We start from the raw sequence: 288,358 nt of genomic DNA, 5'->3' as shown, positions 1-288,358 counted from the left end.
GCTGTGTTGGGTCTTCGTTTCTGTGCGAAGGCTTTCTCTAGTTGCGGCAAGTGGGGGCCACTCTTCATCGCGGTGCGCGGGCCTCTCATTATCGCGGCCTCTCTTGTTGCAGAGCACAGGCTCCAGACACGCAGGCTCAGTAATTGTGGCTCACGGACCCAGTTGCTCTGCGGCATGTGGGATCTTCCCAGACCAGGGCTCGAACCCGTGTCCCCTGCATTGGCAGGCAGATTCTCAACCACTGCGCCACCAGGGAAGCCCTGAACAATATATTCTTGTAGCTTATTTTGTACCTAATAGTTTGTACTTCTTAATCCCCTACCTCTATATTGCCCTTCCCCACTTCCCTCTCCTACTGATAACCAGTAGTTGGTTCTCTGTGAGTCTGTTTCTTTTTTGCTATATTCACTAGTTTGTTGCATGTTTTAGATTCCACATATACATCCCACAGTATTTGACTTTTTATCTCTGACTTATTTCACTTAGAATAGTACCCTCCAAGTCCATCCATGTTGTTGCAAAGGGCAAAATTTCATTCTTTTTCATGGCTGAGTAGTACTCTAGTGTGTGTGTGTGTGTGTGTGTGTGTGTGTGTGTGTGTGTGTGTGTGTGTATGTGTGTGCGTGTATCACATTTTCTTATTCCATTCATCTGTTGATGGACACTTACATTGCTTCTGTATCTTGGCAATTGTAAATAATGCTGCTATGAACACTGGGAAGCATGTATCTTTTCAAATTAGTGTTTTTGGTTTTTTTGGATATATACCCAGGAGTAGAATTGCAGGATTGTGTGGTAGTTCTATTTTTAGTTTTTTGAGAAACCTCCATACTGTTTTCCATAGTGGCTGTACCAATTTTCATTCTCACCAACAGTTTTCTCCACATCCTTGCCAACATTTGTTATTTGTGTTCTTTTTGATGATAGCCATTCTGACAGGTGTAAGGTGATAGCTCGTACTTTTGATTTGCATTTCCCTGACGATTCATGATGTTGAACATCTTTCCATGTGCCTGTTTGGACACATTATTTGTAAAAATTAGGCACAGAGTACCTGTGCATTGACTGGCTAACTGGCCCAAGCAATCCAAGGGCATGGCAGGGCAACAACAGTCATTTTTTTTCCTAAACCTTTTTATTATAAAAAAAATTCATACATTAAGAAATGGTACACCAAAATAGTATAATGAACATCTGTATACCTATGAGCTAACAAAATGTTGACAGTTGTTAATATTTAGCCATATTTTCTTTATCTATATCTGTAAAGATTTGTAGACTTTTTAAATAGCTGTCATGTTTAATAAAAAAGACAATCTTTTATAAAGAGAGCATCTAAAGAAAGGCCATTAAAAGGTCATTCCATTGCCTAGGGAATGAAGACCAGATCCCTTATGGAAGCTTTCAAGGCCTTTCATGATCTGGATCTTGTTAACTTTCTTCCAGGATTCATCTGTTGCTGCCCCTTGACTTCATCGTCTTCTCCAGCCAGGCTGAACTGCTTTAAATTCAGCATCTAGCTTTCTCTATCCTTCCTCTAGGTCTTTTCACATGCTCTTGCCTTTGCCTGGTACATCTTACCTCCATCCACCTTCATCTGGCTAATTCTTACTTTGCCTCTAAACTTAAATGTCTTCTCCCTCCTCCTTCCCAACACATTCAGGCTGCCTAGGAGCTTCTGCCACATGCTTTCCTAGTACCCCTATCAGAGCTCTTAAAACATGGTGTGACATAATAAGAAATATATATTTGGCCTCTGTGCAACCCCCCGCCCCTTAACCTGGCGCACAGCTCCTAAAACCCTTGGAATCTCTGTAGTGACAAGTGTCTTTTTTGTATACTAATGAGATGGCTGTGATTGGGGCTCCTGTATGGAAGCTGGTTGCCAGGAAAATGGACCATGTCTTTAGAGGATTGGAACTTTTAGCTTCACCCCCCCAACCTCCAGGGTGGGGAGAAGGTCTAGGGGTTGAGTCAGTTACTAATGGCCAATGATGTAATCAGTCATGCCTATGTAATGAAGCCTCCATAAAAAAACCCTAACTGAAAGGGTTCAGAATGCTTCCAGGGTTGAGGAACACATGAATGTGCTGGGAGGGTGGTACGCCTAGAGAGAGTATGGAATCTCCACACCCCTTTCCACGTCCCTTGCCCACTGCATCTCTTCCATCTGGCTGTTCCTGTTCCTTTTATAATAAACTGGTAATCTAGTAAGTAAACTGTTTTTCTGAGTTTTATGAGCTGTGCTAGCAAATTATCAAACCTGAGGAGGGGTCATGGGGACTTGCAATTTATAGCCAGTCGGTCAGAAGTACAGGTAAAACTTTAGGACTTGCAACTGGTGTCTGAAGTTGGGGTGGGTTCGGGGGCGTGGCCTTGTAGGACTGAGCCCTTAACCTGTGGGATCTAATGCTACCTACAGGTAGGTAGTATCAGAATGGAGATAAATTGTAGGACACCCAGTCAATGTCCACGGAGAACTGGAGAATTGCTTGGTGTGAAGAATCCTCACATCTGATGTCAGAGTGTTGAGAGTAGTAGAAGAAAACACTGTTTTCCTTTAGTTGGTGAATAGAAGAAACAAGGAGTTTTTTCCTTTGTATGCCATATGTTTCTCTCCACCATTAAACCTGACCTAGATGATAAGGATCTTCTTTCATTTGTCTCTGTAGCCTCCATTCCTAACCAGGTCTTTCCACATAGTAAGTGCTCAACGAATATTTATTGAAAGAATAAATTCGTGAAGAGGCACTAGACTAGGTAGGCATTATAGAACTTGAGGAACTGAATGCCCTTGGCCAACCTTTCCCTCTTTTGGCCTTAGTTTCCCCATTTGTGCTCAACGTGCTCCAGACCTCAAACTCCGTTATTCCATTGTGCTGAAAGGAATAGCTTTTAGAGCTACTAAATGCCAAGCAGTTCCTATGGCAACCACAGGTTTTATTGGCCCAGACCTGCAGCATTTCAATCTGAATGCACCAGGCACTAGGAGACTCCGGAGGCCCTCCCTTCTCCCAGAGGGCACCCAGAGGCAGATTATCTGATCTGTCTTCTCTGTTTTTGCCAATTCCTCTAGCCCTGGCCTGTTTCTGAGGTCCCAGAGATTTAACAGATGGTTGCTATAGAAACAGCATCCTCCTGAAAGCCCTTTCCCTCTCTGTGCAGACTACTCCTGACTATGCAAGGTAACTCCCAGTGAATGCATGACAGGGTCCTAATAAAAGCTGACTTGAGGGGAAATCAGGAAATAACATTAAGTATAACATATGGCATTTGTAGTGAGATTTCACTTAAATACCAGCTCATCTAATTCTCATGTCAACTGGAGAAGTGATTGTTACTATCCCTATTTCATAGATGGGGAAACTGAAGCTCTGCTCAGAGAATTAAGAGGCTTTCCTGTGGTCACAAAGTTAGAATGTGAAAGCAGCTATTTAAAGCCAAGTCCAATTTCAAAGCCTGTGTTCTTAACCATTAGGTGTTATTGCCTGATAATTCAAGCAGGTGACGGTGAGACCTTAGCACTATGTTTGGAGAAAATGAGATCCCTGGAACTGACCAGGTACCAGGGCCTCACCAGCAGTCCAATCTCCCAAATCTGGAAGATAATTTAAGACTGTCTGGAGCTGGTGCCAATGTTCAGTTGGATGGATAAGGCAGGATATACCAGGCACTGGCAGAATTCAAGGTCACACGATTGTGAGGGAAGCCATACCCTCCCAAAGCCTTACTTCTCACCTTTCATTTATTTAATTCTCATAAAAGACTCACGAAAAGCAGGTTGTCATGCCCATTTTACAGATAGGGACACTGAGGCTCAAAAAGGCGACTTGTCCAAAGCTAAGTAGCAAGTAAACAGTTGCAAAGGGGATACTCTAGATCTTCTGATTATAATTCCAGTGCTCCAAGTACTAAAAATTTAATCATCTCTTGTCACAGAAGGCATGGCCACAATAGATGATAATGATAATGAATAACGTTTATTCAAACTTATGTGTCCAAGAGGCTGGAAAGTTACGGGACTTGCCTAAGGGTTAATATTCTCTCCCATCCTCACAACAACCCCATAGAGTAGATATTACTATCCCATTTTATAGGTTAGGAAACTGAACTCAGACAGGTAAAGTGTGAAATATAATAAGAACTGCATATTTGGTCTTCACCCTAGCTTCTGGCACAAAACTAAAACAAGTTTCCTAAGAGATGATAATAATAACGGTGTTTTTGTTATGTTAATGAGGTGACTTTCGGACTAGACCTAAAGGTGGGGGCCGGCTGCCAGGGGGGCCAACCATGTGCTTAGAGTTGGAACTTTCAGTTCCACCCTTGACCTCCAGGGAGGGCAGAGGGGCTTGAGATGGAGTTCAATCCCCAATGGTTTATGACTTAATCAGCTATGCCTATGTAATGAAGCCTCCTAAAAACCCAAAAGGAGAGGGTTCATGGACCTTCGAGGCTGGTGAACATGTGAAGATTTGGGAGAAGATGGTGTGCTTGGAGAGGGCTTGGAAGTTCCGGACCTCTTCCCATACCTTGCCCTATGTATCTCTTCATCTCCCTGTTGATTTGTATCCTTTAATATCCTCTATAATAAATCAGTAATCTGTAGAGTAAACCATCTTCCTGAGTTCTGTGAGCCACTCTAACAAATGAATCAAACTCAAGGAGGAGGTGGTGGGAACTTGTGATTTATAGCTAGTTGGTCAGAAGTACAGGTAAAAACCTGAGCTTGTGACTGGCATCGGAAGTGCAGGGTGGTTGTCTGGGATTGAGTTCTCAACTTGTGGAATCTGATGCTATCTCCAGGTACATAGCATCAGAATTGAGGTGAATTGTAGGACACCCAATTGGTGTCAAAAAAAATTGCTTGTTGGTGTGGGAAAACCTGCCTCCCGCCCCGCCAACACACACATATTAGCATGGGTGTGCAGGATTTTTATGAAGGGACTTTCCCAAGTTCATCAAGTAAGTATCTTGGTAGAAGCTGAATTTCAGCTCAGGTATATCTGATTATAATCTCCTCCACAATTAAAGCAGATCTAGAAGGACCTGGCAAAAATTTAGTTTCTCTTTACCTTGCTCACATTCTGATAGATTCCTCAGCTTAGTAAGCCCTCACCTATCAAATCCAAGCCCTCCCATCTGTATCTGTGTTTTGGCTGCATGTAACCCAAAATAACAATAGTTTAATGATTGGACATTATTTTTCTTTCACATAAGAAAGCCCCAGAGGTAGGTAGCCTCAGGCTGGACTGGCGATTTCAGAATGATCAGGAAGCCAGGCCCCCACCAGCTCTCTCCTCTGCCATTCTTATGGTATGGCCCTCATCCTCAAGGTCCAAGTGGTTGCTAGAATTCCAGCCTTCATGCCCAACTTCCAAGCAACAAGATGGAGGAAGGGATAAAAAGTAATGTACTTCCTTCCATTAAGAGACATCCTGGAGTTACTATATAACATGTTCATTTACATATCCCTGGCCAAACTTAGTCACATCTAGCTGCCACACCTAGCTGCAAGGGAGGCTGTAACCATATCATTCAAGAGGACATTCTGTTACTGAGGAGCAAGGGAAGAATGGATGATAGAGTGAGCAATCAACAGTGCTGGTCACACCATCCTTCAAGGCTCAGCTTTAGTTTCATCTCTTTCTTGAAGCACTGCTGACCACCAAAGTCCAATGTGATCTCCCTCCTCTGAACTCTTATCACATTTACCAATGTGGCTTTTGGCATGCACTGTACTAGCTTCTGTATGACTTATGTGGCAGATATGATAGGTAGACAGATGATGTGAGACAGATATATCTGAGACATAAAAATGGATATAAGTATCTATACAATAGATGTAGATGTAAACAAAGGTATAAACTTTCAGATGGGTATAGCACAGTGGTTCAGAAAAAGTACAGAGTTTGGAGTTAAACAGATCCATGTTCAAGCCCTATCTCCAACCATAATTTCTGTGCAAATTTGTAGGTTAATTAACCTAAGCCTCAATTTCTTAATCTGTAAAATGAAGACCATAATTGAACCCACCTAATAAGGTTGTGGTGATAGCTAAATAAGATGATGTATGTAAAGGACTCAGCGTATTGCCAGGCATGTAGTAAGTGCTCATTAAATATTAGCCACTCTTATTTCTCTTTCATTCCTCACAATGGCCCTGTGAGATTGATGACATAATTCTCACTTTTAAAAAGAGGAAACTGAAGCTCAAAGAAGTTAAAGAACTTGCCTAAGGTAACAATGCTAATGGTGGTACTACTGAGGCAGGAACTCAAACCTGACCTCAAATCCTGAGCTTTTAGTTCAAGACTCCTGTCTCCTGTCTCTTTTCACCCCTGGCATGTCAAATACATAACCTGCTGTAACAAATTCAAATGAATCAGCTGTCACTCTGTCTTTTGCTTTAAGGCCTTCTAGGTGTTATCTCTACCACACATTGAAATACAGGGAAAAATATTTTTAATTTTCAGGATAAGGATCATTTTCATATGAAATCCACATAGGATGGAAAATCTGATTAGAAAGATTTTATTTAGAAAGAAATTAGCTCAAGGCAGCCTTTTTGACTAGCAGAGGAATAATGAGGAAAAGCAGATGCATATAAGTAAAACATGAAGCTGCTCTCCCTCGGAGATGAAATTTAGCATTCCAAGCTGTGTACTTCATTTGCTTCAAGTACGAAACCATTTGAGTCTCTTTCTCACTAAGAACCAAGATATTTTCATAAGCAATAACTCGATTTAGAGATAATTGTCCTTGGGAAGGGAGGATTTGGTACACTCATATACATTTCTAGAAACTAAGAGATATGCATCGTCCATTATAGCTGACAACCAAAGCAGAGGACACTCCTAGAGTATGTCTTAAGCTGTGATAGTGAGCAGATCAGCTTCTTTTTACAGTCCTCTGAGGTGAATCCTTCTTAACGTGAAGAGGCTCAGATTCAGTGTCAAAACGCCTGGGCTCTAGTTCTGGACACTACTGTGAAGTAGCTGCCTTTACACACAAGCACCCCTTCTCTCTGCCTTTCCATTTCAGCTTCAATAAAATAAGAGAGTTTGGCTATCTGACCATTTAGGAACCATCTAGCTGAAACAATATTTTATAGGTCTGGGATTAATTCTGGACATTTGCAAAGAATTAAGTAAAGCATATTAAATGTTACAGGCCTCATTCTAATTCGTTTTGTCTGCTGATTTTGTTTTTTTTTTTTTTTTTTTTTTAATTTATTTATTTACTTATGGCTGTGTTGGGTCTTCGTCTCTGTGCGAGGGCTTTCTACAGTTGCGGCAAGTGGGGGCCACTCCTCATCGCGGTGCGCGGGCCTTTCACCATAGCGGCCTCTCTTGCTGCAGAGCACAGGCTCCAGACGCGCAGGCTCAGCAATTATGGCTCACGGGCCCAGTTGCTCCGCGGCATGTGGGATCTTCCCAGACCAGGGCTCGAACCCGCGTCCCCTGCATTGGCAGGCAGACTCTCAACCACTGCGCCACCAGGGAAGCCCCCTGCTGATTTTGTTTTTTATGAGGCATCTTTTCCTCTTCATTTTTTGTTGTTGTTGTTGCCTTTGAGGGGGTGATCCGCCTTAGGATTTGAACTCTGTACAGAATATTGCATATTGCTGACATGTTGATGAATAATTTTTAAAAATCTAACATCTGTATAGCATTTCACACACTCCAAAGCAATTTCACTGTCATTATCTCCCTCCGTTTTTTTACAATTAACCCCTGAGACTGGAACAGTATTGTTGTTGCACTGGAAAAAGCATGGATTTGGGTCTCAAAGAGCCTGAGGCTAAATTTCAGCTCAACCCTTTATAAGTCAAAAGAACTTGGGAAACTTTCTTAACTTTTCTGAACTTTTCAGTTTCCTTATCTTCGAAACTGGGAAGATGGTAACAATAAAATGAGGTTTTTGTGGAAAACACCTAGCAGCCTAATAGCTGGTCTCTCCTTTTATCTTGGGAAAGAAAGCTAGATTGTTGAGACTCTCCTAAGGTTAAGAGCTGCCCAAGGCAACATCTAACAAGAAGGAGTCAAGAGATTAACCAAATTTAAGACCCCTGCAAAAAGTGTACTTTGGTTTTCTCATATTTTGTTAGAAAGATAAGGAGTGGGTGAGTATAATAAGTGGGAAGGGTCTGAGGAAGTGTTGGTCTGCATTGGGAGTTCAGGCATTCTGGGACCTCCAGGAAGCCCAATCATTCATCCTTGCATCCAAGAAACATTGATTGAGCATTACTGTTTGCAAAAAGACCTCTCAAGTGGGAAAAAAGGAAGGGGTTTGGAGGTTAGTGTGAGACTCTGAAGGCACAAGGTTTTTTGGTTTTGTTTTTTGGTTTTGTACCTTATTGAGGTGATGGAATCCCAGGGCTGATGGTGGCCTCTGGGAGGGTTCTTAAGTCACTGGTTTATTCTGACACTAGGGTGGGTACTGGAGACCCCAGTGCTTCTCTTCTTCAAGTTGCTTATGGTCTAGTGGGGACACAGCAATGACCCCAGGAAAGATATGAGCACTTAAATAGGTGTCACAGAAGAGAAGGTGCTTCTGTGTGGGAAGGTCATGTAGGCTTCCCAGAGAAGGTAGTTTTAGAGCTGAATCTTTGAGGTAAGGCTTAAGAGGAGTTTACCAGACTGACTGACAAGAAGAAGAAATCTTTCCAGGCAGAGGTGAGACAAAGCCTAGAGCATTTTGGAAACCACAGATAGTTAGGGATTTATAGGGGAGCAGAAGAGGCAAGACTAGAGAGATAGGTGGTCAGGGGAGACCCTAAAGCCTGTTAAGGAACAAAATTCAACTGAGTAAATTTTCAAGATCTTATTGGCTTTATTCAGCAATTTATGAATCAGGGAGCATCCAATCTAGTTGATAGAAGGAGCTCGGAAGAGCTTTATAAGGCAAGAGATTTTTATAGACCAAAGTGAGCAGGAAAAAGGAAGTTATACGAGGCATTTGCTGATTGGTTAAAGCAGGGTAACTTTCCTTATATGGAGCACAGGGAAGTCTTGGAGTCTGGCTAGGTAACTTGTGTTGAGCAGGCAAGCATTGATTGGCTGACCTAGACCTTTCTTCCTTTTCTGGGAACACTGAGCATAGACACTTAAGTCTTGTTTGCTGGCATGGGGCTAAGTATGAGTGACACTATCTTGGGCCTAATGTGGTTACTTAACAAGGCTTTGACTAGAATCAAAAGTGACAAGATCCTATAGACAGTGAGAAACCAATAAGGATAAGTGTGCAAGTAACACATCCACTTGGTCTCTGACAGATCCTGCAGGCCCACATTCAGAGATGCACTCAGGTGGGTGGAAGAGAGAGTAAGGTTGAGGTGGACTGACTGGAAGGAAAGTCATGGAAAATTCCTAGTCACCAGAATGGTGCCAAAACTTTAGTTATTTTCTGTAAAAATTTAGAGGAAAATTATTCACTTTTCAAAAATATTCTCATTTCAAGGCAGCTGTAGTTTAGTAGACTGGACTTAAAGCCAGTTTAAATTCTGTTTTATCACTTACTGTCTCTGTGACAATGGACAAGTTTCTTACACTCTTTGTTTCCATTTCATCATCTGTAAAACAGAAATAGTATTTCCTATCCTGCGGGGTTATTGCAAGATTAGGATAATGTATATAAAAGATCTCAGTTTCAGTAGTTAACTTGATAAATGCAATCTATTATTATACAAATGTTTCTATTTTAATTTGCCAAAGAGTCAGCTCTCTGAGTATATTTAAATATGACTTAATTTAGAGTGTTCAATCTATAAAAACGGAATTACACATGATATACCAGGAACACATTTATTTTTTAAAAGGAGGTCTGCCAGCATCTTCTTTGTAGTTCTCCCTCTGTCCCTGAAGGTCAGATTCTTAAAATATTGGGTGGGAGAATAGAATAGAGGGAAAATAGGCAGCAAACTGTTAAATCATTAAATTATATATGTTTCACCTAAATCATTTGAATCCTATGATGACATAGGATTCATCCTATGTCAGTTTTCCGTTGGTTTTTTCTCTCTATAGCTTTAGTCACCTCAGACAAACCAGTTAAATTTCAGAAACCCTTGAAGGATTGTGTGTTCCCAGCTCAGCCTCACTTAGAATTTCAAATGAGGTGCCACCTTCTCTGAGAACACTCAATTATTCTTTTATCAACTCCGGTGATTTCCTAATGTCAGTCATTCAGCCAGGCTTTTTTAGGTAATTTCTATTCTTGGTGGGTAGTACAAAAAAGAGAAAAAGACAAATCATTCCGATGCAGAATTAATGGTTTGGGCCTTCTGCAAAACTTGCAGCAAAAAGGACTTTGTGTACTTTGCAGTTTACAAGGAACTTTACAGTTTTTAAGGTGCTCTCACTGACGCTATAGTTTTTAATCCTCCCAAGAACGTTCATGTGTATTATAATCAGCATTTTGCAAATGAGGACCTGTCGCTCAGAAAAGATTTGTAATCTACTCAGAAAATGCACAATTAGTCCGAGGGTAGCATTGGTGCTTCAACCCAGGTCTCTCTGACTCCAGGTCCAGGTCTGCTAAGACACAGAGCCCTGACAGGTAAGCCTGAGGAATCTTAATGAAAAGGCAAATTATCCTAAGTTTGGGTGATGCATGTATATTGTTCAGATTCTTTTCCCTTGTAGGTTATTCAAAATATTGAGCATAGTTTCCTCTGCTATACAGTAGTTCCTTGTTGGTTATCTATTTTATATATAGTAGTGTGTATATGTTAATCCCAAACTCCTAATTTATCCCTCCCTCCGCTCCACCTTTCCCCTTTGGCAGCCATAAATTTATTTTCTATGTCTGTGAGTCTATTTCTGTTTTATAAATAAGTTCATTTGTATTATTTTTTTAGATTCCACACATAAGTGATATCATATGATATTTGTCTTTTCTCTGTCTGCCTTACTTAGTATGACAACTTCTAGGTCCATCCATGTTGCTGCAAATGGCATTATTTCATTCTTTTTAATGGTTGAGTAATATTCCTATATCTACCACATCTTGGACATTTAGGATGCTTCCATGTCTTGGCTATTGTAAATAGTGCTGCAATAAACATTGGGGTGCGTGTGTATTTTCCAATTATGGTTTTCTACGGGTATATGCCCAGGAGTGGGGTTACAGGATCATATGGTAGCTTTATTTTTAGGATTTTAAGGAACCTCCATACTGTTTTCCATAGTAGCTATACCAATTTACAGTCCCACCAACAGTGTAGGAGGGTTCCCTTTTCTCCACACACTCTCCAGCATTTATTATTTGTAGACTTTTTGAGGATGACCATTCTGACTGGTGTGAAGTGATACCTCATTGTAGTTTTGATTTGCATTTCTCTAATAATTAATGATGTTAAGCATCTTTTCATGTGCCTTTTGGCCATCGGTTTGTTTTCTCTGGAGAAATGTCTATTCAGATCTTCTGCCCATTTTTTGATTGGGTTTTTTTTTTTTATATTGAGCTGTATGAGCTGTTTGTATATTTTGGAGATTAATCCCTTTAGAAATCAATTTTTCTTTCAAAAGTGCTTGATTCTCAAAACTAGTCTCCTCCTAAGGATTCATCAAAGAATTCCGGTCTGAAACTGAAAGCCAAATAATAGGTAATTTGCTCTAGGTGGTATCTGCCCTCTCAGTGCTTTTGCCCTGGGTCCCGGTGAGTGCAAGATCTTGTGTGCGCCCTCCAAGAGTGGAGTCTCTGTTTTCCCCCAGCGCTGTGGGGTTCCTGCAATCAAGCCCCTCTGGCCTTCAAAGCCAAATGCTCTGGGTCCTCCTCCTCCCAGACCCCAGAGCTCTCACTCCTGTAGGAGAACTTCTGCAATATAATTATTCTCCAGTTTGTGGGTCGTCCACCTGCGTGGTATGGGACTTGATTATATCTTGAGTATGGCCCTCCTACCATCTCATGGTTTTTTTCTTTATGTCTTTTAATGTAGAAGGTCTATTTTTGGTAGATTCCAGTCTTTATCGATGGCTGTTAGGCAGTCAGTTGTGATTTTGGTGTGCTCATGAGATGAGGTGAGTTCAAGGTCATTTTGCTCTGCCATGTTGTCTCCTCTCTCCAAGAGCATAATTTTAACCCATTTTACTGTAGGTAAACTCCCTCTAACAGGTGAGTTTGAAATATCTTAAGTAGTCATTTATAGTGGGTGATGCTCACTGCAGTGAAATTCAATGTCAGGAAAAAATGATTCTGCATTCAGAAAGAGACAAAACACATGGGGGAAAGTCATTAGTAAGACATTAGCTAATAAAGCAAAGACTTTAAAATGCTAGTGATATTCCTTTATGATTTTATATTTTCTTTTCCATGTTTTAAAACATTAAATAAATTAAATCAATTAATTTATTTTAACTTTATTGCAGTATAGTTGATTTACAATGCTGTGTTAGTTTCAGGCGTACAGCAAAGTGATTTAGTTATACATATACATATATTCATTCTTTTTCAGATTCTTTTCTCATATAGGTTATCCGAGATTACTGAGTAGAGTTCCCTGTGCTATACAGTAGGTCCTTGCTGGTTATATATCTTATATATATTAGTGTGTGTATGTTAATCCAAAACTCCTGATTTATCCCTCCCCGCCATGTTTCCCCTTTGGTAACCATAAATTTGTTTTTGATAATCTGTAAGTCTGTTTCTATTTTGTAAATAAGTTCATTTGTATCATTTTTAAAAATTAGATTCCACACATGAGTGATATCATATTTGTCTTTCTCTGACTTCACTTAGTATGATAATCTCTAGGTCCATCCATGTTGCTGCAAATGGCATTATTTCATTTTTTTATGGCTGAGTAATATTCCATTGTATATATGTACCACATCTTCTTTATCCATTCCTCTGTCGATGGACATTTGGTTGCTTCCATATCTTGGCTATTGTAAAGAGTGCTGCAATGAACATTGGGGTGCGTGTATCTTTTTGAATCATGGTTTTCTCCAGATATAGGTCCAGCAGTGGGATTGCTGGATCATATGGTAGTTCTATGTTTAGTTTTGAATAGATCAGGTTTTTATCTTATATCCTTATCTTTTTCTTAAGGAAAAGACCCAGATCTCTGAAAGCAAAGACATTTCTTAGATTTGCTTAGCTTGAAATTTCCTCCATTTAAAAAAATAGATACAATAGAATTGGGCAAAATAGATGGGGTTAACAAGAAAAAACATGGAAAATTTAAAATAAAAGTCAAGTTGGTGCCATGGGCACTGGTGCTAGACCCTGGCTGCTAAGGCTGACACTGAGGCTGCTAAACACTATATAATTCGGATGCCCCCGCCTCCACCACCCCAGGCTGAACTCAGCTACCTGCTTCTTTCTGTCACTTACTTCAGATGCACAGTCCCCAGGCCACATCCTCTCTCTGGCTGCCAGGGAGCTGAGAGCAGAAAACCTGCCGCTTCAGCTTCTAGTCTAGGGATTAAAGAAAGGAGGGTTTGGATGTGAGACAGCATAAATGTCAGAAATATGCACTGCAAGGACTTAATCTACACATTTTTAGCGATGGTCACAGGACCGCAGACCACATATTGCTTCTCTAGGCACTCCACAAAGGAAGAAGAATGCCAGGTTTGATCTTGGTAAATGACACCAGGTATGTTGCCGGAAATCAGAGCATGAACACGTGGGCTACAACCCTGAGAGGAGAATGTGATGTGGAGGCCAGTGTGCCTGTATATGGAATCTATATTCTCCAGTCTATACACCTATCTGATCTAACACTCCAGAAATGTTTGTTTTGGAAGCTATGTGTAATACCATGAAAAGTGCAATTTGTCTTAAAGAAGCAGAAACTCATTCATCAATTGACAAGCGTTTATTCAACGTGCAGTCTAGGCACCAGGAATAAAAATATCAGCATAACATAGCCTTTGATCAGGAATTGGCCACAGTCTGATGAGGGAGGGGACTGTGATTAGAGGCGAAGGTTACAGATGAGGTCCTGTGAAAGGGTGGAAAGCTCACCAGGGGGAGAGGACTTACGAGTGGCACGGGGTTACAGAAGGTGGTTACTGAACTGGTTCTGTCACTCTGGTATGTAGAGCGGACCCTTGAACAACAAGGGTTTGAACTGCCCGTGGCCACTTACATGCAGATTCTTTTCACGAAATACATCCTACGTTACTACACGATCTGTGGTTGGTTGTATCTGTGAATGTGGGACCAGGGATATGGAGGGCTGACTGTAAAGTTACACGTGGATCTTTGCATGGGGGTCAGCACCGCTAACCCTCACATTGTTCAAGGGTCAACTGTACTGGCAAGAGGGCCAGTTTGCCTCTCTTCCTTCATGAAAATTTTTAGAATATTTCCCCTCACTCTTCTATGATACTTTGGACAGTGAATCATGGACTGTCGGTTCTCTGAAGGCTGGAAACAGATCTAACCCAAACACCTCCAAGCAGCTAGCACATAATTGGTGCTCAGAAAACATTTTTCCAACCAAATGAAACTACAGTTACAAGTTAAACCTCTTCCCAGCTTTGGAGCTCAGTTTTCTTCACTATAAAATACAAGGTAGGGGCTTCCCTGGTGGCACAGCGGTTGAGAATCTGCCTGCCAATGCAGGGGACACGAGTTCGAGCCCTGGTCTGGGAAGATCCCACGTGCCGTAGAGCGGCTGGGCCCGTGAGCCACAATTACTGAGCCTGCGCGTCTGGAGCCTGTGCTCCGCAACAAGAGAGGCCGCGATAGTGAGAGGCCCATGCACTGCGATGAAGAGTGGCCCGCGCTTGCTGCAACTGGCATAGAAACGACCCAACACAACCAAAAATAAATAAATAAATAAATAATTTTTAAAAATATAAAATAAAATACAAGGTATAGACTAGACCAGGTGATTTCTGAGATCCCTGCTAGTGTAAACGGTCTAGGACTCCACCTTGCATACTTCTTCAGAATATTCAATTTCCCAGTTCAAGCCATTATTTATTTATTTATTTATTTATTTATTTATTTATTTATTTATTTATTTATTTATTTATATTTATTTTTGGCTGCGATGGGTCTTTGTTGCTGCATGCAGGCTTTCTCTAGTTGCGGCGAGCAGGGGCTACTCTTCGTTGTGGTGCGCAGGCTTTTCATTGCAGTGGCTTCTCTTGTTGCGGAGCACAGGCTCTAGGCGCGCAGGCTTCTGTAGTTGTGGCACATGGGCTCAGTAGTTGTGGCTAGTGGGCTCTAGAGCATAGGCTCAGTAGTTGTGGCGCACGGGCTTAGTTGCTCTGCAGCATGTGGGATCTTCCCGGCCCAGGGCTCGAACCCGTCTCCCCTGCATTGGCAGGAGTATTCTTAACCACTGCGCCACCAGGGAAGCCCAATTCAAGCCATTTAAATCTTTGCAAATTAATTTATTAAAATCCTGTGGATCCCAGCTGTTGAGAATTTGGTAGATGGCTGACTTCCTTCTGTCTGCAGCGGCTGAGGCTGTGCCTATGAAATGTCAGAACAACCACTGAGCTCTGTCAGACAGCTCAACAGGGCTGATTGAAGAGAGGGCAGCCACTCCCCACTCTGAAGGGAGCAGTCAGTTCGGTTAAAATGTTCACTCCTATGACCTCAGGCAGATGCAAATCTCATTCACCAGATCCTGAGCGTCCTCAGTGGCTCAAGCTCAGCATCCACTCTAATCACAGGAAAAGGAAATTATGATACACATGTGTGCCTTGAGATCATTTCTGTAAATGGACTTTGCAGCGATAGCATGCTATCACAGTGTGACTTACTACATTATTGTTAGTAGTGATGATGCTATTAAAAAGTCTGGAAAAATATATGGCAATCTGTCAGCAGCATTTGTATCTGAAAGGTGAGATTAAAAGATACGTTTTTAGATTTGTGTTTCTAACGAGTTTGAATTTAAAACAATCAACTCACATTAATTTTGTACCAGAAAAACCAATTAAGAGAAAAAGATAAATGATGTGACCTCCTCTGTGTGCAGTATTGTTTTGTAATAATTTTAACCCCATGTCCCTGGGCAGGGAGTCACTTGGAATCCTGATGTTGCCATGTACTTACTAGCTGGGTGGCAATAGCCCAGCCACCTAACATCTCAAAGCTTATTCCTTTATGTGTTAAATGGGGATAAAACTGTCCTCCTCGCAGAATCAGTGAGAGGACTTCAGAGGTGAATCTAAAAATACAACAGTGTAAATAAAATAAAGGAAGTATTATTATCTCACTGGATCTTTCCTGTAACCATGTTGTTTCGGCCAGATTTCTCATCTCACAGTTTATGAAGGCTGCAACAAAGGCCCAGACAGGTTAAGTAAATGGTTTTGGACAAGAAGGCTAGTTAGCTCCAAGGTTTATTTCCTATTTGCATATTTTTATGCATATGTTTTTAATGTATCTGTTTGTTTGCCTAGGGCTAGGGTATCACTTGCATATCATTTTCTTATACAACCCAAAAAGAATACAAGTATAAAAGAAGAATATCGCAGTTAACAAATCTACCGTTAACAAAATAGTTGTCGCCATCTTGGGCAGCCATGAAGAAAGAAACACGAAACCAAGCCCAATTGAAGGCTGCCAAATGTAATTTTCTCCAGCTTTATTTATCTCTCTAAAGCAATTAAACAAAAGGCAGAAAAGATGAGAGAGGAAAAAATAGCTCATTTCAACCTAATATTCTTTGTGCTGTCTCTTTCCTTCCCCCAAGCCCCACTTCAGCTGCAGCCTCTAGAAACGCCTGTGAATTCTTAACACATTGAGGCTCTGTCTCATATTTCACAGTTCCTGAAACAACTGATAGGGCACAGGTGTCACTGTGAATGGCAGATCCAAAGACTGGGGGCTCAGCTGCCTCCATCGTTCAGAAGGGAATTGCTGAGATTTACTTCTTTACCATTCCAGGCAGGCATGGTTGGCTCTGCCACTGGCCAGCGGTTTGACCTCAGACATAGCATTTAACTTTTTCAAGCCTCTATTTTTTTCATCTGTAGAATAGGTATATTTATATCTACTTCACAGAGTTGTTGCAATAATTAAATGAGATACACATAGGATTAAATGAAATTAATAGTAAAGTGCCTAGCATGGGGCTTGGCATTTGACAGGCCCTCAAAAACTGCTTACTATCTCTAAGAGGCATTGTGGTATACGAGCTAAGTCCCTGGACCCTGATCCAGGCAGCCTGGGTTTGAATCCTGGCTCTGACGTTTACCAGTGTGTACTGGACAGTCGTTTATCCTGTCTGCTCCTCCTCTATAGCATGGGGATAACGACAGTGCCTAGTATAAGGATTCTAAAATGCTTAGAACAGTAAGTGTTTGTTAAGTAAATTGCAAAGGGCTCATACATTACCTAAACTGCCACGTGGGAGGTAAGGAAGCAGAGGGAACCATCTCAGCCATAGTCACTCACGGCACCACAACTGTTCTAGCGATCCAAGGGCACCCGCTCACTTCTCCCTCAATCTGTTTCTGTTGCTCCTGACAACTTCTCGCTCTCCCCTCTCTCCTCCATCAATGGCTTCTGTCCTTGAGCTTCTCCACCTGCTGCACCCTGCATCCAGATTCCTCATTTGACCGGTGTAGTTACTCACCCACGATTCCCCTCCCCTAAGGCACAGATCTCAGGCCAGGCCACCTCAGAGGCCACTGGCCTCCTTCACATCCATCCAGCCTCCAGTCTTCAGTTGTGACCACAGTTGCAAAGTGATTCAAAGACCAGCAACTTCTGTTCTAGGAAGGCGGCTGTAAGAGGGGTGAACATTTTAAATGATGGTTTCATAACCATCACGGCAATTAACGAAATCCAATCCTCCTTTATACATGGGGAACTGAGCTTCAAACTGAGAAAGTGAGCTGTCCAATGGCACGCGCTAGGTTAAAATGTAGAGCCGAAACAAGACTTCTGACTGCCAGTGCAGTGCCGATTCTACTCCTCCAAATTCCTGAATCTTCCTCAAACATTGCTGAGCCCCTACTAAAGACTCTGCACTTGGGTAAGTGCACATCGTGCACAACAATAAAGCACATGACAGCCCCCGAGGGGCTCTCATTCTGCTGGGGGAGACAGACAAGCAAATGAAACAGTAAGACAGGCAATATTCTAGAGGCATCTATAAAGTGCTAGGAAAACCCAAAGGCAAGAGAGGTTACCCCTGTGGGCAGAGTCAGGGGAACACGCCCAGAGGGAGGTTTATTTGAGCCGGACCTGGCAGGATGAGTAGAAGACAGTCAGCATGATAAGACGGGGAAAGCAATCTAGACAGGGGGACAAGGGTGGGCAGAGGCATGGAAAGTAAGGGAGCATGCCTGGTCAGAAGACGGTGTGGCAAGGCTGGAAGGAAGCCAAACTGCACCTGGGGAAGGGGACAGGGGAGGAAGCAGGGGCCAGTGAGTGCTAACTTCCAAATTAGTGTTCGGCATGATCACAGCCATAGTATTCCTTCATCTCACTGCCTCCTCATTCCCACCACTCACCTAACTGACACCTCCTGGGAGTTTTCCCTAACCCTTATCCCCTTCAGTGTGTTCTTACAGGACTCTGTACACGCCCCTGCCATAGCACTTGCACAGCGTCCCTGAGCCCTGTCTCCCCGACTAGGCAGGGACACTGCGTCCCTTGCCTGTCACGGTTTCCTCAGTGCCGATGTCTTGCACAACAGTAAACATCTACGGACTAAATAAACAGATGCATGAAAGAAACAGTGAATGAACAAAGGCTGAATAGGACTTAGGCAGGGGGAGAGTATGGTGAGAGAGTCCCAAGAAAGTAAGTTATACTGTAAGTGTCCTCTTATTTGAGGATAGCTGGTCCAAGAATCTTTCAGTTACCCGCCCTCCCCCAAAAACAGATTGGTTAAGTCAGAGAATTATAGAAAAACAAAAGCCTTATATATACTGTGGCAGAGATTACCAGTTATCCCCAATAACCCTCCTCCTAATTTCTCTTGAAGTGCTAGAAACCCAGATTTTAGCTGGGTATGTGGCTTCCTAGAATAAAGACTACATTGCCCAACCTGCATCAGCCAGGCCTGGCCATGTGACCAAGTTCTGGCCAGTGACATGTGAGCAAAAGTGACATGTGCAATGACCATCACATCAACATCCAGTCATTTCACCTATACCTTTGACAGTATTTTTGTAAACTCCTTCAACTCTATGGAAGCTTTCCAAAAAAATACAACTCAGCTTTTATGGAAGTAAGTTCTATTTCATCAATCTATGAAATATTTTATTGAACCACAGCAGGTATAAACAGCTGAGGATCACACTGAACTGACTCTTGATAAGTAGGGACTAATAACCAGGAATTCAGTTAGTGGGAGTGAAAGTCTGCACGCAAACCAGAGAGTAGCCTCTTAGCTATAAGGACTCTTCCTCTCACAAGCATCCATCGGAACACTTACAGAGGAAATAGCCCCAGTTTACTGGGCAAGGCCATAACATGAAGGTAGTTAAGAGAGCTTCTGCTACAAAAGCCAAAGGCACAGGGATACTTGGGGTCTCTGGGGGGAAAGGTGAGTAGATTAGATGCAGCAGCGCTGCCAGAAGTGGCCAGGGCTGGACAAAGAAGTGCTTCTGCGGGGGGTGGTTGGTCTCCTCTGGACACCTTCTTGGACCACTGGTGGTCAGAGGGCATTCTCACTGCTTGTCACCACCAGTCTGGCCTTTCCCAGAAGCTCAAGTGTTCTTAAAGAGGCAGTTCCTCTGATCTCCTGCAGGCCTGCTTCCTGCATCTGGCAGGAGCCACCAGGCTGGGCCAGTGCATAGCTCTTTATATACCTGGCAGATGGAAGGGAGCTTTGCAGTTCATGGTGGGAGAGGGAGAGATGAGATCTCTGGGCTCCTTTGCCATGCATGTCATGCCATCAACAATCATATATACGCAAAGAAGCATGTGAGGCTTGGAAGACCTCTGGTCCCTGAGGCCGTGTGCACACAAGAACAGCCTGTACTTCCTGGGAAGCTGGCCCTACTCCCTCCATGGGATGTTTGCCCAAGAAAGAACAGCAGACCTGGTCTGTTCTGTGGCTTGGAAAGAAGGGCATGCCAAAAGAGTTCAGGCAACAGGAGACAGAGAGAACAATGACATAGGAGCCAGGAAGGCTCATGCCTGAACCAGGAGAGAGACACACATGTACTGAGCAGGAATTCTAGAAATGTTTGGTGACTGGATAAATGTATCACTTTCCTGTTAGGTGTACGCATCAGTGTGTGTGTCGACCTGCCCTTGGGCGCCACCAAGTCTTCTGTGTTCTCATAGCGTGGTAACCTGTAATTGCTGTTAGGATGAGTCACAGTAGCTTAATTATGTGCTTAGTTGTTGATACCCACATCAAACTGAAAGCCCCACAAGGGCAGGGACTCTATCTTATCCTGATATTCTCAGGAACCAACACAGACATAGATGCTTATCATCATTTGATGAATGAATGACGTGCTATACAGTTTATAGAACATTTTTACAGTCATTATCCCATTGATCTTCTCCCTAAAGCCCTGTGAGTTAGCAAGAGCAGCTGTATTATCCTCACTTTAGAGATGAGCGGACAGACTCAGAGAGGCCAAAGCAGCAGCTGCAGTAAGAGACAAAGCCTTTTCTCAAAGTAGATCTTCAATCTCAGATCTCCTTTCCAGGGAAAAATAAAATGAGAAAGCATCACCTCCCAATGTGGAAGAGGAAGCAGAGATCTCTGGTCTGACTGCCTGACTTTGGGGACAAGGACAGAGAGGCCTAGAGAGCCAGTCAGTGGGAGAACGGAGGCTTGAACCCAGGTCCCCCACCTCCCAGCCCAATGCACACTCCTTCTCAGCAGGTGGAGTCCCTCTCTGCCTAGGGGCTGTCGGTCCAGTTGTTGTGGATGCTGGGACTGACAGAGTGACAGGGACGAAATTCTGATAAAAGACCAGAGAACAGACAGCATGGCACCTAAGTTGCTGTCAGCTGTGCCCTGAGCAGGGAGGCCAAGCACCACCCAGCCAGCTGTGCTGGTGAGCATTTTGGCCCCAGCAGCAGAGGGATATACATCGAATCCAAAGGAACCAGATTCCTCCATCTTGCTTTTCCCTTTGGGGTCTTAACAGCCTTTCCTTCCCTTAAGAAAGAGATTCAAGTTTATCCTCCCACCACCCAACCCATGTCATGGCAGCAGATACATGTCTCAACAGTAGGAAAACCATGCCCGTCATCAGTGCTTTGGCAGGAGTAGCTCTCATCTCCTCTTTTCTAATGGGCTTCCCCATGGATATCCGTCCATCTGTACAGGACACCATTGCTTGACACGAAGTTGCCATTGGTGAAGGGCTCATCTCAGCTGGAAAGTTTCCTGCAGCCTGAAGTGCCCAGCTGGCCACCTAGGGATGGGGACTGAGGAGCTCACACCCAGAGCCACTCACAGGCCTCACAAAGCAAGTGGGCTCTGGGCACAGGCATGGGGGGCAGGGGGAGCTGCTGTCAGCCCTGGCTCAAGAGCCACTGTCCAGAGTTTGGGGGGGGGGGTCCCAATTCTAGTGGGAGGAAACTCACCCATTCCCTCATCACCCCTTCCAGTGCCAGAAGAGGCCACAGAAGCGCTGTGTATGGAAGCCAGATGCCCAATAGGACCTAGTCGCCCCGCCCGTGGAAGCAGATGAGGCTCCCCTTAGGGTCTGGCCTATTCCTGAGGCCTGTGCTCTCATGATCCAGCGCCAGGGACTGTGCAACTGCCTCTGTTTTGCCCCGCGTCACCCCAGATGCATGCCTCAATCCCTTCACTTGTTTCTCCAAAAAGATTTTGTGAGTTTCAGAGAGGTGAGAGGGAGACAGCCCAGCACAGAGTGCTGACTTCTGCCATCTCCCTGGCTCCAATATGGACCATGCCCGGTAACGGACCCCAGCCTGCATACCCTTCACCCACTTCTGAGTCCCCCGACAGCTACAGTACATTGTTTCCGCCACACTGCAGCTTTCCACCTGTGTCTACTCCTCCAACTGTGGGCTTTCTCCAGCACCTAAAATTTATTCAACCCATCCAGGGCAGCCCCGAGGTGCCGGCCAGGAATAATCTTCAACCCATGAGGGACAAGAGCCCGGAGAAATACTCCAGCCTCCTTGACTCCAGATGGGACCACTCTGAGGGACATTCAATCCAGTCCTTCAGTCTCTTTGGGACTGAGCCCCCGTTGCCCACATGGAACCTCCTCAGTAAAGTACCTCTAGGGCTTTCTTCCTTCCCTGCCCCTCCCCTCCTTCCCTCACCTGTGCTCCCTGGGATCACCTCTCAGATAAACTGCCTGCGCCCTACCCCTTGTCTCAGGCTTGGGTTTGGAGGAACCCAAAGTCAGACACTCCCTTTGGCGCTCCAGCAGTTCCCTTCTGGGCTAGTCAGATGGTTCATCCCCCTTCTCTGCTCAGCAGATAGTCATGAGGACTCAGCTCTCCTAAAGAGCCCAGTGCGGTTTCTTCCCACAACAGTTGCTCTCTCGCTGAGGGGAATTCTGTACCTACTTTTAGAAAAATTTTCTCTCTCTCTCTCTCATACGTCTGGTTGCTTCGTGTTTCCTCTGTGAGAAACATGTGCTTAAGCTAAACAGGGTAACAACAGGGCAGTAGAAAAGCCCATTTTGGCCTCACCCAGCTAATACTCAACTGCTGAAACTGGGAGCTAGAAGGCCTGGCCTCTGGTCCATTTATATCACTCACTTGTTGGCCTTGGGCAAGTCACATACCTTTCTGGCATCTCTTTCATTACCTCTTAAAAGAAGGAGGTGGTGTAACTTGAGATTATCATACTAAGTGAAGTAAGTCAGAAAGACAAAGACAAATACCATATGATATCACTTATATGTGGAATCTAAAATATGACACAAATGAACCTATCTATGAAACAGAAACAGAATCACGGACATAGAGAATAGATAGGTGGTTGCCAAGGGGGAGAGGGGTGGGAGAGGGATGGATTAGGAGTTTGGGATTAGCAGGTGAAAACTGGTATATATAGGATGGATAAACAACAAGTTCCTACTGTATAGCACAGGGAACTATATTCAATATCCTGTGACAAACTATAATGAAAAGGAATATGAAAAAGAATGTATATATATGTATAACTGAGTCACTTTGCTGTACAGCAGTAATTAACACAACGTTGTAAATAAATTGAACTTCAATTTTAAAAAAAGAAGAAAGAGGTGGACTAGGAGAGTTACTGAACACAAGTTCCCATACCCGACGCACAGTGAGGCCAAACAAACTGAAACATCAGAGTTGGGAGCAGAGAAAAGTCTATTGCAGGGCGGAGCAAGAATAGGTGGCTTATGCCCAAAAAACCTTGAACTCCCTGAAGGGTTTCAGCAAAGCATTTTTTTTTTTAATGTATTTTCTTTTTTTTTTTTTTATTATTAGCACCTTTAATTATTATTTATTTTATTATTATTTTTTTTTTGGCTGTGTTGGGTCTTTGTTTCTGTGCGAGGGCTTTCTCTAGTTGTGGCAAGTGGGGGCCACTCTTCATCGCGGTGCGCGGGCCTCTCACTATCGCGGCCTCTCCTGTTGTGGAGCACAGGCTCCAGACGCACAGGCTCAGTAACCGTGGCTCACGGGCCCAGCCGCTCCGCGGCATGTGGGATCTTCCCGGACCAGGGCTCGAACCCGTGTCCCCTGCATTAGCAGGCAGATTCTCAACCACTGCGCCACCAGGGAAGCCCCAGCAAAGCATTTTTAAAGGCTCAGTGAAGGAGGGGCATCCCAGGGTATGTGATCAGCTCATGCACAATTCTCTGGTTGGTTGATGTTGGTAACAGGGTGGTAAACATTATCCTTCCTTAGGCCCCAGCAGGTCTGGGGGCTACATGCTCAAGATCATCAAGTAGTTAATTTCTTCCATTTGGTGGTGGTTTTTAGCATCCAAAAAACTCAGGAAATATGCATGAGATACTATTATCTGGGTACGTCAGAGAGGAGCTACGTCAGAGGATACAGGGGTGGAGGTCTGTCCCGGGAAGGCCCAATAGGTTCCTGCTTGCGTACAGGAGAGCTGTGAGGTGTGTAGGTAGCAAAAAGAGACCCAAGAGGTGACACTACTCACCAGAGGAGCAAATCATGTCATCCCCCGCAGTCCCTCAGTATCCCCAGTTTCCTTTCCAACAAAGGAGTTGGTCCAAATGGCCTCTGACCTCCTCCAGCTCTCTAAGCCACAGAATCAAGTCCCTGCTGCTGGTAACATTCAGAGATAATTAGCAAACTGCAGAAAGAGAAAAAAGTGAGTGATTGGGTCCACTTGATGTTGTTTTCAAAGTAGAGCAACCTGCCCTAAGATGAGTGGATATCTGAGAAGGAAAAGTACATTCCGCCTCTGAGATTCCCACAAACCCCCCAGGCACACAGAAGGAAAGGCATCCGAGAGTGACCCCTGACTAGAAATGCTGGGGTGGTTCTTGATGCCGCTAGCAACACAATTCACACAATTCGCAAGTCTGAACTTGCTAATGAGAAAAATGAAAGAGTCCCTGTTCCCCCAGATGACATGATCACAAAGTGCCATGGTGCCGCATCCTAAATACACGTTGCCCTCACGGCTCAGAGCTAACCACGGGAAACGCAAAGGAGGAAAAGCCACTTTCTCTGCTTCAGTACTGTTTTTATGGTCGTGAAAGAATACCTGTTCACCGCAAGGAAATTTTCAAATACACACAAAGGAGATGCTAAGCCCCGGTCCTGTGGTGGGTGCCAGGACAGGCTCTGGACTCTACCCTGCTGGGCAAATGCCTTCATCTCCCCAAGTCACAGATCCCTCACTTGTAAAATGGTGGTGACAAGACACGCCTCGTAGAACTACCGTGAGCCTCAAATGGGGCAGCGTGTGTGCGAGGACTTTACGCACCGCAGCCAGCTCTTCGGACTCCAGAAGGGCGGTGCTTAGCAGCTGAGCCCGCAGGTGCTGCAGGCTGAAGGCGCAGGGCCAGCTCCCAGATGCCACTGATCGATCCTAAAGCCTGAGGACGTTCTCTACGCCTGTGCCCGTCTTCTTGCCTGCGAAATGAAGATCATAATAATAATAGCTGCCTCCTAGAAGGTATTGGGGGAATTAAATGTGATCATTTACATGGCATTCTCAGATCAGTACCTGGCCAAGATAAGCTCTCAAAAAAAAAAAAAAAGCAAGTTATTATAGTATTTCTCATTTAGCATAGGCTCCTTGAGGGCAAGAACGTAACTCTTTTTCCAGACCCTCATACAATGCCTGACAGGTATGAATAGTAAATCAATATTTATTTTCACCACCTCCTTCTTCATCCACCCATGTGTTCTCTTCTCCAGGCAAAACCTCCCTGGTATCAATTACATCTCAGCCGACATGGACTCAGATGTGTCCCCACTCTGTTGGTTTCTGTTCATTTGTGCCTCTCTTCAAACATGGTGCCCATCCCTAGAGAAGGACTGTGGGTTGAATGAAGGACCCCCAAATTATGGTCCTAATAGCTGAGCTTATTTTCTACACCATAAATGTGGATGCAAGTTGAGTTGGATTAGAGGCGTGTCCAAAATGCTGTGAACTTGATGAGAGGCAGTGACAGCTGAGCCCTTTACCATTGCGTGGGTTATGAGGCACCAGCCCAGAAGCTCTGTCTACAACCTGGAAACAGCCAGAGTGGGCCTCAGCCCAGGAACATCTCAGGCAGACCTGCCTGTGCCTACAAAGGGCGGAGGAAAATGAAAACTGCCATTGAAGCTACTTGGCATCGCACAGAAAAACAAGTGAACAAAAGAATTATTAGCTGAATTCAACACTAATTATGCTTTCCTACTGAATGCAGGAGGCTGCCTTGTGTAATATAAGAGCATCCGACATGGCCTGGGAAGACTCAAGTTTTGCTACGTGTCTTTCTGAGCCTCAGTTTCCTTATCTGGGAGATGGGGATAATACCATCTGCACTATTTCCTCTCTCTCTCATTGTGAAGATCAAAAAAAGGTAAGGAACCTGAAGAGCCTGGAAATGGTAATGGCTGTATCAATTTAAGAAAGATCAAAATCTATTTTTGCATTTCTTCTTTAGCCATGAAGAAGAGCAGTAACAATAATGCCTTCAATCTTTGTAGGATGGTTAGTCATATGAGTGTTCCCACTGTATTCTTACCTCCTAGCACAGGGTCTGGCCACTGTAGGTGCTTAATAAATATCTGAAAAATGACAGAATTAATGACAACCACCAGCATTTCCATTTTCCTAACCGTTAGGACCCAAGGAATATTTTCTTTAAGTGAAGAAAGCATGACTTAGTGACTCCTACACATCTGGGCTCAAATCCAGATTGGACCACTTAATAGCTGTCTAAGGCTAATCAGCTAATGACTTTGAACCTCTGTGTCCTCTTCAGGAAAGTGTGGACAATGGGTCCTTATCATAACAAGTTGCTGTGAAGAGAAAGAATGATATAACCTACGTAAAGCTCTTAGTTATCATTATTCTGCCTCTGATGTCCTTATCAATTCAAGAAAGATTAGGTTCATATTAACTCAGAACCATGAGAATTCTTTAAAATTCTTTATTCCAATTTCATCAGCGAAAACCTAAGGCCCAGGAGTTAAGGTGACTCCCAAGGTCACAAAGCTCTCGTATGTGCTCCTTTAAGTTGCCTTCCATCTGGGCACCTCGGTGTTTTAGGAGCACACACAGGGACCCTAGACAGTGCAAAGAGCCCCATCTTCCTGCTGCCTCCCTCTGTGAGGGCATAGAAAAGCATCATTTGGGATGATAGCTGAGGTTTTGGTGTAGTTTTTCTTACTTGAGCTCCTCTGATCTGTAAATTTCTACATAGATATTTGTATCTGATAAAAGAAATTTCAAAGATTTAGGATTGAGCATAAAACCAGAAAGTATGACCATTGTCCTTGGTGGGTTTTTTTTTTTTTTGCTTTGTTTTTTTAATGATTCTACATTTTAATTACCATAATCTCCATCTGCTTTTTTTTTTTTTAATTAGAGAGACAGTACTGGAGCACATATCTTACAACACTTTTCTAAAGCTGCCAAGCACTCGGGTTCTGCATAGTTTATTCCGTTTTCCTTAGGAACGCACTAATTACGTTTACCCAAGACATGTGCTCCCGTTCCAGTTGGGAACATCTATACTGTAAAGCTTCTGCTGCAGAGAAGAGCAGATGGAGAAAGGCCTGATAAAAGAAGCGTTCTTTTGGTGAAAGGAGCCTGGGTGCCAAACAGCAAAATGCCTTCTTTTCCTGTCACTGCAGAGAAATATGCCAATGACAGAATTTGAGATCAATCAAGGTGGCAACTTATCTAAATTATTGCACAAGCATCTCTGGGCAGGATGTATACAACTTCCTGATTCTGGGAGCTATGCGAGACATTTTAAGTGGTTCCTCATTTAAGTGGTTTTTCATCTCTGAAGGTCCAAGCAGAACCTAATGACTATTGGGGGGACATCGTAATCCTAATGATGTAATCCTATTATATGCCAGGTATTCTTCTGCATTTCACATCTCTAAGTCTCACAATAGCCCTGTAATAAAGATACTATCATTCTTCCATATTATAAATTGAAAACTGAGATTTGGAGAAGTTAAATTCACTTAAAATTAACTTGTCCAAGGTCCTGCAGCTGATAAGCAGTAGAGCCAGAATATAAACTTGTGTCTGCCTGGCTTTGAATGAAGTCTGTGTGTTCTGTCTCTTAGGGCCTAGATCATGTTCCTTCCCACTCTGCATTCCACAGAGAAAGGCAGGTGCAAATAGGAACAGGGAGTTCAGCTTCAATTAAAGAGTGTGGTCAGCAATGTCTAAGGATCCTTCCTATTCTGAAGTTCAAAGACTACAAGAGGACGCTTCCATGTATGTGCTTGCAATCATAGAAATTCTCTACAAAGACAAGTTGCTATTAAACCTTGAAACCTTCTCTGGTTCTCAGCTTGTAGTGGCCTCTGATAGTATGTTCCTATTTTTTTGCTCCCTCCTAACCCCTCTGTACCTAATCTCCAATGAAAAGAAGAGGCAAAATGTGCAATCATCATAAACTTTCTAAAAGAGGTGACTGGGTACTCTCTGCTTTGTTGGGGGAAGGGGAGGATGAGGCTTCCTAGCCTGGAGAAATGGAGCAATAGGTGATTCCTGCCTGGACCTGACTGTAGTAACATTTGCTTAAGAAAAGGTAATGTATGGGGGCTTCCCTGGTGGTGCAGTGGTTAAGAATCTGCCTGCCAATGCAGGGAACATGGGTTCGATCCCTGGTCTGGGAAGATCCCACATGCCGTAGAGCAACTAAGCCCACGAGCCACAACTACTGAGCCCACATGCCACTGTTACTGACGCCCGTGCGCCTAGAGCCCGTGCTGTGCAGCAAGAGAAGCCACCGCAGTGAGAAGCCTGCGCACCGCAACGAGGAGTAGTCCCCGCTCGCCGCAACTGTAGAAAGGCTGTGAGCAGCAACGAAGACCCAACGCAGCCAAAGATAAATAAATAAATTTATTTTTTTAAAAAAGTTAATGTATGTATTCCTCACAAAATCCTATAAGGAAAGTACTACTACTAACCCCCTTTTTACAAACCTCCATCTATAAATGAGGGAATATCAGATACAAAGAAATGAAATAAATTGTCTGAGCTGTTAAGCTGGTGGAGAAAAAAATATATATATATACAGTCTTAGTCCATCTGGACTGCTATAAAAAAATTGCCATAGGCTGGGTGGTTTACAAACAACAGAAATTTATTTCTCATCATTTTGGAGGCTGGGAAGTACAAGATCTATACATCTGGTGAGAACCTGCTTCCTGGTTCATAAATGGTCATCTTCTTACTGTATCCTCACATGGCAGGAGGGACAAGGGTCCTCTCTGGGGTCTCTCTTATAAGGGCATTCATCCCATTCATGAGGGTTCTACCCTCATAACTTAATCACATCCCAAAGGCCCACCTCCAAATATCATCACTTTGGGGATTAAGTTTCAACATATGAATTTTGGGAAACACAAACATTCAGTGTATAGCACATATATATATTATATTTATTTATAAAATATAGGAGAATGTCTTATTTTTATGACCTTGGGGTAGGGAAGGATTTCTCTTTTTTTAAAATTTATGTTATTGAAGTATAGTGGATTTATAATATTGTGTTATTCTGCTGTACAGCAAAGCGATTCAGTTATACATGTATATACATTCTTTTCCATATTCTTTTCCATTATGGTTTATTACAGGATACTGAATATACTGTAGTTCCCTGTGCTATACAGTAGGACTTTGTTGTTCATCCATTCTATATAAATATAATGGTTTACATTTTCTAATTCCAGACTCCCAATCCTTCCCTCTCCCACCATCCCTCCCCTTTGGCAACCACAAGTCTGTTCTCTATGTCTGTGAGTTTGTTTCTGTTTCATAGATAAGATCATTTGTGTCATATTTTAGATTCCACATACAAATGATATCATATGGTACTTGTCTTTCTCTTTCTGACTTACTTCACTGTATGATAATCTCTAGTTGCATCCATGTTGCTGCAAATGGCATTATTTCATTCTTTTTTACGGTGAGTGGTATTCCACTGTATATATACATACCACATCTTCTTCATCCATTCATCTGTCAATGGACATTTAGGTTGTTTCTATGTCTTGGCTATTGTGAATAGTGCAGGGCAGGGAAGGATTTCTTTCTTTTTTTTTTTTTATAAATTTATTTATTTATTTATGGCTGTGTTGGGTCTTCGTTTCTGTGCAAGGGCTTTCTCTAGTTGCGGCAAGCGGGGGCCACTCTTCATCGCGGTGCGCGGGCCTCTCACTATCGCGGCCTCTCTTGTTGCGGAGCACAGGCTCCAGACGCGCAGGCTCAGTAATTGTGGCTCACGGGCCCAGCTGCTCCGCGGCATGTGGGATCTTCCCAGACCAGGGCTCGAACCCGTGTCCTCTGCATTGGCAGGCAGATTCTCAACCACTGCGCCACCAGGGAAGCCCCGGGAAGGATTTCTTAATCAAGACATACACACAAAGAAGAAAGACTGATAATTTCAACAACCTAAATTTTTTTCATGATTATTTCTCAAAAGTTACTATTTAAAAAAAAATTAAGATAAAGCCACAGACTTGGAGAACATGATTTGCCACACATATAATCTCTGTAGAATGGACAAATGTTTTCAGTTTAAGAGATGTAGTCATGATTTAGTAAACAGGAAAAGTCTCGTTTTAATATCCCTTCCCATAATATCCATAAATAATAATATTCATAAACAATATCTGCATGCTTTAAAATTTATATAAATGGTATTATATTTATTATTCTAGTGCTTGCTTTTCTCGTTATTTTTTTGATCCGTTTAAATTCACACCAGTTATTTCACCTGTTGTATAATATCCCATTGTATGACTATATCATAATTTTCCTTTTCTATCCATTCTTCTATTGATGGGCATTTAAGTTTTCCTAAATCTTTTGCTACTACGAATTATGCTGTTAAAACAGAGTAGTGTGACAGTTCTGTTTAGGAGTACATTTCAAAATATATTTTTATACTCCTATTGTTTATTTCTAATTTAATTATATTGAGATCAGAGAAATAGTCATTGGTTATTGACTCTGAAATTTGATGAAGCTTTCTTTGTTTCTCTTGTATGATTATTTTTTTAAATGGCCCAGGGGTACTTGATTAAAATGTATATTCTTTATTGTTGGGTAAAAGACTTTATCATTTAGGTCAGAGAGTCTGGAAGTTATAGCCTTACGGCCAGGTCTGGCCTGCACCCTGTTTTTGTAAAGTTTAATTTGAACATAGTCACCTTCTTTCATTTAACTACTATCTATGGTTGCTTCTGTGCTACAAAGGCGAGGGAACCATATGTGGCCATAAAATATTTACTATTATCTGATCCTTTACAGAAAAAGTTTGCCACTCTCACATTAGGTAAAGCTTTTAATTGTGTTGTTCAAAATGTTCAGCTCCTGCTAATTTTATATCCGTTTAATCTGCTAGTTCCTGATAGTGGTGTGTTAAAATCTCCTACTATAATTGTAGGTTTGTCAATTTCTTTTTGTAATTCTATCAGATTTTATTTTATGTTTTTGACACAGAGGAAAGCCCTGGAGGTCCAGGACCTTCACACTCTCCATCCTGCTGGCCCCCAGCCACCCTTTTGCACTTGAAATTATTTTTGGGCTTAAGTCAGGTATCAGCCTCTGTGGCCACAATCTCTATGAGACAAATGTTGTTTTCAGAATGTTTCTCTTGTATTTGACTTGAGGAAGATGTTCAGTAAATGATAGCTGTCAAAGAAAGGCAAAATAGAACATTTCTATGTCCTGAGGGCAAGCTATTAATTTCACTCTGCAAGTCCAGCCTTTTTCTCTGGCCCCAAACAAAAATCCCCCTTTCCTCTAAAAAAATGTCTAGCAAAGCTAGTTGTAAGCACGATTGTGGGGAGAGGCCCAAAGCCGAGAAATGTCAACAATGGGTCCCACAAGGTGTAGAGCAAGCACATTTGGAGAGGACTGACAGGATTTATTGGAGGGAAGATAATTTGCCAGCCAGAGAGACTGACTGCCTTCTGTACACTGCTTGACTTTCCGCAGCTGCCAGAGACAAACCAGAGATTAGGGGACATTACAAGTCCTACCACAGATGTTGCAGCATTACTGAGGACATCAGCTGTGACCCAGATAACATGGTGAATAATGTGACCCCTTGCCCAGCACTGCTCATGTAAAAAAGTATAGATTTGTATCTGAAAGAAGCAGGTTAAAATGGAATTTTTAAAATTTTAAATCAGGTCAACATGTGTGTATAATCTAATCACTGTATGCCAGGCAATGAGCAAGGCTCTTACATACCTTACTTAATTTAAACCTTACAAAAGTTCCAATCTCCAGATGAGTAAACTGAGGCCACAGAGCTGGTAACTGAGTGCCATGATGTGAACCAGTTTTGTCCGGCTTCGAATCCCATGCTCTCTTCCCTTGGGAAGTAAGTACACTCATACCTGGTTGAGGGTCACACCAGGACACATAGACCCATGATGCAAAACAGCGTGGGGCAAATGCCTCAGGAAGGGGGGGAGGGTAGCAATGCTTCTTGTACAAAGACTAGAGAGGAGCGAGCCAGCACTCACTGCATGCTTACTCAGTGTTACTCAGGGTTGACTGTGTTCTACTAAGAGCCTCAGGGGTGCATCAGTGTTCTGATTCTACAGATAAGGAGACCAAGCCACCTAACTTGACTAGGTCACAAAGCTATTAAGGTTAGAACCAGGATTTGCGCTCAGCTCTTTCTAATTCTAATTCCTTCCCATTATGAAATTTTTTGAGCCATCATATCAGACTTAGGGAGGCAGGGAGGGACTTTCATAAATCTTTAGTGAGAATATGTTACTTAAGAGGGTCCATGGAGTATATATGTATAACTGAATCACTTTGCTGTACACCTGAAACTAACACACCATTGTAAATCAACTACAATAAAAAATAAATTTAAAAAGGGGGAAGAAAAAGAGGATCCATGGAAATATTGGTGGGATTTCAACTGGTGGAGCTAGAATGAGGGTCTGGAATGGCAGGGAGACTGCGGGAGCAAAAGTAAATTAGCTCTGGAGGTGGCCGTGGAACTTGAGCCATGGGGTCTGGCTTGAGCTTGAGGTGTAGGTAGTGGAGAGGAGGAGGGGAACGTGGGTTAACTCTTCCCAGGGAAGGCCTGACCACGCAGGGTCCTGTCCACAGCAGCACAGCTTCTCCACTGAGGAGAGCCGCTACTGGGTTTGTGGAGAGAACTCCAGAAGCAACAAAGCTGTAGTTAGGTTAGCAGAATTTGGCTTTGCAATCTGCGTACAGGGGAAGGAGGACAGGAAATCTAGAGCCATGAGTCACTTGGAAGTCTAAGTAGGAAGAAACAAAGCTGTCAGTATCCACAGATGATATGTGTGTCTACATAAAAATCCCAAGAGAACCTAAAATCTAATCATTTGAATTATAGAAATGTTGGTAGGTAAAACTAATGTGAAATATACACATAATGAAATATTATTTAGCCTTAAAAAGTAAGAAAATTCTGCCACATGCTACAACATGGATGAAACTTGAAGACATTAGGCTAAGTGAAATAAGCCAGTCACAAAAGGTCAAATATCCACTTGTACACGGTAGTAGAATAGTCAGATTCACAAAGACAGAAAGTAGAGTGGTGGTTGCCAGGGGCTAGGGAGGGGTGAATGGGGAGTTAGTATTTAATGGATATGAAGTTTCAGTTTGAGAAGATCAATTCTGTAGATGGAGAGGGGCAAAGGTGGTACAGAATTGTGAATATAGTTAATTACACTTAAAATATGGCTAAAATGGTGTTTTATGTTATTCTATTTATTTTTAAAATAGGGTTAAAGAAAGTATGTGTATAGACAAGAAACCTGGAAACACTAAAACATTTGCTATCTTATTGGAATAGTAAGGTTGTGGGTGACTTTCTTCTATATGTTTGTTGCTACAAAGTGTTTACAAAGAATAAAAACTTTAAAGAAAAAAATGGATGTAGGACTTGAATAGATTTTTCTCCCAAAAAATGATATACAAATGCACATAAAAAGATGCTCAACATTATTGGTCATTAGGGAAATGCAAATCAAAATCACAGTGAGATACCAGTTCACGCTAACATAGCTATTATAAAAAAAATTTTTTTTATTTTTATTTTATTTTTTATAATTAATTAATTAATTAATTAATTAATTTTTGGCTGCACCAGGTCTTCATTGCTACTTGCAGGCTTTCTCTAGTTGCAGTGAGCAGGGGCTACTCTTCATTGTGGTGCACGGGCTTCTCATTACAGTGGTTTCTCCTGTTGTGGAGCATGGGCTCTAGGCATGCAGGCTTCAGTAGTTGTGGCTCATGGGCTCTAGAGCGCAGGCTCAGTAGTTGTGGCGCACAGGCTTCATTGCTCCATGGCATGTGGCATCTTCCTGGACCAGGGCTGGAACCCGTGTGCTCTGCATTGGCAGGAGAATTCTTAACCACTGTGCCACCAGGGAAGTCCCAAAACAATTTTTTTAAAACAGAAAATGACAAGTGTTACGAAGGGTATGAAAAATTGGAACTTTCATATACTGCTGGTGGGAGTATAATAAGGTGCAACTGTTTTGGAAAACGGACTAACAGTTCCCCAAAAAGTTAAACATGAGTTACCATATAATCCAGCAATTTCCTTGCTAAGTACATACACAAGAGAAATGAAAACACATGTCCACACAAAAACTAGTACATGAATATTCGTAGCAGCATTATTCATAATAGCCACAGGTAGAAACAGCCCAAATGTCAATCAGCTGATGAATGGATAAACAAAACATGGTATATCCACATAATGGAACTTTTTTTTACCATAATGGAATGAAGGGAAGTATGTGGGAATACTCAGTACTTTCCACTCAAGTTTGCTAAGAACCTAAAACAGCTCTAAAAAATAAAGTCTATTAATTTTTTTTTTAAAGAGTGAGGGAAGCAGGTGACTCTTCCTGCGGTGGTGCAGGTTTGAGGAGGAGACTCGCGGGGGTGAGGCGTTTAGGTGTGAGTCTTCCTGACCCTCATTGGGTGACGTAACACAGACCTTGGAGCCAGATTTGCTGGGTTTGTACCCCAGCCCCAAAATTAAGTGCTCTATGGCTTTGGACAACTCAGGTAGCATGACTCTCAACAGCACAGAGAGAAAACTTCACTGAAAACTCATTGCAGAGTGCCGGGGGAAGCCAGATTCCACGACGGCAGCAGCAGGGGTCGTGGCAAGAATCATGGCTTGCAGACCGCCCCGGGCGTTCTCGTCTTCCTGCAGCTTGTAGACCCTCAGGCGTAGGAGATGTTTCAAGCACACAACCTTGAGAGAGTAAGGTGTTCTTGAGACCATCTCCACCAAATCTGTGACTGAACCCAGTGAAGACGTCTATATAAACGTTCAAGATTCTGGCAGCACATATGGAGACCTACTCTTTCAGCCACGAGCTGCTGGAGATAGCTTTGTAGACAAATTGCTCCCAAGTCAACCTGTTCTAGCTGAACAGCTACTGTAGACCCTCATAATCTGACTTCAGAATGGAGACCACCACATTCACTGCCACGCGGCTGACAGGGTCTTGGTGCTCCGGCCGGGTATCAGGCCTGAGCCTCTGAGGTGGGAGAGCCAAGTTCAGGACATTGGACCACCAGAAACCTCCTGGCTCCACGTAATATCAGTCGGCGAGAGCTCTCACAGATCTCCATCTCAACACTAAGACCCAGCTCCACTCAACGACCAGCAAGCTCCAGTGCTGGACACCCCATGCCAAACAACCAGCAAGACAGGAACACAAACCCACCTGTTAGCAGAGAGGCTGCCTAAAATAATAAGTTCACAGACACCCCAAAACACACCACCAGACGTGGTCCTGCCCACCAGAAAGACAAGATCCAGCCTCATCCACCAGAACACAGGCACCAGTCCCCTCCACCAGGAAGCATACATAACTCACTGAACCAACCTTACCCACTGGGGGCAGACACCAAAAACAACAGGAACTACGAACCTGCACCCTGCAAAAAGGAGACCCCAAACACAGTAAGTTAAGCAAAATGAGAAGACAAAGAAACACACAGTAGACGAAGGAGCAAGGTAAAAACCCACCAGACCTAACAAATGAAGAGGAAATAGGCAGTCTACCTGAAAAAGAATTCAGAATAATGATAGTAAAGATGATCCAAAATCTTGGAAATAGACTGGAGAAAATACAAGAAACGTTTAACAAGGACCTAGAAGAACTAAAGAGCAAACAAACAATCATGAACAACACAATAAATGAAATTAAAAATTCTCTAGAAGGAGTCAATAGCAGAATAACTGAGGCAGAAGAACGGATAAGTGACCTGGAAGATAAAATAGTGGAAATAACTCCTGCAGAGCAGAATAAAGAAAAAAGAATGAAAAGAATTGAGGCCAGTCTCAGAGACCTCTGGGACGATAGTAAATGCACCAACATTCGAATTATAGGGGTCCCAGAAGAAGAAGAGAAAAAGAAAGGGACTGAGAAAATATTTGAAGAGATTATAGTTGAAAACTTCCCTAATATGGGAAAGGAAATAATCAATCAAGTCCAGGAGGCACAGAGAGTCCCATACAAGAGAAACATGCCAAGACACATATTAATCAAACTATCAAAAATTAAATACAAAGAACAAATATTAAAAGCAGCAAGGGAAAAGCAACAAATAACATAAAAGGGAACTCCCATAAGGTTAAGAGCTGATCTTTCAGCAGAAACTCTGCAAGCCAGAAGGGAGTGGCAGGAGATATTTAAAGTAACAAAAGGGGAAAACCTACAACGAAGATTACTCTACCCAGCAAGGATCTCATTCAGATTTGATGGAGAAATTAAAACCTTTACAGACAAGCAAAAGCTAAGAGAATTCAGCACCACCAAACCAGCTTTACAACAAATGCTAAAGAAACTTCTCTAGGCAGGAAATGCAAGAGAAGGAAAAGACCTACAATAACAAACCCAAAACAATTAAGAAAATGGTAATAGGAACATACATATTGATAATTACCTTAAATGTAAATGGATCAAATGCTCCAACCAAAAGACATACACTGGCTGAATGGATAGAAAAACAACACCCATATATATGCTGTCTACAAAAGACCCACTTCAGACTTAGGGACATATACAAACTGAAAGTGAGGGGATGGAAAAAGATATTCCATGCAAATGGAAATCAAAAGAAACCTGGAGTAGCAACTCTCATATCAGACAAAATAAACTTTAAAATAAAGACTATTACAAGGGACAAAGAAGGACACTACATAATGATCAAGGGATCAATCCAAGAAGAAGATATAACAACTGTAAATATTTACGCACCCAACATAGGAGTACCTCAATGCATAAGGCAAATGCTAACAGCCATAAAAGGGGAAATCGACAGTAACACAATCATGGTAGGGAACTTTAACACCCCCCTTTCATCAATGGGCAGATCAACCAAAATGAAAATAAATAAGGAAACACAAGCTTTAAATGATACATTAAACAAGATGGACTTGACTGATATTTATAGGACATTCCATCCAAAAACAACAGAATACACTTTCTTCTCAAGTGCTAATGGAACATTCTCCAGGATAGGTCATATCTTGGGTCACAAATCAAGCCTTGGTAAATTTACAAAAATTGAAATCATATCAAGTATCTTTTCTGACCACAATGCTATGAGACTAGATATCCATTACAGGAAAAAAAATGTAAAAAATACAAACACATGGAGGCTAAACAATACACTACTAAGTAACCAAGAGATCACTGAAGAAATCAAAGAGGAAATCAAAAAGTACCTGGAAACAAATGACAATGAAAACACGACGACCCAAAACCTATGGGATTCAGCAAAAGCAGTTCTAAGAGAGACGTTTATAGCAATAAAATCCTACCTCAAGAAACAAGAAAAATCTCAAATAAACAACCTAACCTTACACCTAAAGCAATTCGAGAAAGAGGAACAAAAAAACCCGGCAAAGTTAACAGAAGGAAAGAAGTCATAAAGATCGGATCAGAAATAAATGAAAAAGACATGAAGGAAACAATACCAAAGATCAATAACACTAAAAGCTGGTTCTTTGAGAAGGTAAACAAAATTGAAAAACCATTAGCCATACTCATCAAGAAAAAAAGGGAGAAGACTCAAATCAACAGAATTAGAGGGACTTCCCTGGTGGCGCAGTGCTTAAAGAATCCGCCTGCCAGTGTGGGGGGACACAAGTTCAATCCCTGGTGCAGGAAGATCCCACATGCCATGGAGCAAATAAGCCCATGCGCCACAACTACTGAGCCTGCACTCTAGAGCCCGTGAGCCACAACTATGGAGCCCATATGCCACAGTTACTGAAGTCCACACACCTAGAGCCCGTTCTCCACAAGAAGAGAAGCCACTGCAATGAGAATCCTGTGCACAGCAACAAAGACTAGTCCTTGCTCGCTGCAATTAGAGAAACCCCACATGCAGCAACAAAGACCCAACGCAGCTAAAAATAAATAAATAAAATAATTAATTAAAAAATAATAATTTAAAAAATAAAATGGTAAATTAAAAACAAACAGAATTAGAAATGAAAAAGGAGAAGTAACAACTGACACTGCAGAAATACAAAGGATCATGAAAGATTACTACAAGTAACTATATGCCAATAAAATGGACAACCTGGGAGAAATTGACAAATTCTTAGAAAAGCACAAACTACTGAGACTGAACCAGGAAGAAATAGAAAATGTAAACAGACCAATCACAAGCACTGAAATTGAAATGGTGATGAAAAATCTTCCAACAAACAAAAACCCAGAACCAGATGGCTTCACAGGCAAGTTCTATCAAACATTTAGAGAAGAGCTACCACCTATCCTTCTCAAACTCTTCCAAAATATAGCAGAGGGAGGAACACTGCCAAACTCATTCTATGAGACCACCATCACCCTGATATCAAAACCAGACAAAGATGTCACAAAGAAAGAAAACTACAGGTCAATGTCACTGATGAACATAGATGCAAAAATCCTCAACACAATACTAGCAAACAGAATCCAACAGCACATTAAAAGGATCATACACCATGATCAAGTGGGGTTTATCCCAGGAATGCAAGGATTCTTCATTATATGCAAAACAATCAATGTGATACACCATATTTACAAACTGAAGGATAAAAACCATATGATCATCTCAATAGATGCAGAAAAAGCTTTCAGCAAAATTCAACACCCATTTATGATAAAAACCCTCCAGAAAATGTTGAGAACTTACCTCAACATAATAATAAAGGCCATATACAACAAACCCACAGCCAACATCGTTCTCAATGGTGAAAAACTGAAACCATTTCCACTAAGATCAGGAACAAGACAGGGTTGCCCACTCTCACTGCTATTATTCAACATAGTTTTGGAAGTTTTAGCCACAGCAATCAGAGAAGAAAACGAAATAAAAGAATCCAAATAGGAAAAGAAGAAATAAAGCTCTCAGTGTTTGCAGATGACATAATACTATACATAGAGAATCCTAAAGACTCCACCAGAAAACTACTAGAGCTAAACAATGAATTTGGTAAAGTATCAGGATAAAAAGTTAATGCACAGAAATCTTTTGCATTCCTATACACTAATGATGAAAAATCTGAAAGAGAAATTAAGGAAACACTCCCATTTACCACTGCAAGAAAAAGAATAAAATACCTAGGAATAAACCTACCTAAGGAGACAAAAGACCTGTATGCAGAAAACTATAAGACACTGATGAAAGAAATTAAAGACGATACAAACAGATGGAGAGATAGTCCATGTTTTTGGATTGGAAGAATCAATATTGTGAAAATGACTATACTACCCAAAGCAATCTACAGATTCAATGCAATCCCTGTCAAACTACCAATGACATTTTTCACAGAGCTAGAGCAAAAAATTTCACAATTTGTATGGAAACACAAAAAACCCTGAATAGCCAAAGCAATCTTGAGAAAGAAAAACAGAGCTGGAGGAATCAGGCTCCCTGGACTTCAGACTATACTACAAAACTACAGTAATCCAGACAGTGTGGTACTGGCACAAAACCAGAAATACAGATCAATGGAACAAGATAGAAGCCCTGAGATAAACCCACACACATATGGTCACCTTATCTTTGATAAAGGAGGCAAGAATATACAATGGAGAAAAGACAGCCTCTTCAATAAGTGGTGCTGGGAAAACTGGACAGCTACATGTAAAAGAATGAAATTACAACACTCCCTAACACCATACACAAAAACAAACTCAAAATGGATAAAAGATCTAAATGTAAGGCCAGACACTATCAAACTCTTAGAGGAAAACATAGAACACTCTATGACATAAATCACAGCAATATCCTTTTTGACCCATCTCCTAGAGAAATGGAAATAAAAATGAAAATAAACAAATGGGACCTAATGAAACTTAAAAGCTTTTGCACAGCAAAGGAAACCCTAAACAAGACGAAAAGACAGCCCTCAGAATGGGAGAAAATATTTGCAAAGGAAGCAACTGACAAAGGATTAATCTCCAAAATATACAAGCAGCTCAACATCAAAAAAACAAACAACCCAATCCAAAAATGGGCATAAGACCTAAATAGACATTTCTCCAAAGAAGATATACAGATTGCCAACAAACACATGAAAGGATGCTCAACATCACTAATCATTAGAGAAATGCAAATCAAAACTACAATGAGGTATCACCTCACACCAGTCAGAATGGCCATCATCAAAAAATCTACAAACAATAAATGCTGGAGAGGATGTGGAGAAAAGGGAACCCTCTTGCACTGTTGGTGGGAATGTAAATTGATACAGCCACTATGGAGAACAGTATGGAGATTCCTCAAAAAACTAAAAATAGAACTACCATACGACCCAGCAATCCCACTACTGGGCATATACCCTGAGAAAACCATAATTCAAAAAGAGTCATGTATCACAATGTTCACTGCAGCACATGGAAGCAACCTAAGTGTTCATTGACAGATGAATGGATAAAGAAGATGTGGCACATATATACAATGGAATATTACTGAGCCAAAAAAGGAAACGAAATTGAGTTATTTGTAGTGAGGTGGACGGACCTAGAGTCTGTCATACAGAGTGAAGTAAGTCAGAAAGAGAAAAACAAATCCAGTGTGCTAACACATATATATGGAACCAAAAAATATATATATATGGTTCTGAAGAACATAGGGGCAGGACAGGAATAAAGATGTAGACGTAGAGAATGGACTTGAGGACACAGGGAGAGGGAAGTGTAAGCTGGGGTGAAGTGAGAGAGTGGCATTGACATATATACACTACCAAATATCAAATAGATAGCTAGTGGAAGCAGCTGCATAGCACAGGAAGATCACCTTGGTGCTTTGTGACCACCTAGAGGGGTGGGATAGGGAGGGTGGGAGGGAGACGCAAGAGGGAAGGGATAAGGGGATATATGTATACGTATAGTTGATTCACTTTGTTATACAGCAACAACTAACACAACAATGTAAAGCAGTTATACCCCAATAAAGATGCTAAAAAAAAAAAATAAAACAAAAAAGAGTGACGGAAAAAAGGAATGAAGTATTACTACCACATTAGTTACTATCGTAGCTCAGGCTGCTATAACAAAATACCATAGGTTGGGTGGCTTAAACCTTGGGCATTTATTTCTCACAGTTCTGGATGCTGGGAAATCTGAGATCATCAAGGTGCTAGCAAATTTGACTCCTGGTGAGAGTCCTCTTTCTGTCTTGCAGATGGCCTCCTTTTTACTATATTCTAGAATGGTGGAGAGAGAAAGCTCTGGTATCTCTTTCTCTCCCTGTAAGGGCACTAATCCCATCATGGGGGCTCCACCCCCATGACTTCATCTAAACTGAATACCCAAAGGCCTCACCTTCTAATGCCATTACATTGGGGGTTAGAGTTTCAACATAACGAATTTTGGGGGGACAGAAACTTTCCATCCATAATAGTTACTACATTAGAAGTAACATGCTACAATATGATTGAATCTTGAAAACATTATAAGTGAAAGAAGCCAGACAAAAAAGGCTGCAATATTGTATGATTCCATTTCTATGAAATGTCCAGAATAGGCAAATCCAAAGAGACAGAAAGCAGATTAGTGATTGTCAGAGGCTGGAAAGAAATTAAGGGATACAGGGTTTTCTTTTGAGGTGATGAAAACATTCTTGAAATAGAGAGTGGAGATGATTGCACAACATTATGAGTGCATTAAACATCACTGGATTATATACTTTAAAATTGTTAAAATGGTAAATTTTATGCTATGTGTATTTTATCACAGTAAAAAATACTATTATTCATTTTTTAAAAGGTGACTATGTACTGTAGAGAAAATTTTTGCAAGCGTGCACAAGAGGACATGTTTATAATTGCAGACTTTAGTTAGTTGGGGGAAAGGGGAAATTTATGTGTCCCTCAGTGGTGTAATAGATAAACTGTCATTCATTCATATCCTGGAATACTAAGCAACAATACATGAAGGTTCGTAGCAGCATTATTCATAACAGGCGCAGGTGGAAACAGCTCAAACACCTATCAACTTATGACTGGATAAACAAAAAGTGGTCCACCCCTATATCTCTCCTGCTCCTGCTCCCACCACCAAGCCAACCCTCCTCATCTTCCCAACCCCAGCTCCAGTCAGCACTTTGAGGGGCTTCTCACAAGAGTATGGACATCTCCATTGCTTGTCCAAGCTCTGTGCATCCTCTACTCCCTGAAAACGGCCTGCCTTAGCCAGTCCTCAGGCCTGGGGGAGGACACAGTCTTGTGCGGTCCTCCAGAGAAAGGGTCTGGGAACACGCCTGCGCAGGCTCTGAAGACAGGAGTGGGGCCATTTGGACAGGAAATTCTGGGATCCTGGGTTTCCAAAAATGGGTTTAGAAAAATATTCTCCCTGTGAGGAGGGACTTGGCCAGAGGAGAACTAGAGTGGGGTACTCTAAATCATGGGGTCCAGGGCAGACCCTTGTAACTTTTGGTTACTCAGGTCTTTAGGTGATACTAGATTTAGATAGCCATGGTCCATTGCTTCCAGAATCTGACAATTAAGGCAATATTATAACACTTTGGAATCAGCATTTCAGCCCTGCAAACATTAGTGAACTTAACACACTCCCTCTGAAATACTTTGTAGGTTGATTTGGGGCACAAGAATGACAAAGATTTTTTTTTACTTGAAGTATAGTTGATTTACAATGTTATGTTAGTTTCAGGTGTACAGCAAAGTGATTCAGTTATATATATATATATATATATATATATATATATATATTCTTTTTCAGATTCTTTTCCATTATAGGTTATTATAAGATATTGAATATAGTTCCCTGTGCTATACAGTAAATCCTTGTTGTTTATCTATTTTATATATAGTAGTGTGTGTATGTTAATCCCATACTCCTAATTTATCCCTCCCCCACCCCTTCACCCTTTGGTAACTATAAGTTTGTTTTCTATGTCTGTGAGCCTGTTTCTGTTTTGTAAATTAAGTTCATTTGTATCACTTTTTTAGATTCCACATATAAGTGGTATCATGTAATATTTGTCTTTCTCTGTCTGACTTACTTCACTTAGTATGATTATTTCTAGGTCCATCCATGTTGCTGCAAATGGCATTATTTCATTCTTTTTTATGGCTGAGTAATATTCCATTGTATATATCAATATATACCACATCTTTATCCATTCATCTAGCGATGGACACTTAGGTTGCTTCCATGTTTGGCTATTGTAAATAGTGCTTCTATGGACATTGGCGTGCATATATCTTTTTGAATTAGAGTTTTCATCTTTTCCGGATACATGCCCGGGAGTGGAATTGCTGGATCATATGGTACAAAGATGGTTTTTTAACAGCTGCCAGCCAGTGCCACCAGTTGTTTTGCTGCTGCAGTGGCCCATGAGCAGAATTCTGAAAGCTGGATTTCCATGTGAGTCCTGGTGGATAAAGTGGCTCTTTTTCTGGAAGCAGCCACACCACTTCTGCCAACACCCTCTCATACTCCTGGATGAAGCCGACTTTGCAGGAACCATGATGTTATTTCTCAGCTCCTCAGCTTTCTGGGAGTCCTTTTCCTATTCACAGAATGGCTTTTGAGCTGCAGTTTTCCATTAACAAGGACTAACCATGACCTTGTGGATCAAATGAAGTTACAGTTGGTCAACTTTTCCATCAGCACTCAGCTCACCCCATTTCAAAAGAGAAGTTCCTAGAAAAGCACATTGCAAATATCCTCTTTTCATTGTTGATGTAATGAACTTTATTACCTCCTTTCTATTAATGATGTGGGGACCTAAACATTTCATCTGAGGTCCTCATTTTGAACTCTCTACCATTTCTAGTACATTGGGTTCCTGGGGCTTTTGTGAAAAGGCTGAGGATGAAAGGCAGTGTCTCCATCTGAATGGAAATTAAGCATGAGAAGGTATTACAGACCCAGGTGAACTGGAAATGAAATAAATAGTCACTATACCCCAAACAGGAAACCACTAATTAGATTTTTTTTTTTTAATTTTTATTTATTTATTTATTTATTTTCTTATGGCTGTGTTGGGTCTTCGTTTCTGTGCGAGGGCTTTCTCTAGTTGCGGCGAGCGGGGGCCACTCTTCATCGCGGTGCGCGGGCCTCTCACTATCGCGGCCTCTCTTGTTGCGGAGCACAGGCTCCAGACGCGCAGGCTCAGTAGTTGTGGCTCACGGGCCTAGTTGCTCCGCGGCATGCGGGATTCTCCCAGACCAGGGCTCGAACCCGTGTCCCCTGCATTGGCAGGCAGACTCTCAACCACTGCGCCACCAGGGAAGCCCCACTAATTAGATTTTTGAGCTCAGCATAAATGCCTCCTAAGCTGCATGTTAATACAGGAACTCACTGTATATTGATTCAGCTTGCTTGAATCAAAGGAAGCACTGGCTGGATGTGTCTCCAGCGGTTTAATTGTGCTAAGCATCCCACAGCAACGGTTGTATTGAAATGTAAATAACACCATGACCCATCATTTGTGTCTACAGTGTTTGGAAACTGCTCATTCTAAATTATTATGTTTATCTTTTTCTTGTCTTGGCCTTGGGAAAATGTCACAAATGGCCAGAACTTATTCCCAGGTCAGACAAATACATACATCTAACATTAATTATACACAAAGCAAGCCCATCAGGGACTTCCCTGGTGGCACAGTGGTTAAGAATCTGTCTGCCAATGCAGGGGACATGGGTTCAAGCCCTGGTCCTGGAAGATCCCAAGATCCCACATGCTGCGGAGCAACTAAGCCCGTGCATCACAACTACTGAGCCTGTGCTCTAGAGTCTGCGAGCCACAACTACTGAGCCCGTGTGCCTAGAGCCCGTGATCCGCAACAAGAGAAGCCACCGCAACAAGAGAAGCCACCGCAACAAGAAGCCCGCGCACCACAACGAAGAGTAGCCCCTGCTCGCCGCAACTAGAGAAAGCCTGCACACAGCAACAAAAGACCCAACGCAGCCAAAAATAAATAAATTTATTTAAAAAGAAAGAAAAAGAAACTTCAGCCATCAAACAGTCCCCAGTAAAGATGTGGGGTTGACAAGCCTGAGGGATGGCGTCAGGTGACTGAAAGCTCTAAGAGTGTGACCTGCTTTTCACAATTGCATTATTTCAGAAGAGAAGCAGGAAGGAACAGAAGAGAGCTCAACAAGGTCGTGGATAAAGAAAAAGGGACAGAGGAAAGTAAATGCAAAGTGGGGAACTATTTGCTTGGTAGAATGCAACAGAGGACATTTATAGCCCTTGAAGACAGAAGCATAACTTTTCATCCTGACACAGGGGAACTCATTCCACCACCAGCATAAACTGAGAGCCAATTAGACATACACTCAGAGTTCAGAAGGCAGGGCAACTATTTATATACAGTTCTCCTTGGGTTAGCCTTCTCTCAGAACAGTCTGCCTCCCAGGATCTTCTGGGTTGGGAGAACAGTGGTGGCTGCCCGATTTTGACTTTCTTCCACCCTGCCTCCCCCCAAAAGAAAACAAAATCAACAATGAAAGCAAAATCAACAATGGAACAAGGAGGAGACCCTGAAATGAATAAGAGGCTGAGAGTAGGGAGAAGGAAGAAAGAAATCTACCCAAAATGAATGAAGTCAATCAAGCTTCTCCTCAATCAATGATTCTAAAGAGTGGTCCCTGGATCTCAGCATTAACATCACCTGGGAACTTGTTAGAGATGCAAATTCTCAGGCCCACCACAGATTTACTAAATTGAGAACTCTGGGGGTTGGTCCAGCAATCTGTTTTTACAAGCCTTCCAGGTGATTCTGAGGCAAGCCAGAGGTGGAGAACCAAACTGTCTTAAACCATTATCTCCCCAAGGCCGTGCACCTTCCGTAGCCTAGCCAAGGAAGCCCCAGCAGCTTTCAAGTCAGCTGCTTCCATTTCTAACAGAATATTGTGAAAATAATGCTTATCTGACACTGAACACCACACCAGGAGCTTCAGGAAAGAAAATCAAATAGACATCCCCCAGCAACCCTCACCCTGTGACATCTACCCCTTTCCTCAATTTGTGAGCCCTGTTCTTCCTCTAAGCTTGAGGTTTCTAATTTCATTTGTCTTCCTAATTTTATTGTCTTGCCTTAGAGCAAGGATCTGCAAAGGATCTTTCCAGGGAATAACCAGGTTAACTCCATGCAGATTTCAAGTTTGAATTAAGAAGCATATTGATGTGGCTGCCAGAAAATTAAATTATCACTGTGTCATCCCATATTCATAGCCATGGACACCATTCTTTCATAATTTATAAACATCATTTTCTTAAATCTCTTAAAATCTGCTTCTCATAACTATTTTTCCAGAGGATTCCTGGTAATGCATATATAATTTTATATGTATATAAATGTAACTTTTCCCCAGGATTCCTGGCTATTATAAAGACCCTTGGTTTCCTCACCTTTAAAACTAACGAGTAATACTAAACTTTCAAGGTTATTGGGAAGACCAGATACAATGTAGTGTTTGTCAGCAGTATACGCTTAATAAATGGCATCTAATTTTACTGATATTTTCTGCTTAGTCTATCGTATCTAAACTTCCTAAAGGGTCCAAAATAAAATTCTTCACTCTAATAAGACTATGAATAACCTAGGAGAATAATGGGAACTTAAATTTTTAATTTTAAGAAACTTTAAATTCCGGAGAGAATAAACACAGTAAAAGGAACTTTCTGTTTCTCTTTTTCTTATCCATCACCAAGTAGGAAGGTTCTTAAGGGTAGATTGTCACTACCTAAGTGGGCTTGGACGAGAGGAAATCGCTAACAGAATGGCCCAAGTAGATGGTGCTCATAGAGTGAGGGACTTGAGGATTAATAGGAAGTGATTTCCACCTGACCTCTTCTCTACCAAGCAGATGGCGAAGAGTGTGTGTGGTCTGTGGGCTCAGGCTGCCTGCTTTGGAATCTGGCTCTGTCATTTCCTAGCTGTGTGTTCGTGTGCAAGTCACTTAGTATCTCTGCACCTCTGTTTCCTCATCTGTAAAATGGAGACAAAATAGCACTCGAATTGCCTGGCATATAAGTCAAAAGTCAAAATGTTTTCACGTGTTTAGTGTGAGCCCAGTACCACTCTACATTCTTTATGGGTACTAGTTGATTTGGTGCTTATAACAGTCCTAGGAACTATCATCACTTTACAGCTAAAGAAACCAAGGGAAAGAGAGGTTGAGTGATTCCTCCCACTAGCTAGTCAATTGCAGGCCCAGCATACAAACCCAGGTAGTCAGGATCCAGAATTTTCTCTCCATCTACTACCCTACATGGCCCCCTTACAACAAACAGGAGCAATTATTATTACCACCACCACTGCTTCTACAGATGAAGATGTAATTTACTTGTTCAAACTCTGCAGAGCTGACAACATTGATGAAGCACCCACTGTATTCAGAACACAACTTCTAATCTATTTGTGGAGACAAGATATACAGAATTTGCTCACTACTAATCAGATGTGCAAAGGAAGAAGGGGAGGAAGGGAGAAGGGAGAGAGAAAAAAAACCTTAACTCTCATCTCCTATAACCTATCTCACCTTGCTTTCAAGCATTCGTCCTACTAAGGTAATAGGGAGATGTGGGAGAGAAAGAGTTGGAAAACTTAAAACCTAGGGGAAGCTATGCTTCTTCCCCTTGTTTCCTTCCATTTCCTGCTGCCTCTGCTGTTGATGGGTCTGTGACTGGCCTCCTCTGGGTCTTTCTCTCGCTAAAGTTTAAGACTAATGTCTTGCTCACTAGTGTAGCCGTACCCTGGACCTCACTGGAACCACTGGTCCTCTAAGGCATCTGCAACTGCTTTGAGGTCCCCAGCGTGGGTGGCCTGCCCCACCCTCTGCCGTAGTATCTCTTCACTTCTATTATGAACAACCTCCTTGGCCTTCTGAGCTCAATAGCCAGCATCTTCCAAGTGCCCCAGTGCCTGAGGACCACATATAACTTCTGCATCCCCTTAGTAGAGAACTAAGGACCATCTCTTAGGCAATTCTTTTAGCAATTCTTACCCTACCATCTGGATACCTCATAGGCCGGGGTGCCATGCCAAATTCTGGGCTGCTCCATGGGGTTTACAATGTCTTTGTGGCATGTGTGAGGAAAGCAGGACACCGGCTCATGTATTTTCTATCTTTATGCTTCTATCATCCTGTCCACTGGTCCACGACCATCCTCAATATCTGATCCCAGAGAGAGAAAGGGAAAGTCATTTGCATCTGAACTCTCTCACCTCTTCTACCCGGTACCAGAAGGTCTTCCAATTTTCTCTTCCCTCCAGGAAGGGACATTCCTTAGGTCATAGCCTCCTCCTTTCTTCATTTTAGCCTTTTGGTCTTATCCTGTTAGAGAAAACATTATGGAAAAATACACAGGATTAACAAGAAGTGAAATTGCAACAGAAGTTATTTTTAAAGTATCTATGTTATAGGCACAAAACATTAAGCTGTCTGAGTGGGTTGTATTAAACACTTGATAAGAGGCTACAGGAGTTCAGAGGAGTTCAAGGGAGCAGCAATCATCAAAGCTAAGATAGTGTAGGAAGGCTTCATGAAAACGATGGGATTCAGGCTGAGTTTGAAAGCTTTGTACTCCTTGGACAAGCAGAAAAAAACTGGAGTTGACATTGCGGGAAGGGAAAACCAAGTGAGCAGGACACGGCATGTGTAAGATCTCCTGGGCACACCAGTTTAGATGGAACAAAGAGTTTGTTTTGAGAAATGATGCAAGACAAGAGAGGCCACTAATGGTTGGATTATGATGGACTTTGAATGCCTCAAAACAACCCCATTAGGTAGACAATTCCTGTATCCCTGTTTTACAGATGAGGACCCAGAATCTCCAAGAAATTAAGTGGCTTGTCTAAGACCAAACAGCCAGTTAGTTGCAAAACCTTCAGTCATCAAGTCTTAATCTTCACATGGATAAAATAAAGTTGTATTTGATGATCCCCATACTTTCATCTTCCTCCATGATGCCTTGATGAGGAGAGGTTGGTATCCATATACCAGAGTCATTTTCAACCTCACCAGCACACACACAGTTACTCTAAGGTCAGCGTGGATTCTTTGTGCAGCTTGAGCTTTCAAATGTGCGCTGTGGGCATGATAGATACCGTGGGCGCTGACAACTGAAGGCAAATTGAATTTTCTCCTTGACATCTCCACAGGATGTAGTTTACCAAGTAAAGCCCTTTTCTATACGCCCTGGGCTCTGAAAACATGACCACAAAAGGTACAATCATGTAATGTTGCTGTTACAAGCTCCATTCAATTTACTTCGAAATGTCATTAAAAATTGCTTCTGTCAGAGCGCAGCCCTTGGAAAGGAGAAAGGTCTGTTGGGGTGTTACTGGAGGTGATGGGCGATGACTGCTGTAGACCATGGATGGAAACCAGGCAAGGCAGAGAGTCCGGCACAGGGAGGGCCTTTGCACAGGGGATAAATATAAGGATTGGGGGGAGCTAATGGGCGCAGGAGTGGTGCATAAGGTGCTCAGAAGGGACCGTGCTAAGACAAAACACTCCTCCCGGGCTCTCAATTATCCCCATGATGAATAAGGCTCTCAAAGCAGCGCTCACTCTCTGCTTAACATCTCCACTTGGAAACTGATACAAGTCTAGGTATCCTTGAAATGTTTACACTCTAAATTTCCCTTAACCTAATTACAGTCACTGCATCATAATTGGGTTAAGTGACTCTACTTTCAATCCTAACCGAGCTCTAGCCTAGAGGTATGGATTTTCTGATTCGCATTTCTATCATTTCCTTCTCAGTATCTATTTTCAGCTTTTTCTCCTCGGCTTCCCTCAGAAAACGGGGCAGCATTGTCAACTGGCTCTATAGCTTAATAGTCTGCAGTTTCCCTCTCCTTTTCTTCTTTTTTTTTTTAAAGCCTATTTACTTACATTACATAATCACAGCTGGAAGAATAAGCCCTTGCTTCACTAAACCATGCACCAATGGCTTTGAGACAATGGGCAAAGTGTATTAAATGTCAGTGCTTCTTAACAAATATTCGCGGTGAGATTCTGCCCCAGAGTGTCACACAGAGAAGGCCACTCTAGTCATAGGTGCTTTTGGCAGGGCCACTGCATGTACTCGTCGCTCCCTTCAGCTCTGGAATTCTATAAGGCGGGCCAGTTTCCTCTGGGTCTGACAGGAGTGATGTCTTGACATTTGTTTGCCTAGTTTTTGGCATGGGACTCTACTGCAGAGTGAGCTCCTTTCCGGTCCTTGTCCCCAAGGAGCATCTGTGTGTCCACAGATGTGCATAGGCAGGTTATTGCTTTTTCTTAACTTTTGAGCATTTTGCTCAGTTGCCACACCTTGGATTTCTATTTTGCACCACTTGCTCCAGCATAGACGGTCCTCAGAACACAGTGTTTTCCCACCCCTTTGGACTTTACATATTGATCTCTCTGTCTCAGATATTGCTCTCCTAGAAAATATCCGCTAGAAATCTTTCCCAAAGCATCCCTAGAGAAATGCAAACACTTCTTTGCCTGTACTCTCATTACTCTTTGTACATGCGACCAACCTTTAAGGCAGTCTTCACACCAGATTAGAATTACTTGTTTGTATGTCTGTTGCAAGAGACAGGGAGGTATTTAAGAACAGCTGCTGTGTTAGGGTCTCCAAAGAAACAGGACCAATAGTGTGTGCATACAGAGAGAGAAAGTGATTTATTTGAAGGAATTGGCTCATGTGATGGTGGAGGCTTGGTGAATCCAAATCTAATAGGGGAGGCTATAGGCTGGAGACTCAAGAAAGAGTTGCAGTTTGAGGCAGTCTGCTACAGAACCAGAAAGAGTCACTGTTGCAGATGAAGTCTGAAGGTGGTGTGCTAGCAAATTCCCCTTGCTCTGGGGAGGAGGTCAGTCTTTTTTTCAATTCAGGCCTTCAACTGATTGCATGAAGCCCACCCATATTATGGGGGGCAATCTGCTTCACTAAAAGTCCATTGATTTAAACATAAATCTCATTCAGAAACACTCTTATAAAAATATCTAGAATAATGTTTGACCAAATATCTGGGCACAGTGGCCCAGACTGGTTGACACATAAAATTAACCATCACAGGGACTTGGTCTCATTTGTCTTTGACATTCTTAGCACCCAGCAAAAGCTTAATATGCAGGGTGTTTGCTGAATAAATGATGTCCAATGAAGAGAGAACAAATGTTCTTGAAACACCCAGTTCAGTATGACCTGACATTTTCTTTTTGGCTTATCTGTATAATTACAAAACCCCTTAAAACAGTGTCAGTGTTCCATTTAGAGACTGATAGACAATCTGGCCTTATAGGCAAAAATGCTAGGAGCAAATCCTGGGAAGAGAAAAATAAGCCTGTGTCCAGAAATGAGAAAGGCTATGTCATGCCCATTCTTAAAGCTGAGACCATGTAATGTTTCCATTTATGGCTCTTCTCTTTTACTGGGCCCCTGAGTTGGAATGGAAATACATCCAACAAGGACTTTCAGACTAATCCCTGGGCACACCCTGCACCTTCTCTTCCATCCCTGTTGCTCTTAAGCCACATGAGTCACAGGTAGAGATTGTAACAGATGGAATGCAAGGTTTCATCTCATAAATTCAGAGAGGCCACTTCCCTACTTTCCCATCCTTTGGTCTGTATTTGTCTCTTCAAACTTTCTATATGCCCCCTGAAGCCAGGGTGAGAAAAGAAGGGTGTTGGAGGTGCCACTATAAATTGTACTAAGATTATTTTTTAAAGTAATAGAATGTCCTTGAAAGACCTGTAACTATAATGATATAACAGAGAGACACATGAGGGCATTCTATCTAACCAGCAATAGAGGAAAATGAACCTGCAGTTGCTTGGGGATTTTATTTGTTTGATTTATTGCAGCCCGTTTTAAATGACACGGGTGAATTTAGCTCCTACCTTGGGACTCATTTTTGTGGTTTTGATAGGCTCCATAATTTTCAAGAAGAGCAAAGTGTCCGAGCACTTATTCATTCATTCAGAGCGCATTTATTGAGGCCTTGTGCTAAGCCATGAAGATGACTAAGACCCAGCCCCTGCCTCAAAGAGCCCAGTGGGGGGAGGCAGCCATATACAGACGGTTTAAGTAGCATTATTTTCTATGCTTTCTTTGATGGAGACATTTGGTTGGTTTCCAGTCTTTTGGGGATAAAAATAAAGGCTGGCGTTGTATGGGGACCTCTGATGAGAAAGGATGCAATTAAAAATCTCCAGTCAACAGGAAGTCAAGGTATAAGTGATTCATTCTAAATTTGCAATCCTGACTTTATGAGCATTTCAAACAATTTATGAGAATTGCTAATGAGAATACAAACCAACTTGATATTCAGAACGGTTATCCTCATTAAAAGCTAATCACAATTTCTACTCATGGTCCCCGTACCTCATCCTACTTTTGCACACAGAAGCTGCCTTATTGAATCTGACTGTGATGGGAGGAGCCTGGAGTCGGAATTGCAGAATTCTTAAGTGTCATAAATTTTACAGTCAGACGGCAGTGCCCTCAGTAGTACTTGGGGGAGATACAGACACAATTGGACAGTCAGTGGTGGGAAATTATATTTATCACATGGTCCTGATTGTAACTCAGTGCATATTTTCATGCATCCATCCATCCACTCACTCTTTCCTTAGACAGTGTTCTAAGTACTGTGCCAGACACTGGAGGTAGGAAGTTGAATATGGTCCATGCCCTTAAAAGAGCTCCCTGTTAGAAAGAGATACAGAAAAGAGAATAGGTGATTATAAGCAAGGTAATAAGTGTTGTTATAGAGTAAACACAAGGGCCACCCATTGTTATTTATTTATAGAATAAAATTTCACTGCTACTCCCTAGAGATGTGCATTAGGAAGACCTAGGAGGCTGCTGAAATACAAGAGCTAGGCAAGGACAGAAAAGGCTCCATTAGAAGGTGGTATTGGGCTTCCCTGGTGGCACAGTGGTTAAGAATCGCCTGCCAGTGCAGGGGACACAGGTTCCAGCCCTGGTCTGGGAAGATCCCACATGCCTTGGGGCAACTAAGCCCATGCGCCACAACTACTGAGCCTGTGCTCTAGAGCCCATGAGCCACAACTACTGAGCCCTCGCACCACAACTACTGAAGCCTGCACTCCTAAAGCCTGTGCTCCGCAACAAGAGAAGCCACCACAGTGAGAAGCTTGCACACCGCAATGAAGAGTAGCCCCCGCTTGCTGCAACTAGGGAAAGCCCACATGCAGCAACAAAGGCCCAGCACAGCAAAAATAAATAAATTAATTAATTAATTAATTAATTAAATTTTAAAAGGAAGGTGGTATTGACCTGAGTCTTGAAGAATGAGTAGAAGCTGGCCATGTGAAAGAGGGAAAAGGGAGATATGCATGAAGGTTCAGTTTTGTTCCTCATGAAATAAGATTTATTCTTCAGCTTGAATCATTTAACCATGAAGATGACATGTCTACTTCCTGTCAGGTCCGTTCATTCTTGAAAAATTTTTAGGTGTTGAGAATCTACTAATTCCATTTGGACAGGAGAAAATTCCACAAAGTCCAACAGATCAAGTACATGTAACTATCCTGGAGAATCTGGAATTTGAAAACCTATGAGGGAACAAATAAATTTAAAGAATAGTAAAAACAGTTTCTATTACTTGAGTGCAACTCTGCACCAGGCCCTGGACAGGGTACTTAGTAAATAACGTCTCAGTGAATCCTTGCAAAAACCATAAGTGGTATGTTTTATAGACATTGCAACTGAGGCTTGAAACAATAAATTTATCTGCCCAAAGTCACAAAGATAGTACGTGAAGGACCTAGTTTTGTTTGAACCCAAAGCTTTGCTCTTGAGAAAATAAAATGAATTAAGAAATAGTAAAGATTTAAGAAGTCATATAAAGTTCTCCCTGTCCCAGATCTCTCCAATTATAGTTTTGTAGGAGAATCTAATCTACTCTCCCACCTCCCATAACAGACTGAAGGACCCACTTCTCCCTGCCAGAGAGGTAATAAGAGTAAAGTAATAGTCTTGAACTTGTATCCTTTTCGACACAACTCAAGTGATACACATTTTGGAGAAGCATTTCGAACCTTTTATTACAGATAAAAATCATCTGTATAACTTCCAAAGAAACCATCAGACAACTCTGGCTTCACTAAAATCATTAGAAGTTATTGTGTGTAGTGGATTTTATTACTGGTGAGAATTACACAAGTATATCCCACTTTCTCTAATATAAAACAGCCTAGAAGGGACATATTGTCCAACAACTCAAAGGAAGAAATAACAACATTGATATTGAACCATAATATCCCCTGGCAGAAACAACAAAAATAAGCATTTCACTTTCTCTTTCAAAAATCCTGAACCATTGTTTCAGTAAAGCATTTCTGAGTCACAGACTTGCATAAAAAGACATCCTCCTGTATTAGTCAAGGTTCTCCAGAGAAATAGAACCAACAGGATGTATATATAGGGAAAGAGGGACTTATTTTAAGGAATTGGCTCATGAAGTTGTGGAGGCTGAAAGGCCAAAATCTGTAGGACAGGCTGGTGGGCTGGAGTCTGAGGGAAGTTTAGGTTGCAATCTTGAGTCTGAAGGCCATCTGGAGGTCTCCTTCCTCATGGGGTCTGTCTCCTTCCTTAAGGTCTTTAGTTGATTGAATGAGGCCCATCCACCTCAATCATGGAGAGTAATCTTCTGAGTAGACTCAAAGTCTACTGATTTAAATGTTAATCATATCTAAAAAATACATTCACAGCAGCATCCAGATTGGTGTTTGACCAAAAAAATGAGTACCACAGCCTAGCCAAGTTGCCACATAAAATTAACCATCACATCTTCCATACTCCAAATCTCAGAAAATGGCAGCACCATGCACCTGACTGACCAAGTGAGAAGCATGGAATCATCTAGATTCTTTCTCTTCCTTCACCCCACAACCCAAGTCCTGAAAATACTAACTCCCAAATATTTCTAGACTTAGTGCCTTCCTCTTCAACCCCATGCCTACTGCCAAACCACTGTCTCTTATCTGATTTATTAAAATTGTCCCCTAATCTCCTTGCCTCAAGTTCATCCTCCTCTTACATTTCAAAACCATTAAACTCATGTTCCATCTTAAGATGCTTCAGTGATTCTTCATTGTGATCTAGATAAAATCCAAGCTCCCTAACACATGGCCTTCGGGGCCTTCATGACCTGGTCCCTGCCTCTCTGCTTTCATGTCCCTCCACTCATCCTTACCCCAAACCTGGACAGCTACTTGCAGGGGCCAAACACCCCATAAATTTTTCATATTGAGTGATAGTCCACACACTGCTCCCTCTGTAAATAATGTCTTGTCCATCTGGAAAATGCCTACTCCTCCGTCTTCACATCCCAAATTTCCCTTCTTCCCAATCAGGCTCACTTTTGCTACAGACGCTTTATACAATACAAGGTTACATTTTCCTTTTTCTGAGTTCCCATGGTATTCAGTTCATACTTCTATCAATCACATTTCATATACACGTGAAAAATATATCTATTTACATGCTTTTCATGACCATTAGTATGTGACCTGGTTAAAGGATTAGATTTTTGTCTTTATCCATCTTGGTAGCCTCAGTTCAAAAGACAAAACCCCGTTTAGTGCCCATCACTCAGCAAACATCCAGTAAATGTTTGCAATGGTCTTTTTACTTACTTGTAAACATCTCCTTCTAGATATATGTTCTTCAAGGAAAATAATTGCATGTTTGGTTTACCGGTGCCTGCCATAGTGCCTGGCATAGAGTAGACACCTAGTAAAGATTTGTCCAATGAATGAGTACTTTAGCCGTTAAGTTTGATCATATCAACCTCAAATATTTTCTCTGTTTTTCTTGTCCTGAAGTCTTCAGCTAGGTAGAAAGGCTCTCGTTGGCATGGACTAGTCTTCTACATTTTTGTTGTCCTTTCTTCTCTCTGCCCCCACCCATCCTAGGGCCTAGCACAGGACCGGCTACATGCTGGAGACTCAATATTTGCTGATTAAATAATGAATAGGTTTTACACCTGTGTATTCATTTCTCTGAATCAGAGCTTCCTCATATCAAAATTTATCCCTGAACCTGTTATAATGAACTGGGGAAAATCAGGCTGAGTATCAAAGGTCCACTCCGCCCAAGAGAGATGGAATGCATGTCTCTTGTGATTAATCTGTACACATCTCAGGAAGGCACACACCCATACTCTCCAAGAGCATTGTATTTCATCCTGCTGCTCAGGTGAAGGATGAGGGAAGGAACAGTCAGAGGGAGGAAAGCTGCTGACAGAAGAGAGCTCCATGTAGGTACCTTGGGACTAAAATGAAGCCAGAGCCAACTGGAGTCAGTTAAGTCAAGGGAAGTTGTGGCTTCATCTGGAACCAAAAAGCAGCAAGCTCACCCTGAGCCAAGCAACTCACCTGTACCTCTTAGGCACGCAGCATCTGGAAGGTGACAATCTCTTTATACACCAGTCTTTGATCACAGTTCTGGGCATCCTCCCAACCACATTCAGAGCCAAAGCCCTGGACTCCAACATCTCATTCCCAGCTTGACTCCTCACTTCTTCTCTGTTCCTTCTGACTGTGTCTTCTGTTTCTAGGTCCGAGGCCAAACCTCCAGGACCTAAAAACAAATATGACTTCTCCAACGTGACCCTCCTGAACATGGTTTTACAGGATAAGCAGTGTATCAGAATGGAAAGAGCAGGTGCTTTGGCGTTATTAGACTTGGGGCGTTATCAGACTTGGATTTAAATCCCACTCACAAGCCGAGGTACCTTAACCCCCGCCCCGAGCCTCTATTTCTTAATGGGTTAAAGCAGATTTAATAATACCTACCCTGTAGAGAGTGTCTTAGTCCATTCGGGCTGCTATAACAAAACACCATAAATGGAGTGGTTTATAAACAACATTTATTTCTTATAGTTCTGGAGGTTAGGAAGTACAAGATCAAAGCACTGATAGATTCAATGTCTGGTGAAAGTCCACTTCCTGGTTCACAGACGGTGCCTCCCTTCTCTGTCCTCACATGGTAGAAGAGTTAGAGAGCTGTCTGAGGTCTCTATAAGTCAGAAGGGCTCCACCCTTATGACTTAAGCACCTCCCAAAGGCCTCACCTCCAAATACCATCACACTGGGCATTAGGTTTCAACATATGAATTTTGGGGGACACAAACATTCAGACCATAACAGGGTAGTTTTGTATACTAAAGGAGATAAACAAGAGTAGCTATTATCACCACCATTCACCCACCCCCTTTCTCTATCTGCATCTGTTGGTCCTCCAACCTAGGGGCAGATGGACATATAACCAGACCCAGCCAATTGTTCCATTCTTTCCTTCTGGCCACGGTAATTACTTGACAAATGGGCATGTGGCCCAAACATAACGAATTAGCTCAATGTCTATGAGGTTTGAAAATGGAAGATGGGAGATGAGATCTCACTTTTCTTCAGAATCATAGCTCTAAGAATGACATAAGACTCTAAGAGCAAACTGTATTGCCATCTTTACCACCACATAGAAAGACCCTGCCTGAACAAATATCCAGAGAAAACTCTAATTTGAAAAGATACGTGCACCCCAATATTCATAGCCACACTGTTTACAATAGCCAAGACATGGAAGCAACCAAAATGTCCATTGACAGATGAATGTGTAAAGAAGATGTGGTGTGTATGTATACACAATGGAATACTACTCAGCCATAAAAAAGAATGAAATAATGCCATTTGAGGCAACATGGATGGACCTAGAGATTATCATACTAAGTGAAGTAAGTCAGACAGAGAAAGACAAATGCCATATGACATGACTTATATGTGAAATCTAAAGTATGATACAAATGAACTTATTTACAAACTAGAAACAGACTCAGACATGGAAAACAAACTTATGGTTATCAAAGGGGAAAAGGGGTGGGGAGGGATAAATTAGGAGTTTGGGATTAGCAGATACAAACTACTATATATAAAATAGACAAACATCAAAGTCCTACTGTAGGGGGCTTCCCTGGTGGCGCAGTGGTTGAGAATCTGCCTGCCAATGCAGGGGACACGGGTTCGAGCCCTGGTCTGGGAGGATCCCACATGCCGCGGAGCAATTAGGCCCGTGAGCCACAATTACTGAGCCTGCACGTCTGGAGCCTGTGCTCCGCAACAAGAGAGGCCGCGATAGTGAGAGGCCCGCGCACGGCGATGAAGAGTGGCCCCCACTTGCCGCAGCTAGAGAAAGCCCTCGCACAGAAACGAAGACCCAACATAGCAATCAATCAATCAATCAATCAATCTTAAAAAAAAAAAAAAAAAGAAAGCAGGTGGATTCTTCTTAAAAAAAAAAAAAAGTCCTACTGTATAGCACAGGGAACTATATTCAATATCTTGTAATAAACCATAATGGAAAAGAATATAAAAAAATATATATAATTGAATCACTTTGCTGTGATTGAATCACACCAGAAACTAATACAATATTGTGAATCAACTATACTTGTAAACCAACTATACTTCATTTAAAAAAAAAAGAAAAAGAAAGAAAGAAAGAAGAAAGAAAGACCCTGACTAAAAATTAAGCCAATAGAGGAAATCTAACCCAGACATGCAAAAACTATGTCTTAATATGTCTGAATGCCAGAATCCAGCAGTACCTGGAACTAGCTCTGTTCTCAGTTTTCCAGTACATGAACAATACATTGCTCTTTTTTGCTTACTCTAATTTGAATTGGGTTTTCATTCACATGCAACAGAGTATAGAACTATATAGAAGGAACACATTCCCTCAGATTCCAGTGGCCAGATTCCAAAGGTGAGCAGTAAGGGAAAGGGGTCAATATCCCTCCTTATTACTGTTTTTTCTCAGACCAGGTACCATCTGGCCTTTCTGAAAAACTATATATTCTAAAAGTTACTAAATCATGTGTTATATATCAGAAGTGAGAGAAGGAAAAGAAGTTTATCCAGAAGGATCACACAGCACTTCTCAGCTATCTGATAAGAAGACCAGATCGTGTCTACAGATCCATTTTTACTTCAGTCTATGTATCTGTCAGGAAAACAGAAACCACTCTAAGCATTTCAACTGAGGTAACTTAATATAAGGAATTGGTTAGACACATGTTGGGGGATTGAAAGAGCAAAAAGGGAACTTTGAGGTACCCAGAGATTGTAACTGCAATTAGAATAAATTGTAAATAAATAAATACTCACTATTCTCAATAAATTGTAAATAAATATATAAATTGTAATAAAATAAATAAATTACAATAATTGTAATTATTATATTATTATGTAATTATTATATTATTATAATTACAATAATTGTAATAAAATAAATAAATTGTAAATAAATAAATACTCATTATACTCAATAAATTGTAAATAAATAAACTCACTCCCACCCCTAAGGCTGAGGGAACAAAGAGAGACTAAAGGAGGCGCTTCATGGAGCTAGGTTCAGACCTCTGGGAGAGGCAAACCTGGCTGCTGCTGCTAACACTGATGGAACAAGATGAGGTTAGCGCAGGGAGTTCCAAAAGAAGCTGGAGGCTAGAACCAACTACTCCCACTGGGGCAAAGAGCTGTGACTGGGATGACAGTTACAAAAGAACCACAAGCAAACGGAAGTCACTTCTCCTCTCCTCTTGCCTTCCAACTTCCTTCTAGTGCCCCCTAGTGGCGGAACCTAAAAAGATGCCAACCTACAAAGGAGAAAAATGTTTAGCCGAGATCCAGCCCCAGCATCACAAAGCAGAGGATAGAAATTTGGATTTGGAGCTGAGTGACAATAATTGAATAACCAACACAGCCCGCACTCTTAAATCATATTTCTACTTGATGTATCTCCCTTCTCTTATCAAGGGAATCTTGATAAGACAGTAAGACAATTCTCTTATTAAGGGAAACTTCCCAGCTCCATTTGTCTTGGCTGTCAAAGATAGAGCTCAAATAATCCCTAAAAGTTTTTGCTTGTTTGCTTGCTTGTTTGTTTGTTTTTGTTTGTTTTTTAAGACTGAACTACATCTTTGCAAGTCATTTCTCAAGTAGAAGTCCAAATAGAGATCTTGGGCTTGTTTAGCCTGACAGAATCTTATAAGGATAGTTATGAGTGTCCCAGGATCTTCTCTTCAGACAGTATCCCAGTAACCACTGTAAGATAGAGAGCAAGAGAATAAAAATCAATCCAAGGAAAACTGCTATGCCCACTTTGCTCTGTACAGGACAAGGAAGTAGGGTGTATTACTACTCACTCCTAAAAACTTGACACATCATTATAAACCCTTTAAGTCCAACTTTCAATGATGTATGCAGGTGTCATGGTACTTATAACAGTCCATATGTCCCTTCCAGCCAATGGACTGTTATGAATATTCATATTTTAATATCTTCTTTCTTGTCCATTTATCCCACAGTGCACATAAATGTGACCTGCAGATAGGGTCCTGACTACTCTGCTTAACTTGGCTAATTGCCAGAGTACAGTGAATCCAGAGAACAGTGGAATAGAAAATAAATGGGCCCCCAAAATTGACCTCTTACAATTGGAGTTCTGAAATTCCATGATAAAATGCCTGGGGTAAGGGTTTTTAAATTCATTTTTCTGAGCACTCATTGAATTATTTATATCTGCAAACTCATCCTTCAATTTTAGAATTTTTATTTTATCTCTTGAATAATTTTCTTCCCTCTCCTTCTCATTTCTTATGGAAACATCAATTACTCAGCTATTGGACCTGTTGACTGATCCTCTAATTTCATCTCTTTTCTCCTCTATGCACCATCTTTGTCTGACAGTCTGCTTTCTAGTAGCCCAGTGGGAGTAAGAGGGTTTGTGCCTCATTGTCCAACATGTAGACTTTCACTTAATTCTACTGCTTTCAGTAAGATGCCTGTCCTCTACTGCCCTTGGTGTCTTGAGTGCAGAACCAGTATGATTCAATTTCTCCAAAGAATAAACTGCTTCCCCTTGCCTGCTGGGATGTGAAAGGTGATTGCCTAGTTGATTAAGGTTCAGAAGAGAATATGGTGGTTTTCCTTGTTCTCATATAATCCTGTCTTTAGCCTCATCCCTCACTTCTACTTTGTGAGGCCTCTGGTACTTCCAGTTCCTGAGCCTTTCTGGAGTTATTGAAAAAGCTTTCCTTATTGTCATCTCCCTCTGCAGGATTCCAAAAGTTGTCTAAATTATATAGTAAAGCATTTAAGAGCACAGGACCTGTGTCCAGATTGCCAAGGTTTGAATCCTAGCCCCTCCATCTACTAGCCATTTGACCATGGGCAAGTTAAAACCTGTGCTTTAGTATTCTCATTTATAAATGGAGATTGTAACAGTCCTACCTCTTTAGGGTGTTATAAAGATTAAGTAATACCTTTAAAATATTTAGACAGGTGAAAGAGTTGTACATTGAAAACAACAAAACATTGCTTAAACAAATTAAAAAGGACACAAATGAACTGAAAGACATCCTGTGTTCATGGATTGGAAGACTTAATGTTGTTAAGATGTGAATACTACACAAAGCAAGCTACAGATTTAATGCAAACCCCATCAAAATCTCAATGGCATTTTTTTAAAGAAATAGAAAACTCCACCATAAAAGTTATTTGGTATATCAAGGGGCTCCAAATAGCCAAAGCAACCTTGAAAAAGAACAAAGTTGGAGGTCTCATACTTCCTGGTTTCAAAACTTATTACAAAGTTACAGTAATCAAAGCAGTGTGGTACTGACATAAAGACAGACATACAGGCCAAATGAACAGAATAGAGAGTCCAGAAATTTTCAACAAAGGTGCCAAACCATTCAGTAAGGGAAAGGGCAGATTTTTCGATACATGGTAGTGGGATAACTGATACAAACATGCAAAAGAATGGCATTAACTCAAAATGAATCAAAGATCTAGACTTATAAAACTTTATGATATTGGGTTTGGCAATGATTTTTTTTTTGATATGACGCCAAAAGTATAGGCAACAAAAGTAAAAAGAGATAAATTGGACTATATTAGAATTAAAAATCTGTGCATCAAAGGACACAGTCAACAGAGTAAAAAAGCAACCCATGAAATGGGAGAAAATATTTGCAAATCATATATCTGAAAAGTGGTTAATACCCAGAATATGTAAAGAACTCCTACAATTCAAAATAACCCAACTAAAAAATGGGCAAAACACTTAGACATTTCTCCAAAGAAGATATACAAATGGCCTCTCCCCATCTAGCTCCAGTCCCAGAGAGTCAAACCTGCCCTCCCAAGTATCCCTAATGAGGAATAAATCACACAGGAAATTTCTCTGTTTGGGTCATTTTCAGTTCCTTAAACACACTCTCTAGCTCTCCACAAGAGAGTTTTGAAAACTTGAGCATTTGCTGTATACCTCAGTGAGCAGAGCCTAGGGCTCCTGGATGTAAGATGAGGCACCCTGCCCTCAGATGGTAGGAGAAGGAAATCTCCACATCCCCAGGTAGGACTGAAAACCCAGGACAGCCTGCAGGCCACAGAGATTGACAGAGATCCAGCAGCTTCTCCCTCCCTACTGTTTAAATGACATCCTGGAGAGTCTGACCTTCCAGCTCCCCAGGTTTCTGGTACTAAATCACAGTCACTTAGAAAATCAGCACACTGAGAGGCATTAATCATTTCTCTTTCTCACAGATAAAATGTTTTTTCTACTGATCCTGAGTAGGAAGCTCGCTCAGAAATGGTGTGTATTCTAAAGTGATTCCTTTCAATCTTCCCATCTTAGGGAAAGATCTTTCCACCCAGGGTTCCAGCCTGCACCCCAGGCACTTCTCTTCATGATTCGCCCTGGTACTCAGAGAGCTTAGAAGTCATGTAATTCACCGCTAACTCTGTACAGAGAGAGAAACTGAGGTTCAGAGGGGAGATAGGCATGACCAAGAGGCCTGAGCTGTCAGAGCCAGATTCAAGTCTAGATGTCTGTCTAGCCTCCTGTCCCACCAGACAAAGGGCAACCATGTCTTTTCAATACTACCAATACCATACCTTCGAAGCCACCAGAGAGTGTTAAGAGACTAGGCTTTAAGGATTTCCTTCTTTTGTGCTATGTTATCATGAGCAGGTTACCTAACTTGCTCCTCAAGGTGTGGTCCCCTGACCAGCAACCTTGGCAATACCTGGGAGCTTTTTGAAAATGCAGAATCTCAAGCTGCAAGCCAGACCTACTGAATCAGAATCCGATTTTAACAAGATCCCCATGTGATTTATATATACATTGAAGTTTGAGAAACACTGACTTAAATTGCCTGACCCTCAATTTCTTTATCTGTTAAATGGGATAATAGTACCTACCTTGTGAGATTGTTCCAAAAATTAGCAGCAAGTTTATCTTGCAAGCAATAAGATTCCTTGATTTGAAAGCTCAGAGATTCTCTTCAGGGAGGTTTAAAACTCAGTCATCTGGCAGCATTAAAAGAAAGGAAATCTCCATACACTGCTTCAATTTAATTCAAATATCTTATAACTTACAGTGATGATTAGAGCAGGAGCTAGGATGTAATTCAAATTAAGAAACAACATATTTAGTTGTTGGCTCTTGGGTGAGACTGCCTGGGTTTGCTCGTTTCCTAGAAAGGCATCCTTGAGCAACGTATTTACCTTCACTAACCTCAGTTTCTGAACCTGTAAAGTGAGGCTAAGAACGCATCATGTGGTGATAAGAATTCAGTGAGGTCCTCCATGTGAAGCACTTAGCACAGGGCCTGGCACATGGTACATTTCCAGAGAAGGTCAGCTCCCATCACCACCATCATCATCTGCGTCATTATCAATCACAACTGTGTTCTCTGTGATATCACTCAATGACTGTGACTTGGGAAGGTCTCAGCACCAATGCTCCTGATGAGAGAGACAAGACAGGAGCCTCTCCCTCTTTGATGTGGATAATCAATGGAAACCGGCAACAGACACGCTTTCTCATATTTAAGCATACTTCTCTAAGCTCTTACTAGTTCCCTTTGTCCTGAAGGATTAAGTAAAATTTTCCTTTTACCAAACATTTTGTGGGGAAAAGCTCAAGATGGTTATATGCAGCGTTTTAAAAGTCGTTTTTATGTCCTCCAACCGAGCACAAATGAGAGCATTTCAGCAGTTCAACAGTTATATTCAGTTCAGAATCACTAACTAGTTCTTTACCAAGTTTTTGTACTATCTGCAATGTGAATTCTCCAGAGGGGCTTTGCAGGGTACTAGGATTCTAGTTACCTAACTTATCTCCTACCCCACAGTTAATTTAAACAAAAAGAGCTGCCACCATCTTTCATATCAGAACAAGTTTCTGAAAAGGAGATTCAATTCAGCCCACGTTTTGGCCTTAGGAAGTAACTGAGGCCCAGAGACCCCTGGTAATTTAGTAAATGGCAACTTACCCAAAGTCACACAGTAGGTCAGAAGGGGAAATACCTAGGTCTTAGAAAGTTCGAAGGTTGCAGAGTCCAGTGTCTCCCAACCCTTAAAACCAGTTTATTTGTCCCAGTGTTTGAGCTAATCTCTCCTGCTATAGCTCAAGTGTAATTACTCTTATCCTGCCATCTACATAGAAATCTTGAGGGATTCCTTTTTAAGTCCCACTCAACTTGCCCTTCACACAGGTATCTTCTAGGGAGAAATTAATTCAACCCCATTAGCCTCAGATCTCACCATCTTTGAATGGGAGGAGGTGAACCAAAGTGTGGTATGTCCACTTCCTTGAGAGTTGGGGTAAAGAACAGGGCGGCCTGTGAATTGTGAGCCCCCTGCAGTAACAATCTAGGTCTCTGTCTTTGTATCGCATTCAACAATTTTCAAAGCACATTCACATCCTACTAAGCCTTCCAACCATCCCATGAGGAGAGCAGAGCAGGAATTATGAAGCTTCATACTTTCAGGTAAATAAAATGAGCCTCAGAAAAGCTAAACGATTTTTCCAAAGTCACAAGGCTAATGAGCAGTCAGGCCGGGACCAGCCAGAACAAAGATTAGCTATTTTTCCCAAGGTTTCTCTCACACACATTGGAAAAGAAAGCTCAGGGTGGATCCTGCCTTAAGCTATAATTAGAAATGCTCTGATCATCATTTGATGCACTAATGAGCACGAGCTGGCAGTCAACCAAGAACAAGGATGGTACAGACCCACTACCATGGGGAAGCCTGGGGTGGGGTTGGATGGAGAAAAGGAGAAGAGAGAAGGGTTCCCAGGACAAACATCTCAAACTCCATTGTCTTACTGAAGATGAGATCTGACCAGGCCAGACCAACCCATTCATAAGCACTTTGGGCTCTGGTCCTAGACCAAGTCCCTGGGGGACAGAGATTTTGTGTCTCCAATGGCCAGCACTCTACTGGGCACAGAGTAAATTCTTATACAGGTTGATAATGAATGAATGAGTCCATGCTAACTCCTGGTTTTGTCTTTCACAAGGTCATTGCCCTCACCTTTGGTTTTCTCCCCTTGCATCCTCTCCAATCTCTGTAGCCTGGGTCAGTGTCAGGGCTCGTAATCAAGAAGGGAATTATAGACCAATAAAGGCCTCACCTTGGCCCATCACAGAATGCAAGCAGCTCTGGGCCTGAGACAGCAGTTTTCAGTTGAACCAAGCTAGCAGTTTTATTGCTCATTCCACTCGGACACATCAGATTTGACATTTCTCCCAGCAGAGGGATTGCTTACTGTAGAACAAAATGAAATCAATACAGTTTTATTAGCCATCCAGTGTAATAAATTTGCCCCAGATGACAGCCTCCAGGCCCAATTCTTACTAATCCAGGCTGAGTCTGAGATCGGAGGAATATGTCCAAACATTCGCCATTCCTCCTGCTCTCTCCTCTCTGTCCTGTGTTCAATCACCCTGATCCCCGCCTCAGTCAGTCTCAGTCTCTTAATCACTCTTTCTGACTCCAGGCTCTCTGCCCTCTAGCCTTTCTCCACCTGATCTGAACATTCTCTCCTTCCTGTGGCAACATGGCTCACCTCTCTCAATTGATTTCTCACTGCTGCTCCCAAACATCCCACAGGTCAATGGAACCATTCCCCAGTCAGCACATGAGCACCTTTGCTCATACTATTCCCTCTGCCTAGAATGCCCTTCCCTACTTCTGTACCAGGAGAACTCCTACTCATCTTTCAAGACCAACTTCCTCTGGGAAGCCTTCCCCAAAGGCCCTCCCAGAAAGAGGCAGTTACTCATTTCTCCACACTCTCTCAGTATTTATTCATATCCTGATACCTGGCACATTATCTTTTAATTTTCATTTACTTGTCTCTTCTCCTACTTGTAAAATCCTCTAAGATTGGTATGGAGTGTGATTCAATGTTCAGACAACGTTGAATACCCATGCCTATCATAGCACCCATACCAGGCACACAAAAAAGTGTGTTGACATGCACTGAAAGAGTTACTGAGAATTGTCCAAATCTCTGGAGAACTCAAGAGCTATTGATTCAGGCAATTCATAGATTGCATGCTGGTAAGAGCTGTTGAAAGTGAAGGAAGACCCTCTTAAAAGTATGCAAATTAATGAAATTTTTTAGAGTGCAATATCGTGATATAGTTCAACATTTTAAACGTGTAAACTCTTTGTCTTGGCCATCTCACTTCTAGGAATTCTTCCTATAGGTATTCTCACATATGTGCACTAAGAAATATCTACAGGAATGGTTGGTGCAGCTTTGTTTATCACAACAATAACAACAACAAAAGGATGCAACTCAAGTATCCATTAATGGGAACACCAGCTGAAAGGAGAATGTTTTACCTAAACTATGTAGTACTATTCAGTTAGTAAGAAGAATGAAATAGACCTATATGTACTGATTTGGAAAGATGTCTGAGGTATAACCATAAGTGAGAAAAGCATTGCAGCACAATGAAAAAAAAATACACCAAACAGTTAACAGTGGTTATCTTCAGGACATGGCATTAGAGAATAATTTCATTCTGAACTCTAGAGATTCCCATACTTTTTTTTTTTTTTTTTAAACTTTGGGTTTATTTTTTTATTTATGGCTGTGTTGGGTCTTCGTTTCTGTGCAAGGGCTTTCTCCAGTTGCGGCAAGTGGGGGCCACTCTTCATCGCGGTGCGCGGGCCTCTCACTATCGCGGCCTCTCTTGTTGCGGAGCACAGGCTTCAGACGCGCAGGCTCAGTAATTGTGGCTCACGGGCCTAGCTGCTCTGCGGCATGTGGGATCTTCCCAGACCAGGGCTCGAACCCGTGTCCCCTGCATTGGCAGGCAGATTCTCAACCACTGCGCCACCAGGGAAGCCCCTCCCATACTTTTTTATCTCCAAACAAGCAATGCATTAATAATAAAATGCATGCTTTTTTTTTTTTTTTTAAACAGAAGGCTCCCCTCGTCTCCTCCCTAGCTTCCCAACTGAGTGCTCTAGAGAATAAGCCCAGCACTGTTCACAGGTTAGAAAAGCTAGAACCTGCTTCTCTGCAGATGCTCCACGAGGGAGACACAGCTCTGAGTGCTGCTCCCTCCCAGCTGCCAATCACGCCCCCCTCTTCTTCTGCTTATGCTGGGGGTGTGGGGAGGGCTCAGCAGGATGGGTTGGGGGGGAGGCAGGTAGGTGGGAGAACTCTGACATCAAAAGCTGCCTCTGCCTCTCTCTCTTAGCCCTCAAAGCTGCCTTGTTGAGACCAAGAGAACAGAAATAAACTGCAGGTACATCAGTTAACTGCAGAAACAGCCCTCCACCTTGACTTCCAATGGCATCCTAGGTGCTGGGCAGGGTCTCCCACAGCAGGAAGTTCTGCAGACAGGAAGGCTGGCCTGCCCAGACACTGTCTGCAGAAGGCAGACGGGGACATATCTCTTTGGAAAGGAAAAGGACAGAACAGTTGATGAATTCCATGAATTGGTAAATTGCCTAATCTAATCTTTCTCTTTGGGTGAGTGTCCTTTGTCTCTGCTTTAAAGGATGGAAAATGTCACAGGGCTGAGACTGCTGCCAGCTTTCTTCCTATTAAATGACAGGATCCAGGTCTGGCCTCACCAATATTCCAGAAGCCTAGGAAAGGCCATTAAGTCAAATGAGCCTCTCCCACCCTCCCTCTGTGTAAGCTCTAGGATCTGACCTGGGCTGGGAGGGCCCAAAAGATGCATATATAGTAAATAAAAATAATTCTAGTCATACTATATTATTAGTTCTAATAATGCTAGTATTATTATTATTAGCTATATAATAGCTCAATAAATATTACTTTTTTACTTTGTGTCAAGCACTGTGCAAATGCTTTATATGCATTTATTTCACTTTAAAACAGTCCTATAGAAAATACTATTATTATGCCCATTTTACAAAAAAGAACACTGATACTGTATTAAGTAACTTTCACAGCTAGGAAGTAGCAATACTAGGACTGGTTTAGCCCCATTCTCAACCACTATACTACAGTGGTTTGTACAGAAGAATCTTAGCACTCATGAGAGATACACCAAGATGAGCCCAAAATTTAAAACTAAGCACACATATTTACCTCCCCCTTAAAATTCTATAATACTGGGGGGGGGGAAATAATAAACCAATTAACATGAGAGTCAGTATAGCATCTTGGTCAGGCACACAAGCACTAGAGTCAGACTACCTAGGTTCATATCTCAGCTCTACCATCTATCAGCTGTGTGACCTTGGGCAAATAGTTTAACCTCTCTGAGCCTACTTATTATAAACCTTACCTTCTGTGTGAATGCATAACGTATATATTATCTCATGTAATTCACAAAACCGTGTATAAGAAATCTTCAGTTATAAGAAGTACTATTGATTTATGGACCACTAAGAAAGAAAAATCCCCACCATTTAATCTATACATCCCAATTTCAGAGCCGATAAAATTAAAAAGAAAACGTGTCTTAGAATCAATGAAGGATGGTATTATCCCCAAGGTAGAGATAAGAAAACTGAAGCTCACTCAGATGTAAACAACTTCTCAGTTAGTTTCCTCTGTGCTTTGCTTGGGTTGTGTTTCTGCTCTTTGTCCCACACTTAGAGCTGGTTTTGTTTGTTCGTTTGTTTTTAATTAAGTATGGCATAAAAACCACACCACACTTTTCCTGCTAGAAGTATCCAATTTACTTGAACAACTCCAGAAAGGCCATGACAGTTTGGAGGAATGGGTTCTCTGTGTTTAAAGGCAATTCTGATGTTTCATATGACCTAAAGACAGGACCCCTCACTCAGACTATTTCATGTACAAAATAGGGCTTTCCCTTGTTCCCTTTTATGGCAAACGTCTCAGGGTTTGTGGGAAGCTGAATGGGAACACTTGAAAAGAAACGCAGCATTTCTTAGCAGAAAGAGCATTTAATAGAAATCCAGACACCTTGTTTCCTTAGTAGAAAGCATTTAAAAGAGATCTCGTTCTCTTTCTGACCTTCTCTTTGGTCAGATTGGGGAGAGCCGGCGAGGAGCAGCCGTTACAGACCCCCAGCATTTCCTCCTTCCCCCACTCAAGTTGGAAAGGATCCTGGAGGACATCTGCTCCAACCCTCATGTTATAATGAGGAAAGTGAGGCCCTCCTGGAGGAAGGGACCAGCCTCCATCACACAGCCCGTGGAAAGAGCATGGGCTCTGGGCTCCATCTCCGACCTGGACTCGAGCCCAGCTCTGCCACTGGTGTCCATATGACCTTGGGCAGGTCTCATAAGCTCCCTGGAAAAGAGCTGTACTAGTTCTTCTCTTAAAGTGGTGAGGATTAATGGATACCTGACACAAAGTCTGGCATAAGGAACACAATCAATATCACTTATTATTTACTACCTACAACTTCCCATCATTTACTCTGGTTATACCTTCTCCAACTGTGCAGAGTAAGTTTGATTCCTCTTTAATACAGCAGCCCTTCACATAAGTGAAGAACGCGGTCCTGTTCCCCGGGTCTTATCCAAGTTATGCTACATAGTCTCCTCAACCCTATTTTTTGTGACATGATTTTTTGATACCTCATGGACCCAGCTATCCTTGTTGAAAAATTCCATTTGTAGTTGTTTCTTTTAAAATAATACACACTATTAAAGAGTCAACATGGAAAGAAAAAATGACAGATCATGAAAAACTATTCACAGCCTATATTAGAGGAAGGATTACTATCTCTCTAGTAGATAAATGAAAAAATCCTGTACCATATACTACATACATAATTGTTTTTTTAATTTGAGCCCAGTTAATAATTGGACAAAGTGCATGAGCCCAAAATTCACAAAAAAAGATTTACAACTAGTAAACACCTAGGAAAATAACCAACCTCATTAATAATCAAAGAAATAAAGACTAAAAATGATTGTGAGGTGCAATTTTCCATGTAAAATTAGTGAAGAAGAAAAGGTTTTTGTCATGATAATATCTGGTGCTTGTGAGGGTACAGAGAAACTGTGCTTTCAAAAGTACAACTGCCAAAATAAATTTATACAGCTTATTTATAAAACAATTTGGCAATATATCTAAAGAGTAATAATAAGTGTTTATACTCTCATCCAATAAAGTCAATTCTGGAAGTTTATCTTTAAAAAAATGAAAACATTTTATATTGTTTATAAAACAAGACTCGAATGGCCAACAATAAGAAATTGGTTTAAACAATTCAGTCTACATTGTCTAACATAATGGTTTAAAAGTCTCGTACCCACATGAGAAAATGGTGATCGTGAACCATTTATATTAAAGAGTTAATAAATAGTTAATATTACATTTTTTTAAAGTAGGCTATAAGATGGTATATCACTGTTATTTATGGCAACAATGCTTTAAAGAAAGAATTCATAAGAAAAAATTGCAAATAAGTACACCAAGATGTAAATAATTGTTTTCTTGAGATAGTGGAATTATTTTGACTTTTTTTTCACCTCAGCTGGGAAAATACATGGTGATTGTACTCTGAGAGGCTGCAACTGCAGAAATATCTAACACCTCTGCAGGAAAATTCAGTTAAGTAAATCTCTGACTAAGGACTTTTATCAAAAGGATTTTAAAAATAACAATAATGCATTTATTTCAAAAGCAAGTGCTGCCAAAAACAATTTTCCTAAAACCACTTCACTCCAGTATCTGCAGGCTGGTAAAAACATATCAGTTCATGAGGGATGCATATATATTTGTATAAAAAGATGTCATGGCTATTTCCATTTGGGAACAGATCTTGCAGTTGAAATTATAAATCTGTGCTGTTTTTACCCGAAGAAGATAAAAATATTAAAAGGACAACCAGGGTAATATCTTGTTAGGAATAACTTCCCAACCAGCTCCTTGAAAACATTTTGCTTTACTTATTTCATTTGCTGGTTACGGTGGAGAGGGTCTGAGAAACCAGTTGGGACTCTGATTCTAACTATGACAGTAATTAGCTATAAAACCTTGAGCAAGTTATTTAACTTCATCATGCCTCAGTTCTCTCATCTGTAAAATGGGAATGAGAATACTTAGTTATAGAAGTATTATAAGGAATAAATGAAAAGGGGTGTGTATTTTCAACAACCTATCAAAGCAGATGGTTGGACATAGTATCCCATCCTCCTACCAGCCCACGAGGTTCCTGAGGGAAATACAAGTGTGGGTCAAGGTCTGGCTAAAGAACACCCTTTACTGCTATGAGGCCATGAACACTAATGCAGACTGGGCCATGCGGAGCACTCCTTTGTCTACGTGACCTGGATCCTGGGTTCAAAGTGAAACCAAGCAGGACCTCATGGAGCTTTCCCAGGGGCAGAACTCCCATGTTCCCGCCTCTTGTTTGTAGAAAAGCTTTAGCCTCCTAGGCCTTCCCCAAGTTCCAAAGAGCAAATTTAATCAGAGAAGTGAGAAAAAGCAGAAACAAAACAGTCAAGCAAGACAAAATAATAAGAGTTTAGCCATAAAGCAAAGTCAAGGACTTTTAGTTCCTCATCAAGGGCTATGGATAATGTCCTGAGCCACATCCTTGAGTCGTTTTGCAGATACTAAAACCCCCACCAGGAGGAAGAAGTTAACTGCATGCAGACCACCAGCATGTAGACCCCAGACCCGTTGGAACCAGAAGATTGATGATGTTGACTACGGAAATATACCCAGTTACCTCACCACCAACGAATAAGAAGAATGTCCATGAGCTGATCAAGCACCCTGCAACCCTCTCCCTCACTTTGTCTTTAAGAACCCTTCCCTGAAAGCCATCAGGGAGTTTGGGTCTTTTGAGCCTGAGCTGCCTGTTCTCTTTGCTTGGACCCACGCTGAATGCCTTGCAATAAATACTGCACTTCCTTTGCCACAACCTGGTATTGGTAGATTGGCTCTACTGCACATCAGGTGAGCAGACCCAAGTTTGGCTTGGTAACAAAAGCTGATTGAGTGGCCTCCTTTGCCCCTTCCTTGTCAGCCCAGCTGAGAATCCTAGATCTTACATCTCAGGTAGGGAGGAAAGACCAATGCAGAAAGAAGCCAGGCAAACAAAAGAGCCCACGTGCTCAGGAGCAGAGCAGGAGGGCCTCTGCAGGCCTGCCCATGGTAGAGCTGGTCTGGGCTTCACAGACGTGGGCAGTAAAAACAGCCCCTGGCCTGTCTCACCTTTACACAGCAAGGAATAAGATGCTGAAGGAGCATAAGAGAGCAAGAGAGAGATGGCTGCAGTGTTCCCTTAACAAGAGAAACCCAACCCTGTGGAAGGAAGGCGATCTCAAGAGACCAGCTGTCTGTCAGCTCTGACCCATAAATGGTTCAACCCAGTGGATTCTCCTCTCCCTGTCCAATGAAATGTGCTCAGACACCAGTGATCTGTAGCAGTGCTCTCCCTACATGAGGTGGAGAGAATGAGGCAGCCTCGAGGAGTGGGTGAGTCTCCCCTGGGACTTACACAAAGGACCAGTGCATGATCCATCACACCAATGACGTTTCCCTTCCCCTTCTGGGCTCCTGGCATTGTTGATGTGGAAGGGACAGTAGAGCTGATTCATTCCAGAAAGGAGGGCTGGGTTTCAGCTACTTAGGAATAGAGAGGGGATCAGAAGCTAGCCCTCACCAGCTGTCAGCTGGAACCGGCTCCTGACAGCCTGATAGCTAATCTCTCCCCCTGATCGTGTTCCCCTCATCTTCATTGTTTACACTGTAGTCACAGAAATCTCTCCAAATCACTCATCTGACCAGGCAACTCCTCTGCTGAAAGTGCGTCAGCATCCTCACTGCGTACAGAATAAAGTTCAAGTTCCTTGGTATGGCATTCAAGGCCCTTGCCTTCCTTGTCATGCTGTGCTACTGACCAGCTCAGAGACCTTCAGTGAGTTCATTAACTATTCTGTTTTTGCTTCCTCTTTGTAAAATTAAAATAATGTAGTTCCTATCTTATAGGGATTTTGCAAGGATTAAATGACATAATACATGTGTAGTTCTCAGAACAAAGCCTGGTACATGGGAAGCCCTCAAGACATTTAGCTCCTATTACCATCATCATCATCATCACTGTCTATTATTTATAATGTTCATGTTCTGTTCATGTTTTCCCCTTTGCCTAGAATACCCTGCCTGACCTTTTACACCTGCCAGCTCCTACTCATCCATCAAGATTCAGTCCATCATTGCCTTCCCCAGCAAGCCTTCTCTGAATCCCTAGGCTTTTCTGTGATGCAGAGCTCCCATTGCGTGGCTCCATCATAGCCCTTAGCACACTGTGCTTGTCTATGCTCTGTCTCCCTCTGCAGACTGAGAGCTCCTCAAGGACGGGGAGGAGCGCTCCAAGAGCACATAAATGATACACAGTCAGTAGTCAGTAAATTGTTTACATTGAAATGACCCTGAAGGTATCATGCATCCAACATTACATGAGAAGCTGTGAGGAAGACAAAAGGTGAAAGGGATAAATCCTTGGACTTGAGGAATATATGTGCTGATTGACTAATTCCAAACAGTACGTGGATTGGGTTATACGTGCAAGAGCCCCAAGGGAGTTCTGATATGAGGTGAATTCTTGAGGTCCTTGGATACCCACTCTGGGTCAGACACCAGGTCAGCCCATCCAGCCCAGGTTCTGGCCTTCACAGCCAAAAACATTTCCAAGAGGGCCCTCAAATGGGCCAGCTGTAACCACACAAACTTGGAACCTTCTGGGAGGGCTGTGTGGATGTAAGTCTGGCCCTCATGCACTGCTGGTGGCTCTGCAGAGTTGGCACAGCGAGTGGACAAGTCCAGTTTACTGCAGCCAGTTCTGAGGGGAACTGCCCTGACCACACTCCCCACGGAGGGAAAAGGTCATGCCCTGAGCCGCCAGACCTGTCCTTCCTCCTCTGGCCAGAACTGTTTGGAAGCCAGGGTCCAAATACTCAAGGGCAGCCAACCCAAGGCTGGCCAGCAACCCGTAGAAAAAAGTGTTACCCAAGCAGGGCCAACAGTAATTAACTGAGTCAGCCTCACTCTCTGGAACTTGGTTAGAGAGTTAAGGAAGGAATCAGATATCTTTTAGAGGAAGAAGCAGCAAGAATGTTGGGCTGGTTATTCTCTCCTTGCCCTCATCCCACCCTGGATGCATTCTCTACTCCTCTCTGCCCTGGTCTCCTGGGGGCTGACCTCTATGAGTACATTACCAGGCTCCTTTTCCCTCTGGTTTCTAGCTGGGTTCAAGTTCAGCCAGTGGGGCAACTGGCAGGAGATTGGAGACTGGAGGAGAGAGGGGTCACAGTATTTAATCATCCCACTCCCTCCCCCCCACATCCCAGGTTTGGCGATGTCTGCCTTTGCTTGTGGCCACAGTTCCCACCAGGCAGTCCTTAGAAGGCAGCAACTTCTAACCAGGCTCCAAGACCACCATCTCCTCTCCTTGCTCCTGTAGCCCCGGGAGTGATAATGGCTTCCTGCGCTTGCTAGTTTCTGGGGTTTTCTTGTGGGTTCCTTATCTCTGCCCACATTTTTGCAAAAAATTCCTTCATTTAAAAGTTGTTCAAAAATCCCAGCTGAGGAATGCCAGCCATTTCCTGCAGGGGCCTGAACTGATACAAACAGAAACGGGATAGAGGGAGGACCTACAAACTCCTGCTCCTGAGGTCCTGGATTCTGAAGGCTCCCCCTTTTCAGCCTCCTTTATGCCCAACTACTAAGGATCCCCCTCTTCTCCTGAGGTGTGGCCTTGTCTTTCAACGTTTCAGGGCTGGGCTCATGCATCTATTTTCCTTCTTACCACATGTCTCTACAATAAACGCCCTGTTCTCTTGTTCTTACACCACCGCCAATGCCTAGGTGGCTGGAGGGTGGGACCTCATGCACTGCTGGTGGCCCGTAGAGCTGACACAGCATCTGAGAAAGTCCACCTGGCTGCAGCCACCATTAGCTTAGCTCTTGGATCCATCAGAAGGAGAAGAGGACCATGCAGAGCCTAGATGTGGACTCAGATTTGAACCCACGAACTCCTCACTGTTATCAAAGAGATAAAATAAATGAAGTAGGAGCAAGTTACTACAAAGGAATCCCGTGTACACACATTCTCTTCTGATTTTAACAGTATCCCCTTTGGCTTTTCTTTCTGTGATGATCACTTTCCCATCTTATGTCCTTCACAGAGAACCAAGCTCACAGCCTCAACTGTGACGCGTGAACTCAGCTGCGGTGGGAACCAAGCTCTTATGATTCCTTTGTACCCTGATTTCATTAACATTTTCTTTTTCTTTTTTAAAAATTTATTTATTTTATTTATTTATTTTTGGCTGCGTTGGGTCTTCGTTGCTGCATGCGGGCTTTCTCTAGTTGCAGCTAGCGGGGGCTACTCTTCGTTGCGGTGCGCGGGCTTCTCATTGCAGTGGCTTCTCTTGTTGCGGAGCACAGGCTCTAGGCATGCAGGCTTTGGTAGTTGTGGCACGCAGGCTTAGTTGCTCCGCGGCATGTGGGATCTTCCCGGGCCAGGGCTCAAACCCGTGTCCCCTGCATTGGCAGGCAGATTCTTAACCACTGCGCCACCAGGGATGTCCCCCTTAACATTTTAAAACTCACTGTTACTTGATTTTCTATTCCCATATTTTATCTGGGAGGCAGCCTGCCACATACTGACCCATAAAATGCAAACCTGAAAACTAAAAAATAAACCAAGGGTTTGGATAAAACTAAAAATAATAAAAATAATTGCAATCACTCTTAGAGACACTGGAGAGGAGGAAGTGTGTGTAACCACCACCGTTGGACTAGCTAATCTCCAATGCCCTTCCAGCTCTGAGAATCTTTGCAAGAGTAGCCTTTGTCTGGACGGTTAAGTTCATGCTGGTAGGCCCAGCCTCGTTCACTGCCAGGATCTGTACCCCTTGTCCTCCAGTGGGTGAGGTCTGGGGATGCTACTTGACTCCTACCTGCAGCACCACCCTCACCCAGTCTCTGGAGCTGGTCCTGTCCAGAGGCAGGCATGAGAGTTTCCTCCTGACCATCTCTGCGTTATTGCTTCCAATGGTCAGTACCCCAAGGGCAAGAACAGTACTTCTGCACGGCTCCTGGCTCAGGCCCTAAATACAGTAGTTTCTCAGAGAATGTTCACTGAATGAACGAGGGAGTGTTGTTCTCTGTGCGTAATCCCCAGGCTGGCAGCCTTTCCCGCAGCCCCGCTATGGCAGCCACGGTGAACTGGCTTGTGCAGCCCCTCTACCGTGCTCTTGACAGAGGCTGCATAACTAGAAACACAATTTCCCAACCTTCCTTTCGCCTACATTCTGAATGTAATTTAGTTTCTCTAATCAGAGGCACTGGTCTGAGACTAAAATGCATGGCTAAAGAGACAGAGCATGAAGCACCAGTTTGGAGGGTAGAACAGAGTCTAACTGGCTTGGGCCCAGCTGTGGCAGCAGCTTTCTGATTCTGCACTTCCTGATTTTGGCAAAGGCAGCAACCCTGCGGGGTGATTTTGGGGAGTCATTCCTGGAAGCTCAATTTAGATTCTGTTTCTTCGACCCTCCCAGCAATTCTGTGAACCGTAAAAGCTTTTTCATAAACCCCTTTCTGCTAACCAGGTGAAGAGATTCTGTTATTTCTAACTATGAACCCTGACTGACCCCTTCCACCCTCTCAAACTGCTCCCAGCCTTCCACTTTCCAAAGTTGTTCCCCAAACTCAAACTCCCACTCATGTCATCACAGCTCAGTTTACCTAAGCTATATTAAGAACTTGCTTTGCTCAGGGCCCTGGGCGAGACGCTGGAATTATTGACAAAAATGGGACCTAGTCCCTGCCCTCCTGGAGTTTATAGTCTAGTGAAGCAACTAATTGTGTCATCAAATAATTTATCCATCAGAGACCGGGAATCCGAGAAGGTCTTAAGTGCAAGGTACTTCTCTTCTGGGAAGCTCCCTTGTGAGGCAGCTCATCTTCCTTTCACAAGTGTTGACGGAGCCCTGCTCTGAGCATCTTCTAGAAAGTGAAACAAGGATGAGTAAACGTTTTGTGAGGTGAGGGATTTTTAAATCTACCGTGAGGTGACAATACTCGCACACCACAGTCAGCTTGACTTCCACAAGGACAACACACACACATGTCCCACCAACTCTACCCTGTTTCTTCACAATAAAGGCTCCCTCTCATTGCTTATAACAGTGCAAGGGACACACAAAAACTTACCCACATGCAGCTGTCGGGGAAGAGAATGCTGCTTGTCTTGGAGATTCCAAGGACTTGGTGCCATTCCAGCCATATCTCCTATTAATCTCTCCATTTGCCCTGAGGCTCAGACACATCTAACTTTCACCTGCTCCAAAACATGACCTGCCCTGTCTCCCTGCACCTTCCCCCCTCTGACCGTCCACACTGCTCTCCTGCTATGTCAAAATCAGCTGAATGCCACCTGCATCAAAAAACCTTCAATCGATGCCTGGAGACAGGATGAACTTCTCCACATCTGTACTGTAGACTCTTGTCATTTACAGATTTTAACACTCTCCATTTTGAACAGTTTCAAACTACCTTAAGGTCCAAGACAGGGCTAATTTGGAGTTTTGTTGAGGAGAGAATTTGAATCACAGCTGCTATTAGGCTGGGGTACAGGAAAGTGTCACTGAACCAAGAGGGTGGTGAGAAGGTTTCATGTAAACAAGGTCCTGGAGGAGAAAGGGGACAGAGAATGGTGGTGCCTTCTGGTCCACTCTCACCTTTATCCCACTTTCTTAGAGAAGAAGGGGTTGGTAAGGGATTGGAACCTAGCCCCTGAACGCTAGCAAAAGGGTCTGGGGGCATCAGGAGATGCAGGCCAGGTCCTCTAATAAGGGAAAGAGGAAGGCCGTATAAGGGGGATGGCCAAGGACCAAGGGGGCAGGACTGAGCACTGATGACTAGAAACCAGGGCTCAGGTACCAGCTGTCAGGTAGGAACTAGAGACCTTAGGGGCAGAGAGCCGACCAGCCACCCAGGAGCCAAGCACCGTATTTCCATATTCCTTTGTCACGTCTACCAATTGAGCCTGATATTTCTGTTGTATTTTTTCTGAATTCTGTGGGAGAGTATGAAGCTATAGAAGATTCCCCAAGTTCAGAGGTCCCAAAGGCCTTGGTATACGGCCTCTGAAATGAGAAAGTATACTGGACTTGGTAAGCGCCTCCATCACCGTACTGTCACCTGGGGGTCTTTTCCTCCACTAGATGGGCCAGGGACTTTGTCTTGGTGGTCCTTGTAGCTATCTATGGGACCACAGATCAAAGTGGAGCCATCAGGGCACTTGTCTACTGGACCAGGTTGATTGGTTCAGGAGTAAAATCATAGTCAAGCTGGCTCGTGAATCTCTCCCCTTCAATGTTTGGACTTGGAATCAGAGAAAACTCAGTCAGTCTCTCTCTGGTGGCCAAAGCCAGATGCAAAACTTTAGAGCCATCAGAGGCTGTTTTTTTCCCTTTCGAAAAAAGCCAGACTGCAACCGAATGATAGTAATAACAGCTAATACTTTTTAAGTCACTTCTATGTACCAGGCACTCTGCCAAGCCCTTTACGGTGCATTTAGTCCATAATCCGTTTAGTCCTCACAACAACCCCAGGAGGTAAATAATGTAATTATATTTGTTTACAAATAAGGAAACTGAGACAAAACAAGGTTAAGTAACTTGCTCAATATCATACAGCTAGTAAGTAACAAAGCCTAAGGTGATCTGGCTCCAGAGTCCATTATAACCTGTACTCCACCTTGCAGAGTTGGTTGGCAGAAGGAAGAAAAAATGAGATGGCCAGAGGGTTGGTTATGTTTAGGCCCCTGTTTCAGCAGTTCCAGACTACATCTGGAACCATCTGCCCTGTGTCTGTTAGAGAAGGATGTGTGTGCAACCAGCACACAGTTGGTTCTCTAGGTGAATTTCTGTCACTAGCAACCAAAAAATTCCTAGCGAAGATAATATATGCCCAGAATGGAGCATGGTGTCCACCAACAACCTTCGTACTCTGCATCTTACTCTTCCCATCTCAACTGGGCAGCCAAAGTGAGATCCCAGTTCCAAATGAAATCATATCCTTAAAACCCTCCAATCTCCCCCGAGTGCCCTAGGAGAAAGTTGAGACCTCTCTGTGTAACATACAAGATCTTTCGAGGTCTTGCTCCTGCTTCATTTCTCACCATTCCCCTGCCCCCTTCCCATGATGATCTACAACCAGGGGGAGAAAAATGAGTTCCTGGGCTCCCATGCACTGTCTCAACCCCACCCCATTTTATCTAAGCTCACCCCAGTTGCTCACAAGCAGTTCTCGGGATTGGTGTCTGATTTGGGTCTTGATCCCCCAACTGGTTTTTGCTACTCGCTTCTCCAGAGACAGAAAGCCAAAAACAGAACTCAAGACCTTAGCACTGCCAGATGAGGAGTGCTCAGCTGGCTGACTCCCGAACACTGGATCCACATCATTTCTGTCCACTGTATTTCACCTACCTGGGATTCTGCTGCCTAACTGAAATGACATATGAGCAAGCACCCTGTACGGTGCCTGGAACACAGTAGTTGCTCAGTATGTGATATTTTCCTTCCTTCCTTCCTCTCTTCCTCTCTGGGGAACGCTATTATTGAAGTGCTATTGTCCTCATCCTGCCCCCATGAGAGCATTTCGGGACAGATGCCCCACTTCATCTGCTGTGCAGTATATTTGAGAACTATCAGGCCTACTATCCAAGTCCTAGGATCTGACAAGAATAGTTCAAGTCCTAGTGCCTTAGGTCAATGTGGGTGCTACTCTGGGGGCTGGGTCTGTGGCTGCAGGTGGGTATCAAAGAGCTTAGCTGTGAAGAGGAAAGAGCTTCAGAAGCTGACACCCCAGCAGCCCCGATGGTGCTGGTCCCACAGCACCTTTCCCTGACCCTGCATTCACTATAAAAAGAACAAGCTCAAAGCAAGTTATTCTGGAAGCACCTTTCCTCTTCAGAGCAATTCTCTTTGTTTCAGCAGAAGAGGGCTGGAGCATCTCATTCTGGTACAATTGGAACAATTACCCCTTAAATGTGATAATTACAATTTGATTGTTTGTAGGCAACAACAAGATTGATTCAAGATTTTCTCCTCCTTGTTGGAAATTTCTGTGAAGAAACTATTTATTTTCCAGAGCCACGGGCTTCGTATTTCTGATCCAGATGTGAATGCCTTCCAGTGCCTATCTTTCCAAGAGGACATAAATTCTGATATTTCTCTTTTGTGCTATTCTGCTAAATTTAGGGATGACCATGACAATTGCCTGGATAACTTAAACCGGAAGAGGACTAGACCTTTAGCATGTGCCCATGTACTTAAGAGCCAGCTGTCCTGTCAGATGCCATACTGACATCTTGGCAACCATTTGACCAAGGTGGCAACATAGATAGTGTTTCTCTCAAGGCCATGAATGCAGAAAAAAGCTATATTCAGGTTGCATTTTATATCTGGAAGCTGCATAATTGATCTGCCCATTCTGGACAGCAGAATCTTATCTGCATGATTCAAGGTTTGGAACATTATCATGGCTGCAAAAAGTTGAGAATAAACAAACCTAACCTATGAAATAAACTATATACAAATTATTATGCAAATTATTTAAGCATAAGTATACATAAAATCAATTATAACCACCACCATGGGATGTGAATGTAACTTTAGGAATGGTGAAATCTTTTGATGCTTAGCGAGGTATGTCTAAAGAACATTTCTGCCCTCTTTCTGTCTAGAAGGTCTTCATTTGTCATCCTGATCTGCATTATAATCCTTTTCTGGGCCCACAGGGCACATGTTCCACATATAAATCTCTGTAATGGCCACCTCCTAGTCTTGAGGTTTTGGGAATTCTCAGTCTGTCTCTTTTTTTGAGATGTTAAACTTTTTTTTTTTTTGCATTTTAATTTTTTAAATTGAAGTATAGTTGATGTGCAATATTATATAAGTTACAGGTATACAATATAGTGACTCACAATTTTTAAACGTTATACTCCATTTATAGTTATAAAATATTGGCTATTACCCATGTGTCGTACAATATATCCTTGTAGCTTATTTTATACGTCTCCCTTTTCTTTTTCTTTTTTTAAACATCTTTATTGGAGTATAATTGCTTTACAATGATGTGTTAGTTTCTGCTTTATAACAAAATGAATCAGCTATACATATACATATATCCCCATATATCCTCCCTCTTACATCTCCCTCCCACACTTCCTATCCCACCCTTCTAAGTGGTCACAAAGCTCTGAGCTGATCTCCCTGTGCTATGCAGCTGATTCCCACTACCTATCTATTTTACATTTGGTAGTATACATAAGTCCATGCCACTTACTCACTTCGTCCCAGCTTACCCTTCCCTCTCCCCGTGTCCTCAAGTCCATTCTCTACGTCTGCATCTTTTTTCCTGTCCTGCCCCTAGGTTTTTCAGAAACTTTTTTTTTTTTAGATTCCATATATATATGTTAGCATACGGTATTTGTTTTTCTCTTTCTGACTTACTTCACTCTGTATGACAGACTCTAGATCCATCCACCTCACTACAAATAACTCAATTTCGTTTCTTTTTATGGATGAGTAATATTCCATTGTATATATGTGCATCTTCTTTATCCATTCATCTGTCGATGGACACTTAGGTTGCTTCCATGTCCTGGCTTTTGTAAATAGAGCTGCAGTGAACATTGTGGTACATGACACTTTTTGAATTATGGTTTTCTCACGGTATATGCCCAGTAGTGGGATTGCTGGGTCATATGGTAGTTCTATTTTTAGTTTCTTAGGAAACCTCCATACTGTTCTCCATAGTGGCTGTATCAATTTACATTCCCACAAACAGTGCAAGAGTGTTCCCTTTTCTCCACACCCTCTCCAGCATTTATTGTTTCTAAATTTTTTGACAATGGCCATTCTGACTGGTGTGAGGTGATATCTCATTGTAGTTTTGATTTGCATTTCTCTAATGATTAATGATGTTGAGCATTCTTTCATGTGTTTCTTGGCAATCTGTATATCTTCTTTGGAGATATTTCGATTTAGGTCTTCTGCCCATTTTTGGATGGGGTTGTTTGTTTTTTTGATATTGAGCTGCATGAGCTGCTTGTAAATTTTGGAGATTAATCCTTTGTCAGTTGCTTCATCTGCAAGTATTTTCTCCCATTCTGAGGGTTGTCTTTTCGTCTTGTTTATGGTTTCCTTTGCTGTGCAAAAGCTTTTAAGTTTCATTATGTCCCATTTGTTTATTTTGGTTTTTATTTCCATTTCTCTAGGAGGTGGGTCAAAAAGGATCTTGCTGTGATTTGTGTCATAGAGTTTTCTGCCTATGTTTTCCTCTAAGAGTTTTATAGTGTCTGGCCTTATATTTAGGTCTTTAATCCATTTTGAGTTTATTTTTCTGTATGGTGTTAGGGAGTGTTCTAATTTCATACTTTTACATGTAGCTGTCCAGTTTTCCCAGCACCACTTATTGAAGAGGCTGTCCTTTCTCCATTGTATATTCTTGCCTTCTTTATCAAAGATAAGGTGCCCATATGTGCGTGGGTTTATCTCTGGGCATTCCATCTTGTACCATTGATCTATATTTCTGTTTTTGTGCCAGTACCATACTGTCTTGATTACTGTAGCTTTGTAGTAAAGTCTGAAGTCTGGGAGCCTGATTCCTCCAGCTCCGTTTCTTTTTCTCAAGATTGCTTTGGCTATTCGGGATCTTTTGTGTCTCCATACAAATTGTGAAATTTTTTGTTCTAGTTCTGTGGAAAATGCCATTGATAGTTTGATAGGGATTGCATTGAATCTGTAGATTGCTTTGGGTAGTATATTCATTTTCACAATGTTGATTCTTCCAATCCAAGAACATGGTATATCTCTCCATCTTTAATTTCTTTCATCAGTGTCTTATACTTTTCTGCATACAGGTCTTTTGTCTCCTTAGGTAGGTTTATTCCTAGGTATTTTATTCTTTTAGTTGCAATGGTAAATGGGAGTGTTTCCTTAATTTCTCTTTCAGGTTTTTCATCCTTAGTGTATAAGAATGCAAGAGATTTCTGTGCATAATTTTGTATCCTGCTACTTTACCAAATTCATTGATTAGCTGTAGTAGTTTTCTGGTAGAGTGTTTAGGATTCTCTATGTATAGTATCATGTCATCTGCAAACAGTGACAGCTTTACTTCTTCTTTTCTGATTTGGATTTCTTTTATTTCTTTTTCTTCTCTGATTGTTGTGGCTAAAACTTCCAAAACTATGTTGAATAATAGTGGTGGGAGTGGGCAACCTTGTCTTGTTCCTGATCTTAGTGGAAATGGTTTCAGTTTTTCACCATTGAGAACGATGTTGGCTGTGAGTTTGTCATATATGGCCTTTATTATGTTGAGGTAAGTTCCCAACATTTTCTAGAGGGTTTTTATCATAAATGGGTGTTGAATTTTGTTGAAAGCTTTTTCTGCATCTATTGAGATGATCATATGGTTTTTATCCTTCAGTTTGTAAATATGGTGTATCACATTGATTGATTTGTGTATATTGAAGAATCCTTGCATTCCTGGAATAAACCCCACTTGATCATGGTGTATGATCGTTTAATGTGCTGTTGTATTCTGCTTGCTAGTATTTTGTTTAGGATTTTTGCATCTATATTCATCAGTGACATTGACCTGTAGTTTTCTTTCTTTGTGACATCTTTGTCTGGTTTTAGTATCAGGGTGATGGTGGTCTTGTAGAATGAGTTTGGCAGTGTTCCTCCCTCTGGTATATTTTGGAAGAGTTTGAGAAGGATAGGTGTTAGCTCTTCACTAAATGTTTGATAGAATTCACCTGTGTTTTTCTAAGTATTTGTCCATTTCTTCCAGGTTGTCCATTTTATTGGCATATAGTTGCTTGTAGTAATGTCTCATGATCCTTTGTATTTCTGCAGTGTCAGTTATTTCTCCTTTTTCATTTCTAATTTGAGTCTTCTCCCTTTTTTTCTTCATGAGTCTGGCTAGTGGTTTATCAATTTTGTTTATCTTCCCAAAGGACCAGCTTTTAGTTTTATTGATCTTTGTTATTGTTTCCCTCATTCTTTTTCATTTATTTCTGATCTGATCTTTATGATTTCTTTCCTTCTGCTAACTTTGCAGGGTTTTTTGTTCTGCTTTCTCTAATTGCTTTAGGTGTAAGGTTGGGTTGTTTATTTGAAATTTTTCTTGCTTCTTGAGGCAAGATTTTATTGCTATAAACTTCCCTCTTAGAACTGCTTTTGCTGCATCCCATAGGTTTCAGGTCATCATGTTTTCACTGTCATTTGTTTCTAGATATTTTTTGATTACCTCTTTGATTTATTCAGTGATCTCTTGGTTATTTAGTACTGTATTGTTTAGCCTCCATGTGTTTGCATTTTTTACATACTTTTTCCTGTAATTGATATCTAGTCTCAACGTTGTGGTCAGAAAAGATACTTGATACGATTTTAATTTTCTTAAATTTAGCAAGGCTTGATTTGTGACCCAAGATATGATCTATCCTGGAGAATGTTTCATGAGCACTTGAGAAGAAAGAGTATTCTGTTGTTTTTGGATGGAATGTCCTATATATATCAAGTAAGTCCATCTTGTTTAATGTATCATTTAAAGCTTGTGTTTCCTTATTTATTTTCATTTTGGATGATCTGTCCATTGGTGAAAGTGGGGTGTTAAAGTCCCCTTCTATGATTGTGTTACTGTTGATTTCCCCTTTTATGGCTGTTAGCATTTGCCTTATGCATTGAGGTGTTCCTATGTTGGATGCATAAATATTTACAATCATTATATCTTCCTCTTGGATTGATCCCCTGATCATTATGTAGTGTCCCTCTTTGTCTCTTGTAATAGTCTTTATTTTAAAGTCTATTTTGTCTGATATGAGAATTGCTACTCCAGCTTTCTTTTGATTTCCATTTGCATGGAATATCTTTTTCCATCCCCTCACTTTCAGTCTGTATGTGTTCCTAGGTCTGAAGTGGGTCTCTTGTAGACAGCATATATACAGGTGTTGTTTTTGTATCCATTCAGCCAGTCTATGTCTTTTGGTTGGAACATTTAATCCATTTACATTTAAGGTAATTATCGATATGTATGTTCCTATTACCATTTCTTAATTGTTTTGGGTTTGTTATTGTAGGTCTTTTCCTTCTCTTGTGTTTCCTGCCTAGAGAAGTTTCTTTAGCATTTGTTGTAAAGCTGGTTTGGTGGTGCTGAATTCTCTTAGCTTTTGCTTGTCTGTAAAGGTTTTAATTTCTCCGTCGAGTCTGAATGAGATCCTTGCTGGATATTTTTCCCTTTCATCACTTCAAATATGTCCTGCCACTCCCTTCTGGCTTGCAGAGTTTCTGCTGAAAGATCAGCTCTTAACCTTATGGGAGTTCCCTTTTATGTTATTTGTTGCTTTTCCCTTGCTGCTTTTAATATTTGTTCTTTGTATTTAATTTTTGATAGTTTGATTAATATGTGTCTTGGCATGTTTCTCCTGTATGGGACTCTCTGTGCCTCCTGGACTTGATTGATTATTTCCTTTCCCATATTAGGGAAGTTTCCAACTATAATCTCTTCAAATATTTTCTCAGTCCCTTTCTTTTTCTCTTCTTCTTCTGGGACCCCTATAATTCACATGTTGGTGTATTTAATGCTGTCCCAGAGGTCTCTGAGACTGTCCTCAATTCTTTTCTTTCTTTTTTCTTTATTCTGCTCTGCGTTAGTTATTTCCACTATTTTATCTTCCAGGTCACTTATGCGTTCTTCTGCTTCAGGTATTCTGCTATTGATTCCTTCTAGAGAATTTTTAATTTCATTTATTGTGTTGTTCATCTCTGTTTGTTTGCTCTTTAGTTCTTCTAGGTCCTTGTTAAATGTTTCTTGTATTTTCTCCATTTTATTTCCAAGATTTTGGATCATCTTTACTATCATTACTCTGAATTCTTTTTCAGGTAGACTGCCTATTTCCTTTTCATTTGTTTGGTCTGGTGGGTTTTTACCCTGTCCTTCATCTGCTATGTGTTTCTCTGTCTTCTCATTTGGCTTAACTTACTGTGTTTGGGTCTCCTTTTTCCAGGCTGCAGGTTCGTAGTTCCTGTTGTTTTTGGTGTCTGCCCCCAGTGGCTAAGGTGGGTTCAGTGGGTTGTGTAGGCTTCCTTGTGGAGGGGACTAGTGCATATGTTCTGGTGGATGAGGTTGGATCTTGTCTTTCTGGTGGGCAGGACCACGTTCGGTGGTGTGTTTTGGGGTATCTGTGACCTTATTATGATTTTAGGCAGCCTCTCTGCTAATGGGTGGGGTTGGGTTCCTGTCTTGCTAGTTGTTTGGCATAGGGTGTTCAGCATGGTAGCTTGCTGGTCATTGAGTGGAGCTGGGTCTTAGCGTTGAGATGGAGATCTCTGGGAGAGCTTTCGCCATTTGATATTATGTGGAGCCAGGAGGTCTCTGGTGGAACGATGTCCTGAACTCAGCTCTCCCACCTCAGTGGCACAGGTCTGACACCCGGCCAGAGTACCAAGACCCTGTCAGCCACACAGCTCAGAGGAAAAGGGAGAAAAAAAGACAGAAAGAGAGAAAAGTAATAAAATAATTAGAATAAAAAATAATTATTACAAATAAAAAAATTAAAAAGTAATAAAAAAAGAAATTAAAAAAAAGAAAGATAGAAAGAAGAGAGCAACCAAACCAAAAAACAAATCCACCAATAATAAGTGCTAAAAACTATACTAAAAAAAAACAAAAGACAGAACCCTAGAACAAATGATAAAAGCAAAGCTATACAGACAAAATCACACAAAGAAACATACACATACACACTCACAAAAAGAGAAAAAGGAAAAAATATATATATATTGTTGTTCCCAAAGTCGACCGCCTCAATTTGGGGATGATTCATTGTCTCTTCAGGTATTCCAGAGATGCAGGGTACATCAAGTTGACTGTAGAGATTTAATCCGCTGCTCCTGAGGCTGCTGGGAGAGATTTCCCTTTCTCTTCTTTGTTCGCACAGCTCCTGGTGTTCAGCTTTGGATTTGGCCCGCCTCTGCATGTAGGTTGCCTGAGGGCATCTGTTCTTCCTCAGACAGGATGGGGTTAGAGGAGCAGCTGATTAGGGGGCTCTGGCTCACTCAGGCCGGGGGGAGGGAGGGGTATGGAATGCGGGGTGAGCCTGTGGCGGCAGAGGTCGGTGTGACGTTGCACCAGCCTGAAGCACGCCGTGTGTTCTCCCGGGGAAGTTGTCCCTGGAACATGGGACCCTGAGAGTGGTGGGCTGCACAGGCTCCCAGGAGGGGAGGTGTGGATAGTGACCTGTGCTTGCACACAGGCTTCTTGGTGGTGGCAGCAGTAGCCTTAGCGTCTCATGCCCATCTCTGGGGTCTGTGCTGATAGCCACGGCTCACGCCCGTCTCTGGAGCTCATTTAGATCGTGCTCTGAATCCCTCCTCCTCGCACACCCTGAAACAATGGTCTCTTGCCTCTTAGGCAGTTCCAAACTTCTTCCTGGACTCCCTCCCGGCTAGCTGTGGTGCACTAGCCCCCTTCAGGCTGTGTTCACGCCGCCAACCCCAGTCCTCTCCCTGCGATCCGACCAAAGCCCGAGCCTCAGCTCCCAGCCCCTGCCCACCCCAGCGGGTGAGCAGACAAGCCTCTCGGGCTGGTGAGTGCTGGTCGGCACCGATCCTCTGTGCGGGAATCTCTCCGCTTTGCCCTCCGCACCCCGTTGCTGCGCTCTCCTCCGTGGCTCCGAAGCTTCCCCTCTGCCGCCCGCAGTCTCTGCCCATGAAGGGCCTTCCTAGTGTGTGGACACCTTTCCTCCTTCACAGCTCCCTCCCAGAGGTGCAGGTCCCATCCCTATTCTTCTGTCTCTGTTTTTTCTTTTTTCTTTTGCCCTACCCATGTACGTGGGGAGTTTCCTGCCTTTTGGGAAGTCTGAGGTCTTCTGCCAGCGTTCAGTAGGTGTTCTGTAGGAGTTGTTCCACATGTAGATGTATTTCTGATGTATTTGTGGGGAGGAAGGTGATCTCCACGTCTTACTCTTCCGCCATCTTGAATGTCTATCACGTCTCCCTTTCTGTAGTTCCAAGTTCATGCCTTAAGTGCTGATAGAATCATGAAATCAATATTTTTATGGTTCTAGTGGCCATTATTCCTAATATATCAATGCAAATATCTACAAAATGCTCCAACTTAAAGAGGCTCACAATCCTGCTTGCCCTTCTGCAGCTGCTTGCAGCTGAGCAGTGTTAAATGTGTGTCCCTCGGCCTTTCAAGGGAAGAGCACCACCTCCAAGCGAAGTGCCATCTTCAGGGGTCTCCCACCACCTAGAGGTCCTCTACCCCAGGCTACTTCTCATGTCTTACAAACGTTCCCTCCTGCCCATAGCAGTTTGGAGTGTTGCTGTTTCTCCATTTCAAATTCTCTCATATCCAACCTACACACATTCTGTTAATCTGTAGAGGATACCTTTGTCACCTCCGGTTCTTCCACAGGAAAACATCCACCCCATTCATATATATATATGCCACAATTTGTTTATCCATTCATCCTTTGATAGACACATTTGGGCTGTTTCTATCTTTTGATTAATATGACTAGTGCTGCTATTAACATGTGTGTACATGTACTTACTTGAGTATCTGCTTTAATTCTTTGGATAGACATCTAGGAGTGGGATTGCAGGGTCATATGATAATTCTATGTTTAACCTTTTGAGGGAAGACCCATTTCTTTTTGAAGTGGATGGGGAATTCTTTGTGAAAGGGGATGGATGTTTTCCTGTGGAAGACCCAGAGATGACTAGGTATCCTCTACAGAGGGCAAGACTGTGTCTTATGTCTGGATTCTCATGGCTTAGCACTGTGCCTGGCACCATAAATACTGCTCAAGGATTAGTTGAAGGAATAAATGAAAACTCAATGAGAGACACTATCAAATACAGTGTAACATTGCAAGGTACATAATGTTTTAACAGTTCTTTTTTTCTTTTTCTTTTTCTTTTCTTTCAATCATTCTTTCCTTTGATTCCTTGTAACTAGCAAACTTGTAATGGGGTGTCATTGCCAGGCCCCTAATACAATCAGGAAAAATTTCTCCCCATATTTGTGGGGGACAGGGGTTGGTGGTCCCTTTCAAGCCATGAAAAATGTGATGTTAATATAAAATAACACAAAGCTTTTGTGACAATGGGCTCCTCTGACTCAAAGATTACAGAAAAACTGTAAAATTCGTTGCAGAAATAGAGCGAAGGATTGTCTTCTGTTCAGTCCACATACGCCCTCTAGTGTCAAAAACTTCAAGTAAGCTAAGGAAGGAAATGGAGTCCATTGGGTCCCACCGGTCTCTCTCTCAATGCCTCACTCACCTGCCTTAAAAAATACACTGGGATTCCTTCATATCACCTATTCTAAGAGAAAATAACTGACCGATGTGAGTGGCCCAGGCTGCATCCACTCTCCTTGAAGTCACCAGAGCTACATTCACAGAGCTGGAGGACATCTGGCCATCTCATGCAATTATGTCCAACCTGGGTCCCCAGACCTCTGGGCATCAGAGGAAAGAGTATTGGGGTCCTCAAGAGGGTCCTGGCATTTCAAAATGCCTAAGGAAATTGTACTGTAGCTGGAGATGAAACTGGAAACCACCAAAGAAATTGGCAAGTACCTTTTCCTTCAGCTGGAATTAATCAGCTTGGCGTTGGATTGTCACTGCTTATCTCCCACTTGCTAAGTGGTAGTTACCTATGCCTTGAATTAATTGCAAATAGGAAAATAAGTAATGATTTTACATATGTGGTGGGTAAAGAGTACAAGATATGTTTAAATTGGGGACTCATAAGGGTAAAAACATAATAAAAGTGGTCCTTCACGGTGAAAACATCAGGACCCACTTCCCTGCTACCCTATTGGCTGGCCTCTGAGGTATGGATTAACTAGGTTGCTTTCAGGAGGGAGCATGTCTCATGGCCATGTCCCCTCATCAGACTTTGGGAGTAGCAAAGATTCTTCAGCCTGCACTAGTGAATGGCAGATAATGTTTTCTGGAAAGGTGCTCACACTGGCTTTTAACAGTTTGGGCTCAAAAACTTTTGAAATCTCCTGAGAGTCTACTCAAAATTCTACCCAAATTATTTAGTCTTTTTTCTTCTTCTTTTTTCAGTTTTATCTCCCCAAATTCCACCCAATCTTCCAAATAACTCCTATACCCCAATCTGTCAGGTCTTCTCACCAATTTTGAACGTTCTCACTATATTTTGAACGTTTATTCATTCATTCAACACGTTTGCCAAAGGCTCATTATGGGCCAGGCTTTATGCTAGGTGTTGGCGAAAACAGTGACAGACGTGCCTCTACCATCATGCAGGATACAAATAAGAAGTGCCGTGACATGGGAAAGTTGGGTTGCTACAGGAGTCCATAACAAATAGATGAAATCTACATGTGGGGAGAGGAGGGACCCCCCCCCCAAACGGGTGTGATTTAAACTAAGATCTGAAGGATAGGAAGGAATGAACTAGGTAAAGAGGAGGAGAAAGGGCTCCAACTTGAGAGAACACCATGCACAGAGGCCCCAAAGTGGGAAGGAGCATGGAGATTAATTTAATTAATTAATTAATTAAATGTCCTTGTTTACTCCAATCCTCTCTCCTAGACCTTGTCCCTACAATCTCTGCCCACAAAATCCCCTAAAAACAGGGCTCAAATCTTATCTTCTCTTGCTAACCATGACCGAAAAGTATCATCCTCAACTGAACCAAAGGATTTTTTTTTTCTGTAACATTTAAATGACACCAATCCATTACTGCCTTGTGTGGAAGCTATTAGCACACTTGTTCTATTCTCCCAGTTATATTACAAGTTCTGGGAGAGCAGAAGTCTTTGCATATAGTAGGACCCAAATAGTTGTTGGACTGAGTTATGTTTCTTTACATTCCTCACAACATCTAGCCTTAAACTAACTAGCTGGCATGCAGATATTTCTGTGAGTGAAATTAAAAGAATGAAAAATGTTTTAAAGTCCAAAGAAGGGCAGTGATTGTTAAGAACTGTGAAGGGTCTGAGATCTTACCTATTTGCAAGATAACAAGTTAGCCTGCCACAGTTGCCTGGATGTTGGCAAAAGACATGAGGCTCCTGGGCCAGAGACAAAGGATGTAATTACAGCACAGCAAGCCGCCTGAGCATCAGCATATTTGCATCAGTTCCCCTTCCCCTGAGTCCCATGTTGTGATGCAGATAGGCCCAGGTGTGTGCCTGAGTGTGCAGTGGATTGCCTTACAGAGAGGAACCCTGAGCTAGAAAAACCCAAATCTTTTATAACAGGCAGTAAGCATGAGGCTCCGTTTGGCTCCAGAGGGAGACACTGTACTTCCCAAGGCTGTTCATTATACAAACTTCCTTAAAAAGAGAGTCCATAACAAAAGGCAGAGAGGGCCTCTGCTAACGAGCCATGCAGAAGCATGAGAGACCCATGGAGAATTACTTCTGAACACTGGGCAAAGTCAACAGGCATTAGTAATAAAAATAGCCACTGCTTGTTAGGTGTTCATATGTGCCATGTACCGAGCTGAGTATTTTATATGCATTAGCTCCTTTATTCCTCTCAACACACGAGAAAATATTAACACATTTATGGGAAAATATTTTTATCAATTAAGACTTTCAGCATACAAATAATAGCAACAATGGAGAATTTGGAAACACAGGAGCGTTAGGAAGGTCTCAGGAAGTGGCTAAATCTATTAGCTGAATACCACCTGGACTCTCACTCCATCTGCTATCTCTGCTTCTGCCTTTCTGTACTTCTCTGGCAAAAATGTAACTGTGCCAGCTCCCAAATTCACTTGCTGTAGTTCCAGCGAACTTCAGAAGATGATTAAGAATCCCTGAATCCAATCGCCAATTCCATATTCAATTCCAAAGAATATGATTGGCCCATCATCAACACTGTGTATTTGTGTTGGGGAGAGAATTTTACAGTAATATAAATAATAAGAGGTATTTTAATATAAAAGAGGTACACTTTTTTTCATAATCATTACTGAACTTAAGGTAATTTGTGTTCCCACTTACTGATCTATATCTCCCAGGCTGTGAGCAGCTGGAGTTATTTTTATTACCAATGCCTGTTGACTTTACTCATATCGTTTAACAGAATTATAGTCATATTGGGTACATATATGTATATATTCAATTTTTCGAGTTTTATATATATTATTAAAATCGTTTTCCAAATATGTTGTACTAACATAAATTCCTGCCAGCAGCTTGAGTGACCCTATCTGATGGCTTATTTGGTAGAATTGATCATTATTTTTCAGAAAATCTTTAACAGGTAAGAATGGTCTATCTTTAGGTTTTACTTTTTTTTTAACTGGTGAGATTAAACTTTTTTTTTTAGCCATTTATATTTCCTCTCCATTTATTTTCTGTTAAAGCCCTGGCAGGAATCAAGCGTTCTTTTAATGTGCCTCAGTGCTTAGAATAGGTCTTGTCAAGAAGCTGACACTCACAAAGCTCTGAAAACAAACTCATAGATTGACCAACCCAGTGGTAACTGTTTTACATCCTTGTAAGAATAATTAAGCCACTAAAACCTAACAATTGTTTACCATTTTAGAATTTACACAGAATATATTGGCATATTTGAACCCACAACTACTGTGTGTTGTTATTTTCAACATTTTACCATGTGGGGAAAAGTCTGGAGTACTGAGGTCTGATAGGGATAAAGGTTTAAAATCTGGTCTACCGTAGAAACGAAGGAATTCAGCTTCCCTGAAGAAAGCGACTAAACCAAATACATTTCGTCCTCCTGTACACGAGAGGGCGAAGCAGCAGGATATGAAGCAGCAAGAATGAGGGGCCCGCGGGACTACACTTCCCAGAAGGTCTCTGCGCGATTCCCCCGGGATGATCAGCGGCCGAGGACTGCACTTCCCAGGTTGCCGTGAGGCTAGACGTGACTCTGTCTCCCACTGAGCCGAAGTGGAAATGGGCACTGGCTCTCCGGTGGGACTTGACTGTTGAGCTGTACATCTCATTGCCTGGAAACGGGAGCCGGAAGGTTCTCAAACAAGATTCCGCTTTCTTAGGGCGGTAACGGCGTGCACGGGTTGAGGAAGGGAGGTGGGAGAAACGGAGCCGCTCTGAACCATGCTAGGGAACTGTGGGTCAGTCTGTGAAGAGGCCCAGCCTGTGAAGAGGCCCAGCCTGTGAAGAGGCCCAGCTTTGCGGGACAGCGGTGCGAGCCTGCGCCGAGAGACGTTCGTGTGACCGGCGGAAAACTACATTTCCCAGCATCCTCTCGGTACCAGAACTACCTTACCCAAAAGCCTGAACGCGATTCATCCAGCTTTTCGCCCTTCCCCGCCAGCTGGAAAGCCGAAGACATGTGGGGTCGCTGGTTTGGGCGGCTCCTGCGTTCTGAAGGCAGCGGGGGCCGCTGGGTTTCAGCTCCCCGCGGGCGTTTTTCCCCGGCCCTGAGGAGAGGTGAGAAAAGGCACCGCATCACCTATGCCTGCGTGCTCTGTAGAAAGACGGTGCCCGTGGTTCGTGCCTGCTCGGGCGAGCGTGAGGCGAGGGTGCCACGCCTTCCAGCCCACTCCGGGTCCTGGCTACGCTGCTCCCGGGCCTCGCCCCGAGGGATTGAGGCGGGAGGGTCGAGGACGGAGAAGAGGACCGCCTTCCTCTTCGGAAGGCTTGCCTCTGAAGGCCTGGCTTCCCGCCTGGCCCCGCCACTAGAGCCCCGCCAGGCGTCTTTCTGAACCCTTCTCCTTATTATTATCAAATGGGGCCGATAATCCCCGCCCTCTCGTAGGTGTGTTGGGAGCAACCGTAAAGTAATCTGTGTTCGGAGAGACCGGATATCTTTCGCGGCCTGTTCAGACTTAGACTGTGTTGCTTACGTGCGGTCCTCGAACCCAGGTCTCTGGTAAACTACAGCGTACATTTCAGGTCAGGTGCGCTTTATTTTCGCTGATTTTCAGTACTCTGTAATCACCTAGTAGCCTTTAAAAAAAAAAAGGAAAGAAAAGAAAACGGGAATGCCGTAACTACAAGGGTTGACTGGGAGGCGCAGCTGTTAGCAGTGTGTCCTGGACGTCTGACTTTATTGAGAGACGTTTCCAGAATCTTTTTTCCCCTAATTTTAAAACTCTTTAAGGTTGTCCGCAGAGTAGGCACTTCGTAATAACCGTTGTCTATCCACCTTAAATCTTCAGTGCCGGGTGAACTGAGCCGCCCAGCACCACTACTTTGTGCTGTTTTGCTCATTGTTTCGTTTTACTCACCCAGCAAGACTGCAGCTGTAGATCCCCCATCTATAAGACCGCTGTTTAGTTCCCAGGGTCCTTGGTAAGGTATTTGTACATATTCAGGTGTTTAGTATACACGCACATTATGATGGGCTTTACAAAATGGACGTAGCATTTTTTTGAACCCTGGGAAATCACCGCAGTCTCAATCCTTTGTAAACTTTTAGAGCTAATATGATTTGTGTCCCTCTTCACTAAACAAATATTTATTGAGTGTTTACTGTGTACAAGTAGTTTAAGCTTGCCTCATAATGTCAGTAATCAAGGAATTTGAAAACCTTGACCTCTGACCAAGGGAAGGGTCTTAGTTAACTATCATCTAGTCCCATTCCCTATTTAAAGATAAAGGAAGGCACAGGAAGGTGATGTTATTTGTCGAAGTTTTGTGACCAGTAGTGGTGGATTCCTAGTTCATTACTACTTCCCAAACTTAGCAGAACATCAAAAACACCGGGGGTGCTTTCAAAAACACAGATTTTTTTGGCCCTCCCGTAGAACTACTGAGTCAGTCTGGAGAGGTGGAGCCCATAGATCTCTGTGTTAGTTCATTATTTAATATATTAATCCTGATAATTTGATGCATCTAGCAAAGCATACGTCTACATACCAGCATGTAAAAATATATATTAATGATCACCCACGTCACTGAAGTGTTGCAGCTCTGAAGTTAGCAGTAAATTTTTAAAATTCTTTAAGTATAGTTGATTTACAATGTTGTGTTAGTTTCAGCAGAGTGACTCAGTTTTATATATATATATATATATATATATATATATACACACACACACACACACACATATATATATTCTTTTTCAGATTCTTTTCCATTATACTTTATTTTTTTCTTTTTAAAAACTTTTTATTGAAATATAGTTGATTTACAATGTTGTTAGTTCCAAATGTATAGGAGAATGATTCAGTTATACATATATATATTCTTTTTTTACATTATTTTCCATTGTAGATTATTACAAGGTATTGAGTATATCCATTATACTTTATTACAAGATATTAAATATAGTTCCCTGTGCTGTATAGGGGGACCTTTTTTTTTTAATCTATTTTATTTATATATATATAGTAGTTTGTATCTGCTAAACCCAAACCCCTAATTTATCCCTCCTCCCACCATTTCCCCTTTGGTAACCATAAGTTTGTTTTCTATGTCTGTGAGCCTGTTTCTGTTTTGTAAATAAGTTCATTTGTATTATATTAGATGCCACATGTAAGTGATATCATATGATATTTGTCATTCTCTCTCTGACTTCATTTAGTCTCTAGGTCCATTCATGTTGCTGCAAACAGCATTATTTCGTATTTTTTTATGGCTGAGTAATATTCCGTTGTACCACATCTTCTTTATCCATTTATCCATCAGTGGACATTTATGTTGCTTCCATGTCTTGGCTATTGTAAATAGTGCTTCAATGAACATTGGGGTGCATGTATCTTTTTTTTTTTTTTTTTTTTTGTATTTATTTTTGGCTGTGTTGGGTCTTCGTTTCTGTGCAAGGGCTTTCTCTAGTTGCGACGAGCGGGGGCCACTCTTCATCGCGGCGCGCGGGCCTCTCACTGTCACGGCCTCTCCTGTTGCTGAGCACAGGCTCCAGACGCGCAGGCTCAGTAGTTTTGGCTCACGGGCTCAGTTGCTCCGCGGCATGTGGGATCTTCCCAGACCAGGGCTCGAACCCGTGTCTCCTGCGTTGGCAGGCAGATTCTCAACCACTGCGCCACCAGGGAAGAGCATGTATCTTTTTGAATTATGGCTTCCTCTGGATATATGCTCAGGAGTAGGATTGCTGGATCATATGGTAGCTCTGTTTTTATTTTTTTAAGGAACCTTCATACTGTTCTCCACAGTGGCTGTACCAATTGATACTCCCACCAACAGTGTAGGAAGGTTCCCTTCTCTTCACACCCTCTCCAGCATTTATTGTGTGTAGATTTTTTAATGATGGCCTTTCTGACCGGTGTGAGGTGATACCTCATTGTAGTTTTAATTTGCATTTCTCTAATAATTAGTGATGTTGAGCATCTTTTCATGTGCTTTTGGCCATCTGTATGTCTTCTTTGGAGAAATGTCTATTTAGATCTTCTGCCCATTTTTTGATTGGATTGTTTGTTTTTTTGATATTGAGCTGCATGAACTGTTTGTATATTTTGGAGATTAATCCCTTGTCAGTCACTTCGTTTGCAAATATTTTCTCCCATTCTAAGGGTGGTCTTCGTTTTGTTTATGGTTTCCTTTGCTGTGCAGAAACTTTTAAGTTTAATTAGGTCCCACTTATTTATTTTTGCTTTTACTTCTATTGCCTTGGGAGACTGACCAAAGAAAACATTGATATGATTTATGGCAGAGAATGTTTTGTCTATGTTCTCTTCTAGGAGTTTTATGGTGTCATGTCTTACATTTAAGTCTTTAAACCATTTTGAGTTTATTTTTGTGTATGATGTGAGGGAGTGGGGTTTTTTTGTTTTTGGGGTGTTTTTTTTTTTTTTTTTGGTTGCGCCATGCGCCATGCGGGGTCCTTAGTTCCCCAACCAGGGATGGAACCCATGCCTCCTGCAGTAGAAGCACAGAGTCTTAACCACTGGACCACCAGGGAAGTCCTGGGAGTGTCCTAACTTCATTGATTTACCTGCAGCTGTCCAGCTTTCCTAGCACCACTTGCTAAAGAGACTGTCTTTTCTCCGTTGTGTATTCTTGCCTCAGCTGTCAAAGATTAATTCATCATAGGTGTGTGGGTTTATTTCTGGGCTCTCTGTTCCATTGATCCATATGTCTCTTTTTGTGCAATACCATGCTGTTAGGATTACTGTAAGCTTTATAGTATTGTCTGAAGTCTTGGAGGGTTATGCCTCCAGCTTTGTTCTTTTTCCTCAGGATTACTTTGGCAGTTCTGGGTGTGTTTTTTTTGTGGTTCCATATAAATTTTAGGATTATTTGTTCTAGTTCTGTGAAAAATGTCATGGGTAATTTGATAGGGATCGCATTAAATCTGTAGATTGCTTTGGGTAGTATGGCCATTTTAACAATATTAATTCTTCCAATCCAAGAGCATGGGCTATCTTTCCATTTCTTTGAATCACCTTCAGTTTCCTTTATCAGTGTTTTATAGTTCTCAGCATATAAGTCTTTCACCTCCTTGGTCAGGTTTATTCCTAAGTTTTTGTTTTGTTTTGATGCAGTTTTAAAAGGGATTGTTGTCTTACTTTCCCTTTCTGATATTTCATTGTTAATGTAAAGAAGTGCAACCAATTTCTGTATGTTAATCTTGTATCCTGCTACCTTGCTGAATTTGTTTATCAGTTCTGGTAGTTATTGTGTGGAGTCTTTAGGGTTTTATGTATATAGTGTCATGTTATCTGCATATAATGACAACTTTATCTCTTCTAATTTGGATACCTTTTCTTTTTCTTGTCTGATTGCTGTGGCTGGGACTTCCAGTACTATGTTGAATAGAAGTGGTGAGAGTGGACATCCTTGTCTTATTCCAGATTTTAGCGGGAAGGGTTTTAGCTTTTCACCATTGAGTTATGTCGGTTGTGGGATTGTCATAAATAGCTTTTATTATATTGAGATATGTTCCCTTTATACCCACTGTGGCAAGAGTTTTTATCATGAATGGATGTTGAATTTTATCAAGTGCATTTTCTGCATCTGTTGAGACAATCATGTGGGGTTTTTTGTATTTTCTTTTGTTGGTGTGGTTTATCACATTGATTAATATGCATATGTTGAACCATCTTTATGATCCTGGGATGAATCCAACTTGATCGTGGTGTATGATCCTTTTTATGTGTTGCTGGATTCGGTTTGCTATTATTTTGTTGAGAATTTTTTCATCTATATTCATCAAAGATATTTGGCCTATAATTTTCTTGTCTTTGTGTTGTTTTGGTATCAGGGTGATGGTGGCTTCATAGGATGACTTTGGAAGTGTTCCCTCCTCTTCAGTCTTTTGGAAGAGTTTGCGAAGGATCAGTGTAAGTTCTTCTTTGTATGTTTGGTAGAATTCTCCAGTAAAGCCATCCCAGTCCAGGACTTTTGTTTGCAGGGAGTTTTTAAATTATACATTCTAATTCACTTCTAGCAATTGGTTTGTTCGTATTCTCTCTTCTTGATTCAGTTTTGGTGGGCTCTATGTTTCTAGAAACTTGTCCATTTCGTCTAGGTTGACGAATTTATTGGCATATAATTATTCATAGTATTCTCTTACAGTTTTTTGTATTTCTGCAGTTTCAGTTGTTATTTCTCCTCTTTCATTTCTTATTTTGTTTATCTGGGTCCTCTCCCTTTTCTTCTTGGTGAGCCTGGCCAGATTTGTAGATATTGTTTATCCTTTCAAAAAACCAGTTCTTCGTTTTTTGTTTGTTTGTTTTTAAGATTATTCTTTTTGTTTTGTTTTGGCCACGCCACGCAGCTTGCAAGATCTTAGTTCCCCGACCAGGGATCAAACCCTTGCCCTCTGCAGTGGAAGCGTGGAGCCCTAACCATTGGACCACCAGGGAATTCCCCAGCTCTTGGTTTTATTGATTTTTTTTTACTACTTTCTTTTCATCTCTGTTTATTTTCTCTCTCTTTCTCCCTCTTTTTTTTTTTGCTCCATGCCGCATGGCTTGTGGGATCTTAGTTCCCCAACCAGGGATTGAACCCAGGCCCTCGGCAGTGAAAGCACGGAGTCCTAACCACTGGATCAACAGGGAATCCCTTTTTTTTTAATTAATTCTTTATTTTGTTTACTTACTTATTTTGGCCATGCTGTGACTTGTGGGATCTTAGTTCCCTGGCCAGGGATTGAACCCAGGCCAAGGCAGTGAAAGTGCCAAGTCCTAACCACTGCACCACTAGGGAACTCCTTATTTTCTCTCTGATCTTTATTATTTGCTTCCTCTGCTGACTTCAGGTTTTGTTCTTTTTCTAATTGTTTTAGCTGGTAGGTTAGGTTATTTGAAATTTTTCTTGTTTTTTTGAGGAAGGCCTTTATCGCTATTAACTTCCCTGTTAGAACTGCTTTTGCTGTATCTATAGATTTTTTATGGTTGTGTTTTCATTGTCATTTGTCTCAAGATATTTTTAAATTTCCTCTTTGATTTTGTCATTGACCCACTGGTTTTTTAGTAGCACGTTGTTTACCCACCATGTAATGTTTCTTTTTCTGTGGTTGATTTCTAATTTCTTGCCATTGTAGTCAAAAAAGATGCTTGAAATAATTTCTATCCTCTTAAATTTTTGGAGGTTTTTTTTGTGTCCTAGTATACGGTCTGTCCTAGAGTATATTCCATGTGTGCTTGAAAAGAATGTGTATTCTGGGGGTTTTTTTTGATGTAATGTCCTAAAGATATCAGTTAAGTCTAATTGTTCTATTGTGTCCTTTAGGATCTCTGTTGCCTCACTGATCTTCTGTCTGGATGATCTGTCCATTGATGTCAGTGCAGTGTTAAAGTCTCCCACTATTATTGTATTTCCATCAGTTTCTCCCTTTATGACTGTTAGTATTTGTTTTATGTATTTAGGTGCTCCTATATTGGGTGTGTGTATGTTAATGAGTGTAATATCCTTTTCTTGTATTGATTCTTTTATCATTATACAGTGTCCTTCTTTATTTTCCTTTATGAGCTTTGTTTTACAGTCTATATTGTCTGATATGAGTATTGCTACCCCTGCTGTCTTTTCATTTCCATTTGTATGAAGTGCCTTTTTCCCCTCACTTTCAGTCTATGTGTGTCTTTGCCCTAAAGTGGGTTTCTTGTAGGCAGCATAATGTAGGTTCTTGTTTTATTACCCAGTCTGCCACTCATCTAGTTCATTGACATTTAAGGTAATTATTGAAAAATAAATATGTACTTATTGCCATTTTAAACCTTGTTTTCCAGTTGATTTTGTATTTCCTCTTTGTTTCTTTTGCTTTTTGTATTTCTTTTTGTTGCTTGATGGTTTTCTTTTGTATTATGCTTGAGTACCTTTCTTTTTGGTGTCTGTGAATTTACAGTATGTTTTTGATTTGTGGTTACCTGGTTTCCAAATATGTTAACCCATTACTATGTCTACTTGCTTTAGACTGGTAGTTATATAAGCTCAAACGCAGTCTAAAAGATCAACATTTTTGTACTCCCTTTGCCCACATTTTGTGATTTTGATGTCCTATTTTACATCTTCATGTTCATCCTTTTCTGTGCATTGTAGTTATAAGCACTTTCATGAAATTTTTTTCTTAATCTCTGTAGTGGTTTATTTAAGTGATTTACTTTCCTATTGTGGTTTTCTCTTTCCTATAGATTCTTGCTTCTCTATTTAGAGAACACTTTTCAATATTTCTTTTAGGATAGGTCTAGTATTACTGTATTCTTTTAGTTTTTGCTTGTCTGAGAAATTTTTTATCTCTCCTTCTATTCTAAATGGAAATATTGCTGGGTAGAGTGTCCTAGGTTGCAGGGTTTTCCCTTACTTTGAATATATCTTGCCACTCACTTCAGGTCTGTAACGTTTCTATAGAGAAATCAGCTGATAGCCTTATGGGGGTTCTCTTGTAACTAATTCTTTATTTTTCTCTTGCTACCTTTAGAATCCTCTCTTTTTAACTTTTGCCATTTTAACTATAAAATATCTTGGTGTAGGTCTGTTTGAGTTTATCTTGTTTGGGACCCTCTTGCTTCCTGTACCTGGATATCTGTTTCCTTCTTTAGGCTTGGGAAGTTTTCAGCCGTAATTTTTTCAAATACACTTTCAATCCCCTTTTCTGTTTTTTCTCCTTCTGGGATCCCTATTACGCATAGATTGGCACACTTTATATTATCCCATAGGTCTTTTATGTTGCTTTCATCTTTTTTTTTATTTGTCTTTCTGTCTGCTGTTCTGATTGGGTGATTTCCATTACTCCGTCTTCCAGATCACTTCTTTATTCCATTATTTAGTTTCCTGTTTATTGCCTTTAGTTTGGTTTTCATCTCAGCAAATGAGTTTTCTAGTTTAATTGGCTCCTCTTTATAGTTTCTAGTTCCTTGTTACAGTGATCTGTATTTCTATCAATAACTATTCTTAATTCCTTCAGTATTTTAATTACCTCCTTTTTGAACTCGGCATTTAGTAGGCTGTACAGGTCTGTTTCATTGTTTCTTCTTTCAAGCTAGTTCTCTTGATCCTCTAATTGGGGGTGGTTCTTCTGCTGCTTAATTTTACTTATATTTCTCTGACTGCATTTAGGAGAAACAGTTATCTACTGTGGTCTTGAAGGGCTGTTTTTATGTTGGTGTGTCCCTGCATAGCCTCCATGAGTCTAATATTTTTGGTGTGAGGACACGTTTTAGTATGGCCTGCCACGTATCTCCTCAGTGTGTTCTGGTCGTTATCCCCTTGATAAGGGGGTGTGATTGGTGTTGTGGTAACCAGAGCCTGCATTGGATGTTGAGCATGGTCTCATCTTTGGTCTGGTTGTCACAGCCCTGTCAAGGGCAGGGTTTGTTTGCTCCCCAGTTGTTGGAGTAGAAGCCCCTAGATCCATGTCTGAGCTGTGGTGTAAGGTATGCAGGACTGGAGCACTTCTTCTGGTAGAGGAGCCACTGAATATGCCTCTGCAGGAGCTGTCCACCAGGAAGTGCACTCTGTCCTGTTGCCTGTCATCCGTGTGTGCTCACAGAGTACACTGTTGTTGGCACTGCGCTTGGCCCCACCTCAGCTGTCGGAATGCAGCAATCAGCCCAAATGTTCCTCAGGTGCTATGCTCACAAAGCCACCAGCGCAGGTCCCTAGTGCATTTCCGTTGCAATCACACAGGCACCAGTACTGCTGTGGGAGCCACAGAATTAGCCCAGACCCCAGCCCCACCCCTGTGTGCATGCTAATGCCAGACCTGCCCCAGCCATGGGAACACCAGTAATCAGCTCGGATGACCCACAGGCACTGAGCTTACAAAGACACCAGCATCATAAATCTGCCAAACTCTCACATCCTTGGAGATATGGCTCAGGTTTCAGCCCCACCTCTGGATATGGGCAACCCACTGGCACTTGCACGTTCCCAGAGCTAGTAGAGTCAGAACCCCACCAGCTGTGAGCATGCTGAGAATCAGGCTGCTATGGTGGGATATCTCCTCTCCCTTCACACATGCATTAACAGTGGGGCTTCTGTGGCAGACCCAGGCTCCGTCCTGCACACACTCCCAGTTGCAGCCCGGACCACACTCCAGCAGCTTTGTGCTATCTCTTCTCAGACAACATCAGTCCTCTCCCCAGGTCTGTCTGCTGAAGCTCGAGTTTCAGCACCCAGCCCCCAGGTGCACTAGTAGATGGGCGTCTCAGGATGGGGAGTGCAGTGAGGTGGCCAGGACTGGCTGCGCTGGTCTCTGTTCTGCATGCTGCAAGCCAGTTGCTGTACTATTCCCTGAGTCTCTGAAGCACCCTATCTATTCCGGCTGATCTCCCAGCCAGTGAAGGGGGTTCCCAGAGTGAGAGAACCTTTTTTCTTTCACAGCTTCCTCCCAGGGGCATAGGTCCTGTCCCAATTCTTTTTTTTTTTTCTTTAGTCCTACTGCATTACATGGTGATCTTTCTTGAAGCTTTGATTGTATCAGATCTGCCAGTGTTCAGTGGGTATTCTGTGAGAATTGTTCCACATGTAGATGGATTTTTGATGTATTTGTGGGAGGAGGTGAGCTCCACGCCCTTCTATTTTGCCATCTTGATCTCTCCCCTGAGACAAATATTCTTCACTTGGGCCATCTGAGAAATGATTCTTAGTTTCTTTGCATGTGATTTACATATAACTCACATGCCTACACAAAATATTACCAGCTGCCTCTGCAGTTTTCCTACTCAGGAAAGAAAGCAGACCACTGTCAGAGTGAGGGAGGTGAGGGATGAAGAGCAGCAGCTATGTGTGGACTCTACAGTTTGCTTCGGTTTTACATTTTTTCTCAACTTTGATTCTTTGAAGAGCTAAAGAAGACACAGAGTACAAATGTTGAAGAATATATTTATTATCGTTATTGTTTTCATAGAACTTTGACCTATAGTGGCTGCTTTGACTTAGAAATCTGACCGTGCATCAGGGCTACCTGTTGATTTTAAAGCATTATAGGCTTGGACTGTACCTCAGAACTACTACACAAATAACTCTAAAAGTTATGTTTAGGTATATTTATTCTTCAAAATCCTTACGGTTGAGTCTGATATACAGATAGGATTGAGAACCACTGGCCTACAGGATAAACTTTAAATACCATTGCATTGCAAGCCATGATGTTCACAGTCTGGGCCAGTCTATCTTTCTAGTCCATTCTCCCTATTCCCTGTATCTACTCTCCTACCTTTGTAGCAGTATTATAGAACTTGTCATTCTCCAGACATCAGATTTTCTTTTAATCTTCCTGAATGTTTCATTTGTTTGTTTGTTTGTTTATTTTTAGCAGAATCTGACTTGTATTTCTTCTTTTGGAACATGGTATAAAAACCAGCCTGGTTGTTTTACTCTGCTTCTCTTTAGGAAGTCTAACCAGGATATACGTTATATGAACTTTTTTTTTTTTTTCTTATGCAGCAGGTTTACATTTCCCTCATCTTCTCCATTTCCAATGTTACTCATTTAGAATAAATCTTGTTTGAGACCCCATGAATTTACAGAAATCCCCAACCTATTGCTAAAATCGCAAATCCAACTATTTTACAACTCATGAAGTGATTTTTATTGATTAATTTTAAAGATATGAAGCATAAATATCCTTGTTAAGAGTTGGGTACTGTTAAGAGTGCTGAAGAAATATCTGTATAAGGATGGCTACCTAGTTTTTGGCTTCTTTCTAAGACGGATTTTCAGGCACCATATTTACCTGCTAAGGAAACTTATTACCCTCGCTTGTTACCTTCAGTTTCTGGCTGTGGTTCAGGGAGGAGGAACTCAGAGAAAACCTAGTGATAGGGTGACAAATATGGTCTGATTTGCCCTGGACTATCCATCCCTCAGTTCCAGGCCAAGTAAGATGATTGGTTACTATACCTGGCACATTCTTAGAGTTGAAGAGGTGGAACTGACAGTATGGGAGACTAAAATGACTTGAGTTCACAGAACAGACACCATAGAGGAGAATGTGCACAGAGAGAGAACTTCAGAGATTAGCAAAGGATCCACTTAGAGTACTTAATGGAGTAGTGAATAGTGTGTACATATGAGAAGACTGCCTGAGGCTGGAGAAAGAACCACTATATATATATATATATATATATATATATATATATATATATATATATATATATACACACACACCATATATATACCATATATGTATGCACATGCACATATATGTATAGTTATATGTACTTAGGGAGAACAGTACCCCACACACCTACAGGACCAGGAACAATGTCTGTTTCCATCAGCCAGGTGGGAAAAAACTCATGATTCATGGGACATTGGGTAGGATATATTTAAGGGTTTTACCTCATTAGTTGGGGATAAATAACCCTAGACTGAGCACTACTCTGGGCCTGAATAATGTATATTAAAATCCAGACCTAAAAAAATCAAACCGTTTCTGAGTAATTTCAATGCATTCCAGAATGAAGCTCAAGAATACTTATTATAAATATATCCACCACCAAACAAGGTAACAAACTTATTATTTAGCATCCAATCAAAAATCACCAAGCATGAAAAAATCAGGAACACACAACCCATAATGAAGAGAAAAAATCAGTCATTTGAAACCAAGCTAGAACTGACAGATGTAAGAATTATCAGACATGAACATGTTTAAAAACTTAGAAGATATGGAAAAGGTAAGAAATCTATCAAGTTGAGTTTCTAGATATCAAAACTAAAAGGTTTTATATGAAAACCGCATTAGATAGAATTCCCAACAAATTTGTCTTGCAATATAACTTGTCCCATGCATCTCTTCCATCTCGTTGTTCCTAGTTTGGTAGTCTTGATGTTGTCACAAAATAATGTTTCTTTCCTATGAAGAAACTTTTAAAAAGTAAATAAAATTCTGCTGAGCTCAGAAAAAAAAATTAGTCTTACAGAAGAGAAGATTTGAAAATTTGAAAATATAGCAGTAACAACTATCCAAAGTGTAAAAGAATGTGGGAGGAGGAGGTAGAAAAAAGGTTCCAGTGAGCTCTGAGACATCTTCAGTTGGCCTAATATATGTGTAACTTGAGGCCCAAAAATAGAATGTGGCAAAAAAATTTTGAAGAAATGATAGGTGAAAGTTTTCAAATTTGAGGGAAACTATAAAATGACAAAGCTCAACAAACACTCAAGTACAAGGAACATGAAGAAAACTAAACCAAGGCACATCATTATAAAATTTGTTTAAAACAAAGATCAAAAAATAATAAGAACATCCAGGGAAAAAAATTAAATAGCCATACTAAATACAGAGCAACAAAGGTAAGACTGACATCAGATTTCTTCTTGTAAAAAAATGCAATTGAGAAAACATTGAGGCACCATCTATAAATTACTAAAAGATAAAAAGCTGTCAAGCCAAGAATTTATTTAGGTCTTCTGCCCAAATTTTGATTGTATTATTTTTTGATATTTAGCTGTATAAACTGTATATTTTGGAAATTAATCCCTTGTCAGTTGCATCCTTTGCAGGTATTTTCTCCCATTCCATAGTTTGTCTTTTTGTTTTTGTTTATGGTTTCCTTTGCTGTGCAAAAGCTTTTACGTTTAATTAGGTCTCATTTGTTTATTTTTGTTTTTATTTCCATTACTCTAGGAGACAGATCCAAAAAGATATCACTGTGATTTATGTCAAAGAGTGCTCTATGTTTTTCTCTAGGAGTTTTATAGTATCTGGTCTCACATTTAGGTCTTTAATCCATTTTGAGTTTATTTTTGTGTATGGTGTTAGAGAATGTTCTAATTTAATTCTTTTACGTGTAGCTGTCCAGTTTTCCCAGCACCACTTATTGAAGAGACTGTCCCTTCTCCATTGTATATTCTTGCCTTCTTTGTCATAGATTAATTGATCTTAAGTGCATGGGTTTATTTCTGGGCTTTGTATCCTGTTTCATTGATCGATGTGTTTGTTTTTGTGCCAGTACCATACTGTTTTGATTGTTATAGCTCTGTCGTGTAGTCTGAAGTCAGGGAGCATGATTCCTCCAGCTCTGTTTTTTCTCAAGATTGTTTTGGCTATTGTGTCATCCTCAGTTTCTTTCATCAGTGTCTTATAATTTTCAGTGTACAGGTCTTCTTGCTTCCTTAGGTTTATTCCTAGGTATTTTATTCTTTTGGATGCAATGGTAAATGGGATTGTTTCCTTAAATTTCTCTTTCTGATTTTCGTTGTAGTGTGTAGAATTACAACAGATTTCTGTATATTAATATTGTATCCTGCAACTTTACCAAATTCATTGATGAGCTCTAATAGTTTATTGGTGGCATCTTTAGGATTTTCTATGTATAGTATCATGTTGTCTGCAAACAGTGACAGTTTTACTTCTTCCTTTCCAGTTTGGATTCCTTTTACAGTAAGTCCTCTACATACAAACGAGTTCCATTACGAGAGTGCGTTCATGAGTCTGATTTGTTCGTAAAGTCCAACAAAGTTAGCCTAGGTACCCAGCTAACACAGTCAGCTATATAGTACTGTACTGTAATAGGTTTATAATACTCTTCACACAGATAATACATGACAAACAGAAAAAATAAGGAAACATTTTTAATCTTACAGTACAGTACCTTGAAAACTACAGTAATACAGCACAACACCTGGCATACAGGGGCTGGCATTGAGTGAACAAGCAAGAAGAGTTACTGACTGGAGAAAGGAGAGGAGGTGGGAGATGGTAGAGCTGAAGGATCATCAGCAACAGGAGACGGAGAGCAAGCTGCAATTTCACTCATGCCTGACGTTGATGAAATACACATTCATATCTTTGAAAGTTTTCAACTTTCAAAGAAGGTTTGTGTGTAGGGGACTTACTGTATTTGTTTTTTTTCTCTGCTGTGTCTAGGACTTCCAAAACTATGTTGAATAAAAGTGGCAAGAGTGGGCATCTTTGTCTTGTTCCTGATCTCAGAGGGAATTCTTTTCAGCTTTTCACTGTTGAGTGTGATGTTACCTATGGCTTTGTCAAATGTGGCCTTTATTATGTTGAGATATGTTCCCTCCATGCCCATTTTCTGGAGAGCTTTTATCATAAATGGATGTTGAATTTTATCAAAAGCTTTTTCTGCATCTATTGAGACAATCATATGTTTTTTTATATTTCAGTTTTTTAATGTGGTGTATCACACTGATTGATTTGTGGATAATGAAAAATCCTTGCATCCCTGACCTAAATCCCACTTAATCATGGCATATCCTTTTACTGTATTGTTGGATTCCGTTTGCTAGTAATATGTTGAGGATTTTTGCATTTATGTTCATCAGTGATATTGGCCTGTAATTTTCTTTTTCTGTGATAGCTTTTTTTTTTAATTTAATTTTATTTATTTTTTTATACACCAGGTTCTTATTAGTCATCCATTTTATACACATCAGTGTATACATGTCAATCCCAATCTCCCAATTCATCACACCACCACCCCCACCCCCTGCAGCTTTCCCCCCTTAGTGTCCATACGTTTGTTCTCTACATCTGTTTCTCAGTTTCTGTCCTGCAGAGCGGTTCATCTGTACCATTTTTCTAGGTTCCACATATATGCGTTAATATACGACATTTGTTTTTCTCTTTCTGACTTACTTCACTCTGTACGACAGTCTCTAAATCCATCCACGTCTCTACAAATGACCCAATTTCGTTCCTTTTTATGGCTGAGTAATATTCCATTGTATATATGTACCACATCTTCTTTATCCATTCTTCTGTCGATGGGTATTTAGGTTGCTTCCATGACCTGGCGATTGTAAATAGTGCTGCAGTGAACATTGGGGTGCATGTGTGTTTTTGAATTATGGTTTTCTCTGGGTATATGCCCAGTAGTTGGATTGCTGGGTCATATGGTAATTCTATTTTTAGTTTTTTTAAGGAACCTCCATACTGTTCTCCATAGTGGCTGTATCAATTTACATTCCCATCAACAGTACAAGAGGGTTCCCTTTTCTCCACACCCTCTCCAGCATTTGTTGCTTGTAGATTTTCTGATGATGCCCATTCTAACTGGTGTGAGGTGATACCTCATTGTAGTTTTGATTTGCATTTCTCTAATAATTAGTGATGTTGAGCAGCTTTTCATGTGCTTCTTGGCCATCAGTATGTCTTCTTTGGAAAAATGTCTATTTAGGTCTTCTGCCCATTTTTAGATTGGGTTGTTTGTTTCTTTAATATTGAGCTGCATGAGCTGTTTATATATTTTGGAGATTAATCCTTTGTCCATTGATTTGTTTGCATATATTTTCTCCCATTTTGAGGGTTGTCTTTTCATCTTGTGTATGGTTTCCTTTGCTGTGCAAAAGCTTTTAAGTTTCATTAGGTTCCATTTGTTTATTTTCTTTTTATTTCCATTACTCTAGGACGTGGATCAAAAAATACCTTGCTGTAATTTATGTCAAAGGGTGTTCTTCCTATGTTTACCTCTAAGAGTTTTATAGTGTCCGATCTTACATTTAGGTCTCTAATCCATTTTGAGTTTATTTTTGTGTGTGGTGTTAGGAGTCTTCTAATTTCATTCTTTTACATGTAGCTGTCCGGTTTTCCCAGCACCACTTATTGAAGAGACTGTCTTTTCTCCATTGTATATCCTTGCCTCCTTTGTCATAGATTAGTTGACCATAGGTGCATGGGTTTATCTCTGGGCTTTCTATCCTGTTCCACTGATCTATATTTCTGTTTTTGTGTCAGTACCATGTTTTCTTGATTACTGTAGCTTTGTAGTATAGTCTGAAGTCAGGGAGTGTGATTCCTCCAGCTCTGTTTTTTTCCCTCAAGACTGCTTTGGCTATTCGGGGTCTTTTGTATCTCCATACAAATTTTAAGATTTTTTTGTTCTAGTTCCGTAAAAAATGCCATTGGTAATTTGATAGGGATTGCATTGAATCTGTAGATTGCTTTGGGTAGTATAGTCATTTTCACAATATTGATTCTTCCAATCCAAGAACATGGTATAACTCTCCATCTGTTGGTATAATCTTTAATTTCTTTCATCAGTGTCTTATAGTTTTCTGCATACAGGTCTTTTGTCTCCCTAGGTAGGTTTATTCCTAGGTATTTTATTCTTTTTGTTGCAGTGGTAAATGGGAGTGTTTCCTTAATTTCTCTTTCAGCTTTTCCATCATTAGTGTATAGGAATGCAGGAGATTTCTGTGCATTAATTTTGCATCCTGCAACTTTACCAAATTCATTGATTAGCTGTAGTAGTTTTCTGGTGGCATCTTTAGGATTCTCTATGTATAGTATCATGTCATCTGCAAACAATGATAGTTTTACTTCTTCTTTTCCAATTTGTATTCCTTTTATTTCTTTTTCTTCTCTGATTGCCGTGGCTAGGACTTTCAAAACTATGTTGAATAATAGTGGTGAGAGTGGACATCCTTGTCTTGTTCCTGATCTTACAGGAAATGCTTTCAGTTTTTCACCATTGAGAATGATGTTTGCTGTGGGTTTGTCGTATATGGCCTTTATTATGTTGAGGTAGGTTCCCTCTATGCCCACTTTCTGGAGAGTTTTTATCATAAATGGGTGTTGAATTTTGTCAAAAGCTTTTTCTGCATCTATTGAGATGATCATATGGTTTTTATTCTTCAATTTGTTATTATGGTGTATCACATTGATTGATTTGTGTATATTGAAGAATCCTTGCATCCCTGGGATAAATTCCATTTGATCTTGGTGTATGATCCTTTTAATGTGTTGTTGGATTCTGTTTGCTAGTATTTTGTTGAGGATTTTTGCATCTATATTCATCAGTGATATTGGTCTGTAATTTTCTTTTTTTATAATATCTTTGGTTTTGGTATCAGGGTGATGGTGGCCTCATAGAATGAGTTTGGGAGTGTTCCTTCCTCCACAAATTTTTGGAAGAGTTTGAGAAGGATGGGTGTTAGCTCTTCTCTTAATGTTTGATAGAACTCACCTGTGAAGCCATCTAGTCCTGGACTTTTGTTTGTTGGAAGATTTTTAATCACAGTTTCAATTTCATTACTTGTGATTGGTCTGTTCATATTTTCTATTTCTTCCTGGTTCAGTCTTGGGAGGTTATACCTTTCTAAGAATTTGTCCATTTCTTCCAGGTTGTCCATTTTATTGGCATAGAGTTGCTTGTAGTAGTCTTTTAGGATGCTTTGTATTTCTGCAGTGTCTGTTGTAACTTCTCCGTTTTCATTTCTAATTTTATTGATTTGAGTCCTCTCCCTCTTTTTCTTGATGAGTCTGGCCAGTGGTTTATCAATTTTGTTTATCTTCTCAAAGAACCAGCTTTTAGTTTTATTAATCTTTGCTATTGTTTTCTTTGTTTCTATTTCATTTATTTCTGCTCTGATCTTTATGGTTTCTTTCCTTCTGCTAACTTTGGGTTTTGTTTTTTCTTCTTTCTCTTGTTCCTTTAGGTGTAAGGTTAGATTGTTTATTTGAGATTTTTCTTGTTTTTTGAGGTAGGCTTGTATAGCTATAAACTTCCCTCTTAGAATTGCTTTTGCTGCATCCCATAGGTTTTGGATCCTCATGTTTTCATTGTCATTTGTCTCTAGGTTTTTTTGATTTCCTCTTTGATTTCTTCAGTGATCGCTTGGTTATTTAGTAATGTATTGTTTAGCCTCCATGTGTTTGTGTTTTTTACGTTTTTTTCCCTGTAATTCATTTCTAATCTCATAGCATTGTGGTCAGAAAAGATGCTTGATATGATTTCAATTTTCTTAAATTTACTGAGGCTTGATTTGTGACCCAAGATGTGATCTATCCTGGAGAATGTTCTGTGCACACTTGAGAAGAAAGTGTAATCTGCTGTTTTTGGATGGAATGTCCTATAAATATCAATTAAATCTATTTGGTCATTGTGTCATTTGAAGCTTGTGTTTCCTTGTTAATTTTCTCTTTGGATCTGTCCATTGGTGTAAGTGAGGTGTTAAAGTCCCCCACTATGATTGTGTCACTGTCGATTTCCTCTTTTATAGCTGTTAGCAGTTGCCTTATGTATTGAGGCGCTCCTATGTTGGGTGCATATATATTTATAATTGTTATATCTTCTTCTTGGATTGATCCCTTGATCATTATGTAGTGTCCTTCCTTGTCTCTTGTAACATTCTGTATTTTAAAGTCTATTTTATCTGATATGAGTATTGCTACTCCAGCTTTCTTTTGATTTCCATTTGCATGGAATATCTTTTTCCATCCCCTCACTTTCAGTCTGTATATGTCCCTAGGTCTGAAGTGGGTCTCTTGTAGACAGTATATATATGCGTCTTGTTTTTGTATCCATTCAGCAAGCCTGTGTCTTTTGGTTGGAGCATTTAATTCATTCACGTTTAAGGTAATTATTGATAAGTATGTTCCTATTACCATTTTCTTAATCATTTTGGGTTTGTTTTTGTAGGTCCTTTTCTTCTCTTGTGTTTCCCATTTAGAGAAGTTCCTTTAGCATTTGCTGTAGAGCTGGTTTGGTGGTGCTGAATTCTCTTAGCTTTTGCTTGTCTTTAAAGCTTTTGATTTCTCTATCAAATCTGAATGAGATCCTTGCTGGGTAGAGTAATCTTGGTTGTAGGTTTTTCCCTTTCATCACTTTAAGTATATCATGCCACTCCCTTCTGGCTTGTAGAGATTCTGCTGAGAAATCAGCTGTTAACCTTATGGGAGTTCCCTTGTATATTATTTGTCGTTTTTCCCTTGCTGCTTTCAATAACTTTTCCTTGTCTTTAATTTTTGCCAATTTGATTACTATGTGTTTTGGCATGTTTCTCCTTGGGTTTATCCTGTATGGGACTCTCTGGGACTTGGGTGGCTATTTCCTTTCCCATGTTAGGCAAGTTTTTGACTATAATATCTTCAAATATTTTCTCGGGTGCTTTCTCTCTCTCTTCTCCTTCTGGGACCCCTATAATGCGAATGTTGTTGCGTTTAATGTCCCAGAGGTCTCTTAGGCTGTCTTCATTTCTTTCCATTCTCTTTTCTTTATTCTCTTCTGCAGCAGTGAATTCCACCATTCTGTCTTCCAGGTCACTTATCCATTCTTCTGCCTCAGTTATTCTGCTATTGATTTCTTCTAGTGTATTTTTCATTTCAGTTATTGTATTGTTCATCTCTGTTTGTTTGTTCTTTAATTCTTCTAGGTCTTTGTTAAACATTTCTTGCATCTTCTTGATCTTTGCCTCCATTCTTTTTCCGAGGTCCTGGATCATCTTCACTATCATTATTCTGAATTCTTTTTCTGAAAGGTTGCCTATCTCCACTTCATTTAGTTGTTTTTCTGGGGTTTTATCTTGTTCCTTCATCTAGTACATAGCCTTCTGCCTTTTCATCTTGTTTATTTTTCTGTGAATGTGGTTTTTGTGTTTGTGATAGCTTTGTCTGATTTTGGTATCAGGGTGATGGTGGCCTCATAGAAGGAGTTCAGAAGTGTTCCTCCCCCTGCAATTTTTTGAAATAGTTTCAGAAGGGTAGGTGTTAACTCTTCTCCAAATGTTTGGTAGATTTCACCTGTAAAGCCATCTGGTCCTGGACTTTTGTTTGTTGGGAGTTTTTTAATTAATTATTTTCAGTACTGGTAATTGGTCTGTTCATATTTTCTATTTCTTCCTGGTTTAGTCTTGGGAGAGTGCACCTTTCTAAGAATTTGTCCATTTCTTTCAGGTTGTCCACTTTATTGGCATATAGTTCCCTGTAGTAGTCTCTTATGGTCCTTTGTATCTCTGTGGTGTTGGTTGTAACTTCTCCTAATTCGTTTCTGATTTTATTGATTTGGGCCCTCTCCCTTTTTTTCTTGATGAGTCTGGCTAAAGGTTTATCAATTTTGTTTATTTTTTCAAAGAACACGGTTTTAGTTTCATTGATCTTTTCTATTGTTTTCTTCATCTCTATTTCATTTATTTCTGCTCTGATCTTTATGATTTCTTTCCTCCTACTAACTTTGGGTTTTGTTTATTCTCTCTCTAGTTGCTTTAGACGTAAGGTTATTTGAGATTTTTCTTGTTTCCTGAGGTAACCTTGTATCGCTTAGAATTGCTTTTGCTGCATCCATAGGTTTTGGATTATCATGTTGTCATTTTCCTTTTTTTCAGGTATTTTTTAATTTCCTCTTTGATTTCTTCAGTGACTCATTAGTTGTTTAGTAGTGTATTGTTTAGCCTTGACGTATTTGTGTTTTTTGCAGTTTTTTTTCTTGTAGTTGATTTCTAGTCTCATACTGTTGTGGTCAGAAAAAAATGCTTGATATGATTTCAATTTTTAAAATTTATCAAGGCTTGTTTTGTGGCCTAGCATGTGATCTATCCTGGAGAATGTTCCATGTGCATGAGAAAAGGATGTTTATTCTGCTTCTTTCAGGTGAAATGCTCAATAAATATCAATTAAGCCCATTTCATCCAATGTGTTACTTAAGGCCTGTGTTTCTTTATTGATTTTCTGTCTGTATGATCTGTCCATTGATGTAACATGTAAGTTAAAGTCCCCCTGTTATTATTGTGTTCCTGTCAATTTCTCCTTTGTCTGTTAATATTTGTCTTATATATTGAGGTGCTCCTATGTTGGGTATATATATTTTTTCAGTTGTTATATCTTTCTCTTGGATTGATCCTTTGATCATTTTGTAGTGTCTTTGTCTCTTGTGACAGTCATTATTTTAAAGTCTATTTTGTCTGATATAAGTATTGCTACTCCGGCTTTCTTTTGATTACCATTTGCATGGAATACCTTTTCCATCACTTTCAGTCTGTATGTTTCTCTAGATATAAAGTGAGTCTCTTGTAGTTAGCATACATGTGGGTCTTGTTTTTGTATCCATTCAGCCAGTCTGTGTCTTTTGGTTGGAGCATTTAGTCCATTTACATTTAAGGTAATTAACTATATATATGTTCTTACTGCCATTTTGTTAACTGATTTGGATTTTTGTAGTCTTTTATTCCCCCCTTCTTTTGTTCACTTGTCTTGTGATTTGATGACTATATTTAGTGTTGTGTTTGGATTCCTTTTCTTTTCTTTTTTTAAAAAATAAATTTATTTATTTATTTATTTTTGGTTGCGTTGGGTCTTCATTGCTGTGTGCGGCCTTTCTCTAGTTGTGGCTAGTGGGGGCTGCTCTTCATCTTGGTGTGTGGGCTTCTCATTGCAGTGGCTTCTCTTGTTGCGGAGCACAGGCTCTAGGCACATGGGCCTAGTTGTGGCTTGTGGGCTTGTAGTTGTGGCTTGTGGGCTCTAGAGTGCAGGTGCAGTAGTTGTGGTACATGGGCTTAGTTGCTCCACAGCATGTGGGATCTTCCCGGCCCAGGGCTGGAACCTGTGTCCCCTATATTGGCAGGCGGATTTTTAACCACTGTGCCACTAGGGAAGTCCTCTTTTTCTTTCTTATGTGTAGATCCATTAAAAGTTTTTGGTTTGCGGTTATCATGAGGTTTTTGTATAGCAGTCTATGTATATAGATGATTGTTTTAAGTTGCTGCTCTCTTAATTTCAAATGCATTTTAAATACCCTTCATTTGTACTCTCTTCCCCTCACAATTACCGGGAGTTTTTTCATGCGTTTTTGGTTTTGCTTTTGGGTTTTTTTGGCCGCACTGTGCGGCATGCGGGATCTTAGTTCCCTGACCAGGGATCGACCCCATGCCCCCTGCATTAGGAGTGCAGAGACTTAACCGCTAGACTTCCAGGGAAGCCCCCACAATTACTGTTTTTGATATCATATTTTACATTTAATTGTTTTGTGTATCCCTTAACTGCTTGTCGTGGATACACATAATTTTACCACTTTCGTCTTTTAAACTCCCTACTGACTTTGTGTGTGGATGATTTCCTGCCTTTACTGTATGTTTGCCTTTACTGGTGAGCTTTTACATTTTGTAATTTTCTTGTTTCTAGTTGTTTTCTTGTTTCTAGTTTCTAGGTGGTCTTTTCTTTATCATCTTGAGAAGTTCCTTTATCATTTGTTGTAAAGCTGGTTTGGTGGTGCTCAATTCTTTTAGCTTTTGCTTGTCTGTAAAGCTTTTGATTTCTCCATCAAGTCTGAATGAGAGCCTTGCTGGGTGGAGTATTCTTGGTTGTAAGTTTTCCCCTTTCATCACTTTAAATATATTGTGCCACTCCCTTCCGGCCTGCAGAGATCTGCTGAAAAATCAGCTGACAGCCTAATGGGAGTTCCCTTGTATGTTTTTTGTTGATTTTTCCCTTGCTGCTTTTAGTATTCTCTTTTTGTCTTTGTCATTATGATTATAATATGTCTTCGTGTGTTCCTCTTTGGGTTAATCCTCTATGGGAATCTCTGCACTTCCTGGACTTGGATGACTGTTTCCTTTCCCAGGTTAGGGAGGTTTTCAGCTACTGTCTCTTCAAATATTTTCTCAGGCCCTCTCTGTCTCCTCCTTCTGGGACCCCTATAATGCAATATTATTGTGCTGATGTTTTCCCAGAGGTCTCTTAAACTGTCCTCATTTCTTTTCATTCTTTTTTCTGTTCAGCTATAGTGATTTACACTGTCTTCTAGCTCACTGATCTGTTCTTCTGAATCATTTAGTCTACTATTAATTCATTCTAGTGTAATTTTCATTTCAGTTATTTTATTCTTCATCTCTGCTTAGTTGTCCTTTGTATTTTCTACCTCTTCATTAAAAACTTCTAACTTCTCGCTCTGTTTATCCATTCTCCTCCTCAGTTCTTTGATTATCTTTACAATCATTACCCTGAACTCTTTCTTGCATAGATTGCCTATTTCCACGTCAGTTACTTCTTCTGTGGTTTTATCTTGTTCCTTCAGCAGGCACATATTCCTCTGCTATCTCATTTTGTCTGACTTGCTATTTGTATTTTTATGTATGTGGCAGGTTAGTTACCTTGGAGAAATGGCCCTCTGTAGGCGGTGTCCTGTGCATCCCAGCAGTGCACTCCTCTCTTGTCACCCAAGCTATATGCTCTAGGGGTTCCCCCTAAGAAGGCTATGTGGGCAGTCTGGTAGGTTTGGTTGGCCCCTAATCTGGTTGGTTGCCACAGCCTGCCTTGTGTGGATGCTGCTAGCTGCTATTTAGTGGGGCCTGGTCACAATGTGGATGGTCGCGGAATCCTAAGGGGTCCCAAGGCTAGTGCTCACTCACTGATAGGTGGAGTCAGGGTCCCAAAGTCTCCTGAGCTGTTGCCCACCCACTGGCAAGTGAAGCCAGATCCTGGTGTTAGTGCCAGGCTACTGTCAGGCAGAGCTGGTTCTGGAGTCTTGCTGCAGGGCCCAGGGATCCCAGAGTTCATTTCAGATTGTTGGTGTGGGGCCAGTTCCTGACACTGTTGGATCTGGGGTCCAGGGTGTTCCAAAGTTTGCATTGGCCTGCTAGTGGGTAGGGCCAGGACCCAGCTGGCCCCAGGATAGGGTCTGGCCTCCACTGCAGAATTGTAGGTTTGTTGCTTTTAGTGTCTGCCTCCTGGTGTGTGAGGCTGGTCTAAGGGCTTGTGCAGGCTTCTTGGCAGGAGGGACCAGTGCCTGCCCACTGGTGGTTGGAGCTGGGAGTTGGCCCTCCTGTTGACTGGGCTTTGTCTAGGGGTGTGTCCAGAGGTGGCTGTTTTTTAGTCTTTAGGCAGCTTCAGTGCTTATGGGTGGAGCCGTGTCCCTGCCCAGTTAGTTGTTTGTCCTGAGTCTTCCCAGCACTGGTGCCTGCAGGCTGTTGGGTGGTACTAGGTCTTGGCTAATGAGCCAAGATAGCAGCTGCCAGCAGCAGCAGTGCTCACACAGCTGAATGTTCCCCAATTTCTGCCACCTGTGTCTATGTCCCCAGGGTGAGCCGCAGCCACCCCCCTCACCGCCTCTCCAGTAGACTCTCCAAGACCAACAGGTAGGTCTGGCCCATGCGCCTATCAAGTGACTGCTTTGCCCTGGGTCCTGGTGTGCATGAGATTTTTGTGTGGGCCTTTAAGAGTGAAGTCTCTTATTCCCCCAAGTCCTGTGGGGCTCCTGCAGTTAAGCCCCATTAGCCTTCAAAGTCAAACGCTCTGGGGGCTTATCTTACAGGTGTCAGACCCCTGTGCTGGAGAGCGTGACGTGGGGCTCCGAAATCTCACTCCTGTGAGATTACCTCTGCAATACAATTATTCTCCAGTTTGTGGAGATGGGATTTGATTGTATCGTGTGTTCACCCCTCCTCTCCATCTTGTTGTGGTTCCTTCTTTATGACTTTAGTTGTAGAAGATCTTTTCTGGTAGGTTCCAGTCTTTTAAATCAATGGTTGCTCTGCAGATAGTTGTGATTTTGCTATGCTCATGAGAAGAGATGAGCTCAGGGGTCTTTCTACTCCACCATCTTGGCCGCTCTCTCCCAAGATGGAGCTCTTTTTTTGTGTACACAGTTAAGTTAGAAAAAGCCAGCCTGATTAAAAACGTCTTTTCAGAATTCTGACCTTAAACAAAAGCCCTTCTAGGGGGAACTTGCATTTCTCTTCCTGTGTCTTTGAAATGTAAATGTACATTTACATGTACATAATGTACATGTACCTGTACATGTACATGTACTACCTGATCTTCATCTGTGTGTGTGTGTGTGTGTGTGTGTGTGTTTGAGAACTTGGTCTCTGCCATCCAAAAGGTGCACATATGGTATACATTTGGCAACCTATTGAATAGACTGGGTTTCTGAGCAGTCTTTTGTGTGATGGCTTTTTGCCATCTTAACCTTTGTTGAGTCAACCTGTACAATGAAGTCTTTTACTTTCTTAACTGTTTTGGAGAGTAAACTTTCTGGATCTTGTTTAGGCGCCATCTTTTGCACTCTCTTGCGGGGAAGCCTCTTGCATCTTACTGGTTTGAGTCACTATTAAGATATATCTCATTAATGGATAGATGATGGATCCTTCAAATTTGAGAAACTTCTAAATTGGTAAATTTTAGAGAGCTCATTATAAACAGCTGTTTTATTGGTACCTATGGGGGGGAAAACAAATTAAAAGGTGGGAAATACATATAAATGGTATTGCCTGAAAAAAACATGCACAACATGAGAGTTGTGAATTAAGTTTTATTTGGGGCATAATGAGGACTATAGCCCAGGAGACAGCCTCTCAGATAGCTCTGAGGAACTGCTCCAAAGAGGTAGAGGGAAAGGTCAGTATATATATGATTTTAGTGAAGGGGGATATGTGCAGTCAGGCACACATTTTTTTTTTTTTAAAGATAGTAGTCATCTTTTCTTTTTTAAATTTATTTATTTTTATTTATTTATTTTTGGCTGTGTTGGGTCTTCATTTCTGTGCGAGGGCTTTCTCTAGTTGCGGCAAGCGGGGGCCACTCTTCATCGCGGTGTGCGGGCCTGTCACTATCGCGGCCTCTCTTGTTGCGGAGCACAGGCTCCAGACGCGCAGGCTCAGTAGTTGTGGCTCACGGGCCCAGTTGCTTCGCGGTATGTGGGATCTTCCCAGACCAGGGCTCGAACCCGTGTCCCCTGCATTGGCAGGCAGATTCTCAACCACTGCGCCACCAGGGAAGCCCCAGGCACACATTTTTGCAGGAGGTTACTGCTGGTCATGAGAAGCAGATGTCTCCCTTGATGATTTTAGTGCTTTTCTAAATATGAAAAGATACAAGAATTTGGGCTCATAAAATCTTCTCCTGAAAATATCTAACTATCTGAAGGCCTGTTCTGCCAATTTTTCCCAGAGCACAGAGTGCCTCATTCCTGATCTCTTCCCTGAACTCCTTTCAGGGTGTGTTGAAGGTCAGTGACTGCAGTGGCTAGTGACTTAATCCTTAGAGAGGCAGATGGCAAATGCCAGTTTTTAGTTGGCAGTGGTTAACCTAAAAACTCCCTTAGTTTAAAAGAAACCAAAAATACAAATGGCTTGGGAAGCCTTGTTTGTGATCTCCACTTCCCCTCAGTGGGTCTTACAGATGCTACTAAAAACATTAGAATAATTCATGTTAACTAGGTTGATTAGCAGGGGAAAAAAAAACTGAAGGGAAATTCTAGAGACTTTTTCTCAACCCGGTGGAAATTTTAAAGGGACGTGTCCCAAATTAATAAAATCTTTAGATGGTTATTTTTAAATGGAATAAATAAAACGGAAATTAATGGGATTAAATCAAAGGTTTGATACCGCACTACCTGAGGTTAGATGGGCCAAAGGGATCCCTTGCTGTCCCCAACATTACAGGGCCCCAGACAAGTCCACTCTGTTTACCTCAGTGTTTTGTTTGTTTATATTTATGTATTTATATATTTAAAAGGCTGGAAGAAAATTACACTCAGATACCTGACCAACAGTTACTTGGGGCAACAGGCCAATAAAGTTAAAAGATTGAGAAAAGGGCTTGAAACCCTTGGCTCAACCCCCCCACTGGGGATCCCAGAGCCTTTTATACAAAAATGGTCAGTATAAAAAGAAAGGCTTCTAGGACTCCTTGTAAGACCTACACTTGTTGATTGGGTCCTAATGGAAACTAAAGATAAAAGAATAAAAGTTGATAGACTTGAGATTAAAATTTATAAAAATGTACCCATTTTAAGTGGGCTTTATATAAGATGGTTACATCTCTTTTGCTTAATTATATCGTGGAATAGACATGTTTCACTGGCGAATGCTTCCCCTGCTTGGTATTATAAGGCAGGGCATATGAATTTGCCCCTCAGGAAATATTAATTAAACATGCTAAAGGAAACCAGTAGCATTACCTGAGTCCATACAGTATAAAGTAAAACTGAGAAAGAGGGCCTTTGTTGAATGCCTTATGCAAGCTTTTGAAGGCATGATAAATTAAGCTCTGAAATCCTAGAACATAGAACTCCTGAATTGCAGTTTAGTTGGAAATCTTCTCACTGATATAAAAAAGGACATTAAAGAAAACATAGTTGGGCAAATTAATCTTTTAATATCACTTAGGTGACAAACCCGTTCTTTGTGGAATTAAAAGCAACATCTTTGTCTTGCAAGTCTCTATAAATCAGAAATGTAAATACAGCCCACAATGATCTGAGACTGAACCTAATTAGCTCAGTCAGGTTTCAGAACCTGAAACCAACGGGGGAAAAAAGGGAAAAAGTGGCCTTTTTAAACTCAAACCACTGGAAAGGCTCCCTCAGCCAGAATCTAATTCATAGCCTCCTTAAGGGTTTATCAAGGACAAATACAAATATTGAAAGTCTTTTCCACAAATAATAAAGCCTTTGTCATCTGAGCAAAGAAATTTAACTTACCCCAACTGTTATAAATAACTAGTAAATTTACATTGTAGTACATGAATCATAATTAAGTTTTTAAAGTGAAGCTATGAGATCTCTAAATTTGTCTGTTTATGTGTCTGTGTAGACATTATATGTATGAAATATCTCTAGCTCTGGGAAGTATTATCAAAATTAAATTTATAAAGAGCTCTATTTAATTGACTTAAAAGTAAGTGCTTACAAATTAAATATTTCTAAATATGAAAGAAACTGGCCGGAAGGAATTTCAGGGTCACATGATCTAGGAAATATTCAATATTAAATTAACATCTGGTATTAAAGCTAGCTTAAGTTTGCTGGTTTAATCAATGTAGACATATCTTACTTTTATAATAAAAGTAAGTTTACCGAAGGTCAACATGTTCATGTTATTTCTGTTACAGAGTTTGTCAGCAAAAAAAAAAAAAAAAAAAAAAATTTTTTTCACTTGGTATGATAGTATTTTCATAAGTTATAAAATAAAGGGGAATGGGATGAGAGTTTTTAGGTGAACTCTTTAGGAATAATTATGTTTAGGGTATGTCTATTTAAAATAGTTTCTCCAGATTTTTGGTAAGTTGAGTTTTGCTAAGTTAAATTAAATGATGGCAGTTCACTGAATATCCAGGTCATTTCAAGTAAGATAAAATACTGGAACAGTAATTGCTGAACAGATCTAAATTTACCTACTTTTGTCTCCTTACGAGAGGGAAACTAAAGATGTTTGGGTTTATTAGACCCATATCTTATACCACATTGAGGAAAGAAATTATGTTATATGTTTCTAGAGGTTATAGGATATTCCAATAAGGAAATGCTGGTATGACAGTTTACAGTTACTTGCTGATTGTCGATTTTTGGTAGAGAGTAAGGTTTTTAAGGGTTAAAAGTGTAATATGTAATTAGAGTTACTAAAAATAATAAGGGAAACATTTCAATATGCAAGGAAAGTAGGATGGGTGTTTTCAGCAAAGGAAGGTGTGAGGAATGAAAATACATTTTGTTAAGGGGAAAAAATGATTGTCCTAGAACTGGCTTTTTTGGATGGAAAAATATAGGACAAACTAATATGTATACAAAAAGTCTTAGAAGGTATGTAGAAAGGGAGCCCTGAAAAAGGAGTTTTGTACATAGGGATTTTGTACAGTTTTGTACAGGCTGGGATTAGATTAAATTTAATTAGGTAAATGGATTTTTATTTTATTAAAATAAATGGATTTTTTTTTTTTATTAAAAGTAGGCTGGTGCAAGACTGGATTTGGTTCCTCTCTTTGTTAAGAGAACAAAGTTTTCTTGGAGTATTGCTATTGGTAACAGATTGTGTGAGTTTCTTTGCCTTTAAGTGACCTGTATTTGTTTTTTGAAGTATTGTTTCACAATGACCTATGATCCTATTTGACCAAGTGTTTTGAAACCTTTTTGATGTTTTTGACAAACTTCCCAAATACGAAATTCTTGTTTTTTTTTTAAATAGTTCCGCTAACATCTTTTTTTTTTCTTTTGGCTGCATTGGGCCTTCGTTGCTGTGCGCGGGCTTCTCTAGTTGAGCAAGTGGGGGCTACTCTTCGTTGTGGTGTGCGGGCTTCTCATTGCGGTGGCTTCTCTTGCTGTGGAGCAGGGCTCTAGGCACACGGGCTTCAGTAGTTGTGGCACGTGGGCTCAGTAGTTGTGGCTCATGGGCTATAGAGCGCAGGCTCAGTAGTTGTGGCGCACAGGCTTAGTTGCTCCACGGCATGTGGGCTCTTCCCAGACCAGGAATCAAACCTGTGTCCCCTGCATTGGCAGGCAGATTCCTCACCACTGCACCACCAGGGAAGTCCCCCAAATATGAAATTCTAACTAAAGTTCTTTTGACCTCCAGCTAACTCTGGGATGCTTTGAAGAAACGCTGAGACATCTCAGAGAAGAATATTAAACTAATTAGGCTTATTTGGTATGTTAATTACTTGAGAAGCATCGTCAAGTGATTGGAGGTGAACCATAGGTTATAGTGTATAGATAAATGTCATTAATACAGATATTCCAAAATTTATATGGAATACCTAAAAATCTGATGTGCCCTGGTATAATGTTATCAGTCATAAGTCTGGTTATCTTAAAATGTGTGTCACAGAAGTATCCAAGTTTCTTGTCAATTGCATTGTAATCAGATCTTTAACCGTGCCATTTTAAGTCTTGTCGTTTGTAAACAATCATTGTTTTACTCTGATGCTTTTATAAAATGAAGATCTTAAAGAAGATTCGTAAAAAGGACTTTTTGACAAATTCAAGTTGCTGATAATTTTCAGATCATACCACTGAACTGGGTAAGAAATTACAGAATTCGGATGGGAGACCTGATGACTGCATTCAGATCTTCAGGAATTAATTACATGAGACTAAATGAACTGATGAATATGATTTATAATTATCACTTTTTCTGAAACATACTGGCTTTTTATCCTTGTTTTCCAGGAAAACAGGAAAAGCTTTCCTCTTATGCTATGACCTACAACAAGTTGATAAAAGTATACCTTTGTAAACAAAGATGAAATATATATCATTTTCTCTCTGCCTGATCCTTCCAGAATTTGGCTTCTCCAGCTGGCTCCCCTGTGAACTTGATGGTTTATTGCAACCAGATTACAACTAGTTATACTAATCATTGCTTTAATTTGTTCTCCTTGTTTTCAATTTGTTTATGCTTTCTGTCTCTCTCTGCTGTACTATGACTTTATTAATGTATAAAGCTGTACTAGTTGTGTTACCTACATCCTGTCTGTTTTATAAGATTAGTCTCTTGGGGAATTCCCTGGTGGTCTAGTGGTTAGGACTCCAAGCTTTTACTGCTGAGGTCACAGGTTCAATCCCTGGTCGGGGAAGATCCCACAAGCTGCACAGCATGGCCAGAAAAAAAAAAAAAAATTGTTGTCTCTTGCATAACCCAATGTGTAACCAGGTCTCCAACAAAATTAATGATGGCTAAAAGTCTTCAGACCATTGATTATATATACATAACCTACATAAAATAACTGTAATAGTACAACTCTAGTTATGGGAAGAAGCAACAAGGGAAAACATTTCCTGGATCAAAACAGACTAGTAAGACAGGTGATCCAGAGAAGTTTAGATTATCAACAGGGCCTAATCCAAAAATTAACACATCGAGTATAGCCTATCAACAGAATCTTCACCTGATCTAGGAATGAGCCTTCCTAGCACCATGGGACAAAATTGGTCATGAAATGCTTCCCAAATGATGCTTGGATTTATGACCAAGGCAAGGCACTGTGGATGAAAAATGTTGCCTGCCATATCAGTAAACGAAGGATGCTGCAGCCACCAGCCACTGCAGCCACCCTCAGCTGTGCACTCTGAGGGGATTCAGGATGGAGAAAAGCAGGATACTGGTCCTAGATAGTTAAGGTGCATATCAAAGGAATGACTTCGGTGAGCCCAGACCCTTGCATCTTCCCATACACAGAAAAGCGCTAAATTCATTAACTTGAGATGTCTGGTTTTCTTTAACAGTAATCTTTTGATGTTCCAACTACCTGGTTTTTGTTGCAAAACTCCTGTATATCTTGGCTCCGCCCTGGACCTCTTTGGAGCAGTCTCTCAGACAATCTGAGAGGCTGTCCTCCAGGCTTAAGTCCTCAGAAAATCCACTGAATAAAACATAATTCTCAACTTTTAGGTTGCATTTTTTTTTTTCAGTCAAACAAGTAGGAAGCTTCTCTCTTTTTTTTTTTTTTAAGATTTATTTATTGATTGATTGATTGCTATGTTGGGTCTTCGTTTCTGTGCTAGGGCTTTCTCTAGTTGCGGCAAGCGGGGGCCACTCTTCATCGCAGTGCGCGGGCCTCTCACTATCGTGGCCCCTCTTGTTGCAGAGCACAGGCTCCAGACGCGCAGGCTCAGTAGTTGTGGCTCACGGGCCTAGTTGCTCCACAGCACGTGGGATCCTCCCAGACCAGGGCTCGAACCCGTGTCCCCTGCATTGGCAGGCGGATTCTCAACCACTGCGCCACCAGGGAAGCCCCAGGAAGCTTCTCTTTGTGGAAGGTATTCAAAGTTTGTTGACTGAAGTCAGAGGAACTGTGTACTAATATGCCTTGCTCTGAGACCATAAGATCTCAGACGAATTACTTAGCTCCTCTGAGCCTCAGTTTTCCTCATCCACAACATGACAATTTTAAGGATAAAGTAATAGGTGTGAAAATAGTAACATGTTGTATAAATATTATTACTGATTTTTTCCCCTAAACCCCAAATGAAAGACTGAACTTCTAATCAACTGAATCAACTTCTAATCAAGGATAGGTAACTAAGGGTACCAATCATTGTTCCTAATGCAGTTGTTATAGGAATCTGCCCCTCTTTTTCCTCTAATTTTCTTTTTCTCTCCCTCCTTAGGTTTAATAGTGACCCACAGGCACACTGCTTAACTCTTCTAGATGCCACTCAAAGCCAAAAAGATTGCTGACCTCTGTGCTAATGAGTGTGTGTGTGTTCAGAATTGATCCACCTTTACGTCTGCTTAACCAGAATTCATCTGAGTACTTGAATTAATTAATCTAAAGGACTGGATATTACTCTTTCATTATTTGAATTTAGAGTTTATGTTTAGATTTTTTGTTAAAATATCTGTTTCCTGTTCATTAGTCTATAAAGTCAATGAAGACATCTGTTATGTCTGGTTTTGCTCATCATCCCCTGTGCCTAACACAGTGCCTGGCACTCAGATGTTTCTTGACTAGAAAGTTATATAGGAAGGAATCGCATTTGCCTTACATTATACTAGCAGAAAAGTAATACCTAAGGTTGCAGCTTTGTCTTTTAAGTACCTAGATGTCTTAAGTGGCTTAGGATAAAAAAGACAGCATGGGGTAAGAGAGCATGAGATTTGGAGTCAGAAGACCTGGATCTGAATCCTGATTCTGCCAGAGACTCTATGACCTTAGGCAACACCTTAGGCAAAACCTTAGGCTTTACTTTTCCTAGGCTTGATTTTCTTATCTAAAAAGGTGAATAATACCACAATGCCTTGGTAGTATATAAAGTATCTAGTATGGTACCTTGTGTTTGATTAGTAGTTTATACTAATTAGCAGTTATTTTACTTAATACATAGTAATGGCAGTAAAGTTGTATACAGACAGAGTTCTCCCCCAAAGAAAATACTTTTTAATAAATTCATCAGCAGTAGATGGAAAAGAACCATTCTGTGTCTAGGTTAAAAATTGGGAATTTATTGAAATAGGACATTTATTTCAAAAATGAGAACAACGTCCTAGGTCTTTTGTGTTGATACCACTAAATACTCCAGGATTTAAAATCCGATTCACTGATTGATTCAACAATAAAATATTGTGAGCCAACTATTTACCAAGCACTGTTTTAGGTACTAAAGATACAGATGAAAAACACAGTCCAGGCCTCATGGCACTTACATTCTGGTTCAGAGAGACAAGCAGTAAACAAGATAATTTCAGATTAGAACTGAGAACTGTGTAGTAAATAAACTGTGGATATATAAGAGTGGGAGGACAGAAAGCTACTTTAGATGGGGGTATATGTATAAAAATTATCACAGCTCTATGAAAGACTTCTGAGCAAGGAGGAGAGTTGCTGGACAGTTTCTGCTCTCCAGTAATTAGAGATGTGCCAGCAATACCCAAAGCTTTTGATGTATATTATGTTATGATGTTAGACTGACTCTTAAAATTTTGGAATACTAAAAGACAGCAAACATTTACTGAATGTTTACTATGTACAGAATAATGTTAGAGACTTTTCAAATAAAAGAATCAGGGGCTCAGGGACTTCCCTGGCAGTCCAGTGGTTAAAACTGCACTCCCAATGCAGCAGGTATGGGTTCGATCCCTAGTCGGGGAATTAAGATCCTGCATGCTGCACGGCGTGGCCAAAAAAAAAAAGAAAAGAATCAGGGGCTCAGATAAGTCCTTTATCTTGCTTGAAATTACAGAATTCCCAAGTAGAAGAGCTGGAACTGTATTACAAATAGATGGGGGGAAATGCTTTAGAAGCTAAAATGTGATGCTTCTATTAGTTACTACAAAAAAAACTGCCTTCTCTTTTCAGATTTCTTCACCACCACAACCAGGGAAGGATATGATATGAGGCGAGTGGACATAACTCCTTTAGAACAAAGGAAATTAACGTTTGATACTCATGCATTGGTTCAGGACTTGGAAACTCATGGTGAGAAACATGGGTCCCTTTTGAAAGGAGAATATCAACAGTACTCATAACAAATTACCTAGTCAAGACAACATCACCATTATGAACAATTAAGAGTCACTGTTTAGGTTGCTTCCGTGTCCTGGCTATTGTAAATAGAGCTGCAATGAAAATTGTGGTACATGACTCTTTGAATTATGGTTTTCTCAGGGTATATGCCCAGTAGTGGGATTGCTGGGTCATATGGTAGTTCTATTTTTAGTTTTTTAAGGAACCTCTATACTGTTCTCCATAGTGGGAGTATGAATTTACACTCCCACCAACAGTGCAAGAGGGTTCCCTTTTCTCCACACCCTCTCCAGCATTTATTGTTTGTAGATTTGTTGATGATGGCCATTCTGACCGGTGTGAGATGATATCTCATTGTAGTTTTGATTTGCATTTCTCTAATGATTAATGATGTTGAGCATTCTTTCATGTGTTTGTTGGCAATCTGTATATCTTCTTTGGAGAAATGTCTATTTAGGTCTTCTGCCCATTTTTGGATTGGGTTGTTTGTTTTTTTGATATTGAGCTGCATGAATGGATAAAGATGTGGCACATATATACAATGGAATATTACTCAACCATAAAAAGAAACGGAATTGAGTTATTTGTAGTGAGGTGGATGGACCTAGAGTCTGTCATACAGAGTGAAGTAAGTCAGAAAGAGAAAAACAAATACCGTATGCTAACACATATGTATGGAATCTAAAAAAAAAATGGTCATGAAGAACCTAGGGGCAAGACGGGAATAAAGACACAGACCTACTAGAGAATGGACTTGAGGACACGGGGAGGGGGAAGGGTAAGCTGGGGCAAAGTGAGAGAGTGGCATGGACACATATACACTACCAAATGTAAAACCGATAGCTAGTGGGAAGCAGCCACATAGCACAGGGAGATCAGCTCCGTGCTTTGTGACCACCTAGAGGGGTGGGATAGGGAGGGTGGGAGGGAGGGAGATGCAAGAGGGAAGAGATATGGGGATATATGTATAACTGATTCACTTTGTTTTAAAGCAGAAACTAACACACCATTGTAAAGCAATTATACTCCAATAAAGATGTTTAAAAAAAAAGTCACTATTTAAATATGAGCCATCCATAAAATAGAATATTTTAGTCATGAAAATGGTATAGCTTGAAGAATATTTACTGATGTGAGAAATGCTCAAGATACATGTGCAGAATGATTCCAATTATGTAAAAAAACAACTGTAGTTTCTAGGCTGTTACTAAAGTTTATGTGGAAGTACAAGCACAATGTTTAAGAATAGAAAAAAAGAAAATCAAAGAACAGTCACAAAAAGTTACCTGATGTCAAAACAGTTATTTAAAGTATATGAAACTATAGGAATAGAAGAGTTGATTTAATGGACTAGAATGGCATTCAGAAACGTGTGTCTTAGAAAGCAATAAAGAAAGCATTACAAATTAGGGAAAGGAAGGACTGTTTAATAAATGAGCTATGATAAATGACTAGCCATTGGAAAAAAATAGATTAGATTTCCTTACTGAAAAATAAATTCCAGATTGATTAAAAGCTAAATGTAAAAAGAAGAAAGACTACAAAAATGTTATAATATAGAAATATTTTTTGACTTTTAGAGTAAGGAAGCAAGACATAAAACTCAAAAGCAATGAAAGTAAAAGTAAAGAATGACAGATGTGACTACAGAAATATTTATTTAAATCTGTGTATCAAAGGATATGATCTGTAAGGTTAAAAATGTTAGCAACACATATGACAATGAGCCTATTGCTTTAATATACAAAGAATTCATATGAATCAATAAGAAAAGTTAAGCAGTTTTATAGAAAAATGGACAAAGGCCATAAACAGCTCACAGAAAAATAAATTACCAATAAATATATGTAAAGATGCTTAATCAAGGAAATGCAAATTTTAAGTACAAATTAAAATAATAATGCAATACCATTTTAATGCCAATTATACACTCAAAAAAGACTAGTAATACCCATGTTGATGTAAATGTGGGGAAATGGATCAGTGGAATTAAAATTGGAGGGTGCTTTTTAGAGAGTAATTTAGCATAATCTATCGATTTTTAATTATAACCATTTTTTTAAAAGACTGCAGTTGACCCTTGAACAACACAGGGGTTGGGGCACCGACCGCCTGTGTAGTCAAAAATCTGCATGTAACTTTATAGTGGCCCTCTGTATCCGCAATTCCACATCCACAGCTTCAACCAACCACAGACTGTGTGGTATGGTAGTATTTACTATTGAGAAAAATCTGCATCTAAGTGGACCCACTCAGTTCAAATCCATGTGTTCAAGAGTCAACTGCATGAAAATTTAAATGATAGAAGTTATTCTAGCTGTCTATTTTGAGAAGGATGTGCACTTTTTAAAAAATATAAATACCTATTTGCTGCTTGTAGGATTTGACAAAGCACAAGCAGAAACAATTGTATCAGCATTAACCATTTTATCAAATGTCAGCCTCGATACTATCTATAAGGAGATGGTCACTCAAGCTCAACAGGTAATGTTTTCATTTTTATCACTCCTGACAGTTTCATTAGACAATCTTTTTCATAACTGCATCTCTGTTTACCCACCCACCTTCTAAACACACCTGCGTCTTCCTTATTATTCTCTCTAAAGGAACCAAAAACAAAAAACGTGTAATAAAGTCAGTATCCAGAGAGACTGAGGAGTTAGAATAGTCATCACAAAATTATGGTAACACAAAGAGTAAAATTTTGTCAAATCTTTCATTGTGTAAGATAATTATATTATTTGAGTCATGGGTTGGTGGGAGGTTGTTAGTGAAACAACTTTTTCCACATAGAAAGCCCACCACAGTAGAAGAGCTGACCACTTTACTGCAGTCATGTGTATGTTCTACAAAGTTGGAAAGCTGGAAGGGACTTACATGGCTGGGAAGGAGTTCATAAATCACCTGGCTAAGATGCTTTAATCTGACCAGATACCTGAATCCTTAAACGCCAAGTAATACCATTTACTAAGAACTTAAGAAGTGAGAGGCAGTGCTGGGGACTGCTCATATATGATCTTATTTAATCTCTCTAACAACCTTGAAAAGTAAGTAGAATTATTCTATTTTACCACTGAAGAAAGGATCAGAGAGGTTCAGTAATTTGCAAGAGTTGTCATTGTGGTGCTATGGACAAAAAGCAATAATTTTATATGAAGGATAGAATAAGCTAAATGAACTTAACTGTAGAATAATAATTCATAATCTGTCAATCATGAACTACTGTGTTTAAGAATCTGTTTTCTTTCTCTGGTAATTTTTTTTAATTTTAGTTTTTAAAATTTAGGCTTTCTTCTTCAGATAAATATTTCACAGCAGAGAAATATTAGGATTTCTTTCTTACATAAAATTAGGAGCTCTTGCATAAAATGTCAGTACTTTAAAGGTCATGAAAGAGGGAAATTTTTGAAAGATTTTTACTGTAATATCCAATTAATTATATATTTAGAATTAAAAGCATTCAGCCCCTAGATTTAACTTAACTTTAAATTTGTATGTGTATTATTTTAGCTAAATTTATTCAGGATCATAACAGACTATTAAATCCACCAAAGAAAAAGCCACTCATTTAATCCCCCCAAACCTTTGAGCTATCCTGAAAGAGCTAATGGTACTCTTAAATCAGATTTTTAAGTTTCTCTGTAATATAAGCAGTGAATTAAAACTGTTGTTTGAGGAATTTTTATGCTGCCAGGGCCATTTAATCTTACATTTAAAATGTAGGATTGGATGTAGGAACACTACTACTGAACTTTTGGGTTTTTTATTACTGGTGTATGAAATCAAAATCCCATTCCATCCTTGAGCCACAGGCTATGAGGCAAACAAGCTTCATACTTGATCACTTCAGAAAGAGCCATGCTAAGTCAAGTGTGCTCAGTCTGAGAATTCGGTTATATTCTGAACTTGCTTATAGTCTGAATAACATTCATATTCTCTGGTGGCTCCACAATAGTTACAATGATCACACTTTTAATAGATTTGACTGGATTATATTTTTCCACTTAAAGTTTCTGAAGATGGACATACGTGCTATCTTATAGGCTTTTTGAGTCCCAAACTATTTAAAGGCGGAAAGGGAGATAGAAAGAGTTTAGAGTCACAGTACAGTAATTCCTTATTCTCAAGTTCAGAGTCTATAAGAAGTATGTAGTTACATTTTCTACTCTTCTCTATGTAGTTGTGGTAATAAAATAACACTTTATTAAAGACTTAAACAAAAATAATATTATAGTTAATGTCTTAGAACTCCTTCATAATGATATTTTGGGGGAACAAGACCGACAACCCCTAGAGGCCACTTCTGTATGACTTCTGAGGTAATTCTCATGAATATTTCAAGCAGAACTACATAAAAGAAAATGAACCTCCTCCCCAGTAATACAGATGAGGGTTAGGGAAGGCATTAGAGTCAGGGATGTCTATTGTACACAGTAAAAAATACTTTTTAATTTTATGATAGGAATAATATTTAAAGCAAAACTCCCTCCACATCAAAACATTGGAGTCACACTGTCCTGCTTCAGCCATTAGACACCTGTCTCATCACATTCATCGAATGCTAACTGTGCACCAAGTATTACTGTAAGCATTTTACATGCATTATATCATTTAATCCTCAAAGCAACTCTATAAGGTATAGGTAGTTACTATTCCCATTTCAGCAAAGAGGAGGTCAAAGAAGCTAAATAACGTGCCCAAAGGCTCATAGTAAATGGCAGCGTTTGGATTCAAACCCAGGCAGCCTGACTCCAGAACTCACATTTTTAACCTCCAGTCTATGTGGCTGTGCCATCTGAGAGCTGTTTTTGGAGAAGATGTGTGCATTCCAGACCCTTTGAAGACTGAGTCATTCTGTAGCCATGCATCTGGAACTATTGTAGCCTCTGTTTTCTAAACGTCAAGGCAGTTTTGAAATAGCCTTTCTCACCCATATTGTGGTCAGTGGAGCACTGTAACCCCAACAGTGTACCCCTAGCCACAAACTATGACAAAATGGGGGTTCCACTAGGCATTCTGTTCTTGTTTGGGGTTTTCTGTTTTGTTTATAAACCCTGTTATAGAGGGCCTTTTTCAAGGTTACACCTTCATCTACTTTTTCTTTTGATTAAAAAGGGATAAAAGATGAGTCAGCAAGCTACACGATTTTGAGAAGTTTAGTGGTGAAAGTTATATTTTCCTTGTAAGACTGCTTTAAATCATTTCTACAAAAATGTCCCTCCCTAGCAAAGTAAAAGTTTATAAGTCTATCAGATAGGGCTTCCCTGGTGGTGCAGTGGTTAAGAATCCGCCTGACAGTGTAGGGGACCCAGGTTCGATCCCTGGTCTGGGAAGATCCCACATGCCACGGAGCAACTAAGCCCATGCACCACAACTACTGAGCCTGCACTCTAGAGCCCGCTAACTCCTGAAGCCCGTGCACCACAACTCCTGAAGCCTGCTCACCTAGAGCCCATGCTCCACAACAAGAGAAGCCACTGCAATGAGAAGCCCGTGCACCACAACAAAGAGTAGCTCCCGCTCGCTGCAACTAGAGAAAGCCCACACGCAGCAATGAAGACCCAACAGCCAAAAATAAATAAATAAAATAAATTTTAAAAAAAGAAAGAAAGAACTCGTGTGGTGACGGAGGTGTTAACTAAAAACTTAAAAAAAAAAAAATGTATCAGAGGGGCCACCTTTTCTTTCACAAATTCTTTGTAGTGCCAAATATAGGAAAGATACTCAGGAATTTAAACCAAACTATGTTATACTGACAATTATTTAAATCATACTTCTATTTTATTACCTGACTTCTAAGTCTTATTCAGTATCCTAGAAATTTCTGATGGTAGAAGGTCCTTCAAAATCAACTTCCCTGGCGGTCCAGTGGTTAAGACTCTGTGCTTCCACTGCCTGGGGTGCAGGTTCGATCCCTGGTTGGGAACCAAGATCCCGCATGCCGCGCAGCCAAAAAATAAAAATTAAAAAAAAAAAAAAGCAAAGCAATGAAAGGTAAAAACTTTCCCATGTAGATATTTTAAAAATAAAGAAAGAAAGAGTATTTGCTGAGGAACTCTTGGAGGTTAAGTAAGCATTTAATTGGGATTCTTTCATTGAAAAGACCTAGACATTTGTTTCTCTTCACTGGGAAATACTTTTTCTTCCTTGAATCTCTTACTTCTTTTCATTTTGATATTTCAGATATATAGGTTTCATATGTTTTGTTTTGTTTTTTACTTAGCCAAGCAACATACCTTGTAGCAAGACAATAATTTTTTTAAAGTTCCATGAACAATTTCATGCAAGGGGATGGCATCACTAGGTTATTTTAATTTTGCATTTTAGGAAATAACAGTACAACAGTTAATGGCTCATTTGGACTCCATCAGGAAAGACATGGTCATCCTAGAGAAAAGTGAATTTGCAAATCTGCGAGCAGAGAACCAGGTGATACAAGTCTCAATTTATTACTAATAAAATAACTGATTTCATAAGTATCCTACTTGGTGAAGAACAGGACCCCAAAACAATTTCATGTGGTTATTAAATAATTATTAGCAAGTTTTTAGATAAAAGTATACATGTTTAACCATACCTAATCTATGTATACCTCATAGTTTCTTGCATACTGAAGAATAACAGTTGTATCTTACACAGGTCACATAAAAGAGGAAATCTTTGAGCTACATACATTTTATTAAATTTCTAGTGTAGTTCAGAATAATGTTCTCAGAACTGACAGTAATGTGGCATTTTCCATTTTTTTGGTTCTGTAATAATTATTTTGTCACTTAAGAGAAAAATGTTTCTGTAATTCAGTCAGAACTTTGTTGTTACCCACTAGCTTAAAATATTTTAAAATTTAGAATATCAATCTTTTTTTTTAAGTAGAATACAGTAGGTCCCCCCTTATCTGCATTTTCGCTTTCCACAGTTTTAGTTACTTGTGGTCAACTGCAGTCTGAAAATATTAAGTGGAAAATTCCAGAAATAAACAATTCATATGTTTATGTCACACTCTTCTGAGTAGCATGATGAAATCTTTCACCGTCCCACTCCATTCCCCCCAGGACATGAATCATCTCTTTGTCCAGTGTATCCACACTGTATATGCTACCCACCCATTAGTATGAGAAAAAACATAGTACGTATAGGGTTCAGTACTATTCGAGGTTTCATCCACTTGGGGTCTTGGAACACATCCCCAGTGGATCAGGGGGACTACTATATTGAAACATAAATACATTGTCTAATGTTATGTTCAGTTATTTTCTGAATACGATGAACTATTAGTTTTTTGTCTTTATTCTTAATCAGATAATGTATTAGAAATCCACAGAATGTCCAATTTTTGCTTATGCAGTGTTTCAGATTTTTTTTAATAAATCATAATATGGACTTTTGGTTTAACACCAATTGTGTGTGATCTTTCTTTATACCTAGAAAATGAAAATTGAATTAGAACAAGTTAAGCAACAGCTGATAGTAAGTGAAACTTTTTTCCCCACTTCAGAATAGTTCATTAATTTCAGAACAAATATTCATTACAAGATCACTTTTTTAATATTTTTATTTTCTTTAAAGAATGAAACCAGTCGAATCAGAGCAGATAATAAACTGGATATCAACCTAGAAAGGAGCAGAGTAACAGATATGGTAATGTGCTTTTAAATGTACTTTTTTGCACTTACTCCTTTTTAATTCCTTTTAGTCTTCTTTTTTTTAACCTCTTGATAAACCATATCGTTTAGTTTACAGATCAAGAAAAGAAACTTATGGAGGCAACCACAGAATTTACCAAAAATGTAAGCTGCTATGTAAAAGTTTCTCTTCTGTATAGCTCTCATGCCTTATGTAACTGCCTTTATGTGTATAATTTTATAAGTTTGGATTTTAACAAGCTAGCCATATAGAATCCATGATTTCCTCATAGCTATTATAGTAAACCAGTACTTTGGGGGAAGCTGTTACCAGGTGGATGATAGTACCTGAGCTGTGACTTCTGAGTCAGAATCAAGCTTTCCAGGTAGCATACTTTTTTTTAACTAAATTATTTTTATATGGAAGAGAACTATTTTTTAAAAAAGACAAGGATTCACAATTAGTATTTCAATGAATGCCTGGGTTCAGTCAAATAAAAAATGTTTATGTTAGATACTGTTTTACTTACCTTTTTTGTCTTAATTTATTTAATCCTCATATCAGCCTCTGTGTGAGGTAGGCACTCTATTCCCATTCTACCAATTTGGAAAGTGAGGCAGAAGGAAGTTAAGGTCACACAACTAAAAAGTGGTAGAGCCAGATGTCAACCTGGATTCTAAACTCCATACTCATAACTACTGTTTACCTCAGTAATCCTAAATTGTGATCATTATTTAATCTCTGTGGCTGAGTAAAACCTAGCTTTCTAACTCAGCCTAGTCCTTTTCTTAAAAGTTAAAAGTCACTCGGTCTACAGTCTAACATAAGAGACATCACTCTTGATTATAATTCAGTAGACGCAAAGGTCCCATTTGCCGTTCTAAGCAGCCTATTCCCTTCTCTAACTTCCTGGCCAGATAAAGGAGATAAACAAGGAAATCAACAAATTCTCTCCCAGCTAATTTCTGAGCTCTAAATATCATCTTATTTCTCTTTCTACCCCTTAGTCCCTATGCACATAGCATTCAGTGTTACCCAACAAGCATTTCTGCCATCCTTTAACATTGGTGCCAGTTCATATTATAAACCCAGTTTGTTTTTCCTTTTGCAAAATATATTTAAAGTTTTAACTATGATATCCTAAGGACTTTATACACATAAGGTGATAGTTCTGTGACTAACATTTTTGCTTCTTAGTTTATCCTCATATATTTAGGTCTCAAATACAGGCATACCTCAGAGGTATTGCAGGTCCATTTCCAGACAACAGCAATAAAGCAAATATTGAAATAAAGTGAGTCACACAAATTTTTTGGTTTCCCAGTGCATATAAAAGTTATGTTTACAATATACTGTAGTTCATTAAGTATGCAGTAGCACTATGTCTAAATAAACAATATCCATACCTTAATTTAAAAATAAGAACTGCTACAAAGATGCTAACCATCTTCTGAGCTGTCAGTGCGTGGTAATCTTTTGCAATAGTAACATCAGAGATCACTGATCACAGATCACCATAATAAATATAGTAATAATGAAAAAGTTTGAAGTATTGCAAGAATCACCAAAACGTGACACAGAGACGTGAAGTGAGCAAATGCTCATGGAAAAATGGCGCCGATACACTTGTTTGACTCAGGGTTGCCACAAAGCTTCAATTTGTTTAAAAAAAACTTGCAGCATCTTCGAAGCACAATAAAATAAGGTATGCCTGTATCTTCCTGTGAGGTTTTTAGTAGAATGTGCCCAGAATGTGATAATCCTAAGAAATAGTCTCCAAATATCAAAGTAGAAGGAATACTTTTTGTCAATTTGTAATATTCATGTAGTGTTATTTTTTCTTTTTAATATCATTGTGCTTTTTTACTGTGTTTCCCCACTTAAAACATTTGTTACACAAAATTAGCCCATAAGTGAGGATTTCTAAAGTAAACATTTTTCTCCATGATACACAGGGACAAAATTTAATTGTCTTATTCTTAATTACTACAGGATACCAAAACCAGAGGTGTTATTTCAGAGACCGGTAACAAAATTGACACTGAAATTGCTTCTTTAAAAACCCTAATGGAGTCTAACAAGCTTGAGACAATTCGTTACCTTGCAGGTAAGGCTGTGTTTGTCAGAGAAAGGAATTACTGTCATTTGATTTTTGGATTTATTAGCTCCTACCTCCCAAGGGAGCCATGGGGCACAGAAGAAAAAAAGGAGGAGCTGTAACAGATCTCCTTTATTGTTTGGTTCCCTGGAGTACTTGGAAAATGTAAGTTTAATAGGCAATAAATTTAGGATATAAGTTTAACAGGCAACTCTGCATCCTCCTAATAGGAAAAAGCATATGGATGTCAAAGATAAACACAAGTACAAAATGATGCAAAGATACACTGCGTATTCCACAATGAAAATTTTTAGATAAAGATCACCAAAATAGATATAGACCATTAAAAACCACAGCAAGCAAAGGGGCAAAAACTACCTCCTATCTTGAGTCCAACTGACAGAGCAGGGATACTACCCAAAATTAGATTATTTGTCACATACTGAGTTCCTCAAGTACCATGTGACCTGACCAATTTACAGAGCCCCAAGGAGCTAGAAAGAATGCCCTAGTCAAGTAGTACTTTTTTCTTTGTATAAAAAAGTAATATATTTTCACCCTAAATTGTTCATATAATTCAAAAGCAATATAGTAAAAGTGAAAGCCTTCTCCCTCCCCATATGTATTTACTATTAGTAGTATATATCTTTCTAGGCTTTTCCTTCTATATGTGAACATTGCAGATTTTTTTAAATAGTAATTAGATGATACTGTACAGAGTACAACTTCTAAAAATTTAACCAAATGCCTTGATTATCTCTCCACATGAATACATATATAGACTTTTTTTTTTACTAGAAAACATACTATTCCGTTGTATGAAAATACCATAATTTATTTATCCAAACCTCTATTAACAGACATTCTGCTCCCAATTGTTTTTATTAAAAACAATATTGCGGGCTTCCCTGGTGGTGCCAGTGGTTAAGAATCCACCTGCCAATGCGGGGGACATGGGTTCAAGCCCTGGTCTGGGAAGATCCCACATGCCGTGGAGCAACAAAGCCCGTGTGCCACAACTACTGAGCCTGCACTCTAGAGCCTGTGCTACAACTACTGAAGCCTGTGTGCCTAGAGCCCGTGCTCTGCAACAAGAGAAGCCCCTGCTCGCCACAACTAGAGAAAGCCCACGTGCAGCAACAAAGACCCAATGCAGCCAAAAATATATAAAATAAATAAATTTATTAAAAAAATATATTGGACCGAATAGCCATATATATGTGTGAGTAAATACACACATAACCCTTTATGCCCTCATGCTAGTATTTCTGTATAATAAATTGCTTATGCACATCTTAAAATAGGGGTCAAAAAGATAGGCACATTTAAAGATTTTATGTTACTGAATTGTCCAAAATAAAATTGCTGCTTTATACCATCTGTGATTTTCTGGGTAGGCACTAATCATGTTGAAGCGGCAGCAGGAGTAGAGATGGAGCCCCTAGCCCTCAGCTAATGCACACCCCCACTCCCCCTTCCTTTCTTCAACTTGAATGACTTAGCGTCTAAGATCCATTTGAAGAAAGGGTTCTAAGGCTAAAACAAGTTTTGAAAACCCCTATTCTAGCAAAGTCTCTGGAACCAGAGATCTTCTGTCAGATAGGAATGCTAACGGGAAATGCCAAATCAGCGCAGTTTGCAGTGTTCATTCCCACTTTCAAAATAGACCTCAGAGCACCCCAGGTTAGGAAGAGCTTCGTATTCCACTCAGCTTCTTCTAGTGTATTTACCTAAAGAGTCATCTTCCTTTCCTTTTTTCACTGAGGATTTACAACTAACAGTTCTGAAGGCACCACCCTTTATTTTTAAGAGTAACAGCAACTACCTTGGAGACAGGTACACATAGTGTTGAGTCCTGCTTCCACCACTTGCTAGCAGTAAAACTTTGGGCTTGTTGCCTCATCTCTATGATGGGAATACTATCACCAACCTCATAGGGTTTTAATTATGGCTAAATAAGGTAATACATGAAATTCTTTAGCACACTATCTGGAACATGGTAAGTAGTAGCAGGATCAAATGAGAGAATGTATAATTGACCAGTGGCAACAAGACAAGAAACTGTTAAGTGTTATTCTTTCTCCTCAACTGTCCAGCTTCCCCCTGTGTCTCAGAGAGACCTAATCCCATTTCTTAAAATTAAGGAAATGATCTTGTCATTAATCAAGTTTCAGTAAGTAGTGTGATCAAATGGGATAATGTATAATTAGATTTACACATTAAAAATAGGCTAGCCTTAACTATGAAAGGCTGTTTCTCATGTCTTTTTTTTTTTTTTTTTTTTTAATTCTTTGGCTGCATTGGGTCTTCGTTGCTGTGCGCAGTCTTTCTCTAGTTGCGGCGAGCGGGGGTTACTCTTCATTGCAGTGCGCGGGCTTCTCATTGCAGTAGCTTGTCTTGTTGCGGAGCACGGGCTCTAGGCGCACGGGCTCAGTAGTTGTGGCACGGGGGCTCTAGAGGACAGGCTCAGTAGCTGTGGCGCACGGGCTTAGTTGCTCTGCAGCATGTGGGATCTTGCCAGACCAGGGCTCGAACCCGTGTCCCCTGCATCGGCAGGCGGATTCTTAACCACTGTGCCACTAGGGAAGTCCCTCTTGTGTCTTTAATCATAGAAGTTTGCTCTTCATCTCAGAGTCTCTATTTTAAAATCATGGCTGTTTAAACAGACTAGAATCTAGGGAGTCCCTAAAAGCCTCACCCAAATTCACCTTCTTAAGAAGAACAGAAAGGTTTTCTATCCAGAATGATGTAACATAGAGAGCAGGTGGTATATTAACTATTTAAAAAGCCTGATGCGGGCCTTCCCTGGTGGCACAGTGGTTAAGAATCCACCTGCCAATGCAGGAGACACGGGTTCTAGCCCTGGTCCAGGAAGATCCCACATGCCACGGAGCAACTAAGCCCGGGTGCCACAACTACTGAGCCTGCACTCTAGAGCCCGTGAGCCACAACTACTGAGCCCACGTGCCACAACTACTGAAGCCTGTGCTCCTAGAGCCCATGCTCCGCAATGAGAAGCCACCACAATGAGAAGCCCACGCACTGCAACAAAGAGTAGCCCCCCGCTCGCCACAACTAGAGAAAGCCCACAGGCAGCAACGAAGACCCAACACAGCCAAACACAAATAAATTAATAAATAAATAAATTTAAAAAAAATAAAAAGCCTGATGCTTTCTCTGCCTTTTCTTCTACCTCATTGAGGTTTTTCTTAAAGGGTTTCCATTAAAATTTCATTTTTTATTTATATATTTTTAATAATTATGAAATCATTTTTTCTTTTTGCCATTAACTTTTTTTTTAATAATTGCTTCACCATACTGTGTTAGTTTCTGTTGCACAACAAAGCGAATCAGCCATATGCATACACATGTCCCCATATCCCCTCCCTCTTGAGCCTCCCTTCCATCCTCCCTATCCCACCCCTCTAGGTCACTGGAAAGCACCAAGCCGATCTCCCTGTACTATGGTGCTGCTTCCCACCAGCCAACTATTTTACATTCAGTAGTGTATATATGTCGATGCTACTCTCACTTTGTCCCAGCTTTGCCCTCCCACCCCATGTCCTCAAGTCCATTCTCTATGCCTACCTCTTTATTCCTGCCCTGCAACTAGGTTCATCAGTACCATTTTTTTTGTTTTTAGATTCCATATATATGCGTTAGCATAGCGGTATTTGTCTTTCTCTTTCTGACTGACTTCACTCTGTATGACAGACTCTAGGTCCATCCACCTCACTACAAATAACTCAGTTTCATTTCTTTTTATGGCTGAGTAATATTCCATTGTATATATGTGCCACATCATCTTTATCCATTCATCTGTTGATGGACATTTAGGTTGGTTCCATGTCCTGGCTACTGTAAATAGTGCTGCAGTGAACATTGTGGTGCATGACTCTTTTTGAATTATTGTCTTCTCAGGGTATATGCCCAGTAGTGGGATTGCTGGGTCGTATGGTAGTTTGTATCAATTTACATTCCCACCAACAGTGTAGGAGGGTTCCCTTTTCACCACACCCTTTCCAGCGTTTATTGTTTCTAACATTTTTGATAATGGCCATTCTGACTGGCATGAGGTGATATACCTCATTGTAGTTTTGATTTTCATTTCTCTAATAATTAGTAATGTTGAGCATCTTTTCATGTGCCTCTTGGCCATCTGTATGTCTTCCTTGGTGAAATGTCTGTTTAGGTCTTCCGCCCATTTTTTAACTGGATTGTTTTTTTTTTTTTGATATTGAGCTCCATGAGCTGTTTGTATAGTTTGGAGATTATTCCTTGGTCTGTTGTTTCATTTGCAAATATTTTCTCCCATTCTGAGGGTTGTCTTTTTGTCTTGTTTATGGTTTCCTTTGCTGTGCAAAAGCTTTTAAGTTTAATTAAGTCCCATTTGTTTGTTTTTATTTCTGTTACTCTAGGAGGTGGGTCAAAAAAGATCTTGCTGTGATTTATGTCAAAGAGTGTTTTTCCTATGTTTTCCTCTAAAAGTTTTATAGTGTCTGGTCTTACATTTAAGTCTTTAATCCATTTGGAGTTTATTTTTGTGTACGGTGTTAAGTAATGTTCTAATTTCATTCTTTCACATGTAGCTGTCCAGTTTTCCCAGCACCACTTATTGAAGAGGCTGTCTTTTCTCCATTGTATGTTCTTGCCTCCTTTGTCATAAATTAGGTGCCCATATGTGCGTGGGTTTATCTCTGGGCATTCTATCCTGTACCACTGATCTATATTTCTGTTTTTGTGCCAGTACCATACTGTCTTGATTACTGTAGCTTTGTGGTATAGTTTGAAGTCAGGGAGCCTGATTCCTCCAACTCCGTTTTTCTTTCTCAAGATAGCTTTGGCTATTCAGGGTCTTTTGTGTTTCCATACGAATTGTAAGATTTTTTGTTCTAGTTCTGTGAAGAATGCCATTGGTAGTTTGCTAGGGATTGCACTGAATCTGTAGATTGCTTTGGGTAGTATAGTCATTTTCACAATATTGATTCTTCCAATCAGAGAATATGGTATATATTTCTCCATCTGTTTATGTCATCTTTGATTTCTTTCATCAGTATTTTATAGTTTTCTGAGTACAAGTCTTTCATCTCCTTAGGCAGATTTATTCCTAGGTATTTTATTCTTTTTGTTGCAATGGTAAATGGGAGTGTTTCCTTAATTTCTCTTTCTGATTTTTCATTGTTGGTGTATAGGAATGCCAGAGATTTCTGTGCATTTTGTATCCTGCAACCTTACCAAATTCATTAATTAGTTCTAGTAGTTTTCTGGTGGCATCTTTAGGATTTTCTATGTATAGTATCATGTCATTGGCAAATAGTGACAGTTTTACTTCTTCTTTTCCAATTTGTATTCCTTTTATTTCTTTTTCTTCTCTGATTGCTATGGCTAGGACTTCCAAAACTGTGTTGAATAAGAGTGGCGAGAATGGACATCCTTGTCTTGTTCCTGATCTTAGAGGAAATGCTTTCAGTTTTTCACCATTGAATATGATGCTTGCTGTGGGTTTGTCATATATGGCCTTTATTATGTTGAGGTAGGTTCCCTCTGTGCCCATTTTCTGGAGAGTTTTTATCATAAATGGGTGTTGAATTTTGTCAAAAGCTTTTTCTGCATCTATTGAGATGATCATATGGTGTTTATTCCTTAATTTGTTAACGTGATCACATTGATTGATTTGCATATATTGAAGAATCCTTGCATCCCCGGGATAAACCTCACTTGATCGTGGTGTATGATCCTTTTAATGTGCTGTTGGATTCTGTTTGCTAGTATTTTGTACAGGATTTTTGCATGTATGTTCATCAGTGATATTGGTCTGCAATTTTCTTTTTTTGTGATATCTTCTAGTTTTGGTATCAGGGTGATGGTGGCTTCATAGAGTGAATTTGGGAGTGTTTCTCCGTCTGCAATTTTTTGGAAGAGTTTGAGAAGGATTGGTGTTAGCTCTTCTCTAAATGTTTGATAGAATTCGCCTGTGAAGCTATCTGGTCCTGGACTTCTGTTGGAAGATTTTTAATTATGGTTTCAATTTCATTACTTGTGATACGTCTGTTTATATTTTCTAATTCTTCCTGGTTCAGTCTTGTAAAATTGTACCTTTCTAAGAATTTGTCCATTTCTTCATGGTTGTCCATTTTATTGGCATATAGTTGTTTGTAGTAGTCTCTTATAATCCTTTGTATTTCTGCAGTGTCCGTTGTGATTTCTCCTTTTTCATTTCTAATTTTATTGATTTGCATCCTTTCCCTTTTTATCTTGATGACTCTGGCTAAGGGTTTATCAATTTTGTTTATCTTCTCAAAGAACCAGCTTTTAGTTTTATTGATCTTTGCTATTGTTTTCTTCGTTTCTATTTCATTTATTTCTGCTTTGATCTTTATGATTTCTTTCCTTCTACTGAATTTGGGTTTTCTTTGGTCATCTTTCTCTAGTTGTTTTAAGTGTAGGGTTAGATTGTTTATTTGAGATTTTTCTTGTTTCTTGAGGTGAGATTGAATTGCTGTAAACTTCCCTCTTAGAACTGCTTTTGCTGCGTCCCATAGGTTTTGAGTCATCGTGTTTTCGTTGTCATTTGTTTCTATGTATTTTTTTATTTCTTCTTTGATTTTTTCAGTGATCTCTTGGTTATTAAGTAGTGCACTGTTTAGCCTCCATGTATTTGTGTTTTTCACAGTTTTTTTCCTCTAATAGATTTCCAGTCTCATGGCACTGTGGTCAGAAAAGATGCTTGATACGCTTTCAATTTTCTTAAATTTTCCGAGGCTTGATTTGCAACCCAAGATGTGATCTATTCTGGAGAATGTTCCATGTGCACCTGAGGAGAAAGTTTATTCTGCCACTTTTGGGAGGAATGTTCTATAAATATCAATTAGATTTATCTAGTTTATTGTGTCATTTAAAGCTTGTGTTTCCTTATTTATTTTCTGTTTGGATGATCTGTCCTTTGGTGTAAGTGGGGTGTTAAAGTCCCCTACTATTATTGTTACTGTCGATTTCTCCTTTCATGGTTGTTAGCATTTGCCTTATGTATTGAGGTACTCCTGTGTTGGGTGCATAAACATTTATAATTGTTATATCTTCTTCTTGGACTGATCCTTTGATCATTATGTAGTGTCCCTCTTTATCTCTTGTAACAGTCTTTATTTTAAAGTCTGTTTTATCTGATATAAATATTGGTACTTCAGCTTTCTTTTGATTTCCATTTGCATGGAATATCTTTTTCCATCCCTTCAATTTCAGTCTGTATGTGTTCCTAGGTCTGAAGTGGGTCTCCTGTAGAGAGCATATATACGGGTCTTGTTTTTGTATCCATTCAGCCAGTCTGTGTCTTTTGTTTGGGGCATTTAACCCATTTACATTCAAGGTTATTATCAGTATGTATGTTCCTATTACCATTTTCTGAATTGTTTTGGGTTTGTTTTTGTGGGTCTTTTTCTTCTCTTGTGTTTCCCACTTAGAGAAGTTTCTTTAGCATTTGGTGTTACTGAATTCTCTTAGCTTTTGTTTGGCTGAAAAGCTTTTGACTTCTCCATCAAATCTGAATGAGATCCTTGCTGGGTACAGTAATCTTGGTTGTAGGTTTTTCTCTTTCATCACTTTTAAGTATATCCTGCCACTCCCTTCTGGCCTGCAGAGTTTCCACTGAAAAATCAGCTGATAACCTTATGGGGATTCCTTTGTATGTTATTTTTTGTTTTCCCCTTGCTGCTTTTAATATTTTTCCTTTGAATTTAATTTTTGTTAGTTTGATTAATATGTGTCTTGGTGTGTTTTTCCTAGGGTTTATCCTGTATGGGACTCTCTGTGCTTCGTGGACTTGGGTGACTATTTCCTTTCCCACATTAGGGAAGTTTTCCACTATAATCTCTTCACATATTTTCGCAGAACCTTTCTTTTTCTCTTCTTCTTCTGGGACCCCTGTAATTCAAATGTTGGTGCGTTTAATATTGTCCCAGAAGTCTCTGAGATTGTCTTCAATTCTTTTCATTCTTTTTTCTTTATTCTGCTCCTCAGCAGTTATTTCCACCATTCTGTCTTCCAGCTCACTTATTTGTTCTTCTGCCTCCGTTATTCTGTTATTGATTCCTTCTAGTGTATTTTTCATTTCAGTTATTGTGTTGTTCATCTCTATTTGTTTGTTCTTTAGTTCTTCTAGATCTTTGTTAAACATTTCTTGTATTTTCTCAATCCGTGCTTCCATTCTGTTTCCGAGATTCTGGACCATCTTTACTATCATTACTCTGAATTCTTTTTCAGGTAGATTGCCTATTTTCTCTTCGTTTATTTGGTCTTGTAGGTTTTTACCTTTCTCCTTCATCTGTGACATTTTTTTTTTGCCGTCTCATTTTTTTTTTTCTTTTATGAGTGGGATTGTGTTCCTGTTTTACTGATTGTTTGACCTGAGGCTTCCAACATGAGTTTGTAGGCTGTTGGGTAGAGCTGGGTCTTGGTGCTGAGATGAGGAACTCTGTGAGACCTCACTCCAATGAATATTCCCTGAGGTCTGAGGGTCTCTATTAGTCCAGTGGTTTGGACTCGGAGCTCCCACCACAGGAGCTTCCGCCTAACCCTGGGCTCACAAATCAAGATCCTGCAAGCTGCATGGGGTGGCAAAAAAAAAAGAACAATAACAAAGTAAAAAATAAAATTAGACTAGGAAACTAACAGATATGTTAGAAATAATGTAAAAATTAAAATATAGATGAATCAACAACCGGAAGGTACATCAGTACCACAATAGTAAAAAGGAGGAGGAGGGGGAAAAACAAAAAAAAAGAAGATGGAGAGGGGAGGGCGTTGGCTGTAGAGAGCAGGACCTAAGCAGGGTGAGGTTTGGGCGGTGGGCAGGGCCAATGCTCAGGACCCACAGGGCTGGAATAGGCCCCAGGGGCTCTGGAGGGTGGGGCTTAGGCTCAAGGAATGGAAGGGACTGAGGCGTGCCCCCCACCCCTCGTTTCAGAGGGCAAGGGACCTCACCTGGGAGCCCAGCAGGCTTCCTGGGCTCGAGTGGGCAGGGCAAATGCCTTCCTCTCCTCTCCTGCTCCTCCAGTATGGGGTCTGGGAGGGCCCCTCCTGCCTGCCTCTCCTGATCTCCCCAGCCTCCCTCCTATGCCCCCAGTACCAATGCAGCTGGGTGGGGGGGGGGAAGGGGGAGCCTTGGAGGGCAGGGGACCAGCCTGGGAGCTCAGCAAGCATGAAATCATTTTTAAATGTACTGAAAAGGCAATTAAAATTTTCTTATGGATGATATGGATGTCTATTTTACTGGCTTAACTATGTAATTTTTTAGTACATGTAAGAAAGGTTGTTTGTCACTTATAAGTTATTTCTAAAATTAGAGTTTGTAATTATTTAAAGTAGTCATTGTTAATGCTAATGTTAATAATGACTTTAAACACTTTATAGATTCTAACTGACATAATCTACACTTTTAAATTACTGTCATCCTTATTCTGGTTTAAAATACAGGAAGCTTTTAAGAAAAACTAGTATTAATCCAGCCCTAATGGATATCCTTTATCCTTAGCTTAATTTTCTAGGGAATGAAAAACCTAAAGTAGAAAATTGGTTGGATTGGGAATTCCCTGGTGGTCCAGTGGTTAAGACTCCATGCTTCCAATGCAGGAGCCGTGGGTTTGATCCCTCGTTGGGAAACTAAGATCCCACATGCCATGCAACACCGGCAAAGAAAAAAAGAAAATTGGTTGGATTTCTGATTTTGCTTTCAATTTAAATTGAAGATGACATTATTCTCTTTGTCTCTGCAAGACAATCACAAATGCATGACCTATAACATGTTTTCTTCTTTTCACAGCCTCAGTGTTTACTTGCCTGGCAATAGCATTGGGATTTTATAGACTCTGGAAATAACAGTGAAACTACTATATTATGCTCCTACTCCTGCTGTTGACTTCTTAGAACAAACACTGTGCCAGGATGGATTTACTCTGAACATTGAAAGTTGCAGTAGGAACTTAATACAAGATTATTTAAAGTACATATGGACTAAAGGAAATGTTTTAGAATGGGAAGGTGTATTTTGTCTTTGTTTTTTATATATGTCTTTATTTTTGTTATGTTGAAAAGATGCTGTTCAAAACCTGATTGATTTGAGATAGGCCTTTTGTCTTTATCCTTTTGATAGCTCATAGAAACTGAACCAGAGTTTTGTTTGCTTGAACAACTGTAAATCATACAGGATTTCTTTGGTATGTGTTGCAAATTTGTTTAGTTATAAATAGGGAATCTAAAGTATAGAGCAGTCAAAAGACTGACCTTGTATGGTCCAGTGAGTGAGAATCAGAGGCTCTCCAACTAAATTTTTTTCAAAGGGCTAACAGCTGGGTTGTTTTCAAAACAAAACTTTCTGTATTTTGATTCAAAATATCTCAGAATCCTCTTGCCTAAGAAAATTCTTGGCACACTATAGATAAATTTGTGTTGGATTAATCAAGACCATATAGGTTCCATTGTAATAAACTCTACAGTACATTTGCTCACTCAGTAAATAAGAATGCCTGCTATGGGCCAGACAACATGCTGGTACCCATGTGCACAGAGCTGAATGTGGCTTCCTTATCATGGAACTGACAATCTTAGTTGGAGAAGACAGACAGTAAACAGGTAAATTATTCATTTGTTACCATTTAAAATATGCTAAAATATTGAGAGGGAGTACTTCTTTCCTCCATGTGAAGGAAGCTCCAATAGCATAACATTGTAATCACTCTTCCTTCAGCCACCCTGCCCTAGGTGATTAAGGTGAAAGGAGAAACAAGGCCCAAGTAGCCCAGCCACTTCTCCCCATTCCTGTTTGGGACCAGCCTGTCTACAGAGAGCATTCATTCTGTTCTGCTCCTGTAGGATCAAGTTCACCTCTGCAGGGTGAGGCCTGCTCTAGTACAGTGATACTTGGGACAAGGTAAGTCTGTCTGTCCGATTCGGGGGTCAGTGATAAGTTTACTGGACTGAAGATATTAACTACATTCTCCAATATCAGTTTTATCTAAAGGTATTATTTAGGTCCTTATATCAGTTCATTTTTTTGAGTTTATTTTTGTATATGGGGTTAGAGAATGTTCTCATTTCATTCTTTTACATGCAGCTGTCCAGTTTTCCCAGCACCACTTATTGAAGAGATGGTCTTTTCTCCCTGGTATATTCTTGCCTCCTTTGTTGAAGATTAATTGGCTGTAGGTGTGTGAGTTTCTCAGCTCTCTATTCTGTCCCATTGATCCAGATGTCTGTTTTTGTGCTAATACAACACTGTATTGATTACTGTAGCTTTGTAGTAATGTCTGAAGTCTGGGAGGGTTATGCCTCTAGCTTTGTTCTTTTTCCTCAGAATTGCTTTGGCAATTCTGTGTCATTTGTGGTTCTGTATAAATTTTAGGATTATTTGTTCTAGTTCTGTGAAAAATGTCATGGGTTGTGGTCAGAAAAGATGCTTGAAATAATTTCTATCCTCTGAAATTTGAGGCTTGTTTTGTGTCCTAGTATGTGGTCTATCCTAGAGAATGTCCCATGTGCACTTGAAAAGAATGTGTATACTGGTTTTTTGGGGTGTTATGTCCTGAAGATATCAATTAAGTCTAACTGTTCTATTGTGCCATTTAGGATCTCTGTTGCCTTATTGATTTTCTGTCTGGAAGAATCGTATTCCTGTCAATTTCTCCCTTTATGTTTGGTAGTATTTGTTTTATGTATTTAGGTGCTCCTATATTGAGTGCATATATGTTAATGAGTGTACTACCCTCTTCTTGTATTGATCCTTTTATCATTATACAGTGTCCTTCTTTATCTTTCTTTATGGCCTTTGTTTTTTAAAGTCTATTTTGTCTTATATGAGTATTGCTACCCCCACTTTCTTGTCATTTCCATTTGCATGAAATATCTTTTTCCATCCCCTCATTTTCAATCTGTGTGTGTCCTTCACCCTAAAGTGGGTCTCCTGTAGGTAGTATATTGTAGGTTCTTGTTTTATTATCCAATCTGCCATTCTGTGTCTTTTGATCAGAGCATTTAGTGCATTGACATTTAAAGTAATTATTGATAAGTGTATATTTATTGCCATTTTAAACCTTGTTTTCCAGTTGATTTTTGTATTTCTTCTTTGTTCCTTTCTTCTTTTTGTGTTTTCTTTTGTGGTTTGATAGTTTTCTTTTGTATTATGCCTGAGTACCTTTCTTTTGGGTTTTTGGGAATCTATTGTATGTTTTTTTGATTTGTGGTTACCCTGGTTTTCAGCTATGTTAAACTGTCACTATATCTACTTGCTTGAGACTGGTAGTCATATGAGCTCAAACACATTCTAAAAGATCTACATTTCTTACTCCCCTTCCCTACATTTTGTGATTTTCATGTCCTATTTTACATCTTCATGTTTATCCTTTTCTGTTCAATCATTTCCACAGAATTTTTTGGATTGTTTTTTAACTGTGTACTGTCTTATTTAAATGATCTTCAATCCTTTTATATATTTACCTTTTCTATTGTGATTTTCCCTTTCCTGTAGATTGTTGCTTCTTTTCAATTTAGAGAAGAGCTTTCAATATTTCTTTTAAGATAGGTTTAGTATTGCTGTTTACTCTTAGTTTTTGCTTGTCTGAGAAATTCTTCTTGTCTCCTTCTATTCTAAATGATAATCTTGCTGGGTAGGTTGCAGGTTTTTCCCTTTCAGGACTTTGAATATATCTTGCCATTTCCTTCTGGCCAGCAAAGTTTCTGTAGAGAAATTAGCTGATAGCCTTACGGGGGTTCCCTTATAACTGTTTTTCTCTTGCTGCCTTTAGAATCCTCTTTTTAACTTTTACCATTTTAATTATGATATATCTTGGAGTAGGTCTGTTTTGAGTTCATCTTGTTTGGGACCCTCTGTGCTTCCTGGACCTGGATATCTAATACCCTCTTTAGGTTTGGGAACTTTTCAGCCATAATTTATTCAAATACATTTTCAATCCCCTTTTCTCTTTTTTCTTCTTCTGGGAACCGTATTAGATGTAGTAGATTGGTGTGCTTTATATTATCCCATAGATAGCATATGTTCTGTCTGCTGTTTTGATTGGGTGATCTCCATTATTCTATCTTCCAGATCACTTATTTGTTCTTCTGCATTATTTACTTTGCTGTTTATTGCCTTTAGCTTTGGTTTTCATCTCAGCAATTGAGTTGTCTAATGTTGATTGGCTCCTCTTTACAGTTTCTAGTTCCTTGTTACAGTGATCTACATTTCTATCAATAGTCTTTCTTAATTCCTTCAGCATTTTTATTACCTCCTTTTTGAACTCAGGGTCTGGTAGACTGTAGAGGTTTCTTTCACTGTTTGTCCTTTCAGGGGATTTCTCTTGTTCTTTTAATTGGGAGTAATTCCTTTGCTTCTTTTTTCTTATATTTCTCTGACGACTATGAATTTAGGAGAAGCAGTTATCTACTGTGGTCTGGAAGGGCTGTTTTTATGTGGGAGCATCCTAGTGTAGCCTGCTTGAGTCCATTATCTTTGGTGCAAGGGCTGTTTTTGGTATCAATGCTTGCCACGTCTTTCCTCAGTGTGTGCTGGCCATTATCCCCTTAATAGGGGAGTGTGATTAGTGTCATGGTGACCAGAGCCCACACTGGATGTTGGGCAAGGCCTCCTCTTTGCTCTGTGGGTGTCACAGCCCTGTCAGGGGCAGGGTCTGCTCCCCAGTTGTTGTAGTGGAAATCCCCAGATATGGTTCTAAGCTATGGTGTGAAGTAGGCAGGACTGGAGCGCTCCCTCTGGGAGAGGAGCCACTGCATGTTCCTTCCCAGGAGCTGCCTGCCAGGATGTGGGATTCTGTGATGCCGCCTGCCACCCAGTGTGTGCACCCACAAAGATCAGTGTTGCTGGCACTGCCCTTTGGGCCCACCTCCTCTTGGGGGCCCTGGTAATAAGTTCAGAGCATACGCACTCACCAAGCCACCGGCACATAAACCCACTGGAGCTGCATCCCCTGAACCCGCAGACAGTCGGCCCAGGGCGCCCTCAGGCACACGTGTGCAGTTCCAGTGAAAAGTCCACCAGAGCAGGAACCTGCCAAAGCTGCATCCCAGCAACCACATCCATAGCTGGATGGCCAGCTATCAGTTCCGCTTTCAGTCCCACCTCCACATGCACACACCTCCAGTTATGGTCTGGACCACACTCCAGACCCTTTGGTCTGTCTCCGTGCAACCAAACCAAGTCCTCTCCTCGGGTCTGTCTGTCTGCTGAAGCCCGAGTTTCAGCACCCAGTCGCTGTGCACACCAGCAGGCGCACATCTTGGGCTGGGAAGTGTGGTGACGTGGTCAGGACCTTCTGTGTTGGTCTCTCCGTACCCTGCAGTGCCTCAGGCCAACTCTCATACCCTCCTCTCCAGCCTCTGAAGCTCCCTATCTGACCTGGCATACCTCCCAGCTGGTGAAGGAGGTTCCCAGGGTGAGGTTAGCATTCTTTCTTCTTTCACAGCTCCCTCCCAGGGGTGCAGGTCCCATCCCAATTCCTCCTCTTCTCCCTTTTCCCTTCATCCTACCCAGTTACATGCGGATCTTTCTTGAAGCTTTGGTTGTATGAGCTCTGGAAGCATTCAGTGGGTGTTCTGTGAGAACTGTTCCACATGTGGATGGATTTTCTGATGTATTTGTGGGAGGAGGTGAGCTCCACATCCCTCTACTTATAAAGGGAAAAAAAATGAGGCAGTGGAAAACACTATGGTCATCACCAACACTAGAATTAGTGATAGTCATTTGTAGAATAGCTACATTGACTATATATATAACAGTGAATATACTAAATGATATATATCAACTCACCTATTTTTCATTGCAGTCCTCTTAAGTAGGTGGTATTATCCTCATTTTACAGCTAAAGAAACCAGCTAAGTGAAGTTAAGGTCACACAGTTATAACTTCATGCAGGTGAAGTTGCCAAGATGACACAGCAGATAAGTCACAAGACTTTAACTCAAGATTTTATGCTCTTACTCAACAGTAAGAGTAATCTCCAAGTTGAGTTCTCTGAGAACTCACTGTAGTTGTGATTTGCATTTTGCTAATACTTAGCAATGCTGTCCAGGCTCTTCTTTCCATGTGTCCTGGCTCCTTTTTGTCTTATGCTCCATCACCCCTGGTAGTGCTCTCATTTGCAAAGTTCAGTGACTCACTACCACCCCACATTCCAGAAGAAGAAAGGGGAAGGTGTGGGAAAGCCCTTTCCCTTTAGGGACATGACCCCTAAAGTTTTACACACCATTTTCGCTCACACTCTATTGGCCACACTTGGTATCTTAGCTGCAAAGAAGACTGGGAAGTCAGTCCTTATCCTGAGCAGCCACAAGCCCAGGTACATCCTAATACTATAGAAAAAGGGGAGAAGAGGTATTGGGAGACATCCAGGGAACCTCTGCCACAAGGGTGCATGCTTCTATTACAACACTCTTCTGGTATTTCCTACCTCACTTGTACAGAGACTAGAGATGTGGCCTTGAGAAAACAGGAGGAAGTGTAACAAACTATTTCCAGGGTTGGGATTACTTTAGAGTCATCAGGCTAGAAGGAAAAAGTAAGGCTGTGTGTAGTCCCAGAAGGTGAGAGAAATGTTGGCTTTGGGAATTCCAGAATGCAGACTCCGAAATTCCCCTCCTAAGGTTAGAATCCCAGCTCCACATTGCTGTGTGACTCTGGGCGACTTTCTTAATCTCCATGTATGAAATGCTGTACCTCTCTTCATACAGCTGTGGTGAGAATTAAGCGGTAATACATGTAAAGGACTTGGTACAGATCACACACATAGTAAGTGCCCAATAAATGTTGACAACTGTTTTTACTACAGATTGAAAGCCTATTGGAAACCAGAGAAACTAACAATAATGACTATAAAGGTTATGAAAAGGATAGGTAAGCCATTTTCGAACACTTGCTTACAGGCCTTTGACCAGCCTAAACTGGTCTTAGCAATCAAATGCACTCGTGTCAGGGCAAACTGGTCCTGATGATACTGGGCCAAAATGGCCCGTCCATGTAAGGTACTTGCCAGGGCCTAGAGGTGGACAGTCTGGGGTATGGTGGGAAGGTTAATGCCAGTGAAGCAAGCTCAAAGCCAGCAATCAGATCTTCAGAAGGAGGCAGAAACTAGACAAGCGCCCCAAGAGAGTCACACATCTTTGCTAGCTCAAGGAAGAAAAGGGTGGGATAGGAAAAATGAGGGAATTGAAGTCAGAACTGAAATGAAATGCCATGGTGGTTTTTTGGTCAGCGAAGTCAAGGGAAAAGAGAAAAAAGAGAAGAAAGAATAATAAAGCCACATATTTTTCATCCTGTCCAGTCAACCTCATCTCTGTTATTCCTTTCTTATAAGGCTTGCAAGACAAAACAATGGTTGAATTCTAAAGCAGATTATTTAAATGTATATTTTTAGCAAACATGCATTATGGTTTTTTTTTCTTTTTATGAGAGCTGATTTTCATTTTATGTAAACTTCCCTGGAGATATTTGGTTGTTATTGTAAAAAGTTGTCCTTTTGTAAAACTTACTTGTCTTTTTCTCCTAAGTTCAGATGCTGTTTAAAAATCAAGTCATTTGACATACACATGGCCAATAGGTACATGAAAAGATGCTCAACATCACTAATTATTAGAGAAATTCAAATCAAAACTACAATGAGCTACCACCTCACACCAGTCAGAATGGCATAACATTTGTAGTGAGGTGGATGGACCTAGAGACTGTCATTCAGAGGAAAGTAAGTAAGAAAGAGAAAAACAAATAACTGTATGCTAACACATATATATAGAATCTAAAAAAAAAAAAAAAATGGGGCTTCCCTGGTGGTGCAGTGGTTGAGAATCTGCCTGCTAATGCAGGGGACACGGGTTCGAGCCCTGGCCTGGGAAGATCCCACATGCCACGGAGCAGCTAGGCCCATGAGCCACAACTACTGAGCCTGCGCATCTGGAGCCTGTGCTCCGCAACAAGAGAGGCCATGATAGTGAGAGGCCCACGCACCGCGATGAAGAGTGGCCCCCGCTTGCCACAACTAGAGAAAGCCCTTGCACAGAAACGAAGACCCAACACAGCCAAAAATTAATTAATTAATTAATTTTTTAAAAAAATGGTCATGAAGAACCTAGGGGCAGGACAGGAATAAAGACACAGACCTACTAGAGAATGGACTTGAGGACATGGGGAGGGGGAAGGGTAAGCTGGGACGAAGTGAGAGAGTGGCATGGACTTATATACACTACGAAATGTAAAATAGATGATAGCTAGTGGGAATCAGCCGCATAGCACAGGGAGATCAGCTTGGTGCTTTGTGACCACGTAGAAGGGTGGGATAGGGAGGGTGGGAGGGAGACGCAAGAGGGAGGAGATATGGGGATGTATGTATATGTATAGCTGATTCACTTTGTTATACAGCAGAAACTAACACAACACTGTAAAGCAATTATATTCCAATAAAGATGTTAAAAAAAATGTAAACACAATAAAAAAAATCTACGAATAACAAATGCTGGCGAGGGTCTGGAAAAAAGTGAACTGTCCTACACTGTTGGTTGGAATGTAAATTGGTGCAGCCACTGTGGAAAACAGTATGGAGGTGCCTTCAAAAAACTACAAATAGAGCTACCATAGGATCCAGCAGTCCCACTCCTGGGCATAGTCCCAGACAAAACTATAATTCAAAAAGATACATGCACCCCTGTGTTCATAGCACTATTCACAATAGCCAAGACATGGAAACAACCTAAGTGTCCATTAAGAACTGAATGGATAAAGAAGATGTGGTATAGATACACAATGGAATACTACTCAGCCATAAAAAAGAATGAAATAATGCCATTCGCAGCAACATTTACTTCATACTAAATGAAGTAAATCAGAGAAAGACAGATATATGATACCACTTATATGTGGAATCTAAAATATGACACAAATGAACTTACCTCCCAAGCAGATACAGACTCACTAACAGAACAAACTTGTGGTTGCCAAGGGAGAGGAGAGGTAGAGGAGGGATGGATTGGGAGTTCGGGATTAGCAGATGCAAACTATTATATATAGAATGGATAAACAAATAAGATACTAGTGTATAGCACAGGGAACTATATTCAATATCCTGTGATAAACCACAATGGAAAAGAATGTGTGTGTGTGTGTGTGTGTGTGTATAGCTGAATCACTTTGCTGTACAGCAGAAATTAACATTATATATCTATACTTCAATAAAATAAATTTTTTTAAAACAAGTCATTTGAAAAGTTGGGAGAAAAGCTATACCTACACTAGTAAAATGGTACTCTCTAGAGAAAGTAAAAAAAATATAATTCTATTATGAAGCCATAATAGAACTTCTAATAATCCTTAGACCTTTTGATTACTGTGTTATATTTTAAAGTTTATGTCAATACTTGCAAAATTAACTACTCATAAATCTAGAGTTTTGACTTGCCTACATAAATACATAAAAAGTATATTGGGAGGGGGAATACAACTGAGTCCATGTAATTTTAATCCCTTTGACATTATACATTTCTGCCTTCAGAATTGGAATAAAAGCATGTCAGAGTAATTCTGAGAAGAATTTATAGGTTTACATTTATATCAATTTAAAAATAAAAGAAAATTCAAGCAAGTTTATATAAAGTTATTTCACTGATTAGTACCTTTTCACAAAAACTCCCCCAGAAGACACCTTTTTCTTCACTCGCCTCTTCTCTTTGCTTGACTCACAGGAAGAGTCATCTTCCTACAAAGGAAAAGAGAGCCAAATAAGATTTCTATGCTAGACACATTTTTGTCTTTCTACGTTACTGTTCCAAAAGAAAAAATTTAACCATGATAATATTTTCAACTCTGGTTTACATTTCTTCTAGAATTTTGTGTAAATACTTACATCGGAAGCACCAGTTCATATTGTGCTGATTCATCAGACTGGAAGGCACCTTGAGAAATCATCCAGTCCTACCTTTACCTCATACATCCCCCACACAGAACACCTTGTTGTTTCTGCTTCTATTTTAGACCAACATATTACTAAACAAAATAACACAAAGCATTAGCATGGCATCCTCTGGATTCTTTGCAAGCCCCGTTCTGTTAGGAATCACATTTCCTTGGTCCTGTATTTCCTTCTCTGTTCACAAAACATCCCTCAGCTGCTCTTGTCTCTTCCACTTTGCCCTGCCACATGCTGTTTCTGAATATTTCTCACCCATTGTGGTACTCTCAGTACCTAGCACAGAAGATTCTTAATAAATACTCTGGGAAGGAGTAAGAGAGGACTAGAAACACAGTGGATACTCACTAGATGTCAGTCATCTTTGAATAATTCTTCTAGTCAGAAAAGTGCTCTGCGCCCAGTTGGGCAGGACAGATCTGAATGCAGGAGTTTCAGGAACATCACAAGGCACGTGTCCATCAGGAGAGTCCCTGGCTAGAGGTAGGATTCCCCAAGGTGTTCCCACCTACACCTTTGCTAATGAGGTCAGTCAGCTTAACTCATAGTAGTGTGTGACATAGAAGCAAACTACTTCTATGTTCTAAGCAAACATAGAAGCTGTTATTCCACCACCACCCAGGAAAACAGAACCACACATCCGTTCTCTCCCCCTTGAGAGGGGAATAGATGGGGAATCTGCTGGCCCTCCCTTATAGTGGCCAGGCACTGGTGGGCATAGGGCAATATGATGGTCCCTTCTCTTGAAAAAGCTTGCCAACCAGTCTGAAGACCAGTAACAACAAACCTTTTACTGGGGCTTAGCATATGGTACCACTGTATTTCATACTTTACATATATAACAAGGTGAAGTAGGCTGTATTACCAACATTTTATAGATACAAGGACAGAAGTCAAAGAGGTTAATCAACTTTTCCCAAGGTCACAAAGCTAAGTAAATGGCAGGATTCAAATCCAAATTTTGTCCAACACTAAAGTTCATGCTGTAACCATTCCTCCATCCTGTCTTCCAGCAAAAAATTTGCTCGTTCAGTTCCTAAAACTGCACTGTATACTGTGTATACTGTGCTACAGGTATACAAAAAGGAATGAGATCTGGTTCCCACTCAGGAGTCTGTGGTGGAATAGCAGATATAAAAGAGGTGCTCAGTTCACTCTCCAGCTTTCAAGGGGTCCTCAAGATCATTAGGGGATGAATGCAAAAATGTCTATGAAAGAAAAACACTGAGGTAGAGCAGGAGTTTTAACCTCATCCAACTAGACAGAATTAGAGAAAGAATATAGAAAATGTAGGAAAAGAAAGGAAGCTACTTGTCAGAGGTAGCCAATTTTCTAGTGCTTAATAGGGTTACCAGACTTTCAGAAACAGTTAATATTTATTTTCCTTTACTTTTCATATATGCTAACTCCTAAAGGAGGTTTAAACAATCCCAAATACTCTAGAAATAGTGGTCAAATACCAAAGCATCTACTAACATCAAATATGTAAGTTGTTCTATCAAACCAAGCAAGCCTTACTGTAAACTAGTTCAAAAGAAAATATGTGCTTGGCACTCAACAGGCCTCCAGTAAGTGTTCGTTGAAAGTTCCAAACTTTCAAATTCCAGAAGTTTCTGCATTTGGGGAACATTCTTCACCAAGATTACTCATTCCCTCATCATAAATTATAGCCAGAAACATATTTCTCCCTAATATGTGTTTTCTCCCAAACTCAGGAAAAGAGAACTGCAATACTGAGGTATTAAACGCATGAATCATGGTGCTTAGGCACCTAAAGCAATTCTAAGTGTAAATTAAACAACCACCCCTGTGTAAAAATATATATATTTTAAATATTAACCAGTTTCCATCTGAAAGAATTTACAGGTTTGTTGAAGAGATTAATAATACTGTGTGAAACTGTTGACAGGTTATGTGTCTACAAATTATTGCCTGGGTATATGGAATTCTTGTTTTTAAAACAACTTCAGGACTTCCCTGGTGGCGCAGTGTTTGAGAATCTGCCTGCCAATGCAGGGGACACGGGTTCGAGCCCTGGTCTGGGAAGATCCCACATGCCGCGGAGCAACTGGGCCCGTGAGCCACAACTACTGAGCCTGCGCGTCTGGATCCTGTGCTCCGCAACAAGAGAGGCCGCGATAGTGAGAGGCCCGCGCACGGCGATGAAGAGTGGCCCCCGCTTGCCGCAACTAGAGAAAGCCCTCGCACAGAAACGAAGACCCAACACAGCCAAAAATAAATATAAAAATAAATTAAAAAAAAAAAAAAAGAAACAACTTCATGCAATCTGATAAATTTTGGGAAGCATACACAACTAAAAGGAGATAAATCCCACTTTGATTACCAGAACAGTCTCTTATCAGAGTGTCAAAACAGTATAACCAATAAAGAAAGAGAGAGAAATCACAAACTTCTAGAACTTCCTTAGACTAACAGCTCAGCTTGGATAAACTCACTTAAGCCCTCAGATTGCTCCAAGGGCCCTTACAGGCTCACAGGCTAGGATGTCAGAGGACAGGGAGAAGCCCAGCAGAGACCATATCAAAGCCCAACCCGGTTCCACATCCTTGTAGGTAGAAAACAAGGGTAAGTTAAACACATAAGTATTCATAGAATATTACCAGTTCCAGGTTGGCCGTTCTTGATTAGCAAGCATGGCCCAAAGCTTTAGACCAACGACTTCTCGAATGATACTGGTTTTGGAGATGGAAGCTATGAGGAGTTCAGTGCTGCATCAATCTGTGGACAGACATCTCTACCAAAGCTATTATAGTTCCCATCTAGTTTAGGTTTTTTAAGTAAACATTTTTATTTAAGTACAATACACATATCAAAAAGCACCCCAAAAAGTGTACAGTGTGATGAATTTTTACAAAGTGAAAACACCCAATGTGACCACAACTGAAATCAAGAAACTGAACATTACCTGTATCCCAGAAGCATCCATTTGCCTCCTCCCAGGCACTATTAACTTGATTTCTTTTACAAATTTTGGGACTGCATGGCATCATAGTGTAGTTTTCTTTTGCTCAGCATTATGTTTGTGAAATTGACCCACAGTGATGTGCAGAGCAGTAATTCATACATTTCCATTGCTTTATAATATTCCATTGTATGATTATACCAAAATGTATTTATTCTTACTGTTGATGGAATTTTTTATCTAGTTTGGGGGATATTTATAATAATGCTAATATGAATATTCTTTCTCATGTCTTTTGGTGCCCATCTGTGTACATCAAGAGACATGTACTCACTGCACTGGGAACTGAGTCAAAGATATGTATATGTTCAGCTTTACTCAATATGGCCAAACAATTGTCCAAAGTGATTAAAATCAATTTACACTCCACCAGTGGTGTATAAGAGTTCCACTTGCTCCACATCCCCATCAATACTTGGTAATGTCTGTTTTGTATTGTTTTAATTTTAGCCATTTTGGTGGTATATTGGCATCTTATTGGGTGTTAATTTATATTTGTGATAACTAATAATTCTGGTAACACTTCTGAGTACATTTTGATGTTTATTGGCCACTTGGATATCTTCTTTTGTGAAGCGCCTGATCATGTCTTGCCTGGTTTTTTACTGGGTTGTCTGTCTTTTTCATACTGGTTTGTGTAAGTTCTTTGTGCTTTTGGATACAAGGAAGGAAAATAAGAAGGAAGGAGATATATTTTCCTACTCTTTGGCTTGCCTTTTCAATCTATTAATGTTGTCCTTGATAAAGTAAGTCTTATTTTAATAAAGTCGAATCTATCAATTTTTTTTCTACCCCAAGGTCACAAAGATATCCCACTGTGTTATCTTTTGGAAGCTTCATCACCTCAACTTTGGATTTAAGACATATCTTGAAATAAATGTTTGAATTACTGTGTATAATTCCAGTATAAGTAACATTTTATCAAATTACTATAAATTTTATATTTAAATTTTCATAAATAAATTCACTTATTTGAAGAGCTAACATCAAAAATTTTAAAGACCAATTTTTCAAACTAAATTTTCTCATAAGCACAGTGAGTGAGCTGGAAGGGCAAGGGGGCTATACTGGCAGTAACAAGTGTCATTAAAAGGGGGTTAGGCAGTTAGGTTCAAATCATGGCTGCCCATCTAACAAGCTCTGTGACTTTACGCGAATTCCCTATTTTCTCTGATATTTGGTTTCTTATTTGTAAAATGAAGATAATAACATGTGCCAGATATAAAGTTCCTGGCACTGAGCGCAACACATAGCAAGTACTCAGTAACTGTTGATGATGATGATGCTATTAATCAAGGCAAGTTAGATGATCTCACAGAACTTAAATTTTCAGTGCTGTGTGTAAAGTAGCCAATTAAACTATAATACAAATGATGAGGTGCCCTCAGAGCAGTACAAAGTGCTTGCTGAAAGGAGGAAAGATCATTTGTGGTCAGGGGGGTTAGGACAAGGTTGACGAACAAGATGGTTCCTAAAGAGGATTTTGAGAGGCAGAGTTAACAGAAAGGTTTCAAGGTATATGGACAAAATGAGCAAAGGCTTGGGGGTGGGAAAGTGTGGGGCAAGTTCAGAAAAGGTAGGCCACGTGTAGGAGAATAGAAAACAATAAGGCTGGTGAGGTGGGTTAATGCAGGCTGAGACAATATGTGAGAAAACACTATAAAAATTTATTATTATTATCAAAACCAGTTGTTATTATAAAAAACCTATTTAAGTGCATTATCTCAAACTATCCTAGGAATTTTTTTTCTGGCTAAAAATTATACTCTTGCAGATTCTTTCACAGGGGAAAAAGTCATATGCAATCATAGGTCCTTACCAGAAGGTGGCAGGAGAGATTTAGTCAGAGCTTCTTGAAGCCTCTATATAAATGAGCACTGAATCAAAAGTTCATTTTATTTATACTTTACATATTTAGACTCCACAATAAACTAATTCCTCCTACTTTCAGATGCAAAGGGCTATACACATTTATTTATCCACTGACTGTTTATACAACTCAAATGTAGAAAATTGAAAGAAAGGAAAAAAGAGAAAAGGATATGAGGAAGGTAGAATATAATACCATGAATACTAGTAGACAGAAAATACCTCAGGAGTTCTACACAGTATTTCATCTAACATCAATACCATCCCATGAGGTAGGTGTTATCCTCGTTTTAAAGATGAGGAAATTGAGACCCAGAAGCTTTTGCAGAACAGAAAATAAGCAGCTGCCATGAGAGGTCAGTGACATTTGCTCATTTACAAAAACTCGTGTAACCTACAGCAGGACCGCAAAAAACGATGGACCCAGAGTACAGGGACCTCGAGTCAGCGCTCCTGAAAGCTACACATTGTTGGTAGAGAGCAAGGTCTTAGGAAGGATGTGCTCTATTAGTGTGTGACATCAAACCACCCTGGGAACAGACATTTCTGGGCAAGAAAAGAATAATTTTAAATAGCTAAAAACCAAAAATTTTCTATGTAGACCATCAGTCTGGATTGACTCAAAAGGTGTGCAGCTTGGGTGATCTCCAAAAGATCTAGGCAGCTAGCTAGCGAAGAACAATGTATGTTCTTGCCTCTGAGGAGACTGGAACTGGCAGAGTTCCTGCCACAGGTGAAGAGGGAGCGGACCTGGAGTGTCAGTGGTAGTTTATAAAAGGTGTGTGTCTGCTAGCCAACACCACATGACTGCCCCAGCCAGCCTCTCCAGACTAAAGTGTCCCCAGAGGCTAAACGTGGTATAAGATGGTCACTGCAAAAATGAAGATAATGGATTAATTATGATGATTATTTCTATCCCTTGGAAAATTAAGCACTGGTGAGATACCAAAACCCAGAGAAAGTGAATTTGTATACAGAAATACACACATGTTTGCAGATGAACAGAATGTTGTCTAATATGAGACCAAACCATTAACAGCGGCTTCCTCTGGAGAGTGGAACTTGGTATGGGGAGGAGCATCTGCCCTGTTTTTAACATTTTACAACAAGCACATATATTAATATTTTTTAAGTGGTTATTAAAGAGACTAATGATCAGTTTGTACAAAATAAAAAGAAGCCAGGAAGTTTTTATATCATATTTGAGGTGATGTAGATCTGGAACAAAATTAACTTACCCACGAGGACTGAAGAAAAAAATTCCCTATGGAAGGAAAATATGAAACGTACCTGAATCCCTACAGTATGTCACATGAACTGTCCACAAAGGCCACATCTTCAGAGCAGAGGACAGTGAGGGTCAAAGTTTCCCTGGTGAGCTTTCTGCCTGCTCTACTGAGACTAGATGGCCTGAAATACAAGCACCACTGGGGGTTTCTTGCTGTCACTTTCACTCTATTTTCTATACTCCACCTGCTTTTCTTCATTTGTTCTTTGTTATCTGTTTCTCATGTCAGTTTCTTTTTAGAGCAGTTTATTTGGGATATTTAGAATTAAAACATACATACTCCATAGCTGTCTCAGAATTCTTATTGATTACTCTGCTTATAAATTTTTTTTCCTTACATGATACAGTAATAAGAATAAAACTTACTGCACACACATGAACCAGGTTGCTATTCCAACTGATAGATAGGTAGATAGATAGACACATATGTATGTGTATGTATATATAGTTTTATAGAGTAATGTGTGTGTGTGTGTGTATATATATGTATGTGTATATGTATATTCCTTTACTCCTTACAACACTCTAGAAAATATAAGTTATTAACTCCAATTTACAAATAAGGCAAAGAGAGGTTAAATGACTTGTCCAAACCAAAAAGGGCTGCAGCCAGGATTCAAACCCAAATAGCCCCCTCCAAAGCTGGTACTCTTAGCTACTCTTGTATACTACTTCTTGAGAAAGATAAATGTGTTAAGAAGGATACCAACCACAGCCGCAAAGTTGGGAACCTGAGTTTTCTCCAGCATCTCCCTGAGTTGATCCACCTCTGCTCGATACTCATCCAGCTGACATTCTAATTTTTCTCTGCGTAGTCGTTCATACTCCAGGTGGCCCTGCAGCTCTTTGATAGTCCTGTCAAAAAAATTTGGTTTCAATCAATCTCCAATATCAACTAGCAATTATTTTTGGTAATAGTGAAAAGTATCCATACATTATATACATTATATTTAAGGCAAATAAAACAAAGAAAGCATTTTTTCAACAAATATATATTGAGGGTATACTATGAGCCAGCACTGATCTACATACTGGATATAAAAGTAGTGAACAAAACAGGCCAAATCTGCCCTTGTGGGGCCTACCTTGGCAGCAGTGGTGGAAGACAGTAAAGAAAATAAATAAGTAAATATATGTATTTAAATATAAGTAAGTAAATATAAGTATGTTGGAAGGTGATAAATGCTAAGGGAGAAAAAAATAAAGCAAGAAAGTAATAGAAATGTTGTTGAGGAGGGGGTTAATACCTCATACACAATGACCAGGGAAGGCCTTACTGGGAAGGGGGCTTGTGAGCAAGGTCCCAAAGGAAATAAGAGATAATCAAGTAGACATCTGGGGGACGAGCATCCCAGACAGAGAGAATAGCAAGTGCAAAGGCCTTAAGGCAGAAGAACACCTGGTGAACTTGAAGAAAGAAGCCAATGTGGCTGGAGTAGAGTCAGAGAGGTAAAAGGGAGCCAGAACAAGTAGGGCCTGGTAAGTGGCAACAAGGACCAGGCTTTTACTCTGAGTGAAACGGGAAGCCATTAGAGGATCTCAACAGAGAAACGACATGATCTTACTTAAATGTCTTTTGCTTTGTTTAGCTTTGTTTTTTTTTTAATGATGTAAAATATACTTTGAGTGAATTACACAAATATCAAGTAAACAATTCAATGAGTTTCCACTAATGCATCCACCATGACTACTAAGATACAAAATACTTCCATCATCTCAGAAAGTTCCCTCATGCCCTTCCCAGGCAACCCTCACTTCGCAGAGGCAACCACACTTCTGAATACCTATCGTGTTAGATTAGTTTTGTCTCTGCTTGTAAATGAAATTGTACATTATATTCATTTGTGTGCCTGGCTTCTTTCAGTCAACAATATGTGAGATTTATCTGACTTAGGTTTTAACATGATGAACAGACTGCAGGGGATGAGGGAGCAGGGACAGGAGTTGGGAGACATTTCAGGAAGATGTTAAAATATATCCAGACAAGCGATGCTAGGACTGGAACCAGGGTTTCTTTCTGCCTTATTGCTGGATGGTGAGGGCACCAGAACTCCCAAGGCATGTTGAGTTGGATGTCAGGTCTGAAGGAGGGCAATCTAAGAGTATACAGTAGTAGCTCTGGTATGGAAGTGAGTGGGGTTGAGGTTGGAGATAGGAAAGAAGAACATTAACTGTGGAAACCTAGAATTCAGCAAATGAGAAAAGAAAATCAGCCCCAGGACAGAATAACACAACCACGTTTTGCTGTATTCTGAGTTTCATCTAACCAATCAATAACAACAAAGGCAAAAGGACATCCCTCAAACTAATACTTATCCAGGTTTCCTTTACAATTAGATATAAGATCAGGAGTTTGTACCCAAAGAATAAATGTCTTAAGATGTACTCAACACAAAGTGAGAAACACATACTAGAGAAGAAGTAAAGCTTACTCAGAGGAAACACTGCAGTCTCAGCTAATAAGAAACTACAATCTGGCACAAAGGCTAAAGCAATCTTTATAAAAAAAAAAATCCTGCTCAAATGACTTACATCAATATAATAACCATTTCACAGTGAAATGTGAACATTAGAATTAAAAGTTCCATTAAAGACTATTATTAAAATTGTAATGACCTTGGATAATACGTTTGGAGTCATACAGACTCAGACACAAATCCTGGCTCCACCCCCCACCCTTAGTCCTCCCTTCGTGACTTCATGCGAGTTACTTAACTTGTAAGTTCAGTCTTGGTTTCCTAATCCGCGTAGTGAGATAATAGCTAATGGAGCTGTGAAGACTGCAGGAAACAATACACACAAGAGGCTTATACAGCGCCTACCATACAGTAGTGCTCAGAAGTACTGCAAGCACCCCTAGCAGTAGTACAGTAATAAGCCTTGGAAGAGAAGTAAAGGGAACAAAATTAAAGCTCATTATCTAGGAAATAATTGCTCTACTGTGAAGTACTTTTCTAGACTACAAGGGAGCTAAGAACTTTCGGCTAGGTTCTTAGGCAGAGGCCAATACTAAAAATATTCCACATCTCAAACACTTTAATCAATACAGAGGCAGTCAGGAATTCCCCGGCGGTCCAGTGGTTAGGACTCCACGCTTCCATTGCAGGGGGCACGGGTTCAATCCCTGGTCAAGGAACTAAGATCCCGCATGCTGTGCGATGCAGCCAAAATATACATACCTACATACATATATGTGTAGAGAGAGGCAGTGGACAGCTACTTATGTGATGTGATTTATGAGATACCAAGAAGGCCCCTGATTAAAAAAAAGAAAATTTCTTTTTGGTCTACCACAACTTCCTAGTGCCTAAAATCCCATTAAGAGACAGAGTATTTTGGCTTAAGATTTTGTCTTCTGTTCAAACTCCCAAGTACCCATCTTATCAAAGATTTAGATGTTACTCTGAATACCAGACCTCTTACTGAGATTAAATTCAGCAGAGGGTGAATGCAAGAGAAACAGGAGGTTCTAAGAGTATGAGGGAAAGAGGCCCAACCAAAGGAGAGGGCAAGGGAAGCGGGGAATCCACGTGCACTGCTCTTTACAGACCCGTGTTCTGACTAAACTGGAAGTCTCCCCTCCTGTCTCCCTGTGTTCCCTGGCCACTGTGGAAAGCAGAGAGACAAGCAAAGAGGCAGTGGGAGGAAATAAACACTTGGCATCCTCTATCCCAGCAGCCATTAATTAACTAGAGAGGTACCATATGTACCGAGAGCCAATTTCAGGTGCAGGAAGTGAAAGGTGAGGGAATATGCAAGCGTTCTGAGGGGTGCCACTGTCCGTGAACATAGGACTAGGTTGGTGACTTGTGAGCAAGCAGTCCAATTCGATAGGGATGGCTAGAGACTGTGTTGGTTGAAAAGCTCAAAGTAGCTGTGGTCTCAAAAAAACGAAAACAAAAAACAGGAACCCTTCTTAGCGTTTTAGTTTTGTGAGACAAAAAGTTCTGGAGGATGGCTGTACAAAAATGTGGAATGTACTTAACACTACTGAATTCTGCCTTAAAAGTGGTTAAGATATATTTTATGCTATGTATATTTTACCACAATTTTTTTTAATTTTTAAAAAATTTTTTTTAATTTTTTAAAAAAATTGGTGCACAATTTTTTTGCACCACAACTAAGACCTGTGTTGGGTCTGTTGCTGTGCGCGGGCTTTCTCTAGTTGCGGCGAGCGGGGGCTACTCTTGTTGCAGTGCACAGGCTTCTCACTGCGGTGGCTTCCCTTGTTGCAGAGCACAGGCTCTAGGCGCGCGGGCTTCAGCAGTTGTGGCGCACAGGCTTAGTTGCTCCGCGGCATGTGGGATCTTCCCGTCCCAGGGCTCGAACCCGTGTCCCCTGCACTAGCAGGTGGATTCTTAACCACTGTGCCACCAGGAAAGTCCCTTACCACAATTTTTAAAAAATCTTAACACCTTCTCCATCTGGGGGCTTAGGAGGAAAACAGGTTGGAAACTCACACCCTTTGGTGGGGATGAAAAAATAAGTTGTTGATCAACAAACCCTCACGTGGCATTTAGAAAGGTAAGTAAAAACAAACCATCAAAGTTTTGAGGACATTACTTTTCAGACTCAAGCTGTTCTTTCTTCTGCTTTACATCTTCTTCTGTCATGCCTCCCAAGTGTTTATAGTTGCTCTCAGCAATTTCCAGGAGGTGTCTCAATTCTACAATTTTCTTATAAGCTCTCACTGCAAGACAGAGTTGAACAGGAAGCTAGTTTAGACAGGTAACAGCTCATGTGCTCACAGGATGCTGGTCCTGGAGCATACTCTTCCTCTAAAGCCAGTGTCTGCACGGTCAGTGTCTGTGTGGTTCGGGGAAGGAGATGGAGGGAGGGTGGTGTCTACATAGAAGGATACGTATCAGTAGCAGAGAATTAGGGTGAACAAGCAGTGAGACATCTAAATGGAGGATTCTGTCCCTGCTGTCAGAGGATGTATCATGTTATGACTGTTAATACCAGGGGAGGGGAGGGGAGGGGAGGGGAGGGGAGGGGAGGGGAGGGGAGGGGAGGGGAGGGGAGGGAGGCTGGCTAGCAGTGTTTTAGGACTAGTTGTATATTACAGGACCAGGCACAATCTATTTATGTCGGAAAATTAGAAAAACTAAAATATGCTTGATTTATTTATGATAAATCAGAACTAATCCAGCCCCCAAATTTTATGATTAGTCACTTGTAAGATCTAGGCAAGAGGATATTGAGAAGGAAGTGTGTTGAGAGCTACCTTGAGCTATTCTCCAGCTATCAAAACCATGATTTTTTCTATCCTTTGTGGTACAAGTTCTCAACCTGGGGTGATTTTCTCCTCCAAGGAACACTTGGCAATATCTGGAGACCTTTTACTTGTTAAACCTCGGGGGATGGAGGGAAACAGACTATTGGCATGTAGAGGCTCAGGATGCTACTAAATATCTTAAAATGCACAGGTGGGCCCCCCTCAACAAATAAGTATCTGGCCCAAAATGTCAATAACACAGAAGCTGAGAAACTCTGCTTTACAACCAGGTTAGCAAATCACAGCCTCTTCTCCCTGACACTCACCACTCTGATTTATCTCTCAATAGGTTAGAGCTGCAGGTTCCAAACTACATACATCAGAATCAACTGGGGTACTTTTTAAAAATGTATATGTTTGAGCCCCATAGCAGTCCTACAAATTCAGGTATCAGTAGTTAGTAAAAGCTCCTCAGACAATTCTCACGGGCAGACAGGTTTGGGATCCACCATAACTAATAGCAAACAAGTAGAGGGGATTTTTTTTTTTAATGTTACATAGAATGGAAAGAATTGTGATGGTTTATTTAATTCTTTAATATTTGAAGGCTATGTTTTGAAAGAGCTGTTCTGTGGGATCATCGGAGGTAAGAGCTAGGATTAATTGGGATTAGTTCCAGGAAGAAAGATCTTAACAAAGGCGAAACTTTTCAACAAAAACAGTTAAGAGGGTGGGAGGGAGGGAGACGCAATATGGAAGAGATATGGGAACATATGTATATATAGAACTGATTCACTTCCTTATAAAGCAGAAACTAACACACCATTGTAAAGCAATTATACTCCAATAAAGATGTTAAAAAAAAAAAAAAACCAGTTAAGAGCTATCATGTATTTGTGGAGTGCCTGTGATGGGAAGGACACTACGATAAGTGCCTTATACATTTACCCCTGTCAAAAGGTAGAAATGGGCCACATGGGCGATAGTGGGGGCCTTGTCACTGAAGGTGATTGGATGCTGGATGACATGTGACAGGAATGTTGAGCCAGGAGTCAAACCTCAAATGGGGTTCTATGATGCCATGACCCTAAACCTAATTCACTAAAGAATGCTCTGAATTGAGGCTCAGTTCCAAGAAGTCTGCGATGACAAGAAATCCAATCAGTTCCCTGTAGGCACTCTGGCAAAACCCAGTGTTCCAAGAAGAGACTGGCCAGTCCTTTGGATTTTGCCCTGGAATAAAATTAAATACGGACAAGAAAATAGCACATGACTTCATATATAGTACCTTCACTAGCTGCAACCACCCCAGCTGGGCACCAGCCAGAGCCTCACTATATGGCAAGGGTGTAAGAGTGCATCTGTGTCAAACACACCACAGAAGGAAACTGTTCCAGCCTCGTTCTTGGTCTTTCCTGAAACATCTTTTAAAATTTTTGTGATTCACTGACAATGATCACTTCACAAAAATCTCCTACTCAACTAATTTCAGAAGACACTGAAATTCTACAAATCAACTGTTCATCTTCTGCAGTTCTAGTAAGTCCTTGCTAATTCTCAGTACAATCAACAAAAAAGAAATTTAAGCACAAACAAAATTTTAAAATAGATAAAATGGGGGCTTCCCTGGTGGCGCAGTGGTTGGGAGTCCGCCTGCCAATGCAGGGGACACGGGTTCGAGCCCTGGTCTGGGAGGATCCCACATGCCGCGGAGCAACTGGGCCCATGAGCCACAACTGCTGAGCCCGTGATCCGCAACAAGAGAGGCCACGATGGTGAGAGGCCCGCGCATAGCGATGAAGAGTGGCCCCCGCTTGCCGCAGCTGGGGAAAGCCCTCGCGCGGAAACGAAGACCCAACACAGCCAAAAATAAATAAATAAATAAATAAATTTAAAATAGATAAAATGGATTTCATCAAAATTAAAAACTTGCACTGGCAAGGACATCATTAAGAAAGTTAAAAGACAACCCACAGAATAGGAGAAAGTATCTGCAAATACTTATACTTGCAGATATAAGGGACTTATATCTGCAAGTACTCTTACAACTCAACAGTAAAAAGATAAACAACTCAGTTGAAAAATAGGAAAAGGATTTGAATAGACATTTCTCCAAAAGCTATACAAATGATCAATAGGCACATGAAAAGATACTCAACATCATTATTCATTAGGGAAACACCAATCAAATCTACACTGAGATACCACTACACACTCACTAAAACAGTTTTAGTTATCAACAAGACAAACAATAACGAGTATTGGCAAGGATGGGGAGAAACTGGAACCCTCAGGCATTGTTGGTGGGAATATAAAATGGTGCAGCTACTTTGCATAACAGTTTGAAAGTTCCTCAAAATGTTAGACATATTTTTACCAGACAATGCAGCAATTCCAACTGCTAGGTGTATATCCAAGAGAAATGAAAATACATTTCCATTTTCAAAAAAGCACATATACAGGGCTTCCCTGGTGGCGCAGTGGTTGAGAATCTGCCTGCCAACGCAGGGGACACAGGTTCGAGCCCTGGTCTGGGAAGATCCCACATGCCACAGAGCAACTGGGCCCGTGAGCCACAATTACTGAGCCTGCGCGTCTGGAGCCTGTGCTCCGCAACAAGAGAGGCCGCAATAGTGAGAGGCCCGTGCACCGCGATGAAGAGTGGCCCCCACTTGCCACAACTAGAGAAGGCCCTCGCACAGAAACGAAGACCCAACACAGCCATAAATAAATTAATTAAAAAAAAAAAAGCACGTATACAAATGTTCATGGCAACATTATTCTTTTTTTTTTTTTTTTTTTTTTAATTTATTTAGGCTGTGCCAGGTCTTAGTTGTGGCACTCTTCGTTGCGGCATGCGGGATCTTTAGTTGCAACATGCGGACTTCTTAGTTGCGGCATGCAGGATCTAGTTCCCCAAACAGGGATCAAACCCGGGCCCCCTGCACTGGGAGCGTGGAGTCTTACCCACTGAACCACCAGGGAAGTCCCAGCAGCATTATTCTTAATAGCCAAAATGTGGAAACAACTCAAATGTCCAACAACTGATGAACAGATATATGAAATGTGGTATAGGGACTTCCCTGGTGGTCCAGTGGCTAAGACTCCACATTCCCAATGCAGGGGGGCCGGGTGTGATCTCTGGTCAGGGAACTAGATCCCACATGCTGCAACTAAGAGCTCGCATGCTGCAACAAAGATCCTGCATGCCGCAACTAAGACCCTGCATGCCGCAACTAAGACCCAGTGCAGCCAAATAAATTTAGGAATAAATAAATAAATAAATAATTAAAATTAAAAATAAAATAAAATGTGGTGGGCTTCCCTGTTGGCGCAGTGGTTGAGAATCTGCCTGCCAATGCAGGGGACACGGGTTCGAGTCCTGGTCTGGGAAGATACCACATGCCGCGGAGCAACTAGGCCCGTGAGCCACAACTACTGAGCCTGCGCGTCTGGAGCCTGTGCTCCGCAACAAGAGAGGCTGTGACAGTGAGGCCCGCGCACCGCGATGAAGAGTGGCCCCCACTTGCCGCAACTAGAGAAAGCCCTCGCACAGAAAACGAAGACCCAACACAGCCAAAAATTAATTAATTAATTTTTAAAAATAAATAAAATAAAATAAAATAAAATGTGGTATATCCATACAAAAATATTATTTGGCAATAAAAAGGAATAAAGTATGAAGTAATGATCCACGTTACAATGTGCATAAACCTTGAAGACATTGTGCTAAGTGAAAGAAGCCCGTCACAAAAGACCATATATGGTATCATCCCATTCATATGAAATGCCCCAAATAGGCAAACCTATAGAGACAGACAGTAGATTAGCAGTTGCCTAACTGGGGGGTGGTTTGAGGGGAAGGAAGAAGGTAGAGGTTAGGGGGATTGACTACTAATGGGTATGAGGTTTCTTTTGGGGGGTGATGGAAATGTTACAAATATTATTGTAATAATGGTTGCACAAATCTGAATATACTAAAAACCATTAAATTGTACACCTTAAATGGGTAAATTGAATGGTATGTGAATTATATCTCAGTGAAGCTATTTAAAATAAAGCTGTCAGGAAATTCTGAAGGGATCATTGACTCTGAGCCTCACTGTGGGGTGATCCAGGTGGGCTGCTTGTTGGGAGCCCCTAATATTAGCATCTTTTAGGTTGCATTCACCAGGAAAGAGGTTTCTACCATCACATGGAGAGTGAGGTTCTGCCTGACGATGTTCTGGGAGCTCTTAAAAAAAATTTTTTTTTTAATTTAGACATGAATTAGAAGTTTTTCTCAGAGAATACAGTTTTGGTACAACTAGTTTTTCCTGCCAGAATAACTGAAGATACTTTCCAGAGATCACAAGGAAGGGAATTGACATTTACTAAGCCTCTAGGCACTTCCCATTCTCTAGTGCAGTCTGTGGGATGACATTACGTTAATATTCTCATTTTTACAGATGAGGAAACCGAGGTTCAGAGAGTAACTAGAAAGAGTTCAGCTACAAAGAGGTGAAGCTCTGATGTCTGAATCCAGTGCCCAAGCTCTGCTCACTTTACTACAGCTGCCTTTGCTTTGGTTAGCCTCCGTTCAGAAAGATCCTTCTCACCTTTCTCCTATGAAAGAGTGCCATTGAAACAGTTCTTCTCATCCATTCATATGAACCATGGCTCTCTGACAAATATCATGAGAAGTGAAATCGGGTTATATGGCAGGAAAATACCCCTTTCCTCTTTGAGGGACAAAGATCATGTCTCACATTCTTTATATGTTCAACAACCCCTAGTACAAAAATCTGTACTAGTTCTGGTTCCCCAAAAAATATCAAAGTATTTTACTTTGTAGATGGTAGTTGTCTTTAAAATAATTCCCAAATCTGTGGTATTTTTTAAAGGAAAAATCATGGAAGAGTTGGCACACTTACCTCTGGCATCTGTTTTATCCGACTCACTGAGACCTATATCATCCTTGGCATCAGTGCTTCCCTCAACACCATGTCTTATGAAAAACTTAATATCATTTTCATCAATTTCACTCTCATCATCTATATCATATTTCTGTAGTCCTTCCAATAGCTTTACTGCTGCTAAATGGGCAAACCTGTAGAAAAGAATTAGTAATTACAAGATCCACAATCTTTTTCAAATTGAAATAGCAGTTTGCATTTAATTTAGGAAATTACACTCTACATTATCCCACCAACTCACGCACCAGTGAAGAACGAAAACTGTATCTGAAGGTCAGTGACAATTTGATGCATATCCAGCAATGTGGGGAATTCAAACAGTTAGTGGAAACTAAGGACAAGCAGTCATATTAAAGACTGATCCCAGAATTTTTTTTTTTGGCCACGCCGCGGGGCTTATGGGATCTTAGTTGCCCGACCAGGGATTGAACCCGGGCCCTCGGCAGTGAAAGCGAGGAGTCCTAACTACTGGACCACCTGGGAATTCCCAGATTCCATTTTTTAGTGGCAAAAATCCAACTGAAAGAAGTGACCCAATATCAAAAGAATATTTGGTGTGCCCCCAAACGGAGCTGCTCAACTGAGTAGAAACCCCAGAACCACCCTACTTGATTTACCTGTATTTACTACCCTTTCCTGATGGCCTAATTTAGATCATAGAATTAGTTCTGGTTCGTTTTAGGGAAAACTATAGCTCTAGCCCCCTTAATCTTCATCCTTCCTCAACCCTCAAAGCACCCAGCATGGCTTTTAAATTTAATGGAAAAATAATGACTTTTATATCCACATTTCTTATTTTCTTTGATCCTTCCCACATCTCTATGAAGCTTCTAATAATATACCCTTGGTTTTCAAGTTGTTGTTGTGATTGTATGTAATCTGTATATTTTTCCCACAGTTTTGCTAATTAAAATGTTCAATGCTTTCTCTTAGGACATGGAGAATTACTCGCTAAACATAAAAACCTCAAATTTTATTTTGTTCACACACTTCCATAACCACGTGCACATGCACACATATATCTTTACCTTTCACCAGGTACTGCAAATCATTAACAATATAGTAATAAACACAGGAAGTTGTAAGGTTAATAGAATTCATTATCTCTATTACTAGATTGTCACTTCACAGCTATCATTTACTGAGTACTTGTTTTATGCCAGATTCAAGGTTATTTCTATAACACTACACTCACACTAGCACTTTGGTGCATGAATGACAAAGAAATGTGGGCCAGAAATTATGAATATCTTCAGATACAGTACTAAATCACCCATGTGATACTGATACAAAGAGAGACAAATAGATCAATGGATAAAATACAGACTACAGAAATAAGCCCACGCATACATGGACGCCTGACTTGGACAAAGACACAAAGGCAATAGAAGAAAAAGGACAGCTTTTTCAACAAATGGTGCTAGAACAATTAGATATCCATATGCAAAAAAAAGAACTTGGATACATATACCTCATACCACATACAAAAATTAACTCAAAATGGATCACAGACCTTAATGTAAAACCTAAAACTGTACCTATAACAATGTCTAAAAGAAAACATAAAAGAAAATCTTTGTGACTTGGTGTAAATCAAAGATTTCTTAGATATGATACCAAAAGCATAACCCATAAAAGAGCAAATTGATAAAAAATTTTTGCTCTTCATTGTTAAGAGAATGAAAAAACAAACCACAACTGGGAGAAAATCTTCACAAAACAAAAATCTAAGAAAGAACTAGTATCCAGAATATAGAAAGAGCTCTAAAAACTCAACAATAAGAAAACCACCCAAGTTTTAAAAGTGGCTAAAAGATCTGAACAGTCACTTCACCAAAGGAAAACATACAAATGGCAAATATGTATATGAAAAGATGCCCCAAATCATTTTCCATTAGGAAAAAACAAAAAACACAATGAGACACCACTACACACCTACTGGAATTATGAAAATAAAAAAATCTGACAATATCAAATGCTGGCAAGATAAGAAGCAACAGAAACACTCATCCACTGCTGATGGAATGCAAATTGGTGTGGTCACTTTGGAAGGCACTGTGGCAGTTTCTTATAAAGATAAACACACCCTTAGCATCTGACTCAGCAATCCTACTAAGTATTACTCAAGTGAACTGAAAACTTATGTTCACACAAAAATCTGTATGTGAATGTTTATAGCAGCTTTATTCATAATCATCAAAAAGTAGATACAAACAAGATATCCTTCAACAGGTTAGGGGATAAGCAAACTATGGAATAGTATGGAATTCCACAGTCAATGGAATACTACTCAGCAATAAGAGATGAACCACTAATACACATGAATGATTTTCAAAATAATTATGCTGAGTGAAAAAAGCCAGATATATAAGAGTACATACTGTATGATTCCATTTATATAAAATTCTAGCAAATGCAAACTAATCTATAGCGACAGAAAGCAAATTAGTGTCTGCTTGGGGATGGGGCAGTGGAAAGCAGTAGGAGGGAGAGAGATTACAAAGGTGCACAAGGAGATTTTAGGAGCTGATGGATATGTTCACTATCTTGATTGTGGTGATGATTTCACAGGTATATACATATATCAGAATTCATCAGTTTCTGCTGTACAAATATGTGTACTTTACTATATGCCAATTATACCTTGATAAAGCTATTTTAAAAAATAAAAAATAGTGGGCCTGAGTTGATAATGATGCTACTATGTGGTAAAACAAAACCATATTCCATGGTTTCAAAAAGATCCCACAGACAAAATTTTAAGGAACATGAACTCACAAACAAAAATTGCATGGCAATTTAATGAATAATTGGGCCCTTGCATCCCATCAAGCCTCATGTGCAACTTTTAGCCCACACTCCTACTTTAGATTCAAGCAGTTCTGAACCACATGCGTTCCTCAGACACACAAGGTGTTATCTTACAACTCTTCCTCCTTCAACTGTCAGCATAAATGTTGCTTTCTCCAAAAAAAGTTTTCCCAGACTTCTATATAAATTCTGTCCCCCACAGTTGCCTTCATAACTCTTACCATCATCTGTATTAACATTTCTCCCCCACAACTTTAGAATAGGAATACTTGGGCACTTTTTCTTCTGCGCTCTTACTGCACCTTATACATGACATGTAATACGACATACTGATTATAATCAATAAAAGTTATGTTTGCACATTTGTCTCTCCATAAGACTGTAAGTTTCTTGAGGGTAAGGACTATTTTTTTTCATCTTGGTAATCTTAATGCTAACCACAGCACTTGGAGCATGGTAAGTATACAGGAAGTTAAATGAAAAAACAACCAAATGAACAGATGGATGAACTAAATATTCCGTGAGGGCCTGACCTGAATGAGTTGGAGGTGTTCAATAATAGGTGTTACATTTAATTCAAATATAAATATTAAAATTTGTTTCAAAATCCATGTGACTCCTTTTGATTACTCCTTTTTATCACACAGCATTTCTCAACGGGTACCAGCATTTGGGTGGGACAATTCTTTGTTGTACACTACTGTTCTGAGCACTGTAGAATGTCTGACATTCCTGGACCTGACCTCATGAAACATTAGTGATGGTCTCCATCACTGTGACAACCCCCTCCCCACATTTCCAAATGCACACCCCCCGAGAAGGGGGACTACTACCTCCCAGCTGAGAATCACTGCTTTAGAGAGAAGAGCTGATATGCTGTCAAATGTCAATTCAGCTTGAAAATTATCATTCCGTCAGCATTTGACTGAGTCCTATAATCCAGAAATCTTCAGAGATTTCTGAGTATAGGAGAGTAAATGCAAAACTTTAAAAACAAAAGAAAGAAGCAAAGCAGATAGGGATACCTCTTAGCCACATCACTGGGATTCTCCCTTGCTTTGTTGGTAATATTACTGTCTGCTCCCATTTTAATTAGCCACTGCAAACACTCTATGTGGCCTTGCCCAGCAGCTGTAAAAACAAAACAAAATGTACACACAAAAAAGTTATTGTTATTAGAACAATTTTCTAAAATTTTGGACAGTACCACTGCAGAGTACTTTTGTAAATACTAATCCTGACAATAACCAACAGAAGTAGGTTGGCCAGATGTTATTTTCTCTATTTCATTTATTCATTCATTAGACAAATATTTAATCAAGTATCTGCTGTACTCAGCCCCTATGCAGAGAGCTTTGCATACAGATATAGACATTGAAGCTCAAAGAGGCTATTTAACATCACACAGCCAGTAAGTAATGGATTTGAAACTATAATCTAGGTTTTTTTCTAATCCTTATCCAGTGCTCATCTACTGTATTCATAGCTCCTGACCAATCTTGTATCAGGCCAAATGTAAGTGCAATCTGTGTGAATGTGAAAGACTTTGAAAATCTTTTGCCATCTTGTATAAATAGCTTATTCCTCTGACCCTCATAACTCAAAATGTTCAGGGCCTCTCACTGATTACCTAAACTGTTCACCACCTTTCCTTAAAACACATGCACTCAATATTAATTTTCACCTCCACAACTCTGCTTATGTGTCTTCTCACCTAGTGCCCACCACTCAATCATATGATCATCTAATTTCTCCCCTCCTTCTAGGTCCATCTCAAAATGCAGGGAAACTGTTGGGGGGAAACTCAGTCTAAAAAGATCTGAGTTTAGGTGCACTAAACAACAGACTGGAGGATAGGACAGAACTTAGCAAGTGGCTGGCATATATAGACACTCAATAAATGTCTATAGAGTTGATGAATAAATGAATGGAATAAATGAATGGAAAAAATGAATGAAATCTCAGCTTTGCTCTTACTAGCTGTGTAACCTCAGTCAAGAAACCTGAGGGGGCACTTCCCTGGTGGCGCAGTGGTTAAGAATCCGCCTGCCAATGCAGGGGACACAGGTCCGAGCCCTGGTCCGGGAAGCTCCCACATGCCATGGAGCAACTAAGCCCATGTGCCACAATTACTGAGCCTGCACTCTAGAGCCCATAAGCCACAACTACTGAGCCCATGTGCCACAACTACTGAAGCCCGTGTGCTTAGAGCCCGTGCTCCGCAACAAGAGAAGCCACTGCAATGAGAAGCCCGCACACCTCAACAAAGAGTAGCCCCTGCTCGCCTCAACTAGAAAAAGCCAGCGCGCAGCAGCAAAAACCCAACACAGCCAAAAATAAATAATAAATTTTTTAAAAAATAAATAAATAAAAAATAAAAGCTAAATAACTCAACAGCAATTGTGTCAGAACTGAAGATGAAGCAGGAATCATAACTTACCTTTATGCATAAGAGTTGATCCATTATTATCACGTTCATTAATATTGATTACTCCATCTTCTATTAATTTCTTAAGCATTTCCAAATCACCCTTAAAGGCAGCCACATGACCTGGAAATGCTAAAGCTATGAATAAAAAATTCAGCATTTCAGGAAACAAAGGAATTCATTCCTTTTCCCTGCCTTAATCAGTCACACATTTCAGGTTTCAGTATTAACGCAAGTATGAGAATGTTATATTGGAATTAGTTCAGTTGATGCAATGACAAGTAATAAAAAGAGAATCATAAAATAAGATTATTATTAATTGTGTAGGCTTTCCATCCCTCAGGATCTCAAACATGCCAGGAATATATGGTACCAGAACTATTCTTGCCATCTTCCCTGTTTCTCTCAGGCCACCACAAAACACAAGGAGATGGTCATTTTCAACCCTTTGTATAAAGATATACTTGGTCTCAAGTCCTACATTTGCACAGACCACTCCCTCTCTGTTTACAAGTGAAGAAAGCAAAAGAAACTGGAAGGAGATAAAGTATATGTGTGTATCTATACATAAACATAGACATAGACAGGTGTGAATGCACCTGACCTAGTGCCTAGCACATAGTAAATACTTAATAAAATGTTTTTAATGATAACAACTATATACTGAACCCTTACTGAATGACAAGCATGGTAGTAAGCACTTGTAAGGATTGCCTCATTTAACCCTCTTAACGACCCTGAGGTAGCTATCCTCATTTTTATATATGGAAAGGAAACAACCTAGAATACCCAAGGAGTATTTTAAAAAGAACAAAGTTGGAGACTTACAATACCTGACTGTAAGTCTTACTATAAAGCTACAGTAATCAAAACTGTGTAGTACTGGGCTTCCCTGGTGGCGCAGTGGTTAAGAATCTGCCTGCCAATGCAGGGGACATGGGTTCGAGCCCTGGTCCGGGACGATCCCACACGCCGCGGAGCAACTAAGCCCGTGCGCCACAACTACTGAGCCTGCGCTCTAGAACCCGCAAGCCACAACTACTGAAGCCTGTGCACCTAGAGCCTGTGCTCCGCAACAAGAGAAGCCACTGCAATGAGAAGCCCGCACACCGCAACGAAGAGTAGACCCCGCTCACCGCAACTAGAGAAAGCCCGCACGCAGCAACGAAGACCCAATGCAGCCAAAAATAAAATAAATAAATTTATTTAAAAAAAAAAAAGAGAGACACAAGAGAGCTTGCTTCCTCTCTTTCAAAAAAAAAAAAACTGTGTAGTACTGGCAAATAAACGGACATACCAATAAGACAGAATGCATAAACAAAATATGCATCCATACAATGGAATACTATTCAGCAATAAAGAGTAACGAACTACTAATATACACAACACAAATGAATCTCAAAAGATTAGAGAAACCCATTAGAAATCCATTTCCATTAGAAAACCCAAACTAATCTATAGTGACAGAAAACAAATCAGTGGCTGTGTGCCGCCAGGGTGAAAAGAGGGATGAACTGCAAGAGGTTATGAAAAAACATTTGACATGAACTGCATACTTTAAATAAATACAGTTTATTTTATGTAAATCATACTTTAATAAAGTTGTTTTTAAATAAGGATATCATTTGTGAAAAAACAAGTCACAGTGTGAGAGAAAATATCTATATCAGATAAAATTAATAAATGATTGGTATCAGAACTATATAAAAGAGCTCAAATTATTTAGAAAAGGACAAAGAACACAATTCTACAGGCAATTCAATAGAAGAGAAAACGAGAATAGCCAATAACTTTACTAAACAATGTTCAGCGTCATTAGTAATCAAAAAAATGCAAATCAAAATACAAATTAGGGCTTCCCTGGTGGCGCAGCGGTTAAGAATCTGCCTGCCAATGCAAGGGACACAGGTTCGATCCCTGGTCCGGGAAGATCCCACATGCCACGGAGCAACTAAGCCCGTGCGCCACAACTACTGAGCCTGAGCTCTAGAGCCCGCAAGCCACAACTACTGAGCCCACATGCCACAACTACTGAAGCCTGCGTGCCTAGGGCCCGTGCTCCGCAACAAGAGAAGCCACGACAATGAGAAGCCTCCACTCACCACAACTAGAGAAAGCCCGTGCTCAGCAATGAAGACCCAACACAGCCATAAATAAATAAATAAATAAATAAATAAATAAATTTATAAAAAAAAAATACAAATTAAACCGCTTCATACCCAACTAAGTGGCAAAAATTTTTACATGTGACAATACTGATTATTGTTTCTCTAAATTCTCACCAAACGTTGCTGAGGAGAGTGTAAATTACTATAACCACTCTGATAAAGAATGCAGCATTTATAACTATTTATACTGAAAATGGGTATATCCCACCAAACAAAACCTAAAGTAGAGTTTCCCAGCTATTTACCAAGGCAGAGCTCTTAACTCTCAATCTTCAGAGAAGATAGGCAGTACCTCAGGAAGCCTCATCCAACAGTACCAGTGTGCCATACAAATATCATTTTCTATGTGGGCAAAGTGTGAAAAAGGTAGGGAAGCACTTCTCTAAAGAACATCTTGTGCATGTAAACAAGGACACATACAAGAATATCCGTTACCACCTTGATTGTAATTCTGAAAACTGTAAACAATCTAAATGTCAAATTGGAGAATGGATAAACAGTGTTTTTTATTAAATGCAATACCACAAACAATTTAAAAGAATAAACTAGAATACATCTATCTGTCTAATAAACCTCAAAAATCATAACATTTTGTGAAAAAAGAAAGAGAGAAGGATACATTACTGTTTTATGCCATTTTTATAAAGTTTTAAAAGAAGTTTCAAAGACTTCTAGTTGTCCACTAAAATCCCCTTCCTTCCACAATAACAAGAGTTGCACCTGAGCTGAGGTCTCTCAGCTGGGTACTGAATTATCCAGGCTTTCTTGCAGCTGGGTGTGGCCATGTGACTAAACTCTTGCCAATAGAATGTTCGCAAAAGTGATGACTGCAAATTAGACCTTGAAAATCCTAGCTTATACTCGTTCTCTCCCCAGCTCCTGCCAGATTAGCAACAACTAGAGAGAGCTAGTTAGGAAGAAAACAGGTCCCTGAATGACTACATAGAACAGATGCACTCTCCAACCAGGGCTATCATAGAAAAGAAATAAACTTCTATATAATTTAAGCTGCTGAATTTTAGGATTTCTTATTAGATATAACAGTTTAGTCACTTACTCTCAAAATACACAAAATGATACTGCATATTTTTGTAAGTACATATATACTAAATATAAAACCAGAGAATGGAATTATAAACCCAAAATAATGGTTACCTCTGAGGAGGGAGAAAAGGGAATGAATGGTATTAAGGAGAGAGAACCAGGAAGCTTCAAGTGTATCTTATCTATAATATTTTATTCTTAAATCTAGTGGTATAAAGAGTTCATTGAAGACCCTCAAGATGGCAGAGGAGTAAGACGTGGAGATCACCTTACTCCCCACAAATACATCAAAAATACATCTACATGTGGAACAACTCCTACAGAACACCTACTGACCGCTGGCAGAAGACCTCAGACCTCCCAAAAGGCAAGAAACTCCCCACATACCTGGGTAGGGCAAAAGAAAAAAGAAGAAACAGAGACAAAAGAATAGGGACAGGACCAGCACCAGTGGGAGGGAGCTGTGAAGGAGGAAAGGTTTCCACACACTAGGAAGGCCCTTCGCGGGCGGAGACTGTGGGTGGCGGAAGGGGGGAGCTTCGGGGCCACGGAGGAGAGCACAGCAACAGGGGTGCGGAGGGCAAAGCAGAGAGACTCCTGCACAGAGGATCGGTGCCAACCAGCACTCATCAGCCCGAGAGGCTTGTCTGCTCATCCGCCGGGATGGGTGGGGGCTGGGAGCTGAGGCTCAGGCTTCGGAGGTCAGATCCCAGGAAGAGGACTGGGATTGGCAGCGTTAACACGGCCTGAAGGAGGCTAGTGCACCACAGCTAGCCGGGAGGGAGTCCGGGAAAAAGTCTGGAGCTGCCGAAAGGCAAGAGAATTTTTCTTGCCTCTTTGTATCCTGGTGCACAAGGAGAGGGGATTAACAGCGCCGCTTAAAGGAGCTCCAGAGACAGGCGTGAGCCACGGCTATCAGCGCGGACCCCAGAGACAGGCATGAGACGCTAAGGCTGCTGCTGCAGCCACCAAGAAGCCTGTGTGCGAGCACAGGTCACTCTCCACACCTCCCCTCCCGGGAGCCTGTGCAGCCCGCCATTGCCAGGGTCCTCTGATCCAGGGACAACTTCCCTGAGAGAACACACGGCGCGCCTCAGGCTGGAGCAAAGTCATGCCAGGCTCTGCTGCCGCAGGCTCGCCCCGCACTCCGTACCCCTCACTCCCCCGCCCTGAGTGAGCCAGAGCCCCCTAATCAGCGGCTCCTTTAACCCCCTCCTGTCTGGGTGGGGAACAGACGCCCTCAGGCGACCTACACAGAGGCAGGGCCAAATCCAAAGCTGAACCCCAGGAGCTGTATGAACAAAGAAGAGAAAGGGAAATCTCTCCCAGCAGCCTCAGGAGCAGCGGATTAAATCTCCACAATCAACTTGATGTACCCTGCATCTGTGGAATATCTGAATAAACAACGAATTATCCCAAAATTGAGGAGGTGGACTTTGGGAGCAACTGTAGACTTGGTGTTTGCTTTCTGCAACTAATTTCTTTCTGGTTTTATGTTTATCTTAGTTTAGTATTTAGAGCTTATTATTATTGGTAGATTTGTTTATTGATTTGGTTGCTCTCTTCTTTTTTTTTAATATATATATATGTTATTTTTCCTTTTTCTCTCTTTGTGAGTTCGTATGTGTATGCTTCTTCATGTGATTTTGTCTGTATAGCTTTGCTTCTGCCATTTTTCCTAGGGTTCTGTCTATTTTTTGTTTTTTTGTTTTTCTTTTTTTTTGTATAGTTTTTAGCACTTCTTATCATTGGTGGATTTGTTTTTTGGTTTGGTTGCTCTCTTCTTTCTTCCTTCCTTTCTTTTTTATTTATTTATTTTTATTTATTTATTTTTTATTATTAATAATATTTTATATTTTATTTTAATAAATTTATTTATTTATTTACTTTTCTTTCTTTCTTTCTTTTTCTCCCTTTTCTTCTGAGCTGTGTGGCTGACAGGGTATTGGTGCTCTGGCCGGGTGTCAGGCCTGAGCCTCTGAGGTGGGAGAGCCGAGTTCAGGACACTGGTCCACCAGAGACCTCTCGGCCCCAAGTAATATCAAACAGCAAAAGCTCTCCCAGAGATCTCCATCTCAATGCTAAGACTCAGCTCCACTCAACAACCAGCAAGCTACAGTGGTGGACACCCTATGCCAAACAACTAGCAAGACAGGAACACAACCCCGCCGATTAGCAGAGAGGCTGCCTAAAATCATAATAAGGTCACAGACACCCCAAAACACACCACCGGAAGCGGTCCTGCCCACTAGAAAGACAAGATCCAGTCCCACCCATCAGAACACAGGCACTAGTCCCCTCAACCAGGAAGCCTACACAACCCACTGAACCAACCTCACCCACTGGGGGCAGACACCATAAACAACAGGAACTACGAACCTGCAGCCTGTGAAAAGGAGACCCCAAACACAGTAAGTTAAACAAAATGAGAAGACAGAGAAATATGCAGCAGATGAAGGAGCAAAGTAAAAACCCACCAGACCAAACAAATGAAGAGGAAATAGGCAGTCTACCTGAAAAAGAATTCAGAGTAATGATAGTAAAGATGATCCAAAATCTTGGAAATAGAATGGAGAAAATACAAGAAACATTTAACAAGGACCTAGAAGAACTAAAGAGCAAACAAACAATGACGAGCAACACAATTAATGAAATTAAAAATTCTCTAGAAGGAATCAATAGCAGAATAACTGAGGCAGAAGAACGGGTAAGTGACCTGGAAGATAAAATAGTGGAAATAACTACCGCAGAGCGGAATAAAGACGAAAGAATGAAAAGAATTGAGGACAGTCTCAGAGACCTCTGGGACAACATTAAACGCATCAACATTCGAATTATAGGCGTCCCAGAAGAAGAAGAGAAAAAGAAAGGGAGTGAGAAAATATTTGAGGAGATTATAGTTGAAAACTTCCCTAATATGGGAAAGGAAATAGTCAATGAAGTCCAGGAAGCACAGAGAGTCCCATACAGGATAAATCCAAGGAGAAACACGCCAAGACACATATCGCCAAGACACATATTAATCAAACTATCAAAAATTAAATACAAAGAAAAAATATTAAAAGCAGCAAGGGAAAAGCAACAAATAACATACAAGGGAAACCCCAGAAAGTTAACAGCTGATCTTTCAGCAGAAACTCTGCAAGCCAGAAGGGAGTGACAGGACATATTTGAAGTGATGAAAGGGAAAAATATCCAGCAAGGATCTCATTCAGATTCGACGGAGAAATTAAAACCTTTACAGAAAAGCAAAAGCTAAGAGAATTCAGCACCACCAAACCAGCTTTACAACAAATGCTAAAGGAACTTCTCTAGGCAGGAAACACAAGAGAAGGAAAAGACTTACAATAACAAACCCAAAACAATTAAGAAAATGGTAACAGGAACATACATATTGATAACTACCATAAATGTAAATGGATTATATGCTCCAACCAAAAGACATAGACTGGCTGAATGGATACAAAAACAAGACCCATATATATGCTGTCTACAAGAGACCCACTTCAGACCTAGGGACACATACAGACTGAAAGTGAGGGGATGGAAAAAGATATTCTATGCAAATGGAAATCAAAAGAAACCTGGAGTAGCAACTCTCATATCAGACAAAATAGACTTTAAAATAAAGACTATTACAAGAGACAAAGAAGGACACTACATAATGACCAAGGGATCAATCCAAGAAGAAGATATAACAACTGTAAATATTTATGCACCCAACATAGGAGCACCTCAATACATAAGGCAAATGCTAAAAGCCATAAAAGGGGAAATTGACAGTAACACAATCATAATAGGGGACTTTAACACCCCACTTTCACCAATGGACAGATCATCCAAAATGAAAATAAATAAGGAAACACAAGCTTTAAATGATACATTAAACAAGATGGACTTAATTGATATTTATAGGACATTCCATCCAAAAATAACAGAATACACTTTCTTCTCAAGTGCTGATGCACACTGTCCAGGAATGATCATATCTTGGGTCACAAATCAAGCCTTGGTAAATTTAAGAAAATTGAAATTGTAACAAGTATCTTTTCCGACCACAATGCTACGAGACTAGATATCAATTACAGGAAAAAACCTGTAAAAAATACAAACACCTGGAGGCTAAACAATACACTACTTAAAAACCAAGAGGTCACTGAAGAAATCAAAGAGGAAATCAAAAAATACTTAGAAACAAATGACAATGAAAACACGAAGACCCAAAACCTATGGGATGTAGCAAAAGCAGTTTAAGAGGGAAGTTTATGCAATACAATCCTACCTCAAGAAACAAGAAACATCTCAAACAAACAACCTAACCTTACACCTAAAGCAATTAGAGAAAGAAGAACAAAAAAACCCCAAAGTTAGCAGAAGGAAAGAAATCATAAAGATTAGATCAGAAATAAATGAAAAAGAAATGAAGGAAACAACAGAAAAGATCAATAAAACTAAAAGCTGGTTCTTTGAGAAGATAAAGAAAATTGATAAACCATTAGCCAGACTCATCAAGAAAAAAAGGGAGAAGACCCAAATCAATAGAATTAGAAATGTAAAAGAAGAAGTAACAACTGACACTGCAGGAATACAAAGAATCATGAGAGATTACTACAACCAACTATATGCCAATAAAATGGACAACCTGGAAGAAATGGACAAATTCTTAGAAAAGCACAACCTTCCGAGACTGAACCAGGAAGAAATAGAAAATATAAACAGACCAATCACAAGCACTAAAATCGAAACTGTGATAAAAAATCTTCCAACAAACAAAAGCCCAGGACCAGATGGTGTCACAGGAGAATTCTATCAAACATTGAGAGAATAGCTACCACCTATCCTTCTCAAACTCTTCCAAAATATACCACAGGGAGGAACACTCCCAAACTCATTCAATGAGACCACCATCACCCTGATACCAAAACCAGAAAAAGATGTCACAAAGAAAGAAAACTACAGGCCAATATCACTGATGAACATAGATGCAAAAATCCTCAACAAAATACTAGCCAACAGAATCCAACAGCACATTAAAAGGATCATACATCATGATCAAGTGGGGTTTATCCCAGGAATGCAAGGATTCTTCAATATACGCAAATCAATCAATGTGATACACCATACTAACAAATTGAAGGATAGAAACCATATCATAGTCTCAATAGATGCAGAAAAAGCTTTCAACAAAATTCAACACCCATTTATGATAAAAACTCTCCAGAAAGTAGGCATAAAGGGAACCTACCTCAACATAATAAAGGCCATATATGACTAATCCACAGCCGACATCATTCTCAATGGTGAAAAACTGAAACCACTACCTCTAAGATCAGGAACAAGACAAGGTTGCCCACTCTCACCACTATTATTCAACATAGTTTTGGAAGTTTTAGCCACAGCAATCAGAGAAGGAAAAGAAATAAAAGGAATCCAAATCGGAAAAGAAGTAAAACTGTCACTGTTTGCAGATGACACGATACTATACGTAGAGAATCCTAAAGATGCTACCAGAAAACTACTAGAGCTAATCAATGAATCTGGTAAAGTAGCAGGATACAAAATTAAAGCACAGAAATCTCTTGCATTCCTATACACTAACGACAAAAAATCTGAAAGAGAAATTAAGGAAACACTCCCATTTACCACTACAACAAAAAGAATAAAATACCTAGGAATAAACCTACCTAAGGAGATAAAAGACCTGTATGCAGAAAACTATAAGACAATGATGAAAAAAATTAAAGATGATACAAACAGATGGAGAGATACACCATGTTTTTGGATTGGAAGAATCAACACTGTCAAATGACTATACTACCCAAAGCAATCTACAGATTCAATGCAATTCCTATCAAACTACCAATGGCATTTTTCACAGAACTAGAACAAAAAATTTCAGAATTTGTATGGAAACACAAAAGACCCCGAATAGCCAAAGCAATCTTCAGAAAGAAAAATGGAGCTGAAGGAATCAGGCTCCCGGCCTTCAGACTATAATACAAAGCTCCAGTAATCAAGACAGCATGGTACTGGCACAAAAAGAAAAGTATATATCAGTGGAACAGGATAGAAAGCCCAGAGATAAACCCACGCATATATGGTCACCTTATCATTGATAAAGGAGGCAAGAATATACAATGGAGAAGACAGCCTCTTCAATAAGTGGTGCTGGGAAAACTCCGACAGCTACATGCAAAAGAATGAAATTAGAACACTCCCTAACACCATACACAAAAATAAACTCAAAATGGATTAAAGACCTAAATATAGGCCAGATACTATAAAACTCTTAGTGGAAAACATAGGCAGAATACTCTATGATGTAAATCACAGCAAGATCCTTTTTGACCCACCTCCTAGAGAAATGGAAATAAAAACGAAACTAAACAAATGGGACCTAATGAAACGTAAAAGCTTTTTCACAGCAAAGGAAACCATAAACAAGACAAAAGACAACCCTCAGAATGGGAGAAAATGTTTGCAAATGAAGCAACGGACAAAAGATTAATCTCCAAAATTTACAAGCAGCTCATGCAGCTCAATGTCAAAAAAACAAACAACCCAATCCAAAAATGGGCAGAAGACCTAAATAGACATTTCTCTAAAGAAGATACACAGATTGCCAACGAACACATGAAAGGATGCTCAACATCACTAGTCATCAGAGAAATGCAAATCAAAACTACAATGAGGTATCACCTCACACCAGTCAGAATGGCCATCATCAAAAAATCTACAAACAATAAATGCTGGAGAGGGTGTGGAGAAAAGGGAACCCTCTTGCACTGTTGGTAGGAATGTAAATTGGTACAGCCACTATGGAGAACAGTATGGAGGTTCCTTAAAAAACTAAAACTAGAACTACCATATGACCCAGTAATCCCACTACTGGGCATATTCCCTGAGAAAACCATAATTCAAAAAGAGTCATGTAGGGGGCTTCCCTGGTCGCACAGCGGTTGAGAATCTGCCTGCCAATGCAGGAGACACGGGTTCGAGCCGTGGTCTGGGAAGATCCCACAGGCTGCAGAGCTAGGCCCGTGAACTGCAACTACTGAGCCTGTGCATCTGGAGCTTATGCTCCGCAACAAGCGAGGCCGCGATAGTGAGAGGCCCGCGCACCGCGATGAAGAGTGGCCCCCGCTTGCCGCAACTAGAGAAAGCCCCCTCGCACAGAAACGAAGACCCAACACAGCCAAAAATAAAATAAATATTAAAAAAAAAAAAAAAAGAGTCATGTACCACAATGTTCATTGCAGCTCTATTTACAATAGACAGGACATGGAAGCAACCTAAGTGTCCATCGACAGATGAATGGATAAAGAAGATGTGGCACATATATACAATGGAATATTACTCAGCCATAAAAAGAAATGAAATTGAGTTATTTGTAGTGAGGTGGATGGACCTAGAGACTGTCATACAGAGTGAAGTAAGTCAGAAAGAGAAAAACAAATACCATATGCTAACACATATATATGGAATCTAAAAAAAAAAAAAATGGTTCTGAAGAATCTAGGGGCAGGAAAGGAATAAAGACACAGACATAGAGAGTGGCCTTGAGGACACGGGGAGGGGTAAGGGTAAGCTGGGACGAAGTGAGAGAGTGGCATGGCCATATATACACTACCAAATGTAAAACAGATAGCTAGTGGGAATCAGCCCCATAGCACAGGGAGATCAGTGCTTTGTGTCCACCTAGAGGGGTGGGATGGGGAGGGTGGGAGGGAGATGCAAAAGGGAGGGGATATGGGGATATATGTATATGTATAACTGATTCAATTTGTTATAATGCAGAAACTAACACACCATTGTAAAGCAATTATACTCCAATAAAGATGTTAAAAAAAAAAGTGTTCATTATATTACATTAATCTCTCTATATTTCTGCTTAAAATATTTCATATAAAGAACAGAATCTGGATGAATGTGTAGACAATGATACATAACATATTTTAATACAACATTTGTCTTATAACTCCTTTCTTTTCCTTCTCCATTTATTCTACTTATTAAATGCTAAAACACTTCAGGTTTATTACTTACTTTCTTGATCTTTTGGATCATTTCCTTCATACTCAGCCCCCTGGATAAACTGTAAAATGTTCTGCTTAAAGAACCTCTGGGCTAGGTCCAATACATTTTCTCCATTATCATTGAAGGCTTTCAAAGCTTGGGAGGCACTGCTCATTCTACTGAGTAGGAATTTAAAACAGTGAAGGTGGCCTTCCATGGCTGCTAAGTGAACTATAGGTGAGAGAAAAAATAATAATTTAATTTTAAATTGACAATAAAATATCTTGAAAAAAGAAACAACACATTAACTCTAATCCTCCTAGGGAGACAACTATCCCTATCCTATATAACAGGGATGTACTCTGGATGCAAGAATAACAGACCATTTTTCCAGCTTACATGTCCTTACTCAGTCAGCCTTCTAGTCAAGCCACAGCAGTAGATTAAATGGTTGAATAGCTACACCTACTGTGAATGTAGAGAGGCCAAGTGAGGGTCACCAAAGAGCAGGTCTCAGAAAATTTTCTTGGAAAGTGAAATCCCAACTGTGCAGCTTATAATTATATGAAAAAAAATGCCTTCTATGTAATATAGGTGCTAGATAGATAAATTTACCTTAATATTTTGGAAAAAAGTGGAAGAAATAAACCAAAATAGTCACTATGCAAATAGGGGTAATGTTATTTTTATCACTATGTATTTTATCACTTTTTCATAAACATTATTTTTTTTATAAACAAGAAGACTAGATCAAAACTGCAGACTAAGCACACACACTATCTCACCATTTCTTCTCTTAAATTCTTGAAAATAATAGGAAAGATATTTTTTAAAGCCATAAAGGACAAGAAAAACAGACAAGAACACCACGAACAGACAAGAAATGTTAAGGAATCCCTGAAAGAAAATATCAATATAATCAATCAGATTGAGGGACAGCCATAACCCAAAAGCTGCAAAAAACAGGAATGGTTCTGGGGTATTACAAGCTTAGAGGCAATGACTACAAAGAACAAGAGAGCCTTTACACCTCTTGAGAAGTGACTATTTGGGAAAGACTCCAATTTGTATACAAATCTTGGCTCTGGAGAAGTAGGGCAGTGCCCAAGTGACCAGTAAAACTCAGGAGAATCAATTAAGTAACAATGTCCACAAGATAAGTAGTTGGCACATGCCACTGTACACTTTCTCAGCTGAACCTTCCACTAAAAAACTCCCCCTGAAAGTTCAGACTCCTCTAACTGCTTACTCATCATATACATGAAATGTGTCATAGGCATTTCGAACTTAACAGGTCAAAAACTGAACTCCTTAACCTTTTTGCATACATATTCCTTACACAGCTTTCCCCATCTCAGTTAATGGAAATGCTCTCCTTTCCATGAAGGTCAGGCCAAAACCCCTGGAGCCATCCTTGACTCCCATTTCTGTCACTCCCCACATCTAATCAATCAGCAAATCTTACTGGCTCTATCTGTAAAAGATACACAGACCCCAATTACTTCTCACTATCTAGTCCAACCAAACAGTAACCTAAATTATTGCAACAAGCTCCTAACCGCTCACGCCCACACCCTCACTACAATCTAGTATTAGAAACACAATAGCCAAAATGATGGTTTTAAACATAGATCATGTCACTCCCACGCTCAAAATCCTTCAATGGCTCTTGTTACCTCTCTGACCTCATCATCTATTACCCCCTCACTTCTGTTCCAACCACACCGACTTGCTGTTACTCAAATAACGCAAGGCACAACCCTGCCTCAGGAGCTTTACACATTGCTGTTACATCTTCCTAAAATGTTCTTCCCCCAGGATATCAAGACTTGCTCCCTCAACTCCAAGTCTTCACCCAACTGTCACCTCTTCAGTGAAGGCTTCCCTGACTACCCTATTTCAAACTTCATCCCCTGTAACACTCTATTCCCCTTTGCTATTTAATCCAAACACATATCCCTATTTAATATAATATATATTCTGTTCATTCATTTTTATTATTGTCTGGCTCCCCCCTCACCGCACACAAAGGCAGAGACTTTTGTCTGTTTTATTTGCAGTGATATCCCCAGCACCTAGGGACTGACACACAGATGCTTAATAAATTTTGAATTAATAGTTTTTAAGACAGAGGTCTGAATATAAGCAGTCTAGTCCTGAGGCCACATTCTTAACCTCTACCTTATACTATTAAAAAATATACTACACATGGTTATAAAATAATTATACATGTTTAAGGAAATAAAAGTTGAATTGTTTTTCAATGAGCAGGCAACAAGAGACTAACAAAGTGATCAGGCAAATTCAATAAAGAACTAAATAAAAGTGAAATTCCCCCCTACCTTGTATTACAGAAAAGTCAATTCCAGGTGGAAATGTGAAAGTAAAATATAAAATTCCTAGAAGATAATATAAAAGAGTGTCTTCATGAAATGAAGACTTTCTGAATCCTGTTAAAATAAGTCTTTCGGGCTTCCCTGGTGGCGCAGTGGTTGAGAATCTGCCTGCTAATGCAGGGAACACGGGTTCGAGCCCTGGTCTGGGAGGATCCCACATGCCGCGGAGCGGCTGGGCCCGTGAGCCACAATTACTGAGCCTGCGTGTCTGGAGCCTGTGCTCCGCAACAAGACAGGCCGCGATAGTGAGAGGCCCGCGCACAGCGATGAAGAGTGGCCCCCACTTGCCACAACTAGTGAAAGCCCTCGCACAGAAACGAAGACCCAACATAGCCATAAATTAAATAAATAAATAAAAATTTAAAAAAAAAAAAAAATAAGTCTTTCCTTACTTTTTTTTAACAGGATTCAGAAAGTACTGATCATAAAGGAAGAGCTTATTAAACTGGACTACAGTAAAATGAAAATTTCTATTCATCAAAAGATATCTTAAAAGAATGAAAAGGCAAGACAATAGAATGGAAAAGATACTTAAATGGAAAAGATAGTTGCAACACATGTAAGTGACAAAGAGCTTGTAGGTAGAATATATAAAGAACCCCTACAATTCAATTAGAAAAAAAGAGGAACAACTCAATAAAAAAAAAATGCAGAAGCTTCAAACTGGTATTTCACAGAAGAAAATAACTAAACAGCCATTAATCATATGAAATGATGTTCTACATCTCTAGTCATCAGGGAAAATTCAAATTAAAACCACAATGAGATATTACTATACACTCAAAAGAATGACTAAAACTAAAAAAACTGATAGTGTCAAGTGCTGATGAGAAGGTGGAGTAACTGAAAGCCTTAAACACTGCTTGTGGATGTATAAATTGATAACAACCACTTTGGAAAGTCAAAAGAAGCCACACACAAAAAGACACCAGTGTATTATTTTATTCCATGGAGTTCAGAAAAAAAACAATACTAATTTTTATGTTGGAAGTCAAGGTAGTGATTAACTTTGGAAGTTGGCAGTAACTAGAAAGAGGACACGAAGGAGACTACCCTGTTTCTTGATTTAGCTGATGGTCACAGAGAAGTGTTCACTTGTGAAAATTTAGTGAGCTGTGCATTTGAATTGGGCGTTTTTCTGTATGTATGTTATACGTCAAATATAAAATTTTTTTTTAAAAGACTGAGAGTAAAATAGTTGCTTCCAGATACACAAAAATTGAGAGTTCATACCAACAAACCTTCACTAAATGAACACTAAAGGATGTCCTTCAGAAAGAAGCAAAATGATCCAAGATAGCAGTGTCAAGGGATGGAAGATGAGGGCAGGGAGGAAGGTCAGAGCCAAATTATGAAGGCCCAGCATGCCAAGCTAAGGAATCAGAGATCCACTGGGATCTAGGGAGTTTTTAATATCAAAGTGATTATTTTGCCTGGACTTCCCGTTCATTTGTTTGCTACCTAAGATTCCTTTAAGACATAGTTCAAGTATTGTTTCAGTAACCAATCTCACTGTGGTCTAACTCTCTTCTCAACTTCTACAGCACCTCTTAGAAGAAGACAGGGTACTTAGAGTATAGGTCTCAACTGGCTAGTTGACCACAGGCTAGACAACTGCAATTAGCAAATTAACTCAAATACACTAGTGTCCACTATCTGTACTATTACTTTTTTAAGTAGTCTGTGGGGAAGAGACATATGAAGTTAAAAAACAATAACACTAGACAGTAGATGAGGGAAACAGCTGGTGGGAAGAGTAAATCCAAGTTTAATTTTGGATATTTCTCTTTTGCTGATATGGTTCCAGAAAAAAAAATCAGTCACATGATGGGTACATAACATAGACATAATATAAGATAAAAAATGTTCATGTCTACATATTTACTACTTTAGTTTGTTAGGAAATATTAGAATGACGACATTTCAAATTTCTTAAACATGATCAAACATTGTTAAAGTTTACATTAATAGAAAAACAAAATATTAGCTTTTGCGAATACCTGGAAGGTTTCCATTGTAGTCCACATCTTCTATGCTACATCCCCATTTAACGAGAAGCTGCAAACAGCCAAGCCGCCCATGAAAAGCTGCATAATGCACAGGTTTCCACTCTCTCTTATCAGTCACGCTGGGATCCTAGAGGTAACATTCACAAGGACTCAGTTTTTTTACGTTTTGCAGGCGAAACACTAAGTCTAGCAGCTTAATTCTGCAAATGAGAATTGGAGGCTGTTCTTAAAACTATAAGGCAAACACTAAATATCATAGAAATATTTACTGCAACCACTGATTTGAACATATGAGCTAATAATGTACAAATGAAATTATAAAGTCTTTTAAAAAAGAACTAGCCACATAAAAGTCGTTTCTAAAAAGGAACTTAAGTAGTCATTTTACTGGTCACAAGTTCCTGACCAATAAAATGAAAGAGATGGATTCAAATGATCAAATCTTATCCTTGGGAGAATAACCAAAGAGTTAATGAAAAAATATTTAACACTTAAAAGAAGTTATTTTTTACAACCACTGGGTAATATTAAAAATAAATATCACAATAAATGAAATTTCTGGAGATATAAATCACTTTCTAAATTAGTGTATGAAATAAGAGTTACAAAAGAAACAGGTAAACACACAGCAATTCAGAAAGATTTACAATCCCTGGTTAAGATGTGTCTGGAAGCTTCAGAATCTTCCCTGTTAAACTCTGAACTGACATGAAGAATCCATAGCCTCTGAAATATTTTGTGCCACTAAGCTGTTTTTTTTGTTGTTGTTGATGATTTATCTAAATTATTGCTCCCATGTTTAAAGATAGAAAAGCTAAAGAGAGAGATCAAATTACTTCCTCAAAGTCACATAAGGGATTTACAAAGTCAGGAAGAGATAACCAGACTACCAAATGTCAGTCCATATGATATGGACTGTATGGACTATAGTCCATATCATTATACATTCTCACTTATTAACAGGAATCCCTCACCACTCCACTTCGCAGCATTATTTGTAAAGTGAAAGAATGTCCGTGTGTTGTAGCAAGATGTAAAGGAGTGCATCCACGATCATCTTGAGCTGCCAGATTGGCTCCATTAATTATAAGAGCCTGAAAGTAGAGAAATAAGAATGAGTTTATATGAATATACATGTTAAATCATAAATGCAGATGCAGATTATTTAAAGGCAAGGAATTTGTTAACCTATAGCTAAGCTATTATGTAAGTTCTTACATGTGTGCTACACACAAAGTGTGAGAAATTCTTAGCTAGTCCTAAGAAAATGCTTGAGATCCTTTTTAACATTGCCTAGGAGACATGTATACCCGATTTCACATTCTGATTTGAGCATGTACATACAATTTATAAAACAAACTTTTCATGAGCACAGATTAACAACCACTAACTTAAATAATTTAATGCTAAGCTAATAAAATTGAAATTTAAAATTCCTCTATTTCAAAAGCAGAATCTTTTATTAACTGGGTTTTGAATACAATAAAAGGATTTCATTATTAAAGTAACCAGTTCTAAGCTCCAAATCAAACTTCTAATGGCATCTGAGGAGATTCCATCTGAATTTACAATTGGCCCAGTTTCTGCATATGGGTTATATCATATACACAACACACCCCTTTATATAATATACAGAGTAATTGGTTTAAAAAATTATTAGCAAATATTTTTCAGTTTTATCTCCCTCAGACTTTTTTTCTTTTTTAACCAGCCTATATTTACCAGCATCTCAGCAAAAGTTTACTTAGTCATAATTCCCACCAAGAGTTTTAGGAAGAACAGTATCCATGATTTTGCCTGACTCCCACTAACAAACTAGTCAATAATCATCACAAACCATATACTGAGTGCTTACTATGTCACTACAAAGAATATGAAGATATATCAACTTAGGGAATTAGGACACATGTAGAGACAAAGACAATCAACTATACAAAGCAGTCCTTGGTAAGTAACAACTACATAGTATAGTACCCCAAAGCATCACAAAAGCTCTAAGAATGAAGAGATCACTTTGGGGAACAGAAGGACAATCAAGGGAGAGGGAGTGGGTTAAACTAATGCTTAGAGGAAGGAAAGCATCAAGTAAAGCTTCATTTGACCCTGATATCCCCTTAAGTTACTATTGTATTTGCTCCTTCCTTTCACTGCCTACTTTTCAAATACCTCAATGCCTCAACTTCAAATCCACCTGCAAATTGGGTGCTGTCCCTATCACTGCATAGAAATATAGCCAGCCTCCCCCTATAGAGAGTTCTCTAGTTCAATGGCATTTCCTTAAGTGCTATTCCCCTTAGTTTTATTCTGTGATACTCTGCCTGACTTCAACTTCTTCCTTCACTTGCACAGCTCTAATGGGTCCTGGCTCTCTCTCTTTCTCCTCTGAATTCCTTACTCATTTTGCTGCTTCCTCCCATCCTTACTAGTAACATTCTTCAACATTCAATCCTCAGTACTCTGTACTCTTCTCTAAGTTTTATTACTCCTGAAATCTTTGTCACCAGTGTCCTTTTCAACTGCCCTGTCCTTCTGCACCCGAATGACCTATAGGCACCTTAAACTCAACATGGGCCAAAGTTAAACTCAACATCTTTCCTCCCAAACCTCCCCTGCCTTTCAGATGTCCCTATCTATAGTGCCATAATTATCTGTCGTTCTGACTCAAAACCTTACAGTCTCACTACACTTTGCCAATGCCTGCTATGCAAGATGTTTTAAATAATTTTCTTTGTTTCCCACTGCCACCAACTAATCTCACCCTCTATGGTTAGTGATAATACCAAAAGTCTCTGATTATCTTGCTTCCAAACTCTCTCTTCATCCTACATAATCCTGGATACATCTTGCTAGAATAATTTCCTGAAATACTGTTTTCATTACCACATTCCCCTGTTAATGTCCATGTGCATGTGTGTGTATGTATGTGTATGTGTGTATATACATATATATACACATATACATGTGCATAGTATACATATAAAATTCTCTTTCCTATACAAATGAATCTTTATTCTATTCCTAAGACATTTTACAAATCTGGCTTTATCTAAACTTAGTTCAGAACAAATCATCTACTCTCAGTCAAACTCATATAATGGTATATTCCTTGAACACACCTCATTTTTCCAATTCAAAATTTCACATAGAATTATAGCATAGAGGTTAATGGGACAAAGTCTAGGTTCAAACCCTGGCTTTGTCACTAACTTAAGCAACAAACTTAACTCTCTGAATCTGTTTCCTAACCTACATGAAGGGAAACTCATAAGATTATTGTATTAAATGAAGTGATGCATGGGAGACGGTGATTGACACATAAAAAGTGTTCAATAAATAAAAATCATTATTTTTATTTGCTCCTGACACCATCCCTACCTATAATGCTTCTTCACTACTTATCTTTTTAAAATCAACCCATTCTTTTAGAATTAGCTGAAATTTCATTTCCTCCATTTATGATCCCCCTATCTTCTCTTAAGTTCTACAGTTCTTCTCATCTATACTTTTCATGAGAACCTTACTCAGAGACTGTGATTTGTACTGTTTTGTAACTCACTGAGTAAAGTTACTGTCATTTCCAATAGAATCTCAGGCTTCTTATAGGCAGGGACTGTTTGCTTATATGATTTTGTATTCCTCAAAGTTACAGCCCATTTCACGACATTGATTAAGTCTATTTACTCTAATAAACTAGATCCTGCCACATATTTATGTATAACTCTGGCCAGGAAATACATTAAATGAGGAATCTTAGGCATGGCAAGCTATAAAGAAGATAATCTGGGCATGACTATGACATCCCTTAAAACAACCCAAACAGATGGCCAACTACTTTAGAGATAATATAATTTCCAATCTTATACAATCTGTTTGAGTGACAGTTGGTACCAAAATATCTGAGTCCTGGAATCCAGTAAGTTTTTGTTTAGAACATAGAACTACTAAGTCTATGGGATCAAATTATTAGAATAAAGGCAATAGCCCAACAGAACTATGCTAAAGTAATTAAACTTATTGAATTTTTTTAGAAAGTAACCAAAGTTATTATTACCTGCATGCAAGCATCCTGTCCCCTGATTGCAGCTATGTGAGCTGCTGTCCAACCTCTCACGGTTACTTGTGAGAGATCAGCTCCATGCCAGAGGAGCCAATGAAGACACTACGTTAAGAAAATACCCATGTTAACCATGTTAGCAGATATTTTTAACATTTTTATATCTTTCAAGTTAGTCTATCATCATGAAATACTACAGCCTTAGAAGCATCATAAGTGAATGAGGGGGCCAGGTATAAGAAAAACAAAAGCACAAGCACAATGATATGGTAACCCACATTTGGCCTTACTGTTGGGTAAACACTATGGAGTGGTAGGAGCTATGGCAAACTGGAGACCACATTCCTTGTCCACAAGGTGAAATACTACTTAATCCCAGCCGGTTTTTGCAGTGAGTGAAATGCTGGTCCATATCTTATGTTTGACCAATACTCTACAAGCCAAACAAAACACATCTGTGGTCAAATTCACTCAATGGCTGCCAATTTACAATCTCTGCCATAGATCTTTAAATGGGTCCAGAAACTTCTGTATCACAGAAGACACTGTAATTCTGATGATACTTTCTAAGAAAATAAGTGGCATATTAAACAAAGTGGGGGAGTAAAATACATCTTCATTTACGATTTTTTAAAATTAACTTAAGTCTCAATATAGTTCAGTACTAGAGGTCTGTGCCACATATAGTGTTACTGTCTTTATATGTTCAAGTTTGTAGATTCTACCTTAGAGAAGTTTCTTTCTTTATAAAAGAATTGATTGTATCATTGGGATACACTGTCACATCGATCATTGCGATATCATTTTTTGAAAAGGCTAATCATTTAGGTATCATTTGCCTGTCATGGAGATTAATGGCCAATAAAATATGGGGGGTGGAGGTGAACCTCACTAATAATCACAGTAAGTCATTCATTTACTCAACAAATATTTATGGAGAACCAACTATATGCTAACACTGTACAGGTACTGGAGAATAAAACCACTGTAAACATTCATGTACAAGTTATTTATCTCTCCGGGGTAAATATGCAGAAGTGAGATTTCTGGGACACAGGTAAGTATATGTTGTTTAACTTTGTAAGAAACTGCCAAACTGTTTTCCAAAGTGACTGTACCATTTTACATTTCTACCAGCAGTGTATGAGAGTTCTAGTCGCTCCATATCCTTGTCAATATTTGCTATTATCATTTCTCTGGGTTATGTTTTTGTTTTTGTTTTGCCATACTAATAGGTGTGTAGTGACACCTAATTGTGGTTTTAATTTGCATTTCCCTAATGGCTAATGATGTTGAACACTTTTTTCATGTGCTCATTACCAGCCACATGTCCTCTTTGATAAAGTGTCTATTGAAGTCATTTGCCCGTTTTTAATTGGGCTGTTTTCTTACTATTGAATTGTGAGAGTCTCATATATTCTGGCTATAAGTTCTTAGTCATATTTATGATTTGCAAAGATTTGTAACTCACTGAGCAAAGATTTGTAACTCACTGAGTACTCCTATGTTTTCTTCTAGAAGTTCTATAAGGTTGAGTTTTACATTTGTTTATCATCGCTTTCAGTACATTTTTACATATGGTACCAAGTATGAGTTGAGGCTCACTTTCTTACGTATGACTGTCCAACTGTGCCAGCACCATTTAGTAAAAATACTATCTGTTCTCCATTAGATTGCCTTTGCATCTTTGTCAAAAATCAACTGACCAATCAGCAGGACTTCAGAAATGGCTAAGTGAGGAGCTTGGTAAATCCTCCCCAAGAAGCAATGACAAAGCTAGACAAAGTTGTGAAAAACAACCATTTAGGGAATTTCTTGGCGGTCCAGTGGTTAGGCCTCCGAGCTTCCACTGCAGGGGGCACGGGTTTGATCCCTGGTTGGGGAACTAAGATCACACATGCTACGTGGTGCGGCCAAAAAAAACCATTTAAAGACTCTGGAAGGCATACAACAAAATGAGAAGCATTTATTCAAGAAAAATCTACTGATTCTCAGTTAGAACAGGGAGAGCCTGTGGCATAGTAGCCTGGGACTACAAGGATCCTTACCCCCAGCGTCATGATGCATAAGTTCTACCCAGGTGGACAGCTCCACTGCCCTGCTGGAGGGACTGAAAAGTCCAGGCCCAGGCACATTTTCAAAAACAATTCTAATCCTCAGTGGCAACAATTTAGGAAAGCCAACATCAGAGCTAGCCTGAAGTCATGATACTTGTTGGGGCAAACAACAAAACTAAAAACCACCTGGAAAATTAACAGAAAAATACAAGAAATGAGACAGCCAAAGTGGGCCTTGCTAAGATTCCGCTTATCCCTTGTGATCTAAAAAGCTGTGTACATATACAAAGTCACTCATACTCAGGAAAGACTGAAGAGGTCCCAAGTTGGCTAGACATTCTTGGCTAGACATAAGGCCTTGAAAACACAGGGGGGGGAAAAAAAAAAAAAAAAAAGCCAGGCTGACTTGTATACTGCTTGGACTTTGAAAACATTCCCCAAACCATACACAGATCTATCAGCAAAAGATGGACTCCTTACTGGCTCAAGGTATTTAAGCACAACCTCTGATTAATCTCTGGCTGATCACTAAGCTATGCTGACCCAGGGGTGACCCCTATGAAGCCAGGCTTAAAAATAAAAACAAGAGGGGAATTCCCTGGCAGTCCAGTGGTTAGGACGCCACGCTTCCACTGCAGGGGGCAAGGGTTCGATCCCTAGTCTGGGAAGATCCCACATGCCGTGGAGCAACTAAGCCCCTGTGCCACAACTACTGAAGCCCCCATGCCTAGAGCCCATGCTCCGCAACAAGAGAAGCCACCGCAATGAGAAGCCCGCGCACTGCAATGAAGAATAGCCCACACTCGCCACAACTAGAGAAAGCCCGTGCGCAGCAACGAAGACCCAACGCAGCCTAGAATAAATAAATAAATAAATATTAAATAAAAAGGATATATATGTATAACTGAGTCACTTTGCTGTACAGCAGAAATTAACACAACATTGTAGATCAACTATACTTCAACAAAATTTTTTTAAAAAAGAATTCTAATATCAAAGTTATTGTGAGGAATAGACAATATATTTTGTCAATACATACCAAAACTCAAGGCACCTAATAAATACTAAGCACTGCAAAAAATAAAAATTAAATGTCCAGTTTTCAAAATGTCCAAACTAAAAAATTATGAGACATACAAAGAAAACAAGAATGTATAACACATACACAGGAAAAAAAAGGAATCGATAGAAACCATCTCTGAGGTACTTCCCTGGCGGTCCAGTGGTTAAGACTCCGCAATTCCAATGCAGGGGGCACGGGTCCCATCCCTGGTCAAGGAACTAAGATCCCACATGCCATGAGGTGTGGACAAAAAAAAAAAAAAAAAAAAAAGAAAAAAAAAAGAAACCATCTCTGAGAGGGCCCAGATGCTCAACTCAGAAAGACTTCAAAGCAGGGGCTTCCCTGGTGGCGCAATGGTTGAGAATCTGCCTGCCAATGCAGGGGACATGGGTTCAAGCTCTGGTCTGGGAAGATCCCACATGCCGCGGAGCAGCTGGGCCCGTGAGCCACAACTACTGAGCCTGCGCGTCTGGAGCCTGTGCTCCGCAACAAGAGAGGCCACGAAAGTGAGAGGCCCGCGCACCACAATGAAGAGTGGCCCCCGCTTGCCACAACTGGAGAAAGCCCTCGCACAGAAACGAAGACCCAACACAGCCATAAATAAATAAATAAATACAGACTTCAAAGCAGCTATTACATATAGCTTTAGAGAACTAAAAGAGATTATTTTTTAAAGAACTTATGTTGGGACTTCCCTGTTAGCACAGTGGTTAAAAACCCCCCTGCCAATGCAGGGGGTACCGGGGTACTGGTCCAGGAAGATCCCTCATGCCGTGGAGCAACTAAGCCTGTGCACCACAACTACTGAGCCCACGTGCCACAACTACTGAAGCCCGCACACCTAGAGCCTGGGCTCCGCAACAAGAGAAGTCACCTCAATGAGAAGCCTGCACACTGCAACGAAAAGTAGCCCCCGCTCGCTGCAACTAGAGAAAGCCCGCGCGCAGCAATGAAGACCCAATGCAGCCAAATAAATTAATTAATTTTAAAAAATTTATGTTTAATGAATTAAACAAAAATATGATGACAATGATTCATCAACTAGAAAATAAAGAGACAGAAATTTTTTTAAAAAAAGAAAATTCTGAAGGTGCAAAGTATATCTGAAATAAAAGTTTCCTACAGGGGCTCAAAAGCTGATTTCATCTGACAGGAGAAAAAAAATGAAGTCTAACAAAGCACAGTTTTCACCAGCTGTTAATTTAGTGATCATTTTATACTACCAACATAAGCACCATGAGTCTTAAGAAATTTCAGAAAGGATAATAAAATGTAAAGGTATTAATGCAGTACTCAAGTAGAGAATTAGGAGATGATCCTCAAATGGGAAAGTAGAAAGGCGCCAAAACCTTTTGATTTAGATTTATTTGTGTTAAAATTTAACAAACATTTCTTGAACAGCTGCTATGCACTATGCTAGACAGTAAAAATATAAATTTAATTCAACAAATTCATCAATACAACAAACATTTATTGGGAACCCGCAATGTGACTCCAATATGCCAGACACTATGCTAGATGCTGTGGAAAAAAAGATAAATAAAACCCAAATGGTACCTTCAAAGAGCTCAAAATCTAACAGAGAGGGACTTCCCTGGCGGTCCAGTGGTTAAGACTCCGTGCTCCCAATTCAGGGGGCCCGGGTTCGATCCCTGGACAGGGAACTACATCTCGCATGCCGCAACTAAGACCCGGCACAGCCAAATAAATAAAAAATAAATAAATAAATATTTTTTTAAAAAAATATTAAAGAGCTTCCCTATTAAAGGGCTTCCCTGGTGGCGCAATGGTTGAGAGTCTGCCTGCCAATGCAGGGGACACGGGTTCGAGCCCTGGTCTGGGAAGATCCCACATGCCACGGAGCAACTAGGCCCGTGAGCCACTATTCCAGGCCTGCGCGTCTGGAGCCTGTGCTCCGCAACAGGAGAGGCCGCGATAGTGGGGGGCCCGTGCACCGCGATGAAGAGTGGCCCCTGCTTGCCGCAACTAGAGAAAGCCCTCGCACAGAAACGAAGACCCAACACAGCCAAAAATAAATAAATAAATAAATAACGGAGTTCCTTTAAAAAAATAAAAAAATATTAAAAAATATCTAACAGAGAATGCAATTCAATGTGATAAATACAATTTTTTAAATGTGTATAAAATTGAGGGAAAAGTTGCTAGTTGGAGGATACTGAGCGGGGAAAACAGAAGGCCCTGCCAAGTGGGTGCTACCTGACCTGGATTTCAACAAGCTAACCACTGGGAAGAGGTGAGACCAGGCAGACGAAACGGCATGTACACAGTCTATGATAATATGAAACAGTGGACTAGTTTGGGAAATGACAGTAGTCACCAGTACTGCAGCATAAAACAAGTCTGATGGGAGATGAGGTTGGAGAGGCAATTCTACCATATTAAATAGCTTAAACTTTATCCTACAGGGTATAGAGAGTCACTACAGGGACTTAAGGAAGGTTTTAAGTAATAGCAGATTTTTGTTTTAGAGCAATAATTTTGTATGCCAGTTATGAACTAGAAGTAGACAAGACAGGAAAGAAGGAAATCAAGTAGCTCTAAGGCAGTGGCTATGAAGGTGGAAAGGACAAATTTGAGAGACAAAGATGGAACAGAATCACCTGACTTAGGGATCAGTTCTCACTACATCAATGTGCATCATGAAGCACTTGACCTAGACAAATGTTGATACTGTGTTTTGCTTCTGTAAAATCCTGAGACAACTCAATGTGATGCAAAGGACATTAGCCTGGAAAACTAAGAAAGGGAGGGAAAAGAATAACAGTTTAGTTTTAGACCAACTAAATTTAAGATGCCAGTCAGATATGCATGAGCTGTTGATAAGCGCCGGATGCAGAAACCAGAATTCAAATTCTGGAGAGAAAGCGAATCAATGAATTATTATGTAGAAGTGATTAAGCCAAGGAAGTCTAAAATGGCCTGGAGAGAGAGTGTAAAGTTGAAGAGAGACACCCATTGGCAAGAGCATAAAGAAAACCACTAATTTTAGAGAAGGCAGGGTAGGTTAATCAGAGAAGCTGAAAAGATTCCAGGAAAGAGATGAAATAAATGGTATAGCAACAAGTGCTATCCTATTTGAAATATGGCAGAGTAAAATCAGTATTTCCTCCTCTCTTCAAAATCATTTAAAAAATAAAAAAAGAGCAAGAAAACCCCATCTTTGATGAAGCTAGGAGATATCTGAAACCACAAAACAGATGGGAAAGCTGCCAAAGTATAGATCAAACAGGGATGTGGGAGGAAAAAGCAGAGAAAATCCCCATGCAGGGCTGCAAGCACAGAAAGACCCGTCAAGGCACATTTCTCCCAGGTGAGAGGAAGCCACTAAAAGGCCAAAGCAAAAACCCCTACAGTTCAAGTGGGGCACACAAACTGGTGGAGAGAGATTCTTTGGACCAGATTTGGTTCCAAAAAGCAGAAAAGCCCAAACAAAGAAATCACACAGAGAAGCCATATTCATGGAAAGCAGACTCTGTTTGTGTGGCAGGGAAAAAAGAGAGTTGCACAGTGAATAGACCTACTGCAGCCTACAGACTGGGGAAATGTAATAGCTACAATAAGCTCCCCCCACACAACCATGAATCATGAGAAAAATTCCAGTTGGCTTTGCACACAGCCCAAGAATAAGAAGTTGTGCATACAAATGAACTTATCTATGAAACAGAAACAGACTCACAGCCATAGAGAACAGACTTGTAGTTGCCAAGGGGGAGGGGGGTGGGAGAGGGGTGGATTGGGAGTTTGGGATTAGCAGATGCAAGCTATTATACACAGAATGGATAAACAACAAGGTCCTACTGTACAGCACAGGGAACTATAGTCAATATCCTGTGATACACTATAATGGAAAAGAATATGAAAAAGAATGTATATACATACGTATAACTGAATCACTTTGCCGTACAGTGGAAATTAAGACAACACTGTAAATCAACTATACTTCAATAAAATAAATTAATAAAAAAAAGAAATTGTGCATAAAAATATTCACTAAGCACTGCTTGTACTAGTGAAAAATTGAAACCAATGAAATATCCATCAATCAAAAAATCAATAAATTCTGATATTCATCTAAGAATAGACTATTACAACATGGCTGAAAGGAATGAACTAGAGTACATATATGTAACCATGTCGTTAAAATGCAAAAACACATTGTTGAACAAAAAAAGCAAGCTGCAGAATGATACAAATAATATGATGACATTTATATAAAACATGTCCTTTGAAACAGTGATATAATCACATGTAATAACAGCATAAAACATATACGGTAATAATAAACACCAAATTCAGGGTAATAGTTATCTCTGGAGTTGGAAGGAGAGAAATGACACCTGGGAGGGGTGCTCAGGGACTTCAAATGTATCTGTGATACTCCATTTCTTTTCCAAAAATCTAAAGCAACTACAGCAAAAATATTAGGATTTGATAGAGCCAGGTATGCATTACGTTATCCTCTGCAAGTTACCCTCTATGCTTGCCTTAGGAACCCAGCCGCCACCCTGTGAGGAAGCACAGACTAACCCACGTGTGGGGACCTCACAAAAAGACCCCCGTGGAGAGGGGTCAAGGGGCCCAGCCTACAGCCAGCATCTACTACCAGATGTCTGCGTGAATAAGCCTTCAGAAGATTCCAGCCCTGGCTTTTAAATCTTCTAGGTGGAGCCCCAAACATCATGGAGTAGAGACAAGCTGTCCCTGAAATCCAAATTCCTGGTTCACTCCTGAGCATAAATAAATGGTTATTTTATACCACCAAGTTTTAGGATAACTTACTACAAAGGTAACCAGAACACCCAAATGTTAGACTGAACTGAAAAGAAAAATATTTGTATATAAATGGATAACTGAATCACTCTGCTGCACAGCAGAAATTAACAAAACATTGTAAATCAACTATACTTCAATAAAATAAATTTTAAAAAAAAAGAAAAGAAAAATGTTTTCAGTGCCTAGCATAAGGCCTCAGTCCTGTTTGCTAAATTTACAAAACTGTCAACAGCGCTAAACTTACCTCAGTTTAATAATTTATATAGTTTCTTACCTCCAAACTGCCAGAATGTGCTGCCCAATGTAAAGGGGTAAATTTATGGAGAACGTCCACTTCATTAATGCTGGCACCACGTTCTACTATTTCTGAAAGCTGCTTTACATCTCCAGCGCGTACTGCATCATGTATGCTACCAAAATGCACTTTCTTCCTGGCACCTACTGAAAAACAAAATTGCTTAAAATATATTACAAAACTAAAAAAAGACTAAAGCAACGATCGAACTGAAAGTACAAAATCACTTTGGCTTTCCAAATAATTTACTACAAAGATGTTTGTGATTAACATCTTAATCTGACTTCAATTTCAGCTCTAATATGTAAAGAGCACGGCCGTTTCACCCCCATCCATACAGGAAAAAAGCAGAACAAACTGAAAGTCAACAACTTTTCTTGCACTCATCAAAGAATTGAGGTCTCAGGACAAACGGCCACCCTGAATTTGGAGAGACAGGCAAATACAGAGAAACAAGGTCAAGTTCAGCTTACCTGGATCAGAAGCCACTAGAACCGTAAGCTTCTAAAAGCACTTAAATAGTAATTTTGACAAATTGCTGGGGGCTGGGTATGTAGTAGCCTAACAGTGAGAAACTCCTCGGGGCCATAGTCTTAGAGGAGGTCCCCTCATTTTCATAGATTTTACCTTCAAAACTCCACCAGGTTATCACTGTGAAAAACCAAGAAAAATCACCTCATGTCTTTGGTAAAGGAGGACAGAGGTAACCACTTTGAAATCTGCCCAGCTATTCTCTGTAACAAAGGCCTACTCTGTAGTGAAAAAGACTTTACCAGAACCTTATCTCACATAGGCAGATATATTTTACTGATATTTTTCATATCTTTCTCATATGTCCTACACTAAGACAGGAATGGCAGGTCACAATTTTTACTTCGTATATTCTAGCGTCTTATATTTTATAATATAATGTTCTAAACATCAAGACTGGATTGTCAGCCTTATTGTACCATGAAATATTTTAATGTGCATTGTGAACCAGAAGTAATAAAAGTATCTAAGCACGAACAGACAGTTGTTGGAGAAGGAAGAAGTAAATAGTTCAATCAAAGCATTTCCTAAACCAAACAAACAGGCACAATTCCTGACCTCAAATTGTTTTGAAAAGAACTCACCAACACCTCTGGCAGATAATCTATGCAGCCTTGTATTACTATTTATCTATGTATATGTCCTCTCTCCACAATTAGCATGTTAATTTCTTGACGGCTGAAATCATATCTTACACCAACCCTTAGCAAAATGCTATGCATTTTACTCAAAAGTCCTTTCTGAGCATTTACCATATGCCAGGCACTACGATAACACAATGAATAGACATGGATTTAAGACATTTTCTTTCCACTGACACTTTAAAATCTATTGGGATAAATTCAATGAAATCGAAAACCTGACAGTAACATCCTAAGAGATTACAGGTAAAATAAAGGAGGAGGAGGAAACACTCGAGCAAGTCTTTGAAGAACAATTAAGGTCTATGCATACGGGAAAGAGAGTAAGGAAGCACCCCGAGAAAACCAAACCACTTGGTAAATGTTTAATGATGTTAATCCCCTAGGTCAGACCTTCATTACTCTCCTTTATGTTTGTTTTTTTTATATTTTGGCCATGCCGTAAGGCATGTGGGGTCTTAGTTCCCCGACCAGGGATCGAACCCACGCCCCATGCAGTGGAAGCACGGAGTCTTAACCACTGGACCTCCAGGGACTTCCATTATTCTCCTTTAAACTAGTACTGCAAGATCTACAAATGATGTTCTACCCACTCTAATACATTTTATACAGGGACGCTCTAATCCATCGTATACAAGGACACTATTCTGATCACTTCATTCCTCCACTCTTAACTGCTTCTGATTATCCACTGCTAGTCTAGAGAACCAAATCCAAACCCTCAGTATGACAGTCTATGCCCTCCCATAATTTGGCTCCATCTAATTTGACAGCCTTTTTTCTCACCACGTTTCGTTCCAATTTATTCATTCATCCACCCATCCATCCACTCAACATTAATCTGGTATCTACCATAAGGATAAAAAGATAAAGAAGACATGGTCTCTATCCTCAAGGAACTCACAGAGATATACAAACACAAATTACAAAATAATGTAGTAAGAGCAATGACAGAAATATTCATAAGAAGTCATGAAAGCACAGAAGACTTCTAACTCAGCTAGGGTAGGAGGGAAGGAGAGCAGAAAAAGATTTTTAGAGAAGGTAACACCTAAGATGAATCTTCAAGGATTAGCAGTAATTTGCCAGGTGAAATGGATGCGGGGAAAGGCATCCTGGACAGGTCAAGAAACTATAAAAATACCCACCCTATTGCTGAAGCATCAAGTGGAAGGAAAAGAGGCTAGAATTAGACAAGAGGCAGGCTGTGCTGGAACTTGTTGAACTTGAGCAGAGAGTGGGGAGTCATTGAGGGATTTTAAGCAGAAGAATAAGAATGATCAGATTTGTAATGCTGAGTCTATATGGCTGGCTGCAGTGAGGCGAATTCATTGAGCAAAGGGCAAGAGTAGAGACTCAGGAAGACCATGTAGGAAGATATCTACAGTAGTCTACACCAGAGAGGCTGAGACCCTCAGCCAAGTGAATGGCAGTAGGAACAGAAAAGGAGACAGGGGCTTCCCTGGTGGCGCAGTGGTTGAGAATCTGCCTGCCAATGCAGGGGACACAGGTTCGAGCCCTGGTCTGGGAAGATCCCACATGCCGCGGAGCAACTAGGCCCGTGAGCCACAACTACTGAGCCTGCGCGTCTGGAGCCTGTGCTCCGCAACAAGAGAGGCCGCGAAAGTGAGAGGCCCGCGCACCGCGATGAAGAGTGGCCCCCGCTTGCCACAGCTAGAGAAAGTCCTCACACAGAAGTGAAGACCCAACACAGTCAAAAATAAATATAAATAAATTAATTAATTTAAAAAAAAATGTACTTTAAAAAAAAAAAAAGAAAAGGAGACAGATTCAACATGTATTAAGGAAACAGGATGAACTGAACTTGGATGGATATAGTGGGTGAAATAAGGGAAAAGTAACGGGACAACTCCAAGGTGTCTGGCTTAGTTACATAAGTGCTGTACTGCCACTGAGACAGCGAACACTAAAGGACAGAGAGGGCATATGAATACAAAATTATATTTTGAATGTGTTGATCTTGAGGTGCCCATGGAAGAGTTGCAGAAAGGAGTTGTACATATGAGTCTGCAGCTCCAGTGAGAGGTCTGGAGTTGAGTTCTCAGTGTTAGCTGTGTCTCAGTATTAGGCAGCTTTTTCTGATCCCCAACCTCACCCTATACTGGAGCCAATGGCCCTCTACTCTTCTTTATAGCATTCATCACACCAGTAATTACTTGCTGAGTATTCATCTTCCCCACTAGGAGGAAGGAATGTGCCTGTCTTCTCTGCTTACATATCCTTAAGACAAAGCACATAATAGCCACTCAATAAATATTTACTGGATGACTGAATGAATAACAGATTCTGGGGTCGTCAGTAGGGTTGAAGCCATAGTACATGACAAGGAAAAAAGCACTAATGATGGCACTATCCAAGGAAAAAAGCAACGTTTTAAGAAGAGGATAGAAGAAAATTCAGGGTAGATAAGTAGATTAGGTAGGTAGGTAGGTAGGTAGGTAGGTAGGTAGATAGATAGATAGATAGATAGATAGATAGAGTCAGTAGAGTGGAAGGATAGGTAGATAGATAGATAGATAGATGGATAGATAGAGTCAGGAGAGTAGAGTCAGTAGAGTGGAAGGAAGAAAATGAGATAAGTCTAATATTATCTCCACAGAGTCAAATGCTGCAGAGACGGTAAGAACTTAAAAGGGTCCATACATTTTAACAAGAGTTGATGTCAGCTGGGAACGAAGTCTCAGGAACGCGCGCAGATATTAAAATAAAAAAGGAAGTAAAGCTGAAATGAGGAAGGATAGGGGCCAGGTGAGCAGCTTTGGGACCTACTGAAAACAGGTCAATTAAGGGAAATGAGGAGTAACAGGTGAGAAAGGGAACTGCCAGAAGGGGCGAAGCTCCTGTGAGCTGAAGTGAGAAAAGGAGTGTGGCAGAGACGAGGGCCAGCGAAGTAATCTGACTCACACGGGGTCGCAGTCTCCGTGGAGGAGGTGGAGGGGCCTGAACCGGACACCCCGGGCATGGTGCGACCCGTCGGACTCCGGGGAGGAGTCGAGTCCAGGCCCCTGCTGCTGCGGCGGTCTTCGCTCGCTGTCACCCACGAGCCAGTGCAGCAGCGGCTGTCTTTCTCGTCGTCGCTGGGCCCGGGGACGCCGTCCTCCGTCGTTCTCTCCCAAAAGCCCCGGCAGCGGGAACCTTCGTCTTCGCTTTCTCTCTCCCAGAAGCGGCGGCGGCTGGCGTCTTCGCTGACGCTCACCACGGAGGAGTCGCTGGCCACGTAGCCGCGGTCTTCACTCACCCCCTCCTCCCAGGAACCGCTGAGGCTGCGGCCGCCATCCACACTTCCGCCCTCCCAAGAGTCACTGAGGCGGCGGCTGTGGTCGTCACTGCCTCTCTCCCCGGAGTCGCTGGTTCGGGGACCCCGGACCTCCCTGACTCCCTCCCAAGTCCCACCGAGACGGAGGCCGCGGTCTCCTCTGACCGTTCCCCCGGAGTCACTAGTGGGGTGGCTTCCGACTTCACTTAAACTCACGTCGCTGCTGCAGTCTCCCCTTACTCTCTCCCAAGAGTTGCTGGGACGGTGGCCACCGTCTCCCCTGACTCTCTCCTGAGAGACACTGCGACGGTGGCCCAGGTCTTCACTGACCCTTCTCGAGTCATTGCAGGAGAAGCCGACATCTTCACTTGCTCTTCCCGTCGGTACCCTGCAGCGGTGGTCGCTGCCTTCACGGATTCTTTCCCTGTCTTCGCTACGACTAAAGCCCTGGCCTTCGCTAACTCTTTCCCTGGATTGGTCGCCGCGATGGCCGTGCCGGCCGTTTATCCTCCACACGCGATGGCTGGTGCGGCGGCCGCCGTCTTTGGTTGCTACTCCCCGCGATTCGCTGTGGCGGCGGCCGCCGTCTGCGAGTACCCTCTCCTCCGAGTCGCTTTCCAGCGTCCCGACTCCAGCCACCTGGTTGTAGCGGTGGTGGAGCCGTCGCCTTGGAAATGAGTAAACTTCCGGCGTGCTGCGGTCATTTCCGGTTCCTCGAGGTCGTGCGTCACTTCCGGCTTCCCTGCAACCCCCCCCCCCCCCCCGCCAAGGCTTCTCCTCTAGAGCTGGTAGAGTGGACTGGTTTTCGGTGAAATTCCGCTCGGTCTCACATTCAGCCTGTCTAGGCCCCGCCTCTATAACGGCCTGGCATAGGTCGCGCCCGCCGTGGCTCGGCGACGCACGTGGAGACTCCAGGACTGCAGTCGACGTAGGTGACCTGCGTGTGTGCCTCGGGCCAGACGGGGCCTTTTATCCTCGGCAAACCGAGTGTCATTTTTCAGTGCTGGTTGGAGCACTGGAGAAAATATATCCTTACCCAATCATTTCATAAGTATGGACAAAAGATCTAACGGAGGAGTTAGCAGCTGCAGCGCTATCATTGTTGCGTGTTACTACTGCCAGGCTCTTTGATAATCGCTTGGTACTAATTCTCACACTAATTTTGTAAGGTAGGTGTTATCCCCATTTTACAGGTGAGGAGATTCAGGGTATCAGTAATTTGCTAAGATCCAACAGCAGATAAGTTGTGAAGCCAGTATAAAAACACAGGTCATTAGTCAAAAGACTGCACCAGGTCTCCTGACTCCAAGGTTCCTTTCACTGTAAAATGTTTACTTTCAACAGTTTGGCCCAGATCTTTTTCTGCAACCCTATTGCATAACGTGTATTCTTCCATTCATATTTATAGCAAATGTATCGGTCAGGTCTTGTGCTAGCAGCTGAAAACACAGAAATTAGAATTCTCTGCCCTCCAAGGGCATCACCCACCTTGATTCTCCTCTTACCCTGTTTTTTCCCATCCTTTTGCCACAGGTTTTGTTTAGTGAACACAGCTGGCAAATTCCCGTGACCCTACCTTTCCTCTCTTGAAATACAGTAAATGCCTTTCTTTAACTTCCATGGCCTTTTGTAACATTAATAACTTCCATTTGTTGAGTTCTTATGATGAGTCCGGCACTGTACTGAGCGCTTTATATTAGTTTTTCTGTTTAATCCTTAACATAACCTACCAGGATAGTATTACCGTTCCTTTCTACAGTTAGAGAAGTATAGCACCAAAGTTAATTGCCTGAAGTCCCTGCAATAGGTTTCCAACCTAGATCTTTGATTTTGCTGTGCATACTCCTCGAAGTCTCTGAATTCCCACAGCCTTTATTAGACGACTTGTCATACTGTATTACAATTACCTATTTAACAGTTGGTGCTCACCCCTACCCCCCACGGACTCTGACCTTCTGGAAGGTAGAAACTGTATCATTATTCATCATGACATCATCTAGAATACTTAGTTGAAGGGAAGGGTTTACTAACTGTTGTGTGGGTGAGTGAGTGGGTTGATGGTTGGTTGATTGTCTGGTGGATGAACTGATAGATTGAAAGTAAAATTTTTCAGGGACTTCGCTGGCAGTCCAATGGTTAAGACTCTGCGCTTCCACTGCAGGGGGCATGGGTTTGATCCCTGGTCGGGGAACTAAGATGCTGCATGCTGCTCGGCGTGGCCAAAAGAAAAGTAAGAAAAAAAAGTAAAATTTTTCAGTTGGAAAGGAATTTGGGATTAGTCAGCCCAATCCTCTCATTTTTGGAAATGGGGCAACTGAGGCCTATTGTCTTACCAGACATCTATTGAGTTATTAATATGGGCCAGTTTTTATGCTAAATGATTTGCAAATAGTCTTAAACTTAATCTGTATTATTATTTCTGTTTTTACAGGTGAAGAAATCAAGATTTGGCCAAGATCACATAACTAGGTGGTGGGGAGTTGGAACCCACTATGACTGAACTCCAAATTAATACAGTGTTTGTAGCCAGTTATATAATAATGGTAAAGGCATTACTTTTTTGCTCTGTTGTATGGATAAACACACTGAGGCTGAGGGAATAAGGCAGCACACTCTTAAAGGATACACACTTGGTTGAAAGGATCAGAAAAGGAAACAGAAACACAGAGAAGCAGAAAAAGTAAAATCTCCCAAAATAAACTTGAAAGGAATTAAAAATAAAAGCAGAAGTTAATGAAATAGAAAATAAAATTGATCATAATAGTAGCTGGTGTTCAAAAAGAACAATAAATAGACAGCAAATCTGAGGAAGAAGAGGAGAGAAAACAATATCAGAAGCAAAGGGAACACATTACAGATATGAGGGACTTTGAAAACAAGTGAATTATGTAGTGTAACCTTATACTAATAATCTTGAAAATTGACTTGGACAATTTTTTAGGAAAATATAAATTTAAAAAAATTGGCTCAAGAGTTAGAAAACGTTAATAAACTGATAATTATAAAAGAATGCCTGGGCTTCCCTGGTGGCGCAGTGGTTAAGAATCAGCCTGCCAATGCAGGGGACACGGGTTCGAGCCCTGGTCCGGGAAGATCCCACATGTCGCGGAGCAACTAAGCCCATGCGCCACAACAACTGAGCCTGCGCTTTAGAGCCCGTGAGCCACAACTACTGAGCCCACCTGCCACAACTACTGAAGCCTTCACGCCTTAGAGCCCATGCTCCACAACAAGAGAAGCCACCTCAATGAGAAGCTCACGCACCACAGCAAAGAGTAGCCCCCACTCACTGCAACTAGAGAAAGCCCACACACAGCAACAAAGACACAACGCAGCCAAAAATAAAAATAAATTAAAAATGTAAAAAAAATAAGAATGCCTTACGTATCCCAGACAAAAGTCACTAGGAACAAGGCATAGAGGAAAATGGAGTACTTTCCAACTTTGAAGGTAGCATAACCCCAACAGAATCTAAACAAGGATAGTGAAGAAAAACTTAACACCTCAGTCTCACTTATGAATATACATGCAAAAATCCTAAGGAAACTATGAAGCCAGCAGTACATTTAGAGAATAATGTCATAACCAAGCTGGGTTTATCCTACTAGTACAGGATGGGTCAACATTAGACAATATAGTAATGAAAATTTCCTACATTAATAGATAAAAACTATGATCTTAATTGATACTGAAAAAGCACTTGAAAAATTAGCATCTATTACTGATTTTAAAAGAAGAAAATAAAATTCATATTAAGCAAGTAATAAAAGGAAGTTTGCTTAACTGGATGAAGGGTATCAACCAGAAATAAACAGCATGCTAATGTCATAGTCCAGGTTATCTGCTATCATTCCTATAATTCTGCATTGTTCTGAGAATTTTGGACACAGTATAATAAGCAAGATAAAATATGAAATTGGAAAGGAAGAAATTAAGACAAATGATAATTGTATGCCTGGAAAATCTAAGACAACTGTAAAATACCATTAAATATTAGAATAAAGAGTTTATTAAAATAAGCTATCAGAGCAACCTACAGAATTAAGATTACCTATATACTAGATATAATAAAATTTTAAATGTAAAGGAAGATCTTGTTCACAATAGCAGCAATGATGGCAAAATATCCTAGAAATTAACCTATCAAGAAGTGAACAAAGGGACTTCCCTCGTGGTCCAGTGGTTAAGAATCCACCTTCCGATGCAGGGGATGTGGGTTTGAGCCCTGGTCAGGGAACTAAGATCCCACATGCCACGGGGCAACTAAGCCTGTGCACTCTAGAGCCTGCACATCACAACTAGAGAGCCCACGTGCCACAACTACTGAGCCCGCGCACTCTGTAGCCCATGCCACAAATAGAAAGAAGGCCGTGCACCATGACAAAAGAGCCCATGTGCTGCAACTAAAGACGCAAAGCAGCCAAATAAATAAATATTTTAAAAGTAAATTATTAAAATGAACAAAACCTATGTGACAAAAATCATAAAACTTTATTTATGGATGTTACAGAAGATCCAAATAAATGGAAAGATAACCTGTGTTCCCTACATGAGTAGGCTCAGTACTGTAAAGATAACGATTCTCTTCAAACTGTAAATTTGTTGCATTTCAAGTACAAATTCTAATGTAATTTTTAGTGGAGATGGGCAAGATGTTTTTGAAATTTATCTGGAAGAATAAATGTGCAGTATTAACCAAAACATTTTTGAAAAAGAGGAACTACTGAGGACTTACCCAAATACATATCAGAACTGTAAGGCTAGAGTATTTAGAACATGATAGTATTGGAACAGGACTGGACAAATAGATTAGTGGAACAAACTAAAATCCTGAAATAACCCCCTTTTTATTTATGTTTGTGTTTATTATAGAGGTGGCATTTCAAATAGAGAAATGAGGGCTCTTCAGAATTTCCATATACAAAAATTTCAGAAGAATTAAAGATATTAAAGTGTTAGAAGGAAATACAGAAAATTTCTTTTATAAATCTTAGGAAGGCCTTCTTAAGCAAAACAAGCCCCACAGAAAAAAAGTTTACTATATAAACTTAAATGTTTATGCCACAAGATACATTACCATAAAGTTGAGACCAGAGATAGGCTTAATGTTTATTATCTTCTAACAATTTAACTCAGTGATAAAGAGTAAGTCGATAGGGGCTTCCCTGGTGGCACAGTGGTTAAGATTCCACCTGCCAATGCAGGGGACATGGGTTCGAGCCCTGGTCCGGGGAGATCCCACATGCCGTGGAGCAACTAGGCCCGTGTGCCACAACTACTGAGCCTGCGCTCTAGAGCCTGCGAGCCACAACTACTGAGCCTGCAAGCCACAACTACTGAGCCTGCGTGCCACAACTACTGAAGCCCGTGCACCTAGAGCCCATGCTCCACAACAAGAGAAGCCACCGCAATGAGAAGCCTGCACGCCTCAACGAAGAGTAGCCCCCACTCACCGCAACTAGAGAAAGCCCATGCACAACAATGAAGACCCAATGCAGCCAAAAATAAATAATAAATTAATTTTTTTTAAAAAAAAGGGTAAGTTGATTGAAAAATTAATGAGCAAAAAACAAAAATACCAAGAGCATATTACAAAAGAAAGGATATTCACAATAGAGAAAGACTGCTGTTTGTGCATCACAATGATAAAAACTAAAAGATTATGGATAATGAGTTTTGGAAGAGGTTGGCTAAACAAAGCACTGAAGATCCTGCTGGTGAAAGGCTAAATTGGCGTGACCCATGAAGGACAATTTGGCAGTATCTGTCAGAATTCTAAGTACACATTAACCTTGAACCAGCAACTATTCAGTTGTAACATCTTCAAAAATAACTTGCTCAGCTGTATGTACTAGGATAGTCATTGCAACACTTTGTAAATAATTAGGAACTTGAATATACATCAGGGAAAGAATGGCTAAATAAATTATGCTATATTCATATGATGAAATATTACACGGGGAGAAATGCAGATCTACGTGCATTAATCAAAATGGAAAGAGTTGTAAGATAGAGTAAATGAAAAAAGAGGCAGAAGAATACATACGTGGTGTCATCTGATTTCAAAAAACTACTTTTTAAAAATTTTTTTCAAAATTTGGTAAAGATCTATACTAAATTGTTAACTCAGTGGTTACTATAGAAAAAGAAAGATATGAAAGGAGACTTTATTTTCTATACTTCTGGTATTTTTTAATTTTTAAAAAATTCCTAAGTAAAACTGTAAAAGCACAGGAAAACATGCACTGTCACATAAAGCAAAAAAAGATTAAGAAGTATAGGGCTTCCCTGGTGGTGCAGTTGTTAAGAATCCGTGTGCCAATGCAGGGGACACGGGTTTGAGCCCTGGTCCACGAAGATCCCACATGCCACGGAGCAACTAAGCCTGTGCATCACAACTACTGATCCTGTGCTCTAGAGCCCATGAGCCAAAACTACTGAGCCCGTGTGCCACAACTACTGAAGCCCACGCGCCTAGAGCCTGTGCTCCGCGATGAGAGAAGCCACAATGAGAAGCTCGTGCACCGCAACGAAGAGTAGCCCCCACTCGCTGCAACTAGAGAAAGCCCGTGAGCAGCAACAAAGACCCAACGCAGCCAAAAATAAATAAAATTTTTTTTAAAAAAATTCAATTGAAAAAAGAAGAAGAAGAAGTATATGGGCCAAGAGCGATTAAGAGGCTAAGAAAAGCACACTGGTTTTGGCAAGGAGTCATTGATAATATTCAGGATAGCAATTTTAATGAAATAGGCAAGATGTTAAAACCAGATTGCAGGGCTTCCCTGGTGGCGCAGTGGTTGAGAGTCTGCCTGCCAATGCAGGGGACACGGGTTCGAGCCCTGGTCTGGGAAGATCCCACATGCCGCGGAGCGGCTGGGCCCGTGAGCCACAATTACTGAGCCTGCACGTCTGGAGCCCGTGCTCCACAACAAGAGAGGCCGCGACAGTGAGAGGCCCGCGCACCGCAATGAAGAGTGGACCCCGCTCGCTGGAACTGGAGAAAGCCCTCGCACAGAAACGAAGACCCAACACAGCCAAAAATAAATAAATTAATTAATTAAAAGGAAAGGAGGGGGGAAATTGATAAATGAAGATTAGTGTTACTATACGTATACAAATACATATAAAAAAAATTAAAAAAAAAAAAGCAGATTGCACAGGATTTCAAGGTAAGTGAGGGACTAACTATGAAGGAAGTTTCTCAAGTGAAACAGGTTTCAGAACACACTGAAGTGGGCATCTCAGCATTCCAGAGACTCAAAACCCTTTTAAGTAGGAAGCTTATTCTTACAATGAGTAAAATTGGCTAGTCCTCCATCTCTACCTCAATTTTTCCGAAGTGGGGTGATAAGTCAGGTTGTTCCTCTGATCCCCTGTAGACCAGCTCTTTCCATCTAGTTCTAGAGGAGGGAGTAAGTCCAACTCCAGGACAAGAATTAAGTGGATTTTGGTAACCGTCTCTACTCTTTTCTGCCTATATACCCTCTTGCTTCCTAAGCATTCTTTCTTTCCCTTTGGTGCTCACCTCTAATCCCACACTGGGGCACCCCATGGGTGCTTTTTTGCTCTTATTCTTTAACTTGCTCTTCCCCACCTGCCCAACAAAGTGCCCATTATTTCAGAGAGCTGACCCCATATAGGAGTAGGAGGAAACTTTCTACTCCTATAGTAGAAGTTCATGTCTTTCTTGACACTAGTATGATTTTCCATTTCTACCTCCAGATTACCTCTTCAGTCAGCTAAATCTTTCCATTTGTAGACATGCTTAGATGCCTCCTTATATCTTCCTGAATGTTTTGTATAAACCCCTCAAAGCATTCGTTAGATGTTAAATAGGCTGTAAAGAAAGACAGCCAGGAAAATATAACTAGAATCTAAAATTGTCTATTTTAGGTTAAACTATTCTGTGAGAATCTTTTTTTCTTTTCTTAATATTGAAATATAGTGGAAATATATGTAAGTCTCAGGTGTACCACAGTGATTCACAATTTTTAAGGGCTATTTCCATTTATAGTTATTATAAAATATGGGCTAGATTCCCTGTGCTGTACAATATATCCTTGTAGCTTATTTATTTTCTACATAGTAGTTTGTACCTCTTGATCACCTACTCCTATCTTGCCCCTCCCCCTTCACTCTCTGGTAACTGCTAGTTTGTTCTCTATATTTGTGAGTCGTTTCCTTTTTTGTTATATTCACTAGTTTGTTTTATTTTTTAGATTCCATATATAGTGATATCATACAGTATTTATTAAATTTTTAATATATATAATAATTAGGTCCTTATTTTTCTCCCCAAAGCTTATTTTGAGCTGAATAACAAATTACTTTGTAGTATTTAATGGAACCTAAAAGTTGGAAGTTTAAAAGTAGGTAAATTATGTTGAAATCCGAGAACATTGTAAAGAGGGTATGAACAATGAAATTTGTAGATTTTAATACAATATTCCTTTTATTTCTTCTCACAAACTTCAACTCTTATTTCAAAAGACAGTATTCCAGGGACTTCCCTGGCGATCCAGTGGTTAAGACCGCGTTTCCACTGCAGGGGGCGTGAGTTCGATCCCTGGTCAGGGAACTAACATCCACATGCTGCACGGTGTGGCCCAAAAAAACAAGACAATATTCCAGCTTCCCTGAGGCTTCCTTTAGCTTTCTTTGCTATACTCTCTTGTGTAGAATAATGGTTCTAGTTCCTAATAGTATGTGTTGACTACTACTTTTCTGTTTTTTTAGGGGGCTAAAATTAGGTGTTGCTGATTTCTAGGTCAGTTGTCAGATCTGGCTGTTTATTATAATAGAATTAACTATGGAGCTTTTTTTAATTGGGATGTAATTGACATAAAACATTAGTTTTGGTGTTTAAAAAGCTATGGAGCTAAATATTAGAGGTGTCTCTGAATGAGAATCTACTAAATAAGACTCTCGAGATAAGCAATCTCTTCTTAGCATTCACCATGATTCTAATGCACAGCCAAGTTGGGGGGCACACTTCTAAATCAATACCCGACATCTACATCAAACAAAAACTAGGAATTCTCAATTTCAACTGCAACTACCTATGAACATGTCAGAGAAATACTGTCCCTCCGCCATTCCAACTAAATCCTCTTGTGCTATTGATAGTATCTCCTTCTAGCTCTGAGACTGACCTATCAGTCATCTGTCTTCAATCTGTTTCTCCAACAAGTTCCTTTTAACGTTAAGTGCTAACATCTCTATTTGTCCAACTACAATTAAATCTCTCCAGTTAAATTTCATAGATGAGCAGATTTTATTATTTTGTCACCTCTCACCCATACTCAACTGTTCTTCAGTCAATAGGCAATACTTCTCAATTTTTCCGTATTTCGTAACTTTGTTGACTACCTATTTGAAAAAAAATTTTTTTCCCATTGCTGGTTTTATTTTACTTCTTTAATTGTGCTTATTTCTCACGTTCCCACCTATGAGTCTTTAAATGTTTGTTTCCCAAATACCCTTGGTACACTTGTAGGTTTCAATGTCGCCTTCCTCTTGTGACATACTTTTAAGCATTTTAAGCATTTGGTAAAAAGTTATGGTCTTCCCCAAAAAAGGCACAACAGGAAGTTTTGCCTACATTTTTAGATGCAGACCCCAGCATTTCTTCCATGACATTGTTCATATATATTCATATGTTGGGGTATCACATGTGTTTCTCTCTCTCAAATTCAGTGGACACGTTTTCTCACTGGACCTCTCTGTAGCATTTGCTAATCTCTTTAAATTTTTATTCACTTGATTCTTTAAAAACAAAGGCCAACCTTAGATGCAGATAGGATATCACCTCTGTTTAAAATTTCTAGTGTCTGCTGTGGTCATCAGTGTAATACAAACTCCTTAGCATGACCAAGAAGACTCATTCTATTCAACATTACTGGGTTTTAACCATATAAAAACACATGAAGTGTTTTCGAGCCTTCAATTTTGCTGCTCATTCTTCATAGATACCCTTGCCTCCTACCAATGTGGACTCCACTTCAATTTATCCTCCAAGACTCAAATACCACCACCTCTATAAAGTCTTCCTTAATCAACCTCCAGGTAGTTTGGTGTGCCTATTATCTTAGGGCATTTTTGTAAACTGCAGAAATACTATGTAATGAAATGAAGCAAAGCCAGGTTCTCATCCTTGTTCTACAATTTTGTAAGTGAATGATTCAATTTCATCTGTAAACTGGGGATACCATCTACCATTTAGAATTATTTGTAAGTATCAGAGGAAACATATGTAAAGAGTTTGCGAATGCCTACCATATAGTAAGTGCTCAACACATTTCATTGTTTTATATGCCTATCTCCTCCAACAGATGGCAGAAAAGATTAATCTTGCATCTGAGAGTGCCTGGCTCATAGCAGGTGCCTCATTCATGTTTTAAAGAACAGAGTGATGAAAGACATAGGAAAAAGAAGTCACTTTCTAAAGGCACTTAAGAAATAAAGAGATACAAACTGGAGTTTCTTCATCATTCTATTTATTACATGTATGAATATTAACATCTCATGGCATCCATCTAATTCAGTCAAAACCAACAAAGGAAAAAAGGTTAACCATGTTTCAAATTAACATTCTTACAGATTCCCCTGTAACTTAAAATAGAAATATGTTCATCTGCATTAAGTTATCTGACAAATTTGAAAAATGTCATTTAAAAAAAAAATCACCTTTAGTACTTAAATATATTTGTTAATCATTTGATGGCATCAGTGTCCAAGTTCAAGAATAAAAGTTGCTTCATTAGATACTTTTCAAAAATGGACATCTGGATGGTTCTCTATAGCTGGAGATATATATATATGCAAATATGTCCTATTTCATTTAAAAATCTTTTTCAAATCTGGCTTTTCAATTTGAGAAAAGTCCTGCAGTGCTCTCACAACCCCCCTCTGAAGGATAAAACTAACTCAGACTTTGCTTCTTTAATCATGGGAAGCTGCTGGAAAAAAATCTCATGTTGAAATTGCTGTTTAATTCCATTTTCACCCAATAAAAAGTACAGAAACACTGTCTTTATTTGATGGTGTGCATAAATATTACACTCCATGGATAGCAAAAATATTTTTTATTTATAATTTACAGTTTCACAAGTGAAAATCATACATTTTTACACATACAATTTCATTTTGTTAAATTTGCACACATCTACAGAACTTTCACACAACAAGCACCTGAAACTGTGCAGGCAGTAGGAAATGCAAATACTAAAATGTATTTATTAACCAAATGATAGCTGAAGGCCCCGCCTCAGCTAGACAATTTATATAGATATGTCTATATATACATAAAAAATTCTTCACCTTCTAGATTTCAACAGCAGCTTTTTTTTTTTTTTTTTAAAAAAAGAAAAACATACCTTTCTCATTTTACTTAAACTGACTCGACTGTGTCATTTTCTGTTTTAATTTCAGTGGCTGTTGCTATGCTTTCCTCTGTACAAGCTGGTGGAGTATCAATCCGTTCTTCCTTAACTTTGGGACTTTCACAGGGTTCCTGCAATTCGTTTTTGACAATGTTCAACATAATGTTCAAGGGATTTTCAACTGGTGTCTTGCTGGGAGATGGTGTACAATCAAATGAAGATGTCTACAAAATGAAAAACACTTTAAGTACTGATTGAAGTTCACAAATATCACATTAAATGACATTTAGTTTTATAAGACCCTTGTATGGGCAAAGAAATAAATATATACCAAATGCAATTGAAAACCCTGCTTTCCCACAAAACATGCCATAACGGCAGCCAATTAATAAAATGTATATTGAGGGACTTCCCTGGTGGCGCAGTGGTTAAGACTCTGCACTCCCAATGCAGGGGGCCCGGGTTCGATCCCTGGTCAGGGAACTAGATCCCACATGCATGCCGCAACTAAGAGTTCGCATGCCACAACTAAGGTGCCAGCGAGCTGCAACTAAGGAGCCTGCTGGCTCAATGAAGGAGCACACATGCCACAATGAAGGAGCACACATGCTGCAACGAAGGAGACCGCCTGCCTCAACTAAGACCTAGCAGAACCAAATAAATACAATAAATATAAATAAATAAAATGTATATTGAGCATTTGATATGTGCTCAGCAATGAGCTATGGTAAGAAAAGCAGTAACAAATTTAACAACAAAAGAAGCTGATTCAATGATTAGACACGTTTCTATATTTTAATCCCAATATAACCCCCTACATATATCCTGGGATTTGTTGCTCCTAATTTCAAATACCCTAAGGATTTTTTAAAAATACCTCAAAACCATCAAAACATCCTACAAAGTCTAGTCTTTTGATGACCTAAGTATATCTTCCAAACTGCCCCTTGAACTTGTGAAACAAATATTATTTGAAAGTTAAGATGTTCCACTGTTTGGTTTAAAAAAAATGATCACTCTACAAATATGAAAACGTGAATTTCCAAGGTCAAGAGACTGATTTTTTTTTTTGTATTTCATGTATGATAATTTAAAAATTATTCCTATATTACATGGCCGAGTGGAGTAAGCAGTAAATGCTACCCATAACTTTTAGAAAATTATTCCCATCATGAACCTTCTCATTCTCTAGGCCTAGTACTCTAGTAGAAGACATCATCAAGATTCAAATGAAGAGAATACAAGGAATGATACAAAAATTTCAAAATTTAAATCAGACCCTATCAATCTAGCACCAATATTTAATGAACAACCTAAATGCTACATCAAAACTAAGACAGCTCAACACATCAAGATTAAAATAAAAATGTTGCCCAGATGCAAAAAATAACTGAAAATAAAATTTATCAATGTAAAGGAGAACAAACAGTAACCAAAAAGAACTTACATTTTGATAATCTTCATAACATGATGGATGATAAATCTAAAGCAAAAACAAAAAAGTAAGTAAGTATTCACATGCATATTCATTTCTAATGGACTATTCTGGTATGATTTTCTTTTTAAATTTAAACCAGAGATAAACTATCTTTGAAAAGGCAACGAAAATCATTTGGTCACAAAAACGGATAAAAACAAAATTTTCATCCTGATTTCCCTTAAAACTTCCTTTATATATTTAAGTAGATAACATGGTATGTTAAGACAGAAACAGTTTTGATGATGAAATATAAATTCAGAATCAAAATAGTGTGGTTAGGCAGAAAGAAGACTAACTAGACTCAGAAGATCTAGTCCTGGATTTATCATTAACTAGTTATGCAACCTTTTTTATAAAATGAGTACAGGACCAGATGATTGCTAAAATGCCTTCCAACTCACACACTCTGACTCTCTAAAGTCCAATACCTTAGAAATACCATTTTTATTAAAAACCAAAATAAAAATACAATTAACACTTTTCTTTCAAAGTAGTAAGCTACCCCTATAAAAATTAAAAAAAAAAAATCTTAATACTTCCTTTTAAAGTACTTCATAAAGAGCTGAAAATTACCTTTCCATCTACTCGAATAGCATTTTTTAAATGCCACTCCTCCTCTTCTTCATCCCAGTACTGTTCAAATTGTTCTTGACAAATTTCACAACTCTAAAATAGAACCATATAAAAATGAAGTTTACATAATAGAACACACTTAATGCCATTAAGTGAAAATACAGAAACATTTTGTTAAGTGGAGAAAGGAATTTAAGAGTTTTGTGAAAATTTAAACAATGTTCAAATATATAATACAAAGTAAGATCTAAGGATTTCGCATTCTTCCATGCAAAAATAGTTAACATTTCACAGATCTTGGTCACAGATAAATATGTAATAACTACAGTGGTTATGAAACCCGAAGCCAGATCACAAGAATAACATTGAAGAGTAAAGCTTACGAGAAGTCTCAAAATCATTAAAAGAGGGATGTAAATAAAGTTATATTTATGATTATTTACTTAAAGGAAGTGAAAGGCATGACCAGAGGTAGAAAATTGAACATTTTTCTTTTACCTCAACTGCTCCTGCTGGTCCAGCAGGTACACTTTGGAACTCCTTTTCTTTAGCAGCCTCCTGAGTTTTGAGCACGACTTCTTCGTGCACCTTTTCAAAAAACTGGCTCTTTGCACGTTCTTCCAGATCAGCTATTTCCTCAAATTCTATCCAGTCCTTAAAAAGAGTTAATTTAAAAAGAGTATATTCATTTGTTTCTAGACTCTTACTGAACACCTTCAATATAATGCCATTTAAACGTTAAGGGTACTTTCTTCTACAATATGCTTTAATATTGATTATTTAGAATTATACCATCTCTTTGAGCGCCATAACTAATAGACAACATAAAGCAACTAATGAATAATTAAGATCTTAACGTTAACATTCCTTTAACTCTAGAGTTACAACTACTAATGTAAATAAGATAAATTTCATGCACAATATTTTACCAAAAAAAATCAGTCACAGAACCTTGGAATTTTAGAACTAGAAGAAACCTGTGTTCTACTCTTAATTTCAACAAAAAGCAAATACATACTCTTCAAATTTTTTTTAATTAAAAAAAACCTTTTATATTCTAAGGGTCAAATTTTATTCAAAAAATTCACTAGTTAGTGCTCAGCAATTACTTAAACTAATATACTTTTGAATGATATAATTTAAAGGCTAAAAGATAGTTCAGAGGCACATGAATTACTTACTGTTAAACTGTAGTACCAACGTCTATGAGTGACTTTTCTGCTTACATCTTTTTCAGTTCTATTTTGTCGATAATGCCAGTCCAAGTGATCTGCATATACATCTGTCTGTGATGTTGTAAACCTCATTCCACAAGAGTAACACTGAATACCAGTATACAGTCGATTTATAACACTATCATAACGTCTGTTTTGTAAAATACAGAAATAATCTTTAGTTTTGATACTGTGGCTGACTTAATGGCCTTAAAAAAAAAAAGGCAGTTATAAGTACTTCAGTTTTCTGTATTTTGATAATGGTGAAGCCATTATTATGTGACAAAATAATGTTTCAGCCAACAGTTGGCTGGAAGAATTAATATTCAAAGATCAATAATATTCTCTAGTGTCAGTGACTCTCTTTACCTTAACTTTGGTTAATTTTGGAACATGGTGTCTACCCTCTTATCAATAGGCCTGGCCCAGTTACTTATTTCCTTCTAGCTAATAATGGAATGATCATCTGCTATCTAATAAGGCAATAGTTGGCCTGTTCTTAGATTAATGTCAATATCAGGGTGGATATGGCAGAACAATTAGATTTCACCTCTCCAGATCTTCGCGGTTTTAAATAACTCAACTGTCCCACCCTGGTCTAAAGAACAGTGAAAGAGGTACAGAAGAAATAATAATAGTATGGGTAACTAAAAATAAAAAGTAGAAGACTAGTGGGAAACTGAAGTCAGCAATAATCAGTTTTTTTTAAATTCTGGGCTCCCTATCTGGAAAGAAATAGGTATGCAGAATAAGTAAGTGAACAAACAGGGCAGTTATTAACTCCAGAAATTTTTTTAAAATAGTAGAATAAAGCAAAGCACAGTACATAGTACTTTGTATACCAGAAAACAAAATATTTAGAGTCAAAATATTAATACTGAATAAAAATTTAATGAGAAATGGCTTTATAACTAAGAGTTGGGAGGACAGTAAAAGAGCTACCTAAATCTTCACTTTCAGGAAGTCAATAAATTGTCTAAATGGGATAAATCAAGAAATGTAATAAATCAGAAAACTATGTATCTTTTAAGAAATAAAGAAGTAAATGCCAAGAACCATAGATAAAAGAGTTAAGAAATGGTTGCCTTCAGGTAAAAAGTAGTACTAGGAAAAAGGCATGCCATCTTTTATTATAAGCCTTTACTGTAAGACTTTCATTATAAAGTTTTAACTATGTGAAAAGTATCACTTTGAAAAAAATTGCCTTTAAAAGGGTGAAACCCGTATAGCACAGGGGACTACAGTCAGTGTTTTATAATAAAAGAATCTGAAAAAGTATATATTTATATATATTATATATATACATATATAAAACACTTTGCTGTATACCTGAAACTAACACACTGTAAATAAATTATGCTTCAATTAAAAAAAAAAGATGAAACCCATTAGCTGTTCTATTATTTTTAAAAGTACTCATAACAATATAATGGATCCATAAAGCAACTGTAAATGTTTTTTATATAATAAAGGCAATAAAAATTTATGAAAATATATGCACCAAATGTTAACACTGGTTATCAGTAAAGTGGAAATTGTAGGTAATTTTATTTTCTTGACTTTATTCATTTGTATTTTCTATAAAATGAAAAATTTTTAATTTTTTAAATACTAGACTACAAAAACCTCATTTTCTTAACTTCAAAAGCATGAGAATATCAATACAGAAAAAACAGTGATGATTAAGAGAAAATAGAGATAAAAAGGAAGACATGAGTGATTACTAACACCTAATCCTTAAACTCCCTATACTTGCTATACTAAACAGAGATAATAAAAAACAGAAATTTGGGGATAGACTTTTGGTCTAAATACTTGTGCAGCAAACATATTTGAAAAGAAGATAACAGGCTTCCTTAAGTTTATGTTATGTATATTTTACCACATTAAAAAAGGGAAAACGGGCTTCCTAAATTTTAAAAACAGTGAGAGGGGTAAGATGAATAGCACTAGTGATAATATCCACTGTTATTAAAGTCACCGTCCCTTTTACCTTAGAAAATTAGATTACATACTGTTTCAATTCTTCAATTGTAAAATTGGTAAGATCTGGAACGTCTTGATCTTCACTTTGATCTTCTTCCTCCTCAGCAGGGGGCTGAGCAGCAACTTCATTTACTTCTTCAATTGAAAAGAAACACAACAAATATCTAAAAACCAGTTTCCATGTATTCTTTACAGGGGAACACTATAGTGTTAGAAGCATATGGAGAGCCCCATCTTGCCTATTCAGTGCTCCTGATCTTAGGTTTACTGGCCAAGGAACCTAATACAATTCTTTATTTTGATAAGTGATATAAGGTCTGGTCTCTTAAAAGTCAATCTTCATGAAATTCATCAACATTCTAATTATTTTTTATAAGCTAAAATAATACAGAATAACTAGAAAAAGTCTGCACATGGTGTTTGCAGGAATGTTAGTTAACTGAAACAATGTCCACTATAAAGGTAACAGTTCCTTGTTAGAAATTTTTTTTTATTTCATTATAAACCAGTTATATAAGTATACCTAAGAATTCAATCACTGTAAGAACTTTTATCATAGAACACATCATTGTATCATATCATACATCTTTATAACTTAATAAAGCTTTGTGTAGATGAATTACAGAACCATACTTACGTGCTGTAGCTGAATCAGGCTGGGACAATTTGAGAATTCCTGTTTTTAGCAGTTTTGAAAACAATTCATTTACATCCACCTGACTGAGATGATTATCAGGATATGCCTTAGGAAGGGCACCTTTAAAAAAATAACACTCTTAAAAGTAGAACTTAAAGATGCAAATTGTACTAAGGATTTTTAAAGTTTTCTTCAAGATATCCTATCAACATTAAACTTAATAAAATCTTGTTAAGATCAGTGTAACTACCAAAAGCTCCCAAAAGTGAACTTTGCATTTATGTCAGCAAACCATGACCTCTTAAAAATATATTCTAAGACGAATACTGAAACCACTAATACTTTATACGGACATACATGTTATCTTAAAAAACCAGTATTACCCACTGTTGCCCAATTAAATCCATGCCAAAGAAAAGCAGAATACTGAGGGCAGAGAGCTTCATGCTCCCTTCTATGCAATGCAGCACCACACCTCTAGGTCTAACTTTTCACCCTTCCAATTCTCTATTCTTCACCTAACCATATTGGGAAAGGTCGTTTTGCATAGATGAAGTAGGCTACCATCTCTTAGCACAGATTTCTAGGGGAAAAAAATACCCAGAGCCTAAATGGAAGTACTCCTGCCCAGCCCCCCAGCTCCCCCACCTTCTCATAACTACCCAGGGGAACTAACACAGGGAGGTGAGCCCTGTGGCTCAGAATATACCTGCCCCTCTGACCTTTGCTGAATTACTGCCCTTGCAACGCAGTTCAGGCTATTGCTGAAAAGGTGTCATGCTTACTAAAGCTTCAAAAATCTGAATAAATGAAACAAGGATAACAATCTTCTCCTTAAGCTCACTGGTGAGGAATCAATCCAATTCCATATTTTGCTAAGCACTAACTTAAAAATTACAATTCTTTAACTCAACTATAAAAACAGTATTTTAATATATTTGTATGTCACTACTATGCATCTTACTTACCACACCTCTAGAAAAAAGTTCTGAATCACTAAAAATTCCTCTTAATAGCAGAAATTCAATTTGCATCCACAATACAATACATAATCTCTGCCCTTAACCATTGCATACTCTTTACACTTAGCACAGTGCCTTGTATACAATAGGCTAATTAATGTCTGTTGAAATGAAATGTTTGACTACATGAATGAATAAATCAACCTCAACGGTCAATTACAACAGCCACTTCACACAATAGTTTAACATTTACCTTTCATTAGAATTAGCTATTTATATGTCTAAGAATCCTAACTAGCTAATCACATGTCTTCCAGCAGCCAAGTTTAGTGATCAAGAGCATGAACTACGAAAAAAAAAAAAAAAAGAGCATGAACTATGGAACCAGACTCCTGGGATTCTAACTAGAAATTCCACTTTCTAGTTGTGTGACATGATCAAGTTACTTATCTGTGTCTGTTCTCTTTACCTGTAAAAGGGTAATATTAATTGTTCCTACCTAAGGTTGTTATGAGGATTAAATGAATTAATATTTGTAAAGCACTGAGGTGTTTGGCAGTATATATAATATTTGTTTAAAGAAAAACAGTCAAAGTGAAATAAGACAGAGAAAGACAAATACTGTACGATATCACTTAGACGTGGAATCTAAAAAATACAACAAACTAGCGAATATTACAAAAAAGAGGTAGACACACAGAGAACAAGAACATACTAGTGGTTACCAGTGGGAAGAGGGAAGAAGGTAGGAGCAATATAAATATAGGGGTAAGGGATTAAGAGGTACAAACTATTAGGTATAAAATAAACTCAATGATATACTGTGTAACACAGGGAATATAGTCAATATTTTATAGTAACTATAAACGGAGCAAAAGCTTTAAAAATTGTGAATCACTGTATTGTACACTTATAACTTATATAATTTTAAAAAACCACACAGAGAAAAAAATGAAAAAAAAAAAAAGCCTCCTAGAATAATGGAAATACTCTGATGATTTTGCAAATATGTTCCTATAAAAGGGTTTCATCTTCAAGAAATTCATGGAAAAGACTCTGACAAGTACAGGTTTCTGGTAACTGACTGTACTGCTGAACTGAATGAATAAGCATTTTCAGAACTCTAATGAAAAACTGATGAACTCATAAAAGTGCTAACAAAAGATCAAGATGAAAAAAAAATTAATTACATGGGACTGAGTGAACTGATGAGGATGAGTATAATTTGTGTGACTTTCTGTCTGAATTTAAAAAAAAAAAAATCCCACAAGGACTCAGAGGCAAAGAATATACAAATCAATTTTCACTGCAAAGTAAAGGAGTTGTTACAGTGAAGGATTACTGGACTGAATGTCAATATTATGACATAGTATGAGTGTGTTTCATCTTTGGTAATTGCAATCATTGTTGCTTTTGTTGTGGTCATCCATGTACAATGCTTGGTGTCAGTCTATTTATCTCTTGTAAAAATAAAATACAGTGTGTGTGTGTGAAAAAAAAAAAAATTTACAAGACATTGTGCTCTACAGAATACCATGAGGTTGGTACATTTTAAAATTGTCCTTAAAAACAAAACAAACAAAAAAAAAACAAAACAAAAATAAACAAATGGGACCTAATGACACTTAAAAGCTTTTGCACAGCAAAGGAAACCATAAACAAGACAAAAAGACAACCCTCAGAATGGGAGAAAATATCTGCAAACAAAGCAACTGACAAAGGATTAATCTCCAAAATACAGAAGCAGCTCAAGCAGCTCAGTATCAAAAAACAAACAACCCAATCCAAAAATGGTTGGAAGACCTAAATAGACATTTCTCCAAAGAAGACATACAGATTGCCAACAAACACATGAAAAGATGCTCAACATCACTAATCATTAGAGAAGCACAAATCAAAATCACAATGAGGTATCACCTCACACCAGTCAGAATAGCCATCACCAAAAAAATCTACAAACAATAAATGCTGGAGAGGGTGTGGTGAAAAGGGAACCCTCTTGCACTGTTGGTGGGAATGTAAATTGATACAGCCACTATGGAGGACAGTATGGAGGTTCCTTAAAAAACTAAAAATAGAATTACCATATGACCCAGCAATCCCACTACTGGGCATATACCCTGAGAAAACCATAATTCAAAAAGAGTCATGTACCACAATGTTCACTGCAGCTCTATTTACAATAGCCAGGACATGGAAGCAACCTAAGCGTCCATCGACAGATGAATGGATAAAGAAGATGTGGCACATATACACAATGGAATATTACTCAGCCATAAGAGGGAACAAAATTGAGTTATTTGTAACGAGATGGATGGACTTAGAGCCTGTCATACAGAGTGAAGTAAGTCAGAAAGAGAAAAATAAATACCATATGCTAACGCACATAGATGGAATCTAAAAAAACAGTACTGATGAACCTAGTGGAGTTGGAATGAAGACAGGAATGAAGACACAGACGTAGAGAATGGACTTGAAGACAGGGTGGGAAGGGGAAGCTGGGACGAAGTGAGAGAGTAGCAGTGACATATACACACTACCAAATGTAAAATGGCTGGCTAGTGAGAAGCTGCTGCATAGCACAGGGAGATCAGCTTGATGCGTTGTGAAGACCTAGAAGGGTGAGATAGGGAGGGTGGGGAGGGAGGCTCAAGAGGGAGGGGTTATGGGGATATACACATACATATAGCTGATTGACTTTGTTGTACAGCAGAAACTAACACATCACTGCAAAGCAATTATACTCCAATAAAGACTTAAAAAATAAATAAATAAAATAATACTCTGAGCTGCATGAAACACAAAAAAAGCTTAAGACACTTTCAGATTGTATTTGATTTTCTATGCATTTAGAAACAGGAATAAGAGGTGATTCTCAGAACAGGTTTGGAATTTCATACTCAGGTACCCAATGATGGTGTCTAACTTATCAACCAAGTGAACAGCTGTTTAATTTTTTTCTTTCTTTTAATTTATTTGGCTGTGCCAGCTCTTAGATGTGGCATGCAGGATCTAGTTCCCTGACCAGGCATCGAAGCTGGGCCCCCTGCATTGGGAGCACAGAGTCTTAACCACTGGACCACTAGGGAAGTCTGAACAGCTATTTAGAGAAAAAAAAAAAAAAAAAGTCCATAGATCCTGCTACATTATAAAGCCCTTAGAAGGATAAACCTTATTAAAGTCATCCTAGCACAATGCCTAGAATATAGCAAACGATCAGTATTTGTTTGGATGAATAAATGAACATGAGTATATTTACTACTAGGAAAAGAGTGTTTTCACTTTAAATTTTGAGAAAAAACCTTACAGAAGCCAAATACTGAACACTAAATACTTTTCATATCTCTTTAAGTAAAACTTGAAGAAGGAAGGCGTATCTAACATCTCATTTAATAACCTCCAACCCAGGAAATAAGATGTGATTTCCTCTGTGACATTGCTATGCCTTGTATACATAAGCATCCCAAGGTTGTAAAAGCAAAAGAAAACATGCAGGTTTTGTATATTATCTCATACAAAAAAGAGCAAAATTTGCAGCTGCTGCACGCTATCTCAAGCTACCAACTCCAATACGACAAATCCTCTACTCTACAAGAAAAACTGAGTTCTAAAGGAGAACACACCAATATAGCACTTCACAAGTTACATGGTACTTTTGCATATACTATCTCATTTGATTCTCTGGGAAAAAAAAAAATTCCCCGGCAAATCCTGACTTTTATCATATGCTATCTGCAGAGGAAAAAACTGAACCCCAGAGAGGATATTTGCTTATACTCCACCTACCTGTAAAGTAGCAGAGTGGAGATTCTAACCCTGGTCTTCTGACTTTAGACCCCAAATATTCAGTACTTTCCTTCCCTTTTCATTATAGTGAAAACAAAAAATAAGAAGAATACTAATCCTAATTGTCAATCTAGCAATTAAAAACAAAACGTTTTCAAATTAATTGAGTGAGCTTCCTGTGATGATACAGTTTAATACTTAATGCTAGGACTTCCCTAGTTACTTCAGAACTTTTGGAAAACTCTAAATTTGTAAACTTAATAGAGCCATGCTACAGCATGTTTCTGAAGATGGCTGTTTTAATGATTCAGAAATAAAGCAAGTACCACAACAATTTGGTTGAGTTAGCTCTCAATATATTTATTGACTTTCTGGTAATTATAATTTATATACTTCTCATTTTTCACATATTAAAACTAAAACTTTTTTTTTTTTGCCTGCACAGCACGGCTTGAGGGATCTTAGTTCCCCAACCAGGGATTGAACCCGGGCCCATCAGCAGTGAAAGCATGCAGTCCTAACCACTGGACCACAAGGGAATTCCCTAAAACTTATTTTTAAAGCCCACGTATCTACTATTGTTATTGTATCCATAACAATATTGTTAAGCCTCACCCCATAGATGCTTATCATGGGCATCTAGCTAGGAAATCCTTTTAACATGTTGTGTACAATTATTACTTGAGTGCCCATAAAGACATATGAATGAATCAGCTTATAAGGTGATGTCTGCAGTATTCACTTAATGTTTATTGGATCATCACACGCACACAAAACAAAACTTCTAAGTATCAAGTAACTGATACTTCTGAGGTTTGTCACTGACTTCATTTTACCTCAACACAAATGTCACATTCCTACCCTACCCTCTAGCTTCCACCTACTAGGTCTCCTTCCCTCTTTTTTGTGGTCTACAAGTCCTGGCTAACCATCTCTAGTTGTAAAGGGGATTAGTGTGACTATACATCAACAATGTAAACAAACTCAGAAAGAAAACAAAACATTCCAGTCAGATTAAATTTCTCTAAATTGCATATGTCCTCTCAAAATTGTCATTTTCTAAAATTGACAAGGTAGCTACTCAATCAAACAATAATTGTCTCTCGAAAAACACAAAGTTCAGAAAGTACATACCTGAAGGATTCTGAACAAATGCTCCAGGATTTTGTGGATGAACTGGCAAAAATTGTTGTCCTTGGCCAAATGCTACTGGCTGAGCAACACCAGTCAGAACCTTTAAAAGAAATCTTGGTTTTAAGAACATCTTTTCTATATTTTTAAGTAAAACTTTAACATTCAAATTACGTTAATATATTCACAGATATCATGAGGCCTGTTTATGATAATAAAGATTTACAAGTGTAACCTGACTAGGTCACTTCACTTCTAGGCTTTCTATAAAAAGGAACAATAAGACCTTCCCTTATATTTTTCACAGAATTATAAGATAATGGATGTGAAGGTTCTTTGAAAAGTTTAAGATACCATGCAAACATAAGGTAGCCAAAAACTAGCTGTATGACCTTACACAAATCACTTTACCTTGCCAGTGTTTTCTCTTATTTTACAAATAGAAATCTGACATCCAGCCATGTGATCTATACACAATCATAATGGCCAGTAAACAGCAAAGCTGAGGCCAGAACTCGTGACCTAACTCCTTTACACAGATGTCAAAAGCCTGCTTTAATTAGCAATCTGAACTCCTTTATGATCATTCTGTTAGCCATCAAACTGAGTTACAAAGTAGACTGTAAAAGATGTTAAGGGAATGTTAAAAAATAAAAGTCATGAAACAAGTACAGTACAGGCATACAATTATTGTATTTGTAGTCAAGAATGAGGTAGGACTTCTACATATTGCTACTATGTAAACAAATGTCCATTTATAAGCCTTCTTCAGTATCCTGTGTGAACCTTCAGTGGTATGTATGCGTAATAAAAACCCCATCAATTCTGTATAACGTAGGAACAAGACTAATTCAAGTCCCATTCTAGAGTATCCTGTCAATTAAGAGTATCATTTCTCTTAAAAACATACAATAGAGTATAAGTCTAACTAAGGAGGCCAATTGTTTTCCCAAACCACTGGATATGGACAGAAGGCTGCTTTCTATCAATAATGCTTCTAACATGCTTTTAAAACCTTTCTTCTTGTTTTACACTTTCTTCCATGCAATGTTACTGGCATAAAATAAATCTGTCCTAGTAAGAAAGTGTCACTATCTGGAAAAAAGTAAATTTAGCCCAGGAGAATTTCAGCAGGCAAGTAAAAGTAGTCATTAATATCAACTGAATTAATCACAAATTATAAGCATATTGCTTTAACACTATTTCAATAAGCATTTTAAAATGTATGCAGAACAAGTTAACATCAAACAACTGCAGTTGACTGGAATGACAGAAAGGTGGTGAAAAGTAGGAAGAGAGGAAGAAAAAGAATTACAGACTGTAAAAGCATAGGCAATTTGATTTTCTTGTTTGTTTGTTAACTCAGGCTAAGGAAGTTCTTAATCAAAGAACAGTCTATAAAATCAGCTCTATGATTACTATAAAGCTCATCAAGACTCAAAAGTTGTACAATGTAGCAGAGGTCTGTGAAACACACACAACTGTATTATACTTTAATACCTTTGAAGCCAAAAACAAAACAAAACAAAAAAACCCACAAAACAAAAAACCATAAGAGGAGGCTATGCATATGTGAAGGCAAGGGGTATATGGGAAATCCCTATACCTCATAGCTCAATTTTGCTGTGAGCCTAAACTACTCTAAAAAATAAAGTCTATTAAAAAAGAAAAGATTTGTTGGGCGGGGGGGTGGAGATTGAGATTGAGAGGGTTCTCTACATCCTGGAAGAACTAAGATCAATTTTGGATTTAAACTGCAAATTTCAGCCCCAGAAGACTCTCATCTCACTTTCCTAGCAGGTGGGGTTTTGAAGTACATTAAAAACTGCCCCCCACAAAAACTTACTAAAAAAATTAAATTTTAAAAAATCCTTTCCAACCTATAGAATAAACTATATCCTGAAAACCTTCCTCAAACACTAGAAACATTAAAAATGGTTCATATCTGCATACAATATACTTTTAGAATAACTATAACAGACTTACCTGTTGAGATGCCTGAATATTTCCTACTGTTATTGGAGCAGGTAAATTGCCAAAGTTTCCAAATTGAGAGCTCTGAAGATTCTTCTCATCAAAATAGTGTCCAGAAGCTCTGTTAAGGGGATTCGAGAAACTCTGGTTTCCAGGGCCATGTGGTCCATTAAAATTTGGTCCTTGAGGTGAATCAAATATTTGTTCATGTCTTTGGAACGGCAGTCCTTGGGATGGGGCATTAAAAGCATTGCCAGGTGGATCATTATATGGGCCAGTCTGATTGAAAGATACTGATTCAAGCCTTTGTGAAGGATGATTGTCAAATCGTGTGCCTTGAAGACCAAGAGGAATATCAAACCTTGATGCTTGCTGGTGTTGTGGGCCATCAAATCTTTGAGGTACACCATCAAATCTTGGTTGAACCTGCTGTCCAGGTGGTCCATCAAATCTCTGTGGGCCTGGCTGACCAGTTCTTTCAAATCTAGGACCTGGCTGACCATGTAATCCATCAAATCTTGGCAAGAGTGATGGCTGACCTGGCTGCCCATCAAACCTTAAAGCATGACAACCTTCAAATCTTGGACCACCTTGACCCAGAGGTCCTTCGATTCTCAGGCCGCCTCCTGGTACAGAAGGACCCTCAAACCTCATTCCACCTCCTTGTTGGACTAAAGGTCCTTCAAACCTGATCCCAACCCCTGGCTGACCATGTGGACCCTCAAACCTAAGGTTCCCACCAAGTTGATTATGTTGTCCTTCAAATCTCATACCAGCTACTGACTGACCATGGGGGCCCTCAAACCTCATCCCAACTCCTTGCTGTAGCAATGGGCCCTCAAATCTGATCCCACCTGATGGCTGACCATGAGGTCCATCAAACCTAATTGCAGCCCCTGATGGACCATGACCTCCCTCAAATCTAAGTCCACCTACAGGCTGACCTCGGGGATTATCAAATCTAAGTCCACCCACAGGCTGACCATGAGGTCCCTCAAACCTCAGACCACCCACAGGTTGACCCCGGTGTCCCTCAAACCTGAGACTACCCACAGGCTGGGCCCCTGGTCCTTCAAATCGCAAACCACCTGCAGATCCCTCAAACCTCAGACCAGGGGAACCTTCAAACCGAAAACCACCTCCTCCGGCTTGACCAATAGGCCCCTCAAACCGCAGAGGTGTCCCTACTGGTCCCGGAGGACCTTCAAATCTCAAAGGACACCCACCTCCTAACTGGCCTTGTGGTCCTTCAAATCTCAAAGGGCCACCTCCCCCCATCTGTGCCGGTGATCCATCAAACCGAAGAGAACCTGGTGTAGGAGGTCCATCAATTCTAGGGCTTAATTTATTAGGTCCTTCAAAAATCATCTTGGTTGGGCCATCTCTCGCTACTGATGGCCTACTAGGTCCATCGTATAACGGTCTATCTTCAGCTAAAGCCGTAAGTCGCTGATTTGTATCAAGGCTGGCGAATCGTGATGCTGGGCTATCTACAAATGGTTTATCTGAATCTTCATATCTAGGTCGCTTAAGTGGAAAACGATCATTGAATGGTGATCTCTGTTCTTCTCGTACACCTTTTAAAAAGAAAAAAAATTTATTTTCCCTGAATCTGATAATTTACATCAAATTATCCTAAAATATTCTTCGTATATTCTTGTAAATGTTTATTCAAAAACATCCATAACTATCTCACTTTATGAGAGGGGAGGGAAAAAGACAGCAACAAGCAGCAGGTAAGAGAATGCCCTCTAGAGTCAGATACACCTGGGTAAAAAAAACACCCATTCAGTCAATTTACTAATTATTTGACTTTGAGAGCAAGTTATTTAACCTCTCTGGTCTTGTTTCCTATCTGTAAAATGGGGATAATATATATTTCATTAGGTCGTTGTGAGGATTAAATCAGATTACATATATAAAGAACCTAGTAAAGTACCTAACACACGGTTGGCCTTATAAATATCAGCTCCCTTCCCTTCCCTTTGAGGGAAAAAACCGAAACAAAACAAACAACGACAAAACAGAAGTCTGAACAGTCACAAAAATCCATCCCCACTTAGCTTGTTCATTTTCCCTTCACTGCTGTGTGATTCAATAGGCATAATCTGATTTAACTTTTTCTACCTTTAGCAGAGACTTGCTCGTCATGTCTTCTCCGGCCCTCATGGGGTGAAAGATTCTCAGCATAAGTACGACTCCCAGATATAGGAGAAAGACGTCTTGCTCTTTCACTAAATTGTTCTTTTCTGTCAAACTGTGCTCCACTATTCCTACTTGCATGTTTACTTTTGGATGGCTCACATTCTATTCCAGACAACAAGGCATCAGTCAAAGGGTAGTCAAAAATATCAGGATCTAAGAGATCAAGTCTTGGAAATGAATGCTGAACCTGTGTCCTTTTCAGTTTTGCTTTATGTTCATAGTAGGTTAATTCAGCATCAGTTAAGAGAGGTTTCTTTTTTAATCCACCTTTATTTTCTTCTGTAGGACTATCCCGTACATTGCATCTATGTTTACCTTCTTGATACTGAAATAGCTGTCGAATTTGATGCACAACAACAAGGAACTCATCCTGTGTAATTTCACCAGATGCTAAACGTTCACTCGTCTGCATAGGGGTGATAAAAGGAAATCAATATTTTAAATATAAAAAGTACGTACAAAAAAACTTATAGACAAAAGGAGAATAATGACTACATGGGAGCACAGTAGCTACCTTTTGAAGTAATTCTCTTTTGCTTGCAACAGTTAACTCTTTAGGAATCTGAAGATTGGCATCTACGCTTAATCGATGCTGCTGTTTTGGAGCTCGAGGTGACAAGATTCCTTTAGTGCTTGACCAGCTCTCCCTATGCCTTAGATGAGGAGCTTTACTATGTTCATCACCCTGTTGTAAACTGAAACCATAAAAGCAATTATGTTACATCATAAAAAATTTTTAAATACTCAGGACCATATTTAAAGATCCTTAATAGGATCTGGCTAAAACGAATATATGTAACCATAAAAGTTAATTTAAAGATTAAGAGCACAAGATTTGAAGTCAGGAAAATCAGATATGAATTCTGATTCTTGCATGTCCTGGATGTGCCACCTTAGGCAGATTAGTTAACCTTTCTAAACTTCAGTTTCCTTATATGTAAAACAACAATAATAATGGTACTTAACCCACAGGGTTTTAAGAATTAAACGGGGGAAAAAAGTACTAATTATATCACCCAATAAACATTATCCAATTTTTAAATCAACACTGTATTTTTAAATGTACACATTATTCTACTCGATTAAAAATGTTAACAACCTACCTTTTATTTTCTTCCCAACCAGATTTCCATCTTTTGGTAGACTTGGAACTTTGCCAATTTTCTACATTTTCCTTTGGTTCAGTGCCTGACTTGGTAGAATGCTGATTTGCAGTTTCTTGTGGTCGTTCCTCTTCAGTCTTTTTTATTCGCCTTGGATCTCGAACATCCTGTTTAGTACTTCTCTTCGCATTTCTTTCTTCCCTGGAAGGTGGTGTAAACTCTTCCATATGTGACTGCTTAACTCCTGACTGGCGAATCTTCCCAGCTTTGGGTGTTGAGGTTGGAGACATACTCCTTTGCCTTCGTTTGGGTGACCGCCTGTCTCTTCTCTTGGGAGAATGTATAATCGGTGATCGAGACTTGGGTGATCGTGATCTTGATCGCTTTCTAGTACTCGATCTCCCTGGTTTTGTCCCCTGTTTTTCTGATTCTTCCGTTACTGTATCCTGTTTTTGTACAATGCCATTTATGATTTTATTTCTACTTCCCACCAGTCTGTGTTCAGATGATTTCATGTGTTCATCTTTATCCTTTTTTTCTGCAGTTTTTCTCTTCTCTTTTAGATCATCATCTTTGCTATCAGTCTTATCCTGAAGATGTTTTTTTAATCTTGGATCTCTCTTGCTCATATCAGACACCCTTGCACTTTCAGATTCTTGACTTTTCAAGTCTTTCGTGTGGGATAATTTGTTTTTCAAAGGTGATGGTGATTTAGATTTAGATTTGGATTTAGAATCTAATTGGTCAAGTTCTTTCTTGGTTATTTTTTCACCTGATTTACTTTTTTCTTGCTTGGATGAATTTAGTTTTTCAGAGGGTACAGTTTTACTTGTCTTAATATCAGACTGGTTCAATGTGTTCATTAGGAATTCCTTCCTGTGACTCTGATCTTTTCCATGAGAAGAATGTTGACTCAACCTATTAAGACGGGGATCCCGGTTAGTTCCTTTCGTATCTTGAATTTGTAAGGATGGACCTGGACGACTTTTCTCAGGTTGCACAGGAACCTGATGGGGAGCTTTAACTGCCATAGGGGGAATTTGTGAAACATGTAATTTGGATGGTGCAGTTCCAGGACCTAAGTTGGATGTCTCCTGCTGAACACTAAGAGAAACTGCCTGAAATACAAGATAAACGTTCATGTTACAACTGTAAAACATTCAGATTATTTGTCAAGAAACCGAAAACTAAGGAATATAATGCTTTATTCAATAAATCCATTTATTCAATACCATATTTATAGTGTATACTTCTAGTATTTAAGTGGAGATTAAAATGAAAGGAGAAAGGTCATATACAATATTTATGTGGCCTGTTATTTCTTACTAATCCTCTACTTTGGGGTTTTATAACTTCTAGGTAGAATGAAAAAAAAAATCCTCCCTCTTCCTAATTATTCAGAATTCTGGGCCACACTGATATTAAGAAACTACTAAATAAATCACTGCACTCCAGCTGCACAAGCATCCAAGTCTTTCCAGGTAAATTCTAAGTCATAAAATTTAGTTCCTCTCAAAGTGGCACTGATAATGCACTCATAAAATTCTGCCTTCCTGTACTTCCTCACTCTCAAATAAGGTCAAGTGCTAAGTAATTAAGTAAAATAGCTTAATATAAGGTTATTCATGCACAGAAATACATAATCTTCCTGGCCTCCTTAATTTTGTGATGGCTTTTTTTTTTATAGGCTTCTAAGGAAACTGCTAAGGATTTCTGCTCATGAAACATAAGCTCATTAAATATTAAAGACTAGGCAAAAACATCTGCCACAACACACCTACCATCTTGGAACTGACAGTACATCCACATGATATAATTTTTAACAGAACTAAGGGACTATCTTATAAGACAGCAATCTAATAAAAAGTATTTGAAAGAAAATAGTGCAGTTTATATTAAAGTGACTTTTACAATAAGGATATACAAATTTGGTCTAATAAATACACCATAATTTGCAAAATAAAAGTGGAAAAATTACACTATTAATAAAAGTAACATGTGAATACAATTCAAATGCAAAGTAATTCCATATCCATCAGAAAACAGGTTTAAAAATACTCAAAATGCCAAATCTCCTCTACTTACCAGTTGTGCCTTAGCTTGCTCTAGCTCAAGCTCCAGCTTTTTCTGCTGAAGTTCTAACAACTGCTTTTGTTTTGCCAGTAACTGCTGCCTTATTAGTTGCTCTTGGGTAAGATTCTTTTGTATATCCGGAACAATTGGAGGAGTGGAGATGCTAGGGGAACTGACCACTGTGCCAGGTGTTGAAGACTCTTCAGGCTATAAGAAAAAATAATTTGTTTACAAAAAAAAAATCACACCTAAAAAGGAAGCAGCTAAGGGGGGAGCTAAAAATTATCAGCTTCTCTCTTAATAAACACTATCCATAATCTTAAATGGCCAATCATGTTTAAAAGCACACAGAAAATTTTCAGGAATTTAAAAACCAAAATAAATATGTTATGTAAAACCTAAACAAGGAGAACATTTACTTTAAATGTACTGTGAACCTGAAGGTGGAAATTTTTTTTTTTTTTAATTAAACTGATTCAGCACAGGGTATTCTTGTTACTTTTATCTGGCAAGAAATTTTAGAGAAGTCAAAATGTGACAGTTAAAAATATTAGTTATATACCATTCATGTTAAAACTTACCGATTTATTTAAAAATTTAGGATTCACATGGATGCTAGATGTATTCACATTGGGGGGCAGAGGTTTAATAGGCCAAGCAGGATCTAACGAATTGACTCTGACATCCAGGGCATAAAGTTTCTTCAAAGGGAATATTTCATCCCAGGTGGAACGTAATTTAAATAAACTTTTTCTAGTATTTTCATCCACCTAGAACAACAGAACAATTCTATGGCTTGTTAAGTTACTATAGGATGTTTTATATATTAAGTATAATGCTACATAAATCTCTGTTCTACTTCACATATAGCACACATACTACTAATTCGTAAATATATACAACAGTAATCATTTATTAAAAGTACATTTGTTTGCAGATGTAAAGTTAATAAAGAAATTTCTGTCAAAAAAATTAGAAAAATTAAAGTCATTATCACCTAGCCTTCATGAAAGCAAACAATTAGACGAGTCTGAATTTTTAGAAGTACAAAATGTTCCCAAATATTAGGGTTTGACACAGTATTCCTACTGTTACTTTCACTCTGGACAAAAATATAATAACAACTAGAAAATAGTTTATCTGATGACTTAAATTTTTTAAGTTATTTACATTTAGTACAAAGTTAAACAAAACTAATCTCCTGCAATACAATATGGCTGGTACCTATGAACAAGCTATTTGTGGTGTGAAAGGCACCTGAATAATTGAAATTCACAAAATCTTACCTACTGATGAGCTTTAGTTTTATATCTTATCTGCTCATGCTTGTGATGGGCATAGTAACAAAAATAATACTTCTTAAATTAGCCATCAGAGAAAACTAATACTTGGGAAAACTGAGTTAGAGTTCTAACTTTAGAATAATAAAGCCTTGACTATATTCGAGTCTTTAGATAATATTTACTACAAGGTCATTTTCATCACCTTCAGTGTTAAGGCCCAGTAAGAGTCAGTTAACATTTTCTACCAAACACCCAAATGAATTTGAACATACTGAAACTGAAACCAAGAAATTGGTTTAGTGCCCCAATTTCTATAATGCAAAGTTGACTTCTCCTTAGACGAGAGTCTCAGGTAAGCAGTATTTAGCAAAAGTCTACAATACACTATTAACAAGCTCCATAATTCAGTTTGAAATACAGCTTTACAAATTTCTTCTGCATATACTTACTTAGCAGTATTTCTTTTCTCTAAGAACTTAAAGGGAAAAAAATTCCTCAAGTAGCCACTACCCATTTTCTGTTCTAACAAACAAGTAAAATCTGATAGTGAGGAGTTCTTTCAAAATAATCCCAATTCTCCAAGCCTGACAACTGTAAGATTTCTCGAGACACAACAGGTGCATCTACTAAAATATAAGAACCACCAATTTTTTGTTAGGAAACAATCTTTAAACCCAAATATCTTATAAATGCCCCTTTTATCAGTGTGAAAGATGAAGGCTGACAGGAAAGAGAATTACTTCAGCAAATCCTTTGTCTTCCTCAACATAATACTGTATTAACCAAACTACCAGATACAATGTTATGAAAGGAATTTACAATCTCTAGGTATAGAAACTAACAAGCCTTTCTTCTAAACACTAAGAGGGGCCAGAGGTGGGGGGAAGTATTTCCAAAATAACCTAAGGCAATTCACTGATCCACCATTCATACATACCTAGAACATTCACATAAAATATACCTGAACAAAGTTAACAAGAGGAAACATTTCCAGAAAAAAAAAAAATCACAAGTTTCAGACATCCATCACAGGTTGACACACACTAGGATTATGCTTTTTCTTTTTCTTTTTTTTAAGACAGAAATAGTCAACATCCTAACACCAGAAACCTAAACAATGAAATTTGAAGTACTCTTGATAGCTTCAGATCTTTTTGCCCGTATTCTAGTGACGAAACAGATCTTCAAGTGAACAAAGTCAATCAAAAAAATGAACTTCTAAAAGCAAACACATCTATTTTTGAATGGATAATGTAAAACACCTAGAACCCACTTTAAATACGAAACACTAACTTTAGCATGTTAAATGCCCAAAAGAATAAAACATTTCACCACCCAAGAAAACCCAACACAAAAGCAAGTATTTATTTAATCAGGAACATGTTTTAAAAATTCAAATGTTTCTAAATGTATATATACCTTTTCAAACACACAAATAAATGTTGCAACTAGATTTTTAGTAAAGGCAGTGAGATACTCTCTTCCAACATTTTTCACGATAGAATCCATAAGGTACATAACAGGAAGCTTCTCTGAGGAGGGAGCCTGAAGTAATAAAAAGAAACTGAAAAGTTTAGTACAATGAATTGCCAACAAAGAACTACTTTTAAAAGTGAGCGTTTAACATACAATACAGACCTCAGTATTTTGTTGATAATACTTCTGAATCAATATTAACCTTTATGAAATTTAAGTGTTCAAGGTCTCACCTCTTACAATGATCTTTAGTTGAGCATACAAAATAAGCTCAGAATTACTGGAAAGAAAAAACATAGTCTCTAGTACCCTCATTTAACACTCAATGGAATTTCAGGTTCGTATAGTTAAAAAACAAAACAAAACAAAACTGTGTTTTAAGTGACAAAAAAAGGGGGAGGATATTTTCTGTAATCCAAGTGTAAGCTTTGTGACCCACATTAACTTATGATGATGTACCTAGACTCTATGAAAAAAAGTTTTCAGACTTCTGGCAGAAACCCTAATTTCCATAGGCATATTTTATATGTTAAAGTCTATGAACCTTTTGTTACCTGTAAAATCATTAGGATTACTTCTCTATAATCCAATGAACAAAAGAAATTAAGTACACTTCACATATGAAGTTAATGGCAAAAAAAACACTTTTAAACTTGCACATGAACATGCAGGAAAGTGCAAGCTGTTACTGATACAAGGAAAACTGGATGGAGCAGCCGCTGAGTCATGTAAATCAGGTTGAACTTGACTCTGGAAACCAGGATTTGTCCTGAAGATTTTCTTCACAGCACAGACTCTCCGTCGAAATATTTTTCCTCTGACACGCACAAACCAGGAGTTCTAAATTTGTGCAGGGCCAGTGTGATGATGCCGATACAGGCGGCCCTTTCCAAAGCAAAGAAATGTTGCCCCAGCTCAACTGTAATGCCTACCCATCACTGGCTTTTAGAAGGCACAGCAAGTTTCCAGAAAGCATCAGCAGGTTCACAGACTTGTTGAGGAGCATTAAGACACACCACATAAACTAAGTGTTAACTCCCACTCCACAGGAGTACCCACGATTTAAAAACGAAAACAAAAATTATCCCCATTTACCCTTCCCACGTGTATAGGAATCTTAACCCTGAACAACACTTACCCACAGCTACCTGTAGCCAGGGTAAGCTCACAGTTCTGCAGTACACAATGCCACCATTATTTCACAAAACCAATTGCCCATACAAGTGTGTGGAAGTGCTCTTGCTTCTGATAACAACCAAAGTTGACTAAGGAAACCTTTGAGTAACTCTGTATGAAAGTTTTCTTTTACAGTACTAATAAAAGGGTTTCACAAGGCTATTGCATGTGGGTAAACTATTAAGTACCAACACGTCAACTGCTTTATTGCTGTGTCTTTATCTTACCATGTCATGTTTTATACCATTTTAGTCATTGTTGTACTTACGAAGATAAACAGGCTCTCTTTAAGACCAAAATCTGTTCAGTAGGCTAACTTTTTATTGTACAAGTGAATTCTTATATGTAGTATTTTTTTGCTACTACTGCCTCATGGAAGGAGTCAAGTAAGTGTGAATCCTTAAGTTTAGTAATGCTGAAACGCTAGAGGATAAGGACACAAACATTCACCTCCAGAAACACAAAACCAAGCCAGTTTGCTACCAAATGACAGAAAAGCCCTCCCCTCACCCTCAACCCCAACCCCATTAAATTATTTCCCCAAAGTGACTGTTACATCTTTTCCTCAATCTGGCTTTACAAAAATAACCAGGAAACGTGTGCCAAAAAAATTTCAGCTGTCTTTCATCAGCAAATAGTCCATCTATTTTCACCACTCTGTGTAGCCACACACAAATACAAATTTTAATGTGGGCACTATATTCAGCATTTAATTTTCACTTTGAAAGTCTTCTGGATCCATTAAAAACCAGCAAGGAAATGGTTCTTTGAGTGACAACCTGAGCTGCTAAATATTAGGCTCTGTGGAATATTAGTAACCCCAAAAATACTAGGTAGAATTTTTAAAAATCAATGTTATTTTTTAAAAAAACGCAAGTGCATTTTTGTTTTTTTTTTTTTAAAGGCATTTAATGTTAAGCCTTCGACAAGGCAAAACTAAGATTTCATGTCCAACATGTTTATTGTATCAATAAAAAGGATGTTGAGTATGAGGAATGCTTCCTTTTAAAATCTCATACTTTAAAAAAAGAACAATAGCTGTTTCACACAGACATTCACAGGAAAAGGTGAATAAGGACTTGTATTTTAGCTGTCAGACTGAGCATGACAAACTTGTTGGGCCCTAAAAAAAAAAAAAAAAAGAAAAACCTTACTTTTTGTCCTCTTTAAGGTATGAAAGGACCACCTGAAACCGTGTATCTTGTGAACAGATTTACCCAAAAGAGTGGATGGAACCTAAAGAAGAATGAACCCAAGTCACTTAAAGACTTTTGTTTAAAACACACAACCACGTAGATAAAAATAAGTCTTGGAAACAAATTCTACACCTTACAAAGGTAAATAAAAAAGACAAATACATATTTTATATGTTTTATTCACAAATTTTATACCAGTCACACATTTCAAAACCATTTATTAAAGTCAGACCACTCAGTTTTACACTAGACAGAAAGCGCCTCTAAACAATATATCGGTGGTTGTTGTTAAAGTGGCCTTTTAAAAGGGGTTCACTCTGCTAAAAGGAGGCTCATCCTGATCATTTCAATCACTAACAACTAGAAAAAAGCTAAACCATAAGTACAAGCTTCAAAAATAACTTAAAACGTAGTACTGGGAAGCTATTAAAACTCATTACGATAACTAAGTTTAACAGTAACTTTACTTAAATGACAAATCGCTCCCACATGAATCCACAGAAGAGGAGGACTACAGGGAAATATAGGGTGGCAGAGGACCACTGCTGTCAAGGGGTGAAGCAAAGCACGTCTTCACTTTCAGGGAAGGAAGGGAGGAAAAAAAGAGAAAAGGAAGAGGAGGAGGAACTGAACTTTTCAAAAAAAAACTACAAGTACTTGTTACCCAGTGGGCCAGTTCTCCACCTACAGGTTGGATAAGATCTCCTCCCCACCCCCTCCAACCCCACCCTCAACCCCAATTTCCCGTATCTGGGGGCAAATGAGACCCTCCGATAGGAGAATACAAATTATATCTAGCCGCCCCCACCCCAAAATGGGGCTGACGGGTGTGAGCAGCTGCCTGGCTGGCAGGGAATGGATTCTCCTCTCTTCCCTTTCGCATCATGTGCTTTTCAGGCGCCATGTTGGGCTCCTAACAGGCGGCTGCTCCACTCGGGGCCAAGGCCCTACTCCCACCCCCCAACAGCTCGCTCCCAGGTCCCCCTTCACCTCCTTCCAACCCACAGAGCACAGTTACCCAAAAGAGTTCGGGGCGGGGGGACTGGGGGAGAACCACTCCCCACCATCCCAGGGGGTTCAAATGGTTTTAACTCTTACTTCCCCACACCACGAACTGCCTTTAATTCTCCCCCTCCCCGAAGGGCTCTATTCAAAGCGTGTGCGGCGGGATACACGATGCGGTGGCCTAAATAGGGAGCTGGTAAGCGGAAGTGGGACTCCACCCTTTATCCTCCCCACTCCCTCCCCCCAAGAGAGGCCCACGCTCGAAGCCTGGGCCAGAGACCGAGCCTGAGTTGGAGGGGGTAGGGTTGGAGAGGAGGAACACCGTCCCCCTTTGGATAGAAGCGAGACCTGGGATGAGGCTGACACTAAAATCAGGGAGTATTAGAAGAATAGGAGGCTGCGGGGTGTAATAAAAACCTTGGCGGTTTGGGCCTCGATGAGAGAGACGATCTCCTTGGCGAAGGGCAGGTTCTCCTCGGCTAGAATGGTCAGCATATTGATGTGCGGTTTGCTATTGAAGGTCAGGTCTTCGAGTGATGACTGATAATCCCGACAGGCGTCCTCCCGGGCCCCCGCAGTACCGGCCTCGGCCGGCGTCTGCTCTGACATTGCGCCGCGGCCCCCCTCCGAGGTCCGCCGCAGCTGAAGCTGAAGCCGCTCTCGATACCCCGCCTCCCTTCCGACTCCTCTTCCTCTCCCCGGGTCTCGCGGCTCCGGCTTCACCACATGCTGACCACGGAGGGGGGTTGGGGGACGACACGGGGGGAACCTCGGGTATGAAACGCCGCCGTCTCACGGGTGATCTCCGTCCACTTCCAGCCGCCACCGAATCTTCTTTCTCCACAGACACAAAATGGCGGCGGTAGTGGCAGCTCCAGCTCCGAAAATGTCTGTGCTCCCAACCGCTGCGTCGTGCGAAATGAGCTAGGGGAGGGGAAATGTGCGGTAAAGGGGCGGGGCCGTTGATAAAGCCAGGCGTGATTGGCTCGCCCTGCCAGGTCGCCAGCCCCGCCCCCGGCCCTTCCGCTGAACGTTCTGACACCACCTTCTTCTCGGGATCCTACCCGGGCTTTCGCAACACCTACTGCTCAGAAGTGGGGTGGAAAAGACGGCCCGTCTCATTGGCCGATTCATAAGGCACCAGTCTGTCATTTGTTACCATAACAACCCGTTCAGGGCGGCCAATAGGCCTGGGGAAGGCTGTTCCCGAGGCCCAACCCAACCAGTTTAAGGGGAAAGCTCAGTCGTCCCCTCTTCTACCCTCTCTCTGCGACGCCCTAGCCGCCGAGCCGCTCAGTCAATCATCTTCCCTTCCGCCTGCTGGGCCGCCGCCACGAGGGGTGGGGGCTGAGGCAAGAGGAGGGTTTCGACCCGACCCGCCCCCCGCGTCGCCACTCACGACTCAGGTGCTCTCGAGAGCCTGGGCGGGTCCAGCTGCTGCGGCCCGACTGTCCTTCCTGGGACTGAGGCCCGGAGGGAGGCGCCGGGTTCACCCGGAACCTCGGGAAGGACCCCTAGAGTTGGCTCCAGCATACTGCTTCCCAATTCCACAAACAAAAACACCTAGGCTGGCGCTCTGGTGTTGAACCCCGAGGAAAATGCCTTTATTTAGAGGGTGTGTGTGTGTGTGTGTGTGTGTGTGTGTGTGAGAGAGAGAGACGGAGAGAGAGAGAAAGGCTTTTCCATAAGGGATTTGGAGGAGATCTTTGGGAAGCCTACTCCGAGCTCTAGGAAAGGTTTCTCACAACAGCCAGCCACACCCAACCCCGAGCCGATAGCTCCTCGATCTTCTGCACTTCGAAACACACCTAGGATACGCAGTTTGGGTCACGTAGATAATATTATATATTTTGCTTGTAAGGATTCTAAAATCCTATTTGGAGGCTGGAAATGATGCAAAACACAAAGCATTCAAGTAGTTCTGCCGTGGAGCTGCAGCATAACACAATAAACTAAAAGGGTATTTTTTTCGTTGAGTAGAGATAGTAAGGTAGATGTAGGCTAAAAAAAAATTAGGTATTAATTACATAAAATGTGCTTCACCATTGTCCTCAGGCTACTAGGCTCTGCGGAGGTACTTTGTTGTTCACCAGAAGAAACCGCTCTTAAGAAATAAATGAAGTAATTCCTTTATTTGTCCCATATAAAGTAACATTTTTATTACTTTTTGTTTTGTTTTGGGGTTTTTCAGCAGCTTTATTGAGGTGTTATTGATATATAGTAAACTGCACATATTTAAAGTGTACAGGATTGGTTTGACATGTGTTTTTCATTTCTTCCTAACGTGATATCGCATATAAATGAGAAGCCTGGGGAGGTGAGCTTATCTTTTGTCTTTTGAAACTAAGAAATATTGTTGAATAGGTATTTATGGATCTCAGCTGCATACCATTGTTAGTGATGACACTTAGATATAACAGACACAGTTAAAATTAAGGAACTGTCAACGTTCTTGTTTTCTGGAGGAACATGTCAGCAGTAAAATAGTCCTTCTAATAGTTTTCCTTGTAATTTTAAAGCTCAACTTAGTTACTAAACTTTGAGTTACAGAAAATATCTGCCTTTCCTTATTCTTTTATATCACCTTAACAACCAAGTGAACTTTTAAAAAATAAGTTTTTGAAGATCTGATTTGGCTTCTATTGTATCCCTCCGAAGCTACACAAAGAGTAAACAATATATGCTTAGCATATAAATCAGCAAATCTATGTACCCACAAAGGACGTGGAAAACTCAAGAGCGACGTAGCAACTGTATTTGAGTCATGTGCTATACTACAGGAATACTTTTACTTTATATCCTCCGGACAGACCACGAACTAGATAATCAGTATTTTTAAACATACAAATGAATGCATGAAACCTCCCGTGATAGTTTCAATGCCGGTTCTTTCATCAAAATATGCAGCTAATGCACTCTGCACCAACATTAAACCCATCTCTATGCTAGGTGCAGTGGTGACCATAATAGGTCCTTGGCCTGGCCTTCACGAAATTTATAGCCCAATTATAATATCATGGGATAATATGAAAAAGTACTACACCTGACCAGGAAACAGTGGGTATCCCAGAGCTATTTCAAAAAATCAAACCCTCTGGTTATATTTCCTTTTTTTTTTTTTTTTTTTGAGGAAAATAACTACACTCCTCCCTTGGTTCACAGAGTGCTTACAAGAGGACTTAACACCCCCCCCCAAAAAAAAAACCTCTGTTCTAGGAAATCAAGTACTTTGTTTTCTTTTTTTAATTTTATTTATTTTTGGCTGTGTTGGGTCTTTGTTGCTGCGCGGGGGCTTTCTCTAGTTGCCGCGAGCAGGGGCTACTCTTCATTGTGGTGCATGGGCTTCTCATTGCAGTGGCTTCTCTTGTTGCGCAGCACAGGCTCTAGGCGCAGGGGCTTCAGTAGTAGCGGCACGCGGGCTCAGTAGTTGTGGCTTGCGGGCTCTAGAGCGCAGGCTCAGTTGTTGCGGTGCACGGGCTTAGTTGCTCCGCGGCATGTGGGATCTTCCCAGACCAGGGATCCAACCGTGTCCCCTGCATCGGCAGGTGGATTCTCAACCACTGTGCCGCCAGGGAAGTCCTCAAGTACCTTTTTGATGTAAAAATGTTTGATGCCATCAGAAAGACTAAAATGTGTATACTAAACACATTGAGCATATAAATCAGCAAATCTATAGAAAGTAAAAAGGAAATAAGGGAATAAGAATTAAAAAGCAATCCCTTTAAAAACATATAGTTAACTAACACTGCCAGGAGGTGGAATATTGCCTTTAACATGTGAATCCAGTGTGTATTAATAATATGCAGGAATAATATTTACAGTATACATAATATATGTATACATGTAAAATATTTACACATTATATATAGTATATATATTCTTGCTCATAACATGAACAAAACTTGTATCCATTTAAACATTCTTTGTTATTTGCACATTTTATAATTACAAAAGTAATGCATGCTTATTGTTAAGAATTCAGATACAAGTATCTAAATAAAAAATTAAAGCTCCCACTCTCTGCCCTTGGCCACAAGGTAACCACTGTTCACAGTTTACTGTGTATTCTTCCATGCCTTTTTCAGTAAACATACACATAAACATGACGTGTACAACTTTTTATTTTTGATCTTTACAAAAATGGGTTCATTACTTGTTTTTTAAACTGGAAGTATAATGGACATCCTTTCATGAGCAGACCTAAAGCTGTATAATTCAAAGCATTTGTTTTTAAAGTTTTTTGCTTAGAAAAAATAGCTATCAAGAGTAAAGCAGTTCTAGTGTTAGCTCTAAAGGAAGTTCTAAAATTGGCATGTAGTATATATTCAATGAATACTTGTTGATTACTTGTTGACTGATCCAGAACTTCTGATTTCAGTTTCACCTAGCTTGTCCACTGTTGTATTCCACTAGCTCAAATAGGCAAATACAGGGTCAGTTGAGTTATGGAGTTTAGAGATAGAGATTATCAGTGGGGAGAGGCTGACTGACAATTCAAATGATGTGATCACCATGTTCAAAAAACCAGTTCAGGGCTTCCCTGGTGGCGCAGTGGTTGAGAGTCTGCCTGCCAATGCAGGGGACACGGGTTCGAGCCCTGGTCTGGGAAGATCCCACATGCCGCGGAGCGACTGGGCCCGTGAGCCACAACTGCTGAGCCTGCGCGTCTGGAGCCTGTGCTCCGCAACAAGAGAGGCCGCGACAGTGAGAGGCCCGCGCGCCGCGATGAGGAGTGGCCCCCGCTTGCCACAACTGGAGAAAGCCCTCGCGCAGAAACGAAGACCCAACACAGCCAAAAATAAATAAATAAATAAAAATAAATGTACTAAAAAAAAAAAAAAAATGTTAGCTATTAAAAAAAAAAAAAAAAAAAAAAAAAAAAAAAAAAAAAAAAACCAGTTCATAGTTTTCCGGGCCTTAGAAATTTTGCCAGCAACCCTACTTTTAGCAATCTTTTCACTCATTTGCAGAAAAATATGACTTGATACAATTTCTCAATTTGTTTTGCTCCCATATATTTATCTTAAGCATTTGGCATTTCCTTCCAATTGTGCATGAAAAAAGCAAAAGAATATGCAGCAAATGTATACTAATAGAAAACCTCTGAAATATTATTTCATAACAAATTATAGGTAGATAGATTTTCTTGCTAAAAAGTTGTTCAGTTTTTCATTTGCCTATTCAACATGGCCCCTGCTTTTGTGGAGATAGTTGCACTGTATATATGTAGTCTTTATTCTATATATGTATGGAGAGAGAGAGAGAGAGAGTCATAGTCTGCTGGGTGAGATAAGCAATTAAACCAACAATTACCATACAGTGTGACAAGATAGCAGGATAGACCATGAGTATGAAAGAAGCGTCTAAATCAGGCTGGAGTGGTCAGGTAAGCCCTCCCTGAATTGTTAACAGTTGTCAGGTTTCAAAGGAGTGAATTGGAGTAATTAGATTAAGGGAGAAAAGGGCATTCCTGGTAAAAAGACAGGTAGATCCAGGTTTTGTGGGTCCCAAAGCATACACAACTTGGAAGACCTTCTTGGAGAAAAAGAACACAATATTACACATATAAAATTTTATGGCCCATGTTAAGTGAGTTTTTGCTGGTTTCACTATATGTCCACCTATTTGAAGAGACCTCTTCAAAGAAGGAAATAGATCTCTGAGATGTGCAAGTATTTCAAAACAGATCAAAAATATGTGTGTAGGAGAATTTATGAGATAAGAGCCAATCACAAATGATCTCTTATGAGCTTTGTAGTACAAGAAATGGGAGTCCACTAAAGGATTTTTATGAGGGAGTTGGCTAGATTTTTGTATCAAAAAGATAATTCTAGCAGTGCCAGGTTTGGTTAAAAAATTATTACATTTCTTTTAAAACACTTAGGGTTGTCTTTTTTTGTATTTAAGTAAAAAAATGATGTTGCTTAAACAAAGGGAACTACAGTGTAAGTTTCATGGGGGGAAAAGTGGTTATACATAATGTTATTTTGATGTATAGGTTTGGTTATAAAGTTTACTCGGAGAATTATGTGGATTAGTTTTAACTGCATCACATTCTAAAATTCATTTCCCAGATTATTTGGTGGTTGAAATTCTTGTGATTCAAAATAAAAAGCCCTGTTCTTCTTATCACTTAAGTCATTTTCTGGTACTGACTTTTGCTCTGAGAGGCCCAGTTCATCTAATTCCAGGACTGTTCTGTGCCAGGAAATAAACTGGGCCAAGGCAAGAATAGAGCCTGTTATCAGGTAAGTGAATTAAACTGAAGGAGTGTACACATGTACTGCATGGAGAAACCATAAGTCAGAAGAGTGGTTCAAAGCATGGAGGATGATAAAATTGTTTCACTCCTTTCCCTGTAGCAGCTTCTTAGCCCAATGTCTCTAAGAAAGGTATCTACCGTCTTTAAGCTTCTGGTTTCTCATATGTAAAAAGTAATTAATGACGTCTCACCTCATAAGGTAATTACAAGGATGGAATGAGATGATAGATATTACTGTGGGCTTTGTCCTGGTACATTGACCCAGCAATTCTACTTCTAAGAACACAAGACAGATTTACTCACGTGTGGGAAATAAAGTGTGTAAAAGGTTATTCATCTTAGCATGGCTTGAAGTAGCAACACACTGAAAACAACTGAAATGTCCATTGGCAGGGGACAGACTAAATCATGGTACACCTGTGCAATAGAAGAGCAGTTCTCAAACTTTTTAGTCTCAAGACCATGTTACACTCTTAAAAATTATTAAGGACCCCCAATAGCTTTAGTTTATATGGATTACATTTATTAATGTTTATCATTTTAAAAATTAGAACTTAGACATAAAAATATTTATCCATTTAAAATAGCAATAATAAACGCTTTACATGTTAATATAAAAACATTATTTTTTATTTTTTGGCCGCACCGCACGGCTTGCAGGATCTCAGTTCCCCCACCAGGGATCAAACCCAGGGGTTCCCCCTGCAGTGGAAGCGTGGAGTTTCAAGTCCTGGACTACCAGGGAATTCCCTAGAAACATCATTTTTTCTTTTTTTTTAAATTTATTTTTATTGAAGTATAGTTGATTTACAATGATGTGTTAGTTTCAGGTGACAGCAAAGTGATTCAGTTATACATTTACGTATATCCACTCCTTTTCAAATTCTTTTCCCATTTAGGTTGTCACATAATATTGAGCAAAGTTCCCTGTGCTATAGAGTAGGTCCTTGTTGGTTATCCATTTTAAATATAGCAGTGTGTACACGTCAGTCCCAAACACCCTAACTATCCCTTCCCCCAAGCCCCTCGCCCCAGTAACCATAAGTTCGTTCTCTAAGTCTGTGAGACTGCTAAAAACATATTTTCTTTTAAAAAAAATTACATTTTCCAAACACACACAAAAAATCAGAAAGAAAGGTAGCATGGTTTATATTTTTGCAAATCTCTTTAATGTCTGGCTTAATACAAGACAGCTGGATTTTTAGGTTTGCTTCTGCATTCATTCTGTTACAATAGCACAGGACATGTAGACACTGGAAGACTCCACTGAACTCTAGTGAAAGATACTGAAAAAGGAAAATAACATCTTAGTGTTATGAAAATAATTTTGATCACAAGACTCCTGTCAGTTTGAGAACCAGTGCATTGGAATATTACGTGGCTTTTTTAAAAGAATGAGAAAGCTCTTCATGTGTTGCTACAGAATATTCTCTAAGATACATTGTTAAGTGAAAAAATAAATAAATAAAAGCAATATACAGAACGCTGTAATAGTATGTTAACACTACATTGATTTAAAAAAATCAGGGAAACACAATATACACATATAATTATGTATATGTTTGTATGTGCAGGTAATATCATTAGAAGAATATACCAAAAAAACTGGTAACATTAATTGCCCTTGGACAGGGCAGCCTGGGAAGCAGGGTAAGAAGAAATCTTTTCCCGTCATTCTCTTTTTTGCCTTTTGAACTTTCTACCTTATGAAAGTATTAACTAATGAAAAAAATTAAATTTGTTTTTAAGGAAAAAGATGATATACATACTTTCCACAGTGCCTGGCAGATGCTCAATGATTTATATATAGTGCCTTTTTATTCTGAGATAAAGCCATTATTTTAAAAGCTTTTTATTCTTCTGCAATTTTTTTTTTTTTTTGGCTGCGTCATGTGGGATGTTAGTTCCCCAACCAGGGATCGAACCTGCACCCCCTGCAGTAGAAGCGTGGAGCCTTAACCACTGGACCACCAGGGAAGCCCCTAAATGTTTTTTTTAACACTAGGAAAAATGTAAAGCAATTAAAAATCTTTTATTCAAATGCACACACTCTTATTAATCTGCCTCACAATTAAATACACAAAATCTAAACATCCTGATAATTGCAGTTACTTTACCTCTATTATTAGAATGATCATAACAATCATGGAGATAGACAAGCAAAAATCTGAAAATAACATCAATTCAATCAGGTAGCAAATAAATGAGCTACCTGGCTAATCAAATGAGGAAACCTGGACTTCCCTGGTGGCGCAGTGGTTAAGAATCTGACTACCAATGCAGGGGACACGGGTTCGATCCCTGGTCCAGGAAGATCCCACATGCCGCAGAGCAACTAAGCCCATGCACCACAACTACTGAGCCTGTGCACCACAACTACTGAAGCCCACGCGCCTAGAGCCCATGCTCTGCAACAAGAGAAGCCACAGCAATGAGAAGCCCACGCACTGCAACGAAGAGTAGCCCCCGCTCACCACAACTAGAGAAAGCCCGTGCGCAGCAACAAAGACCCAATGCAGCCAAAAATAAATTTAAAAAATAAAAATAAAAATAAAAAACCCTAAGACAAATTAGAAAATTTCACAGAGCCAAAACAGCATAAACTTTTTAAAAAAAATGTTTACTACTAACCATTGGTTTGAAATAGTTTTTGCTGCGTATCAGTCAACTTTAAACTTTCAGGGGCTTTTAGCTGCAAATATTTATTTCCTCTCTCACTGGTCTGTAGGTTGGATGTGGCTCTGCCAGGCTTGACTGGAATCAGTTAGGCTTGACTCCAGGCTGCTGGTTGGATTCAAGCCTGTGCCACATATTTCCTCATTCTCCTTGGACCAGTGGCTACCTGGGACATGTTCTTCTCATGGAGGGTCACTGGAGTCCAAGAGAGTAAGCAGAAACATAAGATGCCTCCTGAGGTCTTGGCCTGGAACTAGCACACTTGTCATTTTGGCCCACATCTCATTGACCAAAACAAGTTACAAGGCCAAGTACATCATCGGCTGGGGTGAGGGGAGATGTCCTCTGCCTCCTCTAATAGAAGACACTAAAAGATTATATGATAAGTATGTGGGTGTAGAATTGCATACAGGAAGTTCATGAAGCATTGGGAGCAATGATTCGATCTATCATATCATTTTAAAAGAGCTCAGTGTGCTCCTTAAGGGCTTAAGAATAATGACTCTGGGTATATGCAGCCTAAGATACAAAATCTCCGTTTCATAAACAACCTCATCCTGTTGAACTGGTAACCCCAGTTTCGCTGGGTTGGTAAACATAGAGACAATGAAGTAAATCAAACCAATATTGGAATAATCTGTATATATTTGGTATTTGTTTGAGGGACAAGGGAGCAAGATAGCAGCAGTAGTGTGAGTTTGCAGCCAGTATGAGCCACCACCTTCCTCTGGCCCCAGGCTGCCTCCTCAGCTTTCAACCTTGCTGAGTACAGCAGCTCAAGGTGCCTTTGCTACCACACACTGGATCATGAAAGACAGGAAGACCCAGCAGCAGGACTTTTGCTGAGTGTGTGGCAAAGTATGAAACTGAAGACTGCGCTAGATGACAAAGACAGGGTCTTGTGGTACATAGGTCAAAACATACTACTAGAAAAGAGGCATCTAATATACATAGAATCTATCTTTCCCTCAAGACATTTGAAAACAGAAATGAAACAAAACTAATTAAAGATGCAACCCATCCTTGACCACCTCAACTATTGATTGGACCAAAGTGAACAGCTCCTTATCCTAGATGCCTAACAGAAGAAAGGGCATGTCCTCTGAGGGGAGAGGAGGTAATATGTACTCTAGTATCTATGGTCTTTTAAAACATTGTCTGGCTGACATCAATTAAAAATTAAAAGACTTGAGAAGAAACTAGGCAATGTGACCCAAAATCAAGAGGAAAAAAGCCAATAGAAAATAGAAGCAGATGTACAGATGACCCAGATGTTGAATTAAGATGGAAAAACTTTAATATAATTACTATAAATATATTAAAAGAATTTGAGGAAAAGATGAACAAAATGAATGAAATATAATTTAAACAAAGAAATGAATCTCTAAAAAGAAATAACCAAATGGAAATTACAGAAATAAAAGAAAACATGAAGTTATAAATGTAGCTCAGTAAATATATGGCCATTATTTCCCAATCACCTTGATTCGATATGTGAAATATTTTGATATAGCTGATAGAGACTTTTGAAACACCTTGATCTCATCAGCAACATATTAACATTCTAGCTCTAAAGTAAATCATTTCCTCAGAGGATTTGTTTCATTTTCTTTCTGTTGAAGAATATTAACCTTTTGCAAAAAGTCTGTGAATGCATTCTATTTTGGACTCATGACCTCCTATATACCTTCATCATCTAGAACATTTCAGAGAAAGTCCTATTACAAATAAACAAATAACTGTGTTTATTTTTTAAATTGTTTTGACATTGACAGATTAATCCAGGAAAACCAACTGCCCTATGATCTTGGAGGAGCCAGGGTTTTCATATGCTTCTATTTATTCATTTCATTTTAAATCAAAGAAAAATTCTGATTGTAAGACATTTTACATGGTCTTATTCTTACCATCCTTGAAATGTCTTACTCTCCCTGATACAAATCAAAGGGCTTAACAACCTCAGCCTTCTCTAAAAACCTCTGCCTCTGAACAAGAATTGTAACACTCTGCCTCAGATAATAGACTTTACACCTTTTATGATATGCTCAAAGAACTCTCATTGTTTTGAAATGAGTGGTTTTATTTAAATAAATTGACTATTATATCAGTTTAGGTAATTCACTTTTAAAAAAGAGTATTTGCAATTTTAGAGAATTTAACATTTTAGAGAATATGATACATAACCTTACAATTTTCAAACAAAAATGTGTAATTGAGTAACTGATTTTTGACTTATAAAATAATCTTACTGTTCATAAATATTATTGCAATATTTAAGAGAACTAAGAACTTGGAAAGTTTTGCTTATGAGGGCAAGCATTTAAATTGTTTAAAATAAATAGAATGTACTAAATTTATAAACTCAGTTTAAATGTTTAAAGAAACGTGATTAAGTATAATTGTTTGATGAAGATTTGTTTACTCAAATGAAGCTGATTGACCATTCATCAGGCAATTTTTGACATTTTCTAGGTATATAAATAAAATAATTGAATATATTAAGTTCAAAGACAATGAAAACTAAGTTTTTTCAGTTGTCATCTTAATATATTGAATATTAATTTTTAATAACTCCAATACCTATGAAGTTTTTTCTATGTGCAAAGCTCTTGGACAGTTAAAAATTTACATTAACAAAGTCCTTTGTTAAATCAAGTTAGGTAGTAAAAATGGAAAGTATCTCTGATTACCTGAAATGAATATATCATTCTTTTGTTTAAATACAACAATAATCAGCCTGTTAGAGACCTTGGAATATATTCTTGACAGTCTCAGATTCTTCATTTAGCCAAAGAACTTAGAGGCCAAGCAGTGTAGTGTAGTTTCCCACTTTCTCTATTCTGCAGCGGAGCCATCATGCTAAACATCTGCTGCAAAAACTTAAACCCTTCCATGGCTTCTCAGTGCCCCAGCATCAAGTCCCTAATCCTACAAGGTCCCACCGACTCTGGCCCTTGCCTCCCCCTGAGCCTCAGAAAGCCAGTCGGCCTTGGTTCTCTAATTTGCCCCCCACTTAGGCAGAGCTCCAAAGATCTTCTTTTCTCAGGGCTTTAACAATGTCATTTCCTCTGCTTGAATTGTTCCCCTCAGCGTTCCCTCCCTACAACATACAAATGGTTACTCCACTTTCCTAAAGAGGCCTTCTCTGACCCTCCAGACTAGGTTAAGGACTCCCAGTTTCAAGTCTTGGAAAAAACTTAACAGAAATTATATCTCTTTGACATAAGGTTATTCAGAAAACTTTAGCCAATTCCCTCTAAAGTATATTTAGGGGGCTTCCCTGGTGGTATAGTGGTTAAGAATTGCCTGCCAATGCAGGGGACACGGGTTCGAGTCCTGGTCCGGGAAGATCCCACATGCCGCGGAGCAACTAAGCCCGTGCGCCACAACTACTGAGCCTGCACTCTAGAACCCGCGAGCCACAACTACTGAGCCCGTGTGCCACAACCACTGGAGCCCACGTGCCCAGAGCCTGTGCTCACCACAATGAGAAGCCCATGCACCAAAACAAAGAGTAACCCCCCATCTCCACAACTACAGAAAGCCTGCATGCAGCAACAAAGACCCAACCCAGCCAAAAATAAATAAATAAATAAATTTATTTTTTAAAAAATAGTATATTTAGGTTGTATACTAAATATACACTAAATATACTACACTAAAAATAGTTGTACACTAAATATACTACACCATTGTAGAGTATTAATATACTGCAACAGAGCTGTCAGTGCCCCACAGATATTCCCTAGGCCCTCAATGCTTTTTTTACACTAGGGGATCTCTTTCTGCTTCAGGCACCTGTGACTTGGCCTTAGACTTTCTGAGTGGGAGGAGAGAGCCTGGATCATGTATGGGTCGGGCATTAACAACCAGCTGCTCACCATCCAATGATGGATGGGAATTTGTGGATAACTACCTCAACTTTCTTGGGTAAGACACCTCTGAGGCAAATTCTGTATAGTTCCCCTGAGTAGGACTGAACCCCAGTTGCCCACAGTAGTGATCTGTTAATTAATCTTGCACCTACCCTTCCCTCTCTCATTTCCCCGCTCCCTCACAAGTGATTCTGGGGTCACTATCCAAATAAATCACTTACACTCAAATCTTTGTCTCAAGGACTGTTTCAGGAAGAACTCAGCCTAAAATGTTATCACATATTTGCTTACTTGGATTCATTTGATAATTACTAAAGCAGAATTCCTGGCACAAGTGTTAAGCATTTCAAATTTTGATCAATAGTCTCCAAAAAAGTTGGCACAGGGACTTCCCTGGAAGTGATGAATAAATGAATGAAAAAAATGAATGAAGCCTCAGCTTTGCTCTTACTAGCTGTGTAACCTCAGTCAAGAAACCTGAGGGTGGACTTCCCTGGTGGCGCAGTGGTTAAGAATCCGCCTGCCAATGCAGGGGACACAGGTTCGAGCCCTGGTCTGGGACGATCCCACATGCCATGGAGCAACTAAGCCCGTGTGCCACAGCTACTGAGCCTGCGCTCTAGAGCCCGCAAGCCACAACTACTGAGCCTGTGTGCCACAACTACTGAAGCCCGCATGCCTAAAAGCCTGTGCTCCGCAACGAGAGAGGCCGCTGCAATGGGAGGCCTGTGCACCGCAATGAAGAGTAGCCCCCGCTCGACGCAACTAGAGAAAGCCTGTGTGCAGCAACTAAGACCCAATGCAACCAAAATTAAATTTAAAAAAAAAAAGTTGGCATAAGGAATGCCTATTTAATGAGAACCATTTAACATTTTTAATTTTTAAATTACTATATCCTATTTTATTTCACATAGGACTTGAGACCCATTTCTAGCAGTGAGCAACTGTTAGTCAAATTATTTACTAGGATTTTTTGGTAGCTTGTTCAGAGAACAGGATCTTTGGAGTCAGGTAAACTCAGGTTAGAATCCCATATCTTACTTATTAATTTACTTGTCAGTCTTACTTGTTAACTGTGTGACCGTGACAAGTTATTAACATCTCTAAGCATCATTTTCTTTATGTCTAAAACAAATAATAATAATAATACCAATTTCACAGGTTATTTGAGGATTAAATGAGATGATACATTTCAAAAAATAACAGGATAGTGCCTGGCAAGTAGTAAGAACCCAAAAAATGATAATTATTATCATTACTGGAAAGAAAAAACAATGACTTATCCAGATTTATGTCTTATAGTAATAAGCACGGTACCTGGGACCTAGAAAGTGCTCAAATGTTTATTGAATTGCCTAATTCACACAGTTGTTGTAGAGATCAAATGACAGTATGTATATAAAAGTGTTTTGAAAGCTAGAAAATATCATAGAAACCTGGTGTTATCCCCTCAACTGGTCGAAAGTTTCACTTTTTTCCAGACAATAGTTGGCTAGATGATATTCTTCCTGTTCATCTCAAAATTGATATTTTGAGGCATTTTCAGACTTTACTGTGTGAGAAACTGCCCTTCTGTGCCTATTCTGCCTGAAGCTACAGAGCTGTCAGGAACAACTTCTTCACTATGAAATCCTATTGCCAATCGTCCTGAATCAAACTCTATTAGACCCATGGGTTTGTGCCACAGGCAGTCATACTGGCGTCAGAACTATAAAGATTTGATCTGGATTTTCTGAGACAGTCCAAATTTCAAATATTCCTGATATTCTAAACTAATTTTTGTGAATTGCTATATTTCTTTTATATAAATTTATTATTATCAATTTATTCATCCCTTCCTTTGATTTTTATTGAATACCTAGTATGAGATAAGCAAGTCACAATATTGAACAAGACAGACATGATCCTTGCCGTTGTGAAGCTTACCATCTTGTAATTACATGAGTCACTAGATGTGGTTTAATTTTTATGCTTTTGCAAGACTTTTCATAAGTTGGAAAAAAGTTTGTAAAGTCTATGTCCGTATTTTTCATTTTTAAGAATATGGTTACATTGGCTGTGAAGAGGTAGGTGCAAAGGAGCATCCCTTTTCCAATAGTCCTATCAGAAAGAGGAGGAGGAAGAAGAAAGAATTCTACTTTAAATCCAAACATTTCACTTATCTAATAAAATCATAACAACTTGAGAGGAAGGTGTTCTCATCTCCATTTTAAGAAGAAGAACTGAGACTCAGAGAGGCTAAATGCCTTGCCAAAGTCTACCACTAACAAATGCTACAGCTAAAATTAGAACTCAGCGCTGCCGGATTCCCCAATCCAAGCTCTTTCTTCAACTCCATTCTTCTCCAAATCAAGCAACCAACTATTAAGCCAAAAAAATATTATTGAGTGTTATGTGCCATTGGTGGGATACAAAAAAAACATGGTTCTTAAACTCAAGGGGCTTAAATCTGATTGTGACACAAAAATAACATCAACTAAACTGACTCTGAGTATAAGGAGTTTCCAGTAAATATACGTAAGTGTGAGATTGAATGGTTCAAAACAGTTTCATAGAAGATATATGAGTTGCCCCAAACCCTTTCAGGCATGTGTATTTCCCATGCGGCTAAAAGTGATATCTCTGATCACATTTTATTCAATGAGTTTTCCTGCTTTCCTTCCCTCCAAGAATGTGAGTGCCATGAGGTCAGGAACCACATTCTCACTTCCTTAAACTTTGCGTCTCCACAATCTAACACACTGCTTACTACACAATACATAGTAGTTTGAGTAAAGCTGGATTAAATTGAGACAGCTTTTGAGACCTGGGTATAGAAGGATGTTTTGTTTTGTTTTGTTTTTTGGCATCACGGCATACAGGATCTTAGTTCTCTGACCAGGGATCGAACCCGTGCCCCCTGCAGTGGGAGCACAGTCTTAACCACTGGATCGCCAGAGAAGTTCCTAGGATGATTTAAGATTAACAAGGGAGGAGCATTCTGGGTGGGGGCAATAATGGGGGCAAAGGTGAGGAATTAACATATAAGATTGAATATGGCCAATGTGGCAGAAATCGTCTGAATGGAGCAGGTTTGAAAAACTGAATCTTATAGTTGTTCCTGTGTTCGTGGGGACACATATGGCCTGGAAAGGAAATCTTTAAAGTCCAAAAACCTAATCTGAGATTAGAGGCACCATAAAGGAAAAAGGTCCTTTCTCCCATAAAGGGGAAAAGGTAGTTACAACTATCATGAAAACAGAAGCAGTAGGAACACTGGAGAAATTTGCAAAATGCTCACAGCTCCCAACAACAACCAGAGCCTCTTTGAGCAGCCAGCCCTGAGGAATCAGACGGTAGCAATCATGTCATCAGTGCTGCTAGACTGCATTCCAGGGCAGAGTTAATGATCCCGTCTTTCCATTTGATCCTAAGTGTAGCCCTAGGTGACGCCCATGAAAACATCCCTAAGGGTAACCAATTAGAAAGCACTTCTTTCATTTGTAATCTTCCCCGTGCCCCCTCTTCTACCCTTCCCCAAAGTCTTGAAATCCTAAGGACTCCCTCTCATTGACTTAGTGGCTACATTCTTTAGCCTGCTAGAGCAAATCAAGGTGAGGCTCAAAGAACAGGAGAAAAACGACATGAGTGTTACATTCTTTCTCACGGTACTAAGAGGCCCAGTTTTCAGAGGCTGAGGGGAGGGGTATTCCATGTGCTGGAGCCATTTACCCCAGGTTTCAAGCACAAGGAGGCCTCAGCTTTTGGCCACTCTTTAGTATTGAATCTGCAGGGAGCAAGGAAAGGCCTTCTCACAAATGTTAATCCTAAATGAAATTTAGATATCTCTAATACTAGCTGCATCAGAGGGAGAAGACTGATTCAAGATGAGGGGCCTCAAAATTTGAAAGCTGCCTCAGTTCACGGAGGCTCTAGGAGTAAGAAGAGACCTGAACTATAGAATAGTTATCTTTGTGCCCAGAGGATCGGGAAGAGAATTTTCTGGGGATTATTGCTGCCTTAAAAAGGACAAACTCAGAACTTGAGCAGTTTTAAATTTGTTCTTGCCTGAAGCTTACTAGCTCATTTACAGAAAGCTTTTACCCACAATCGCTGACTTGATACTCATTACAGCCCTGTGAGATCATCATATCCCAGTTTACAGATGAGGGTATAGATGTTCAAAGAGGTGAAAAATATTCAAAAATATATTTCACTGGGTAGGAAGTTCTGGGATTGGGACTAGCACCCAGGTTGTCCTTCACCTGGTCCAATACACTATTTTTTTTTTCCCCATAAAACAAGTAATCCAGAGTATCTTTATGGTTTTTATTGCTACTAATGGAAGCAAATCACAGCATCAGACCTGTCATCTTGCTAATAACTCAGTAAACATGTACTGAGCCTGGCCATGAACCAGGAATTAGGCTAAATGCTGGGAATACAGAGATAGACAGTCACAGACTTTACCCTCAAGGTCTCTTGTTGCGGAGCAGGGGCTCTAGGCGTGCAGGCTTCAGTAGCTGCAGCATGCGAGCTCAGTAGTTGCAGCACATGGGCCCTAGAGCATGCGGGCTTCAGTAGTTGCAGCACACAGGCTCAGTACTTGTGGCACATGGCTACACGGCATGTGGGATCTTCCCGGACCAGCGACTGAACCCGTGTCCCCTGCATTGGCAGGTGATTCTTAAGAACTGTGCCACCAGGGAAGTCCCCGGCCTACCCCCTTTTATATTATTCCCAATCAATTGACAGGTTTGATGTTATTTTCTGGATGTTGCAAGCCAATATCAAGATTCAGACCCCCAGGAGGTCATTCACCATCAATCTATTCAGTTATATATAACTGAATCATTTTGCTGTACACCTGAAACTAACACAACATTGTAAATCAACTATATTCCAATACAAAATAAAAAATTTTTTAAAGAATAATACATAAATGTGTATACATTAGTGTTCTCTAAAATACTTGCTTAGAAATCATGATCTGATTTTTAAATTACAAAACCTATATGTAGTTACAATTAAAAATTAATGCACACTCATTAAATACAATCCAAAAAATACAGAAAACAAGAAAATGATTAATTGCCTACAGACTATAAACCAAAAACAACCACTGTTACATTTCAGTTATTCCCATTTGATTTTTTGGGTAATATACATAAAAGTATACTACATTTTACACATCCCTCTGTGGTCTTGCTGATTTTATTAATTTATACTCTAGGACAGTAATTCCCAAACTTTTCACCATCAAGGACTTTTTTTTTGTACACATAGACCCCACCCCCTAACATCATGTATCCCAAATTTTGAAAAATGTTGTTAACCAAACTACAATAATTCATGATAATTATTTGTTTCATTATTTTTTTTAATAGTTAAGATTATCTGTGACTGCCCATTGGAGCTGATCTGTCACACTGAGTAGATCATTACAACACCAAAGTTAACATGAGAGTTAGCCTGATAGGTCCCACTTGAGGTTGGAAATTGTTCTGAAACCTCCATAACCACTTTCACAGATCCATTAAGTATCCAGGAACCCCACATTGTGAGTTAGTCTTAAGAAGAAAGGGTTTGCTAAGCTAAGATTAATTTACCCTAAACGCAGTCAAAATTATCACCAAGTCTAAATAGGTGATATTTAGGTTAATGAGGGTTCAAAATCCATTTGTTCTTATGCTTAGCTTGATCTTCACCTTAGAACTAGATAATTTTCTCATTAAAAACATGTCTTGACATATATCCGGAGAAAACAATAGTTAGAAAAGATACATGCACGCCAGTGTTCACTGTGGCACAATAACAAAGACATGGAAACAACCTAAATGTCCATTGACAGATGAATGGATAAAGATGTGGTACATATATACAATGGAATACCACTCAGCCATAAAAAAGAATGAAATAGTGCCATTTGCAGCAACACGGTTGGACCTAGAGATTATCATACTAAGTGAAGTAAGTCAGACAGAGAAGACAAATACCATATGATATCACTTATATGTGGAATCCAAAATATGACACAAATGAACTTATCTACGAAACAGAAACAGACATAGAGAACAGACTTGTGGTTGCCAAGGGGAAGGGGGGTGAGAGAGGGATGGATTGGGAGTTTGGGATTAGCAGATGCAAATTATTATTGAATATATATAGAATGGATAAACAACAAGGTCCTCCGTATAGCACAGGGAACTATATACAATATACTGTGATAAATCATACTGGAAAAGAATATGAAAAAGAATGTATATATATATGTATAACTGAATCACTTTGCTGTACAGTAGAAATTAATACATTATAAATCAACTATACTTCAATACAGTTAACTTAAAAAAAACATGCCTTGAGATGGAATAATTTCGGAATTTCTTTTTGAATAGAGCTGAGGTTCTGCTTAAAAACATAAATTTGTGGAACTTCTAGTGGTTGCATTGTTTACTTCAAGAAAAGTCAGTGTCAACAGATGAATGGATAAAGAAGATGTGGTAGACATATACAATGGAATACTACTCAGCCATAAAAAAGAATGAAATAATGCCATTTGCAGCAACATAGATGGACTTGGAGGGCATTATGCTAAGTGAAATAAGTCAGTCAGAGAAGGACAAATGCTGTATGGTATCACTTATATGTAGAATGTAAAAAATAAAGTAGGGACTTCCCTGGTGGTGCAGTGGTTAAGAATCCACCTGCCAATGCAGGAGACACGGGTTCGATCCCTGGTCCAGGAAGATCCCACATGCCGCGGAACAACTAAGCCCACAAGCCACAACTACTGAGCCCGCGCACCACAACTACTGAAGCCTGCAGGCCTAGATCCCATGCTCCGCAACAAGGGAAGCCACTGCAATGAGAAGCCCACGCACCTCAACGAAGAGTGGCCCCCGCTCGCCGCAACTAGAGAAAGCCCACGTGCAGCAATGGAGACCCAGTGCAGCCAAAATATAAATAAATAAATAAATAAATAAATAAATAAATAAACTAGTGAATATAACAAAAAAGAAACAGATTCACAGATATAGAGAACAAGCTAGTGGTTACCAGTGGGGAGAGGGATAGAGGAGGGGCAAATTAGGGATACGGTTTTAGGAGGTACAAACTACTATGCATAAAACAAATAAGCTACAAGGATATATTGTACAACACAGGGAATATAGCCAATATTTTATACTAACTATAAACGGAGTATATCTTAAAAATTGTGTCACTACGTTGTATACCTGAAACTCATATAATATTGTGCATCAACTATACTTCAATAAAAAAAATTTTAAGTCTGTGTCCATAATGATTTCAATAGGAAATATCAACACCGGAGGTGTCAACCATATTCCTAGCCACATGCTCAAATGTCTTAAAGAGGCACTCACAACAAAACCTACCCAGCAAGGCAAGCAGTTAATATTATTGAATCAGGGTTAAATACAATCAAAGTCCAGGGCTTTTCCAATTAGTCTTTCTAAAGCAGTCTGAACCTTCAAAGTCTTTTGGAATCATTAATTTGACAGATAAGAGTCACAGACTGGCTAGAACAAAATGTTCTCTGCCCCTTATCATGGCTTTAAATTGCAGCTACTACTTTGGTGTCCTGAAGACTTACTCTAAATGCTCTGTTTTAAGAGAAAATGTTATTGCCAGAGTTACTCCTTCATTGTTGATTGAGAACAGAGAGTGCTTCCAAATGTGCACACTGGGTTCACACAAGTAGTCAGAACTCTGAGTCCACAGGTGAGGCATCTGGGCCCAGTGATGATAAGGGCAGCCTTATAGATATTGCCATTTCTAAGAGTAGGATAATGGAAACTTCAGTGACTTTGGACAGTCCAAAGTTCAAATCCTAAATACTTCTTGGCTAGGGTGAACTTGGGGAACTGAACATTCATGAGCCCCAGTTTCTCTGTCAGTATAAATTAGGTCTATAAATGATACTTTGTAAGGTAGTTGTGAGAATTAAATGAGAAAACAAATATAAAAGGGGCTTACCAAATGATATCTCTCTGAAAGAATCTGTGGAGTCCAAAGGGACGTTTAAAAAAGGTCAACCTCTTCACAACCTAGGGTATTTATTATTACAGAGTCACTGGCCCTAGGGGAACTAGCCTATTGACTGTAAAAAAAATACCCCAGTTTGGTTCCTTCCCGCCAGACTGGGTTGGAGTTTTAGCCTGTCTGCAAAGTAGTCAATTGTTTTGATCAAAGACTAGGTAAGGCGTGCTTTTCCAGGAATGTGTGGTCATTACTCTTTGATTTGGTCAAAAAGGTTAGGAAAGACTTGAAGATAATTCTTTGGTTCCTACTACGTGCAAGGCATGAGTGAGAAAAGTACGATGCAGTGGTTATGAACATGGACACCGGTACCAGATTGCTTGGGCTCCACCTCTTACTAACTGTGGGACCTGTGGGATGTTAGTTTCCTCATCTTAAAACAGAGATATAATAGTACTTGTTGTGAAGATTAAATTAGGTAATGTTTGCAAAGTGCTTTTAGTAGAGTGCTTGGCACATGGTATACGCTATGTGTTTGATAAATTCATTTTGACTGTGTTTAGTGTTTACTTCATCTATGCAGGTCTTGGTTTTTTTCTATTGGATTATAAATCCCCATGGAATGAATGAATTTGGAAAGGGAGGGGGAAATTCACATTTCTCTTTATGTTAGAGTGTCCCTACTCCTACTCTGTGTTAGATTGTCTCTTACATGCTTTACATACATTTAATTCTCACCTTTTGAGATAGATGTTATCATTTTCAAAAAAAGTATCATCTTTTTTTTATAGATGAAGAAGCTAACGCTCAGAGAGGATGGGTGGATTGCCTGTTGTTGTACAGTATTGGAGACAGAATTCAAATCTGGTCTAATGACACATCCCATAATCACATACTTTAACAGTTATGAGGTTATGAGGGAAAGAATCCAGAGCTTGTTGCAGCATCACATCCTGCTGTTGTTATGATCGCTTATCAGTTGCCCTGAAGTATTTAGTGTATGTTTCTGAAATATCAATATAATGCAAGGACATATAGTCAATATTGTGCCTATGGGTCATAGGCACAAAAGCATTAATCCTACTTTCCCAAAGCAAATACAAATTTATGTCAGAGAAAAAAAAATTAATAATTTTTAAATTATTAATTAAAATAAGGTGAAGGAGTGGAAGGGATGAAGGGGGGAAGACAAGAAAGGGAAGGGGGATATTTTGCTGACTAGTAAATGCTGTAAACAATTTACAAGACTGATGAACACGAACATGCAGGAAGCATCATAAGAAACATAGAATTCTGGGCTTCCCTGGTGGCACAGTGGTTGAGAATCTGCCTGCCAATGCAGGGGACACGGGTTCGAGCCCTGGTCTGGGAAGATCCCACATGCCGCGGAGCAACTAGGCCCGTGAGCCACAACTACTGAGCCTGCGCGTCTGGAGCCTGTGCTCTGCAACAAGAGAGGCCGCGATAGTGAGAGGCCCGCGCACCGCGATGAAGAGTGGCCCCCACTTGCCGCAACTGGGGAAAGCCCTCGCACAGAAACGAAGACCCAACACAGCCAAAAATAAAAATAATTAATTAATTTAAAAAAAAAAAAAAAAGAATGAGCAGCTTGTGCCTGCAAACCCGGAACTCCCCCATGGTTTAAAAAAAAAAAAAATAAGAAGCATAGAATTAGCTTCAGCCTGGAGGAAAGAAAAGGCCAGCAGACAGACATTTCACAAGCCACCAGGAAGCACTCATGTGAGCAGACTCAGGTACAGTCAAGAAAAGGAGGCATCCCGAGGACAGGTGAGTTTCAGGTCAGGTATTAGTAAAAGAGTGAAGAGAAGACTGGCAACCTTTGTCATTGCTGCTGACCTTCAGGTAAGGCTGACAAGTCAGTGGCTTTTGGATTTGGATTTTGAAAAATGCTGTTCAGAGTACTTGGGAAAGATTGTTCCATAAGACATGGAGTGTAATGAGAAGGAGAAAGGGGATGGCTAGACAGATGTGGAAGAGGCAGGAGGAAAGGAAAAGGGGAAAGAGAGTCTGGGGTCAGTAGAGAAAAATATTAAAGGTCCAGATAAAATCACATCATCAGTCAGATATTTTAATTTAGCACCTACTATACGCAGAACACTGAAACTCTATGCTGAGGATACAACAGAATAATAATAGATGCAACCATTTTTTGAATGTTTACAAAATGCCAAGTACTGTGGCAACAGGTTACACACCATTTTTTGCTTTCATCTTAAAAACAGCTCTCTGAGGTGAGGACTCTAGACTTGAGAGGTTAATCACAGCCAGTTACTGGCCATCAGGGATTCCCAAACCGTGTCTTTCAGAGTTAAGATAATGTACTTTCCTTCTTCTCTCTCCTCATCTTCCTTTTAATTTTTATAGGATTTTAAAAAATGCATTTGTGTATATTGTAAACGGTAAAAAGGATACATATTTACTGTAGAAAAATTGGGAAACACTGTTAATAAGGTAAAAAAGTAATATTTTTTCAAATCTATGCAATTTTAAAGAAGTACAAGAAAGAACAGCCTGAAATTGATTGCTAAAGCATGTGTGAAAAATCCTGTTCTTGCACTCATATCGACACTATCATCCTTTAAAAAATTTTTTTTTAATAATTAATTTATTTTGATTATTTATTTATTTATTTTTGGCTGTGTTGGGTCTTCATTGCTGTGTGCCGGCTTTGTCTAGTTGCGGCGAGTGGGTGCTACTCTTCGTGTGGTGCGCGGGCTTCTCATTGCAGTGGCTTCTCTTGTTGCTGAGCACAGGCTCTAGGCGCGTGGGTTTCAGTAGTTGTGGCACACGGGCTAGTTGCTCCGCGGCATGTGGGATCTTCCCGGACCAGGGCTCGAACCCGTGTCCCCTGCATTGGCAGGCGGATTCTTAACCACCGGACCACCAGGGAAGTCCCATCATCCTTTTTAAAAATGCCCATTTGATAAAGGAAAAGGGAAGCTCATCTTTATTTTAACTGCATTTCTCTATTACTACTGAAGTATTATGGCTTTTCATGTTTTCGGCCTTGGCCTCTTCTACGTTGTGTATGTGTCACACACTAGTATCTTTTCTTCATTTTCTTTTGGAATGTCTGTTTCTAATTGGTTTGTAAAATTATTTCAAGAATATTAACTTTGTTATACATGGTAAACATTTTCCCTAGTTTCTCTTGTTTTGGTTATAGGACGTTTTGACATAAAGAAAATTTTCATTCTTGTGTAATCAAATTTATTGCACAATCCCTTTATGTTTTCATCGTTTGCTTTCTTTCGTTTGGAAAGACCTGCTTCACCCCAAGATTGGCTTTGTTATCTTCTAATGGGCCGGGTTTTGAAGGAGGCAAGGGATGTGGATTGACCCAGAGGAGGAGAAGGAAGGGATTTAGGGACTCAAAGCTAATGCAGTGATGGGGTTGGTGCTGCCAGAAGCAGGGACTGGCAAATAGAAATTGGATTTCATCAGTCTATGGAAAGCAGACATGGAGAAGAAACTATATAGGTGTGGGGCCTTGAAGACTGGGCTGTGAAGCCTGGTATTGATTTGTTAAACAGGAAATAGAGACTCATGCCAGCCTCTCCCAAAAGGGAATCACAGATGGGAAAAGGGCACTGTTTAACAATGAATTTACTAGAAGTTGCACAGATGCAGGTAGCCAGAAGAGCCGGGATGCTGTTTCTGCAATCCAGGCCCCAGGTGATGACACTAAATCGGCAGGGCTGGCTGGAGAAGTGGAATGGAAGAGGCAGGTCCAAGAGATGTTTCTGCAGGGTAAACAACAAAAAATAAAAAACAGCAGCAAGAACAAACCCAGGGGCTTCCCTAGTGGTGCAGTGGTTAAGAATCTGCCTGCCAATGCAGGGGACACAGGTTCGAGCCCTGGTCCCGGAGGATCCCACATGGCGCGGAGCAACTAAGCCCATGCGCCACTACTACTGAGCCTGCGCACCACAACTACTGAGCCTGCATGCCACAACTACTGAAGCCCTTGTGCCTAGAGCCCATGCTCCGCAACAAGAGAAGCCACTGCAATGAGAGGCCCGCGCACCGCAACGAAGAGTAGCCCCGGCTTGCCGCAACTAGAGAAGACCCATGCACAGCAACAAAACCCAATGCAGCCAAAAATAAATAAAATAAAATAAATGAATTAAAAAAAAAAAGGACAAACCCAGGACTTTGTGACCTAATACATACAAAAGGAGGAGACATACAAAAGACATTAAACAAAAAGACATACAAAAGACGTTAAAAGAAGTTAAAACATCTCCTGTGTTTGGAGAAGGAGGTGAGGTTTCTGTTTCAATGACAGCAGCAGGGAGATTTGGAAGGATAAACTGGTTTTGGGAGCGGCACAAAAGGGGAAACCTAAGCTTAGTGTTTGGATGCTCTGATTTCTGGGTGCTGATGGAATATTTCTATAAGCACCTATCCCATGGGTGAGGAGAGAGAGAGAGAAGCTCATTGGGAAGGAAGGAAACTTGAGATCAGCAAGGAAACTGAGAGACTTGATTCTCTCTTCTCCAATATATCACTCTGAGCAGGGCCTGTGCTTGAAGGAAAATAAAACAGCTTGCTCTCTCCTTAGGCATGTTTGGCGACTGACTAATTAATGAGCATGGAGCCTAAAAGGTGTAATTTCAAGAAATGACAGCTTTCATATTGGTGTCTATGCTTGGGGTAAGACCCTCTAAGTAGAGTTGCCAGATAAAATATAGATTTCAGTTACATTTGAATTTAAGATAAACAGTTAAAAAATTTAGTATAAGTATGACCCAAATGTTGTATGGGACACCTTTATACTAAAAAAATTATTCACTGTTTATCTGAAATTCACATTTAACTTGGTGTCATGTATTTTTATTTGCTAAACCTGGAAACCCTACCTTTAAGGGGAGATTTTCCAAGAAGACGGCAGTTTGTACTAGTGGTTGGTGACAGCTGGGAAACAGAAAACACAGCAGGAAATCTCAACTTCCCAAAGATGAGACGATGCAAGTGAAGCATGAGGAAGAGATGATAAATGCAGAATGGATGAATTAATCAATTTGTGTTTCTTGAGCACCTGCTTTGCACTGTGTGGGTAATTTGGGGGCTTCACTCAAAGAGATTACAATGAGTTTTAAGTTAATACCTATAATCGGTTATTTAACAAGCATGTACTGAGAACATATTGTGTGCTGGGTTCAGGCCTGGGCACTAAGTACTCAGATTAGGAAGATCGTGTTGGAGGTCACAACCGTAGAGGAGACTAGAATAACTCAGGAAATATCATTTGGAGACCAATTCAAGAGGAAATCTAATTGGGAACTAAAAGTGTGGCTTCTGAGAGCAAAAATGTGAGCTAAGAAGTGATGTTTCTTCTATCTCCATGGCTTTGCTTAGTTTCCAGAAGCAGCCATAGTTCAAAGGAAGTAGAAATCAGCCGAAGGTCGCACATTAGTGAAAGGATAGGGCCTTGGAGCCAAGCCTTGAGTCACTCTAAAGCTCTGTGTGTGACAACACACTGCTGCTGTAAGAAAGAGCTCATCAAACATGCCAGCTGTTCACACTGACATGAAGATGAAAAAGTCTGAAGATGAAAAGTCACTGCAGGAATATTCTGAAAACAAAGTGCTGAGCAATATTCTTCCTTCAGCTTCCCTTTTTCCTCCAAGTTCCTGGATCCTTTGTAAGAGGCATTTCTTCTGTGAGAAAGTTGAGAGTGCAGACGAGTTTTCCTGATGAGGGTGAAAGATGGCGAAGAGTTCCTTGCTAGATAGATCTGGGAAAGCTGATGTGGAATTTCCTGTGTCCCAGATCCCCTTCATGTCCCCTTCTACCCTGTCAGTAACTCAGCATCTGATACAAGAGTGGCTGTGAGTTCATGAGATCACTGCAGCCCATCTGATGGGAAAACTGGCGCCTCAGGCACAGCACCGTATTTCCTTTCTTAGGGCATCGCTGGTACAGGGCCAGAGACAAAAGGACTTGCTAGTGTTTTTAAGAGTACTTCACAATTTATAAAGGGCTATAATCCACGTTTCTCTTGTTACTCAGAAAAATCCTGGGAATTACTTTCAGATGCGGAACCCAAATCTCAGAGATGACAGGTGATTAATCCAATTCACACTGCCTAAAAATGTTAGTGTTGGGATTTGGGACCTAAATTCTTCTAACCTTAAATCTCACAATTACTCCCATCACAGCTGCCTGTCTTCTAGGCAATTTGTAAACATACCAATAAAATCCTGTTTCTGAGGACCATCTTCTGAGGACTTGAGCGTTTGGATATGAGAACTTATTATTAAGGGATTTGGCCTCAACTCTTGCCCTTCTTTCTCTGGTAATAAAAACTGACATTTACTGGGCACATTCCCTGTACTATGCACCACTGAAGCAAGTAAGTTTTTCAAAGCTTAACTATTGATTATTCAGGCTTTAAACATGCTCCTTTCCAAAACAACGTGAGTCCTGCTCATCCCCTCAAAATGTTACAATCTTTCAAGTGCCTACATTTATTTTTTTAAATATTTATTTATCTGGCTATGCTGGGTCTTAGTTGCAGATGCGGGATCTAGTTCCCTGACCGGGGATCGAACCCGGGCCCCCTGCATTGGGAGCACAGAGTCTCAGCCACTGGACCACCAGGGAAGTCCATCAGGTGCCTACTTTTAATAAAGACTCTACTACGGTTTCTCAATTAGATGTGGTCAGCCCAGTTTTTGGACTTCGGGTAAAATTTGCAGGGTTGACATCTCCAGGAATTCTCAAGCGTTTTGTTGAAGGCACACATCCTCTTATCTTTCAGCGAGGAGGGTCCTGTGTTAATTTTCCTGAAGGTTTAAGATGAGGAAGGAAGTCACAATGAAGAGAGGGGGTAGGTCAGGAACGGGAACTGCAAGACATCTCCTGATGGGAAAGATTCAGAACAGGGCCCCTGTGTGCTCACTGCTTCACTTAGTTGATTAGCAAATATTTACTGAGCACATGCAGCACCTACATGCTAGCTGTATGGAGACTTTGGCCATATCCTCCTAGCACATGGGAGTAGATAGACAAGTTAATAGGTCATTTTAGTTTCCTCTTCCTACTCAAAATGCCTACAGAGCATAAAGGATCAGTACTCGACTTTAAGTTCTAATCACAGATATTGATCTGCAGGTTGGGGAACATTGCTTTTATTATTTTTTTTAAGCTCACATATTCTGAGGTTTTACTATTTGCCTGGTGATATGCTAAATACTTTTATATTCATGATCTCAGACTCTTGTTTCCTTATTCGTAAAATAGAGGCAATAATGGTAGCTAGCTTTTGGGGTTATATTAAATGAGATGATGAAAATAATAGCTACAATTTGTTGAGAGTGAGCCTTATGCCAGGCACCATTGTAAGCATAGTAATTATTTAATTCAATCCTTACAAAACTCATGAGGTGGATACCCTTTTCTTTTTTAAATTGAAGTATAGTTGATTTATGATGTTGTGTTAGTTTCAGGTGTACAGCAAAATGATTCAGTTATATGTATATACATATATAATACATATATATATTCTTTTTCAGATTCTTTTTCATTTTAGGTTATTACAAGATACTGAATAACTATACAGTAGGTCCCTATGCTATACAGTAGGTCCTTGTTGTTTATATATTTTATATAAAGTAGTGTGTATATGTTAATCTCAAACTCCTAATTTATCCCTTTCTCCCCCACCCCCCTACTTTCCCCTTTGGTAACCATAAATTTGTTTTCTATGTCTGTGAGTCTATTTCTGTTTTGTGAATAAGTTCATTTGTATCATTTTTTTAGATTCCACATATAAGTGATATCATATGGTATTTGTCTTTTTCTGATTTACTTCACTTAGTATGATAATCTCTAGGTCCATCCATGTTGCTGCAAATGGCATTATTTCATTCTTTTTTATGGCTGAGTAATATTCCGTAATATTCCATTGTGTGTGTGTGTATGTGTGTGTGTGTGTGTGTGTATGTGTATGTATATATATATATATATATATATATATATACCACATCCTTTTTATCCACTCATCTGTCGATGGACATTTTGGTTGCTTCCATGCCTTGGCTATTGTAAATAGTGCTGTTATGAGGTGGATACTCTTATTAGCCACATGTTACAGATAAGCACATTGAGGCTCAGACTGGTTAAGTAAATTGCCCAAGCTCACAAGGAAAATAAGTGACAGAGTTTGGACTCTAATCTAGGTTGGTCAGAGATTAAAGCTACTGATCCATGGTGCCTTTGTAATAAAAGTGTAAGAAGATTCTAATGCATGGTTTGGCGATGGCCGCTCTCCATTTGTAGTTTCTAATCTATTTTGCAACACTATAAACAGTTTTAAAAACTAAAATTAAAAAAATTTCCTGGGGCTTCCCTGGTGGCGCTGTGGTTGAGAATCTGCCTGCCAATGCAGGGGACACGGGTTCAAGCTCTGGTCTGGGAAGATCCCACATGCCGCGGAGCAGCTGGGCCCGTGAGCCACAATTACTGAGCCTGCGCGTCTGGAGCCTGTGCTCCGCAACAAGAGAGGCCGCGATAGTGAGAGCCCCGCGCACCGCGATGAAGAGTGGCCCCCGCTTGCTACGACTAGAGAAAGCCCTCGCACAGAAACGAAGACCCAACACAGCCATAAATAAATAAATAAATAAATAAAATTTAAAGCACACACAAAAAAGAAAATTTTCTCTGCTCAACGGCATTGGACAGGTTTATTCTTGATCAAACAAATAGAAAAACAAGGCCATCCCTTTGGGGCTTGGAAGCTAAAGTGAATACATTTCCAGTGCATGCTCCCTTTTTGCCTTAATTTTTTTTCTCTGGTTAAAAATAGTCTTTGATGACCTTTGGGAGCAATCTTGAAGGGGAAAAATTCACCAAAGGGCAACATATAGCCTGAACTGAAAGTGAGAGGGTAGAGAGTAGGGAGGGAATTAATATTTATTAAACTCCTCTATATGCCAGTCATCTCAAGTATGTTATTCAACTCATGTTGCTCAGCAAGACTTATTGAGCACCTAAAACACACCTGGAAGTGTGCTGATGATGATCTATCAAATTCTTACCACAACATTGCAAAATGAGGACACAGAACCTCAAAGAAGTTAAGTAATTTGCCCAAGGTCACATGACCGGTTGTTGACAGAACCAAGTTTCAAACTCTGGTCAGCCTGCTTTCAGTCTGTGCTATTTTTATTACCTTTCTGCTTTGCCCAGGTGATGCTGGAAAAGGAATTCTCTGAGATTCTAAGTTGATAAGCCCAAGTTTTAAGTCCCAATTGATAGACCCAAACCACATCCCAGCCCCTCACCCTTGTTCACCATTGGTTGACTCACACCTCCAGAAAAGATGGGAAATTAGAGGAGACCAATAAATTCAGATTCAGTGAACTAAGCATTGCTTTAAGCACTATTTTGGAAAATGTCTAGTAACTTTCAGTTTGGCTTTGAACAAATGCCTTTTAGGAGTTGCTGATTGCTCTGGAGAGTCTAAATACCACAGTTTTCCAAAGTCTGGAAGCTCTGCAATGAGTGTAGTGTTTGTACATCTCAGAGGCAGGTCACTAGAGCTGGTAGGGCCAGAAATCCTCTGACATGATGCAGAGCTCCTCCAGGCATAAACAGGCTTGCGGCCAACGACTCCTGCTCTGAGCAGTCCAAACAGAGCTAGAAGCAAAAGGCGTCGAGTGAAATGTTTCACAGGATAATCCGCAAGGTCAGTCTCACACTTGCCCCTGTCAGCTATGTGGAGAGGCACGTGTTTTTAGAATGTCTTGTACTCTTCTCTTATGCATTAGAAAACCAAACATCAAAGAGAATAGCTTGCTCCTGAATTCTGTGGCTACAGTGTTTACCATCAAGATTCCATTTTTTCCTTTTTATTTTTTAAATAAATTTATTTATTTAATTTATTTATTTTTGGCTGCTTTGGTTCTTCGTTGCTGTGCGCGGCTTCCTCTAACTGTGGCGAGCGGGGGTTACTCTTCCTTGCGATGGGCTTCTCATTGTGGTGGATTCTCTTGTTGCGGAGCATGGGCTCTAGGCACGTGGGCTTCAGTAGTTGTGGCACGTGGGCTCAGTAGTTCTGGCTCGCGGGCTCTAGAGCGCAGGCTCAGCAGTTATGGCGCACCGGCTTAGTTGCTCCACGGCATGTGGGATCTTCCCGGACCAGGGCTCGAACCCATGTCCCCTGCATTGGCAGGTAGATTCTTAGCCACTGTGCCACCAGGGAAGCCCAATTTTTTTCCATTTTAAATTGCTTGGTACAATGAAGACAGAAATTAAAATAGTCTACCTTGGGAGATCCCTGGTGGTCCAGTGGTTAGGACTTGGTGCTTTCAGTGCCGTGGCCCGGATTCAATAACTGGTCGGGGATCCAAGATCCCTCAAGTCGTGCGGTGCGGCCGAAAAAAATTAAAAAATAAAAACAAAATATTCTACGCTTTAGAAAAGATGGCAGGTTCTAGCATTTACATCTCATAAATATCTGGTTGCTAAAAGAAAATCATCTGTTGATGTCAACAAACTTTTACTGAGCACTTACCACACCCCAGCAATTGTGATAGTAGTTGATGATAAACTGATGAATGGCTCTTGCTTTCAAGAAGCTTCCAATCTAGTGAAAAAACAGCACAGACATGCAGAGTCATACTTAGAATAAAATGGGGTATTTTTCACAATTTAGGTACTTCCGAGGCAGGCTGCAGGGAGTTGGTGCCAGGTAGGGCCAGGCTCATATCCCTGCTGCTTCTTAATGACACGGGGACCTTGTCCAGACATTCCATCTCATCCATCATCAGTTTAGCTTTTTGTTAGAGATGAACAATGCCATCTCATAGGACTCTTTTGAATTCAGCACAGTACCAGACTCATATATCATCAAGGTGATCTGCCATAATTTGTTTAGCCATTGCTCTGGGTTTTTTTGAAAAATAATATATGTGCCTGGTGAAAAAAAAATTCAAACAGTAGTGAAGAACATAAAGCATAGGTCTCTCCTAGTTCACCTCCTTGGAGGCTATCACTCTTTTCAATCCTTTGTATGTTACTCCAGCGATGTTTTAATACTTAATATACATGCATATGTACCTTTTAAAATTTTATACAAATGATAGCATCCTACATATACTGCTCTGCATTTTGGTTTTTATTTTATTTTAGAGATTTAAAAAATATCATTGCACAGAGATTGCATCATTCTTTTTGACTCTTTAGAATTACATTTTGTGGATATACTGTAATTTACATAACCATCGCCCTGTTGATAGAAAGTTTGGTTATTCTCCACCTGTTGCTGTTCCAATGCTGCAGTGAATATTCTCCATATATATCTTTTTTTTTTTAAATTAATTAATTAATTTATGGCTGTGTTCGGTCTTCGTTTCTGTGCGAGGGCTTTCTCTAGTTGTGGCAAGCAGGGGCCACTCTTCATCGCGGTGCGCGGGCCTCTCACTATCGCGGCCTCTCTTGTTGCGGAGCACAGGCTCCAGACGCGCAGGCTCAGTGATTGTGGCTCACGGGCCCAGTTGCTCCGCGGCATGTGTGATCTTCCCAGACCAGGGCTCGAACCTGTGTCCCCTGCATTGGCAGGCAGATTCTCAACCACTGTGCCACCAGGGAAGCCCCCATATATATCTTGTATGTATATTTCTGTAGGATAAATGGGATGCTGGGTCAAAGTTATGGTCATTTTTGATACATATTGTCAAATTATTCTCCAAAAAGACTGTACTAATTTACGCTCCCATCAACAATGTATGAGAATAGTTCCCCATACCCTAGCCAAAATAATGTATTGTCAAACTCTTTTACCTTTGCCAAACTGATGAAAAATAGTATCTTACTTAGTTTTAATTTTCAGATCTCTCATTCTAAGTGAAGCTGAACATCTTTATTATATGTTCAGGGACTTCCCCAGTGGTCCAGTGGGTAAGACTCCATGCTCCCAATGCAGGGGGCCCAGGTTCAATCCCTGGTCGGGGAACTAAGATCCTGCACGCATGCCACAACTAAGACCCGGCGCAGCCAAAAATAAATGAATAATAAATAAGTAAATAAATATTAAAAAAATAAAATATTATATGTTCAAAAGCCATTTTTTGTTCAGAAAGTTTGCTATAACCTAATGCAATAACAGAAAGTTAAAGAAGCTAACGGAAGAGGGTGGATAGCATAGAACACCCTGTTTGATATCGGAGATGAAAGATGAAGAAGACAAGATCTGTGCAGTAAAGACTGGTCATTAAAAGTACTTAGGTAAAGCAATTATACTCCAATAAAGATGTTTAAAAAAATAAAAAAAGTACTTAGGCAAGAGAAGCTCCCATAGTCAAAATTGTGTTTTAAGAACCTTTGGACAGGTGGATGATGTATTGGAAGTGCCAAGGGAACTGGAGGGAGGGAAATACATTAGTTAAAAACTTGCTGCAATAATCTAGGCTACAGACAATAGTATCCTGAATTAAGGCATTGCCAAAAAGAATGGAGGTGGTGAAACCAATTTGAAAAGCATTTCAGAAGCAGAATCAAAAAAACTTAACCCAATAAATGTCAGATATGAAAGAAGAGAGAAGTAATTTAGGCAAATGAATGGATTGCAAAGAAAGGGAACACATGGTGGGGAATTCGGCCTCTAACATTACTAAATACCTACTAAGTAAGGGTTTTGTTAGTAGGTTATATATATATATATATATAAACATTGAACAATGACAATAATACACACACATTGTATTAATTCAATTCACAATAACCTTATTAGGGAGATATTATAATCCATTTAAATTTTTAAAAACCAGATTAGAAAAGTTAAGTAACGTGCAAAATAAAAAACTATTGAATTGTCCTGATTCATATCAGAATTCAAAGTTGGACATATCTGACTGCAAAACCATTTACACTATTTCAAGTTACCCACGCTTAAAGAAAAGATTTAAGGAGAAAAAATTATCTTACATCATGCAGGGAAGCAAACTGCCCACAACACTTGCAAAGCACCAGGAATTATTCCCTGAGCTACCATATCATCAGTTTCGTTTAAATATGACAATTATCAGAGGAACCCATTACAATTCACAGCTGTCTCCATTCTGAATTGACCAAGGTCAGTCACCCTCTTCACAGAAAACAACCTCTTGCCTTCCCCCCTGTCACTTCTCTGCAACTCATTTGGGAAAACATGTCAAATTGCATTAAGACTTTTGATACTGTAAATACAGTTATATTCAAATGTTACACAAAAATGCCTGGCCAAGAAGATAACATGTTCATTAAATATATTGACTGTTAAATTGGATGGGGATTGTGAACACATAATTAATGTAACTACTTTCGAAGAGTAATGGGCTACTGGGGAAAAAAAATTCTTATTTGGACTGGATGTTATATAGTATCCATAAAAGCAGATTCTATACTGTTGCTTATCTTGGAGAAATCATATATTTATATTTCACTTAGCACAAATCAACTTGCTAGCTTCCTTCCATATGCATTATTATTTTATTCTGTCTTTTCATCGGATAAATGCTTTTATCATTGTAACCAGCTAGTGTTTGCTGAGCCTGGCAAGGTAATTGATTACATGGCTCTTTAGTCTATTGTTTCCAAAGCTAATTATACACTTCACATACTAACTCCTTAATGAAGACAGTTTAAAAAAAGGAAACACTAAGCCAAAACAAAAAAATATGAACAAGAATATCTAACTATATATAATGAATGCTAATTCCCCAGGTATTGAATTATGGAGTAAAGGTAAAGATATGACATAATAACTCTTCAGAAAAATAACACAAAAGTACAAGTTTCAAGTTTCTTAAATTTGGACCAGGATAAAGAGGGAACTTGGAGTGAGATCAGGTAAAAAAAAAAAAAAGAAAAAAAGAAAAAAAGAAAAAGGGGATAAGAAACCCCAAAAGGCTATGATTAGCTTTACAAACATCTGGGGAGTGAGCAGCATAGGAAGAGAGATCAGCCTTGTTCTATAAGAGAATTTAGACAGGAAACTAGAAGGCAGAATCTGCCAGGAAAGAAACTTTCTAAGAGAGTTGTCCTTTTCTCTGAGTTCCCCCAGAGAGGGGAGTGAATCTTGATTACCCATGTTTCTTAGGGCCCCACCCAGTACCTGAAAAAGAGAAGGGTTTGCGGAGTAAATTGAATAAATGGAATGGACTACATGGGAGGTAGTGAGCTCTCTATCACTGGAGGTGGCTGGGAAGTTGGAGTGAATCCAAGAAAAGATAGGATTAGAGTACACACTTGATTATATTTATGGTCCTTTCTAACTAACTATGATTCTTATATTCTGAAGATTTCCAAGATGTTTGCAAATCTTTAACGTAATATGATCAGCCTGTTCTCTGCCACATATTTTACCTTTGAAATATATTTCCAGTCTATTGACTTCCGTCCATCTCTGCTGTCAGGCTCTTAGCCCAAACCACAATCTTTTCGTACCTGAATTACTGTACTGGATTCCAAAAAAGTTTCCTTGGTTCTGCTTTTGCAGACAATGTAATCTTTAATATTGTAATCAGATTAGATAGTCCTCCTGCTTATAACCCCTCAATGGAAAAAAAAGAAGAGAAATAAACAGTAGAAAGAAGGAAATAAATTATATATTGTTTAGAGATGATATAATTGCTTACCTGGGGAAAAACAAGAGAATCAACTGAATAACTATTACAGACAAGAAGAGAATTTAGTTCAGTGGTTGGATTACAAAATTAACTCACAGAAAAACTACTATGGGGCTTCCCTGATGGCGCAGTGGTTGAGAATCTGCCTGCCAATTCAGGGGACACAGGTTCGAGCCCTGGTCTGGGAAGATCCCACATGCCGCGGAGCAACTAGGCCCGTGAGCCACAACTACTGAGCCTGCGCGTCTGGAGCCTGTGCTCCGCAACAAGAGAGGCCGCGATAGTGAGAGGCCCGCGCGCCGCGATGAAGAGTGGCCCTCGCTTGCCGCAACTAGAGAAAGCCCTCACACAGAAACGAAGACCCAACACTGCCAAAAAAAAAAAAAAAAACTACTATGTAAACTTCAAGCAAAGAATGACCAGTTTGAAAATATAATGCAGTAAATATCTTCATTAACAATATCAACAAAAAAGACAAATGTCTAGGAATAAATTATGAGAAATGCACAAGGTCTATATTATAATACTAAGGAGCACAGAACAATTAGAAAGGCAGCTCCTCTTCATGGGTAGGAAGACTCAACATCAGAAACAGAATGTATAATTTAAAGCTCTCCTAATAAAAATCCTAACAGAATTTTCTTTTGGAAGTAGATAAGCTGATTCTCAAATTCATATAAATAAAATTTAAAAGAATAGCAATAAATACTCTAAAAAAATAGTCCCACCATATATTAAAACATTTTAAAGTTACAATAACTAAGACAGAAAGAGATCAGTGAACAGAGGAAAAACCATAAAATATACAGTCAAATACACATAGGAATTTAATATATTATAAAGGTCTATTTCAGATTATTGGGGAAAGATGGCTTATTCAATAACTGTTAAATAAAAAATCAGGATATCCATCTGGGGAAAAAAAAATTAGCTTGGAGCCATACCTCATACCGTATACCAAAAATAAATTCCAGATAAATCAAAGATTTAATTATCATTTTAAAATTACTAACAGAAATAAGGAGGTATTTTGTAATTTCAGAGTGAAGAAAAGGAATAAACTGTCATTATTCACACATGATATGGTTATATACATAGGAAATCCAAAGGAACCTACAGATAAATTACTAGAATTAAAAAGCGAGTTTAAGAAGGTTACAGTATAAAGGCCAAAATACAAATCAATTGTATTTCTATGCACCAACAACAAACAGGAATTAAAATCTTTAAAGTTTCAAATAATACTTAGAAATAAATTCACACCAAAAAAATGTGCAAGATCTTTGCATAGAAAACTATGAACTTTATTGAGAAAAATTAAAGAAGAACTAAAAAAAAGAAAGGAAGGATATACTATGTTCATGGGTTGGAAGACTTGATTATTTTACAGATATCAATTCTATTATCTATAGATGCATTGCAATTCCAATCCAGATCCCAAGAAGACTTTTGTTTTGTTTATGAAACTCCATAAGGTGATTCTAAAATTTACAGGGACATGGAAGGTCCAATAGTAGCCAAGACACTTTTGAAAAAGAACAAGGTAGGACTAACTGCTTCATCAGATATCAAGATTTATTATAAAGCTATAGTAATTTAAGTCAGTATGGTAATGGCAAGGCAAGAAAATAGACCAATGGAATAAAACACGAAGCTTAGGAATGAGCTGCCTCATTAACATCTGATTTATCATAGAGGTGGAACTTCAAAACAGTGAGGAAAGGATGGTCTTTCAATAAATGGTACTGGGTCATTAGATATCCATATACTAAAAAAAGGAAAGACAATATACAAAACTCAACACCAGGTAGATTATAGCCCTAAATGTAGATAGTGGAACAATACAACTTCTAGGAGATTACATCAGGGAATATCTACCTTGAGATAGATGAAAAGTTCCTAAACAGAACCCAAAAAGCACAATACAGAAAGACTGATCAGTTAACTACATCAAATGAAGGACTTCTATTCATATAGAGACAGCATTAAGAAAACGAAAAGGCAAAGCACAGACTGAGAGAAGATGTGCAACACATATAATCTACAAGGACTTATATCTAGTATATAGGAAAAACACCTACAAATCAATAGAAGTCAAACAACTCAAATTTATAGATGGGCAAAAATCTTCAAAGGCATGTCACAAAAGATGATATCCAAATGGTCAAAGAACATCAGTACTCAGGGGAATGTTAATTACACAATGATATACCACAACATATTCACTAAGATGGCAAGCATTAAAAAGAAAAAGGAGGAAAAGGATGTGGAGCAACATCTTCTCATACATTGCTGATGAGAATGTAAATTGGTACAACCAATGGGGAAACTCTTTGGTATTCGCTGTGGAAGTTGCATATATACATACCTATGACCCAGCAATTCTACTCCTAGGAATATACCCAGTAGAAACGCATTTACATGTGCACCAAGATACATATACAAGCACATTCACAGCAGCATTCAGCATTATTCGTATGAGTGAAAAACTGGAAACAATCAACATGACCATAAACAGTACAATGAATAATAAAATGGTGGCATATTTTTATAACAGAATACTATACAATGGAGAAATAAACCCACAACATATGAGCTAAAGAAGTTAGATATACAAAATACTGCTGTATTATTCCATTCTTTTTTTTTTTTTTAATATTTATTTATTTATGGCTGTGTTGGGTCTTCATTGCTGCGCGAGGGCTCTTCTCTAGTTGCAGCGACCGGGGGCTACTCGTCATTGCCGTGTGTGGGCTTCTCATTGCGGTGGCTTCTCGTTGCAGAGCATGGGCTCTAGGCGCACGGGCTCAGTAGTTGTGGCTCGCGGGCTCTAGAGCGCAGACTCAGTAGTTGTGGCGCACGGGCTTAGTTGCTCCGCGACATGTGGGATCTTCCCGGATCAGGGATCGAACCCGTGTCCCTGCACTGGCAGGTGGATTCTTAACCACTGCACCACCAGGGAAGCCCTATTATTCCATTCTTAAAGCTCAAAAACAAGCAAAAAATGAAACTATAGTGTTTAGAAATTCACTATTACGCAGTAAAACTAGAAGGAAAAGCAGTAAGTTATTACTATGAAAATTCAGGATGGTGGTTACCTTTTAATTGGAGGGAGTGGGCACAAGGGGGCTGTGGGGATGCAGGCAGTGTACTAGTTCTTGATATTGGTGTTGGTTACATGGGTGTTAGCTTTGTGATCATTCATTGAGTTATACATTTTGTTTTGTGGACTTTTCTGTATGTGCATTATATTTCAGAGTTTGAAAAAAGCTTTAAAGAAACCCTTCTCTCTAGAGAGAAAGCAAATATGGCAAAATGTCAACAATTGCTACAACTAGGTGAAGAATATATGGGTATGGTGCTATTCTTCTGAATAGTCTAACCAGTTACTGAGGGATAAAGAGCAAATGTGGAAATTGTCCACCTACACGCAATGGGCTCCTTTTGATGTACTCATCAGAGATAGTCTGAAATGCTTGGTTATGGGCAATTAAGGATGACTGGCCTTTGAGACCCAGTAGTTTGTTCCTGAAACAATGATGGTTGTGTGGGAAGAGAAGTGGGAGGGTGGCTTCCTGGTTGGGGGCAAAGTACACTGTGTGTCCCACTCACTTCTCCATTTATTTTGTTATGATTATTTGTTGGAGAGCAGTTTTACAGCAAATTAAAGTCAGGTTTAAAGGGAAAAAGAAACCACAACAAAGAAAAATGCAATTTGGAGGGGAGAGGTTCGAGGGGCAGAGGGCCGATCAATTTCATGAGGAGGGGGAGCCACTAAAGGCCAAGCATATCATTTACATGACACCACTGAATCTTTATAATAACCTTTCATGGTAAGTATTTAGTTCCCATTTAACAGATGAAGAAATGGGGGTTTAGAGATATGAAGAATTTGTTCTAGTTCACACAGAAAGTAAGCAGCACCTTGATTCAAACCTTGATCCCTCTGATGTCAAGCTCATACATTTCCCACCATAACTGGTAGTCTGCCCCTTCTTCCTCCAAACGAACAGTCCTGGACTCCCAGAGCTTTGCACCTGAGATGATCGCCCCAGAGTTCCCTCTACAACGCTATTTTATGATGTATTTCTCTCCATTCTCAGTGACTGGCATAGCGCCTGGTACATAGCTGGCTCTTCAATAAAGGTCCATTGAGTAAAAAATAAAAGAATGAACAAATGAACAAAGGAGATGTCTTAAACAATATAGCTTCCCTGTGAATCACATGTTGAGAACCAAAAAACACTTAGTTTCCGGGGGTCTTCCTCTCCTCTGCAGCTCTCTAGGGAAAGGATGTCTCTTTAAGAATAGCACAAAAGACCTGGCAAAAAGAGGCTGCAGTTAGTCTGGGGTTGTGCTTCCTCTGCCTTGATCTGGGCAATACTCTGGTTGTAAAGCCTGTGGGATTATCTTCTGGTGGTATAGTAGCTGCCAATAACAATAAATGTCAACAACATTTACTAAGCACATACTATGTGCTAGGCACTGTGCTAAGCCCTTTCCATTTTTTACTTTATTTAATCCTAAAAAGTCTAAGAAAGAGACGTAAATCTATTATCTCATATCACAGGTAAGGGAAAGAAAGTTTTGGCTTGACTGTAAAATTTAACTGCCGGAGAGGGAGGGATAAATTAGGAGGTTGGTATTAACAGATACACACTACTATACATAAAATATATAACCAACAAGGACCTATTGTACAGCACAAGGAAGTATATTCAATATTTTATAATAACCTATAAGGGAAAAGAATATATATATATCACGGGTTCGATCCCTGGTCGGGGAACTAACACAACATTGTAAATCAACTATACTTCAATTAAAAAAAAAATCAATGGCCAATTTGTGAAGCAAGTATTTTAAAGTCCCTACTTTTCTCTCGCCTTTCTCTCCTTTGCTTTCCTTCTAAGATGTAAAAATATAATGCCTTTAGAAACTCAATTGTTTGAGAACAGAGGCATTAGGAAAAGATTTGCCCAGTCAAAAGACTCAAGAATCTGTAAGACATTGTATTTGCCCTGAAAAAGTGGTAGGACAGGGTTGCTCTCAAAAATATGCTGTGTTTATAGAAGAGAATGCATCAAATTTGATGTCAAAAGCCCTGGATTTGAGTCCCAGCTTTACAGTTCACTATTTTTGGTTGTCATTAACCTTGAGGAGCCTCAGCTTTCTCACATATGAAACGGGGGTAATACAAAACTCTTCCACATAGGCTTGTACTAAGGATCAAAAGAAGGAATGTGATTTGGATAGAGTGAACCCATCTATAAATGCTGACTTTTCTTCTGTTTGGAGATGTGCTGGGCTTCACCAGAACTCTCAAAGGTCAGGATGTACCGTGTAGTCCCAGTAGAGTGTCCCTTGTCATCAGAGCTGGTGACAGTTAAGTTTGTGTCCAGGATTGGATACAATAGTGCTGAGACTATTAGGAGCTATTTCTGTGTAGAGTTTTAGTTCTTCCTTCTTATACAGACATTTGTTTACAGCAACAAAGAGCTGGAGACAGGAAGGTTTCTGAAGCACCAGGAATTGGGTTTCAGAAGGGGTATTATATTCAGAGCATTAAGAAGTGGGGTGAAAGATAGTTAGTCTGAACATGGAATATTTCTCTATTATGTCTTCTTTAATGTCTCTGAATAAAGTTTTGGTCTTCTCTCTAGAGATAGACACATCTTTTGTTAGATTATTCGTAGGTACTTGTTGTTTTTAATGCTATTATAAGTTGTCCATTTCAGATACTTTTAAAAACTATTTGTGGCTGGTATATAAAAATGCAATTGATTTTTATAATTAGTCTTGTATGCAATAAACTTTCTAAGCTCTTATTAAGCCTAATAATTTAAATGTAGTTGTTTTTGGATTTCCTTTCTTCCTTTCCAATCCTTAACACCTTTATTTATATTTCTTTCTTGCTTTACTGTGCTGGCTAGGACCTCCAGGACAATGGTGAATAAAATAAGTCTTTTATTCTTGATCTCAAAGGAAAATTTTTCATCTTTTAAACATTAAGTATTATATACTTTTAAAAGTTATCCTTTATCAATTTAATACAGCTTTTGCTTCCTAAAGCATAAGTTTTTAAAAAATAGATATCCTTTATCAGCTTAAGAGGTTCTCTTCTAGGGACTTCCCTGCTGGTCCAGTGGTTAAGAATCCGCCTTCCAATGCAGGGTGCGTGGGTTCAATCCCTGGTCAGGGAACTAAGATCCCACATGCCGAGGGGCAACTAAGCCTGTGCGCCACAACTACTGAGCTCGCACGCCTCAACAAGAGAGCCCACGTGCTGCAAATTACGGAGCCCACGCGCTCTGAAGCCTGCGTGCCACAATTAGAGAGAGAAAATCTGCACGCCACAACTGGAGAGAAGGCTGCACACCACAACGAAGAACCGATGCAGCCAAAAAACAGAAAAAAATAAATTCTAGTCCCAGTTTGGTAAGGTTTTCGGTTTTATGAATGGATGTTGAATTTTATTACAATTTTTTCTGCTTCTATTGAAATGACGAAATGTGTTTATCCCATCAGTTAAGGTATAAA

General features: G+C 39.7%; 3 protein-coding genes and 3 long non-coding RNA genes across 20 annotated transcripts; 2 read left to right on the top strand and 4 right to left on the bottom strand.

Moving 5' to 3' along the window:
* Window positions 1–26,833: 26,833 nt before the first annotated feature.
* Window positions 26,834–35,909, bottom strand: LOC309605760. The gene is made up of 2 exons (XR_014231532.1): window positions 29,422–35,909; window positions 26,834–27,283 (listed from the first exon to the last, which is right to left on the bottom strand). It is a non-coding gene; the product is annotated as an uncharacterized lncRNA (long non-coding RNA).
* A 57,797-nt stretch (window positions 35,910–93,706) lies between these two features.
* Window positions 93,707–155,138, top strand: CCDC90B (coiled-coil domain containing 90B). Of its 6 annotated transcripts, XM_082343399.1 has the most exons (10): window positions 93,759–93,846; window positions 98,579–98,657; window positions 127,010–127,129; window positions 129,558–129,661; window positions 133,505–133,606; window positions 134,603–134,644; window positions 134,744–134,815; window positions 134,911–134,964; window positions 136,793–136,907; window positions 146,713–155,138. In XM_082343399.1, exons 3-10 carry the CDS (start codon window positions 127,045–127,047, stop codon window positions 146,766–146,768), a joined length of 630 nt encoding a protein of 209 aa, XP_082199525.1. In that variant the 5' UTR covers window positions 93,759–93,846; window positions 98,579–98,657; window positions 127,010–127,044; the 3' UTR covers window positions 146,769–155,138. The 6 variants fall into 6 exon arrangements, with proteins under 6 accessions (XP_082199527.1, XP_082199522.1, XP_082199524.1 ...); XM_082343396.1 differs by lacking the exon at window positions 98,579–98,657 and having other exon boundaries at window positions 93,713–93,846; XM_082343398.1 differs by lacking the exons at window positions 98,579–98,657; window positions 146,713–155,138 and adding an exon at window positions 135,998–136,094 and having other exon boundaries at window positions 93,713–93,846; window positions 136,793–136,894.
* ANKRD42 (ankyrin repeat domain 42) lies at window positions 94,225–210,487 on the bottom strand. Of its 7 annotated transcripts, XM_082343321.1 has the most exons (14): window positions 209,394–210,487; window positions 205,276–205,442; window positions 197,085–197,192; window positions 194,008–194,127; window positions 193,025–193,160; window positions 188,659–188,859; window positions 177,413–177,538; window positions 175,998–176,103; window positions 172,120–172,295; window positions 166,552–166,678; window positions 162,699–162,843; window positions 155,556–155,638; window positions 137,095–137,121; window positions 134,971–135,411 (listed from the first exon to the last, which is right to left on the bottom strand). In XM_082343321.1, the coding sequence occupies exons 1-14, from the start codon at window positions 209,449–209,451 to the stop codon at window positions 135,345–135,347; spliced, it is 1,647 nt and encodes a 548-aa protein (XP_082199447.1). In that variant the 5' UTR covers window positions 209,452–210,487; the 3' UTR covers window positions 134,971–135,344. The 7 variants fall into 7 exon arrangements, 6 of the variants coding, with proteins under 6 accessions (XP_082199448.1, XP_082199450.1, XP_082199447.1 ...); XM_082343322.1 differs by lacking the exons at window positions 134,971–135,411; window positions 137,095–137,121 and adding an exon at window positions 94,225–94,365; XM_082343324.1 differs by lacking the exons at window positions 134,971–135,411; window positions 137,095–137,121 and adding an exon at window positions 118,875–119,293.
* Window positions 210,488–210,516: 29 nt separating this feature from the next.
* LOC309606384 lies at window positions 210,517–221,115 on the top strand. 2 transcript variants are annotated; one of them, XR_014231788.1, is made up of 4 exons: window positions 210,517–210,914; window positions 211,859–211,975; window positions 212,177–212,288; window positions 214,950–221,115. It is a non-coding gene; the product is annotated as an uncharacterized lncRNA (long non-coding RNA). The 2 variants fall into 2 exon arrangements; XR_014231789.1 differs by lacking the exon at window positions 214,950–221,115 and having other exon boundaries at window positions 212,177–213,713.
* On the bottom strand, window positions 220,813–247,298 carry PCF11 (PCF11 cleavage and polyadenylation factor subunit). 3 transcript variants are annotated; one of them, XM_082343283.1, is made up of 16 exons: window positions 246,804–247,298; window positions 242,953–243,078; window positions 240,832–241,020; window positions 240,263–240,457; window positions 238,178–239,295; window positions 237,589–237,769; window positions 236,997–237,480; window positions 234,882–236,446; window positions 232,899–232,998; window positions 227,017–227,136; window positions 226,409–226,514; window positions 224,361–224,544; window positions 223,678–223,833; window positions 223,180–223,272; window positions 222,574–222,609; window positions 220,813–221,350 (listed from the first exon to the last, which is right to left on the bottom strand). In XM_082343283.1, exons 1-16 carry the CDS (start codon window positions 246,993–246,995, stop codon window positions 221,135–221,137), a joined length of 5,061 nt encoding a protein of 1,686 aa, XP_082199409.1. In that variant the 5' UTR covers window positions 246,996–247,298; the 3' UTR covers window positions 220,813–221,134. The 3 variants fall into 3 exon arrangements, with proteins under 3 accessions (XP_082199409.1, XP_082199411.1, XP_082199410.1); XM_082343285.1 differs by having other exon boundaries at window positions 237,390–237,480; window positions 246,804–247,297; XM_082343284.1 differs by lacking the exon at window positions 240,832–241,020 and having other exon boundaries at window positions 246,804–247,297.
* A 3,983-nt stretch (window positions 247,299–251,281) lies between these two features.
* On the bottom strand, window positions 251,282–278,830 carry LOC309606388. Its single transcript, XR_014231797.1, has 3 exons — window positions 277,477–278,830; window positions 275,852–277,371; window positions 251,282–275,529 (listed from the first exon to the last, which is right to left on the bottom strand). It is a non-coding gene; the product is annotated as an uncharacterized lncRNA (long non-coding RNA).
* Window positions 278,831–288,358: the final 9,528 nt, after the last annotated feature.

This window comes from Balaenoptera borealis (assembly GCF_965194805.1).
Source record: "Balaenoptera borealis genome assembly, chromosome: 11".
NCBI classification, from domain to species: domain Eukaryota; kingdom Metazoa; phylum Chordata; class Mammalia; order Artiodactyla; family Balaenopteridae; genus Balaenoptera; species Balaenoptera borealis.
The sequence above is the reverse complement of the archived record's forward strand: the minus strand, read 5'-3'. Positions and strand labels throughout refer to the sequence as shown.

Bases quoted from the DNA above. Each gene is read 5' to 3' on its own strand.
- CCDC90B (XM_082343396.1), top strand. From the start codon at position 93,747: ATGTGGGGTCGCTGGTTTGGGCGGCTCCTGCGTTCTGAAGGCAGCGGG. The intron at 133,607-134,602 runs GTGATACAAGTC...CTTTATACCTAG, and splicing joins ATCTGCGAGCAGAGAACCAG to AAAATGAAAATTGAATTAGA. The intron at 134,645-134,743 runs GTAAGTGAAACT...TTTTCTTTAAAG, and splicing joins AAGTTAAGCAACAGCTGATA to AATGAAACCAGTCGAATCAG.
- ANKRD42 (XM_082343321.1), bottom strand. From the start codon at position 209,451: ATGCCCGGGGTGTCCGGTTCAGGCCCCTCCACCTCCTCCACGGAGACT. The intron at 194,128-197,084 runs GTAATAATAACT...CTCTACTTTCAG, and splicing joins GACAGGATGCTTGCATGCAG to GCTCTTATAATTAATGGAGC. The intron at 155,639-162,698 runs GTTGGTATCCTT...TTTCCTTTGTAG, and splicing joins TTCCCAACTTTGCGGCTGTG to GAAGATGACTCTTCCTGTGA.
- PCF11 (XM_082343283.1), bottom strand. From the start codon at position 246,995: ATGTCAGAGCAGACGCCGGCCGAGGCCGGTACTGCGGGGGCCCGGGAG. The intron at 239,296-240,262 runs GTAAGTAGAGGA...CTTGTATTTCAG, and splicing joins AGCAAGCTAAGGCACAACTG to GCAGTTTCTCTTAGTGTTCA. The intron at 232,999-234,881 runs GTAAGTCTGTTA...TTTCTTTTAAAG, and splicing joins ATATTCAGGCATCTCAACAG to GTTCTGACTGGTGTTGCTCA.